Raw genomic sequence first — 288,358 nt, 5'->3', positions numbered from 1 at the left:
ACCAGAAAGCAAGCTACTCACTAGGGGGGGAACCTCTGGGTGAGTCTAGGATGGAAAGGGACCTGGGGGTACTGGTAGACAACAGGCTTGGAAGTGGCATGCAATGCCAAGCCGCCGCAAGCAAAGCCAACAGAATACTGGGTTGTATAAAAAAGGGGATTCACTCCAGAAATAAAGAGATTATTCTTCCACTCTACAAGACTCTGGTCCGGCCACATCTGGAGTATGCTGTCCAGTTCTGGGCACCGGTCCTCAGGAAGGATGTGCTGGAACTGGAGAGTCCAGAGAAGAGCAACAAAAATAATTAGGGGAATGGAGGACATCAGCTATGAGGAAAGACTACAAGCACTGAACCTATTCTCTCTGGAGAAGAGACGATTGAGGGGGGATATGATATCAATGTACAAATACTGTACTGGCGACCCTAGCATAAGGAACAAACTATTCAGAGAAAGGAGATACAATAAGACACGTGGCCACTCACTAAAACTTGAGGAAAGGCGGTTTAACCTTAAAGTGCGTAAGGGGTTCTTCACTGTAAGAGCGGTAAGGATGTGGAATTCTCTTCCGCAAGCAGTCGTATCAGCGGGGAGCATTGATAGTTTCAAAAAACTATTGGATGGACACCTTAAAGACCACAACATACAGGGGTATACAATGTACGGTTAAAAGCAAACACACACACACATCATAGGTTGAACTGGATGGACTTGTGTCTTTTTTCAGCCTCACTAACTATGTAACTATGAAAACGTAGTTGTCATGCCTTTTGCTGACATTACTTGACAAACAGGCCTTCTTTGACAAAGTTTGGAAACCTTTGATCAATTATTTGTCAGAAGCCTTATGGGGTACTATTAGCCAGCCATGTTCTGGTTACGGTGTTACCGAAAATAAGACCGGGTCTTAAGTTCATTTTGGCTACAAAAAATGCATTAGGGCTTTTTTTCGGGGGATGTCCTAATTGTCCCGTCTTCTCTCCCTCCCTGTCAGCTCATGAGTCAGCATCTCTGTAATCCCCAAAATAAACCCTATTCAAAGTCCTTGTAAAATCATTTAATCCGCTCTGTAAATTAATTATTTAACGTACCGTGTGTATCTTTATGTAACATTGTAGAAAATACCTTATTTACAGCTTTGCTGGGCGCTCACATGACCTGCCGGAGCTCTTCTTCCCGGCTCCGAGCACTGCCGAGGGAGATGTAGAGATCCTTGCACTTCAGAGGGAGGGGCCACTGACGTCAGCTGGGAGGAGAGGAGGAGCGCTCCAGCGTGTCACATGAGCGCCCAGCGGCGCTCTAAATAAGGTATTTTCTACAATCCTGTTACATAAAACCACACACTAGACATTTATATAATCCTTTTACAGCGTGGATTACATGATTTTACAAGGACTTTAGGGATTTTTTTCGGGGTAGGGCTTATATTGCAGTCATCTTAGAAAACTGAGATAGGTAGGGCCAGACTGGGAAAAAAATTCAGCTCTGGAAATAATTTCATACCAGCCCCATAGCATTATTATACCAACCCAACAGCATAACGTCATTATTTTCTTATTCATAAAAGGGAAAACCATGAATTTTAAAGCACATTTGAAGAGTGTATTATATATAGATAAGACAGATATGAAAGCATATAGGGCTTTATAAATAAATGTGTATGAGCAAATTCCGGTTAAAAGTGGTAAGAGTGCAGACATGGTGCGGGTGGTGGTCATAGGCCATGTGGACATGGTACAGGAGGACATGTCAAAGGCTGCGGACATGGTACAGGAGATGCAGGGACAGCGGGTATGGTACAGGAGATGCAGGAGCTGCTGGCAGGGTAAACAAAAGACATGTCAGAGGCTGTGGACATGGTACAGAAGATGCAGAGGCTGCGGGCATGGTACAGGAGAGGCAGGGGCTGCGGGCATGGTACAGGAGAGGCAGAGGCTGCGGGCATGGTACAAGGTCTGCAAAGACTACGGACATGGTACAGGAGATGTCAGAGGCTGTGCGGACATGGTACATGAGATGCAGGAGCTGTGGGCATGGTGCAGGAGATTCAGAGGCTGCGGGCATGGTGCAGGAGATTCAGAAGCTGCGGGCATGGTACAAGAGATACAGAGGCTTCGGACATGGTACAGAAGATGCAGAGGCTGCGGCCATGTTACAGGAGATGCAGAGGCTGCGGCCATGTTACAGGAGATGCAGAGGCTGCGGGCATTGTACCGGAGATGCAGAGGCTGCGGGCATGGTACAAGAGATGCAGAGGCTTCGGACATTGTACAGAAGATGCAGAGGCTGCGGCCATGTTACAGGAGATGCAGAGGCTGCTGGCATATTACAAGAAATGCAGGGGCTGCGGGCATTGAACAAGAGATGCAGGGGCTGTGGTATGGTCCAGGAGATGCAGAGGCTGCGTGCATGGTACAAAGAGGAGCAGAGGCTGCGAGCATGGTACATGAGATGCAGAGGCTGCGGGCATGGTACAGGAAATGCAGAGGCTGCGGGCATTGTACAGGAGATGCAGAGGCTGTGGGCATGGTACAGGAGATGCAGAGGCTGCGGGCATGGTACAAGAGATGCAGAGGCTGTGGACATGGTACAGGAGATGTCAGAGGTTGTGCGGATATGGTACAGGAGATGCAGGAACTGCGGGCATGGTATAGGAGATGCAGAGGCTGCTGGCGTGGTACAAGAGAAGCAGAGGCTGCTGGTGTGGTACAAGAGAAGCAGAGGCTGCGGGCATGGTACAAGAGAAGCAGAGGCTGCGGGCATGGTACAAGAGAAGCAGAGGCTGCGGGCATGGTACAAGAGATGCAGAGGCTACAGACATGGTACAGGAGATGCAGAGGCTGCGGTCATTGTACAGGAGATGCAGAGGCTGTGGGCATTTTACAGGAGATGCAGAGGCTGCGGGCATGGTACAGAAGATGCAGGGGCTGCGGAGGGGTCTTACTTACCAATCTTTGAGGCGCCTTTCATTTAAAAATGACATCGCCCGGCGCCATCATGTCACCGCGCATGCGCTTTCTGCCTAAGAATGGCAGTGGTACGGGCTTTCCCGAGCGGTGGCAGCGCATGCGTAGTTGACATGTCAGGCCAGCCATTTTTTTTACGGGTGCCACTGCTCTTCAAGCAGCCTCAGGGCAGGGGGACTTGCCAGCATACTGGGAAATTTCCCGGTATCGCTATAGGCCAGTCAGGCCCCAGAGAAAGGTCTTCTTTTCGGAGTAGGTCTTATTTTCAGGGAAACACAGTAGATAGTGTTCACTCTTTACTTTCTTTTACCCTTCTCTCCCTCCTTTTTTTTTTCCTTCTTAATCTTTTTGGGCTCTTTCTCTCCCCTTTGTTCGTTTGCTCCCCAGGATCTGTCAGTGAGCCATACAATATGAGACATTATGCCACAAGTGAAATGTTGTAGGGGATCAAGCAGAACAGAACACTGGTTATTCTGGCTTTTTGTTATCCCCACCAATTTTATAAAATACTGGGATATAAATGATTGCTTTATGATCATGTTATCCCAGTTTCCCTTTCTCTCTCCATATTGTGCTCAAAAGAGCAACAGGGAAACAGAGAAGATGCAGAGGCTGCGGGCATGGTACAGGAGAGGCAGGGGCTGCGGGCATGGTACAGGAGAGGCAGAGGCTGCGGGCATGGTACAAGGTCTGCAAAGACTACGGACATGGTACAGGAGATGTCAGAGGCTGTGCGGACATGGTACATGAAATGCAGGAGCTGTGGGCATGGTGCAGGAGATTCAGAGGCTGCGGGCATGGTGCAGGAGATTCAGAAGCTGCGGGCATGGTACAAGAGATACAGAGGCTTCGGACATGGTACAGAAGATGCAGAGGCTGCGGCCATGTTACAGGAGATGCAGAGGCTGCGGCCATGTTACAGGAGATGCAGAGGCTGCGGGCATTGTACCGGAGATGCAGAGGCTGCGGGCATGGTACAAGAGATGCAGAGGCTTCGGACATTGTACAGAAGATGCAGAGGCTGCGGCCATGTTACAGGAGATGCAGAGGCTGCTGGCATATTACAAGAAATGCAGGGGCTGCGGGCATTGAACAAGAGATGCAGGGGCTGTGGTATGGTCCAGGAGATGCAGAGGCTGCGTGCATGGTACAAAGAGGAGCAGAGGCTGCGAGCATGGTACATGAGATGCAGAGGCTGCGGGCATGGTACAGGAAATGCAGAGGCTGCGGGCATTGTACAGGAGATGCAGAGGCTGTGGGCATGGTACAGGAGATGCAGAGGCTGCGGGCATGGTACAAGAGATGCAGAGGCTGTGGACATGGTACAGGAGATGTCAGAGGTTGTGCGGATATGGTACAGGAGATGCAGGAACTGCGGGCATGGTATAGGAGATGCAGAGGCTGCTGGCGTGGTACAAGAGAAGCAGAGGCTGCTGGCGTGGTACAAGAGAAGCAGAGGCTGCGGGCATGGTACAAGAGAAGCAGAGGCTGCGGGCATGGTACAAGAGAAGCAGAGGCTGCGGGCATGGTACAAGAGATGCAGAGGCTACAGACATGGTACAGGAGATGCAGAGGCTGCGGTCATTGTACAGGAGATGCAGAGGCTGTGGGCATTTTACAGGAGATGCAGAGGCTGCGGGCATGGTACAGAAGATGCAGGGGCTGCGGAGGGGTCTTACTTACCAATCTTTGAGGCGCCTTTCATTTAAAAATGACATCGCCCGGCGCCATCATGTCACCGCGCATGCGCTTTCTGCCTAAGAATGGCAGTGGTACGGGCTTTCCCGAGCGGTGGCAGCGCATGCGTAGTTGACATGTCAGGCCAGCCATTTTTTTTACGGGTGCCACTGCTCTTCAAGCAGCCTCAGGGCAGGGGGACTTGCCAGCATACTGGGAAATTTCCCGGTATCGCTATAGGCCAGTCAGGCCCCAGAGAAAAGTCTTCTTTTCGGAGTAGGTCTTATTTTCAGGGAAACACAGTAGATAGTGTTCACTCTTTACTTTCTTTTACCCTTCTCTCCCTCCTTTTTTTTTTCCTTCTTAATCTTTTTGGGCTCTTTCTCTCCCCTTTGTTCGTTTGCTCCCCAGGATCTGTCAGTGAGCCATACAATATGAGACATTATGCCACAAGTGAAATGTTGTAGGGGATCAAGCAGAACAGAACACTGGTTATTCTGGCTTTTTGTTATCCCCACCAATTTTATAAAATACTGGGATATAAATGATTGCTTTATGATCATGTTATCCCAGTTTCCCTTTCTCTCTCCATATTGTGCTCAAAAGAGCAACAGGGAAACTTTAATTTTTCCTCAAATCTTAAAAAAATGATTGGAAAAGAAAAATCATTTTAATCATAGTAGAGTGAAATTTCTTTGCTGCATTTTGCACATCAGCCTTTCAATACTACTAATCAAGACCAACAGATGGATCAAACAATGTTTTATGTGACAGCTAGCTTGTGTCTGTAACACACAATCAAACATCATTTCCATTGACAGGCTAATGCTTATAGGTGCTATTTTATCTGAAAAGGGTTTGTATTTATGTCCATTCAGTCCTAAGATGTTCACAGTTCTAAACATAAGTGCAACTACATTGGTGACCTGACTTTTCTCTACTTTATTTAAGCAGTAAGACTGGTCACCTCACTGCCTCCAGACCGTGATAGTTCAGTACAGTGATGGGCCAATCCTCTGTTCCCTGGTCACCTCCCTGCCTCCAGATCGTGAAGTTCAGCACAGTGGTGAGTCATTCCTCTGTTCCCTGGTCACCTCCCTGCCTCCAGACCATGATGGTCCAGCAGAGTGGTGAGTCATCCATGTGATGGTTCAGCTGTATAAAAAAAAAAGGGAAAGTTTCCCAGAGCAGCAAGTATCAAGTGACCCCAGATGTTTATGCTGTAAAAAAGGTTACAAGTTTATTGGACTACAAAAGCCTGAGTATCAGGGATACTTAGCAGGCTAGTCCAGTGAGATCATAGTAGTGAGTTAGTAGCAGGGTAAAATGCTGTGCTAAGATAAGGACAGTCAGTTATGAGGCAGAATGGTGGAGGGTTGCTACATTTATTTCAATATTTTTGTCTTTTGTAGTCCAATAAACTTGTAACGTTTTTTACTGCATAAACGTCTGGGGTCACTTGATACCTGCTTCTCAGGGAAACGCCCTTTTTTTATACAGTATGTATTTTGGTATGTAGAACCACTCTTATATATGAGGAATTGATGGATGCTTAAATTACCATAGACTGGTTCCCCCCATGTGGGATGAGCCTAACCTTTTTAATAGTTCATGATGGTTCAGCGCAGTGGTGAGTCATCCCTCTGTTCCCTGGTCACCTCTCTGCCTCCAGACCGTGATGGTTCTGCACAGTGGTGAGTCATCCCTCTGTTCCCTTGTCACCTCCCTGCCTCCAGACCATAATGGTTCAGCACAGTGGTGAGTCATCCCTCTGTTCCCTGGTCACCTCCCTGCCTCCAGACCATAATGGTTCAGCACAGTGGTGAGTAATCCCTCTGTTCCCTGGTCACCTCCCTGCCTCCAGACCGTGATGGTCCAGCACAGTGGTGAGTCATCCCTCTGTTCCCTTGTCACCTCCCTGCCTCCAGACCGTGAAGGTCCAGCACAGTGGGGAGTCATCCCTCTGTTCACTGGTCTCGTCCCTGCCTCCAGACCATGTTGGTTCAGCACAGTGGTGAGTCATCCCTCTGTTCCCTTGTCACCTCCCTGCCTCAAGACCGTGATGGTTCTGCACAGTGGTCAGTCATCCCTCTGTTCCCTGGTTACCTCCCTGCCACCAGACCATGATGGTCCAGCACAGTTGTGAGTCATCCCTCTGTTCCTCTCCCTTTTGTTTCCGTTAAGCTGTCAATATATGGAGCAAAATTAGTTCTACGGCTTGTCAACACCCTCCTACCTAACGTTCTTTGACTGAAAAATTGAAGGAGACAGGCATAAAAATTTCTTATTAATAATCCCTGTATATAATCAGAAACAGGCACTGTTTGGGTATTTTCACAGCTAGTAGCGCCAGCTGTCAGAATACAATAGCCACAGGTTTGTCTTTCCACACTGTTTAGCATTGATGGCCGAAGCTGTTTGATTTATTTTTTTTATTTAGCCTGCAGGCTGACCAAAAGAAGACTATGTGTAAATGTCCAGCTTTAGAATGTTCTTTGTCAGCTCATGTGTATTGCAAAACTCCCTGTCAAAGTGCCACTACACAGAAGATTAGATGCTAATACCAAATCAAAATCTGGTACCAACAATCGTTGTATTTATAAAAGCATTTAGCATTTTTTATTAAACACACAATTGCATTATTTGGTGCATTTTAACACCTGTCTAAAATTAAAGTGGTTGTAAACCCCATTCATGAAATTTGATCTAGGCACATACCTGTATATCTGTAGTGTTTATTTATCTCTCTCCAAAGCTCTGAGTGCCTTGTCTTTCTTCTGCTCCGTTCCGTTCCTATTTTATCAGCAGAGTCACTTATCACAAGTTCTCTGACACATGAGAAAACTGTTGCTAAAAAATTTGTGTCGGGGGAGGGAGCTTAGAGGTAGATAAGTAGAGAGTTGCTCTATTCATAATACAGCTTTGCATGTTCCTTCATTTCCCTGCCTATGTGTAGTGGTGGTGTGTGCCTTTCCTCCAATCAGCTCTGACACAGTGTAAACCCAGACTCCACACCCAACCCTATGTGTTGCTAAAACAGGAAGTAAGATTTGTAACAGATCTGTACTATCCAAAGAGTGTAGAAAGGTAAAGACAGCAGATATACAAGTAAAACTTACGTAGTGAGGTTTGTTCCATCTCTGTGTATCATCTGAGGCTATTCACTTCACTGGGTATAGGAGAGGGTTTACAACCACTTTAAAGGCTATGTCTACCTTTCACAGCATGTTTCGTGTTACGCAAAATTAGGGGGTAACATGATGTAATTCCCCAGTCCCCCACCCTGCCCCCCACTTCTTCTTCTTCCTGTAGGCTTCTTGTTTAAATTTAAATTCTACAAGTCCCATTTGTCAATGAAGCTCACATGTGGTGACCACTGATACTTCCTCCAGCTCTGTAACTGAAGAGTTGTACTTCAATACAGACTTGCAGCTGGAGGAATCCAGGACCCCGATCCATTGATTAGAGTTTCAGTGCTTTGCAGGCTCAAATGCAAAATATTGCATATTCCCCTTTTTTCCTTTATCATATCATCAGTGAGTTTAATAATTCATTAAGGTGGAATGTGCCTTTAAGCTTAATTTCCTGCCACAGGCCAAAACTCCTACTTTAGTATTGGCGACTTTATACTTTTTCTTTTTTTAAATGGTGCTGAAGGGCATTGCTTAATCCTGTTTATACAGTCACTAAGCACTGAGGGCCTGCATAGGGTCAAGGGAAGATGACACAAAAAGTCCTTCAGCAAGTTAGAACACTGCTGGGGACAGTCAGAGCTGCAGAGAAACAAAATGAAGAAATGTCAGGAATTGTTTGAAGACAGATGGGAAAGGAGCCAGAGGACAAAGCAGAGTGAAAGGTAGGTGAAAATTGGTATAAAGGCAGCCAAGAGGAATTTAATTAGGTGATAAGGGAAAATCAGTAATACCCATATTTTGTCCTTCCATTTCTTGTTCCTTGAACTCTTGCCACGGAGTGCAGTCTAGAATATGAATGTCCTCCTTAACAAAGGCATTCACTGGGTAAATGTGTAACAGAAAATCAGTAAGGCTGAATTCTCTTCTAGCCTTAAATCCCAGTTTGTGGCTGCTGGGCCACATAGTAGTGTCAGTTCCTTACTTGTCATGCCTTTGGCACTCTTGAAGCTCATGCATATTATAATTAATATCGAATCTCCTTAATCATATTAATGCACAAAACATGACTACGTAATTGTCATTTTAATCACATGAATGCTCAAAATATGTCAAGGGAATTATGTAAATGATATTAAGATTTATTGTTAGTTAACACAAATGTCTTGTAAGATTTTCAAGTTAAAACTCAAAAGGAGGTTTATAGTAATATGGACCCTTTGATGGTTGTGCTTTTTGGGCGTGCAAAGAAAAAAAACAGAAAGAAGATGCAGTATTTTGCTAATATAGCTCCATTATGCTTTTGTTTGTAAAATTAGCATATCGAAACCTGGATTTGCATATTTTGCCTTAGGCTGTGTTTACCATGCCACCTTCCGTATCGCCAATCTCAAACCCCTCCCTTCTGCTTAATATTCATGCCATCTCTGGTCGAGTTAAGTTTAAAGGGGTTTTCCATAAATTAGTACTTCAAAGGTGACTCTAGCCTCCCCTGTTTGAATGGACTTCCATCTTCTATCACTCAGTTTACCAGTGGTTGGCGCTGCAGCTGAAATCTGAAAAAGGAGCTTCTGGTTTACTAAAACTGTCAGCTGAGATGTACTGGTTTAATCCAAAGTTTTACCAAACCTACAACAGTAAAAATGAGTCTGTGAATGCAATAAAGCATGCTTCTTATACTCACTGTGGAGCCTAAGGTGTTAATTCTCAGCATTGTGTAAAAAGGCTGTTTGATCCTGTCTTTTCTGATCCTCCAAAAAAACAATAAGGTGAAACCACCCTTCTCCTGCGCTTGGTATCCAAGCCCCTCAACCACACTCCTCACGGGACTGACAAATGGCTTCTTAGATGGCTACTGTCTTGCTGCCCTTAACGGACTGGGGTCGTCCACCGGTACTACAAGCAAAAAGAACAAAGAAAGGGCGCACCGACCTAGCGCATTATCCTCAATAAAAGGCTTTGTTTAAGTAACATTAAAAAATGGCTACTCACAGACGTAGATAAACATAAGGCGTGTCAAGCTGATTTGCTCAATTGTCCGTGTTTAGTCCATATAATCGTCCATGACCGATGAGATGACTGACGCGTTTCGAGGCATAGCCTCTTCCTCAGAGCCACTGGAAGAGGCTATGCCTCGAAACGCGTCAGTCATCTCATCGGTCATGGACGATTATATGGACTAAACACGGACAATTGAGCAAATCAGCTTGACACGCCTTATGTTTATCTACGTCTGTGAGTAGCCATTTTTTAATGTTACTTAAACAAAGCCTTTTATTGAGGATAATGCGCTAGGTCGGTGCGCCCTTTCTTTGTTCTTTTTGCTTTTCTGATCCTCCCCTTCTTCCACACTCCCCAATCCATCTGCTGATAGTACAGAGCCTTGGGGGCACTCTTTACATATTCAGTTTGGTGTGTATTGCTAGAGAGTTTTTTGGGATGGTGCATGTGATCAGCGCAGGGTCATCAGAGTGTCAGGGGTCCTTCAGCCTCATAGGACAGTCAGAGGAGAATGAAAACTCCTCCTACAAGCTTTAACCAGACACTGATAGAAGTCACAGGACTACTACAGTGGATATAAAAAGTCTACATACCCTTGTTAAAATGTCAGATTTCTGATATAATAAAATGAGACAAAGATAAATCATTTCAGAACTTTATCCACCTTTTTAATGTGATTTTTGAACTGTACAACTCAGTTGAACAACAAACTAAAATCTTTTAGGTGGAGGGAAGTAAAAATAAAAAAATAAAATAATATGGTTGCATAAGTGTGCACACCCTTAAACTAATACTTTGCTGAAGCACCTTTTGATTTTATTACAGCACTCAGTCTTTTTGGGTATGAGTCTATCAGCATGGCACATCTTGACTTGGCAATATTTGCCCGCTCTTCTTTGCAAAAACACTCCAAATCTGTCAGATTGTGAGGGCATCTCCTGTGCACAGCCCTCTTCAGGTTACCCCACAGATTTTCAATCAGATTCAAGTCTGGGCTCTGGCTGGGCCATTCCAAATTTTTAATCCTCTTCAGGTGAAGCCATTCCTTTGTTGATTTGGATGTATGCTTTTGGTCGTTGACATGCTGAAAGATGAAGTTCCTCTTCATGTGCAGCTTTCTAGCAAAAGCCTAAAGGTTTTGTGCCAATATTGACTGGTATTATTCCCTCTACCTTGACTAAGGCCCCTGTTCCAGCTGAAGAAAAACAGCCCCAAAGCATGATTCTGCCACCACCATGCTTCACTGTGGGTATGGTGTTCTTTTGGTGATGTGCAGTGTTGTTTTTGCACCAAACATATCTTTTGGAATTATGGCCAGAAAGTTCAACCTTGGTTTCATCAGACCATAGCACATTTTCCCACATGCTTTTGGGAGACTTCAGATGTGTTTTTGCAAAATTTATTCTGGGCTTGGATGTTTTTCTTTGTAAGAAAAGGCTTCCATCTTACCCCTCTACCCCATAGACCAGACATATGAAGGATACGGGAGATTGTTGTCACATGTACCACACAGCCAGTACTTGCCAGATATTCCTGCAGCTCCTTTAATGTTGCTGTAGGCCTCTTGGCAGCCTACCTGACCAGATTTCTTCTTGTCTTTTCATCAATCAAGGGACGTCCAGTTCTTGGTAATGTCACTGTTGTGCCAGATTTTCTTCACTTGATGACTGTCTTCACTGTGTGTCATGGTTTATATAATGCCATTGAAATTCTTTTGTACCCTTCTCCTGACTGATACCTTTTAACAATGAGATGCTTTGGATGCTCTCTGAGGACCATGGCTTTTGCTGTAGGATGCGACTAAAAAATGTCAGGAAAGACCTACTAGAACAGCTGAACTGTATTTGGGGTTAATCTGAGGCACTTTAAATGATGGCAGGTGTGTACTGACTCCTATTTAACATGAGTTTTAATGTGATTGCTTAATTCTGAACGCAGCTACATCCCCAGTCATGAGAGTGTGCACACTTATGCAACCACATTATTTTAGTTTTTTTTTACCCCCCCCCCCCCCCCCCCAAAAAAAAAAAAAAAAAAGATTTTGGTTTGTTTAATTGGGTTGTACAGTTTATAAGTCCCAAAAAAGGTGGAAAAATTCTGAAGTAATTTATCTTTGTCTATTTTTTTTTTAATTCCCAGAAACCTGACATTTTAACAAAGGTGTGTAGACTTTTTATATACATTGTATTTACTGCTGATGATAGCAGTTTATATTTACTAAAATTATTGCATTTCCATGTTCTGTGTACTGTGGGAGACCAGATATAGTAAATGCAGGTTCTGGGTTTAGTAACACTTTTAAATCCAAATCAACTTTTGCAGTCAAATTTGAGGAAACGCCACTCTTTGCTAGTTATGTATTCCCAACATACCTAAAAATAATAAAAGGTATTGGGTGCCGACTTTAAATGCCATTAAGCCAAGAAAAATCCTGCCACATCCCTTAAAACATGTGAAAAGAGAAAGCAAGTGGTAATGGTGTCCCAATACATCAGACCCTGAATGAGCCCCACAGGGAACTGTGTATCATGGGGAAACACCCAACCTGGGACTTTAAAGGCAGGAATTAGTTGGCTTAGAGTAGATAAATAGAGGAACCAATTTAAAATTGCATACATTTTATTAATACATATATATAAATATGTTAAAAAAGACAGAAATACAAAAACATCAAAACATACAAGGTGCAAAAAAATGTGGATACATAAAATTGTTATGAACCATGTCCTAGAGTTGTGGAGTCACCCAGGTCCAACATGTTTTGCCGACTCTATGGGCTTCTTCAGGGACCCAAGGTTAAGGTGACCTCTATGAAGGTTCACTACTTTCAGATTTGTGGCATAATCATAGACCGACAATAGATGGCGTGGTCTGCAAACGCAGCCGGGAAATAAACCAAGCCACGGACAAGAATCCAGGCAAAGGAGTCCTCAGGGGATAGTGAATACCGGACCGGGTTAAACCAGACAACGGCTCCAATGCAACAGAAAGGGGGGGAAAGCGGATATGCACGCTTCCTACCAAAGTAGCAGAGTATCAGAAATGTGCAGACAGCTCGGCGGATTGCACCACTCAGTAGTCGTGTCCTCAGGATCACCTTGTATGTTTTGATGTTTTTGTATTTCTGTCTTTTTTAACATATTTGTATATATGTATTAATAAAATTTATACAATTTTAAATTGGTTCCTCTATTTATCTACTCTATGCCAATTAATTCCTGCCTTTAAAGTCCCAGGTTGGGTGTTTCCCCATGATACACAGTTCCCTGTGGGGCTCATTCAGGGTCTGATGTATTGGGACACCATTACCACTTGCTTTCTCTTTTCACATACCTAAAAATAAATTTTTGAAATATCTATTACTGTACTGTTGTTTCTTTGGAGCAGGTTTATACAAAGAACTGCAAGTTATTGTGAACAATTTTAAAATACAATTAGTGGGACAAAGGGAGGGAAAGTGCACTAACATACAATATATCATTCAAGCCTTGAGATCTTTAACCCTTTGTCAGGACAGACAGCGTTAAAATTTTCAGTTTTCAACTGATAATAAAATTTGCCAGCACAGTACATATAGGGTTAATTATGTTGAACACTGACCCACCACCCCCTCCTTAACATTATATTGAAGGCAATGCTAAATAGGGTTTTTAAAGTGAAACTTCACTCAAAAAGTGATTTATCCCTTACCGTAACCTGTAATTGAGTTACAGTTTTTTGGGGGGAGCGAGTACCAATTTTTATTAGTACTTACTCCCACTTCTGCCACTTTCTCCGCCCCCTCCCATGGATGTCCCTGGAGGCTTCCGAAAAACATTCACACAGCACCACACAAGTTCACCTATGTGCAGCTGGGAGCTGGCTGTGGCTCCTTAGAAAGCCCCAGGTGTCGCCCATATCCAAGATGGCGTGCTGGGGACCCTCAGCTCTGGACTCCAGGCCCTGTTAACTACCTAATTTTTAAAAGTCAGCAGCTACAGTATTTGAAACAATTTTAGGTTCCTCTTTAAGCAAGTAAAATGGAAAGCCACAATTGTAAGTGTTTTTTAGTTATGCTATGTGATTGGAGACCTATAACAAATGTAAAGTGGCTGTTATGCCAATTTGGCTGCAAAAGTGGAAATACACTTTAGAATTGGGGTTTGAGAGTAAATTTACTAAAATTTCCAAACAGTTCAACGATGCAAGCCCTTCCTTTTAAAAAAAAAGATGTATGGCTAAAGTTTTTTTGGCCATACGTCTCTTGTGAGTCACAGTAGTGCACTTCTCCTATGACCGAGAGTCAGCTGATAGTGGGCTATTGCCCTCTATCAGCTGATGTGGCGGCAGAGTAGCTCCAGGCTTAGGAAACATCCTGACAATATTGTCAGGATTCATCGGCTCCACTTCTCAGCATGTCACGGAGCGCTGGCGATAGCTGCTGGCTCTGGCTCTGGCTCTGGCTCTCGGTAGCTGAATTTGACCCAGTATCACCCTCTGGCAGTCCCTGTATAGCAGGACTGGAGTGTGGGAGGAGGAAGCAGGAATAAGGAGCCAATCAGTTCATGTGCTGACAAGAAGCAAGCTGATCTGAAGGGAAAGCAGAGTGACAGACAGATGAGCTCATCTCTGTGCTGCTTTTCCTTTCTTTGCCCAGTCACAGGCTGAAGTGGGTCCAGGGCGACCTGGTCTCAGAGGAAGTAGGCTAGGGTCATGCTGTTGGTGGTCACATTGAGGACATCTAGTGGCAGGAAAAAACAACTGCAGGGGAAATTGCTGGATTACCACTTTAGCTCCGGAACGTTTACCCCCCTAACGACCAGGCCATTTTTTGGGATACGGCACTGCGTTACTTTAACTGACAATTGCGCGGTTGTGCAACACTGTGCCCAAATAATGATGCCCTTTTTTTCCCCACAAACAGAGCTTTCTTTTGTGGTATTTGATCACGTCTGTGTTTTTTTTTAATTTTTTTGGCGCTATACACAAAAAAAGGCCAACAGTCTTGGAAAAAAAAAACAATAATTTTTATTGCCATAAAACATAATCAATACTAAAAAGTAAAAAACCAAATGTATTCGTCAGTTTAGGCTAATTTGTATTCTGCTACTTATTTTGGTAAAAAAAAATCCCAATAAGTGTATATTGATTGGTTTGCGCAAAAGTTATAGCGTCTCCAAACTTTGGGATATGTTTATGGAATTTTTTTTACTAGTAATGGTGGTGATCAGTAAATGTTTATCAGGACTGCGACATTGTGGTGGACAAATCTGACACTAAGTGACACTTTTTGGGGACAAGTGACACCAATACAGTGATCAGTGCTGAAAAAAATGCACTGTCACTGTATAAATGACACTGGCAGGGAAGGGGTTAACATCAAAGGGTTAAGTGTGCTACTAGGGAGTGCTTTCTGACTGTGTAGGGGGTGGCCTAACTGGAGGAAGACAGAGATCCGTGTTTCTGCTTAGCAGAAACACAAGATCTCCATCTTCCTCTGTGACAGAATGGTGGTTTACCTTGTTTTTATGGGCAGACTGCTGTTCTGCCTCTCCTATAAACGATCGGCGGGTTCAGGCAGGTCATTGCGGCCACCGGACCCGCTGGTTGGCTCCCGCTCTGTCCAATCACAGCGGGAGCGGGTTGCCAGCAGCGCATGCACCCCAGACCCAGAGCATGAGCCGATGTACAGGTACGTCAGATCGCACAGGAGGGCCGCCCTGCTGCAGTATATCTGCGTGGGGCGGTCCTCAAGTGGTTAAATGTGAATATTGTAGCAAAAGCAGGTTTTGTTATTTTATATGTAAATGGGGTTTTTTTGTTTTCTTGGTATTTTTGGCTTGAGTTCTGCTTTAAGTTTAATGCAAAATCCTGCAGACAGCTAAATAACCCTCAATTCACCTTATTTATCAAAGTAAGAGACCCATGTTGCCCATAGTAACTAAACTGATAATAAGGACATTATTTAGTACAGTGGGTACGGAAAGTATTCAGACCCCCTTAAATTTTTAACTCCTTGTCATATTGCAGCCATTTGCTAAAATCATTTAAGTTCATTCTTCTTCCTCGTGAATGTACACATAGCACCCCATACTGACAGAAAAACACAGAATTGTTGACATTGTTGCAGATTTATTAAAAAAAAAGAAAAACTGAAATATCACATGGTCCTAAGTATTCAGACCCTTTGCTCAGTATTTAGTAGAAGCCCCCTTTTGATCTAATACAGCCAGGAGTCTTTTTGGGAAAGATTCAACAAGTCTTTCACACCTGGGTTTGGGGATCCTCTGCCATTCCTCCTTGCAGATCCTCTCCAGTTCTGTCAGGTTGGATGGTAAACGTTGGTGGGCAGCCATTTTTAGGTCTCTCCAGAGATGCTCAATTGGGTTTAAGTCAGGGCTCTGGCTGGGCCATTCAAGAACAGTCACGGAGTTGTTGTGAAGCCACTCCTTCGTTATTTTAGCTGTGTGCTTAGGGTCATTGTCTTGTTGGAAGGTAAACCTTCGGCCCAGTCTGAGGTCCAGAGCACTCTGGAGAAGGTTTTTGTCCAGGATATCCCTGTACTTGGCCGCATTCATCTTTCCCTCGATTGCAACCAGTTGTCCTGTCCCTGCAGCTGAAAAACACCCCCACAGCATGATGCTGCCACCACCATGCTTCACTGTTGGGACTGTATTGGACAGGTGATGAGCAGTGCCTGGTTTTCTCCACACATACCGCTTAGAATTAAGGCCAAAAAGTTCTATTATGGTCTCATCAGACCAGAGAATCTTATTTCTCACCATCTTGGAGTCCTTCAGGTGTTTTTTAGCAAACTCCATGCGGGCTTTCATGTGTCTTACACTGAGGAGAGGCTTCCGTCGGGCCACTCTGCCAAAAAGCCCCAACTGGTGGAGGGCTGCAGTGATGGTTGACTTTCTACAACTTTCTCCCATCTCCTGACTGCATCTCTGGAGCTCAGCCACAGTGATCTTTGGGTTCTTCTTTACCTCTCTCACCAAGGCTCTTCTCCCCCGATAGCTCAGTTTGGCCGGACGGCCAGCTCTAGGAAGGGTTCTGGTCGTCCCAAACGTCTTCCATTTGAGGATTATGGAGGCCACTGTGCTCTTAGGAACCTTAAGTGCAGCAGAAATCTTTTTGTAACCTTGGCCAGATCTGTGCCTTGCCACAATTCTGTCTCTGAGCTCTTCAGGCAGTTCCTTTGACCTCATGATTCTCATTTGCTCTGACATGCATTGTGATCTGGAAGGTCTTGTATTGACAGGTGTGTGGCTTTCCTAATCAAGTCCAATCAGTATAATCAAACACAGCTGGACTCAAATGAAGGTGTAAAACCATCTCAAGGATGATCAGAAGAAATGGAAAGCACCTGAGTTAAATATATGAGTGTCACAGCAAAGGGTCTGAATACTTAGGACCATGTGATATTTCAGTTTTTCTTTTTTAATAAATCTGCAACAATGTCAACAATTCTGTGTTTTTCTGTCAGTATGGGGTGCTATGTGTACATTCATGAGGAAGAAGAATGAACTTAAATGATTTTAGCAAATGGCTGCAATATAACAAAGAGTGAAAAATTTAAGGGGGTCTGAATACTTTCCGTACCCACTGTATATCAGTTCAAAATGAAGTAACAAAAGCATCCAATCAGATGCCAGTAAAAACAAAACTTCTGATTTTTTATTATTATTTTCAAGACTTGGTCACTGCACCCCATTTGTCTTTGTGCCGCATTACTAACCAAGCTGTATGTATCATTTTTGGGTTATAAAGCGAATGCCTAAAATATGGGTTATAAGGACTTATTTTTTTATAATTTTCCTAAAAAAAATACAAAACAATTATGTTTTTTATGATTTCTCTTAGGTGGAGTTCTCCTTTAAAAGCTGCAACCAGATTTTGGAAACATACCGTCTTTTATCTTTCAATTTGTATTTGCTGCAGAACAAATTTCACTTGTAGACAACGTCTGGAGACGTTCACAGGATAATTAAAAGCAAACTCCGGATTATTTGGACTGTAAGATTTTTGTTCATCTGATGTGTAGTTATTACCCAAAGGGTTGCCGGAGTTTTGGAAGGTCACATAATAATAATATTGATTTTCTTCAAATGTCACACAGTAATGACTTGACAAAAATGTATGCTCTGCCTATTATATTAAGCATTGGTAATTATTAGGAATGCAAATGAGTGCAAGCCTGGAAACAGGCCCAAGGGTAAACTATCAATATTTTCCTTTTATTTGCTGTATTTTTATGGCATTAATTAGCGAGAACAGAAGTTGGAATCTAAATATGCTGATGTAAAATCACTATCTTAGTGTCATTAATAAGGTTGGCATTGGTGACATTTTGTTCTGTGAATTACTAAGCCTCAAGCATAGACAATGGAGGAGTTGACAGTAGCAGCCAATCAAATACCAGCCTGGAGTCATTGTTTAGCTATAGGGGCACAACTAGCACAATGTATGGAGACTCATCCAGTTCCTGCATTAGGGCACCCCATTGACGGTATAAATTAACATGTACTGTACCCAATTCTGAAATGACTACATGAGATGGGTAAATATGGAGAGAAAATAGTTATAATTATTTACTTTTGGTGTTCCTAAAAAAAAATTGTATTGTAGAAGGGTGGAAATTTAATGCTCTAATGTTGAATACTTTGCAAAAACACAGCAAAGGTTTTCCAAGTGTTTCTCTAGACTGCTTTCTGAACAAAGTAAATGTTTAATTGTTTCCCTAGGTTTGCACACACTGTCATAAAGCTGCAATATGTGAAATGTGAGGTTTTGTGAATGCAAAGGGCAGCTGTAGTCCTAAAATGATTCTAAAGAGAAAAGGAGAGGGGGCGGGGCCAAACCGTGGCTCCTGGTCTGGATGGACACAGGGAGCTGTGGGTCAGCTCAGGTGCCACCATAGTAAGCTACTTGCTGTGGGGGCACTTGAGATGATGGAGGGGCCAAGAGTGACGGCAAGGGACCCAAGAAAAGGAGGATCTGGGCTGCTGTGTGCAAAAAAACCACTGCACAGAGCAGGTAAGTATAACATGTTTGTTATTTTTAAGCAAAAATAAAACAAGACTTTAGTATCACTTTAAGGGTAGAACCAGTGGCTGCTTTCCAGGAAAGTGCCTCAGAAGCAGGACTGGATCTAGCCTGTCTGATGCAGTAAAAAATGTTAGCGAAGCAGAGGATGGCAGGTCATCAGGGTAGTGTACAGGGGGTCAGCATGGCAGAGGACAGGGTCGGCAGTTTATAGGACAGTGTACAGGGGGTTAGCAGGGCAGAGGATAGGGTAAGCAGATTGTAGGGCAGTGTATTGGTTTGTAGGGCAGTGTACAGGGGTCAGAAGGGCAGAGGACTGGGGGTCAACAGGGCAAAGGATGAAAGGTCAGAAGGGGAGTGTACAGAAATTGGTAGGACAGTGTACAAGGTGTCATCAGGGCAGAGGATAGGGGACAGCTGAGCTGAGAATGGGGGGTCATCAGGGCAGAGGACAGGGATCCCCACTGGGAAGGCAGAGGACAGGGATCCCCACTGGGAAGGCAGAGGACAGGGATCCCCACTGGGAAGGCAGAGGACAGGGATCCCCACTGGAAAGGCAGAGGACAGGGATCCCCACTGGAAAGGCAGAGGACAGGGATCCCCACTGGAAAGGCAGAGGACAGGGATCCCCACTGGAAAGGCAGAGGACAGGGATCCCCACTGGAAAGGCAGAGGACAGGGATCACCACTGGAAAGGCAGAGGATCACCACTGGAAAGGCAGAGGATTGGCATCACTACTGGAAAGGCAGAGGACTGGGATCACCGCCGGAAAGGCAGAGGACTGGGACCACCGCCGGAAAGGCAGAGGACTGGGACCACCGCCGGAAAGGCAGAGGACTGGGATCACCGCCGGAAAGGCAGAGGACTGGGATCACCGCCGGAAAGGCAGAGGACTGGGATCACCGCCGGAAAGGCAGAGGACTGGGATCACCGCCGGAAAGGCAGAGGACATGGATCATCACTGGAAAGGCAGAGGACTGGGATCACCACTGGAAAGGCAGAGGACTGGGATCACCACTGGAAAGGCAGAGGACTGGGATCACCACTGGAAAGGCAAAGGACAGGGATCACTACTGGAAAGGCATAGGACTGGGATCACCACCGGAAATGCAGAGGACTGGAATCACCACTGGAAAGGCAGAGAACTGGGATCACCACTGGAAAGGCAGAGGACTGGGATCACCACTGAAAAGGCAGAGGACTGGGATCACCACTGAAAAGGCAGAGGACTGGGATCACCACTGAAACACTGAAAAAACAGAGGGCAGATATCACCACTGGAAAGACAAAGGATAGGGATAGGCACTGGAAAGGTAGAGGATAGGGGTCACCACTGAAAAGGCAGAAGCCAGGAATAAGACACTGGAAAGGCAGAGGAAAGGGATAACCACTTGAAAGGCAGGGGGTTCAACTGAAATCTGGGCAGAGGACAGGGATCCCCACTGGAAAGGCAGAGGACAGGGATCCCCACTGGAAAGGTAGAGGACAGGGATCCCCACTGGAAAGGTAGAGGACAGGGATCCCCACTGGAAAGGTAGAGGACAGGGATCCCCACTGGAAAGGCAAAGCACAGGGATCACCACTGGAAAGGCAGAGGACTGGGATCACCACTGGGGGCAGGATCCCCCTGATGGGCGGTGGGAGAGGTGCCCCCCCCCCCCCCCCCACACACACACACACACCTGCTGCCACTTCCCGGTCGTTTCCCCCGCTTACTGGACCCGCCGGTAGCGGGGAAAATGATCCACTGTCCCCTCAGGCAGAAAGTCGAGTGAGGGCAAGATGGCCCTCACTTGACTCTATGTCCTTGGAGGACTGGAGCGACCTCACACGCCGCTTCCTAGCAACGGATTTAAAGAGCCCATTTTTTTTTAGATCATGAAAAAAAATTACTTTTTTTTTCCTTTTTAAAGTGTAGATGTGAGATCTGAGGTCTCTTTGACCCAAGATCTCACATTAAAGAGGTCCTGTCCTGCTTTTTTTCTATTACAAGGGATGTTTACATTTACATACATTTTTTTTTTTTAAAAAGTGTAAAAATAAAAGATAAAATAAATAGGAAAAAAAATTATAGCGCCCCGTTCCCGTTAGCTCCTGGCACAGATGCAAACGCAAACCCACATATGTAAACGGTGTTCAAACCACACATGAGGTATCGCCGTGATCTTTAGAGTGAGAGCAATAATTCTAGCCCTAGACCCTCTGTAACTCTAAACTGGTAACCTTTAGAAATTTTTAAAGTGTTGCCTATGGGGATTTTTAAATACCACTGTTTGTCTCTATTCCACGAGTGTGCGCAATTCTGAAGCATGACATGTTGGGTATCTATTTACTCAGCGTAACATTATCTTTCACATTTTAGAAATAAATTGGGCTAACTTTACTGTTTTTTTATTTTTTAATTCAAAAAAGGGTATTTTTCCCAAAAATTTGCATTTGTAAGACCACTGCGCAAATACGGTATAATAAAAAATATTGCAATGAACTCCATTTTATTCTCTAGGGTCTCTGCAAAACAAAAATATGTTTGGGGGTTCTAAGTAATTTTGTAGCAAAAAATAAACAGATTTTAACTTGTAAACAACAAGTGTCAGAAATAGGCCGGTCCAGAAGTGGTAAAAAAAAAACCTAAACTTCTCTTTTAAAGAAAACGGAAAGCTGGACTTTGGCTTAATCACACAGCTGAAATGCTGTACATACATTGGATCTGTCTTCTCTGTCAAAGGATTTCCGTACAGCCCCATTTTGTCGTTCACCTTCTGGACAGCACAACCAGGAGAGTGACACCACTTTCTCTGTTACAGGTAATTATTACAATATGGCCACTTCCCCATCCCCAGCCTGTTGGGCAATGGAGGAATAGTGACACTCTGATAAGTCTTCAACTCAGCTCTATCCCTTTGCCAGCACATTCCATGTTAGTTGATGTTTTCACAGCAGGGCCTGAATAGCTTGCAGTAATGACACTCCCTCTGCCAGCATGAATGCTGCTATACGGGATGACAGGAGGCTGCTATGAAAACTGAGTCAGGTGCTTATGCTGGCTGCATGTAAAAAATACATTCTGGACCACTTAAATCTGGGTGTTGCAGTAATGTACAGATGCATTGTGGTGCCATTCATATTGATGCACCATGTGTTTGTTAAAAAAATGAGTTCTATGTCCAGTTTTCAGGGGGTTTTGATGCATTGGTTCCCCGTTGATTTGAATGGGCTGTCATAACGCAAAGCACGTTAACACGTAACAATGCAAGTTAACACACCACAAGAATGTAAATGGGCCTTTTTATTATTTTTAAAAGAGTATAAACCTGCAATAAATGGTGTTTAAAATCTGCCTGGAGCTCAGTTTTCACTACTTTTCTTTGCAGTGCGAGACGAGCAAATAACAAGTACCAGACAGTGTAAAGTCTGGGGAGCTCACCAACGCTTGCTGTAGAAAATTCGTACTGAATTAGATGGTGAATGGCAGAGGTGGCTTTGCATTGTGTTTTGTCATAATAAAACAAAGACTGCAACACCATGGCAGCTAATGCAGTCCCCGTTCACTGAAATAGTTCACATCACCATACCCCCCCCAATAATGTTAGGATAGGTATTGCGTGTGTGTGCGTGTTTAGATACAGACCTATATGTACATATCTTTACATACCATTTTAGACATGGGGCTTGGTAGGGTTCTCCTTTAACACTATATTACTCTATAGAACCCTGTGGAACCCATATAATACATTGACACACACACATTATATCTCTGCTGCACTGGTTATAAAATGTTGATTGTATGTATGCTACATAATCTATTCTAAACCAGCTCAGTGTGAGCAAGGACAAATCGTACCTCACTTGCTCAACAATGCTGCATTAATCAGACTGCTGAATAAAAATGATATTTATAATGATACACAGATGCATCATTTGTATGTAAAAATACAGAGATTATTCTGGAATAAAAAAAAGAAAATCTTAACGTATTCAGTTTAAAAGGAATGAGCAACACAATTTACAATTCAGGTTGGGAAAAAATATATTACAACCCTTGAAAGTTGAATAGTTCTTAAATGGCATACAGCAGATATTGAGATAGAGAGCAGCTTACCCCGACTGTCATTAGTCTGCCATGGAAACGTACACACCTAGCAGCCAATTATGAACAGAAGGGAGAGGTGTTGGAGCTTGATTAATTATACAACGTTCCTCCTAAAATGGGGCAGGGATGTAAAAATAGACATTGACTGGAGACACACAATCTGTTTTCCTTTTACATTTGTGGAACTACAAGTCTTAAAGTGAATCTGTTATTTTGGAATATGCAATGTAATGCAAAGGAGACAGGTAGGAAAGACAAACAGAAGGTTTTAGGGGATGGGTAAAGGGTAACTATCGATGCATAAAGCCCCGTACACACGAGAAGAAATTCGGCCGGGAATTTTCGTCCGACGACCGATCTGCCGATTTGCCGATTTTGGATTGTTAGTATGGTGCTTCCGACAACCGACTCTGACTTTTTGGCCGAAAAAATCCTGGTGTGCAGGCTATATAATTTTTGTCGACCATCAAAACACGTCATTTTCGTCTCATTAGTACAGATTTCGATGGGGAAAAATCTTATGAGCAAGACTGGGCATGCTCAGAGATGAAAGAACACAAAGAAAGCAAACCAACACATGACATCACTTCTAAAATAGAATTCTGTCCTACGGGAAAATTCGTGTGCAGTCTAGAGCACATTCCAACCAACAAACACCACTCTGGACAAAAGACTGACGACCGGTCGGCGAAAATTCGTTGCGTGTGTACGAGGCTTTAGTCTTGGATGAGCTCCTGTTGGCCTCTTTTATCCCTTGAAGGCTCCATTGTTGAAATTCTCCCCCTAGCAATTCGCCTTCACCCCCTCCCAGGAGGCCTCTTCAAAGGTATGCTCCTGCAGCTGGATTCCTCAATAATTGTAATATGGAGGATCCATTGAGGGATCATGACAATATCATTAGGCTGTGCAGTAGCTATGGTAGTTGGACAAAACTAGGCATTTTGATGGGGATATTTCACCCAGAACTGTGAAGCCAGAATGTGATCCAACTTTCCACAACTAAAAAGCCAGAGTTGCCATTATAGTCTTGCTTCCTGGGTTTGTACACATCATGTTTATGGCAGCTGTAAGGGTAGCCTCCCAATGAGTTTGGTGAAGGACAACTGAGCTTTTTAAACTTCAAGTCTATTTAAAGCGGAACTCCAGGAATGATCCTTATTGCATACTCACATTAATGCAGATTGGCGCAATGTAAGTATGCATATTTCATGTGTGGGGAAGCTGAAATTAACTGTAGTAGTCATCGCTAATACAGTGATAGCCACGATCTTCCAGGGCCTGTGCCAAGCAGCTTTCCCTCTGCACAAACACAGGCGGTTTCTTGCTCATTACTTACATCATTCACAGAACACTTTGTATTTTTTTCAGTGAATACAAAGTGTTCTCTGATTGGACAATGTGGAGGGAAGGAGCAGTGACGTCACAATTTCAACAAAGCTACAGTACTGCATTCTAAGACTCTGTTCACACTGGGGCGACCTGTCAGGCGACCTGGTCGCCTGACAGGTCGCCTGCCATAGAGTAGCTGTGGACCCGTTCTAATAGGAGCGACACAAGTCGCTCCGACTTAGAAAAAGGGTCCGGAGCTTCTTGACTTCAATGATATGAAGTCCGTGCCGGCCTCTCCGAGGTCGCGGTGCGAGGTGAGGTCGCCCTGGCAAGTAGCGTCGCCCCAGTGTGAACGGGGTCTAAGAGAGGAGACTGAGGATATATTTTCTCCTGGAACCTGAATTTTTTCCTGGATTTCTCCTTGAGCCTGGAACTCAAGCACAGCTTAATAATGATAAAGATAAAATATACCTATACTGTTGCTGAGTATTCACAAAATGTTTTCCTGCAGATTTTCAGTTATTGCACAGGACTTTAAAGTCTTGACTGTATGGTTGTTGAGACTCGGTTCTGCTAGAAATGAAAGCCTACAGACTATCTTATGATAGCTTTAAAAACCTGCATGTCATAGCTACAATTGACAAGCCTAGGTGTTCCAACCTGACCAAGACCATTCTCTTAATTCAGTTTAGGCTAGATAGGAAATTTTAATCTCTTGTTATTAAGAGGTTTAACTATTTGTTGGCAGTCATCTCTCAGGAGCTTTTAGTAGCTCATTTGTGATACTCAAGTCTTTAGGAATATCATAATATTGCCAGTAGGTGACGAAGCAAGCAAGTTGTCTCTGAAACCAGACCACCCAAAATAGCATCCAATATGAAGATTCTTTGGGTGGATTTTTTCAACTCAGTGAAGGTTTTATAAATTATTTCCAGGACAGGTATGAAATGCCTTATTTTACAACAGCGCCTTTATTGCTTCTTTTTTTAGTGATAGGGTTGCTTTAAGTAACACTTTTACGTTATAGAGCAGACATTCCCAGGCAACCTTAGGGTTCTTTCAGAGATTTCTGGGGGTTCTTTGAGCTGTGTCTGACTGATGCCTTCAAAGTTCCAGTTTTTTTGCTACTTGGCAGAGCCAACTGCGTGACACAATTGATTGTTTTAGCTGTCTGAAGGATAGAATTCTGACCACCACTTTGAGGGGGCCATTTCTCTTAATGACCATCCCTATGAGCCCTGATCATTTTTTTAAAAGACCTGATGATTATTTCAAGGTTTTCTCTGGGGTGAAAAGGTTGGAAAGGGCTTTCACAGAGTAATGCTATCAAACACTGAACAAAATTATAAACGCAACACTTTTGTTTTTGCTCCCTAAGACTTTTTCTATGCACACAAAAGGACTATTTCTCCCAAATATTGTTCACAAATCTGTCTAAATCTGTGTTAGTGAGCACTTCTCCTTTGCCGAGATAATCCATCCTCCTCACAGGTGTGGCATATCAAGGTGTGCCTTAGGCTGGCCAAAATAAAAAAAAGTATATGAGGAAGACAGCGCATGAACCACACCGGGATGCAATGGATAAAGAAGTACGTAAAAAGCTTACATCCCCCTGGGCTGGAGTGGACAAGGGCACCTGGCAGCAAGCAACACGAGTGAAAGGAGGTCAGTCTTCCAGGACTGTTGAGTGGTGCGTGCACAAAGCCGGAAACCAGCCGGTGCGATGATGAAAGGACTCTGCTGTAGTTCCGGAGTGGTGACATCAGCCGGACAGGCGCCACTTGCGGGGAAACACCAGGAACCAGGGTGGAACACAAGCTATATGGTTGCCATGACTACATGTTTCGCGCTATGGACAAGGGCACCTGGCAGCAAGCAACAAGAGTGAAAGGAGGTCAGTCTCCCAGGACCGCTGAGCGGTGTGTGCAGAAATCCGGAAACCAGCCGGTGCGATGATGAAAGGACTGTGCTGTAGTTCCGGAGTGGTGACATCAGCCGGACAGGCCCCACTTGCGGGGAAACACCAGAAACCAGGGTGGAACACAAGCTATATGGTTGCCATGACTACATGTTTCGCGCTATGCGCTTTATCAAGTCATGAAAAAGGAATGGCAACAGGGAAATTTAAAGATAGGGGAAGGGGGGAAACTGTGATTACAAACCAGGAAAAGGATTGATTGCACTTTTAAACTCTCGGTGCCCTTATCTCCCTCCTTGATAACATAAAATTTTAAAATATGCACAAATTCTCTCAATTAAAAAAATATATAACAATATGACAATAATAATAATAACTGGAGGATGCATTATATAAAGTATTGAATCTAAAATATAAACACAGTTAGAACATCAGAAATTAAATAGCACTAGAAATAGATGTCAGCAATATCACTTGATATTATTGTTGTGTGTAATTGTGGTACATGCACACATCAGAATGAATTAAGAGATTATGGTGCTAATCGCTAATGCACCTACGCAAAAAAATAAATAAAATAAAATAAAAAAAAGGCCTACAACATCCAGGTACTAACCAGGCCCAACGATGCTTAGCCTCCGAGATCAGACAAGATCAGGCACGTTCAGTGTGATGTGGCCGTAGGCAAAAAAAAAAAAAGAGGGAAATAAATAGTCGAATACTTGTGTAAAAAACAGCCAAATATACCACATGAATAGAATTACTCGGTATAGGATTCACACTATGTTGTGAACCTCCAAGTCCTCATTAAGACCATTGGGTGACAAAGAGCCAAAACAATATATCCAAAATACCTCCCTTTTGCAAAGAAGTAAAAACCGCTCATTGTCCGTCAATGTACCCTTGGGGATTGATTCTATGGCCATATTTTCTAAAACGGAGGCGTCCTTTTGGTGCGTGTGTAAAAAATGCCAGGGAACGCTATGTTTATCACATCCTTTCTTAATAAGTCTGCGGTGTTCACCGACTCGTGTACGTGTACTGTGTGTTTATTCTTTATATTCAATATTAATTGCATCCTCCAGTTATTATTATTATTGTCATTTTGTTACATATTTTTTATTGAGATAATTTGTGCGTATTTTAAGCTGACCTCCTCGCACTCGTGTTGCTTGCTGCCAGGTGCCCTTGTCCACTCCAGCCCAGGGGGATGTAAGCTTTTTATGTACTTTGTTTTTCGGTTAGCAATACCAATATGCTGTTAACTCTTTCTATACTGGATGTTCACCTGACTTCTTTATCCATTGCATCCCGGTGTGGTTCATGCGCTGCCTTCCTCATATACTTTTGTCCTTCTTAGCACCCTTCCTATGCTCGTTGGCTAGCAGCAGAAAAGACGCTGGGTTGCCTCACAGGCTTAGTTCTATCCCTCCACCCTAAAGGCACCCCAGGAGTGCCTGATTTGTGATTATTGCTTTGACTTCTGGACTGGATTTTTTCCTATGGCTGCCCTGGGTGCGAATCTCTTTACTGAGCAATTAGTTGGCTAACAGCAGAACAACCACTGGGAAGCCTCACAGGCTTACTTATATTCCTCCACCCTACAGGCATCCCAGGAGCATCTGGTTTTGGATTATTGCTTTGGCCACAATAAAAGGCCACTCTAAAATGTGCAGTTTTATTTCACAGCATAATGCCATAGATGTCGCAAGGTTTAAGGGAGCGTGCAATTGGCATGCTGACTTTAGGAATGTCCACCAGAGCTGTTGCCCATGAATTCAATGTTAATATCTCTACCATAAGCCGTCTCCAAAAGCATTTCAGAGAATTTGGCAGTACATCCAACCGGCCTCGTGTAACCACACCAGCCCAGGGCCTCCACATCCAGCATCTTCACCTCCAAGATCATCTGAGACCGGCTACCCGGACAGCTGCTGCAACAATTAGGTTTGTTGCCACATACACATAAAAACTTGAAGCTGTAATTGCTGCCAAAGGTGCTTCAACAAAGTACTGAGTAAAGGATTTGAATACTTAAGGCAGTACAACTGGTCTTGTTGTACTAGGCCCTGGCTAGCTAAACAGGGGGCCCAGAGCAGCTTTATTGTTTATTTCTGCCTAAATGAATAAATGGATTTTACTAGATCACACCCCCATTCCTACTTGCTTACCAGGGCTTAAATTATATTTATCTAGACCACATCAGGTCAACAGAGGGTCCCAGAAGGTGGGAGCAGAGGAGGGACTTTTTTTTTTCATTTTCGGGGGTTAGGTAGATAAAGTCAGTTCCATTGTTCCACTGCACCCCTTGGTAGGCGGGGTTGAGGGAGGGCTCTGCAGGAAGGCTGTACAGGGCCCCATGATTTCTAACAGTTCCCTTGCATGTTATATTTCAGTTTTTTCTTTTAAATAAATTCAAAGACATTTTTCTAAATTTTATTTTCACTTCGTCATTATGGGGAACTGAGTGTAGATTAATGAGAAGAACAAATTTAACTAACTCCCGCCCGCCGTATAGACAAATGATGGGGCGGGATGCTCTGTTGTTCTTGGACACCACACTTGCAATCGTGGGCTTGCTGTGTTACTGGGACTCTGAGCAACCCCAATCTCGGTAAAGAGCCTTTACCTATGTGATCAGCTGTGTCCAATCACAGCTGATCACATGTAAACAAGGAAAGGCCGGTTATCGGCTTTTCCTCTCTCATACTGACTGAGTGTGAGGAGACAGCTGATCAGCGACATTTCCTCACAGGGAAGACCTGTACAGATAATCAGGGCACTAATCATCAGTGCCCTGATTATCAGTGCAGCCCCAGCAGTGCCCATCAGTGATACAAGTCAGTGCCTGCTCATTAGTGCCACTCATCAGTGCCGCCTATCCATGCTATCATTGCCCATAAGTGCTGCATATTAGTTCCTCTTTATCAGTGCCACCTCATCAGTGCCCTTCAGTGCTGTCTCATCAGTGTCCATCTGTGCAGCCTCATCAGCTTACATCAGTAAAGGAGAAAAATTACTTATTTACAAAAAATTTCTGACAAAAACTAAGAAAAAATTCAAAAATGTTGGTCTTTTTTTTAGCAAAAAATAAAAAAACAGCGCTGATTAAATATCACCAAAAGATATCTCTATTTGTGTGAAAATTATAAAAATTTAATTTGGGTACAGTGTTTGGGTACCACGCATTTGTCATTCAAAGTGTGACGGCGCTGAAAGCTGAAAAGTGGGCTTGACCAGGAAAGGGGTAAAAGTGCTCTGTATTGAAGTGGTTAAACAACTGTATCAGGCTGTAATATAACAAAATTGTAAAAAGTGAAGGGGGTTTGAATACTTTATGTAAGCATAGTAATAATGGATTATTGTGATATTTATTAAGTTTTTTGTGTTTGTTTCCAGAGAACATTAGCTAGGAATTCTCACTACAGCCTGTCAGAGCTTCCTCCCACCTTGTTCAGATCAGCTGGTAATGTATTGCTCTGCAATGTGCCGCCTGGTTCTGCTGCTTCACCACAGGAGATCATAATCTGCATTACATAAACCATCTAATGTATTCTGAAGAATCACAACAGGACAGTATGTATAACTCGGAGACGCTGAGAATTCTGTGACCTCTGCAGATCAAAATGGTTACATCTAAGACCATTGGTGCTCAGCTGGTGATCTGTGGACTGCATGTTGCCTTCCAATATTATCTAGGCTGCCAGAATGATTTTGAGAGATAAATAATTATGTTAATGTTTTTGGTTCTCTTTACATAGATTTCAAGAAGGGTGGAGGGAAGAAGAACGGAATCTGCAGTAGCACAGGATTGTACGTATTAGTTGGTATTGTGGCTGGCACATTTGTTCAGCTGGCAATTACTGGTAGTGCTAGTGAAGATCCAGAATACTGAAGGCCTAAATGAATTGTATATAAGAGCATTGTATTTAAGAGTATTCACATGCTTTTAACAGTCAGTAAGTGGGGTTTAATACAAGTTATTGCTGATTGCTGCATGCATTGTGCAACAATTCATCCTCAGAGTTTAAGCAGAAGCAGTGCAGTCATTCAAGTCATTTCTCCATGCAGCTCAGTTTCTCCTGCAGCCCATTTCCACATCCTAGCAGTGACTCAGCTGCTGGGATCACCCTGCTTTCCCCTCCCAGCAGTGACCTCGCAGGCCTCCAGCCTTGTAATCGCTAATGTAACACACTGAATAGGAGCAGAGTACACTGAGCTGCCTACGAACACAATTTGAATGATTTTGGTGGTTCTGCTGTACATTTTAAGGAGGAATTGCTTCACAGGTCCTGCAGCAATAGTGGTCAGGGCTTGCTTTAAAGTTATTTATTGCATGTTATTATACAGGTACTAATATACCACTGTCAATTTACGCAACACTTTTACATATAGATTGTACATTCACAGAGATCCCTGCCCTCATGGAGCTTACACTCTAAGATCCCTAACTCACATTCATACATACATATACTAAGACCAATTTTAGAAAGGAGCCAATTAACCTATCGGCACCCATAATTATCCCTTTTTGCGCCTAGGTACCCTGCGACCTAGGAGCGCATATACAAACTAACCTATCAGCATGTCTTTGGAGTGTGGGAGGAAACCGGAGTAAATAGAGGAAACCCATGCAAGCAAAGGGAGAACATGCAAACTCCAGGCAGGTAGTCGCAGGTAGGCAACGCCAACTTTCTGTCGTTTTTCACTTTCAAGGCAGGTAGTGCCATACTATATAAATACATGTCCAAAGCCTGGCCACAGACTTCGTTTAACACAATCTATTAGTACCTAAACCTACCTGAATTTTCAGCATTTAAAAGACCTATTGGCACACTCTTCTGCAGAAAAACTGGCTACATTGGCAGCTCCTTGTTGCTCCTTTAGCAAGATGCATAAATTTAATAACTAACATGAAAAGACTAAGAAGGCAAGCAAAACTCAATTATTACTGCAAACTTTGCTATTGTGAGCTAGAGATAGTAAAGTAGTAATAAGACCTCAGAGATTTTAGATAAATACATAGCATTGAGCATAATAAAATATACATTCCCCAGGAAACTATTTATTAAAATTCTTACCCCAGCACTTGCAGTTTACAACTTTCAATGTTGCTAACTCGTGGTTTTTCTGTGCTGCTATCCTGAACTTTCAGTCTTCACAGGAAAGAGTTAACAGTGGTCAGTGCAGACTCCAAAACAAATATAGTGCTACCACCACATCATATACATAAATAATTACTCCCAAGCAAGCTGCTCAATATGTGCTCCCCAATGTGTGCTACCTGAAGACGCCCTTCCTAGGGTGAAACACGTTGAGCCGGGCACTAAAGATGTTGATGTCACTTTTGATGATATTATTTGCCGGCAGTGGAGTGCACACTGGTTCCTGGATCCAGAACAGTGGCAGCTCTAGGTATACAGTTCACACCGCTGGATATACTGGGTGCCGGTTGAGGCACAGGAGCATTTGAGTGGAAAAAGAGAGTTTTTAATTGTATGTTGGCAATTTTTATTTTTATCTGTGCAATGATGTGGGAGGCATTGATACTGGCAAGCCTAGTGTAAAGAGTGTTGGTCTCGGTCTCGTATAGAGTTGTAGAATCTCACATTTTACAATGCGCTTAATGGCCCATTATTCTTTCAGGGCCAAAAATCTCTGATGAGTCCCTACCTAAGAGGGGCTTGTGACACTAGGACACAGTTTGCTGTGCTTAGCATGAGCGCACAGAGTATACTCTTTGTTTGGAACAAAGCGCTACATGGATTTGCAGCACTGTATATGATTCATGGACACCACTATTGGAGCACAGTATTACGTTGGGACAGTTCCAAAAAATATAACATTTTGAATATTTCACTTAGTGTAATGTTGGCATGTTTGAGCATTTGTCATATGTGGAATATTTATTAGGCTTCATGCACACTAGCCTACATTTACCGCAGTCGGAGGAACACACAAAACGCAGAAACATTGCATTTTCCTGCAGTCGGCAGTCAAAACATTCCTATCCTGAACCCAATATTCTTCCCCAATCTGGAGAAGGGAGGTTGAAGCTTACCCAAACTTGGCAGCATCTAGACTAAAAGCCTATGTTTACATTGCCACATACACTCCCCTGCCACTTTATTAGGTACACTGGGCTAGTACCGGGTTGGACCCCTTTTGCATTCAGAACTGCCTTAATTCTTTGTGGCAAAGATTCAAAAAGGTGTTGAAAACATTCTGAGTTTTTGGTCTGTATTGACATGATAGTATCACGTAGTTGCTGCAGGTTTGTCGACTGCACATCCATGATGCAAATCCCCCCGTTCCACCACATTCCAAAGGTTCTCTATTGGATTGAGATCTGGTGACTGTGAAGGCCATTGGAGTACAGTGACCTCATTGTCATGTTCAAGAAACCGGTGATGAAATGGTTTGAGCTTTGTGACCTGGTGTATTATCCTGCCGGAAAGGAGCCATCAGAAGATGGGTACACTGTAGTCATAAAGGTGTGCACATGGTCAGCAACAATACTCAGGTAGGCCGTGGTGTTTAAACGATGCTCAATTGGTAAAAGGGGCCCAAAGTGTGCCAAGAAAATATCCCCCACAATATTACACCACCACCAGTGACCAGCCTGAACCGTTGATACAAGGCAGGATGGATTCATGCTTGTATGTTGTTTACGCCAAATTCTGACTCCACCATCTGAATGTCCCAGCTAAGATCAAGACTCATCAGACCAGCCATCCTTTTTCCAATTTTCTATTGTCCAATTTTGGTGAGCTTGTGCAAATTGTAGCCTCCGTTTCCTGTTCTTAGCTCACAGGGGTGGCACCCGGTGTGGTCTTCTGTTGCTGTAGCTCATCTGCTTGAAGGTTTGATGTGTTGTGTGTTCAGTGATGGTATTCTGCATACCTTGGTTGTAACGAGTGGTTATTTGAGTTACTGTTGCCTTTCTATCATCTCAAACCAGTTTGCCAATTCTCCTCTGACATCAACAAGGAATTTTCCTCCACCCAACTGCTGCTCGCTGGATATTTTGGGAAGATAAAACACACAAGCGGCGCCACTAGTGTGTTTTATCTTCCCATTTCTACAGAGTTGCTTCTAACTCTGGCAGCTGGCTGCCCCTCGACCACAGTGCTTCCCACTAGAGCCCATGGACTTTTTATATTTTATCTAATTCATTCTTTTATTTACATTTATGAACTACTCTACTGGTTTGCTTTTATAAAGCCACCACCCTATGGTTTTTACCCTCTAAAGCACTCAACATTCATTACTCCTCGCTGGATATTTTCTCTTTTTCGGACGATTCTCTGTAAACCCTAAAAATGGTTGTGCGTGAAAATCCCAGTAGATAAGCAGTTTGTGAAATACTCAGACCAGCCAGTCTGGCACCAACAACCATGCCACGTTCAAAGTCACTTAAAGAGGAAGTAAACCCTCCTCTGCAAGTTGTACCTAATAGGTAAGCCTATGATAAGGCTTACCTATAGGTACTGTAAATATCTCCTAAACTTGTACCGTTTAGGAGATATTTACCTTCGATGCATCCAGTGACGTCACTGGCGCTTGCGCTATGAAGGAATAGCCGCTCGTGACGTTCCTTCAGAGCCCCGTGCCGTGACTGTCGGCTCCCGCGCGCGCGTGCGATGGAGTGACGTCACCGCGGCTCCGGCCAATCAGATGGCCGGATGCCGCGATCCCGGAAGACGGGGGACTAGACATGTCGCCCGTCATAGAGGTGAGCGGACGGCACGGCGGGGGCTCGTTCTAAGGTAAGTATTTCATAATGAGCTAGTATGCGATGCATACTAGCTCATTATGTATTTCTCTTTCAGGTTGTAAAAAAAAATGTTTACAGAGATTACAACCTCTTTAAGTCACTTAAATCCCCTTTCTTCCCCATTTTGATGCTCGGTTTAAACATCAGCAAGTAGTCTTCAGCACCGTCTAGATGTCTAAATGCATTGAGGTGCTGCCATGTGATTAAAATACAAATAAGGGGTGCAGCGCTAAAATAAATGATAAAATATATACATTGAAGTAATAAAAGTGAAAAAGTTCTAAATGAACAATTCAATCACAGATACTATATAAGCATAAGCATAACGAAAAGTCCTTTAGATGTCAAAGAGCCAAGCCGTAGAATTTAAGGAAGCCCGTGCTGTGAAGGATGAAACTTATGCACCTCTTCTACTGTGATTCCATCACCATAGTGTGTGCTAGCCTCTCACCTCAATTCCCAGACCTCTAGGGTCATTGCGCAGTAAGATATTAAATCAGATGGGCTCCCGATATAAAACAGCTTTTGCCTCCAATCACCAACCTCAGACCGATCTCATAATGGGGGATTCCACCATGCAGAGGGGGGAACAAAAGGACATCTAGTGCTCTCTGTATATTCAACAGTTTAATGCTTAAAACAATATAGTACACTTACAGACATAGCACTTTCCAAGTGCATAACGAACAGCATGTATGTGGAATACACTGCCGGCTGGCCGCTCGGTGTGTGATCCCTTCGGAGCGTCGCGGGTGACGTCACAGCTCCTCCCCGTACGCGTTGCGTCAGTGGGTGTGACTTCTTCAGCGGGGTACGTGGAGGGCGGCACCTGCACGCTATTTATTGATGCTGCTAGGTAACCGGACAATAACTCCCAGGGCGGAGCAGGAAACACTCCGGTTTCCATTTTGGAATAGGGAAAACCAGCCCTACTTCCTGGGGATCCCGGAATCAGCAAAATACTTTTAATTATAAATCAGAATCCGAGAAAAGAACTTTAATAAGTACCCCCCGGCTCTGTCAATGTAACAAAAGCAAACGGGTATAGTGTTATACGTGGTATATGCTAAATCCACAGAAACCTTTGTCATACCATGTGACAACCACTACTATTTACCGATGCTGCTAAGCAACCGGATAATACATCCCAGGACAAAACAGGAAATTCTCAGGTTTCCATCTTGGGAAAGGGAAAACCTACCCTACTTCCTAGGGACTCGGGAGCTAGCAAAATTACTATTGAACAGTGGGGGAAATAACACGGATAAGTTCCTCTCAGACTCAGTAATTATAATAGAGAGCAAGTAAATATGATATTGCACTTGGTATATGCAGGATGCACAAAACCTTTAACAGGAGAAGAGGCAACCATACTCAGTGCATAATAAATTCTAAATTTAAAGGTAAACGTACCTAAAAAATACCTAAAAAGATTTTTTCTCTCTCAGAAAAATCCCCTTCTAAAAAGAAAAGAAAAGAAAAGAAAATATCTCTCTTCAAAGAGGATTTCTTCTAAAGAGATAGGAAAGTGAATACAATTTTAAAATCCTCTTAAAACAGCTAAAAAGCTAAAAAAAGGGACGTGTAACCGCGATGCTCCGTAAGGATCTTACAAACATATTTACATACAAAGAATACATTTACATATAAAAAAAGTCTAAAATTCAACAAATATCATCTATTAGAAATAATTCAAATCAAATTCTACATTTAACCCCCCTGGTGCTAAAACTTTAGTCTGGTAAATCCAGAATGATTCTCTTCGACTTAATTGCCTAGTGAAGTTTCCTCCCCTCCAATGTCTAGTGGTTTTCTCAATTCCCCAAAACTTTAATCCGGTGGGGTCACAGTGATGGTATCTTTTAAAGTGTTTGGGGACATTGTGCTTATCCTTTCCCTGTCTGATTCTGTTCATATGCTCTCCTACTCGGACATGCAATGCTCTAGTGGTTCTACCCACATATTGGTATCCACATTTGCATTCGAGCATGTAAACTACACCTTTGGTTTCACATGTAATGAAATCCTTCAAAACATGCACTTCCTGTGTAGCTGTAGCCAGAAACTCCTTCCTTCTTTTGATGTTACCTTTTGAGGTTTTGCATGCAGCGCACCTTCCACAGGCATAAAACCTTTCATGGATGGAAAAAGCCTGTTATCAGATTTAATGGGAGGATCCAAAACCCCTGGTGCCAGCCGATCTCTCAGGGTTGGTGCCCTTCGGTAGACAAATTTAGGTTTCGCTGGGAGGGTCGGGCCTAATACCCTATCATTTTGCAAAATAGGCCAATACTTGGCTACGATGTTTTCAAACTTCTTATACTGGACATTGTAGTCCAGCACAAAGCAAAACTCATTATTGGGGGCTATTTTTGTAGATGGCATAAGAGTTGTTACTCGTTCAATTTGACTCACTTTGGACAATTCTTTCTCTATATGCTCTGGGTCATAGCCTTTTTCCAAAAACCTAGAGGCCAATATTTTGGACTGAGAACGAAAGTCCTCTTCCTGAGAACAATTTTGTTTCATTCTCAGAAACTGCCCTCTAGGGATATTACACAACCACAGATTATGGTGGCAACTTCCTGTTGGTATATAAGAGTTGCGATCAGTGGGTTTGAAGTAGGTACGAGTTTTTAAACACCCTTCATCTTTAAATATCTCCAGATCTAAAAATATGATACTTTCGGTATTTACGTTCCAAGTAAGTTCAATATTCCTATCATTGGAACTAAGATGGTTCATGAATTGTTGCAGACTGGTCATATCCCCTCTCCAGACTAGGAGGAGGTCGTCGATGAAACGACGATAACAACTCAGTTGGGGAGGACGGTTTGAGAAGATCACCTCTTCCTCCCAGTGTGACATAAATAAATTTGCCACACTGGGAGCAGACCGTCCTCCCATATCAACTCCTTTCACTTGTAGAAAGTATTCACGGTTGTACCAAAAGTAATTCTTTAGTAAACAAAAATCCAAACATTCTGCAAGGAATTTACGATGTTTAGAGGTCAAATCTGACTTCCTTAGGGCCCACTTAACAGAATTCAGAGCGTCTTTGTGATTTATAATGGTGTAAAGCGACCCCACGTCGGCAGTCACCAGTATACTATCTGAAATATCCGTTAGGTCCCCAAGGAGTTGGATAACATGTTTGGTGTCTTTGAGGTAAGAAGATGTGCCGCATACCAACGGTTGCAGATAATGGTCAATGTACTGACCTAACCTTGCCGTTACAGAGTCTATGCCGTTTACAATCGGACGGCCAGGTGGACACGTCTGATGCTTGTGGATTTTGTGGAGAAAATATATGATAGGGGTCCTACAAGATAAGGGGTTAAGATACTGAGCTTCTTTGGGGCTCAAAATTCCAGATTCCTCCCCTTTGCTTATCAAAACTCCCAGTTCTTTTTTGAACCTGATCATGGGGTTGCCTGATAAAAGAGTGTAGGTGTCCCTGTCACTCAGGAGCCTCTGCATCTCTTGGCGGTAGTAAGTCCCACTCATTACTACCAGGGCCCCTCCTTTATCAGCCGGGCGAATTACAAGATCTTTTCTGCCCTCCAGCAGTTTAATGCCTTTTTTGATTTGTTGGGGGTCATTCGCTCTCCTGATCTTTAGAGAATCCAAATCACGACTTACCATATTTTTGAACATTTCAATATTCTTAGTGTCCACATTAGGGGGATTAAACACTGATTTATTCCGTAACTTGGAATGATGTGAGACTCTAACCTCTCCCCTATCTGGTTTTGGGTTTGCTAAAAAATGTTTTTTGATACTTAATGTTCTAGCAAATTTTTGGAGGTTAATATAGGTATCAAACTTATTCATGTTCTTAGTCGGTGCGAACTTCAGTCCCTTGTCTAAAACTCTGATCTCATCATCAGTTAGAGTAACACCGCTAAGATTGAATATTCCGGTTCCTATCGGGATTTTGGTTTTTTGTACCCTTTTACCTCCTCTGCATCCTCTTTTTTTCTTTTCTTTTGATTTTCCGACCCGTTTATCAACGGATACGGGGGCTGCTGAGGAGGATAATAGGGACTGATTCCCAATGGGGTTGATGGGCCCGGTTGAGGGTCCCTCCAAGGGGTCCTCTGTGTTCCTAAAAAATGGGGATCCTCTCCTTGGTTTTGTAATGGTTGGAACCTATTTTCCGTTGGGATGGGGCGATTTCCTAATGGATACGCGCCTCTCTGTCCTCTACGTCCTCTAGGTCCCCCTCGATGGCCCCTATTGTAATAGGGGACAGTTTGCCACTCAGGGTTGGATTGATAATAATTATCACCATTCCAATTCTCCCTGGATGGGGATCGGTGATGAGGTTTTTGGCCTCTCCCTCTCCCTCTGCCTCTCCCTCTTTTATTTCCTCGTCCTCTTCCTCTGGATGGAGGCCCCCCTAACGAGGGGAATCTTGACTGAGGAGTCCCACAATCCTGAGTGGGTGCATCCTCATTCGTTGAGGTGCTAGGAACTACTTCAGGGGCAACTGAGGATAAAAGGGCTACTTGCCACCTATACACCATTTTATTGCCAAAATCTCCTATATCTCTTAGAAATTTCTTTTTCTTTTTTTCCTGAGATTCCTTATCCCATTTGATGAGCTTGGTTTTGAGTTCTTCTGATAATTTTATGAACTCTGGCTTATCCTTCTCTTTTTCTATGGAGGTTTTAATGGCCTCTATTTGAGTCTCAAGAGCCTTCATCCTCCTCTGTTTCCGTGTTAACAGAAAGGCGAGGAGCTCAAGACCCTTTGCAGTGAAGAATTCGTTCCATTCTGTATAAAAGAGGGAGAGGCAGAGGGAGAGGGAGAGGCCAAAAACCTCATCACCGATCCCCATCCAGGGAGAATTGGAATGGTGATAATTATTATCAATCCAACCCTGAGTGGCAAACTGTCCCCTATTACAATAGGGGCCATCGAGGGGGACCTAGAGGACGTAGAGGACAGAGAGGCGCGTATCCATTAGGAAATCGCCCCATCCCAACGGAAAATAGGTTCCAACCATTACAAAACCAAGGAGAGGATCCCCATTTTTTAGGAACACAGAGGACCCCTTGGAGGGACCCTCAACCGGGCCCATCAACCCCATTGGGAATCAGTCCCTATTATCCTCCTCAGCAGCCCCCGTATCCGTTGATAAACGGGTCGGAAAATCAAAAGAAAAGAAAAAAAGAGGATGCAGAGGAGGTAAAAGGGTACAAAAAACCAAAATCCCGATAGGAACCGGAATATTCAATCTTAGCGGTGTTACTCTAACTGATGATGAGATCAGAGTTTTAGACAAGGGACTGAAGTTCGCACCGACTAAGAACATGAATAAGTTTGATACCTATATTAACCTCCAAAAATTTGCTAGAACATTAAGTATCAAAAAACATTTTTTAGCAAACCCAAAACCAGATAGGGGAGAGGTTAGAGTCTCACATCATTCCAAGTTACGGAATAAATCAGTGTTTAATCCCCCTAATGTGGACACTAAGAATATTGAAGTGTTCAAAAATATGGTAAGTCGTGATTTGGATTCTCTAAAGATCAGGAGAGCGAATGACCCCCAACAAATCAAAAAAGGCATTAAACTGCTGGAGGGCAGAAAAGATCTTGTAATTCGCCCGGCTGATAAAGGAGGGGCCCTGGTAGTAATGAGTGGGACTTACTACCGCCAAGAGATGCAGAGGCTCCTGAGTGACAGGGACACCTACACTCTTTTATCAGGCAACCCCATGATCAGGTTCAAAAAAGAACTGGGAGTTTTGATAAGCAAAGGGGAGGAATCTGGAATTTTGAGCCCCAAAGAAGCTCAGTATCTTAACCCCTTATCTTGTAGGACCCCTATCATATATTTTCTCCACAAAATCCACAAGCATCAGACGTGTCCACCTGGCCGTCCGATTGTAAACGGCATAGACTCTGTAACGGCAAGGTTAGGTCAGTACATTGACCATTATCTGCAACCGTTGGTATGCGGCACATCTGCTTACCTCAAAGACACCAAACATGTTATCCAACTCCTTGGGGACCTAACGGATATTTCAGATAGTATACTGGTGACTGCCGACGTGGGGTCGCTTTACACCATTATAAATCACGAAGACGCTCTGAATTCTGTTAAGTGGGCCCTAAGGAAGTCAGATTTGACCTCTAAACATCGTAAATTCCTTGCAGAATGTTTGGATTTTTGTTTACTAAAGAATTACTTTTGGTACAACCGTGAATACTTTCTACAAGTGAAAGGAGTTGCTATGGGAGGACGGTTTGCTCCCAGTGTGGCAAATTTATTTATGTCACACTGGGAGGAAGAGGTGATCTTCTCAAACCGCCCTCCCCAACTGAGTTGTTATCGTCGTTTCATCGACGACCTCCTCCTAGTCTGGAGAGGGGATATGACCAGTCTGCAACAATTCATGAACCATCTTAGTTCCAATGATAGGAATATTGAACTTACTTGGAACGTAAATACCGAAAGTATCATATTTTTAGATCTGGAGATATTTAAAGATGAAGGGTGTTTAAAAACTCGTACCTACTTCAAACCCACTGATCGCAACTCTTATATACCAACAGGAAGTTGCCACCATAATCTGTGGTTGTGTAATATCCCTAGAGGGCAGTTTCTGAGAATGAAACAAAATTGTTCTCAGGAAGAGGACTTTCGTTCTCAGTCCAAAATATTGGCCTCTAGGTTTTTGGAAAAAGGCTATGACCCAGAGCATATAAAGAAAGAATTGTCCAAAGTGAGTCAAATTGAACGAGTAACAACTCTTATGCCATCTACAAAAATAGCCCCCAATAATGAGTTTTGCTTTGTGCTGGACTACAATGTCCAGTATAAGAAGTTTGAAAACATCGTAGCCAAGTATTGGCCTATTTTGCAAAATGATAGGGTATTAGGCCCAACCCTCCCAGCGAAACCTAAATTTGTCTACCGAAGGGCACCAACCCTGAGAGATCGGCTGGCACCAGGGGTTTTGGATCCTCCCATTAAATCTGATAACAGGCTTTTTCCATCCATGAAAGGTTTTTATGCCTGTGGAAGGTGCGCTGCATGCAAAACCTCAAAAGGTAACATCAAAAGAAGGAAGGAGTTTCTGGCTACAGCTACACAGGAAGTGCATGTTTTGAAGGATTTCATTACATGTGAAACCAAAGGTGTAGTTTACATGCTCGAATGCAAATGTGGATACCAATATGTGGGTAGAACCACTAGAGCATTGCATGTCCGAGTAGGAGAGCATATGAACAGAATCAGACAGGGAAAGGATAAGCACAATGTCCCCAAACACTTTAAAAGATACCATCACTGTGACCCCACCGGATTAAAGTTTTGGGGAATTGAGAAAACCACTAGACATTGGAGGGGAGGAAACTTCACTAGGCAATTAAGTCGAAGAGAATCATTCTGGATTTACCAGACTAAAGTTTTAGCACCAGGGGGGTTAAATGTAGAATTTGATTTGAATTGTTTTATTTCTAATAGATGATATTTGTTGAATTTTAGACTTTTTTTATATGTAAATGTATTCTTTGTATGTAAATATGTTTGTAAGATCCTTACGGAGCATCGCGGTTACACGTCCCTTTTTATAGCTTTTTAGCTGTTTTAAGAGGATTTTAGAATTGTATTCACTTTCCTATCTCTTTAGAAGAAATCCTCTTTGAAGAGAGATATTTTCTTTTCTTTTCTTTTCTTTTTAGAAGGGGATTTTTCTGAGAGAGAAAAAATCTTTTTAGGTATTTTTTAGGTACGTTTACCTTTAAATTTAGAATTTATTATGCACTGAGTATGGTTGCCTCTTCTCCTGTTAAAGGTTTTGTGCATCCTGCATATACCAAGTGCAATATCATATTTACTTGCTCTCTATTATAATTACTGAGTCTGAGAGGAACTTATCCGTGTTATTTCCCCCACTGTTCAATAGTAATTTTGCTAGCTCCCGAGTCCCTAGGAAGTAGGGTAGGTTTTCCCTTTCCCAAGATGGAAACCTGAGAATTTCCTGTTTTGTCCTGGGATGTATTATCCGGTTGCTTAGCAGCATCGGTAAATAGTAGTGGTTGTCACATGGTATGACAAAGGTTTCTGTGGATTTAGCATATACCACGTATAACACTATACCCGTTTGCTTTTGTTACATTGACAGAGCCGGGGGGTACTTATTAAAGTTCTTTTCTCGGATTCTGATTTATAATTAAAAGTATTTTGCTGATTCCGGGATCCCCAGGAAGTAGGGCTGGTTTTCCCTATTCCAAAATGGAAACCGGAGTGTTTCCTGCTCCGCCCTGGGAGTTATTGTCCGGTTACCTAGCAGCATCAATAAATAGCGTGCGGGTGCCGCCCTCCACGTACCCCGCTGAAGAAGTCACACCCACTGACGCAACGCGTACGGGGGAGGAGCTGTGACGTCACCCGCGACGCTCCGAAGGGATCACACACCGAGCGGCCAGCCGGCAGTGTATTCCACATACATGCTGTTCGTTATGCACTTGGAAAGTGCTATGTCTGTAAGTGTACTATATTGTTTTAAGCATTAAACTGTTGAATATACAGAGAGCACTAGATGTCCTTTTGTTCCCCCCTCTGCATGGTGGAATCCCCCATTATGAGATCGGTCTGAGGTTGGTGATTGGAGGCAAAAGCTGTTTTATATCGGGAGCCCATCTGATTTAATATCTTACTGCGCAATGACCCTAGAGGTCTGGGAATTGAGGTGAGAGGCTAGCACACACTATGGTGATGGAATCACAGTAGAAGAGGTGCATAAGTTTCATCCTTCACAGCACGGGCTTCCTTAAATTCTACGGCTTGGCTCTTTGACATCTAAAGGACTTTTCGTTATGCTTATGCTTATATAGTATCTGTGATTGAATTGTTCATTTAGAACTTTTTCACTTTTATTACTTCAATGTATATATTTTATCATTTATTTTAGCGCTGCACCCCTTATTTGTATTTTATGCCTATACCGGGTTTTGTTAGATTTGACCTTCACTGGTGTTCAGCAGCTCTTATTCCATTTTTGGTGATTGTAGCGCTGAATGCGTTTCTATTTTATTTCTGCCATGTGATTGGCTAATTAGAAATTTACGTTACCAAGGAATTGAACAGATGTGTCTAAAAAAGTGGCTGGTGAGTTTAGGCTTATATGGAGTTGAGTTTAGGAGTTTTGGCAAAGAAATGCCAAAAGCTCCTAAACTCAAGTTTAGGAGCTGCCAGTGTAGGTTAGTGTACATAGCTTTATTATTTTTTAGCTCAGTCCCCAGCTAGACTGTTAGCTTGAAGAGGAGGGGGGGCTGCGTGTTTCTATTGATGCACACACTGAAGAGAGACACAACTAGTCCCTGCATGCAAGGGTGGCTCCATAGGTCTCTGAAAGAGAAAGGAATCACCTGAAACAGGAAACTTTGGGCACGGTTCCAGTTTTCCAGCTTAAACTGGAAAGTGCAGATTGGATGTTGGTTTCCCCGCATCCAATTCGCATGTCAGGAGATTGTGACCGGCTCTTAATGGAGTCAGTTCAAACATCTCCAGGACAGCTGCGGAGCAGTTTGCAGAAGAGTCCTGTGCGTTTTCTGGTCCGCTTTAGGTCCGAATCCAGCCAAAAATTCAGGTCTGAGAACAGAGACGCACCGGATTCCTGCTGTGAACCGCTCTGCACAGCAGTGTGAACCCAGCCTTGGGAATCTGACTTGCCGAGGCAGCAATGTGGCTTTGCATGTATTTACAAATTTATGTCACAAAAATCTCTATCCCCAGTGTGGGTGTGCCAGGTGCTGGTCTATGGAGCTCATCTCTACTCCTCACAAGCATTGTAGTTTAAAGCAGTTGTAAACCACTGCACCTTTTTTGTTCTTCTTACCTGCAAGATAAAGGCATAATGTGCTAGTGTGCATTACATACTAGCACATTATGTGAAACTTAACTGAAAACGAAGCCTTCCAATGGTGCAATGTCATGGCTGGAGACAGCTTCCATCTTCACCCATCTTTCTTCTGGGTTTGTAGACTCCGGCTCTGTGAATTGCCGAAGCCGCAATGACGTCACTCCCGCGGGAGCCACAGGTCACGGCACAGGGCTCTGAAGAAACAGCACAGACGGCCGTTCCTTCAGAGCGCATGCGCCAGTGATGTCACTGTCTGTATGTGCAGTAAATATCTCCTAAATGGTGCACGTTTAGGAGATATTTACACTACCTATAGGTAAGTTTTATTATAGGTAAAATTTAAAGATGAAAGTTTACTTCCTCTTTATAGAGTGGCCACATGGCGGTGACATCATTTCCTTCAAAGTTTTATTCAATAGGACAGTGTACAGTCTTTTGATAGTGTCTGCCTGAAAGAACCACCTCTAACGCATTTCACCCAGTATGGTTTAATTGTAGCGATGTCCTATGACAGATGTATACTGTCTTCTTGGAATAAAACTTTAACCTCTTGCCAACCGCAAAATCCCGGAGCCACGCTACCACTGTGTTTAGACACAGCGGGAGGCAGGCCGTGGGAGGAGCGGCGGCAATCGCCGCCTTCCTACCATGATCGTCAGATAAACTGACAGAAGACCCGCCTGCTTATGTAAACAAAGCAGACGAGTCTTCTGTGCGACAGGCAGGGAGAGATCAGAAGTTTTAGCTAAGCTGAAACCCCAATCTCTCTGTGCTTGTCACAGAACCTTCCCATACACAGTTAGTAATCACATTTTGGTACACATTAACCCCTTTGATCACCCCCCCAGTGTTGACCCATTCCCTGCCAGTGTCATTTATGCAGTAACAGTGCATATTATTTAGCACTGATTACTGTATTATTGTCACTGGTCCCCAAAAAGTGTCAAAAATGTCAGTTAGGGGCCCGATCTGTCCGCCGCAATGTTGCAGTCCCGCTAAAAAACGCTGATCGCCGCCATCACTAATAAAAAACAAAAACATAAATAAAAAGTCCAGAAATCTATCCAGTAGTTTGTAAACGCTATAACTTTTGGCAAACCAATTAAAATACGCTTTTTGGGATTTTTGTTACCAAAAATATGTAGCAGAATACAAATTGGCCTAAACTGATAAAAAAATTAGATTTTTAAAAAATTTTTATTGGCAATGTTTTATAGCAGAAAGTAAAAAATATGGCGTTTTTTTCAAAATTGTTGCTCTTTTTTTGTTTATAGCGCAAAATCTAAAAACCGCAGAGGTGATCAAATACCACCAAAATAAAGCTCTACTTGTGAGAAAAAAAGGACATCAATTGTATTTGGGTACAGTGTCACACGACCGCGTAATTTTTCGTTAAAGTATCACAGTCCTGAATCGCAAAAAATGGCCTGGTCATTAAGGGGGTAAAACCTGCCGGAGCTGAAGTGGTTAAAGGAAATAATGTCACTGTTGTTCAGCCTCTGTATAAACTAAAACAAAAATTTCTGTTAACGTGAATGTTGAAACAGTTTAAAGCGGAGGTCCGCTCTCTCAGTCAACACTATTTTTAATCTTTTTTCTGCTAGCCTTACTAAATAGATAGTTTGGTATATTATATTTACTTGTTTTAAACTTTTTTTTTCCATTTCTTCAGTTGCTTCCTGGTTTCTGGCCTAGGCCAAATATGTCACCCCCGGAGTTTTCATGGGCATGTATTTTCCTTCATCTGGAGAAGGGGAGGAGGGACTTTCTCAGCTAAGCAAACACTCCTGTTTGCATAACTGACCCTCTAGGCCATTTCATGCAGCTACAACACCCCCCTCCTCTCCGACCCCATCTTGTCTCAGCAGTTGGCAGCAGAAAGGAGGACAGAACTCCTCCACCAGATTCTGCGCTTCTCAGGGCAGCTATGGGGAGGCTACTCTCTGCCCCCTCTTTCCTGCCCCAGTAGTAAGCAGCAGATAGAAGGACAGAATTTCTCCTACAGATCCTGCAATCTCTGTGCAGCTGCAGCCCCCACCTTGTCTCTGCCTCCCCTGGTCTCAGCATTCAGCAGACTCCGGCCCTCCACTGGTCCTCCTCCAGACCCTGCACTTTCTGATTCCCAGCTCTAACCCCACTTTTTTCCTGTAGCAGCAAAAGGAATATATTTATATTTTACAGATATAACTGGCCCCTTGAAGACAGCCATATTGCTGATGCGGCCCACAATAAAATTGAGTTTGACACCGCTGTTCTAGGGTGCCATCACAATAAGGGCAGGTAGATTTCAGGAAGTACATGTACATGAATCATCTGCCCTCACTGAAGATGGCTGCAGCTAGAAATGGTATGGATTTCTCAACAAAATGAAGCATAGAGACATGGATGGATGGGGGCGTTTGCTTTGAATTAAATAGTGTTTTCAGTTTGTAGTACTTAGATACAGCTTAATTTAGATATAATCAGATAATTTTACACTGGCTAGCTGGAATATGTATTTAGAAATTCCTGCATAGATCTTACTGTAGATACATTGCTTAAAAATATGATTTTGCTATATTGACATTGAAAAGGGCTGTATATTGGGGTGGTCCCACACATACCATGGCTCTTAACATGACAGCCCATCTAGCGAGAGTATTTGAATGTTATTCACCAAAATTGGCCTGTGCTAGCATTGTAAATGTTAATTCCATTTTGTCTAGTCATTGGTTGGAGCTGGAAGCTGAGTGGTGGAGTCTCAGGATCAGGCTAGGCAGAACAGACACTGTGCACTGTTATAGATTGAATCATTTTGTGAGCTAGTTTGACCATAATGTGACACAGGAGCAGGAAATGAGTCACTGGCCGCTGCAGCTGCCTTTCCATTTACATAGATAGAGGCCAATAGTACATGCGGCACAATCACCATTTCTACCTTGTTGTGGAAGATTTGGGGCTCCTATAAACTAAAAGGCATGGGTATTGCCACAAGCAACATCATATATAAAATTGTCCTTATACACCTAAAGTAAGAGACAACTATGAGACTGAGAAGGCAGATTATTCTCTCTCTATCTCTTCCCCCCCCCCCCTTTTTCTGTCTCTCTTTCTTTTTATTTTTTTGTTTTTCTCTCTCTCTATGTTCTCTCTATACTCTCTCTGTCCTTTCTCCTCTCTCTCCGTTTCCTCCTCTCTCTCTCTCTGTCTCTCGCTATCTCCCTTGTTTCTCTCTTTTTCTTTCTTTCTTTCTTTCTTTCTTTCTTTCTTTCTTTCTTTCTTTCTTTCTTTCTTTCTTTCTTTCTTTCTTTCTTTCTTTCTTTCTTTCTTTCTTTCTTTCTTTCTTTCTTTCTTTCTTTCTTTCTTTCTTTCTCTCTCCCCCCCCTCTCTTTCTCTCTTTTTTGTTCTCTTTTTCTTTTTAACTTTCACTCTTTTTTTCTCTGTATATTTCTCCCTTTTTTTCTCTGTCCTTCTTTCTCAGTGAATTTCTCTGTTCCTCTAGCCTTTCTCTTTGTATTTCTCTCTCTCTCTCTGTATGTTTCTCCCTTTTTTTCTCTGTCCTTCTTTCTCAGTGAATTTCTCTGTTCCTCTCGCTTTGCTCTTTGTATCTCTCTCTCTCTCTCTCTGTATATTCAATTCAAATAAGCTTTTGTTGGCAGGGCTAAATACATTTTAGCATTGCCAAAGCAATTGGGTTTTTGATGGGTTTGGATGGGGGGCGGGGGGGGCTGATGAATCTAGGGAAGTTTTGGGGGGTAAGGGATAATATAAAGGGGGATAGAGGATGAGTCCATGTAAAAGTCTACAGTTTTTCATATCCCTCTCAGTCTGTAACATGCCGTCACACCTTGTACATCAATTTTCACTATTAGCTCCTCTTCTCCCAGAAGAATTTGAAGTTTCCTCTTTTCTTCTTTAGAAGTGAAGTCCAGGATGAGAGCTGAGTATCTCTGGAAGTGAGTGTCCCTCGGTGATGAGTACTTGGGGCACCTTAGCAGAAAGTGGCCCTCATTCTACAGGACTCCCTGGTCTCATTGAAATCATAGTCTACTTTCCTTAGGCTTGTAGGTCTCCCTGTGTCATCCTAATCTAATTTCCAGGTGGTGGGTGCTCAGTTTGTACAAGGGTCTGCCTGTCTTTGGGGTCTACTAACATCTCAAGCTATGGGTCAGTTTGTAGTCTCTCTGTAGTGATTGGTAAGTAGTTAGTTTCTTGGCCTTTGGTATTTAATTTCTCCATTCTCCAACATATTTTTGTTTGGAATTGTTCATTATGTCTTTTATTTGAGATTTTGTCAGGCTGAATTGTTGGGCGTTTGGAATGGAAAAGGTGCTGCTCAGTCATTGCAGGCTTCACGACTTGGACTGGTCCTTGTTGGTCAGTAAGGCTTTATGGTGGCATGAGTTCGGATTGCTCGTTTGTAGGTGGTCCCAGTATGATAGCGCTCTCTTCTGTACTTGAGTAGTAAGGGAAATCTGCCCAGCTCAGACCGGCAAGTGCTGTTGGAGGTGCTCCAATGGACATGGAGGAGGTGCATGCAGAATTCCAGATGGAATATTTCTGCCAATCTGTTGGCAGATTGGCAGACTCCTTAGACACAATTGTAGAATAGGCAGACAGCAGTACAGAAAAAGAGCCTTTAAGCGATAGACTGACCTGGGAGGCAACTCCTCTCCCCTGGGTCCAGTTTCCTACAGCAATCTGTATTTTGTAGCATCACCTGTCTCCTATAGCAACAACAGGTAACTCACAGAAGGTGCAGGAACTCTAAAGATGATTCTCTCTGGATGCTTTCCCAGGCTCTCCATGGTTCTCCGGTCCATGGCAGAGTCACCTCTGGTACTTCATTTCAGGTTTTCCTCCCTTCTTTCACTCTTCCAAGCAGTGTGCAGGCTCTCCCTTCTAGAGCCCCAAGCACATGGCTAGGCCTCAGACTTCAGGCAGCAGCTGTTCCTCACACACTAAACCCCCCCCCCTGTCTGGGTGGTAAGAGAGACAGATCACCTGATTTCCTCCAAATAAATAGCCTCTCCCAGCATGCTCCGCTACCATTGTGATTGGCTGAGAGAAAAATACATGTTCCTAACCTGACTCACTGTAATTCATCACACTAATGCCAAAGGTAACAGTGCCACCTACTGATGGAAATGAGAATTACAGCCAAACTAGGATTAGGAGGGAAATCCAATGACCACAAGACTATAAATCAGCCAGGCTAGCTACCACCTAGCACAACTAAATTTACTAGCAACCCTGCTACATGTGTATCTCTCCCTTTCTCTGTTTATCTCTCTGTTTCTCTCTCTCTCCCTCCTTCTCTGTGTATTGCTCTGTGCATTTCTTTCTCTCCATTTCTCTCTCTTTTCCAGTGAATCTCTCTCTCTCCCTCTTTTCCTGTGTATTTCTTTCTCTGTGTATTTCTCTCTCTATTTCCCTATGCATTTTACTTTCTCTCTTTCTCTCTGTGATTCACTCACTCTTTCCCTGCATATTTTTTTGTCTCTCTTTTTCTCTGTGTTTCGCTCACTCTTTCCCTGTATATTTCTTTCTCTCTCTCTTTCTCTGCGGTATTTCTTTCTTTCTCTCTCTCTCTCTCTCTCTCTCTCTCTCTCTCTCTCTCTCTCTCTCTCTCTCTGTTTCTCTCTCACCCTCATTCTATTTCTCTCTTTTGTTCCATGTGCGTTTTTCTCTCTCTCTCTCTCTCTCTCTCTCTCTCTCTCTCTCTGTGTCCCACCATATCTGCATCAAACATGTGGCTACTCTGTGTTTTTAAAAACTATTTTTTTTGTATATGTGTCAGTATTTTGTAAAACACCAGAGAAGTGACGACCGCACAGTTCACAGTTTACAATATCTACCTACACATGTCAGTTAATATAAAAGACATTATTATTTTTTATTTGCTTATAAAAACCTACAATTGTTGGTTATAAAGAGACAATACTAAAATCTGGTCTGTTCTTGGCTGCAGACACAAGTTGTTTAAACTATTCCTTGTGTTTTATGTTCAGATCTGAGTCCTGGATGATATACAGTTAGCTGCACAGACCCCCCAGAAGGCAAAGGCCATATAAGACAAGGACTCTTCTTTCTATTGCTGGTCTTTTGGACCATAGACCTAAGTCTGTACAGGACTGACTGGGTGCTTTGAAACGTGTTATGCCGTAGGATGCAATACCAGTAGTGGTAATAAAGATGCCACTGAGGACATTGCTGGAGATAATCAGTAGATGGTAAGATTTGGAAGACAGGACTAAAACTGGAATATCCATTTACCTGCTCAGTACATTTTAGATGCCCTGTGAATGGATAATGGCAGATGGAACCAAGGTGGCACAATGGCCAGAGATTTCAGGGCATGTACAAGTCATGACCAGTTATGAGCATTAAAGGTTGGAACCAAAATGTTTCCCAGAACAGCTAGCGCTAAGCAGACTATGCCAACCATTGCCTGGGTCGCCAGAAAGATTATTTGCCTTGTCCTGGCACTAGTATTACCAGACAGGCCGATAAGTAATTTCAAGGTGTGCTGAGTGCTGGAAGAACTTTTAGGACAATAATGTAGTTCTAGGTGAGCTCATGTCATTTCTTGGTATTGACTGAATAATTTCTTTAGGGACTGGCATCTGTTCATCTCACAGCCAAGTAATTTAATTGTCAGGGAAGTAATCCTTTCAGTAGTGATAAAGTCTCCCAAGGATTGCTTGCTAATGCAATATAGGTAAAGCAGTCTGATTACTATTTTATAGTGGGTCTCATTAAGAATGCATAACAAAACTCATTAAGCCTAGACTGGCAATCGGGCACCTCTGACGTAAGCCAAAGGCGCTCATAAGTCCAAAAGCGGTTGTATCAAATTTTGAGCATCTGTTGGGAGATAACAATGGAAACAATCACTGAAAAAGAATTTAACTTTCAAGTATAAAAGAACAATAAAAATATACCTGAACAGCTGAGTCATATTATTTGGTAATTGGTTAATGACCAGTTATCAGTATGTGTCTGCTATAAGAACACAGGTGAATGAATTGGCGCTAGTTCAAAAAACAGTGAATAAAAGAGTCCTTATAAACTTTCCAAAATATTTTTGGGGGCACCATAAATGAACAAGTCCACAAGTTTAGGCAGCCATCAGCAAGGGGGGGAATTGCAGAAGCGATTTTCCCAGGACATGAAAGAAAAAAAAATACAGAGGCGCCTCTAAATGCAGACTGTAAATGCACTCTTTAATGTTGAGTTACAAGCTACATAAAAAAAAAACACATTTCCGATGAGTATAAAGGCCTTTGTGAAATTGATGAGGAGTCCCTCCATGGCGTCCTGTGCAGTAGGACTTGGGGGCCTTTAGCTGGGGCAGCAACAATCTCCCCCCCTATTTAAATATTTCTGGCATTGTAGGAGGAATAAGTCTGCTATAAGGCTCATATCAAATAAGCTACTGTGCTGCTAATGATCCTTCCGTTGGAAATAGGTCGCAATTGCCAGAGGCAGAATCGCTAAAGAAGCTGTCTGGTTGTTCCCTTGGAATTGCCCCGAGACAGCAGGATCTCATTGTCTCTGTATCTGAGACAGCAGGATCTCATTCCCATCGCTAGCGATCAAAATTTAGTAGCAGTTGGGCCAGCAGCAGAGCAGAATCTATCTACGGGGGAAGTGATAGGAACAGAGAGGCAACCTCTTTGGTGATCCTGTCGCTGGGTATTTGTCAGTGGTGGTAGAATCCTCCATCTGACATCAGCCTAAAAGAGGTGTGTCAAGGATCACTTCAGAATGTGAACTTTTGAAGGAGGATAAGGCAACTAAAATAGTTCCAAAGAGGTATGCTTACATTGGTCATATACTTTTCATTACCTCTGAGTTCTTTTTTTTTTATCTGGATTTAGTTTGATCTTTGCCCACTTCACACGTGTGTATCATCTGCTTAGTGTGGATGTTTGAAGCTTTGGCCCTCAATGATAAAGCTGGACTCTGGATCACTACTGCAACTCTAATTCTGAAACTGCACACTAATACCAAATTGTCTATGCTGTTTCCTGTTCTCCATGCCAATTCCTTGCTGCCTCTATGGATTTTGGGCCCTAAACATTAGTTCCTGCTCTTCTCTGGATATACACTATGCAACATACAAGCCTTATAAAAGCCATAAACTCCAGCTTTGGGCATATCAAACAACAGATCATGTACTGCTCTAAAGCAGGGTCGTCTTAATGAATTGGCACACCTGGACACTGCAAAGGGGCCCCAGGTACATGGGGGACCCATGATCAGGGCCTGGAAAAGTGGGAAGGGGTGCTGTGGTATTTCATTGGTGATTTGGCCACTGGTGGGGTACTTCTTTGACAGGAGTAACTGCAATTTCATCTTGTCAGAAGGAGCAGCGGCTGGCTTCTGCTGGAGAGAGGATTCAGCTTACTCTTCCCTCCTGCAGAGGGCAGAAGAGAGCCAGCACTGAGACTGAGAACTCACCTCAGTCTCATTGTGGTAGAAGAAGGAGAAGCTGCCTTCATTTCAGGTGGTAACAGCATTTTTGATCTGTGAGTACAAGGGGGAGGGGGACAACTCTAATGTAAAGGGCACTGTGATGGGGGAACCTGACGTATTAAGACCTCTGCAATGGATGTATGGGGACACCTGAAGTAAGATGTACTTTTATGGGGATGCCTGATATTTGGGGGCACTGTAATGGGGACGCCTGATTTATATGGGCACTGTAGTGGAGGAACCTGAAGTAAGGGGATATTGTTATGGGGGCACCTGATGTATAGTATATGGGCACTGTGATGGGGAATAGAGTTGAGTGGACACCTGGATGTCCGTGTTCGGCGGGTTCGGCCGAACCTGAAAAAAAAGTCCGGGTCCGTGTCCCGGACTTTTTCCGAACTTTACCCGGACACCGAACCCCATTGAAGTCAATGGGGACCCGAACTTTCAGGCACTAAAATGGCTCTAAAACACCAATGGAAAGGGCTAGAGTGCTGCAAATGGCAGCAAAATGTAGGTAAGAGCATGGCAAGTACTCTTAAAACAAAATTCCCCTTTAAATTAATTTTTTAATAGCAGATTAGAACAGCAATCTGTAGTGAAATATAGCTGAACGCTGCACACAACAGACTGATAAAAATAGATTTTTTTCTCCCTCCTCCTCCTCCTCAGTGGGCTCAAGTGAGGGCAAAAAGATTGTTCACTGCACCACCCCCCACACAGCAAAATCGATGTAGACTGTCCCTGCCTAATCTCCAGCCTGGCCCTAATATGCTCAATAAGATCATTCACTGCACCACCCCCCACACAGCAAAATCGATGTAGACTGACCCTGCCTAATCTCCAGCCTGGCCCTAAAATGCTCTAATAACTTTCCCTGCCTGCACTCCGATCTGTCCCTGCATTCTTTTCGGACACAATTTTTTACAGAATCACTGTCTGTCCCTAATCAGCAGCCAGCACGTATGATGTGTGCTCTGTCCCTAAACTACAGCAGAATGACGCGGCGCGCTGGGGCTCTCAACTTATAAAGACATGGTCACATGCTTCAGATGGCCAATCACAGCTACTAATACATTAGTAGGCATGGCTGTGATGGCGCACACCAGTTAAACGCTTGTTGATTGGCTGTTGAAAGCCCGCCATTAAAAGCGCGCCATTACATACAAAACAGGAAATAAAATGACCGAACACGGATTTTAAACCCGAACATAAAGTAAAGTTTTCGGGTCCGTGTTCGGGTAACAAAAATCCAATTATTCGGTACGAACACGAATAATACAGTCCGTGTTCGCTCAACACTAATGGGGAATCTGATGTATATGGGCACTGTGATGTTAGGGGGTGCTATGATGAGGACACCTGATGCAGGCTGGTAAAGGCCCAAGTAAATTACTTTGCTCAGGGACCCATGATGTTATTAAGATGGCAGTGCTCTAAAGCAGTGGTCCTCAACTCCGGTCCTCAGGGCCCACTAACAGGCCAGATTTTAAGTATTACCTTGGGGAGAGGCAGACTAGAGTACTGCAATCACTGAGCAGCAAATGATATCACCTGGGATATACTTCAGTTATCTTGCAAACCTGGCCTGTTAGTGGGCCCTGTAGGCCAGGGTTGAGGACCACTGCTCTAAAGAACACAAAACCTGGACCCTTAAACAATGCAAAAATGGCCCAGTAAGTAAAATTTCCCACATGAAGATAGGTTTACATTGGTAGAAAGACAAAGAAAGTGCATGTTTGTTAACTATTGTATCAGTATGGAATTGGAAATAAAATTGACAACTGCTTAGTTTGAGCCGTTAGGGCTGATGATGTCGCTTTACAGAAATTTGCATGACAAAGTGCACCCCATGGTCTCATTACACCACTGCTTTTGAAACTCAGGATCTTATGTGGAATGCCTTCCATAACATCCTAAATCACCAGCATAGGAAAGTTGGCCTTCTATTAAAAAAATAAATAAATAAATATATATATATATATATATATATATATATATATATATATATATATATATATATATATATATACAGTATCTCACAAAAGTGAGTACACCCCTACATTTTTGTAAATGTTTTATTATATCTTTTCATGTGACAACACTGAAGAAATGGCACTTTTCTACTATGTAAAGTAGTGAGTGTACAGATTGTGTAACCGTGTTAATTTGCTGTTCCCTCAAAATACCTCAACACACAGCCATTAATGTCTAAACAGCTGGCAACAAAAGTGAGTACACCCATAAGTAAAAATGTCCAAATTGGGCCCAGTTAGCCATTTTCCCTCCCCAGTGTCTTGTGACTCGTTAATGTTATAAGGTCTCAAGTGTAAATGGGGAGCAGGTGTGTTCAATTTGGTGTCTCTCATTCTCGCTCTCATTCTCTCATACTGGTCACTGGAAGTTCAACATGGCACCTCATGGCAAAGAACTCTCTGAGGAATTGTTGTTCTACTTAAAGATGGCCTAGGCTATAAGAAGATTGCCAAGACCCTGAAACTGCACTGCAGCACGGCGGCCAGGACCATAAAGCGGTTTACCAGGATAGGTTCCACTCAGAGCAGACCTCGCCATGGTCGACCAAAGGAGTTGAGTGCATGTGCTCAGCGTCATATCCAGAGGTTGACTTTGGGAAATAAACGTATGAGTGCTGCCAGCATTGCTGCAGAGGTTGAAGGGGTTGGGTGTAGCCTGTCAGTGCTCAGACCATACGCTGCACACTGCATCAAATTGGTCTGCATGGCTGTCATCCCAAAAGGAAGCCTCTTCTAAAGACGATGCACAAGAAAGCCAGCAATTTGCTGAAGACAATTTGACTAAGGATATGGATTACTGGAACCATGTCCTGTGGTCTGATGAGACCAAGATAAACTTATTTAATTCAGACGGTGTCAAGCATGTGTGGCGGCAACCAGGTAAGGAGTACAAAGACAAGTGTGTCTTGCCTAAAGTAAAGCATGGGTGTGGGAGTGTCATGGTCTGGGGCTACATGAGTGCTGCCAGCACGGGGGAGCTACAGTTCATTGAGGGAACCATGAATGCCAACATGTACTGTGACATACTGAAGCAAAACATAACCCTCTCCCTTCAGAGACTGGGCCGCAGGGTAGTATTCCAACATGATAATGACCCCAAACACACCCCAAAGACGACTACTGCCTTGCTAAGAAGCTGAGGGTAAAGGTGATGGACTGGCCAAGCATGTCTCCAGACCTAAACCCTATTGAGGATCTGTGGGGCATCCTCAAAAGGAAAGTGGAGGATTGCAAGGTTTGTAACATCCACCAGCTCTGTGATGTCATCATGGAGGAGTGGAAGAGGACTCCAGTGGCAACCTGTGAAGCTCTGGTGAAATCCATGTCCAAGAGGGTTAAGGCAGTGCAGGAAAATAATGGTGGCCACATAAAACATTGACACTTTGGGTCCAATTTGGACATTTCAACTTAGGGGTGTTCTCACTTTTGTTGCCAGCGGTTTAGACATTAATGGCTGTGTGTTGAGTTATTTTGAGGGGACAACAAATTTTACACTGTTATACTCACTACTTTACATTGTAGCAAAGTGTCATTTCTTCAGTGTTGTCACATGAAAAGATATAATAAAATATTGACAAAAATGTAGGGGGTGTACTCAATATATTGCAATATATATATATATATATATATATATATATATATATATATATATATATATATATATATATATGTATATATATATATATATGTATATATATATATATATATATATATATATATATATATATATAATATATACAATATAATATATTTTTTGTAGGACTATGCATTATTTGTAGTATGACATATCCAAATATAGGGCATGAAATCACCACCAATAAAATACAATATTTTTCAAGATTTTACTGGAAAAATTATTGGATCATTTTCCCTGCCAGGTTCAGACAGAATATCAGCCAGGCAGACTCCATGTGCTTTGGAGCAGATTACTAGAAGGTAATGCAAGGAGGTTTGATGTGTCGGTGCTGGAAGGTGGGGGAGGAGTGCACAGTGTGTGTGTGTGGGAGGGTTACACATAATCAGCCAAGCTATCCCCTTGGGGTCTCCAGCTGCCTTTGTATTTTATTATCACCCCTTCACAAATTTCGATGGAGAAGGGATTGTCCCTTTTTAAGCCCTTTTATTTTTTTCTCATTACACTCATGAACCTGTTTGTTAATAGCGGTGACTCCCCTATTAAAAGGCCAAGGCCATTGTGTCAATATTGGGCTGGCTTTAAGATTTTACCCTACGACTAAGGCTTCTCTCATTGTAACATAGCCTATGGAACACTACCTTATCCCCCATAATATGCAGGAACATGTCAAATATTTTCATTTCCTCCTTCTTCTCTCCTTCCTTTATCTCTCCCCTTTTGCTTCCTCCCCCACTACCCCCTTCTTTCTTCCTGCCTTCCTCTTTTTCCTTATCCATTCACCCCCCCCCCCCCCACATCTTCCTTCTTACCCCTCCCCTCTTTCTCTCTCTCTGTTTCTTTCTCTCTCTCTTTCTTTGTTTCTCTCTCTCTCGCTTTCTCTCTTTTTCTCTCTTTCTCTCTCTCTCTCTCTCTCTCTCTCTCTCTCTCTCTCTCTCTTTCTCTCTTTCTCTCTCTCTCTCCCCCCCCCTCTCTCTCTCTCTCTCTCTCTCTCTCTCTCTCTCTCTCTTTCTCTCCCTCTCTCTCTCTTTCTCTCTCTCTCCCCCCTCTCTCTTTCTCTCTCTCTCTCTCCCCCTCTCTCCCTCTCTCTCTTTCTCTCTCCCCCTCTCTCTCTTTCTCTCCCCCCCTCTCTCTCTCCCCCCCCTCTCTCTCTCTCTCTCTCTCACTCTCTCTCCCTCTCTCTCTCTCTCTCTCTCCCCCCTCTCTCCCTCTTTCTCTCTCTCTCTCTCTCTCTCTCTCGTTCTCTCTCTCTCTCTTATTCTCTCTCTCTCTCTCCCCCATTCTCTCTCTAGCTCTCTCTCTCCCCCCCCCCTCTCTCTCTCTCTATCTTTTCTTTTTTTTTCCCCCACATTTCATAAAAGTAAGTGATGTCATTTAGTAGTGGAGTGACTGCGTTTAGCACATGGTGTTTGCATGTAGGAAAAGCCCTACATAACGTGTATTTAGAAGAAATAGGGAATGAATGATCTATACATATTTATGTAGTCAGGGGTGCCAGCTGCATTAGAAATAAGTCTGGATGCCTCCGTGATATGCTTAACATTTCAGATGGCATGAATAATTGTGCAGTTGCCATTCAATTTAATTACACACGTTTACAAAAATTCTTTGCTTGTATGGCTTGGCTGCACAGGCTGCACACCAAATGCGTAACTTCAGAGTACATGCACATCACATTTAGCAGTGTGGCTATGTATGGCTGTGCACAGTGAATTAATGGTTAATGATTGCCTTAACAATTCAAAAACCCTACTAGCTTGAATAGGTGACCACATAATGTATGCTCCTTTGACCTGCCCCTAAATAACAGAAACTAACTTTCTAAGGCTGAAGCCTAGTACACACACAACGAATTTCCGCCGACCGGTCGTCCATCTTTTGTCCAGAGTGGTGTTTTGTTGGTTGGAATGTGCCTAGACTGCACACGAATTTTCCCGCACGACAAAATTCTACTTCAGAAGTGAAGTCATGTGTTGGTTTGCTTTCTTTGTGTTCTTTCATCTCTGAGCATCTTGCTCATAAGATTTTTCCCTGTCGAAATCTGTACTGACTGCACGAAAATCGAACGTGTTTTGACGGTGGGCAAAAATTTTATAGCCTGCACACCAGATTTGAAAAGTCGGAGTTGGTTGTCGGAAGCATCATACTAACAAGCCGAAAATCGGCAGATCGGTCGTCGGACAAAAATTCCCGGCCGAATTTTGACTCGTGTGTACGGGGCTTAATGCTCTTTAAAGATTCTTCCACTACAGGTTATACTACCTATACCAAGTTGTCCAAACTAAAAATGCCGCAGTTAGGGAATCAGACAACTATGGGCATTTATCAGTATAACACTTCAAAAAGTAGAGCAGTTGAGCTTACATACCCATAAATTAATTCTTCAGACAAAAATCATAATTTCAGGATCTCAAGTACCTGAACCCTATACATGTCCCACACCACACTTACCCCAAAACCAAGTAATGATATGTAAAGAGTAAATCCACTTTTGTTAAAAAAAAAAAAAAAAAATCACCTTTGGGAGATCAATGTTCTTTGCAAAGATTTTAACAAACTTTGCTGCAGATTCCTTCCTATTGGTATTCTGAAGAAATAGCTGGTTGTCCGTGTCTGGGCTCTGATGAGAAAATTGGTAGGGCTGGCCTCTATTTTGACGTGATTTTCCTTTGAGAGTATCTCACCAAAAATTACATCTTTGTTGCAGGAGATGCCCAAAATATGACTTGTATCTTATTGCAGACTTCTGGGAAAATCAATATGCCAATCACACAAGCAGGAAATTACATTTCTATGTACAGAATGCCTCCAGGTTGCCGTATTGGATTACATTTTGCATAAAATTATAGCACTGTAGATTAAAAAGGGAATAGTCATTTTTAATAACGTATAATATAAAAGAACCCTGCAGTATTAATAGTGCAAAAAGAAAGAAGGAAAAACTATTTTTCAGAGCAGATACCACAAAAAGTGCAATCACCATACTAGGTACAATATATAGTTTTTTATACCCGTCAATTACAATATGACTTGTGTTACAACTGTATATGCTATATATATTTTTTTTTTATTTGCAATTTTTTACCCACGAAAATAGAGTTAGGCCTGGATCACACCTATGCACTTTTTAGTGCGTTTTTCATTTTACAGAAACACACTACAGTCCATTTAAAATGGTTCCCTATGGGTCACGTTCACATCTGAGCATTTTACGGAAAGGGCTAGGGACCAGCAGGTTGAGTTTTGGTTCCATAGACTTCAATGGATCAAAAACTCTTATTGAAAAATGCACCCGGAATATGCATCAACTGCAACCTGCATAGGTGTGAACCAGGCCTAACCCTTTAACTCTCCTCTTGTGTTAGGGTCAGAACCGACCCTTTTTCAGGTTTTGAATGTCTATAAGTATCACATAAATTTGTTTATTACATCAAGATTTTTTTACTTTGTCAGGAACCTCTATTTAAACAATGTAATAGAAAAATAATCCTTTTCACTAAATTATAAAATACTGTGGTGAAAATTAAGATGTTCATGGTGTTAGGGTCAATTCTGACCCAGTTATAATATAGGATTATAGGACACTAATAAGTGCCAAAATTGAAATCATAAACACTCTCTCTGCTTAGTAACACTGACAGCCAATCACCTCTCAACTCTGCGAGCTGTAGTTAGGGAGGGGCCTATCTCTTTTCCTGCTTGTCTGCTTCTCTAAATAAAGTGAAGAAACATAGGACAAATACATTTCAGAGTTGCTGACTTTATTTTACCATTTTTTAAATTTGAAAATGAGAGGTATGCTATCAAAAGAAAGGTCTAAGGGGTCACACCAAAAATATTAAAACCAATCTTTTCAAGGATAAAGAAGCCTAACAAGGTAACCAAGAGGTAAGAAACAAATTTGATGATAAATAATTATTCAGAGGGTATTTTATGGCTGATTTAAAACACGGGTCAAAACCGACCCTAAACATCATGGATAGTAACGGAATTCTAACATAAGAGGAGGGTTAAGTGATGCGTGACTATAGGAAATATTAGATACTAAAGTTCTGTTTCTTTAGTCCCCTCCTCAGGCTGTAATTGGACAGTAAAACATCTGATTCACACTCATTAGGTTATCCTTGTGCCCTACCTGCACATTAGCAAGTTTAGGTTGATGACAAGCACTGTGCAAGCATTAGAGCTCTGATTGGCTGAGAGTGCTGCTCCCCTCATATCCCATTCTGAGTGCTGTTGTACTGGTCATTGTAAAGCCTCGTACACACGCAACAAATTTCCGCCGACCGGTCGTCCGTCTTTTGTCCAGAGTGGTGTGTTGTTGGTTGGAATGTGCCTAGACTGCACACGAATTTTCCCGTACGACAGAATTCTACTTCAGAAGTGATGTCGTGTTGGATTGCTTTGTATTCTTTCATCTCTGAGCATGCCCAGTCTTGCTCATAAGATTTTTCCCCATCGAAATCTGTACTAATGAGACGAAAATCGGACGTGTTTTGATGGTCGACAAAAATTATATAGCCTGCACACCAGGATTTTTTCGGCCGAAAAGTCGGAGTCGGTTGTCGGAAGCACCATACTAACAATCCGAAAATCGGCAGATCGGTCGTCGGACGAAAATTCCCGGCCGAATTTCGACGCGTGTGTGCGGGGCTTTAGTGGCTGAAAAAAAGCTAGATTCAGGCACAAATGCTGCTTGTGTGTAGAAATACAATATTTTATGATTTTGTAATGAATACATTAATGGATAGAAAGGGGTTCTTTTATTTTTCTCTTTGCCCAGAGATAAACTGTAAGCTTATCACAGAGATCAGGGGGCAGTGTAATGTGCAGGTAAGACCCGATCATCTGAAGAAGCCTTGAAGTTCAGCTTCAGGCATAAACATAAGTATTTAGGTTACAGGTGATGAAAGCAGTTGGACAGGATTTCCAATCTGTCCAGTTGCTGTGTTCCACAGATCTTGTAGCTGGCAGTGCCTGCAGGGGACCAGGGATATAAGATTCTGCTTTTGGACAGCATCTAAAAATCCCCCCCCCCCCCCCCCCAAATTAAAAAAGAGAAGCCATTGTTTTTACTGATGTGACCAGTGTATGATTTTACATTTATCTATCTATCTATCTATCTATCTATCTATCTATCTATCTATCTATCTATCTATCTATCTATCTATCTATCTATCTATCTATCTATCTATCTATCTATCTATCTATCTATCTATCTATCTATCTATCACATTGGAAGGCAATAATGTGTTTTAAGCATTAACCACTTCAAGACCGGAAGGATTTGCCCCCTTAATGACCAGGCCCTATTTTGTGATTCGGCACTGCTTTAATTTAATGGACAATTGCGCGGTCGTGCGACACTGTACCCAAATAAAATTGATGTCCTTTTTTCCCACAAATTGAGCTTTCTTTTGGTGGTATTTGATCACCTGTGCGATTTTTATTTTTTGCGCTATAAACAAAAAAAGAGCGACAATTTTGAAAAAAAAAAAAAAACTATCTTTCACTTTCTGCTATGACATTCTCAAAAAAAAAAAAATGTAAAATTAAAATTATTTAACATTTTAGGCCAATTTGTTTTCTGCTACATATTTTTCGTAAAAAAAATCGCAGTAAGCGTATTTTGATTGGTTTGCGCAAAAGTTATCTCGTCTACTAACTACGGGAAAGATTTATGTCTTTTTTTATTGTTTTTTTTTTTTACTAATAATGGCAGCGATCTGCGATTTTTTGGAGGACTGCGACATTGCGGCGGACAGATTGGACCCCTAACTGACATTTTTGACACTTTTGGGGGTACGGTAATATTACTACAGTAATCAGTGCTAAAAATATGCACTGTTACTGTAATAATGACACTGGCAGGAAAGGGGTTAACCCTATGGGTGATCAATGGGTTAAATGTGAGCCTAGGGGAGTGATTCTAACTGTGGGGGAGGGGCTTGTGAAATGACCATGGAGACATGTGATCCTATATAGAAGGATCACATGAGCTCTGTGAGCATTTCAGGGAGAAGAACGGTCAGCTGTGTTTACAATAGCCGACCGTCCTTCTCTCTCAGCGGGGAGCGATCGCAGGTGTCGGACGGCAATCGGAGCCGCCTGACCCATGCATCAGCTTCCCCGCTGCTGAGTGGGGGCAGGAGCGTGCAGCCGGCGTGCACTCGCCCCCTAGCTTCCCGCAGGCTACTGACATAGACCTACGTCGGTTTGCGCAGAAGAGCCACCCTGCCTCAGTAAATAGGCGTCTGGTGGTCGGGAAGTGGTTAACAGCCTATTCATTTTTGATAGGCACAAAATTACATTCAAATATCTTAACAATTAAAAATTCTCACACAAACCTGGAGAGAACCCATGTAGCAGCAAACATTTTCCAATAATAAAAGTGTATGCAGCTCACAGAGACCAATTTATTTCTCCTCCTGCTTCCCTTATACTTCTTTAAACCTCTTCTTTAAGAAGGAATGACTTCTCCACCTAATGTGCCAAGCCGTTGCTGTGTAGACATGCTTCACAGTTTGTGGACTTTTGTGCTAAAATTAGGCTCTAGAGCAGGGGTCTACAAATTCCAGTTTACTGGCCTTCAGCCTTAAATGGGGCCAGGTTGTGGCCAGTGGGGATACAAATTGTCCAGGACACAATGAGAATAAACAATGCTTTAGGTTTGGTGGTCAGTGGAAGTAAATAAATCATGTAGTGCCTGTGGTCAGTAGAATAAGAAATAGTTACCCATTATTGATATTATTAAGAGGAATAGTGCCCCATTATTGGTATCAGTTTTAATGAATATTCCCCCATTGTTGGTGTCAGTGGCAGGAATTGTGCCCCATCATGTGTGTCAGTGGCAGGGATTATGCCCCACTGTAGTGAAGAATAGTGCTTAATAGCAGTAGGAGGAATAGTGCCCCATCATTGGTATCAGTTTGATGAATATTGCCCCATTGTTGGTGTCAGTGGTAGAAATTGTGCCCCATTATGGGTGTCAGTGGCAGGAATTATGCACCATTGTTGCGAAGAATAGTGCTTAATAGCAGTAGGAGGAATAGTGCCCCAAGGGCTGGATAGAGGCAGGCAAAGGACAACATCTGGCCTGTGGGATGCATTTTGGAGATCACTGGTCTAGAGCAACGTACTCTGTCATCCTGCATTACTTAAAGATTGTGTAATTGAGATCTTCTGTGCCACTGTTTTAAATCATTTTGAAGCAGTAAAGATCAAACTCTGTCTGTGAGTCATTTCTTTGTAAAAGGGACATTGTTAAAGGTCACTGAGGTTGGTAGGGAGATGGTGCAAAGCTGGCCCAGGGACTTGGAAACCTGCCATTAAAGAAACATCGAAAGGAAGCTATGTTGATGATTGGAGATGGCACAAACATTGCTGTGAACAGCAAGATGTGGCTTGCAAAACAAATGCAAACATGGCCAACTGCATTGGGAAAGAGGAGGGCACATCCACAAACCTGTGGTTGCAATACAGTAACATGCAGTATATCCATCAGCCACCTCATTCAAATGCCTGTGTATATAGGGGCCTCAGCATAATGCAAGCAATCCAGCGTTTATGGTAAATAGCACATTCATGTAACAATTTACCATTCCCCGTATGGTTGATTGCATTTCCTATTCCCCCATCTCTTTGAAACATGATATTTGAACATGCCTTCCTCCCACTTCTCCTGAAATAACCTGCGGTCACCCAACTATGTACTTTATGGCACTGAGCTTTTAAAGTAAGGTAGATTGATATGTGATATTATAGTTTGCCTATAGTATTCTATAGTATGTTATTTGTGGTGGAGCCTGAAACCTTGAAATGTGGCTTATGCAGACTGTTCTTCTTTCTATGTAGATTTAACCCCTGGCTTCATAAACAACCGGCCATTTTTTGAACAGGATTTGTTTGCTTTATATGTTACACTGTTATACAATTTACATCATTTTTTTTATCAGCTGTTTAGATCTTTTAATGTTATATATTTTGCACCTATATATATATATATATATATATATATATACACCATGAGGGACACAGTCTTTTTTGTACTAAAATGTTACCCTGGCCACAAAGGAAATTTCATCTTTTAGCAGTTTAGAGTCTGTAGGTCAATGAAACATGATTTCTGATTGAATGCTCTGAGCTACTGGTTTTTGTTCAATTTCTCTTGTTTAAAAGCTTGAAGTCACTGTAAACATTCATGTATATAACAATCACTCTTGGATTATGTTTGTCAACATAAAAGCCAACTGCCACTGATTACAGTGGTATGTCCAAAGTTTCTAAAGACGCACCACAGTGAAAGGAAATCTTTGGTCATAGCGTACACATTCATTTGATAAGATCAGCATTGTAACAGCAATACAAATAAGGTATTTTAGACAGTCCAATATAAACTAACTTGAAAAACCTCCTTTCATGATTTGAGGGCAGCCTGCTGGCCAACTCTTTCCACAATGTCTTGATTTCTCTGCATGCTTTGCAGCTTATCCTCTGCGGTTTACTTTAAATTTCTAAGGACTACATATCCCATGGTACCTTGCATGCAAGCAGTGATTCCTGTACTGACTCCGCCTCCTGAAACTCCTCCTTTCAGCACCTCTGTAGTTCAGAAGTTAGGCTCTGTGAATTCTGTGACAGAGCATAGGGAATATGTCAATAAAAGAAAAGGTGCTACTACCCCATATTATGTAGAGATCCTCCTGATCTGTCGGGTGAAGGATGTGCAGTCACTCCACAGCTGACAAAGTAAATGGATAGAAGACAATCCACAACACTATACATGCTCTTCAAGAAGTCCAAATTTATTGTAAATCCACAAAAGATAAATATGTACAGCAGAAGTTAACAGGTTTCAACCATAATGGCCTTGTTTACCTGAACAAGGCCATTATGGCTGAAACGCGATAACTTCTGCTGTACATATATATCTTTTTTGGAGTTACAATAAATTTGGACTTCTTGAAGAGCATGTATGGAATCATAATGAATATGTGTCACAGAAGTAAATGTGTGGGGATCTTCACAAAGTAGGCTTATAAACTTCAAGATTGTTCCAATTAATAGGAGTTACGCATCTCTTCTCCAGAGAGAATAAGTTCAATGCTTGCAGTCTTTCCTCATAGCTGATGTCCTCCATTCCCCTAATTATCTTTGATGCCCTTCTCTGGACTTTCTCCAGTTCCAGCACATCCTTTCTTAGGACCGGTGGCCAGAACTGGATGGCATATTCAAGATGTGGCCGGACCAGAGTCTTGTAGAGTGGGAGAATAATCGCTTTATCTCTCGAGTGAATCCCCCTTTTTATACATGCCAGTATTCTGTTGGCTTTGCTTGCAGTGGCTTGGAATTCCATGCCAGTGTCAAACCTGTTGTCCAAATGTTTGTGGGGAACTGTATCAAATGTCTTTGCAAAATCCAGATACACTACATCCACAAGCCTTCCTTTATCTAGATGGTAACTCACTACTTCATAGAAGATTAATAGATTGGTCTGGCAAGAACAATTTTTCAGAAATCCATGCTGATTTCTACTAATAATACAGTTTTCATTACTAAAGTCTTGTTTATAGTCCCTCAACATCCTCTCCAAAATCTTGCAGACTACTGATGTTAGGCTAACCGGCCTATAGTTCCCCGGGATATATCTCGGCCATTTTTTAAATATTGATACCACGATCAAGAACAATAGTTTGGCTATCACCTGGCTGAGTTCTTTAAGGACCTTCAGGTGCAAGCCACCCGGTCCTGGTGATTTATTTATGTTAAGTTTTTCAAGTTTAGTTCTGAGTCTGCCTTCTTTTAACCATGAGGGTGCTTCCTGAGGTGTATTATTTATTTTAACATTACCAGCTGGGTTAGTGTAGCCCCCCAATTCTTTTGTGAAAACTGAAGAGAAGAATTTATTTAGCACTTTCACCTTCTCTCTGTCCTCTGTGGCCAGATTCCCTTCCTCATCTTTTAAGGGGCCAGTGTGTTCTGGTCTCGCTTTCTTACTATTTATATATTTAAAGAATTTCTTGGGGTTTTTTTTTTTTACTCTCTTCCACGTATTCTATTTTAGCCGCCTTGATTTCGCCTTTACATTTCTTATTGCACTCTTTGTAACTTTGGAATGCTGCCAATGACCCCTCAGCCTTGTATTTTTTTGAAGGCCCTTTCTTTAGTTTTAATCTGCCTATTTATGTTGGAGTTTAGCCACCCAGGGTTTATTTTAGCTCTTTTAAAATTTTGCCCTTTGGAATGCACTGGCCAATCCCTTTATTTAGTATGTTCTTGAAGCACTCCCTTTTTTCCTCCGTGTTCTTTATTCCTAGGGTTCTATCCCATTTTATATTGTCCAGCAAAGAGCGCAGTTTAGTGAAGTTGGCTCTTTTGAAATTTAGTGTCCTTATGTTACACTTATGTTTCTTGTTTCTACTGAAACTAATTGACCTATGGTTACTGTTTTCTAAGTTGCCCCATATTTCTATATCCGTAATCAGGTCTGTATTGTTAGTAATCAGTAGGTCTAGTAATGTATTGTTTCTTGTCGGTGCGTTCACCATCTGACCCATGAAATTGTCCTGCAAAACATTTAGGAACTGCGGAGCCTTGGATGAATGCGTGGTTCCTTCTGCCCAGTCTATATCTGGATAATTAAATTCCCCCATTATAATAACATTTCCCATCCTTGCTGCCATTCCAAGCTGTGATAGGAGGTCCGCCTCCCCCTCTTCGCTCTGGTTTGGGGGCCTATAGCATACGCCCAATATTACTTTCCCCATAGTGCCTTCCCTTTGACGTTCCACCCATAGGGATTCTACCTCCTCACTAGCTCCATTATTAATATCACCCCACATATTTACCTGTACATTGTTCTTGATATACAGACATACCCCTCCCCCTTTTTACCGTCTCTATCTCTGTGATATAGGGAATACCCCTTAAATGGTCGCCAGCCAATCATGAGAGCTGTCAAACCAAGTCTCTGAAATTCCCACGGAATCAAATTCCTCCTCATACATTAGCAGCTCCAGTTCTCCCATCTTGTTGGCATACTAAGAGGGTTGGCATACAACCCTCTTAGTTTTGTCCGGTTGCATACTATATCCATGTTTGATGTTTTGAGGCTACACTTGCAATTTGTCCGCCTACCCACCCTGGGTATAGAATCCCTGGACACCCTACCGCTAATGCCCCCATTTATGCCCACTGAACCTTGCTCCCCGCTTGCTAATTCTACATCTGTACTCTCCCCCCATCACCTAGTTTAAAAGCCCCTCTAACTTATTGGCCATCTTCTCTCCCAGTATGGCTGCAGCACCCTCCCCGTTTAGGTGCAGTCCGTCCCTACTAAAGAGCCGGTAGCTGACTGAGAAGTCCCCTCAGTTCTCCAGGAACCCGAAACCCTCTTTACTACACCAGCTCCTCAGCCAGTTAACTTCCCTAATCTCCCGCTGCCTCTCTGGCGTGAGGTACAGGTAGTTTTTCTGAAAATACTACCTTGGAGGTCTTACTCCTCAATTTAGCTCCTAAATCCCTGAAATCGTTTTTTTTTTTTGGGCTCTCCATCTCCCTCTAACTTTGTTATTGGTACCCACATGTAGGTGGGCTAGAAATAATTGAAATTTGGCATGGAAATTAATATATGATTTTACATTTTGACCATAGATACACTTTAATATAGATTCCTAATACAGATTCCTATGGTTTTGATTTGATGTTTTTTGAATTGTGTTTTAAGTATTCATCTTTTCTTCCAAGTCTTAAAGAAGAGGAAGTTTTGTTGTGTCCAAAACGTGTTGGATTTTTTTCATGGTCAAATTGTGAACTATTAAAACCTTCTCGGACTCCATTGAGGCCTGTTTGCTTGGGAGCTGCCTCATCGAGCTGGTGAACCAATCTGGAAATCTCTAACATTTGATCGTTTGGATAAACATAGGAATCCCTCAAACATAGGAGTCTCTCAAACATTTCCTCCTGAAATTAATAGGTCAGTCCACTCAATACCGATAGATACTGGGGAGATTAACCACCTGAATGTGTCCTATTTGTCTCTAGGCCAGCCTTTTTTTAACCAGGATTTCATGGAACCCTTGGTTTCCTCCAGACATTCTTTGAGCAATGAGCAACATCTGCCCCTCGGGTAAGTAACCACTGGCAAGAATAATCTGTAAGGTAGGATTTGTCCCACTGACCACAAATGTAAGGAGCATCCTTACCAGTGAGTATCACACCTAATGTACAATGAGCTGTAAATATTTTTGATAGATGAATATGATTGTAGCACCCTCCTAGGTAGGTGCTAGAGAGTGAGTATAGTGAGTATAGGCTCTGTCTGCCTATCAGAGGAGCAGTGATTCATCTGGTCTGGGGAGTGTCCCCACTGGTCCAATAGGAAGGCATGTTGGACAGTGGAGGAAACCTGGCCTATGGACACACAGGCTTTGATACAGCCCCAGTGATTGGCTCAGACTATTGTCTCAGTGCATTGTGGGGTGTAGTATAGAAGCCAGGAGCACATGTGCTTAGGGGTCTTTGACTGGTGAGCAGAGTCCCGGAAGGAGGGTGGTGGCTGTCTCCTCTTCTGCAGCAGTTGGTGTATGGTCACAGGCAGTCAGCCTGGTGATCCAGAAGGGGGAGCTGACTAGAGGGGTTGAGACACTGGAGAACCTGGAAAAACAGTATCGTGAGTACAGGGGCGTGACTAAGGGCTTGACCAGGAAGGGGGCCAACCCAGAGTGGAGTAGTCAGAAGACGAGTGTCAGCTGGTGAAGTGAAAGGGGGTGCTAGGCGCGTACCCTGAAGATAGTGTGTAACCAAGTCTTTTGCTCAGAGACTCAGAATCTACAATTCATCTAGTTTCAAGGTGAAATTAGCAGCCTGGCTGCATCTTCAGATAGAAGTCCTCAGAATTGTGAATAGTTCAAGTTCCGGAGTATCCCTTCTCCATTCCCTATTTATAATAAAACAACAAAACAACCAAAACCCCTAGACTGTTCATTGACTGAGCCGGAAAGTAAAGTGTCAAGTTTCTGTATGTAGTTGCTAACGGTAACCCAGAGGGACCCAAAAAAGGTAAAGAATTCAGCAGTCTTCAAAGGGAGGGGGCAGTGCTACATGATATATGAACATAATTATTAGCAAGGATTCCCTAAGACTGAAAAGTTATTTTAAGTTGACTCAATATCACTTATTACAGCCTTCTTATCCAAATCCCACCCACTTTCTGGGTGGTCCTGCCCAGACAGCTCCCTCCCCTAATTATGCAGGAACTGCCCAATTACCCTCACAAGTATTTTTTTTTTTCATTATTGCACATGCTCAGTAACTTAAATACGGGTAATGCTGCAGTCTCAGGATGATGCTTGGAACACAGAATTATCAGGACAGAGCAAATCCTGTACAGTTGGCTTTTTATGATATATACACTATATTACCAAAAGTATTGGACTGGTCCAAATCATTTGGTGGAGAGGAAATATGGTGTGGGGTTGTTTTTCAGGGCTTGAGATTGGCCCCTAAGTTCCAGTGAAGGGAATTCTTAAGACTTCAGCATATCAAAATATTTTGCACAATTTCATGCTCCCAACTTTGTGGGACCAGTTTGGGGATGGCCCCTTCCTGCTCCAACATGACTGCTCACCAATGCACAAACAAGGTCCATAAGGACATGGATGAGTGAGTTTAGGGTGTAGGAACTTGACTGGCCTGCACAGAGTCCTGACCTCAACCCGATAGAACACCTTTTGAATGAATTCGAGCAGAGACTGTGAGCCAGGCCCTCTCATCCACATCACTGCTAACCTTACAAATGTGCTTCTGGAAGAATGGTCAAACATTCCTATAGACAGACTGGGTGTGTTCATTTCCACTATGAACAGGGGGGTTATGTGTGTGTTTTATTGTTGGACTGTTGACTGCCTTTTGTGTGGATTAACAGTCTTGTTTTCTGTATGCAAATTTTAAAACTTAAATAAAAAGAATTAAAAAAAAAAAAAAAAACCTTCCCATAGACACACTCCTAAACCTTGTGGACAGCCTTCCCAGAAGAGTTGAAGCGTTTATAGCTGCAAAGGGTGGGCCAACTCAATATCGAACCCTACAGACTAAGACTGGGATGCCATTATAGTTCATGTGCCTGTAAAGGCAGGCGTCCCAATACTTTTGGTAATATAGTGTATGCGTATATCTATTTATATATATAGTTATATATACAGTGTGTGTATATGTATACTGTAGTTGCAGTAAGATATATATATATATATATATATATACCCTTCACATTTTGTAAATATTTTATTATATCTTTTCATTTGACAACACTGAAGAAATGACACTTTGCTACAATGTAAAGTCGTGAGTGTACAGCTTGTAGAACAGTGTAAATTTGCTGTTCCCTCAAAATAACTCAACACGCAGCCATTAATGCCTAAACCGCTGGCAACAAAAGTCAAAATGTCCAAATTGGGTCCAATTAGCCATTTTTCCTCCAAGGTGTCATGTGACTCATTAGTATTACAAGGTCTCAGGTATAAATGGGGAGCACGTGTGTTATATTTGGTGTTATCACTCTCAATCCCTTATACTGGTCACTGGAAGTTCAACATGGCATCTCATGGCAAAGAACTCTCTGAGGATCTGAAAAAATAATTGTTGCTCTACATAAAGATGGCCTAGGCTATAAGAAGATTGCGAAGCCCCAAAACTGAGCTGCAGCACGGTGGCCAAGACCATACAGCAGTTTAACAGGACAGGTTTCACTCAGAACAGACCTCGCTAATGGTCGCTCAAAGTAGTTGAGTACACATGCTCAGCTTCATATCCAGAGGTTGTCTTTGGGAAATAGAGGTATGAGTGCTGTCAGCATTGCTGCAGAGGTTGAAGGGGTGGGGGTGTCAGCCTGTCAGTGCTCAGACCATATGCCGCACACTGCATCAAATTGATCTGCATGGCTGTTGTCCCAGAAGGAAGCCTCTTCTAAAGACAATGCACAAGAAAGCCAGCAGTTTGCTGAAGACAAGCAGACTAAGGATATGGATTACTGGAGCCATGTCCTGTGGTCTGATGAGACCAAGATAAACATATTTAATTCAGACGGTGTCAAGCATGTGTGGCGGCAACCAGGTAAGGAGTACAAAGACAAGTGTGACTTGCCTACAGTCAAGCATGGTGGTGGGAGTGTCATGGTCTGGGGCTGCATGAGTGCTGCCGACACTGGGGAGCTACAGTTCATTGAGGGAACCATGAATGCCAACATGTATTGTGACATACTGAAGCAGAGCATGATTCCCCTCCCTTTGGAAACTGGGCTGCAGGGCAGTATTCCAACATAAGGACCCCAAACACACCTCCAAGACAACCACTGCATTGCTAAAAGAAGCTGAGGGTAAAGGTGATGGACTGGCCAAGCATGTCTCCAGACTTAAACCCTATTGAGCATCTGTGAGGCATACTCAAATGGAACGTGGAGGAGTGCAAGGTCTCAAACATCCACCAGCTCCGTGATGTCAATCTGTGAATCTGTGAAGCTCTGGTGAACTCCATGCCCAAGAGGGTTAAGGCAGTGTTGGAAAATAATGTTGGCCACACACAATATTGACACTTTGGGCCCAGTTTGGACATTTCCACTTAGGGGTGTACTCACTTTTGTTGCCAGCGGTTTAGACATTAATGGCTGTGTGTTGAGTTATTTTGAAGGGACAGCAAATTTACTCTGTTATACAAGCTGTACACTCACTACATTATATTGTAGCAAAGTGTAATTTCTTCAGTGTTGTCACATGAAAATATGTAATAAAATATTTACAAAAATGTGAGGGGTGTACTCACTTTTGTGAGATACTGTATATATATTTACACACACACACACACACACACACACACACACACACACACACACACACACACACACACACACACACACACACACACACACACACACACACACACACACACACACACACACACACACACACACACACACACACACACACACACACACACACACACACACACACACACACACACACACACACACACACACACACACACACACACACGACCTGATTTTGCTCCTGACATGTTTATTGTATAAAAGATGGTGAGTCATGGTCAGCATGCTTTAGTTTATAGAAAATAATCATTTTTCATTTTAAGATAAAGGAAGCACAGTAAGACACAAGTTGTTCATAAATTAGGATGTTCTTATTTTAACCCCTCAGATAGTTCCCAGGTATGATCAGGAGCGGTATAGCTGTATAGCTGATCCAATAGATCAAACAAAAAGGGTTCCAGGGGTGCAATATTTCTGGGCCCAGAAAGTCAGAGGTTCCAACCATACTGATCAGCTTGGTACTCACATTACTTTCAGTTCAACAATAAATCACTTTTTTTGTTTCCTACCTCTCCACTCATTTATATGCTGTTTGAGGCTGTTGCAGGTGCAAAAAGCATGGAAAGTTAACATTTTACCAGGCTTTATTCAAATTTATCAAACCAAGAGTAGAACAGGACATCAAGGATCTGTGTTTTTGCATGCGATATGAGGGCCTCCCGGTTAAATGTAGCTTCCAAGGCCTGTGGTTTGGATTTGCAAAAGGCGATTTGTGCTGTATCCAAACCTAAAAAAGTCAGTCCATCCAAAGTCAGCAAAAGTACACTTTTAAAACTCATTGGTTCCTTTAATATATCAAGGCAAATGAAATATGTATGCAAATATAAACTTTTACCTTTTCCCTGCAATTTTAAATCTCCTTTGAGAGCTGTGATGAATGGCTCAGGCGGTACATCTCTTTTGATTTGCTCTGAGCCACCATCCAAACATAATTACAATTTGGGTTCTGTATTTACAGAGTGATATCAAACAAGGCATATTAGCATACCCTTGGTTATGCATGATTCTGAAAGTTTTCGTATAATTGGCTGGTTGAGTTAACAAGGGATGTTCTCAGCTAATAGGAGCTGGGAATGCTTGCTCCTTACATTTCCTCCCTTTCCCAGTTTTGTTTGTGTACACATTCTTTCCTAAGGGTCCTTTCACACAAGCGATCCGATCAGATCCGCCTGTCAGTTTTTTAGGCGGATCTGATCGGATCCTCCATGCATCCCTATGGGGCAGCGGGTGTCAGCGGAGACATGTCCGCTGCCACCCACTGCCATCCGCATCCGATCCTGTCCCTGAAATTCGGACGGATGTAAACCCTATTTTCCATCCGTCCAGGGGATCAGATGGGATCGGATGAGAGCGGACAGGTGGTCTGCTCACATCCGATACCCCCATAGAGATTCATGGGGCTCTGACACCTCCCTCTCCACACACAGAACAGAGAGGGAGCTGTCACCTGCCTGCTCAGCGGGGATCCGTGTATCGTTCCCCCGCTGAGCAGCACGGATCCCCCTACGGAGGCGGACCATGTGAAAGAAGCCTAACACTGCATAAAGGTGTGTACTGTATAATACTCACCATAGTAACAACAAACAAACACAAGGGTGCACCGGCCTAGTGCATTATCATTTAGATGGTTTATTTAAAAAAATAGGATTAAAAATACTCACAAACGCAGTCCTCAGTAAAGGTATCCGAGGATGAGTAGTCCCTTAGATTCTTGAAGGCTAACGCGTTTCGATGCCTAGCCTCTGATTCAGAGCCTCAGAGGAAGAGGCTCTGAGGAGTGTTCCTTTTGTGACATGCTTTTAACAAGAACTCGTTTGTGAGTATTTTTAATCCTATTTTTTAAATAAACCATCTAAATGATAATGCACTAGGCCGGTGCGCCCTTGTGTTTGTTTGTTGTTACAGTGTTTCCAGACTTCCCTGGTCGTGTAAGGGGCAGCAAGGCCGTAGCATTTTTCCTGGGTTGACGTGTCCACAGCTACAGAAATACTCTTAATACCTTAATAAGGTGGACTAAAGTTCACACCACTCCGAGCGCAGGTCACGGGTGCTTTGCACCAAAAAACTGTATGCACTGTTATAATACTCACCATGTTATGGCTTCTTGGATTAACGACCTCAAATTAAACAGTTATGTGGAGCAATACAACAATCGTTTTTTATTTGATCATAAATGTGTCCTTATTCATTACCACTTCCACACTTGGGTTATTTTATTCACGCCTAGAATTATTTGGCCAAGAAGTCTATTTTGCTATTTTTATCTTCTTTTATTTATTACAACTAAGTTACAAAGTTCTAAAGCACAATGTAGCAAAAGGAAGAGGAAAGCAACATTTTATGCAAAATGGTGCCAAGCTAGCTACTTGGGTCATTTTATCATTGTGAAATAACAGCTAGAAACCAAAGTGATCCTGTTCTTTGTAGACATGATCATACACACACCTCTGCGGTTGCACACAGGAGTGCCCATGGGATTGTGCCCAGGCACTAAAGGGCAGAAAGGAGTAGCTCTAGCTTGTGGTGCATTAATGTGCTGCCTATTAGGATGCAGATCTATTGTCTGTGGATTAAAATACATTCTGGCTAGGTTAATTATGCATATGGCTTTTACGTCTCCAAAGATCTCCTTGCTGATGTTCCTAGTTTTAGTCTCTTCGTATCATGAAATCTCACTCTTGCTGACGCATTTTTCATAACGTCGAGTAAACAGATGTTGCTCTTTTCTGGAATTGGTAACCTGAAATGCGCAATACAAATAGCAAAAATGGGAACAAGACAGATCACACTGCCCCTGTACAGAAGAAATAGAGAAATTGAAGGGAAAATTCAGCGAGGGGTGTCAGATTTTGGATAGTGGAGGCACAGAGATCTCACTGCTGGTGTCTCTAAGATATACACTGCTCAAAAAAATGAAGGGAACGCTTTTTAATCAAAGTATACCATCAAGTCAATTAAACTCCTGGGTTATTGATCTGGTCAGCTAAGTAGCAGAGGGGGTTGTTAATCAGTTTCAGCTGCTTTGGTGTTAATGAAATTAACAACAGGTGCACTAGATGGGCAACAATGAGACAACCTCCAAAACAGGAATGGTTTTAAAGGTGGAGGCCAATGACATTTCATTTCACTACTCATCTTTTCTGACTGTTTTTCACTAGTTTTTAATTTGGCTAGGGTCGATGTCACTACTGGAAGCATGAGGCGATACCTGGATCCTATAGAGGTTGCACGGGCAGTCCAACTTCTCCAGGATGGCACATCAATACATGCCATTGCCAAAAGGTTTGCTGTGTCTCCCAGCACAGTCTCAAGAGCATAGAGGAGATTCCAGGAAACAGGCAGGTATTCTAGGAGATCTGGACAGGGTTGTAGAAGGTCCTTAAAGGGATTGTAAAGTCTCAAGGTTTTTCACCCTAAAGCATTCTATGCATTAAGGTGAAAAACGTTCTGTGCTGCAGCGCCCGCAGAGCCCCCCGCCCCCCTCTTTTTCTTACCTGAGCCCATCTGTTCCAGCCGCTGTCTCTGTCCTCATTGGATAGATTGATAGCAGCGGGAGCCATTGGCTCCCGCTGCTGTCAATCAAATCCAGTGACACGGGAGCGGGGCCAGGGCCGAGTCCCTCTGTCTGTGTCAATAGATGCAGCAGCAGGACTTTTAAGCGAGCCCGCATGGGTGCCTCCATGGAAAGTGGCTTTCCGTGAGAGAACCTGATGAAGGTGAGGAGGCAGGAGCGCCAGCGGGGCACTCCAGAAGAGGAGGATTGGGGCTGATCTGTCCAAAATGGTTGCATAGAGCAGGTAAGTATAACATGTTTGTTATTTTTATTAAATTATATTTGAACCTTTACAATCATTTCAACCCATCAGCGGGACAGGTATCTGCTCCTTTGTGCAAAGAGGAACAGAATGAGCACTTCTAGAGCCCTACAAAATGACCTCCAGCAGGCCACCGCTGTGAATGTCATGTGTTATGCCAGTCACTAGAACAGGTTTACCCGGCCAATATATTTTCTGGTACCAAAGTAAACTTTATTGAAACAGTAAATCACAGACATAGTGTAATGATAATGAGTACAGAGCGGTTAGGAAAATTGACATCCAGATCTGCCCCCCTCTCTCTCTCCCTCACCCCCTCTTTCTCTCCCTCATCCCCTCTTTCTCTCCCTCACCCCCTCTCTCTCCCTAACCCCCTCTTTCTCTCCCTCACCCCCCTCTCTCTTTCTCACCCCCCTATCTCTCCCTCACCCCCTCTTTATCCCCCTCATCCCCTCTCCCTCACCCCCTCTTTCTCTCCCTCATCCCCTCTTTCTCTCCCTCACCCCCTCTCTCTCCCTAACCCCCTCTTTCTCTCCCTCACCCCCCTCTCTCTTTCTCACCCCCCTATCTCTCCCTCACCCCCTCTTTATCCCCCTCATCCCCTCTTACTCTCCCTCACCCCACCTCTCTCTCCCTTAACCCCTCTCTCTCTCCCTGCCCCCTCTCCTTGCTCCCCCCCCTCTCTCTGCCCCCTCTCTTCTCTGTCCTTGTCCTCTCTCCTCTCTTTCTGTCCCTGACCCCCCCCCCCTCTTCTTTCTGCCCTCTCTCCTCCCTCGTAAAAACCCACTGGTTCAGGGTTTTTTTTTTCCAGCCAGAAAATGCCCCTGCCAAAAACACTGATAACAGCCTATGTGTGCATTGACACATAGGATAACATGCCGGGAGGGGGGTTAGTGGCTGTAGAAAAAAACGTCTGAAGCCAAAAGCCAAAAAACAGCAGCTGTAAAAATGTCCAGTGTGCATGAGGCCTAATAGTTTACAAAAAAGGGGGCGGAGAGCTGAAGTCACACTCTGCAGAGCTCAGTGTGAAGAGCTCTGAGAGATGATTGGAGGGAAGAAACACACTCCCCTTCACTCAGCACACAGGAACAGAGCTGGGGCTGTCAATCAGCTGATTATCCCTCCCCTGTTTTTTTATTGAGACCCATGCACACTATAGAGGGATATGCTTTGTTCATATTTCATGCCTGAGGTTTACAATCACTTTAACCACTTCAGTCCCGAAAGATTTTACCCCCTAATGAACAGGCCTTTTTTTGCGATACGGCACTGTGTCACTTTGACAATTGCGCAGTCGTGCGACACTGTACCCAAATAAAATGTATGTCATTTTTTTCCCCACAAACAGAGCTTTCTTTTGGTGGTATTTGATCATCTCTGCAGTTTTATTTTTTGCACTATAAACAAAAAAAAAAACGTTAATTTAAAAAAAACAAACAAATATTTTTTACTTACTGCTATAAAACATACCCAATAAAAAAATGTAAAAAAATCAAACTTCTTCATCAATTTAGGCCAGTATGTATTCTGCTACAATTTTGGTTAAAAAAAAAAATCCCAAAAGGCGTATATTGGTTGGTTTGCACAAAAGTTATTGCGTCTACAAACGCGCCCCATGGAGCCCATGCACGAAACGATGTACAGGTACGTCATTTCTCGCAGGGGAGCCGACCTGCAGTAAAAGTACATTAGGCGTTCGGCAAGTGGTTAAGGTGTATTTGGGAGGGTGACAACAAAGGAGCACAGCTGGAAGACAGTTGTCACCCCATAACAGGAATTTACCCAAACAAACACCTTCATTACAGGATCACCAAGTATTTTCTGAAGAAAGCTGCATCTTTAAAAAGATTGAGAGCTTTTAAAACCACGTTAACATATTAGGGTTGATTTTTGTGATTGGTTTAGATCTTACATAGTTACATAGTTACATAGTTAGTGAGGTTGAAAAAAGACATCAGTCCATCCAGTTCAACCTATGATGTGTGTGTGTGTTTGCTTTTAACCGTACATTGTGTACCCCTGTATTTTGTGGTCTCTAAGGTGCCTATCTAATAGTTTTTTGAAACTATCAATGCTCCCTGCTGATACGACTGCTTGTGGAAGAGAATTCCACATCCTTACCGCTCTTACAGTGAAGAACCCCTTACGCACTTTAAGGTTAAACCGCCTTTCCTCTAGTTTTAGTGAGTGGCCACGTGTCTTATTGTATCTCCTCTCTCTGAATAGTTTGTTCCTTATGCTAGGGTTGCCAGTACAGTATTTGTACATTGATATCATATCCCCCCTCAATCGTCTCTTCTCCAGAGAGAATAAGTTCAGTGCTTGTAGTCTTTCCTCATAGCTGATGTCCTCCATTCCCCTAATTATTTTTTTGCCCTTCTCTGGACTCTTTCCAGTTCCAGCACATCCTTCCTGAAGACCGGTGCCCAGAACTGGACAGCATACTCCAGATGCGGCCGGACCAGAGTCTTGTAGAGCGGGAGAATAATCTCTTTATTTCTGGAGTGAATCCCCTTTTTTATATATCCCAGTATTCTGTTGGCTTTGCTTGCAGCGGCTTGGCATTTCATGCCACTGCCAAGCCTGTTGTCTACCTGCACCCCCAAGTCCTTTTCCATCCTAGACTCACCCAGAGGTCCCCCCCCCCTAGTGAGTAGCTTGCTTTCTGGTTTCTGGCCCCCAAGTGCATTACTTTACATTTTTCAACATTAAACCTCATCTGCCATGTAGTTGCCCACCCCGTTATTTTGTTCAGGTCCGCTTGCAAGGTTTCCACATCCTGCATAGAAGATATTGGCATGCTTAGTTTAGTATCATCTGCAAATACTGAGATTGTACTCGATATCCCCTCCTCTAGATAATTTATGAATAAATTAAACAGGATTGGTCCCAGGACAGAACCCTGGGGGACCCCACTTTCCACACCAATCCGAGTACTCCCCATTAATCATCACCCTCTGGACTCTCCCCTGGAGCCAGTTCTCTATCCAGGTACTCACCTTATGGTCCATACCTACCTTCCTTAGTTTGTACAGTAAGCGTTTGTGGGGAACGGTGTCAAAGGCCTTTGCAAAGTCCAGATACACTACATCCACAGGCTTTCCTTTATCTAGGTGGCAGATCACTTCATCATAGAAGGTTAATAGATTGGTTTGGCAAGAACGATTTTTCATGAATCCATGCTGATTACTACTAATAATACCGTTTTCATTACTAAAGTCTTGTATGTGGTCCCTTAACATCCCCTCCAAAATCTTGCAGACTACAGATGTTAGGCTGACCGGCCTATAGTTACCTGGGATATATCTCGGCCCCTTTTTAAATATTGGTACCACGTTGGCTTTTTTCCAATCAGCTGGCACCATACCCGTCTGTAAACTATCCTTAAAGATCAAGAATAATGGTCTGGCAATCACCTGGCTGAGCTCTTTAAGAACCCTCGGGTGCAAGCCATCTGGTCCCGGGGATTTATTTATGTTAAGTTTCTCTAGTTTAGTTCTAAGTCTATCTTCCGTTAGCCATGGCGGCACTTCCTGAGGTGTGTTGTTTAGTTCGCCCTTACAAGCTAGGTTCGTGTAGCCCCCCGATTCTTTTGTGAAGACTGAAGAGAAGAAATTATTTAACACTTCCGCCTTTTCTCTGTCCTCAGTGGCCATATTTCCTTTGTCATATTTTATGGGGCCAATGTGTTCTGGCCTCGCTTTCTTACTGTTTATATACTTATGAATTTCTTGGGGTTCTTTTTACTCTCCTCCGCTATATATCTCTCGTGTTCTATTTTAGCCGCCCTGATTTCATCTTTACATTTCTTATTACACTCTTTGTAATGCTTAAATGCTGCCAATGACCCTGACATTTTTATGTTGGAGTTTAGCCACCCAGGGTTTAGTTTTGCTCTTTTAAATTTATTTCCCTTTGGAATGCACTGACCAATCCGCTTGTTAAGTATGCTCTTGAAGCACTCCCATTTTTCCTCCGTGTTCTTTGTTCCCAGGGTTCTATCCCATTTGATATTTTCTTGCAGCGAGCGCAGTTTAGGGAAATTGGCTCTTTTGAAATTCAGTGTCCTTATATTACCCTTGTGTTTCCTATTACTGTAATTAATACTGAAACTTATTGACCTATGGTCACTGTTTCCTAAGTTGTCCCGTATTTCTATATCCGTGAGCAGGTCTGTATTGTTGGTAATCAGTAGGTCAAGTACTGCATTGTTTCTTGTCGGTGCATTCACCATCTGACCCATGAAATTGTCCTGCAAAACATTTAGGAACTGCCTAGCCTTGGCTGAGTGCGCGGTTCCTTCTGCCCAGTCTATATCTGGATAATTAAAGTCCCCCATTATAATGGCATTTCCCATCCTTGCTGCCAATCCTATCTGTAACATGAGGTCCGCCTCCCCCTCCTCCCTCTGGTTGGGGGGCCTATAGCATACGCCCAATATTACCTTCCCCACCGTGCCTTCCCTTTGAAGTTCTACCCATAGGGATTCTGCCTCGTCCATAGCTCCATTATTAATATCATCCCTCATATTTACCTGTATACTGTTCTTAATATACAGACATACCCCTCCTCCTTTTTTACCTTCTCTATCCCTGCGATATAGGGAATACTCCTGAATGGTCGCCATCCAGTCATGAGAGCTGTCAAACCAAGTCTCAGTTATCCCCACAAAATCTAAGTCCTCCTCAAACATCAGCAGCTCCAGCTCTCCCATCTTGTTGGACAGGCTTCTGGCATTGGTATACAAACCTCTTAATTTTGATCGGTTACATATATCCTCATTTGATGTTTTTTGGCTGCTCTCTTGATTTTTCCCCATACCCACCCTGGGTTTAGGAGCTCCGAACACCCTACCGCTAATGCCCCCATTTCTGCCCTCTGAATCTTGCTTTCCACTGGCTAATTCTACATCTGTACCCTCCCCCCCGTCACCTAGTTTAAAAGCCCCTCTAACTTTGTGGCCATCCTCTCACCCAGTACGGCTGCACCCTCCCCATTTAGGTGCAATCCGTCCCTACCAAAGAGCCGGTGGCCGACTGAGATCAGACTTTAATGATCAGGTGGATTTCAATAATAAAGAGATGAATGCTATGAAGAGAATGGGCTTTGCAAGGATTACTCTGCAGTAATCTGTTCAGGGATATTGAGGCCAGGAGTACATTAAGGAGACACCAAAGCATAAAAACAACTATATGGTGAAATTATTGAGTAATTGTCAATGTAAAAGAAAAAATGAACAATAGTGCACTGAAATAACTCTGGTAAACAAGTGAAGTGGGAACAGCGAGCAAATAACTGAGCGAACAGAAGTACAGTATCTATAATACAGAACACAAACAATACTTGAGACATAGGAAACTGAGATACTGGACTCATGTAACAGCAACAGGATGATCATCCAAGCAAAAAGCAAGAAGTAGGATACAAAGAGGTACAGCGCTATGAAACTAGAATAAAAGAATAATAAATATCAGGATACATAGGGTCAGATCACAAGTTGCAGGTCACATAGATGCTTTTTTAATTGCAGTATGTAAAGATTTGCTTGCTGCATGGGCTTGTTTGCCCTAGCAGTGCCCCCTGAAAAGTGATCACACTGCAGAAATGTTTTTTAAAGGGCATTTATAAGTGGGTGAGGAGTCGTTATGTTGCCTCCTGGTTGCTTATTTTAACCACTAAAATACCACACAACATAATTGTGGGGTGGTAGTGGTACTGCCCCATTCAGTTGAATTGATCACATCCGATGGGTGGTACTGTTCGCCAAATGTGACTGGAAAGGTCATTTTTGCATGCGTACAGCCTGCCTTCTGGTATAACAAGGAAGCATCTAAACACATCATACTGCAGCTGTATTGCAGAAATGTAAATATAGCCACATGAAAGTGGTAATATATATGCCCAGAAAGCTGCAGGAAGACATCGGCTGATGGGCACTGGCAGCACGCCCCCTAAGTAGTACAGTGCCACTAGAGGGTGAAAAAAGTGACTGCAGCCCAATGATAGGTACAGGTTCATAGACTGTTCACTTTGCAAGAGAATTTTTTTAAGTTAAGTGATTGAGGTGAAGCTCTGTTGACTTCCATCATCCTGTTATGCTCCATAATAAAATACTTTTACATTTTTCTTGCATGGTAGTCATTGCACATTCACTAAGCTGCATATTTGCCTTTAGTAAATAACCCCATGTTCTTCTGCTTAAGGCACCAGTGAAAGGCCTCTTTTCCAAGGGTGGCCAAGGGGCAATAAAAACAGGCGGTTGAGTTGCCGTTTTACCACACCTAACCACTTACTTGAAGCAGACCGATGCTCTGCGTTGTGGCCGCGGTAAAGTTAATGCAGCATGTCGAGTTGACCTGTCAAACTCAGCAATGCAAGTCAATGGGGGCCACACCACAACTGGCTTGCAATTGCAGCGCATTAGTCCCATATAAAATTGCCATTACAATTGTAGCTAGGTGCTGGGCTACAGCAATTTGGAGATGGAGACATTGCCCTTCATTCTACTCTCCCCCTACTTAGATACTGATGTTATGCTGCACTGTCCTCCTCAGCAGCCAGCTAGGGGGAGAGCTAAAGTCAAGCAAGCCTATAGACAACCATGCTGGGTGCTGAGAATCCTGGGAGTAGTAGTTTGAGATGGTAGCCATATAATGGGATGAATGGACTTCTTATAATACAAATCCTAATAGGCACTGTGCAGTAAGAGGAGTGGGGAGATGATTTTTTCAAGTGTCAAGGAAATCTAATCCTCTTGGTCCTGAGGGAGTTAGAGAAAGAGAGAGCACCTCTGTCTGGATATTAACCTGCTAGTGGAAGATAAAACCAGAGGAGATCCGAGCCTGACACTGGGAGTGAGGAAATCTGGGGGCAGCGCAGCACCACCAACATCACAACACCTGCACCGCTGCAATAAGGAGACTGAACTGTCCACTCTCCTTCTGCTTCCTGCAATAAGGAGACTGGACTGTCCACTCTCCCTCTGCTTCTTGCAATAAGGAGACTGGACTGTCTAATCTCCCTCTGCTTCTTGCAATAAGGAGACTGGACAGTCCACTCTCCCTCTGCTTCTTGCAATAAGGAGACTGGACTGTCCACTCTCCCTCTGCTTCCTGCAATAAGGAGACTGGACTGTCCAATCTCCCTCTGCTTCCTGCAATAAGGAGACTGGACTGTCCACTCTCCCTCTGCTTCCCACTGCTGATCACCAGAGACTTTCTGAGAGAAAGCGAGGGTGCCCCCCCCTTCTATAGCGAGAGGTCACTGCAGCATCCCGGGGACTGGTGAGAGGGCCATTTGCACAGTGCTGATACTGCTAGAAGGGACTGAGCCACTAAGAGCAGGACAACAAGTGTACACAATGCATACCGCACCTATACTGCATTCTATACCGCATTTATCCTGCACCTATACCAACCCTATACCAAATTATGCCAAACCTTTACTGCAACTGAACCACATCTACCTTCCACCTGCATTGAGACTATACCTATACTGTACTTATAATTACCTGGGACTGAACATCTCCAAGAACTGCCCCTTCCATAATAATTATTCAGCAAGCTCCTTTTTCTTCCATGCTCATTCCGTGCTCCTTCTGCTACCATCCAACTTTTCTTTTGGACAGTGCATATCCATTCGGTCTAGGACTAGCATTGCCTCCATAAATGCGCTCTGGCAGTATAGTTCCAGCACTCAGTAGACTAAACCTTACTACTGCTTCCTGCACATTTGAGGTGGCCTTGCTACTGTTTATGCTGATTTTGATAACAAATGTCCTCTTATGCTCAGTCTTTACTATTATCCAAGTTGTATGCTAAATTTTGTTATTACCATTGTTAATCCATTTCATGCTTGCCTAGTTATCAACCATATTGGGCGGAAATATATTACATTTGTCTTTACTACCTGGTTAGGTGCCTGTTTTCTTTGACATAGCACTACTATTGGGTACTATGTATTACTTTCAGTGATTTCCTGTGATTTTGTATGTGTACACTCAACCTGGTCAGAGGGGCTGAGGTTCTTGAGACGGTTGAGGCAAAGAACAGAGGAGCAATCCTATCCAGCGGCTCCTATGAGGGTAGCGCTATCTAAAAAAAATAAACATAAAATAACATAAAAAACACCAACATTAAGGCAGCATGTTGCCTCATGAAAGCCTGACAGCAGTTGCTTAGCCACAATCTGAAAAGTAATCCATTAAAGATACTTTTTCAGAGAATAAAGTAGCAATAAATGACAATATTTACAAACTAAGTTGTTCTTCTATTTCTGTGTTTGGACACCTCAGGACACTTGCAGATAAATCCTGTAGCGGGGATATAAAAATAAAGCCAGGTCTAAAGCAGGCCATACATGATTCATTTTCTTTCCTTCCACAATCGGGGATGAAAGAAAATGAATTGATTCCTCCATTCATTCCTCCATCCATACATTTGAGGTGGATGGGGGAATCCATCCCATGGAGCTATTGTATTCCGACAGTGAGGAGACTTTCCCTCCATCGGAATACACTCATCAGCACTGCTGGCTATAGCCAGCGGCACTTCTCAAAATACATTTTTCCAACAGGCTGGTTGTACAGAGGTTGATTAAGATATCAGCTTCTGTACACACAGCCTGCCCATAGATGGATTGAAATTTGGTTGGTTCAGCAGGGATCCATCTATGGCTGGCTTAGGGAGTCAAAATTTCCTCTGTAGCTCTAATACTGAATAACCATCTTCATCCTCTGCAAGAGCTGCTTTATGGTACAGACCAGTGGTAGGGAGGCTACGCTACCTCCCATTGCATTTTGGTTTTCATGATAATAATCATGTTTCATAACTGGAGATAGAAGGAGAGGAGCCTGCAATTTGTACGGGAATTGTTTTTTTTTTTATATTTCAATGTTTTTATTGAAAAAGTTCTGACAGTAGCAAATATACCATTTGAATTGTTTTTTTTTTAAAGAAACATATTTACCTAGGTGGATGCAGCATCGGTTCCCCACTGGCTCTAAGCTTGAGAACTGAGTGATCAAAGACCAGTGATCGCTCGGTTCTCACAGCTCCCTGAGCAGAGAGCCGGTGACTGTCAGTCAGCAGCTCTTTGCTCTGTCCCCCCATGCTCACTGGAGTGCTGGGCTGTGGAGCGGCTGGGAGCGGCCGACTCAGGCTCTCAGCTGCTTGCTGAGAGGCTGACCTGGGTGCCGGTCCAGGCATGTGGGTAGATCCCAACCATATAGTCATGATCTTTTTCGATCCTGGACCAGCTCTGTGACATCAGCCTCCTTCCGCCCGCTGTCTGCTGGAAACAGGTCACAGGAGTGCAGAATGAACTGCACTCCTGTGATCCACAGGAGAAATGCAGTCAATCGAGCTTTGGCTGTACTTCTCCTTTAAGGTCACTGTTTTCCATATATGCTTATACATCCTAATTTTCAGACACTGCCCTGACTTTAAAGTCTCCATCATCTGGAAGGAAATCACTAAACATTCAAACCTGAATCATATTAAATATAAAAAGAAAACACAAGGTAAAATTTTGTCCTCTAGGACTATACAGAAAACCTAATTTGAATCTGTTTTCATACTATGGCCCTATGTCCATGAATTTCTGAATGGTTAGCAAGCATGGACTAGAAAAATGGGGCACAGTGATAGAAATGTATGGTGAGGGTTTGGATCTCTGCTACACAACAAACTGCATGAGACATGAAAGCCAGAGAGCGCGCTGAATACAGAGTAACATTGACAGCATGTTCAGCAATTTCCTCACATTAATTTCTTCATGGAGAATAAATGAGGAAGGCAGACTCTATGTCAGCCAGTGATGATAAGCTGTGAGTGGCAGTTGAAAGTTACAGTGTAGGCCTCTGGGGACGTCTTCCGTTGTGACTGCGCTCAGCAAAGAAAGTGTGGATGTAATACGGCAAACTCGCTTGAAGTTTTCCTTCTACAAGTTGATGTACTGGAAAATATCTGCGAAAATGCAAAGATCTTCAGGATGACAGATGGCAGTAGAAGTACGGAACTGCAAATGACATTAACAAATGATTTCATATATTGTCTGCCAAGTAATATTTACTGTAAACCTATACATAATGACTTACTTACAGTACGGAAAATCAGAAGTTCCATGTCATAGTGCATAGATGAACCAGTAGTGTTCTTGTAGTGGCTTACAGGAATGATATGGGCTAATTTAATTAAGCTCTGCAGTAACAGAGTATATCTGGTCTATTATTTGGGTACTCTGTGGCCTGTCCCTGATTGGTTTACATTTGTAAATTTGTTAAGCACTGTTATTTTATGGTAAAGCCCAATTGTACTTTCAGTTTAAATCAGCTAAATGCATTCCAGGTGCATCAATAGAAACAGTGTGCAAATCTTACAGTTCGTCTTATTTAGCCACTTGCCATCCAGCCGCTGTATTACTATTGTTAATCCATTTTATGCTTGCCTAGGTACCAACCATATTGGGCAAAAATATATTAAATTTGTCTTTATTACCTAGTTTGGTGCCTGTTTTCTTTGACATAGCACTACTATTGGGTACTAAGTATTACTTTCAGTGATTTCCTGTGATATTGTATGTTTGTACACTCAACCTGGTCAGAGCAGCTGAGTATCTTGAGAAGGTTGAGGCAAAGAACAGAGAACCCATCCTATCCAGTGGCTCCTTTGGGGGTAGCACTACCCAAAAAAAAAAAATAAACGTAAAATAACAACAAAAAAACACCAACATTAACCACTTGCCGACCAGCTGCCATCGATATACGGCAGCAGGTCAGCAGGTTCCCACGAATCGTTGTACCTGTACAGCAGTCCAGGTAGCGATCCTGGGGGCGTGCATGTGTCCATTTGCCAGCGGGAAAGCCGATCCATGGGGCTGGCGGCCGCGATTGCTGCCAGGCACCCGCGATCGCTCCCTGTGAAGAGAGAATGGCGGTCTGCTGTTGTAAACACAGCAGACCATTGTTCTCTCTGGTATCAATGCAGAGCTCCTGAGTTCCTCCTATTTAGGAACACAGTTCCCTGTATTGATATTACAAGCCAACCCCCCCCCCCACAGTTAGAAAACACCCCCTAGGCTCACACTTAACCCTTTGGTTGCCCCTGGGTTAACCCCTTCCCTTCCAGTGTCATTATTACAGTAACAGTGCATATTTTGTAACACTGATTACAGTAGTAATGTCACTGGTCCCCGCAAAAGTGTCAAAAATGTCAGTTAGGGGTCTGATCTGTCTGCCGCAATGTTGCAGTCCTGCTAAAAATTGCTGATCGCCGCCATTACTAGTAAAAAAATAAAAATAAATAAAAATGACATAAATCTTTTCCCTAGTTTGTAGACGTGATAAGTTTTGCGCAATCACAATATGTTTATTAGGATTTTTTTTTAACAAGAATATGTAGCAGAATACAAATTGGCCTAAAGTTATGAAAAAAATAGATTTTTAAATTTTTTTTGGGAATGTCATATAGCAGAAAGTGAAAAATTTTATTTTTTTTCTTAGAATTTTCACTCTTTTTTTTGTTTAAAGTGCAAAAAATGAAAATCACACAGGTGATGAAATACCATCAAAAGAAAGCTCTATTTGTGGGAAAAAAAGGACATCAGTTTTATTTAGGTACAGGTTCGAACGACCGCGCAACTGTCTGTTAAATTTTTTGTTTAATATATTTTTATTGAGGCATAAAGAAAATCACAAACAAAGACATACCTCTATACTGTCTGTTAAATTAACGCAGTCCCGAATTGCAAAAAATGGCCTGGTCATTAGGGGGAAAATCTTCCAGTCCAGAAGTGATTAAAAAGCGGCCACAACCTTAGTAGGCCTGTCCCCTGCCAGCTTGCTGCAGAGTGGGACCCTTGCTCTCTCTGTAGAAGCAGTGGCCTCCCTGCAGAGGTCTGACTCACCCCCTTTTGAATCAGAGTTTGAACTCTCCAACCAGCAGGGAGCATGAGCTTTTCTGATATACAGATAGAGGTTTGACTCAGCAGAGGGCATGTTGAACCTCTGGAGAGAGACCACGGCTTCCATACAGAGAGGAAGGGTACTTACTGGAGTTTCAGGATCCTCATTGCAATTGTTGAAGACTTTACATTGCAGTGGAGATATGAGGGGAAGAAAGTATAGACATTGGAAGGGGCTTTGGACAGGGTAGACGGAAAGTATTCAGGAATGTATTTGTTCTGAGAGAATTACTTTCAAGTCTTCCCATTTCTTTTATGTGTTCCAGAAAAGTCCTTAAACTTAATTCACAAAGCTGACTAGGATAAATAAAAAGGCCTAATAGTCAAATATAAATTTAAAGATTACAGTCACATGGCTAAAATAAAGATCCCTTATCTTGCATTTAGGCTCCGTTTCCGCTGGTGCGACTTGTCATGCGACTTTGGACACATAAAGTCGCATGACTAGTCACAGCCTATTGATTTCAATGGCACCCGTTCCAATCTAGTTCCAATCTAGGCAACTTAAGTTGCAGCGACTTTGAAACGGTGCCTGCACTACTTTGATGCGACTTTGAGTCAGAGTCAGAGTGTAAAGTCAGATCAAAATTGCACTCAAAGTTGCATCAAAGTCACACTGCAAAGTCCCACTCTAAATCGCGTGACTCTTGCATTGCACTAGTGAAAACGTAGCCTAAAGCCCTTCGAATTGAGCCTATATTTATCTTCCATACATTATTTTACAAACAATTTATTGATTTTCAAAGAGAATTTTCCCTGGAAAAGGGATACAGGAAGTACAACAAATAGAGCAGTGTGGATTTGTAGAAACATATAGTTGGTACAGAGAGTCTCTGGATAAGCAGTATGTAATGAGTAAAGACAAGCTGGATTTTATAGGGACACAAATTCTAATGCAGTGCCCTCCTCTAGTTGGGCTGCTAGGTTAAATTTAGTTTTGGCTTCACTGTAATCAGTGGAGCAGTGACTGGGAGTTTGATTTCTCCCACCTGCTTCTGGAAGAATTTCCAGAATATGAGGCAGGGGGAGTCAAATATCCAGTATGAATATTTATCATGCTTCAGCCAATCCCTGGAATATAGCAAACCGAAGGTGGCTGGAAGGGGTGATAAATGTTCAGGAGGCCTTTCCAGAGTGTTCTTTACTCTCCAGGGAGGGTCCCAGTTCTCCCGGGGCTGCTGCCCCTGGCAGATAGCTACTGAGAGAAGAAATTGTAGTCTGGGCCTCTGCAGGTGCTTGGATGAGGGCCTGGAGAAGATTGCTAAAGGATTATTTTCTGGAGGGCATCATCCTGGAATCCTGGTTTAGGGGAAGGATATTTTGTCTCCCTCACTGAGTAATTACCTGTGGATGCTGAGTGGCTTTCAGCTCCTGGAACATTGTGAGTAAAGTCTTTATTGTGGACTCTTGTGTGTGTGTATTAGTAAGCGAGACCTGATCATTTACACTAATAATCAATTTTTAATACTGATCATGACAACCAGTTCCGGACTAGCACTGGAAGTTTTCCGGTAGGCCGGCAAGGCTGACTGCCCTGGGGCCGCTTTGAGGGCAGTGGCACTCAGGGCCTGCCCGCTCCCCCCGCCCATTCCGCGACTGTGTGATTGGGGGGGGGGGGTGGCCGCTGTTGTCAGCTCACTGCAAAGTGGAGAGTGTTAGCAGCAGAGAGAGTAGCAGAAAGCGGAAACGAAAGCAGAAAGTCAGCTGACCAGATGACAACCAATACAGTGAAGGGGGAGGAGCTCTGCTCTCTGCTAGGAGACCCAATGTCAGAAGAAGCACCCCTGCAGGCACGTGTGAAGAAGCACAAGCAGAGGCACTGAGGCTGAGGCGGAATCGACTGACAAAGTGAGTAAGAAATTGCCAGTGCAATTGATCCCATCCTGCACCACCACTGCCTCTTGCTGATCCCACCACCCCCACAGATCTCATCCCTGATGGGGGAGTGGGATCAGTAAGAGGCAGCAGTGGTGATGGGGGAGGATGGCACCCTCCTATCACCACTGCCACTGATCCCCCTCACCACTACAGCTGCCACTGATCCCACCCCCCTCACCACCACCTCTGCCACTGATCCCACCCCCCTCACCACCACCTCTGCCACTGATCCCACCCCCCTCACTACCAACACTGCCACTGACCTCACCACCACCGCTGTTACTGATTCCACCCCCCTCACCACCACCGCTGCCCCTGATCCCACCGCTCACTACCACTGCTGTCACTGATCCCACCCCCCTCACCACCACTGCTGCCACTGATTCCACCTCCCTCACCCCCACCGCTGCCACTGATTCCACCCCCTCACCACCACCGCTGCCACTTATTCCATTCCCCTCATCACCACCGCTGCCACTGATCCCACCCCCCTCACCACATCCACTGACACTTATTCACCCCCCTCAGCACTGCCACTGACATCACCCTCCTCACCACCACAGCCAGGGCTGCTGTTAGAAATTATTGGGCCCTGTACAACCTACCTGACCTGCTTTTCATCCTGAAGCTATGCCCCCATACCCTGCAGCAGCCGGCAGCAGGAAAAGGAGAAGAAGCCATCTGCGCTGCTGGAGGGGCACAAAGGGCAGCAGGGGGAAAGAGGTCATCAAAAGTGGTGTGGGGGGCATTTACTAGAACAGATCCCCTGTGGTTCCCCCCTGTGCAGCAACTGAAAACTGGTGGGAGGGAGAGAAGATGAAGGCGGCAGTGCTGCAAGGAAGAGGGGGTGCATACAGGGCAGCCTGGGCAGCAGGGAAAAGGGGTAATCTGATCATGGGCAGGAGGGGGTGATCAGTATGGAAGGGGGCAATTGCAAGAACCAAAGCCAGCAGGAGCGGGAGGAGGAAAAGCCAGCTTTCAGCTGCTGCAGGGAGACCCATACAGGGGATCAGTTCCTGTAATTTTTCGCACCAGTTACCGCCGCACCAGTTACCCCCCTTTTCCATGATCTGATTCCTCCTGCCTAGGCCTCCTGCTGAACTGATGGGGCCTGGGCCTCTTACTGGAGGCCCGTACCCAGCTCACTCCTCTTGGCCCCACTTCCTAGGGGGGGGGGGGGGTTGTTGTCAAAATGAGGTTTCGCCTAGGGTGTCAAGGGTGTCAAAAATCTTTCCACCAGCCCTGGCGGCACCCGTACAGTATATGGCTGCAGCCGAGCCGGTGCCAACATGTCACCTGCGCAGGCTCAGGAAAGCCAGTACACCAGGGACGGGTAAGACTGGACCCCTTCGCAGCCTCTGACATCTCCTGTACCATGTCCGCACAGCCTCTGACATCTCCTGTACCATGTCCGCACAGCCTCTGACATCTCCTGTACATGTCCGCACAGCCTCTGACATCTCCTGTACCATGTCCGCACAGCCTCTGACATCTCCTGTACCATGTCCGCACAGCCTATGACATCTCTTGTACATGTCTGCAACCTCTGACCATCTCTTGTCTTTTTATGTCTGCGGTCTCTGAAGGGGAGTCTTGAGAGGAGTCAGGAGTGGGAGTGCCGCTGGGATGGGGGTCATAGGAGAAGTCAGACGTGTGTGGACTGCGAAGAGGAGGCTATGAGATAAAACCAGAGCCACCATGCTGGAGCCGACTGCCTGAGCCCTGCATGGTGCACCTGAGAGGAGGTCAGTGGCAGCTCTGCCAGGTCAGTGATGTAAGGGGAAAGTGAATACAATAATGTAAGGGGACACTGATATAAAGGTTACCCCCTTATATCTGTAACCCCCCCTTACCTTAGTGTATTCTTTCTGTGGAAGGTGGTCTCTGGTCACATTTCCAGAGTTCCTGGGGTTCCCTTTTACATCAGAGTCTGCAGGATTCCCCAATAAAGTGCAAGGGGGAACTCTGCGGACCCTGATGTAAAGGCAAACTGATTATATTTTATTCTGGTAATATATCACCATCGCAATAAGTGGACTAATCTTGATAATTGCTCCACTTTTAACTGGAATTTGCTTATATATATGTATACAGTATATATAGATATATACATGTCTATATATATCTATATAGAGATATATATATATATATATATATATGTATATATATATATATATATATATATATAAAGCCCTATGTCATTTCATATCTGTCTTATTTGTATATAATACACTCTTCAACTGTGCTTTAAAATGCATGGTTTTCCCTTTTATGAACAAGAAAATAATGACGTTATGATGTTGGGCTGGTATAATAATGCTATGGGGCTGGTATGAAATTATTTCCAGGGCTGGTTTTTATACCCAGTCTGGCCATGATGACAACTGATCTTTTTTTGTGTCATATGTAATGTCATATTGGCATGCTGAAATGGTGACTAGTCTGCTATATTATTATGACTTTTGTGATAAATAATGTAACTCTTTCACCCTCCCCAGAAGTGTCCAAGGTTATACATGCTCCTCATGACTTTTCAAGGACATGACCATGAGAGGTTTATTTTATTTTTTTTCGTTGTTGACACAGACACATATTTCATCATACCAAGCTATGAATACCAAGGACATCATAATTCAGTGCAGTAACTTGAACTAGGAAGAATAACACCAGGGCATTATTCCATGAAACAACATATGGTACCTTCACAAAAATACTACCAATTAGGACACTTTTTTTTTTAAATTATTTTTATTAAACCCATTAGGACACTTAAAGCCATTTCCAGGAGAGCAGCAAAGAATTCATAGGACTTATGGCTGGTGTTGTTATTGAAACGTTAAAATAGTAGTATTATTACTATTATACGGGATTTATATAGCGCCAACAGTTTGCACAGCGCTTAACAAAATGAAAGCAGATGTTACAGTTACAATACAATTTGGTAGAAAAGGAATCGATGGGGTCTGCTCATTAGAGCTTACAATCTAAAAAGGTGGGTCAATTGATACAAAAGGTAATAGCTGTGGGGGATGAGCAAATGGACAAAGTGAAACAGTGTATTAGTTAGAAGCCAGATAGGCTTCTTTAAAGAGAAGGGTTTTCAGTAATTGTCTAAAGATGGATAGATTAGGGGACAGTAGGACAGATTGGGGTAGAGAGTTCCAAAAGATTGGAGAAGCTCTGGAGAAATCATGGAGGCGAGTATGGGAGGAGATGACAAGGGAGTTAGAGAGCAGGAGGTCTTGGGAGGACCTATGAGAGTGGCTTGGCTGATATTTTGAGATCAGGATAGTGATGTAGCTGGGGGCAGAGTTCTGGATGGCATTGTAAACTATTGTTAGAACTTTGAATCCTATTAATTGGGTGAGTGGAAGCCAGTGGAGGAATTGGCAGAGAGGAGGGGTGGAGGACACTAAACGGTTGGTAAGGCGGATGAGTCCTGCAGCAGCATTCATTATGGAATAAAAAAAAGGGATAGTCTATGTAAAGGTAATCCAATGAGGAGGGAGTTGCAGCAGTCGAGACGAGAGATAACCAGGGAGTGAATTAAAAGCTTGTTGGTGTCGTTGGTTAAAAAGGGGCATATTCTAGAGATGTTGCGGAGGTTAAGGCGGAATGATTTGGACAGGGGTTGGATGTGGGCTCGAAAGGACAATTCTGAGTCCAGGGTTACCCCTAGCACCCTGGCATGTGTGGAAGGACTGATAGTTGTGCCATTGATCTTGACAGAGAATTCAGGGGAAGGGGCATGTGGGGGAGGAAATATTATGAGCTCGATTTTAGATAGATTCAGTTTGAGGAAGTGGTGTGACATCCAGGCTGATATGTCTGTTAGTAAATCAGTGTCAGAGAAATGGCCGTGGTGAGACTGGCATTTGCGCCAGTACTCGTGATGGGCGCATCAGTCGTATTCCCTTGCGCATGCGCACTGGCAGAAGATTAGTGAATGGGCGTATGTAGGTTTGCCGCAGCATGTGTTCGCGAACGTGCATGTGCAGTGGTGCACACAAAATCCCATTAGATGCGTCCATTTGCTGGCCTACATAAGACCTCTGCTCAGCCCATCAAGTTGCTGGATTGTCATCAGCCTTCCTGTGTCCTGAGCATCTGCTAACCTACCTTGGTTTTCCTGTTGTGACTTGGGCTTGTTCCTGACCGGTCTGCTCTCCTCTCCTGCCTCCGACCCTTGGCTTGTCTCACCTACCTTGCTCCAGTTTGGCTCTACAGTGTATGACCTTGGCTTGGCCTAAGGACTTTTTACCTATCTGTCCACCCTTGTGGATTTCATTTAATACAATACTCCCACCTAATTTCACCACTGTGCTCACCTCCAGTTTAAACCTATTTCCAGGTCTAAAATCGCTTCCCCCTGCTAGGGTTATTTCCAGGCTCCTCAGCTGTTCAATCTCCTTCCACTCTCCTCTCTCCTCACTGAGCTGGCTTTGTCTGGACTTCCTTTCCTCCACAACCCCTCAGTATAAAAGATACACTCCCATTGGGTAGTATATAAAGATTTCACATTTATTGCATAATATCCACTTAAATTAAAACTTGAGACAGTGCGCCTTAAAAAATCAACAGACGGGGCAGCAGCTCCCATATGCTCTCATATGTTCCACAAACACAGTCCTATGTCACCGACTCCTCCCACGCGTATCGTCACGATCACTTGACTTCCTCAGGGATCCCAGAGGAGTCCCTAAGGCATATCATATTAATACAGAGCAAAAATATGAAAATAAAAGGAGTATCTCAGAAAAATAACAGCCTATTGACAAAAATGATACATAATTGAATATGCAAAATGAACATATAGATGACCAACATACTAATAATGTCATATTGTGAGAAAACAAAAGCTAAAAAAGAACAAAACAAAACCCCCAATGCCCTGAGAGCTAGGAAAAAAACAGATATGGCCTTTGGGGCTAAGGAAACTATGGAGTTTCAATACCAAATAAAACTAAATCTAACGTCAAAATCTTCACAGTCCTCAATAGGGACTTATCCCTGAAGAAGTCTGTCCCTAACCAACTGATGAGGTGCAAGTCCTGGGACATCTAGCCATGGTTGCCACATAGCATAACATTTTCGAGAAACATTTCTATGTTGATATATCAGCTTTTCACTTATAAGCAAATTATTTACTTGTTCCACCCATTGCTGTCTGGTAGGCACCCGGGAAAGAATCCAATATTGAGCAATCAGTTTACGAGCGATAAATAACAAGCGTAAAACCGCAGACGGGTTAATTTCTGCATGATTATATGTCTGCTGTAGGCAACTAGTGCTTCCCTCCCTCCGTCCTGCCCCAAACCCCCCCCCCCTCTTTTATTCTACCTCTCCTCTCTTCCCCCCCCCCCCCCCCTTCATCCCTGCTTCCCTTTCCCACATCTTGGCCTCTCTCTAGGTCTGTAAGGGTTATTGTTCAATATCTAATACCTTGTATTTTTATATTATGCTCTTTCCTTCTGGTTGATTCTACTGGCATTAACCTATGTTTGTGGACCTTTACCTTGTGATATGTGACATCAATGTACTATTATGTTTCTGCATAATATTTAATTGGTTCTCTATGTGAATATGTGCCGCTGTTGTTTGTTGTGTTGTTTCTAAAATTTAACAAATCCTAAATGATAAAAAAAATAAATCTATGCATTCTGGATTTGCATTCTAGTGCCAGTTCTTTTACTCTGATAGTATTAAAGCAGCTAGCTTAAAATAACATGTGCCAACTAACATTTTCAGAAAGTGAAGAATGGTAGTCGCCATGCTGCTCTTATGAATGGTTTACTGTAAGTGAAAACAGCTAGGAGAGAAGAGAAAGTGTTTTCACCTTCAGCCCAGAATGCTTCCACTAGTCCTTGTATTACAACAGGAACATTGCATGTTGTAAAAGTAACCAGCCCTGGTTATAATATGCTTGATGTTGATTATTAACAAATGACTGATCCATTCAATGAGCATGAAAGTACTTCAGTCACTTGATAGCAGCCAGCCTTTGTTCTTCCCCTCCACGTTTCAGGAACTGGTAGAACAGGCTGCTGTGAACCAATATGGAGCTGTACGAGATGAGCAGTTTTCAGCCTAATTTAGCTGGTAATCCTAGGACAACACACTGCTCGCATTTCAGCCATGTATTTATTTATTTATGTTGCTAAATACGTTTTGTCAACTTGTTAAAGTCTAACTCCAGCCCAATTTTTTTTTTATGGAAAGAATAGGGAAGGGAGCATTAAAGCCCTACTCTATGGATTAGAAAACAAAAATCTACCCTTGCAGGGGCCCCTGGCCCACATTGCAAGAGCGAAATGCTTATTACGTCTAGAGGTATCAGAATAGGAAGAAAGGGCTCATTCAGATGGGTTCTGAGACCTTTGCTCTACGCTGAGCCACATTTTGCTATTTGTACGTCCACCTTGGAGCTGCGCTCAGGCAGCTCACATTCACAGTGTCTGTATTCAGATCCGTGTACACGCTCCTGCCCACATGTTAGATTTTGACATGTGACTGAGTCCATGCAGCCATGTGCTTCCACTTTTTTTGACTACCTGTTTCAGCTCCAAAGTGGATGCATATGCAGCAAAAAGCAAAGAGGTCTTGTTGCCCATTTGCATGAGCCCAAATTTTTACTTTATTACATGAACCAGCATGCTCCTTCCAACAGTGTGAATGGTCCCCTGCAGCCTCCTCTGTACACTGCTCATGGCCCCAGTCACACTCCCGCCTCCACAGTGTACAGTACAGAGTTAATAGCATTGTATATGATGATGTCAAGGAACCAACCAGAGATAAAAGCTTCAGCAAGAAGAGGGCAGCACCAGAGTGGTGGATAGTGTAGGTAATAATGCCCATTCCTCTAACCCCTAGACATAAAGAGCTCTTAACCCATGCAAAGTGGGAGGCCCCATGGCAAGGGTAGATTTTTACTAATTCCTTGTGATAGGCTTTACATTTCTGTTTGCTTACTGTGTCTGTGAAAAAATGTCAAAATGCCAAGGAGTTTCCGGTCACAACTTACCAACCAACCTGCGACCAACCGATTTAACCTGTCTAACATTATGCATTAATAACAGGGGTTTAGTTGCACACATTTGCAAATACATGCGTAAGCTGCAGGCCCCAGCAAGGCACCCTAATATCTGCAGACCCTAACTCTACCTTTAAAGAGTCTCCACAGTGAGAGCACATGTATTCTGATGGGTAGATGGAGGACAGGTGACTAGAGGGAGCCCACCCCTCCTTAAAGCGGAGTTCCGGACACAAAATCGACATAGTCGATTTTGGGCCATCCGCTTGCTATAGCTCACCTGAAAGAAAATGGGTAGTTACGATTTTTTTTTTTTTTTACTTTCCTTGTAATTTCAGAAAAATATACTCACCTTTCTTCCACTTCCTCACTCAGCGGGCACGGCCCGCGCCGTCACTTCCGCTTTGCAATGATTCCTGGAAACTGAACGTCATCGCTCCCAGGAATCAATGCGCTTGCACCGGCCCCGACGTCAGTTCCGGTGTAGGCTCGTCATACCTTGCTAAACAGCTTCTGGGCATGCCCAGAAGCTGTGCAAGGATGACGCTGCAGACCCGGAAGTGACGGCGGGGCCGGCGCAGGGCATTGTGGGACCAAAGAGGACGGAAGAGGACACAGAAGGGGATCGCGCTGGCTTCAAGCTGCCCACACCTGAGATGGCAGCGCTGGAGAAGAAATTTTAAAAGTAAGTATTTCTTCTAAAAGGTAAGTGCGAACCGGGACAGATCAGAGGCTATCCATTGTGGAATGTACTAGCCCTGACTGTCCCGGGGGTATGTTCATTGAAATTTTTTTTCTGTGGCCGGAACTCCGCTTTAAAGGTGAAGGGTCAAACTGAACACCCAGCCCATTACACAATGGCAGCAAAGGTGTCAGTAAGTTGCCTGACCAATATAACAATACAAAAAATGGTCACTTCCCCCATCTATAACTGGTCTTAACAGCAAGGAGCCCTGGAAGGACAAACGCATGTCAAAAAAGCCAAGGACCAAATTAACCCGTCTAACATTATGCATTAAAAACAGGGGTTTAGTTGCACATATTTGCAAATGCATGCGTAAGCATTAGGATCTGCAGATATCAGGGTGCCTTTCCGGGGCCTGCAGCTTATGCATGTATTTGCAAATGAGTGCAACTAAACCCCTGTTTTTAATGCATACTGTTAGACGGGTTAATTCAGTTGGTCGCAGACTGGTTCGTAAGTTGTGACTGGAAACTCCTTGGCTTTTTTGACGTGCGTTAACCCTTCCAGTGCTACTTGCTGTTAAGACCAGTTATAGGTGGGGGAAGTGACCATTTTTTGTATTAATGTGTCTGTGACCTGGGGAAACTTCCTCTCAGTTTCTGTTTTAGGAAATCTCTACAGGAAATCTGTGTGATTGTCACAAGGACAAGGGAAATCACCTCACTAAAGGCAGACAAATAGATGTACACCATAACTGGGCTGATATTTAGTTTAGTTCAATGTTGTACAATAGTACAATATAAACAATTGGAATGGTTTCTGTTTTCATACAATGCTGTTTTAACCTTTTTTATCCTTATTTTGCATCCCATCTTTATTTTGCTGATCTCCACCAGCCTCATTCTACTACTTCCTGTTTGCCTGTAAGCATTCAAGTATCGGCTGCGTGTCATTGCACAAGACTGCCATCTTGCTATTGACAACAGTTGACAATGCCTTTAACAATGTAACAATGTGTGTTGGCGTGGCTGATAGAGGCCCTCTCTAGGGGTGCATATAACAGGGTGAAAACACAGGAGCACAATTAGGAGTGGGTACTCCATAGAAAGAAATGACTGAACAAAGACCTATAACACTGACCCTACACATTACAATTTGATAGTACAAAGACTGTACTGTCTTCTTTAGATTTAGCAATGAATCTGTAATAAGAAGGCCTACCTTATCAGCTCGATGATTACACTACAAAACTAATAGAGAATCTAAGGCAAACTTTACAATCAGATTGAAACATGTGCGGTCTGCTTAAGAGACGATCGGTTGCTTTTTACAATGTTTCTCAACCAGTTCGATTTCTGGGTTTCCCAGAGTGCATTGAGCATAGGACCCAGTTTGCCCTGGATCAGGGTCATGAGTTGCCATGAGGCAGGTAGACTAGCCACCAGCACCATAACAACCAATGGCACTCTAAGGCCAGGATGCATCGCATCATTGGTTGCTATGGTGATATTGCCCAACTTGCCCACACTATGGGAACACATGGCTCTGACCCAGGGCAGATAGCATTCAGGGTGACCCCCAACATACAGGAGCAGAGGAAGTCCACCTCCTCTAGACCACTTCAATCTCCTACTATCTGCCACGCTGCTGGAGCCAAAAGGTAGGGCTCTGATGTGAAGGGCTGGGGGGGGGGGGGGAGCTGTGTGATCAGGGTGCTCTGGTGTGGTGAAACTGTGTGACTGGTTTCACCACACCAGAGCATTGAGCATAGGACCCAGTTTGCCCTGGATCAGGGTCATGAGTTGCCATGAGGCAGGTAGACTAGCCACCAGCACCATAACAACCAATGGCACTCTAAGGCCAGGATGCATCGCATCATTGGTTGCTATGGTGATATTGCCCAACTTGCCCACACTATGGGAACACATGGCTCTGACCCAGGGCAGATAGCATTCAGGGTGACCCCCAACATACAGGAGCAGAGGAAGTCCACCTCCTCTAGACCACTTCAATCTCCTACTATCTGCCACGCTGCTGGAGCCAAAAGGTAGGGCTCTGATGTGAAGGGCTGGGGGGAGCTGTGTGATCAGGGTGCTCTGGTGTGGTGAAACTGTGTGACTGGTTTCACCACACCAGAGCACTGAGCATAGGACCCAGTTTGCCCTGGATCAGGGTCATGAGTTGCCATGAGGCAGGTAGACTAGCCACCAGCACCATAACAACCAATGGCACTCTAAGGCCAGGATGCACCGCATCATTGGTCGCTATGGTGATATTGCCCAACTTGCCCACACTATGGGAACACATGGCTCTGACCCAGGGCAGATAGCATTCAGGGTGACCCCCAACATGCAGGAGCAGAGGAAGTCCACCTCCTCTAGACCACTTCAATCTCCTACTATCTGCCATGCTGCTGGAGCCAAAAGGTAGGGCTCTGATGTGAGGGGGGGGGGGGGGCTGTGTGATCAGGGTGCTCTGGTATGGTGAAACTGTGTGACTGGGGGGACTCTAATGTGATGGGAGGACTCATGTATAGGGGTATTTCTGATGTACGGGGTGGCGGGCGGGGGAGTCTGATGTGACATGGGGCCTCTGAAATGATGGGGGACCTCTCATGTGATGAGGGGCCTCTGATGTAAAGGGGGGACTTTGATGTAAAGGGGGCTCTAATATGATGGGGTAACCTCTGATGTGAAGGGGGGCTTCTGATGTAAAATGAAATGAATCAAGGCCGCTGTGTGTTTTGTGCTCCTGTTTTCCATTGACATGCTACAGTATCTCACAAAAGTGAATACACCCCTCACATTTTTGTAAATATTTTATTATATCTTTTCCTATGACAACACTGAAGAAATGACACTTTGCTACAATGTAAAGTAGTAAGTGTACAGCTTGTATACCAGTGTAAATTTGCTGTCCCCTCAAAATAACTCAACACACAGCCATTAATGTCTAAACTGCTGGCAACAAAAGTGAGTATACAAAAAGTGAAAAATATCCATATTGGGCCCAAAGTGTCAATATTTTTTATGGCCACCAATATTTTCCAGCACTGTCTTAACCCTCTTGGGCATGGAGTTCACCAGAGCTTCACAGGGTGCCACTGGAGTCCTCTTCCACTCCTCCATGATGACATCACGGAGCTGGTGGATGTTAAAGACGCTGCCTTCCTCCACCTTCTGTTTGAGGATGCCCCACAGATGCTCAATAGGGTTTAGGTCTCTAGACATGCTTGGGTAATCCATCACCTTTACTATCAGCTTCTTTAGCAAGGCAGTGGTCGTCTTGGAGGTGTGTTTGGGGTCGTTATCATGTTGGAATACTGCCCTGCGGCCCAGGCTCTGAAGGGAGGGGATCATGCTTTGTTTCAGTATGTCACAGTACATGTTGGCATTCATGGTTCCCTCAATGAACTGTAGCTCCCCAGTGCTGGCAGCACTCATGCAGCCCCAGACTATGACAACCCCAACACCATAATTGACCGTAGGCAAGACACACTTGCCTTTGTACTCCTCCCCTGGTTGCCGTCACACACGCTTGACAGCATCTGAACCAAATAAGTTTATCTTGGTCTTATCAGACCACAGGACATGGTTCCAGTAATCCATGACCTTCGTCTGTTTGTCTTCAGCAAACTGTTTGCAGGCTTTCTTGTGCATCATCTTTAGAAGAAGCTTCCTTCTGGGATGACAGCCATGCAGACCAATTTGATGCAGTGTGCGGCGTATGATCTGAGCATTGACAGGCTGATCCCCCATCCCTTCAACCTCTGCAGCAATGCTGGCAGCACTCATACATCTATTTCCCAAAGACAATCTCTGGATATGAGGCTGAGCATGTGCACTTAAGTGGTTGACCATGTCGAGGCCTTATCTGAGTGGAACCTGTCCTGTTAAACCGCTGTATGGTCTTGGCCACCATGCTGAAGCTCAGTTTCAGGGTATTGGCAATCTTCTTATAGCCTAGGCCATCTTTATGTAGAGCAACAATTCTTTTTTTCAGATCCTTAGAGAGTTCTTTGCCATGAGGTGCCATGTTGAACTTCCAGTGACCAGTAAAGAGTGAGAGCGATAACACCAAATTTTGCACACCTGCTCCCCATTCACACCTGAGACCTTGTAATACTAATGAGTCACAGGACAACGGGAAGGGAAAATGGCAAATTGGGCCCAATTTGGACATGTTAACTTAGGAATGTACCTACTTTTGTTGCCAGCGGTTTAGACAATAATGACTGTGTGTTGAGTTATTTTGAGGGGACAGCAAATTTACACTGTTATATAAGCTGTACACTCACTAATTTACATTGTAGCAAAGTGTCATTTCTTCAGTGTTGTCACATAAAAAGATATAATAAAATATTTACAAAAATGTGAAGGGTGTACTCACTTATGTGAGATACTGTACATTTACTTTTTTCCATTTTAGACTGGAGGTACCTTGAGATTTTATATATTTTTAAAGGGTACTTCAGATTGAAACAATTTTGAGAAATGCTGCCTTTTTGCATGCTGCACGTCATCTGTGTTGTTTTATTAAATAGGCTTGCAGATGTTTATTTGAGTATTGATCCATTAGTGGGCTGGAATTTTGGTGCATGTCCTTGCCTTCCTCCAGAAGTTCTGCTTCCTCTTTTTGTCCTTCTCCCATTTCTTGATACTATCCTCAAATGAACTCCTTTTTTTAGCCAGCTGGGTGGGGACAGAAGTATGTTTCCTTGCTGACACTCCTCCAGAATTCAGCTGGCATGGCTTTCAAGTAACTTTGACCCATACTGCGATAGATAGTCTGCTGTGGATTAAATTAGTTTATCATACTTTTGTTTTATTTCCCTGTCTTTAAATTCTACAACATAACCATTATTTGTGGTAGTAATAATTTAAATCTAAACTAGAATACGTTTTTTTAATTGATCATATTCATTGTATGAAACAAATATAGCATTTGGGCGATATCATATTTAGCATAAGATTAAGTTAATACCTTTCCATTTTCAATGGACATCTATGTGTGTTTTGCACATGCATTGACATATGTTTTTAATGTGTTTTCATGCATCCTAGGTTTACCACGTTGGCCAATAAAAAACTTTTTAAGTATTACCAGTGGCTGAAAATGCATGCAAAAGTACATTTAGACAATAAGATGTGTTTTCGTGCATTGCCATTGCTTTGTATAGGCCTCAAAATGCATAAAAGCAACAAAGAAAGGGACCTGAGCTGTTTTTCAAAAATTTGCAGTGCAGTGCCCAGATGTAAACTAGCACTATCTAAAAAATTGTCTCTGTCCCCAGCATTGTAGTGTGTTCCAACACGCGTGTTAAAATGCGAATGTGTGAGCCGGTGCCTGAGGAATAAGTGAAGTGATTTTGTCAAAATTGATTTCACCATGCATAGGAAACTTTAAATATTGTTCATTAGGCTGCTAAGGTGAATTTTGCTTGAATGAAAAAGCTATAAACCCTGCGTTTCTGCTACAGTTCCATAATAATTATTAAAGGGGAGCTCTAGTCATATTTGTAAAAATTAAAAGTCAACAGCTACAAAAACTGTAGCTGCTGACCTTTAATAAACAGACACTCATCTTTCCTCTCCTTGCGGCTTCACAGCCAACTGCCCACTGCGCATTATGAATATTCCTCCAGTCTTCGGAACCTGTGATGGGTTTCAGAAGACTGCGGGGAAATTCCACTCGGATCACCTAGGCTAGCTGATTGAAAGTGGGAGCAAATACCAGTCAAAACCAGGTACCCATTCCCCCCCCCCCCCAAAAAAAAAAGTGTGGTTTCTTAAAGAGGAGAAGGAGGCTTTAAAGCAGAACTTTTTGGGGGTGAAAATGCACTTTAAGTATTTTTCAGTAAGTAGTGTATGGTTGTTAAATTCTCCCCCCAAAAAAGGAAACTTTTATGCATTTTAATATACTAGATTGTTTTCCTAAACACATCATACATGGACTTAAAGGAGTCCCTGCTGATGGCTAATTCTATGTCATATAGTGGAAAGGACATCCTTACTAAAAGTTGCTGTTCTAACATCAATTACAGTAAAAGCCACCTTTCAAGGATATATGTGGCATGATCTAGAAATATTTTGCTCAGGGGGACCTCTCCCTCTATTCCCTTAACCAATACTGTGTGATATTTATAGATTTCAATTGATGAATATATCAGTTAAATTTTTGTTTACCTAAATAGGAAGCCTGGGACATGCAGTTCATGAGCAAATAGACAGTACAGTCAGGGCCATCTTACCGAATGGGCACTCTGGGCAGTTGCCCGGGGGCCCCACTTGCCCAGCAACCCAGCCCCGGCCCCAGCCAAGCATTAGTTCCGATTCCCGTCTGCATCCCCCCGCCGAACTTAGCAGGTGGCAAGTGCGTGTTGGCCCTGCGCTGCTGTCAGGCCATTTGGGCCATGGAGGGGGAGCCCACAACTGCAGGAATGCCTGTCCGCCTCCAAGGGAACAGGAACACGCAGAATAGTCGAGTCTGACTCCCATTTGTGTGTGTTCACCGGACCCAGTCGTCGAACTTGGAAGCTGTCATTAGCCTGGCACTGCTGTACCAATAAATATTTCCTTATCGATAATTTGCATTTTTATTTTCGTGGGTGATTGTGTAGAGGGGGCCCCAGTGCACTGCATTGCCTGGGGCCCTTTAATGCTCTTAAGATGGCACTGAGTACAGTATGTATCCTGTGTTTGTATGTATTTCATAATTATAACTAGTAACACGGTTTTGAAAGCGTTTTTAGCCGATCACTTTAAGAAAGGATTTATTATTTTCTACTAGCAGCTATATAAAGTAGTAAGGTGATACCCTAGCACAAGGTAGTACCAATGGTGCCAACAGTTATGTGCCTACTGGATCTGCAGTTTGGTTAAAAATCAACAGTAGGTTCATTTTTTTTTTTTTTTTTATCTTTGCTAGCTACGTCTATCCTTTTTTCATTTACATGTATGAATATTTATAACAGAGCAAGACAAATTCCATGCATTGCCCACCTATAGCCGGGCAGACCCCTTATTAAATATACATTTTAGCTGAGAAGGATTTGTTACACTGCATACTGGCGATAGATATTATTATTCTATATTAGAAGGAACTGATAGCCTAGAGTTTTTGTATAGATATAAATGTGAAAATGATCAGCTAAATGCAAAAAAACCTAATAAAGTGCATTAATGTTTAAACAAGAAAAAACATATTTTTATGTAGCTTTTTTAATTATTTAAGTGCAAAGGGGCAGCCATACCGCATACTTACATATGCTTACCACTGATCCTGTTATATCACTGATAAGGTTTGTCTGATGGAAAACCAGTGCCCAGGCTGTGATGTGCAGGGTTTCCTATTAAAGAGGACCTTGCACTAAAATAGCAAGGTCAGCTTATAAACTAAGGAGCCCTTCCACCACCTCAAGGCCTCGTGCACAAAGGGCCTTTGGCCAGCTTTCCTAAACACCTTTACTCCTGGCAGTATAGTTTTTGCAGAAAAAAACGCTTGATATGTATAAACGTGTTTTGGTGCGTTTAGGTGCATAATGCCCATTAAATAAATTAACGCTAAAGCACTTGACATGCCTAGCGTTAAAGCAGGTTTACTTTTCTTTTCTACTTTTTCTCTGCTTCTAAAGCCTATGTGTGCATGGACACATAGGCTAACATGGAGAGGCAGAAAACAAACACCAGATGTATGTTTTTAACACTCTGTGTGCAAGAGGCCCAAAAGTTTACAAAAAATTGATAGGGGGTTTACTTAATACACTTACCCTAACATAGCTTCAGCCATCTGGGCCTAGGTGGCGTCACCTTTCTTCCATCGAGATTCCTAGGAAATGCTGAGTAACCTAAATCTTGTGAGAGGATGCCTTAGCTCTTGGCTCTGACATTCTTTTTTTTTTATATTTTTGTGCAGCGGACTAAGATAAGGGTTGGAGACACTTGGGGTCCTTTCACACAGGCTTTCTGATCAGGTCCGCCTGTCAGTTTTCCAGGCAGAAAAGATTGGACCCTCTAGTCTCCCCTATGGAGCTGGGTATGTCACTGAACACATGTCCGCTGACACCTGCTGCCATCTGATCTGATCCTACCTGTAAAATCCAAACGAATGGTGGTTCTATTTTCCACCCGTTTGGTGGAAAGGATCATATGAAAACAGACAGGCGGTACGTTTCCACCCAATTTACCCATAGAGGAGAGCGGGACTGTGTCCGTGTCCGCTCTGCACAGCGGAGCAGACAGGACCTGTCATTCGTCTGCTCAGCGGGGATCGGCAGAGCGATCCCCCGCTGAGCAAGCAGAATCTGCAAGAGGGAGGTGCCGTGTGAAAGGGGCCCTAAGTGAATAAGTGGACCTTGCTTGGAACATTTTAATGGCAAGAACAAGCTATTTTTTATAAAAATACAATGTTATTGAATAATGCTGTAATGTGTTCTATTCATTCATGGAAAGTTTGATTTTTAAATAACGTTACACTTTAAATATTGGCCTATATTCTTAGAACCAGTCTGGCTACAAATATCATTAGTCAGTTTGAAACATCTGATATAGATAGATAGTAGGAGCATTTACCTGCGGTGTAGCACACCTTTGATGCTGTATGTATATAGATGCGGATGGGCCTTTGTTCAGTGAAATCTCCATATATTATGTAAAATAAGGAAAAGGTAATTTACCGACAAATATTTGAACATACAGTAAGCCATACTTCTGTGTTACAGTGGCTAAATTAATTTGTACTATTAGATCATGGTTTCAGTTCCTGCTAAAAGCTGGCCATACACTGTTTTTTTCATTCTGCCCGCGGGCTGTGGTGCTAGAACCTAAGGTAGGTACACTTGGGTTCTAATTGATGTATTTGATACAAATGTACTGGTTTCTTATCAGCTGCTGAAACAGTAGTGAGTGCTCGCAACATAGGGTTTTTCCCACCAACCTGCGGATACTGTTGATTTAAGCCCTGATGAAGGGGACATTGTGCGGCCCCCGAAACATGTTAACTGTAGCATCTGCTTTATGTTTGGAATGTGTGTGTTACTCTGATTTTCACAATCAAGGAAAGCAGCTGCTGCTGTCACTATACACTGATTAGCAGGTAAAGATAATTTCACTTGTACCTATTAAAAATTGCAGTGACATCATCAATGTGCTGCACCTAGCCTATACAGGAAACAGAGCTGTGGGAGGGGCTCAACAGGCACACCCACTACAGGCTGCTTGCAGAAAACTACAGGAGGGGGTGGAGACAAGACCGGTCACCCTGCACAAGGAGAGCGAGCAACAGTGACTGGTCTTTATTACAGGAAGATTCTTTAAGAAGCAAAGTTTCACACACTAGATTACTGCTCAGATCTGGAAGAAATATACAAAGCACACCAAGGTTCAAGTAAGAATACATATGCCTTTTATACAGTATTAAGGCAATAGTCGCTTATTCCGAAATTGAAAATTTTAGGGTCACTGTCTGCTGTCTTTCTCCTGTATTTGTGTGGTTTTCCTATGTTTCATTTACCTCCCACAACCCAGGCACATACCAGTAGCATACATACTAGTAGCATACAAAGTACCTAGTAGTCCATACAGCTTTGACCAAGGTTTCAATCAGAGACAGCATGTCTAAAAGAAAACTATTTAGTATCAAATGTGTATTTGTAAAATGAAGATTGTTTATGTTTTCGTAAAAATGAAAACAAATGTAAAACACTGAGGCGATCCGACTTCGAGGGGCGACCAGCGTGCACCGTAACTTCGGCGCGACTTGCAGGGACTTCACATAATGGAAGTCTATGCAAGTCGCTCCCAGGTCGCCCCAAAGTAGTACAGGACCCCTTTTCTAAGTCGGAGCGACTTGTGTTGCTCCTATTAGAAGGGGTCCAGTACTACTCAATGGCGAGCAACCGTCCGCGACTTGTCAGGCTGACAAGTCGCCTGACAAGTCGCGCTAGTCTGAATGGGGTCTTAATGTACAAACTTAAAAAAAAATTACCACCAAACCCTTTAATTATCTTCTACCCCAAGCTAGGTTTAGTGTGGTCTTCTGTATGAAAGAGGTAGTGGCACTAGACTGTAAGCTTCTTCAAGGACAGGACCTGGTAAGAAGGATCAATGTCCTTTATAAAGTACTGCCGATTTTATTACTATCTAAAATATTATGACAATGTACCTGGGTTGGTATTGAGTAGCCTTTCTCAAATAGAGTTCCTCCAGAGATTGCTAGGGGTTCCTTCAGCTATATATAAGGGTAACATTTTTTAACCTTGATTACTAATATAAGAAGCAGTCTTTCCACTGACCACCAATGTTAGAAAACCCTTCTCCCACTGACCACCAATCAAATGGACACATCACCCACCACCACTTCACCTAAGTAAGGGGCACTTTTCCATTGATCAACAACAAAAGAAATCCCTTCCCCCACTAATCACTAATACAAGAGAGCCCTCCACTGACCACCAATCCAATAAACATGTCACTCACCGCCAGCATAAATGATGATGACCCGTTGCAGAAATTTAGTTTAGAGCAGTTCTAGCTTTTTGGTACCAAAGGCTGGTGAGCGCCTTGAGAGTCTAAGATAAGAATCTAGGCTAACATTGCTGACCTCTTTTTGAAAATGCTAGTTTTCTGGGTTTTATGTTGCCCCTCTGGCTTCACAAAAATTCACAGTCCATGAGGAAGCATACAGATCAGGAAAGCTGGAAAAAAAGCCAGAAGTCCTTATTTGCATACTTGACCTAATTTATTGGCTCAGAGTATCGCAGCCTGAGGGTTAGCAAATAGCATTTGCAGAAAGAGAAGTCATTGGTAAGTGTCACTGCTATGGCAACCTTCATGTTTTTCTTTAGGAAAAAGTTCCTTGGTTAGGTGTTGTCTGCCAGAGAAAAATGATCCAGCACCAACTTCCTTTGCAGCTCTGGGATGCCATGTGCCGAGAGCCACAAAGGAAGTTAATGCTGGAAGATGTGAAAGAAAGTAGAGTTGGATCATTAATAAGGCATGCTAGAGCCCAGAGGATGTCTAGGGTGCCCAGCTACAACATTCATACTCCTGCAGTAAAGCAGGGGATAGCACAATTGGTGGAAGCTGTGCACCTGCCCATCTCTTTACAAGAGAGGATGTATTTGTCGGCAGTTGATGTCTGATGAGGCAGACTATGACAATGAAAATGGAGGGCTTCTCTGTGCCTACTGCAATCCTTATCAATCTCAACTGAAGGAATTTGGAGGCGGACTAAAGCTTCTAGCTTGCCCAGGGACCCATCTGCTTTAATCCTTCTCCGGAAGGAAGCATACCTCACCTTTATAACTAGAGAAAAAGGGAAAAACTGGGTAAATGACATAGGATGACTGCGCTACTGAATAACTTATTTGAACTAAAAGTGCACTGGTCTTTACAGCCTTTTTCCATTGAGGAAGGGAGAATTCTCAGGTACACTTATGTTGAGTGTGTTGATTGCTGGAACCAACCCTTCAGCATCTTGCACCAGGACCCACGGGACTCCACAATTTTGTTTTCAAACCCAGGGATCTGGGACCATTGTCAGGTATGAAGGTAGTGTCCCAATAGACCATTTCCTTCAGGAAAAAGCTTCACCATATCCACCAATCACTGTGGAGCAATGATATACTTTTATTTAGCCCACAAAAATATTTTCCTATCATGAAAGGATTACTTGGCTGTAGTTCAGGTCAAATGTTCCTAGTTCTCCCATGACCCTGCTTCCCACAACAATTTACATTACTTTACTGAATTTCACAGTATCTTAAAGCAGAACTCAAGTCCACATTGTGGTAAGTGGGCATTTACCATAATGTGCCAGTGTGCACATGCGTACCTGCACAGTATGGTACACTCACCTGCCATAGAATCCACTCCAGTGATACAATGGGGTAGATTTACTAAAGGCACAACCACAACTGCACTTCAAGTGCACTGCATGTGCAGTTGCTCTAGATCTGAGGGGGGGGGGGGGGGGGGGGGCATGCAAGGAAAATAAAAATACAGCATTTTTGCTTGCACATGTTTGGATGACAGAAATCAGCAGAGCTTCCCCTCAGATCTAGAGCAAGTGCACTTGTAGTGCACAGTATATTTGCCTTTAGTAAATCAACCTCAATGTCATCAATCTCCATCATTGCTCCATTACCTCTGCTGACATCCTTGCCCAGTCTTCTTCTGGGTTCGGCAACTTTGGACATCTTTTTTGTCTGGCCAACAGGGGAGTTAATTCATCCCAATACCCAAGGCAGGCTGAGATTTTGTTCTGAGCTGTACCTGTGTGCAGGGCCGCTGATAGGGGGGGACCACTAGCCCTCTTGTAGGGGGCCCGAGCACACAGGGGGCCAACACAGAGAGGGGGATTAGTGATGGACAACAATTACAGAAATCTTCCTCCAGCACCTGAATCTGATCTCTCCCCAGTGGCGGCTGGTGCTCAAAATTTTTGGGGGGGCGCAAAAAGAAAAATGTAATAGGTATTGCTTCGCTGTAAAAAACGCTGTAAAAAAATTGTGTGACTTTGAGACCATCACAGACCATCTCATCACAGATCCCCTCCCTCATCACAGATCCCCCCCCCCCCCATCACGGACCATCCAATCCTGGACCATCCCCCCCATCACAGACTGTCCTTATCACAGACTGTCCTCATCACAGACCATCCCATCACATATCCACCCCCAGATCCCCCTCATCACAGACTCTTCTCCATCACTGACCTCCCCATCACAAATCCCCCCCACTATCCCCCCATCACAGATCCCTCTCCATCACAGATACACCCCCTAACACAGATCCCCCCCCCTACCCCAGACATCCCTTATCACAGATTCCCCCCACTCATCACAGAGAGACCCCCCCCCACTATTACAGACTCCCATCATCACAGACCCCCCCCCCCACTATTACAGACTCCCCTCATCACAGATCCCTTCCCCATCACAGACCCCCCCCCCCACAGTCAGACTCCCCTCATTACAGATCCCCCCCCCACAGTCAGACTCCCCCTCATTACAGATCCCCCCCACTGTCAGACTCCTCATCACAAATCCCCCCCACTACCACAGACTCCTCTCATCACAGATCCCTCCCCATCACAGACTCCCCTTATCACAGATTCCCCCCACAGTCAGACTTCCGTCATCACAGATCCCCTCCCCTCCAGGGTTGGGGGAGCTGGGAACTTCCAAAGTAACATAAGCTTAGAGTGGGGGACACGCCAGTGAGTTGATTTCTACAGAGCAAGGGGTTCCAGCAGAGCTAAGAGACAACTGTCCAGATCTTGAGAGCATCAGATGGCAATTAAGCATGTGATATATTTTTACTTGGTTCCAGTAGCCACAAATGTCTTCACTAGCAAACTGTATTGTTTTAACTGCAGTAGAGAAAAGTGAGGTCAGATTCTAACAGCACTGTCTGACAATAATGTGCAGATTAAAAACTGGCCAAACAGTACTACAGTTTTTTTTTTTTTGATAGGTAAGACACTTTACAATTCATCAGTGGTTTTCAATCACACTTTTAAATCCCTTCATTCATCAATGTGGCTAGAACATAGACACCAGAAAAGTACAAATAACAACAAAGTTGTGCAAAATAAAATCCCTTGCTATTTTGTAAAAAAAAAAAAAAAAAAAAGGAACGACTTATTAAAAACACCTACCCCATCCTTCATGACTGACAACATCTCACCGGAAACCCACGTTTAACATAACTGGTAAACCCAGCAGCCATTTCTGAATGTATATTATTACCAGCAATGTGTTGGTGAAAGACTGAGACTGACAGGACAGGAGGACCGACTGAGAGGACTCCCTTACCGGTGGTGACCGAGTCCCGACTGCCTGGTGGTTCTTCTCTTCCAGTTCCAGATGACCTCCGCTCCTCAAGACACTGCCGCTGTGGCCTGGTGAGGTGACTGGTCCGGTCGTCTGGATCCGATGCTGGTGGTCTCCTCTCCGGTGCCGCCGTCCGTCCACCCGACTCCATCGTCCGTCCGGTCCACTCCAGTGAGAATGACGCACGCGAGTGACGTCAGCGGGGTCAGCGTCGGATGTCCTGGATGATGATTGGTCCAGGCTGGAGGCTGGACCAATCACAGCCAGCAATCCACGAAGTGGGGGTGTCCAAGCGCTGTGCCTTGCGCCCAGGTTATGCCCCCAGAAGGCAGCCAATCGGCGCCTCTTCTGGGTCCCCCCCCCAGCCTCCACATAGGCCGGCGGCGGCGAACGCAATTTTTTTTTTTTGAAAACTTTATTGCTCATTTTGTAATTTTTTTTTCTTTTTTTAGGGGGGGCGGCGCCCTGGCGCCCCCTATGCACCGGCCACTGTCTGTCCCTCTCCCTGCTATCAGCTTTTATCTGCTGAGAAAGAGACAGTTGTCCCTCACTAATCCCCCTCCCTTGTGTGGGCCCCCCTCCCAGCACTTATCTCTGCTCAGGAGTTTATTTGTAAATTGTAACTTTGTTTCTCTCTCTCTCTATGATCACTGAGCTCCAACTGCCCAGCCTGTATATTTTTCTCATCTCGTCTTCTTTTCTATTTAACATAGATTTTTTTTTAGATTTAGCAGGAATTATGCGAGTTATGTTATATTTGTGTCTGATAATAGTGATTTTGTTGTAATTTTAGCTAAATATATCTTTAATATTTTCTTGGGGGGCCCTGCCAGGTAGTCTGTACGGGGGCCCCGCGATTTCTAACAGCAGCCCTGCCTGTGTGGCTCAGTGTTCAAAAAGAAATAGCTAGCAGGCAAGAGAAAGGAGACATACAAAGTCTGCATTTTGCACATCTTATGCCCCGTACACACGTGCAGATTATCTGAAGACTTTTGTCTGTAGACTTACCAAAAACATATAATATGAGGTCAAACCTAAACACTTTCAATTTGTATGCAATCCGGCAGGCCCTTGCACTACATAGAAAAGGTAAATCTGAAGGAAAAAGTCTTCAGATATTCTGATAGTGTGTATGGCCCTTAACACTAGCTGCCCATCTGGCTGCTATGGGGCATGGGGGTGAAAGTGAACCCCGGTAGGCGGGATCTTGAGGAACATTAAACATGGCATACCTTGAAGATACCACAAATCCAGCCTGCAATGGATAATATAAACAGCGGACAGAGCTGTTCACATTTAAAAAATATGTAGCCTTTGTGTCACTTTGCATCACTGTGTGGAAAAAATGAAGCAATGTCTGGGAGATATTAGAGATTGTCTACTTGTTCCATTCAAAGCTACGGTAACATGGCGTAAACCCATTTGTAGCATTTACAGTGTGATAACAGTGTGTTTGACAAGCATTAATTAAATATAAGTAAGATGGAAGGTAGAATATCAGTGAAATAGAAAAAAATCACTTGGAGGGCATTTGGGGTGTTTTTGAATGCGCTGTAAAAGTGCGTGAGCACTATAGGCGCATCGGTTCACATTACTGTCAGAGATAGTATTTTTATAGTCTAGTGTGAACTTGGCCTACAAAAGAAACAGTGTGTCTCTTCACCTAAAAACAGACAGCTTGTAGGCCTGCAAAAAAAAAAAAAAAAAAAAACTCCAAAGTTTGTGTTAGGGCTCATGCACACTGCAGCTCAAAGAATCGGCTCCTACGGGCTTTGGAGTTCTTTTAAGCTCTTATTTTTTTCTGCCTGGAAACTTCCCTCCGTGTTAGCCAATGTGTCCAAGCACACTATGGCTTTTTTAGGCATTTCAGGCATATGCACCTACAGGCACCTACAGGCAGGCAGAACCCCCCCCCCCACCACCACCACCACCACCACCAAACTCATGTTTTTGAGCAGAGCTAGTGCCCCAAAGAGATCAAAAAAGCTCAAAAGAAGCTTGAAAATGCACGAAAAAGTTTGTTCCAACTTTTTGTTTTGTTTATACAGTGGTTAAGAAAATACTATCTAGGAGGGTTTGTGAAAAAAACGCTTATGCTCAAAAAAAGCTCACAGAAGATCAAAGGAGCTCAAAGAAGCTTGAAAAAGTTTGAAGAAGCTCAATAAAAATGTGCACAAGAGCACAAAAAGACACAAGCTTCTTCAAGCTGCAATAAAAGCTCAAATGCCTGTAAATGTTTTGTTTTTGAGCTGCAGTTTGCATGAGCCCTTATTGTTATAAAGTTCTTCTGTGCAGAATTACAATTTCGTTATATTATAAAATATTGCAATTGCCGTTATTATTACTGCTACAATTCTCATTTTGCTTTTTTTTTTTTTATTTATTTTTTATTTACTACTTGACCATCTCATTTAGGACTTGCTTGGTGTGGTGGATAAAGGGATGGAAGGGCTTAAAGGTCAATATGTAAAATCACAAATTCATTTGCACATTGTATTTCAACTAATTTTAGCCTACTCCTATTAATCTGAACAATCCTGAAGTTTGTAAACTTACTTTGTAAAGATCCCTAGAAATGTACTTCCTTTGACACATATACACTATGCCCTGTCAATAGGCATTGCTGTGTCACACGTGTCACAGAGTCTGCCTTCTGAACTACAGAGGTCGTGAGAGGAGGAGTTTTAGGAGGCAGAGACAGTACAGGAATCACTGATTGTAGGCGGGAAAGTACCATGGGATATGTAGTCCTTAAAAATCAAAAGTAAACAGCAGAGGAGAAGCTGCAAAGCATGCAGGGAATCCAGGATGTTGAAGAAAGAGATAACCAGCAGACAGGCAGCACTCACAACATGAAAGAAGATTCTTCAAGTAAGCTTACTGTATACAGGCAGTCCCAAAGTTACAAACATCCGACTTACAAATGAAGGGAGACAACAGGAAGTTGGAGGAAATCTACCCCTAGGAAGGGAAATTCACTCCTGTAAGAGTTCTCATGGGAAAAAGGTGTCTCCACTGAAGCTTTATCACCAATTATTGTTTCCACAGCATCCTACAATTTTTAAAATCTAATTGTCACAGGAACAGAAAGTAAGGAGAAATCTCCTGAACAGGGGCACAGACAGCAAAACAAACATTACAGGGGTGTTAACCCTTCCCTATGCTTTCCAAAAACGTAGAAATAATTTTTTGGCTGGAGTTACACCTAAAAAATGTACCTGTACTGACTTGCATACAAATTTAACTTAAGAACAAACCTACAGAACCTATCTTGTTTGTAACCCTGAGGACTGCCTGTAGTTGGATTGTCTAATATAACTGTAGCACCCTCCTAGGTAGGTACTAGAGACAAAGAGTATAGTTCTGGAACTTTTCTGCTTACCAGAGAGATTGCCAGGTGAATCTATATTGTTCTCAGCCTATCAGAGAGCAGGATCTGCTAGTGAAGTCTGCTCATGGTGCTCAGGTGCAGCTCAGTTTGATCTGATTCTGCATACAGTGAGTACAGATCTGTGTCATGGGGCCTGACCTGAGAGGGCCATCCTTTCAGCTAGAAGAGTCAGTCAAGGGGATGCTAGAGAGTGTCCTGAAGATAACGTAGTTGCATCAGGTCTGCTGCTAAAGAGAGAAAGAAAACTTAATTCCTCTATACAAGTGGCAGTATGGTTAAAGCAGTGTGTCTGCTTCCACAAATAACCTGGCGAAACCAAGTGAGAGTTGTCCTTATTAACTGTAAATAGTTCCAGTTGGAGTATCCCACCATTCTTTTCTCCCATCCAAGTTCCACAATACATATACAACCACAACCCCTGGACTGTTTATTGAGTAACAATCCATTGGGAGCAGAGGCGTAACTAGAGCCTTCAGGGCCCCGATGCAAGAAAACATGAAGGGCCCCCCCAGATCCCTGGCCGGGGCCCTTCCCTTCAAGCCCAGGGCTCTTCCCACTAATCCTGGGGCTCTTTACTCTCGTTGCATGGCCTTTTATTACGGTCCCGCAGCAGGATCCTTTCACAAGTTCTGCAGTGGGCTCCCTTCCTGCAATCTTGGGGCCTCCCCACAGTGTTGCAATGCCAGGGCCCGGTCGCAAGTGTGACTTTTGCAATCCTGGAAGTTCACCCACTGGTTTGCTACTGGGCCCCCTGGAGCATGGGGCCCGGTAGCAATCGCAACCCCTGCAACCCCTGTAGTTACGCCCCTGATTGGGAGTAAGGATGGATGTGTGAACTGTCCCTAAGTGACTGTCTGCAGGTAATCAGAGGAGGCCCAAGAAGTCATCATACAGCAAGCCCTACGTGGACAGTGCTACATAACTATTATACTATATACTTTGTACTGCTATTACAATGCTGATGGTATAATGGTATAAAGTGAATGTGTATGCTGGGTCCATAGAACTTCTTTAAAATGTTACTAGACCCCTAACAATAAAATCAGTCTGTATATGCAGTAAAGCATGCTTGATATACTCACCGTGGAATCTAGGGGGTTAACCCTCTGCATTGTATAAAAAGGTTGTTTGATCCTGTCTTCTCTGATCACCCCCTTCTTCCACTGTCCCCAATCCATCTCCTGATAGTATAGAGCCTTGGGGGCACTCTGCACATGCTGTTGCTCTTTGGGGTGTACTTTGAGAGTTTTTTTTTTTTTCACAGAGTGCATGTGATCAGCACAGGACCTAGCAGCACTGTTCAGACATAGGGTCAGGATCATGCAGCCTCATAGCACAGTAAGAGGAGAATGAAAACTCCTCCTGCAAGCTTTAACCAGACACTGATAGAGGTCACAAGACTGCTATATCTTGCTGATGATAACATTTTTTTAGCAGTTTATATTTACTAATATAATTGCATTTCCATGTTTCATGCACTCCCATACAGCAAGGACTTGCTACAAATTTGTGGCAGCATTGAATTGTAAATCTGTTACCTTGCTGCACATTTTCACTGGCATGTTGTTCACTTGCAGAGCCCTTGAATAACAAGTTCTAGTTGACACTTTTTCATTTTGTAGCAAATTTGCATGGCAAGTCTCTAGCAAGAGCAAAGTTGCAGTTGTGAGTCTACAGCAAGAGCTCTGCAAGGCTACAGCATGAAAATTCAGCCACAGTGACCCCTGTGGTGGGATGACTATAGCACAACATAAGTGAACCAGAACTTGCAGAATGTTTGCAAAGAAAGTTGATCTAGAGCAGGGATCCTCAAACTACGGCCCTCCAGCTGTTGCAGAACTACACATTCCATGAGGCATTGTAAAACTCTGACATTCACAGACATGACTAGGCATGATGGGAATTGTAGTTCTTGAACAACTGGAGGGCCATAGTTTAAGGACCCCTGATCTAGAGTCATGCAATGCAGACTTTCTGCAATTGTGCAACAACCTGGTAAACCTGGCAAGTCTAGCAATAGCTTAGCAAGCCATTTTCAAGCTTGCAGCTAAATTGCTTGCTATCTGTGTACTATGGGAGACCAGATATAGTGAATGTGGGGTCCTGGGTTTAGTAACACTTTAAATCATAATAAACCCTTATTTTTTGGAAAAGTAGGTCCACATTTACATTACATGATGTTTCTTCTTCTTTAAATTTTCCGTGGACTTTCTCTTGCAGCAAGTCACCCAGCTGCTGCCCCCCCCCAACATGTTTGCAGGTATCTTCTAAGCTAGTCAGCTGCTAAGGAGACACCTGAGTGTATGCTCCCTGGCAGATACACACCATGTCTGGCAAGTGTGTACAACGTTGTCGGTAGAAAGGTAGAAATAGGTAACCAAGGCAGCAAACTTGAGAAATAAAGAGACATTTTACATTATTCGACATGGACAAATAAATGCTTTTAGGCTTCATGCCCGCTGTGAGTCAAATCCTGGTATTTTTGTGTTGCCCGCGAGGCACAGGTGCAGCATCCAGCCCCACTACCTGCAACCTGTAGTTTACGGCAGGATGAAATACGCTGTGGCTGGATGCTGTTCTGAGTGGTACTCATGTTTTGAACGTAGAATATCTACAGTCTAGGCATACTTCCCTAAACCTGAGTACCACTCAATAAAGTGCCCAATCAGCCTGCCATAGACAGTAGGCAGCAGGGCTGGGTCCTGCACCTGTGCCTTGCGGGCACACAAAAATTCCAGGATTTGATGCACATAGGCTAAAAGCTGAGTGGGCATGAGGCTGTAGTGTACAGTGATTAGAAAAACCTTGCAGGTCACAGTATTTCATTTCTGCCTGAAGAACCACTTTAAAATCAATGCCAGTAAAAAGAATCCTGACCACACTGGCCAAGCCTGGACCCACCCCAGCCACAACCAGGATGGCCAATGAGTAGGTACGGCACACTGTTATGGTGAAGCCAAACAGTAACAGCTGGGTCTCTCTTAGCAACATCCTTAGAAACATGTACTCTATTTTGAACTGAGATGCCAGCAGCAATCCTTAGCAACATACTGCGAGTTATAAGGTCAGGCTTCATGAGGTGCGTAAATGGCCTACACCTGTATCAAGGGCATTACTCAGTTTTGGTCAAAGCTGTACAGCTTGTTTTTATTTACAGACATCCTCTGCATAGACAGTTTTTTGGTAAAAGTGAACTATGCCTTTAATCAGTTTACCCCAGGAAGGTTTTTCGCCTTTCATGACCTGAGCATTTTTTGCTTTTCAGCATTGTGCTAATTTAACTGGCAATCGTGTGGTAATGCAACACTGTACATAGTAAGGTTGAAAAAAGACACAAGTCCATCTGGCTCAACCATAAAAAAAAAAACAGTAAAAAAAACACAACCATACAATCCTATTTACACAATCCTATACCCGCAGTTTATCCAGAGGAAGGCGAAAAAAACCCAGCAAAGAATGATCCAGTTTGCTTCAGCAGGGGAAAAATTCCTTCCTCATCCCCCGAGAGGCAGTCAGATATCCCTGGATAAACTTTACCTATAAATTTTAGTACCCATTTATATTATTTACACCTAGGAAAGAGTTCAGGCTTTTTTTTTTAAAGCAATCTAGTGAGCTAGCCAGAACCACCTCTGGAGGGAGTCTATTCCACATTTTCACAGCTCTTACTGTGAAGAAGAAACCTTTCTGTTTTTGGAGACGAAATCTGGTTTTCCTCTAGACGTAAAGAGTGCGTCCTTGTCCTCTGTGATCACCCTAAATTGAATAACTCAACACCAAGCTCACTATATAGACCCCTATGTATTTATACATGTTGATCATATCCCCCCTTAATCTCCTCCTCTCAAGAGAGAATGAATTCAGTTTTAATATTTTCTCATAGCTGAGCTCTTCCATGCCTCTTATCAGTTTGGTTGCCCTTCTCTGCGCTTTCTCCAGTTCCCTGATTTCCTTTTTGAGAACTGGTGCCCAAAACTGAACTGCATATTCCAGATGAGGTTCTACTAATAACCTGTACAGGGGCAAAATGATATCTCTCTCTCTCTGGAGTCCATGCCTCTGTTAATACAAGAAAGGACTTTGCTCGCTTTGGAAACTGCAGCTTGGCCTTGCATGCTATTATTAAGCTTATGATCTACCAGAACACCCAGATCCTTCTCCGCTATGGATTCCCCCAGTTCTACTCCCCCTAGTATGTATGATGCATGCATATTCTTAGCCCCCAAGTGCATAACTTTACATTTATCAACATTAAACCTTATTTGCCACATAGCTGCCCAATGAAACAGTGCATTGAGATCAGCTTCTAAGTTGGAGACATCCTGTAAAGAAGTTATTCCACTGCATAGCTTGGTGTCATCTGCAAAGACTGAAATGGTACTTTTAAATCCAGACCCTATATCATTTATAAAGATATTAAAAAATAGGAGTCCCAACACTGAACCTTGGGGTACACCACTGATAACCTTAGACCATTCAGTGTAAGAATCATTAACCACTACTCTCTGAATTCTATCTTTTAGCCACTTTTCTATCCATTTACAAACTGATCTTTCCAAGCCTGTAGACTTTACCTTACACATTAGCCGTGTGTGGGGAACTGTGTCAAACGCTTTTGCAAAATCCAAGTATACTACGTCCACAGCCACCCCTCTGTCTAAGGTTTTACTTACCTCCTCATAAAAAGAAATCAGATTTGTTTGACACTTCTATCTTTCATGAATTCATGCTGTCTGGTCTTAAAATATTATTTTCCAGCAAGAACTCTTCTATGTGGTCTTTTATTAAAGCGGAGTTCCGGGCACAAAAACAATATTTTTTTTTTTGTGCCCCTCCGCTAGTTCAAGATCACCTGGAAAGGAATTGGATAGTTATTTATTTTTTTTTGTTTACTCACCTTTTAATTGAAGATCGTAAATACTCACCTCAGAGTACTTCCTCCCTCGGAGCCGCGGCTCACCCCGTCACTTCCTGTCTCGCTATGATTCCTGGGAGCTGAACGTCATCGCTCCCAGGAATCAATGCAACGGCACCAGCCCCGCTCGTCACTTCCGGGCGATGCCGCATTCCCCTGCTAAACAGCTTCTGGGCATGCCCAGAAGCTGTTTAGGAATGCGGCGCCGCACCGGAAGTGACGAGAGGGGCCGGTGCAGGCGCATTCTGGGACAAGAAGACGCGGAAGAAGACACAGAAGAGGACCGCGCCGGCTTCAGCTGCCCACAAGATAGATGGAAACGCTGTGGAAGAAATTTTATAAGTAAGTATTTCTTCTAAAAGGTAAGTGCGAACCGGGACAGATCAGAGGCTAGCCATTGTGGAATGTGCTAGCCCTGACTGTCCCGGGGGTATGTTTATTAAAAAATGACATCTGTGCCCGGAACTCTGCTTTAAACTCTCCAGTATCTTCCCCACTATAGAAGGTAAACTAAAAGGTCTATAGTTGCTTGGTTAAATACTTTGATCCCTTTTTAAATATAGGCCCCTTATTGGCCCTACACCAATCCAGTGGTACTATTCCGGTCCTTACCGAGTCCCTAAAAATGAGAAACAAAGGCTTTGAAATGACAGAGCTCAATTCTTTTAGGATCCGTGGGTAGATGCCATCTGGTCCAGGTGCTTTATCCACCTTTAATCTGTCTAAATATTTCTGGACCGTATCACTTTTGAGAAGGAAATTTATATAGTATTTTACACAAACAGAGCTTTCTTTTGGAGGTATTTGATCACCACTGTTTTTTTTCATTTTTTATTTCATAAGCGAAAAAAGACTGTAAATTTAGAAAAAAATTATATTTTATACTTTCTGCTATGAAACATAACCAATAAAAAATGTAAATAAATCGAATTTCTTTATAAATTTCTTCATAAATGTAGGCCAAAGTTTATTCTGCTACATGTCTTTGGTATGAAAAAAAAAGAAAAGTCTCAGCACGTGTAAATTAATTGGCTTGTATGAAAATGATAGTGTCTATACAATGGTATATTGGAATTTACGCAGCTATAGATGCTATACTGTAATGGCGGTGATCAGCGAATTCTATTGTTACTGTGATAGGGTGGAAGGCAATCTGGCACTAACAGACACTGGCTGGAAGGGTCATTAACTGTGTGCCTAACAGGTTTAATGTGTGCTGCTTTTATTTACTAATCTCGCTGTTTTTTTTCCTTGCTTTTCAGGAAGAAGAAAGTCAAATCGCTGTTCTCTGTACACAGAGTGTGTTGATCAGCAGGTTTCACCCGAAATTATTGGCTAAAAACTCATGCTGTGTCCAATCACAGCTTGGGTCGGCAGGCGGTGCGCTCACGCGTGCCCCAAACCTGGTGTTCTGTCAAAATAGCCAACTCGTCCAATTCTCCAACCACGTCACTTCCAGTGCGGCCAAGTCACAATCTGCTGTCATGACGTCAACACTGCGCATGCGCAGATCATCAGTACACCTAAAACATTTCTAATTCCCCGTCCTATTGGTAAACTTGAGTAAACAGCGGCCACTCACTGGAATTTTATTAAAACATAGCAGGCCGGTTTGCAAAGACCCTTTCATAGAACTATAGAGGAAAATCAGCTGGTTCCGAGTTCCCCAATAGGACGGGGAATCAGAAATGTTTTAGATGTACCACCATGTTAGTACACCCAAAACATTTCTATTTTTCCCTCCTATTCGTAAGCTCGGGAGCAGCTGATCTTCCTTTATAGATCTATGAAAGGATCTTTGCCTACAGGCCGCCATGTTATAATAAAATCATAGTGAGCGGCTGCTGTGTACCCGAGTTTACCAATTGGACGGGGAATCAGAAATATTTTAGGTGTAGCAACATGGCCATGTTCTATCATTTTCCTCAACCTCCGACGATCTGCGCATGTGCAGTGTTGACGTCACACAAGCTGATTGTGACTCAGCCGCACCGGAAGTGACGTAGTTGGAGATTTTGACAAGCTGGCTATTTAGACAGAACACCAGAAGCAAGCGAGCAAGGTATAAGTACGTTACCGAGCCAGCACTTGCCACCCGCTCGCAGTATATTTTCTGTGAGCGGTCAGCAGGAGGTTAAAGTGCTCTTGTGGGTGGAGACAGCGATGAAGCGCCATTAATGGTATACTGCCATATTTTTGTCACAAAATTTAGCTTTGGGGTCCCATAAACTGTAGTTATCTCCTCAGATTTGCCTAAGGTCTCATGGATGTGGACACAAAAAAAAAACCTTCTTTCAGGGGTGTTTGGGTTTTTTGTTTCATTTCATTTCCATGTTAGCTAATGTGCCCATGCACGTGTGGACGTTTTAGCGCATTTTCTAAGTGCAGTGTTCAGGGGCAGGAAAAACAATGGCCTAGAGATGTGGCCTTGCGTTTTTTTTTTCACATAAACACACTCTTATGCACTCTTATGCACGTAAATGTATTCTAATGGCTATAATACATGAATATTCATATTCTAGTCATGTATTCTAGTCATATATTCAGTCATGTCATACTTGCCAACTGTCCCTTTTTTCCAGGGACAGTCCCGGCAAAAAGGAGCCTGTCCCGGGTAATTTACATTGTCCCTGGAAGCGACCATTAATCGGGCTGCCAATAAATGTTACGCAGAAGCAGTGCAGCTGAATGGGAGACTTATTCCAACTCTGCTACTTTGGCCTTAAGTTTGAAATTCCCTTTTTAATTTCCTGTAATTCTCTCTATATTGAGCAGACTCTATAATCTGATAAATAGGCGGAGTGGGCGGAGCTTCATGGAAGTGGATGTGGTAAGTAATTTATAGCTGTGCTGCAAAGTGTCCCTGGAAATTTTTTCAAATGTTGGCAACTATGTCATGTATTCTAGTCCTATATTCTAGTCCTATATTCAGTCATGTATCCTAGTCATATATTCAGTCATGTATCCTAGTCATATATTCAGTCATGTATTCTAGTCCTATATTCTAGTCCTATATTCAGTCATATATTCAGTCATGTATCCTAGTCCTATATTCAGTCATATATTCAGTCATGTATCCTAGTCCTATATTCAGTCATGTATTCTAGTCCTATATTCAGTCATATATTCTAGTCCTATATTCAGTCATATATCCTAGTCATATATTCAGTCATGTATCCTAGTCCTATATTCAGTCATATATTCTAGTCCTATATTCAGTCATATATTCAGTCATGTATCCTAGTCCTATATTCAGTCATATATTCTAGTCCTATATTCAGTCATGTATCCTAGTCATATATTCAGTCATATATTCAGTCATGTATCCTAGTCCTATATTCAGTCATATATTCAGTCATGTATCCTAGTCCTATATTCAGTCATATATTCAGTCATGTATCCTAGTCCTATATTCAGTCATATATTCAGTCATGTATCCTAGTCCTATATTCAGTCATGTATTCTAGTCCTATATTCAGTCATGTATTCTAGTCCTATATTCCGTCCTATATTCAGTCATGCATTCTAGTCATATATTCAGTCATGTATCCTAGTCCTATATTCAGTCATATATTCTAGTCCTATATTCAGTCATGCATTCTAGTCATATATTCAGTCATGTATCCTTGTCCTATATTCAGCCATGTATTCAGTCATGTATCCTAGTCCTATATTCAGTCATGTATCATAGTCCTATATTCAGTCATGTATCCTTGTCCTATATTCAGTCATATATTCTAGTCCTATATTCAGTCATATATTCAGTCATGTATCCTAGTCCTATATTCAGTCATGTATTCTAGTCCTATATTCCGTCCTATATTCAGTCATGCATTCTAGTCATATATTCAGTCATGTATCCTAGTCCTATATTCAGTCATATATTCTAGTCCTATATTCAGTCATGCATTCTAGTCATATATTCAGTCATGTATCCTTGTCCTATATTCAGCCATGTATTCTAGTCCTATATTCAGTCCTATATTCAGTCATGTATTTAGTCCTATATTCAATCATGTATCATAGTCCTATATTCAGTCATGTATCCTAGTCCTATATTCAGTCCTATATTCAGTCATGTATTCTAGTCATATATTCAGTCATGTATCCTTGTCCTATATTCAGCCATGTATTCTAGTCCTATATTCAGTCCTATATTCAGTCATGTATCCTAGTCCTATATTCAATCATGTATCATAGTCCTATATTCAGTCATGTATCCTAGTCCTATATTCAGTCCTATATTCAGTCCTATATTCAGTCATGTATTCTAGTCATATATTCAGTCATATATTCTAGTCCTATGCATTAGAGGCATACATTTATATGCTGTGTGCTTGAGGCCTAAATCATTCCGTTTATGGAACTGCACCAACATGATGTGATTGTCGTGTAATATATATTTATTTCGTCCCTTTCTAGTTAATTCTTTGTGTATAAAGTAAAGCCATGTTCTGTTTACTTCACTGTTTACTTCACTGTTTACTTGAGGAAATGAATGTGAGACTGACGCAGCTCTGTGAGCCTCTAGGGAAGCTTGGCAGCTGCACAGAGCTGAGGCAGAACTGAAAGTAAAGACAGGGGTCGCTGCTGAGCTACGGTTCCTTTCCATTGCACGGAGAGGAGGAAGAAAGGCCCGGGCCGTGACGCAGCCAGAGCAAAGGGGGAGAAGGGGGCGGAGCTTACTTGGGACCGAGTCTGCTGCCTGAGAGCTCCGCTTCTCTCTACACACAGGCTGAGGCGGTGACACAGGTTCGAACCCCATCCCGATCTCATTTTACCCCTGGCCTTTGGGGGTAGGGGGGGCAGATCGAGGACTTTCCCTGGCATCTCAGAGGGACCCCCCGCCATTGTCAGAAGGAAAGCTGCGATCTCGGAGAGGCATTGTGTGTGCAGGATCGGATGAGTGGGGTCTCGGGACATTTAAATCTGCGAGAATAAAAGGCTACAGACAGGAAACAGATGTGGATCACCGTTGAAGACCTAACAAGGGAAGAAGAAGCACAATTACCGGGACTAATGACTGTTTTGTCATCATCTTTATGGAGGAATAATACTGATTAATGGTGATCAGCCTTCCTAGACTTACACTGACCAGAAAAGACTTATTATTTTTTATTTACAGATCTCCTTTTTTTTTGTATTAAAAAAAAAATCTAATTCCTGGGAATCAAAACAAAATACCTGCTGACAACCAATCTCCAGAAATCCCAACCTTCCAGCATTGATCCCTATCGATCAATCGAGGAGAAGGAGGAGGAGGGGGAGGGTGGTGTGCATTTCTACGTCTGCATGCTCAACTTCCATAAATATTTTTTATGAAATATAATATATTTTTATTTATGACTCAGCGGATGGTGGCGGCGGTGGTTGGGGGGGTTTTGTAGTCCCTTGGCATGCTGTGATCAGTTGTTGCTCAGTTGATACAGTGACTTGAAAATATTTTTTTTTTTTTCTTAATTAAAAAACAAAGAGGAGGTGGTAAAAAAAAAAGATACTTTTTATACGATCAGGGGGAAAAAAATCTATATTTTATTAAAAACAGGATTAGGAATCAAGATGGCTGATCATAGCTATGTTTCTATTTTAATTTAGCTATAATAATAGCAGTAGACTCTGCAGGACCATTGGTGAAGTTGCCTTGATTGAGCTGAATTAATCTAAAAAAAAAAAAAAAAAAAGTGGGCATCAGAATATCTTTTAAATATATATATTTTTTTGTTACGTGGTTGGTTCTAGTGGTTTATCACAGGAGAACCTTCTTATTTTCTCCTAAGGTTGATATTCTTTTTAAATGTGTTGATTTCCTATGTCTCCCTGCCTGGCCCCACTGTCAGTGCCCTTGCAGATTCAGTGCAAAATCTGAAATACCTTTCATGTCAGGAGGAGGGGGGGGAGTGAGAGAGAGAAGGGGGAGGGCTGCGATTAGCTGTTAAGAAATTCCTTTTCAGTTTGATCAAGGCATGCACAGCCTAATCTACTGATTTCCACCCCAGCTTGCTTTTTATTTTTTTTTTCCTCTGTTTATTTTTGCAGATTTAATTTTTTTTTTTTCTGTCCGTTTCGGTAAGGAAATAAAAAGCCTTCGTAGACTTTTATGATCAGATTACATCTTTTGCGCAGAGCCCTAAAAGCAATTTTTGTATGCTTTTTTTTTTTTCCTCTTATTTGCGAAACAAGGAAGAGGTGGGAGGGTATTTTTTTTTTCTCGCTTAGGGCTGGAATTTGATCTGCGAGGCTGAACTGTCTCTTTCAAAGCTCCATCCAGGATCATTCTCTATGGAAACAACCTCAAGAATTTGGTTGCTTGGCTAATTTCAAGGAAGTCCTATTAGGTTTTCAAATTAAAATCTGTGGTCAAAGAACTCCTTATTTTAAATTTAGGTGGCTTTCCTTTTTTGGCTTTTTTTTTACCCTATCGAGAAAATAAATAAAAAAGCATTTCGCATTTAAAAAGAAATCCTTTCAATTGAATATGCACTGTGAAGTTAAAAACCTATAAACAGATTGTATTGTCAATGACTTTATCGATTTTTCACTGGCTGAATTATTTTTTTTTTCTTGGTTAAAGGATTAATATATAATTTTGATTAGATATAATAACCATTTAGCTCTTGAAATATATTTTAAGACTGAAATTTATTGCTTTTACCATTTGGGTTCTGTAAACCAAGAACGTGATCTACATTACCTACGTGGCCTAGTGGGAGATGGCGGAAAATTGGAAAAATTGCTTTGAAGAGGAGCTGATATGTCCCATTTGCCTGCATGTATTTATCGAGCCCGTACAGCTTCCTTGTAAGCACAATTTCTGCAGAGGGTGCATTAGTGAGGCCTGGGCCAAAGAGACTGGTCTTGTCAGATGCCCGGAGTGCAACCAGGCCTACAATCAGAAGCCTAACTTGGAAAAGAACCTTAAGCTCACAAACATTGTGGAAAAATTTAATTGCCTCAATGTAGATAAGCCGCCCTCCATCCTGCACTGTGTGTTCTGCCGAAGGGGACCTCCACTTCCTGCCCAGAAGATCTGTTTGAGATGTGAAGCACCCTGCTGCCAGTCCCACGTGCAGACCCACCTACAGCAGCCCTCCACCGCTCGAGGGCACCTCCTAGTGGAAGCTGAAGACGTCAGGGCCTGGAGCTGTCCACAACACAATGCTTATCGACTGTACCACTGTGAAGCTGAGCAGGTGGCAGTGTGCCAGTTTTGCTGTTATTACAGTGGTGCCCATCAAGGACATTCTGTGTGTGATGTAGAGATCAGAAGGAATGAAATCAGGGTAAGTGAGTCTTTTATTATCATAAGGCATATGTCCTGCTGGGCATTGGCCTCTATGGAGTTGAATAGGGAATAAAAATAATGGTTTGGATTTTACCCAAAGAGCAATCATGGGCAGTACATAAAACCAGCCAATCAGGTTTTGGCCCCCTAATAGGGGAAACCGCCTGAGATTGTTGATTGAATCTGAGGTCATGTGTCTGAAAGAAGAGATGTTTGTGTTGTCTACACCAACCAATCACATTCTTTAGCATTTGTATTGGAAAAAATAATATATTAGATCCATATGGTTGCTTTGGACAGCACACAAACTAATTTCACACCATTTTCACGTTGGAGGTACATAGATCTTGGTGGTACTTAATGAAATAGGATGTTTATTTTTTGGTCAATTGTTCTACTGGTTAAATAAAACAAAAAACAGTTTCAGTGCTGAGAAGCTGGCATTGCTTATTCTTTGTACAGGAACCATGGGTGTATGCACACACACTGATCCTTGTGTAGGTTCTCCTCATGTTTTCTGTGAGGGAAAGGTAAGTATGGAGTAAAAGTAGTTTATTTTATGATTAGGGTTGGGTTTTAGGGGGTGTTAGGTTACGTTTTAGGGTTAAGGATTGAGACTAAGCTGCAATTAAGGGTTAGGTATTAGGATAAGGTAAAATAGGCTGTGTTGCTGTATTTAAAAAAAAATGAAAGCTTATTTGCAAAGACGCAGTTTATACTCACCTGTCTCACTGGGCCACCAAAGTACGCTAGGTTGGATCTTAAGCATCGGGCCTACTTCTTGGAATGTTGGACACCTGTCATCTTCCGACCCCCCTATATGAATCCCGTGTCTTGTAGTGACATATAAATTGGGGGATAAAACCTTAGAGCCCAATGTCGGACTATTTATTTACTACAGGTACTTACATAGTGTGGCCAATTTACACAGAACTTTACTTATATTTTGCACGTTCACATCAGTCCCTGCCCTTAAAGAGCTTACAATCTAAGGTCCCTAAGGGCTCTTTCACACGGGCGGTCCGATCAGATCAGATCCGTCTGTCAGTTTTTTAGGCGGATCTGATCGGATGCCCCATTCAGCCCTATGGAGCAGCGGATGTCAGCGGTGACATGTCCGCTGACACCCGCTGCCATCCGCATCCGATCCTGTCTGTGAAATCCGGACGGATGGAAACCCTATTTTCCATTCGTCCTGGGGATCAGATGAGAGCGGACAGGCGGTCCGCTCTCATCCGATTCCTCATAGAGAGCAGCGTGGGGCTGTGACACCTCCCTCTCCACACTGCAAGCGGAGACGGAGCTGTCATCCGCCGGCTCAGCGGGGATCGCGGATCGATCCCCGCTGAGCAGCACGGATCCGCCTACAGAGGCGGACCGTGTGAAAGAGCCCTAACTGACATTTATACATAAACATACTAGGGCCACATTAGACAGGAGCCAATTAACCTACCAGCATGTCTTTGGAGTATGGGAGGAAACCGGAGCACCCAGAGAAAAAAACACGCAGGCACAGAGAGAACATGCAAACTACATTTAAAAAAAATGAAGGCCCATTTGCAAAGAAGCAGTTTATACTTAACTGTCTCACTGCTTGGGCAACCAAACTACGTTAGGTTGGGCCTTCATCATCAGGCCCACTTCCATGAATGTTGGACAGCTAGTCATCTGCTGACACCTTGTGCTATGGTTGGGATTTGAACCAAGGACCCCAGTGTTGCTAGGCAGAAGTGCTAACCACGTAGCCACTGTGCTATGCGTCCAACATACCTACAAGCGGGTCTGATGCTGAAGATCTTCCAGCAATCTTCCAACCAAGCAGTCTTTAGTAGTGCAGGCTGTGGGACAGGTCAGTATTAACTATTTGCAGGGATCCTTCATATTCATCTTTTAAAAACCACAACAGAGTCACTTTAGATGTAAAGCTTAGGTTTCAGGGGTTGGGCTAATGGATAACATTAGGGTGAGGTTACGTACAAGGGTCAGGTTAAGCATTGAATGTTTGGTTCCAAGGTTGGGTTAAGTTTTAGGGGTTTATTTAAAGCCCATCTCCGGGCTGCTTTTAAATATACCCATGCAGTGGAGTCCCCCCCCCCCCCCCCCATTCTGCATGGATTAAATGCTTGTCCGCTAGGATGAAAATGAATAAGTAGAAATATGCTTATTCCTTGCTCCCGTAGGCTTCCTTCTTTTCGCATGACTAGGCCTTTGAAGCCACCTTCACTGTCTGGCTGATGCCAGGTCTCTGATAACAACACATATGATGCACGACCAGTAGTCTTGCATTGTACAGGAGAACAGCGAGGGCCCGCCCACAATCGAAATGGTCAGAAGCAGGCGATAGTGCCTGTTGCTGGAGAATAATGGGGAGAATAAGGCATTTGTAGTCATTCCTCACTCCCTATCAAACAAGCATTTATCCTATGCGATTTGGGATGGGGAGAAGGGGACAGCCAGGAGTTGGGCTTTAAAGGTTATTTTAAAGAGAACCTGTATTTGGAGAATTGGCATTGCTAACATCTTATTTGAAAATGCTACCTGTTTACCTGTCATGCTGACTTTAATATTTTCATATTTCCCCTCTGTATAGTAGTTCTAGGCCAGTGATTCAAAAAGTATCAAACATTTGATTCAGCATTATGGCCAGACTACTAACATTTTTTTGAAGGAGTTGTCAGCATTGGCAGCATTCATATTCTATACAGGTTTCTTTTTCAGGACTTAAGTGAAGGGGCAGTTAACTTTTATTGCCAGCCTAAGCGTTGGGTTAAAGTGTTACTAAACCCAGGACCCGGCATTCACCATATCTGGTCTCCCATACTACACAGAACATGAAAATGCAATTATTTTAGTAAATATAAACGGATAAACACCTTTTCTCATCAGCAGTTAAGATCAGTCTTGTGACTTCTTTAAGTGTCCAGCCAAGCACTGGTAAAGCTTGTAGGAAGAGGTTTTTGACTGTCCTATGAGATTTCAAGACAACCTGACCCTCTGTCTGGACAGTGCTGATTGGCCCTGTGCTGATCACATGCATTCTCCCAAGAAAAAAAAAAAACCTCTCTAGCAATATACACCAAACTGAGTATGTGCAGCCTGACTCCATAGACTCTATGTTATCAGGAAATTATCAGGGGACAGTGGAAGGAGGGGAGGATCAGAGAAGACAAGATCAAACAGCCTTTTTACACAATGCAGAGGATTGACCCCTTAGGTTTCACAGTGAGTATAACGAGCATCCTTTCCTGCATATACAGACTGATGTTACTGTTGTGGGTTTAGTAACACTTTAAGGTTAGAGATCAGGGGGTGTGGATTTACACTTTTTTATACTTGTTTTCAGGCCTGAGTACAACTAGCTGCCAGGAAACAACTACTATATCCAAAACAATATGGATGCCACTTACATTAATTCAGGCCTCTGATCAAAGTGTCAGGAGCTGAAAATGTTTTTTATTGGCTTTTTTTTTTGTACAACGTCTTATTTTTACTTTGCTTTTTTGTGTTTCACCAGTTCATCCACTGTGTATAAAACTAAAGATGGGAATGTTTAGTACATCATGTGCATTTTATAAATGTTTATTAACAAAAGCCTGCAGCAGCACAAACTGTACGTAACAAGCTTGTATGGCTTCCAGCTAGCCTTGAACTAAATCTAGAAGCAGCCTGGGTATGCCTTTAGGGATGAGTTTAATTTGCTTCTGGTAATTGCTTGTATTGCAGTAGAGGAATTGATATTTTTCTTTCCCTTTTGCTGTAAAACATGTCAGAAATGGCACAGGAGAAGCCAGCAATCATTTGTCTTGTTGATGTTCTTTAGATCGCCAAGCATACTGCTGCTATGGTCACTTGTATTTCTTTGGCTTTTCAATATAATTGTGACCATAGTCAGCTCAAATTTTATATGTGACACAGCTAATGAATGCTGGGAAATCTCTGGGATTATTAATGGATGGTATACATTTTTGCCATAGTAGTGGGAGTATACTGTACAGTTTTCCATGCATGAGTCCATATGTAATATTGCCTGACTTGGGTGAGCCCATTTCACTGGGGTGGGTTGATGATGCCACAATCAAGGAGTTCTTCAGGGAGCTAAATTATCTCCAATCTCTACTGATGAGATATCTGGTTGTCTATAGCTGTAGAAGTTAGTTGATAAGCTATAGGGGTGCTATGCCGGGGTCCCAAAAGGTACCAAGGAGCCGCACATAATACAAGCACCAGTGAGCTATAGCAGTCGGATGCTACCAGCCACCTGACCTGTTCAAAGTCAATTGACTACCATCTTCCTGTATGTTGCTCTTCATTTGGTACTTAGTAATGGCATTTATACTCTGGTAAAAAAAAAATAGTTTTTATGATGTTTTTTGAGTTTATTAGGCTGCAATGGTATTTCATATACAAGTGAAACTTTAGTCAGAAAATTAGGCCCTGATAAATCATTTCATACATGCATTGCAGGTATATATATGTAAAACATTAAAAATAAGCACATATACTACTAAAAGTCCAGTAAGGCCTCCTCTCACCCTGTTCTGCACATGCTCAGTTGCTCTCTATTCTGGGCACTGTGCCTAAAATCAGAGCCACTAGAGGCCAATCAGCTGACAGCTTTAAGATTTATTAATGCTGAAGGGGAAAGGAAGCAACAGGAATGACAGACTCTGCTGAGGGAACACATTAGGGGGGGGGGGGGGGAGAGAAAAGCATGAGAGGTAACAGGACAAACTCTGCTACCAGGGAGACAGGAAAGGGATAGTGTCTTATCTTATCTCCCTGATATTATCTCATTTATTTCTGTGAACTTCAGCATTGTAGAGCTTCTGTCAGCCTTCCACCTAGTACACACTAGTACTAAAACCTGACAGCTCAGGAGGAGCCACTGTACTAACTATCCGACGTTAGTACAGCAATCTCCCCTGCTGTGCTATTTTGTTCTGACAGGGGGACACCCCTCCTCTGCCAGACCACTCCGGTCAGAGCCCTCAGTCATTGGCTGAGAGCGCTGATTGGGAGCCTATTGTCAGACCTTTTTGGTCATGCCCCTTTGTCAGAAGCTGGTCCTTCGGCTGGCTTCTGTCGGACCGACTTCAGCACACACGGCCTGTGTGTACTAGGCTTAACTCTTTAAGCCAAGACATATAATCAAGGCTGGAAATGAACATATTTTGATTGGACATTTGGAAAGAATTGAATGGACTTTATAGGCACAAATAGAAATGAAGTAAAAAACTTTTTTATTGATTGACATATAAAACCAGGAGAACAAACCCCTACCACAGGGGAATGGTTATTCAAAATACATAAGATACATAGAAGACAGTGAAATGTACCTTAACAATAAGGCATATAAATACAAATAATGTACAAATATTTTGATTGGAGAAAGTGACAAATAGTTTTTGAGATCAAGGAGAGGGGGAGAGATTCCAGTAAGGAAGTGTCTGCTCTGGACTTCAACAAAATGGTGGCCTCAGGCAAGAAGAAACCGGAGCAGTGCTGGAGACAATTTACAGCACCCATTCATTTGGTAGCCCAATTGATGATGTGGAATGTGTGTTCTTTTGTTAAAGAACATGAATTGTTTTAAAACTGTTATGGGTAAAGTTCCGCTTTAACTGATCTCCCAAACCAGATAACCAGAATGATGTTTTGTCATTGCTCACCACCTATAGTTATGATATGTCAAGTGGTAGAAGTGGCTACTCTACTCTTTTGGAATGTATCCACGAACAATGAATGTTAGAGACAAAAGGGGCCCATAAACACTGTTTTTTTACCCACATAAAGGGTTGTTTTTGAGAAACTGCAGTTACAATATATCAGGACTCAGCTTAGATTCCAATAATGCTTAGTTGGGTTCTTCAACATATCACTGTAGCTGGTCAATAAAACCAAATATCTAATAAAAGACCGCTTTCTAAGCTAGCCTCAGTTTTCACATGTCCTGTGTTACACTGGCCAGTTAAAATCCATTTTTTTGATGACCAGACGTGGCAGCTTGGACATTTGTTACCATGAGACATTCAGGCACACGGCCAGGATTCATTTGTGAAGACCGCTGATGACAGAGCATATGTAAAGATCCTAATTGGGTTTCATTTCATTTTCAGCCAACTAGAACCAGATTTCAGTAGATCCTGGTTATTGTCAGAATGTGACGGCCAAATATGAAGCCATTTCTCTGGACAAGCTTAGTCATATAGATCAGTAATGTTGTTTTGATTTTGGCAAGGTGAAATATATCTGTTTAAAGTGATTTACTTTCCCTCTCTCTCTGTACATTATATATTGTATATATAAATATATGTGTTTTTTCCTTTCTGATGCCTGAAATGTGCCAGAATCATTTGAGATATTGCAGAAAATAATAAAAAGGACTGCAACTGCTCCCATGGTAATGTTTTGGCTGGTCTGCCCTGTTCTATATTTTCTCAGTCCTTTTGAAAAGGATTTTGTTATAAAGCAAAGTATCTTTGTGAAAAGGCTGTGATGGAAGCAGAAATTTCCCAGCGCATGTGCAGCATACTGGTTGTAGGATGCTTGGGATTCCTGAAAACAAGTATGCTTCGTGTGAATTAGGGATTCACTAAGTCAGGGGCGGAGCAAGGGGTGGGCAGAAGGGAAGGCTGCCTTGGGCATGGTGGAGACTTTAGTGGGTTGTGCTAGAATGGGTGATTAGGAGGGGGGATTTGTACTAGGAGAGTAGATTTCTGTTAGGAAGGGGGATTTTTTTTTGGGGGGGGGGGATTTGTGCTAGTAGGAATTAGTGCTGGGGGGGGGGGATATGGTATGAAGGATTAGTTCTAGGAGAGGGGATTTGGGGGTGATTTGGACTGGGAAAGGGGAATTTGGAGGAGGGGAGGGGGTGATTTATACTCAGGGAAAAATTGAGGGGTAAAGGAATTGTGCTAGGAGGGGGGAGTTGAGAAGGAGGGGATTTGTCCTGGAAGAAGGGAATTATTTGGGGAAAGAATTTTGGCTTGCAATGGGAATTTATGATTGGGGGGTAAGTGTGAAGATTAGAGCGGGGTGGAGAGCATTTTTACTGACACATATTTCTCTTACGTTTTTGGGGGGTGGTGCCACTTGGCATCTTTGCCCTGGGAGCTAGATAACCTTGTCCCAGCATTGCTATCAGAGCCTTCTCGTATGGGTGGTCAACGCTACCTAGAGCAGATATATCAGTTGTGTAAAACACTGGTAGCCTGAATCACATGTAGGCTTCTTAAATCTCTAGAAAACCCCAATGGTGAGCTATCTTCATAAGAAATCTCAGTTCTCTCCAACCACTGATGTCAATTTTAAACCAAAATGTGGTGTCACACATACAGGGTTCTTTGTCAGTCCAAATAAATGGATAATAGAGGAGCCCAGCTTCAGGTGGCACTTTCATAGAAGTCTTGTGGGGCCCAAAAGAACATCAGACTATCTCAAGGCAATCTTACCAATGCAGTATTTAGGAGATAAAGGAAGCCGTTGGATAAATAAAGCTAAAATGTCAGTGCAGTTGGCCTTCAAAGAAGTCTAATTTACTATTGCACTCATTGGATGATTAATACACAGTACATGCTTTTTATTCCCTGGATTACTTTGGTCTGTATCAGTTGGATAAAGATATAACCAAGACCATTTTCTAGACAGCTGTGATTGGTAGCCAGACAACCATATAATCACAAATAATTAATCTAGGAGTAGTTGTCTCTTGTAATGTTCTTATAACCAATCGGCAAGCAAGTGTTTTTTCTAGTAGAATGGCTATCTTGCCTTCCATGCTGATGAGCCTGGAATGTGGCCTTGGTTGGGTATTTACCCAAACTATGTGGTCTTTTAGAAGTTACAGTATATTATATACACAGAAGATGATAGCTGTTGGTGATCCTTGGACAGTTTTTGTGTTGATTATTAATGGGAGATGTTTGCTCTAGTTTGGGGCTGTGCATTTGAATCTCCAAAGTGTTTCACAAGCCCTGATTTTCACTCCGTATTGTGTGTCCTGTGAAGTGAAACCTCTAAAGCCTCGTATACACGCGTCGAAAATGGGCAATGAATTTTCGTCCGACAACCGATCCGCCGATTTTCGGCTTGTTAGTATGATGCTTCCGACAACCGACTCCGACTTTTCGGCCGAAAAAAATCTGGTGTGCAGGCTATAAAATTTTTGTCCACCGTCAAAACACGTCCGATTTTCATGCAGTCAGTACAGATTTCGACAAGGAAAAATCTTATGAGCAAGACTGGGCATGCATTGGGAACAGATTTTGAAGATAATACAGAAAATTACGAAAAGCTACATTCCCAAAGAACCGGCTCTATTTCTGCTCCACGTCCCTAGCATACAGATACAAAATTATAATAAATCCATTATACCACATTTAATAAATGCAGCTAGGACATGTATTCCTCTCAGGTGGAAAGAGACTGAGCCACCTAACATAATTATGTGGTTTAGGAAGGTGGAGGAAATAAACAACTTGGAAAGCTTGGTCTTTTCCGCCCGCCAACAAACTGACAAATATGAGAAGAAATGGAAACAATGGATAGACTACGTAAACTCAGGAGGACAACTTTAAAATACAGAGCAAGAATTAGATATAACGGATAAATAAGTATAAGGAAAAAGTGCAGGAGATGAGGAGAGAGAGGAGAGGAAATTTAATTCTTTGGTTCTTAATTTTTTTTTTTTCTTTCTTTGGGGAGGTGGGGAGGAGGAGAGAGAGGGAAAAGGATTGAAATGGGAGATTTGGGTTCGGTTATAGAATGCTTAAGGAAGACTAGGGTCATTTTTGAGTTGAACTGAATATTTTGAAATTTGTAACTGTGAGAGTTGAAATGTTCGGTTATAGAATGTTTAAGGAAGGCTATAGCCCTTTTGAGTTGAACTGAATATTGTATAATTTGTAACTGTGAAGGTTGGAATGTATTGAATACAGTGTATATGTAACTGAACTTAAAGAAATAAAGAAATAATTTGTAAAAAAAAAAGACTGGGCATGCTCAGATAAGAAAGAACACAAAGAAAGCAAACCACATGACATCACTTCTGAAGTAGAATTTTGTCGGGCGAGAAAATTTGTGTTCAGTCTAGGCACATTCCAACCAACAAAACACAACTCTGGACAAAAGATGGCCGATAATCGTTGCGTGTGTACGAGGCTTTAGTGTAATATATAGTTACCCCTTACTTCCTAAACATCTGCAGTTTTCAAGGGACTGTCGTTCTTGGGAAGATTTTGTTGAACCATCATTTATTCTGCACATTGTCACTTATTTACTCCATGGCAAAAAAAAAAAAAATTATATATATATATATATATATATATATATATATATATATATATATATATATATATATATATATATATATATATATATATATATATATATACAGTGGGTACGGAAAGTATTCAGACCCCCTTACATTTTTCACTCTTTGTTATATTGCAGCCATTTGCTAAAATCATTTAGGTTCATTCTTCTTCCTCATGAATGTACACATAGCACCCCATACTGACAGAAAATCACAGAATTGTTGACTTTGTTGCAGATTTATTAAAAAAGAAAAACTGAAATATCACATGGTCCTAAGTATTCAGACCCTTTGCTCAGTATTTAGTAGAAGCCCCCTTTTGATCTACTACAGCCAGGAGTCTTTTTGGGAAAGATGCAACAAGTCTTTCACACCTGGATTTGGGGATCCTCTGCCATTCCTCCTTGCAGATCCTCTCCAGTTCTGTCAGGTTGGATGGTAAACGTTGGTGGACAGCCATTTTTAGGTCTCTCCAGAGATGCTCAATTGGGTTTAAGTCAGGGCTCTGGCTGGGCCATTCAAGAACAGTCACGGAGTTGTTGTGAAGCCACTCATTCATTATTTTAGCTGTGTGCTTAGGGTCATTGTCTTGTTGGAAGGTAAACCTTCGGCCCAGTCTGAGGTCCAGAGCACTCTGGAGAAGGTTTTTGTCCAGGATATCCCTGTACTTGGCCGCATTCATCTTTCCCTCGATTGCAACCAGTCGTCCTGTCCCTGCAGCTGAAAAACACCCCCACAGCATGATGCTGCCACCACCATGCTTCACTGTCGGGACTGTATTGGCCAGGTGATGAGCAGTGCCTGGTTTTCTCCACACATACCGCTTAGAATTAAGGCCAAAAAGTTCTATTTTGGTCTCATCAGACCAGAGAATCTTATTTCTCACCATCATGGAGTCCTTCAGGTGTTTTTTAGCAAACTCCATGCAGGCTTTCATGTGTCTTACACTGAGGAGAGGCTTCCGTCGGGCCACTCTGCCATAAAGCCCCGACTGGTGGAGGGCTGCAGTGATGGTTGACTTTCTACAACTTTCTCCCATCTCCTGACTGCATCTCTGGAGCTCAGCCACAGTGATCTTTGGATTCTTCTTTACCTCTCTCACCAAGGCTCTTCTCCCCCGATAGCTCAGTTTGGCCGGACGGCCAGCTCTAGGAAGGGTTCTGGTCGTCCCAAATGTCTTCCATTTGAGGATTATGGAGGCCACTGTGCTCTTAGGAACCTTAAGTGCAGCAGAAATCTTTTTGTAACCTTGGCCAGATCTGTGCCTTGCCACAATTCTGTCTCTGAGCTCTTCAGGCAGTTCCTTTGACCTCATGATTCTCATTTGCTCTGACATGCATTGTGATCTGGAAGGTCTTATATAGACAGGTGTGTGGCTTTCCTAATCAAGTCCAATCAGTATAATCAAACACAGCTGGACTCAAATGAAGGTGTAGAACCATCTCAAGGATGATCAGAAGAAACGGAAAGCACCTGAGTTAAATATATGAGTGTCACAGCAAAGGGTCTGAATACTTAGGACCATGTGATATTTCAGTTTTTCTTTTTTAATAAATCTGCAACAATGCCAATAATTCTGTGTTTTTCTGTCAGTATGGGGTGCTATGTGTACATTCATGAGGAAGAAGAATGAACTTAAATGATTTTAGCAAATGGCTGCAATATAACAAAGAGTGAAAAATTTAAGGGGGTCTGAATACTTTCCGTACCCACTGTATATATATATATATATATTTTTTTTTTTTTTTTTTTCATAGTGCCATCTTCCTCTTGAGTGAGGATATTAGTGGCTATAAGGTTATAGTAACATGCATAAAGAATAAACCACGGGTGAGACTTTTGCCCCAAAGCATTAATTGTCTACCAGGTAGAGTACATTTGAAAAAAAAAACTTACCATGGGACAGCTGTTTTTTTCTCAGGTTATTATTTTTGTATGTCCCAAGGAGGTTCTTTGATGAATTCCTGGTATGGGTATTTTATAAAAAGTTACATTAGTCCAGCTTGGAACAATGTAACTATGTATGCACCATACCTGGCCAATCACCCTGGATGGTGGAATGCACCTAAGTACTGAAGAAGACACCACTACTCCAGTGATCTCCACTTGCATCCAGGTCCCGTGCTGAGTGGCTGGCCTGATGCATTGTGAATGAATGCAAGGGATTCTCTAATTGGATGAGCATGACGTCACAGCCCTGCCTCTGTGCCTCATCCAATTAGATAATACCTTGCAGAGATTAAAAAAATGCAAAGCTTTTTCTGAATAGCGCCAGTGCTGAGGAGCTGACCTTCCTGGTTCAGTAGTCAGGAGTGCAGCCACTTGCTGCAGGCCCCAGGAATAAGTGGAGATTAGTAGAATAGCGGTGTCTACTTCAGTGATTTCCAGCTTCCAGGGGCATTGGCCATATATGGTATATACATAGTTGGATGGTCCAAGCTGGATTAATGTAACCATGTATAATACAGCCATTCCTGGAGTTATCCTTTAAAAGGACCCCCACCTTTGCATGCACACTTTTATGATACATGTGTATACATATATCAGGGGTGTCAAACTCAATTTCATCGCGGGGCGATTCGGCATTATGGTTGCCCTCAAAGGGCCTGTTGTATCTGTAAGACTAAATGTCCAGAGCACCCTCCCCCCCTTACATTAGATGCCAAGAGCCCCCCCACCATCAGAAGTCAAGCCCCCCCACCCTCCTTTACATCACAGTGCACCCCGCTTACCTTGTGCTGCTGCTGGGGATGGGGCTGGGAAACAGAAAGTACAAGGTCTGGAGGAGGACCAGAGAAGGGCTGGAGTCAGCTGCTGGAGTCTGCTGAATGCTGAGACCAGGGGAGGAGGATACGAGGGGTTGCTGTGGCTGCACAGAGAGGCACAGGTTCTGCAGGATCTCTGATGCGACTGCTGAGATGAAAGGGGGGGGGGGTTGTGGGGTAAAGACAAACCACTGCATGGAGATGCACAGGATCTGGCGGAGGAGTTCTTTGCTCCACTCTGCTGCCAATTGCTGAAGTGGAATGGAAATGAGGGGGGGGGGGGGGTGCTGCAGCTGCAGGAGAGGTGCGAGGGCCATATTAAATGGCTTAGCTGGGCAGATTCGGCTCCCGTGCCTTGTGTTTGACATACTTACAAAGAAAGCATATGTTGTAACTATATAAACATTCATAAACATAACATTCATGACATTTCATAAACATTTGTGCTTCAATTTCCAGGTGATTTTGCAATTACTAGTGGCAGCTTCCATTATTTATTAATGTTTCCAAGCATGTACATTTGGGGAAAGTTTAGAATTTGCTGGGAGTGTTTGGAAACTTCATAAAATCATGATTGTCATAAATAAACATGCTTCATCAGAATTTAGTTGTAGTATCTCACCTTATACTGAAGTTTGTTTGGGCCATTTTACATGCCATCCCTTGTTATGTCTTTGATTAGCCTTTTCTTTGGTCCAGTTATTTTAGCTTGTTTAAATCACTTGTAAGGCTGAACTACAGGCCAACAATAAATGCAGTTTATGTTTTTCTTACGTCTTTAAAGGCATTTGTCATACAAGCCCGTCAAGGGACAGGTGTCATACATGCACATCAAGAGACAGGCGTCATCCATGCACATCAAGGGACATGTGTCATACATGCACATCAAGGGACATGTGTCATACATGCACATCAAGGGACATGTGTCATACATGCACGTTAAGGGACGGGTGTCATACATGCACGTTTAAGGGACGGGTGTCATACATGCACATCAAGGGACGGGTGTCATACATGCACGTTAAGGGACGGGTGTCATACATGCACGTTAAGGGATGGGTGTCATACATGCACATCAAGGGATGGGTGTCATACATGCTGCTGTCCGGGGAGCCGACAGAAGGAGATTGCATTGACCTTATCAGTATGTTGCTGTACCTTCCCAAGGTCACCCAGCTTTAAGCCCTGTTTACACCTGAGCTTTCTTCAGCTCAAAAAGAGCTCATCTCTGAAGTCTACAAACCCCAAACAAACAAAATCCTGTTAATTTCAATGACCCCTGTTCACATTTCAGCATTTTGTCGCATGAAGCTCCAAAAAGTACATGAGCTTCTTTTTTTGGTAGATTACAGGCGTTTTTGTTAGATGCCAATGTCTGCCTCCAAACACCTGCATAAAACGCTTGAAAAAGGCCCGAAAACTATACGCTCAGGTGTGAATGGAGCCTTACTACTTCAAGTATATGTAAATCTAATCACTAACATCCCTATGTAAGGTTTAGTGTCCGTTCACACTGCCGCGGCACGACTTCGTGGGCGACCTGTGAAGTCGCGTGCACCGTGACTTCGGCGCAACTTGCACGGACTTCACATAATTGAAGTCAATGCAAGTTGCTCCGATGTTGCTCCGAAGTAGTACAGGAACTATTTTCTAAGTCGGAGCGACTTGAGTCGCTCCTATTAGAACGGTTCCCGTAGCACAGAATGGACCGCGACATGTCAGGCTGACCAGTCGCCTGACAGGTTGCGGTAGTGTGAACCGGGACTAAACCTACTGTATACAGTCAGTCATTTCAAAAAATAAAAACAAAGCATGCTGATCTTGACATGAAGGTGCACACACCTTTGGGTTGGTTGCAGTGTGCATAGGACACATATAACACATTTGTTGTCTGTTTGTCCTTGCAGGAACCTGTGTTCATCTAGTGAGGTAAAATGCAGATCACCGTACTATGTTTGTACAGGCTCCTGAAGTGTAAATGTTAAGGGGGCAACCCTCCTCCTTTCAGTTTTTAGTAGAGGGTGAACAGGTGAATAAATTACTGGACTGTTTTATCTCTGGGTATCTTGGGGATCTGTGAGATGTCTCCACTTTAAAGGTGAAGGCAGATATATAAAAGACAAAAATGAATGCAGCTAGGCATTTGTTAACAAATCAATAAATTTATTTTTTTCAAATGTAACTACTTCTACATAAGTAAGCATCGGCCTCTTGTAACCCTCTATACAGCAGTACTTCACATTAGAAGAGGGGGCAAGACTTGGAGCTAATCAGGGGAGCTACATGCAGATCTGTTTAGGAATTTGCCAATAGGAGGAGAGATTAGAGTGAACAGAGGGTTAACCTTATCAGTCTGCTGTTCTTTCACTGTCCAGTCAGCAAGCTGAGGGTGGAGAAAGTATATCACATATTTAGGGTGTGACATGAAACATGAGTCCCAAGCAATAGGCTCAGCTGTTCATGACTCTGCCTGCACAGCTGTGTCATTCATCCGCAGGAATCTGTGAATGAAAAAACTACAAGTCCTATCTTCCACTATGCCAGAGGGAACATACTTCTCGGTGGAGCCCCATCGTGGTGACGCTTGCAGTCCATTGATACTTCCTCCAGCTCTGTAAATGAAAGTCTGTACCTTGGTAGGGACCTGAGTTGAAGGAAGAGTCTTCAGGAACCAGAGCCTTGTCCCTGTAAATTCCATTATTATGGTTGCAATACTTCACAGGCTCAAATGCAAAAAATACTGGCAAAATAAATAAAAAAAAACTGGTACAGTGCCTTGAAAAAGTGTTCATAACCCTTGAACTTTTACACATTTCGTCATATTATGACCAAAAACATAAATGTATTTTATTGGGATTTTATGTGACAGACCAACACAAAGTGGCACATAATTGTGAAGTGGAAGGAAGACGATAATTGGTTCTTCAAAATTTTCAATCTTCTAAGATTGCCATGCCTCTGCTGAAGAAAAGCATTCCCACAACATGATGCTGCCACCACCATGTTTCACGGGGGGTAGTGTGTTCAGGGTAATGTGTTAGATTTCCACCACACATTGCTTGTAGACCAAAAAGTTAAATTTTGGTCTCATCTGATCAAAGCACCTTCTTCCACATGTTTGCCGTGGCCCCCACATGGCTTCTCGCAAACTGAAAACGAGACTTCCTATGGTTTTCTTTTAACAATGGCTTTCTTCTTGCTACTCTTCCATAAAGGCCAGATTTGTGGAGTGCTCCTTCACACCATATTTACATGAAAACTGAAGGGAACTGAAGGGAAAAAGGACATCAGTTTCCCATCAGTTTTTATGCGCATCAGTTTTGTGCCCTATTCACACCAATGTTGATGTCATGTCAGTTTTTTTTCCCTTGCAGAAAAAATCTGCACTTGATGCCTTGTTGTGGTGTGAACACGGCACATAGAGAACAAATGTTTTTTTTGTGCCCTTAAAGAACGTGTGCAGAAAAACTGACTTTGCACCATGGTGTGAACGAGGCCTAAAAGTTGTCCTGTGGACAGATTCTCCCACCTGAGCTGTAGATCTCTGCAGTTCCTCCAGAGCTACCATGGGCCTCTTGGCTGCTTCTCTGATTAATGCTCTCCTTGCCCGGCCTGTCATTTTAGGTGGACAGCCATGTCTTGATAGGTTTTCAGTTGTGCCATAGACTTTCCATTTTTGGATGATGGATTGAACAGTGGTCCGTGAGATGTTCAAAGCTTGGGATATTTTTTTATAACCTAACCCTGCTTTAGGCTGGGTTCACACCCCTGTGCGGAGCGGCTCACAGCAGGGGTCTGGTGCGTCCCTGTTCACTGTTTTAGGTCCAACTTCGGTGAGAATTATTGGCTGAAACGGACCAGAAGATGCACAGGATTTCTGTGCAAGTCATTCCGCAGCTGTCATTGGAGCTGTGTGAATGGCTCTATTGAGAGTTACAGGCGCTTTTGTTAGAGTTACAGGCTCCTGATATGCGATTTGGATGCGGGTAAAACCGCATCCAATTTTCATAAGTGTGAACCCGACCTTTTACTTCTCCACAACTGTCTGGTGTGTTCCTTAGCCTTCACTTATGCCCCGTACACATGTGCAGATTGTCGGCCGAAAAGATTCGGCCGACGACCGATCGGCCGATTGTAGGCTTGTTAGTATGATGCTTCCGACAGCCGACAGCGCACTTTCGGCCGAACAGAATCTGTCGTGCAAGCATTAAAAATTTTGTATGCCGACACCAGAACGGCCGATTGTTCGCCAGTCAGTACAGAATTCGGCCGACAGACAGCAGATTTGCAAGACTGAGCATGCTCAGAAAATAAAAAAGACAAGGAAAGTTAACCATCACATGACATCACTTCTGCAGTCGGCTGTTGTTGGCCGACAATATTCGTGTGCAGTCTTTTGCAGTTTTCAACAGACACGACAGACCTTGGACAAAAGACGGCGGATCGTTCGTTTGACAATCTGCACGTGTGTAACAAACCTCTGAGGGCTTCATAGAACAGCTGTGTTTATACTGAGATTAAATTACACACAGTTGGACTCCATTTACCAAAGGGGTGACTTCTGAAGGCAATTGGTTCCACTAGGTTTTAGTTAGGGGTATCAGAGTAAAGGGGAATGAATACAAATGCACGCCACACTTTTCAGATATTTATTTGTAAAACAAATTGAAAACCATTTATCATTTTCCCTCCACTTCACAATTATGTGCCACTTTGTGTTGGTCTATCACATAAAACCCCAATAAAATACATTTATGTTTTTGGTTTTGTGACAAATAATGGAAAATTTCAAGGGATATGAATACTTTTTCAAGGCACTGTAAAATAAATGAAAATGCACATTTTTTTTTCTCAAAATGTGGAAAGGTAGAATTTTTTTGGTGTTTCTGTAAATCTCATCAGTGGATGGACAGGAGTACAAATCCTTTGGCAGGTAAAACAGCTCCCCCACCCCCATGTATTTCATTGTATATTTAGCTGTTTTTCTGGGGTTCATCTTTATGTTTCCAGTTCCCACTGATCTGCAAGTGCCAATGTTAAATTTCTGGTAGTGTGTTTTTAGATTTTTTTAGTTTTACATTGAAAGCGGAAACAGCAGACTGGGGGAAGCAGAGCTAGAATCTCATCTCCAGAGTCCTTCAAGGATAAAAGGAACAGTTGGTGTTTCAGCTCAGTGGTGTCTATTAAAAACAGAAATGTAAATTTTTTGATGGACTGACCATTTATAACACAATTCGATGAGTCAGCCATATAAATTCGAGTCCATGTGATTTGGCTAAATAAGTCACAGGGCAGGTAACTGTATTTTTAGCATGTATATATGTTTTTGAAATCTGCATTTGAAACAATGAGTGAATCATTCCAGAATCCATGTGATTTCATGGATACAGGTCTTTTCAGAGAACATAGAAGGAGCTGGTAAAGTCCTATTTTACTGTCATTCACAATCCTGTTAAAGGGAGAATCAAGATTCCCCATAACTAGACTTGGAAGTCCCTGGCTTTACAGAGTTCTAGGGCAATATTCTTCTTTTCCCAGAAAGGAGACTCCGATTCCAGGAATATGACCTCGTTCACTTCTTAGAACAATTATAGGCTGACTTTTTTTTTTCTTTGGTCAGAGTAATAATTCCAGTTGAACTATTGGCATCGTTCTATGTAATTCATTGGATAAATAGCCTGTGAATCTCTGTGCTGGAAGCTGTTTCACTTTTGGATTCTTCTGTTCCCACACAGCTGTTTACCTTAGTGTGAAATTAACAGCCAAGTTGACTTTTGGTACAAATAGTATATTTTTCTCTTATTTCCGATTCTTGCTTTATTTCAATACACTATTTTTGATAAAACATAATTCTGCTCTGTCTCTCATATGCAACTGTAGAGCTGTATGCTTAAGGCTAAGTTCACATGTAGGCATTTTGGGGCGTTTTGGGGGCGTTTTTCTGCTCTAGGAGACCACTAGTATAGATACTAAAAATTAGCCTAAGCCCTTCACACTAGCTGGGTAATCTGGGGCATTTTTTTCATGTGACTTGTAGTACAGAAGCGGACTCAAGTGATATTAGCCACATAGACTTTTAAAAGGGAGCACGTTTTTCAGGCACTCCTGTAGACATCTGTGAGCCCAGAAACCCATGATTTTGCTCTAAGGTTGGTCACGTATATCTTTGAGCTTCACATGACAGTTGACAAGTGACCCAAATGCTCAGGCATGAACAGGCCTATTGAGAATAATGGGATTCTTCATCTTGCCACACTTTGGGAATCCAGTGACAAGTGCTCAGGGGTAGGTCCAGCCAAATCCTAGGTATCGGCAGTGTATTCAGTAGATCCCCTAGTTACTGATGGTAGATAATGGCAGATGGGGTAGATCCTGATTACCTTGCTCAGTCTGAGGCTATTAAAAAAAAAAAAAAAGCAGTAAGTTCATGACAGGAGCCAGCCCCAGATGTTGGGTGTTATAACCCAGCCAAAAAAACAAAATCTTTCATATTTAACATATAATTAAACTTCAGGAAATCCTAATTCATACATTAGTCAAACACGTGGTCCTCCTGCATTTAGTTATTTCCTCCTTTGACATAAAAATTAACTGTCATTGATTCATCCAACTCACACAGTCATTTTTTATGTTGGAAAAGAACTCATGGGGGTTATACAGAGGGGACTCTGGATTGGCCAGATGCTTGGTCAATCCTATCCGGTCCATATGTACACCCCAACAGGCTCAGTGCCTGCTACGGCCTATATCATGTCTTAGTCCAAGTCGCCACAGCTGCTGCTAGGCTGTCTTCTGAGCGATAAAAAATGAACTGGAAGGTTACAGCCTACTGTGGCCATAACTAATATTTCAGAAATTCCAAAAATCCAAATGCTCTTTTTGGTATTGTATATTAACAGTACAAAAATCTGGATTCTTGCTAAATTAGGAGACTTTGACCATCTGGGCCACATCATGTTTCCTGGAGCCTTAGTAAGTAGAACAGCTGATGTTATGGAGTTGAATTCATAAAAAGATCTTGGTTAGCCAAATCAACCACACAGTCTTTGGTTATGTGTTTTCATTAGTTATTAACATGGCAGTGACAGTAGATTAGTGGTGTTGAATTGGCAACTTGACCCCAAGGAATCACATATTCCTTTCCTGCAACTTCTGCTGCTTTGTCCATTTGCCTCTTCCACTTCCTAATATTCCTGCTATGTACCCTCCCAGCATTCCTTATGATATCAGTCTTTTGATATTCTATGTTACATGCCTGCCTGAAAATCTAAACACTGGCTTTGGGTAACCCAACAATCAGAAAGACATGTCTCCAGTGTTATGCTACAAAGCTCTGGCAACCATTTTGTGAGCTGAGCCATTTTAAGAAGAGTATCACCTATCTAGCTATTTTAGATCTCTTTTTTTTTATTTCAGAATTTTGAACAGACAGATCCAACTAGTATTCTACGATACCCGAATAAAGAACAAGATAAAGATGGGGGGGTTCCTGTAAAATTTCATCTTCTCCAAGCTAAATGGAAGTCACTGTGGAGCCAAGGGCTGTGGCATCCGGTTCCCTACTGCACATGCCTGCTGCGCGTTCTCATTGGCTCCGCGGTGGGGGAAGGACAAGAGGGACATAACTTCCGAGGGACTGTGCCGCGATGCTGTCTCCAGGAGGTGGGGAAGGGTACCTGTCAAAAACAGGTAGCCCCCCCCCCCCCCCCTGAAAGGTGTCAAATGTGGCACCTGAGGGGGGGAGGAAGCAGATGAGGGGAAGTTCCACTTTTGGGTGGAACTCCGTTTTAAAGCCTAGGCAGCCTGGATCACATGGTCTCTGACTACCATGAAACATATGTGTCATTTGAGGCTACAAAGTCCATTATTTTTAGTCAAAAAGAGCCTGTCTGTTCGACTTGCAGTGAGAAAAAAAGATCAGCAAAGTGTAACCATATTTAAGAGCCACTGTACATAATTGACAATCATGGTCACACGTCAATATATCATTATAACCCAAGAGAAGATGGCAAAACATCTTTTCTAGTTTTGCATTGAATAGGGAATAAGAACCTCTGTTGTGTTGTTTTTTTATGTCCCATTGGGGAGAAGTGGGAGGCAAATCCTTCAAAGAAAGGGAAATTCCCTCTTAGACAATGATCACTCCAACATGAGTTTGTATTATAAGTTTTTTTCTCTATTCCTGTTTCAGTGACCACTGTAAATTTTTGGATTTCCCAACACTCCATCATAGTAATAATCACTCTGAAAAATGTAAATATAGCAATATAAACCTGACAGAAGGCCTAACCTTTCCCCACTCTATCCAAAATGATAAAAACGCCAATCCTTTGTTATATTTAATGCTTGTTCATACTTGTGCATTTTCCTGCAGTAAGGCACATGCATTTCACTGCTTGAAAAGGCATTTCAAATAGAAAACCCATTCTTTCATATGTAGTCAGTTCACAGGGAAATTATAAAAACTCCATATGAATAAGCCCTAAAAAGAAAAAAAGTTTCCTTTTTTAAAATGATGGTAAACATGTCAAACAGCATTTGACTGTATTAAAAGGTGCAAGAACCCTGCATATCACTGTAATTAAAAACTACAAAGAAAAAAGCAACCCCCCCCCCCTTATTTGTTGTCTTTAGTTTTTCAGTGTGCAGTGAAAAAGACCCTTCTTGCCTTACCAAAGCCCAAGTTTACCAATGTAAGGCAGGCCATAGATGGTGTGATTTTCCTTCCTGCAACCACGGAAATCCCTCTTGCGAAGCTATTTTGTTCTCAATGTCGGGGGGGGGGGGGGATTCATCCCTGCCGGGAGAACACAGTGATTATTGCTAGCGGTGCGTGAGACCTTAAAGATGGAGGACGCAGCTGTGACATAGGCGCAGGTTCCCTTTGGCACTCATAAGCCATCCAGAGCGGCACAGGTACCCGTCTATTTTGACCGAATTGTCGCTAAAGAGTGGGGGTGACTATAGCGTCCCCTGGGCTCCCTAAGCGTTTTGCTAGACGATACTCCTATGAGGGGTCCCTTATTAAGAAGTGGACTGTTCCACCGGTGGTGGACCCACCGGTTTCCAGATTAAACAAGGCAACCATAATTCTGGTTGAAGAGTCCCCAGCCTTTATAGATCTGGCTGACAGAAAGGCAGAGGCTGTGGCCTGCAATATGTACACTCTGGCTAGTTTGGCACTGAGGCCCGTATTCACCATTGTCCTGGTGTCTCAAACTCTGACTGAGTGGGCTAAGCTTTTACGCCGTGACCTGGAGGGGGAGTAGCTACCCCCTGCCTTTGCTGAGCTGGCAGACCAGCTTGTCCGGGGCTGCAGTTTATTTGTAATGCCTCTTTGGATGCGGCTCTCCTAGTGGCTCGGCTCTGTTTTGGCAGTGGTCCTTCAGCGTGTCTTTTGGCTCAAATGCTGGTCTGCGGACCAGACTTCTAAAAAGGCCTTGACTGATCTCCCCTTTCAAGGAGATCGCCCATTTGGAGCTACCCTGGATGACATTATTAAAGGTCTCAGGTTTCTTCCACAGGCTTCTAAGGGCAAGGACCCGCGTCGTAGACGTGGGCCCTCCTTCCCGGCTCATAAGACGTTTTTTCGTCCCTCAGGGTTGACTGACAAGGGCTCAAAGCCTTTCAGGGGATCCAAACGAACCTGGTCTGGCAAGCCGAGAGCGGGCATTTCCAGACCTGTGGACAAGGCTCCTTCAGCATGAAGGTGCACCCTCACCCGTATCGGGGTTGGGGGGACATTATTGCTGGTTTCCAGACCTGTGGACTTCCCTGGTACAAGACAAGTGAGTCCACAAAGTAATTCGATCTGGCTACAAGATCAAATTTTGCTCTTGTCCCCCGGCAAGGTTCTTTCCTTCCAACTTGTGCCTGTCCCCGTACTGCTCACAGGGTCTGTTTGGGGTGGTACATGACCTGGTACTTCAATAGGCGATTGTCCCGGTTCCGACTTCGGAACGTTTTCAGGGTTTTTACTCAAACCTGTTTACAGTTCCCAGGAAGGAAGGCAAGTTGCGTCAAATCCTGGATCTCAAGGCGCTAAACTGCTTTGTGCGGGTGCAGAAGTTCAGAATGGAGTCCATGCGCAAAGTGGTGGCATCCCTGCATCAGGGGATTTTCTTGCCTCTATCGACATCAAGGATGCTTACCTTCACATTTCAATATGTGCTGGTCACCAGCGCTTCCTCCTCTTTGCCGTGGTAGAGGAGCATTAGCAGTTTTTGGCGTTTACTCTTTGGTCTCGCCTCTGCTCCTGGGGTCTTCACAAAAGTGTTAGCCCTGGTGCTAGCATTGTTATGCCAATGGGGGATCGTGGTACTGGGCTACTTGAACAATCTCCTTCTGCGAGCGGAGTCTCCTACTGCTCTGGTAGAAAACCCAGGAAACCACCATACGAACTCTGAGGAAGTTTGGCTGGATTTAGAATTTTAAGAAGTCTGCTCTGGTTCCATCCACAAAGCTGGACTATCTGGGTCTGCCTCTGGACTCGGCATTTAGCCAGAGTGCTCCTTCTTCTCAACAAACTCCAGGAATTGCAGGCTGCCATTCGTCTCCTGCTATCCAGCAGATGGTCATTCCTCCGGACTTGCATGCTGGTGCTGGGCCTGATGGTGTCTACCTTCGAGGCGTTTCTGTTTGCACAGTTCCATACGAGGTCCCTACAAAGGGAGATTCTGGTTAAATGGGACAAGAATCCGCAGTCTCTGGACAATCCAGTCCAACTGAGCAGGGGAACAAAGGATTCCCTGATATAGTGGCTTCGTTCTCCGGCGCTTCGGCTGGGAAAATCCTTCCTCCCCTTGTATTGGACAGTGGTCACCACAGATGCCAGCCTGTCTGGCTGGGGAGGCGTCCTTGGAAAAAATTCTGCTCAGGGGCTCTGGACACTGGAAGAGTCCAGACTACTGATCAATGTCTTGGAACTCCGAGTGTTGAGACTGTGCCTGGACCATTGGACAGATTGTCTTCAGGGATGTCCAGTGCGCATTGTCGTTCACCTTACTTGGTGCTTCACAGAGATATGGTGGTTCTTTGTCCCTGTCCATCGTTTCTTCCAAAGGTTGTCTCTGATTTTCATTTGCATGAAGACATTGTGTTGCCTTCCCTGTGTCCCAGACCAAAACATCCAAAGGCAATTGCCTTGCATGCCTTGGATGTGGTTCGGACATTTAGGGTGTACCTGGATGGGCCTTGGAAAGGGTTGTCTGCTTCCTCTGCGACCTGTACCAAATGGATTAGATAGATGGTGATCCAGACCTATTCCATCAGGGGTCAGGTTCCTCCTTTCCTTGTCAAGGCACACTCTACTCGGGCGCTCAGTGCCTCCTGGGCCTTCTGTGATCAGGTGTCAGTGATACAGGTCATTGGTGCACACTTTCACAAAGTTTTATAAAGTGGATGTGTTGGCATCTGCGGATGCTTCCTTTGGCTGCAAGGCTTTACAGGCTGCGGTTTAGAGGATTTGGTCCTCTTTGAGGGTGTATTGTTTTTTTTTCAGGTGAGCTCCAGTTGTTTTGTTTGAGCTCCTGTTTACCTGGTTGGTTATAGTTAGCCTTGGGAATTTCTTTTTCACTGTTCCCATGCCTCATGTTTTGGTATGTCCCAATGGTTAAGAAGAACAGGAGCTGTGTACGGCAATGAACGAAAGAAAAATTTGGATTTTTTACTTCCATTTCTCTGATGTTCAATGACTGACACAGCACCCAACCCTCTGTGGAGTTGTAATTCTTATGACACTGCTTGTAACAAAACTGAGTACCTATAGCAGAGAGAGGGAGTATATCCTCTGGGACTGCCCATAGGCGTAGCCAGACTTTTTTTTTTCTGCCTAGTGTCCTACTCCTGTAGGGGGCAGTATAATCCAATGGTTAAGAAGATCAGGAGCTGTGTCCATCAATGAACATCAGAGAAATGGATTTTACGGTAATTCAAAAATCCAATTTTTAGGGGTTTTTAGGTAAACTTTTTTTTAGGAATGTAGAACTGTCAATACAGAGGACCTTCTGTTTTAATGAAAGAACCACTTTAAGATCATGTGTAGTAATGCAGGCTAATAGTGGTTTAATATTTAAAGTTTTTACATAGTAAAGGCATGAATATTGATGGAAAAGCAATGGGTGTTTTCTTTTGGTGCTTTCAGAGGCATTTGTTATTGCCTGTATCCTAATGCTCATGGACATGAAGCCAGTGTGCGAAGAAAGTCTGTTTTTAGCATGCCGTCTGTTTCTTTATGCCTTAAAATCCAGGGGAGCTTTGTACCCTGTGGAGATATTTGATTGGAGATTGACATTAGCATTCTCAATACAGCTGACATTGTGTGAAAAGTATCACGCTCGTGTAACACAAAAACAAACTGTGGTGCTCTGTGTCTTGTGTGTTTAGTGTGATTTTTCCCCTCCTTCTCAGAAGCCCCATTGAGAAGTAAACTTGGTTATAAATATTCTTCAGAAATTGTCTTTTGATCTAAAGGCCTATTCACACTCGAATGCTTTGACTGGTGTTTCTGTATGTTGAAAAGCAATCTGAAAAGACTACATATTATAGCCAATAATGGCGTTCACTCCAATGCCTGTTTGTTTTTGTCATCTGAAAATGTATAACAAGAAGTATTTAGGCTCTATGGCTCCTTTTACATGGGCATCCAGAGGGCAGTAAAAATAGGCAGTTGATCAACATTTTTAGAACCCCCCAACTGCCCACCTACAAGGTGAGTACACATGGCAGCAGACCACAATGCTTTGCATCGCTGTGCTGCAATTTTAATTCAACATGCCGAGTTTGACAGGTGGCACCGCCTGTCAGACTCTCCCATGTAAGAGAATTTGACAAATGCTTGGCTTGCAGTTGTGGTGCAATTCCACAATGCAAGGCTGCTGTTTAGCAGTAAAAAAAAAAATACAGGTTTCAGGAAACGGCAGTATTGCTTTCTGAACACCTACAAATCTCCTTTTACTGTCCTCTGAAATGTGATCCATGGGGGAACACTTTTCAGTGGGGTGGTAAGCGCTAGTGTAAAAGGACTTAGTGGTTTAGGATCAGGGGTAGCAGAGGTTGTGGTTGTAACCAGACCTCTGCTCATGGGGAGATAGATTTTGGGCCTAAGAAGCCATATCCATATGTCCTCACTGTTATCGTACACTAGTGAGTGTGTTAAAGTGGTAGTAAACTCTGTGACACCACTTGTACCTACAGGTAGGCGTATAATAAGGCTTACCCGTAGGTACTGTGAATATCTCCTAAACTTGCACAGTTTAGGAGATATTCAGAGTGCATGCAGCCGATGACATTACCGGCACATGCGCTCTGAAGGTCCGGCTTACAGAGCCCGTGTTGTAAATGGCACCGGAAGTATCATCATCGCGCCCCGGCCACTCATGTAGCCAGAGGCCATGAACCCGGAAGGAAAACTGCGGTAAGATGTCAGCCCTCTCATGACAAGTGGCACTGGAGGGCTTCATTCTAAGATAAGTTTCTCATAATGTGCTAGTATGTGATGCATGCTAGCACAATATGACATTGCCTTGCAGGAATTTTTTTTTCTGTGTTTTGCTACTGCTTTAATTGCTTTGCCTTGAGAAAAGGGGATAGCCATGGTGGCTGCAGGGAAGCTCCAGCCAAAATGTTTTTTTGTTTTGGACAGAGTGAAAAAAGGTAAGAGCCATTGTTGGGTCTATGTAAGTGTTCTGTGTCAAGTTCAGAGAGATCAACCCCACTTCTTGTTGGGACAGGAAGTAATGAAAAATATCTCCAATGGGGAAAACATATTTTTAGTCTAATAGGAAAGGTTTAGAACCTGCATGGAGTTCTGATTATTGTTGGTGTCTTTTTGTTCAAGTGACAACTGATTATCTCTTTTGTTGTTAAGCTGTCACAGGACAGGAAATGAGGTGAAATCTCCTATTATTTGAAGCGGGTTCTATTGATATAAGCAGGAAGGTCTGATTCCTGTCTTCAAAAAATTGCACATTGGCTTTTAGATTGGAATGGCTAGCTACTGGAATTCAGTTGGAGTTTATTCACGCTTGCTTTAGTATTTGGCCAGTGTGCAGTCCGTCCAGTGTGACCCATTCCACTCCATACTCCAATCCTGTACTCCCCCCTTATCTTTCTCTTTTTAATCATTTGACAGCTAAATAGACTCTTATCTTATGAATTGGGTCATGTTGGAGGGTACTGCAGTCAGGATGACATTTGGGGCAAACTACAAAGCAATACCAACCTGTGTGAGGTTCACATTATACCAATGCGATAAGTCCTTTTGTACCTTGTGTTGCCATGATGCATGATTGGCATTGCCATTTCGTTCATTCTGAATGTGGTTCACCTTGGGGAACATACGGTATGATGTGTGCTGCATAGAAAAGTAAGATACCTGTCTGGTTTGGTGCATTGGCAGCCTCATCAATATGAACTGACTGCCTTAGGCCTTATTCATGCAGAGTGTTTGCTTTTCACCTCTGAATGCCAGAACTCTTGGCAGGAGAACAACGACTTAAAAAAACTCAACTAAAGCCCTGTATTGCACACGCGTATAGGTGCGCCAAGCGTTTGAGCATTAATGGATTCCATTAGCCAGAGTGTTTGTTCCAGCCTTAGGAATCCATTTACGCTAAAGGCACCTAAACACTTAGCATTTAGCTGCTTTTAGGCGCTTTCAGCGTTTTTTCTGCTCTTCTGAATGCACTTTTGATGTTTTTTTTTTTTTTTTTTCAGTCAGTTAACGCTCCTCTTCTAATTGGCGACGTCACTCGCTGAGCAGGAACCAGGGTGGAACGCAATCTTTCTCTGTTGCCATGACTACGCGTTTTGTGCGCATGTGCTTTATCAACGGAAATCAAGAACGGCAACAGAGGAATTTGAAGCCAGGAGGAGGGGTGGAACGCATAGTCACGGCAACAGAGAAAGATTGCAATTTTGTATTGGACTTCCACCTTGTCTTTCCTTGGATTCCGATGTCCCTATGCGCTGCCATCACATGTTTCTTTACCTGCTTCAGTATTCATCCCATGCTATATTGGCTGGCAGCATAGCTACTTCTCTGGTGGCTTACTGGCCATTTTTCATCCTTTACCTAACAGGCACCCCAGGAGCGCCTGGTTATTTGTTGTTTTTTCATCTCAACCAGAGTACCGTGGAACCCTACGGTTCCTCCAAAGGCTGCTAGGAGTTCCTTGAGCCATGGCTTAATAAAAATGATGGGGTCACCATAGTTCTGGCCCATTCCCACTTGGCAGAGTCAGCAGCATGACACCAATGATCATTTTAGCTGTTTGTAAGTGTAGCAATCTGACCATTACTGTAAGGGGGATATTCTTCTCATTGACCACCACTATAAAGGGAGGTGGTCTTCCCACTGACCCCCGATGAATTTAGACCTGAAAATTATTTTAAGGATCCCATAGATATAAAAAAATTATTGTGAAAGGCTGCATTAGACTGTTAGTTCCTATGATGGCAAGGACTGACGTGATGCAGTTTGCCTTGCCCTATAGAAATACATGTTTATACTACAGTACATATAGAATAATAAAGTAAACCTTTTCTGATAGAGAGTTTGGGGGGCTAAAGGGGGAGTTGATCTTTCTTTTTTAAAGGCATGGTTGTTTCTTATTCACAAATTGAGCATGAAACCCATTCATATCTGTAGTCCACTGCCATCATTGTACCTCTATATGGTCAGAATATCAGGTCAAACGGCTTAGCTTGTGCAACAATTATTATCTGTCTCTGCCACCGAAGAACCTTACAGTAGAACATCTTTACCTAATCAAAGACATGCTATAGGGCCGTAGGACTACAACTAATTAAAAAAAATATATGCTGCAGCCCTTAAAGTGGTACTAAACCCACAACAGTAAAATCAGTCTGTATATGCAGTAAAGCATGCTTGTTATATTCATTGTGCAACCTAAGGGTTGAATTATCTGTAAAAAGGCTGTTTGATCCTGTTTTCTCTGATTCTCCCCTCCTTCCACTGTCCCCTAATAATTTCCTAAAAATACAGAGTCTATGGAGTCAGGCTGCACATGCCCGGTTTGGTGTATATTGCTAGAGAGGTTTTTTTTTTTTTTTGGAGGATGCATGTGATTAGCACAGGGCCAATCAGCACTGTCCAGACAGAGGGTCAGGGGTCTAGCACAGCACTGTCCAGACAGAGGGTCAGGGGTCTAGCAGTCTCATTTGACAGTCAAAAAACTCCTCCTACAAGCTTTAACCAGTGCCTGGCTGGACACTTACAGAAGTCACAAGACTGCTATATACTGCTAATGAGAAAAGGTATTTAGCAGTTTATATTTACTAAAATAATTGCATTTTCATGTTCTATGTACTGTGGGAGGCCAGGTATAATGAATGCAGGGTCCCGGGTTTAGTAACACTTTAATTATAAGGACATCTGCACTGACAGTTCTCTTAGCCCCCCTGCAAAGTCCCACAAACCCCTGCTGATCCTGCCAGTGAAGTCCACTTACCCGCACCACACATGAATGTGATATACTTGTGAGACGCTTGCGGGTGCCAATTAATTGGTAATGACATCCCAAATGCATTTTGCAAATGCAGCGCATCTGCGGCCACCAAACTACACAGTACTGCAATACTATGTGGTTTGGTGCGCCACAATCTGAAAAAGTGTTACTTTTTCCGCATTACGGTACATTTGGCAGCCCATTGAAATGAATGGGCTGTCCTAACCATAATGCAGGGCATCAGCATGAGTGTTCCAGATTTTATATTTGCTGCTAGATGGTTAACATCATTCAACCCACTTCCTCTAAGCCTGGGTCATCCAGGACCAGCCACCAGCCTGTGACTGGACAGTGAAAGGAGAAGCAGCACAGTGATGAGCTCATCTCTCTGTCACTTTGCTGTTTCCTTATATCAGCATTCTTCTTGTTAATACATGAACTTGGCTTCTTGTACTGCTTCTTCATCTCACAGTCAAGCTTTGTTATGCAAGAACTGCAATAAGCTGATACCAGGCAAAATTTAAGAATGTAATTTTTTTTTCAATAAAAAATACATTTAATGATATAATAATGATTACAGAGCTGCATTTGTTGGCGTCTTTTATATCAGACTGGAGTTCAGCATTAAATATCTTATTCAAATAACTCAGTTTGATTGCTTTTTCTATTGCAAAACTTTTGGATCCCAGTTTTGCACTGTTCCCATCTTTTACATTATATAAATCTGATCATATTCTACATCTATACAAATTCCAGCAGCGTTTTAATCTCTGCTGACTCTACGAAGCAAACACAGCACAAACGCCAGCCTTACATTATAAAAAAAAAAATTACAATTAAAGACATAAATTCTTCCTACCAGTTTAATATTTAGTCTAGCAGCATCTGTAATAATACTAATTGAAAACATACCTCAACACTACACAGCAGCGACAGGCTTTGGGAAAGTGGCCATCAGGGGCAGAGCAACATCTAAGCACACCAGACTATGCCGCTGTCATTTATCTCCCAGGAAATTTAGCCAAAGGTCAGTTAGGTTGGTGCATTTGTCCTGACATACTTCAGTTACTGACCGCAATTTCAAAGACTTTCAAGCTATTACACCCAAAAAAGATAAAGACATTAGGGCCTCAATTATTTAAATACAACAAAAATATATATTAGGGGAGGCTGACGAAAACTTGGTCACTATCATTTCAGCGCAAATGTTTTAAGGCACTGCTAGATCCCCCCTCTGCTTTCAGAACGTTGCACTTTTTCTCAACAATCTGGGCTGCTTCATGTTTGCTGGTGATTTACAATAGCAATTGTACTTTTTCCTGCAGAGATTTCAATCCTGCCTGGGGGCGCATTTGGATTAGGCTCAAGTCCTTTAGTATAGATGATTTACCGCAGTTGCATATAATTTATTGCAGCGACCGCACTGTTTCTGTAAATTATGCACATAAATTTTAAAACAGCGCATGTTTTGCAACAATGTACTCTGCATGGCTCTTTGTAAATCTCCACAATACAGTTTTATAAAGCAAACCTATCAGTAACTCTACAAGTCTGCAGGAATATATTCCTTCCTGGCATGGCACAATATACTATAGTTTATTTTAACAAAATGTTCTCATTAAAATGTCATCATCTCTAGTCAGGTGACTGTGCCTAGGCAAAGAGGAGAATTCTAGGAGAATGTCACTGAGTGGTGGCGGGAAGGAGGAAAGCATTTCTCAGTCCCTCTTCCTTTGACTGCTATAATAGTTTTTGATGTGTCATCCTTGGGATAGCACCTTTGTCTAGGAAATAGATTGTTGATCCTGGACAAAGGTGCTGGATCCAGGGCAGGGACAGTGCCTAACGGGCCCTCCCTTTCTACCCCGCTTGTCTAGTCACATAACTCCTTGTATTATTTATGAATGGAGGAAGGGAATGCTATCATTCATCCACCTCTCCTCCATTTACAGAACACAGAACATTCTGGGAAAAATAATGCAAGCAGCTTTGTGAATTGAGGAGTTGGGAGTAATCCGAATTGTGCCCTGCTGCCAGCCCTCAATGTGGCACTGATCATAGGGAATTGTAAGGACAGCTCTCGATGTGGCACTGATCATGGGGAATTGTAAGGACAGCCCCTAATGTGGCACTGATCATGGGGAATTGTATGGACAGCTCTCGATGTGGCACTGATCATGTAGAATTGTAAGGACAGCTCTCAATGTGGCACTGATCATGGGGAATTGTAAGTACAGCTCTCAATGTGGCACTGATCATGGGGAATTGTAAGGACAGCCCCCAATGTGGCACTGATCATGGGGAATTGTAAGGACAGCTTTCAATGTGGCACTGATCATGGAGAATTGTAAGGACAGCTCTCGATGTGGCACTGATCATGGGGAATTGTAAGGACAGCCCCCAATGTGGCACTGATCATGGGGAATTGTAAGGACAGCTTTCAATGTGGCACTGATCATGGAGAATTGTAAGGACAGCTCTCAATGTGGCACTGATCATGGGGAATTGTAAGGACAGCTCTCGATGTGGCACTGATCATGGGGAATTGTAAGGACAGCCCCCAATGTGGCACTGATCATGGGGAATTGTAAGGACAGCTTTCAATGTGGCACTGATCATGGAGAATTGTAAGGACAGCTCTCGATGTGGCACTGATCATGGGGAATTGTAAGGACAGCTCTCAGTGTGGCACTGATCATGGGGAATTGTAAGGACAGCCCCCAATGTGGCACCAATCATGGGGAATTGTATGGACAGCCCCCAATGTGGCACTGATCATGGGGAATTGTATGGACAGCTCTCGAAGTGGAACTGATCATGGGGAATTGTAAGGACAGCCCTCAATGTGGCACTGATCATGGGGAATTGTAAGGACAGCCCTCAATGTGGCACTGATCATGGAGAATTGTAAGGACAGCTCTCGATGTGGCACTGATCATGGGGAATTGTATGGACAGCTCTCGATGTGGAACTGATCATGGGGAATTGTAAGGACAGCCCTCAATGTGGCACTGATCATGGGGAATCGTAAGGACAGCCCTCAATGTGGCACTGATCATGGGGAATCGTAAGGTCAGCCCCCAATGTGGCACTGATCATGGGGAATTGTAAGGACAGCTCTCGATGTGGCACTGATCATAAGGAATTGTAAGGGTGCCTTCCAAAGTGACACTGATCATAGGGAATTGTGAGGATAGCTCCCAATGTGGCCCTGTTTATAGGGAAGTATAAGGATAGCTCCTATTGTGGCACTAATCATAGGGAATTTGAAGGACAGCTGGCAATGTGGTACTGATCATTAAAAATTCAAAGGACAGCTGGCAATGTGGCACTGATCATAGGGAATTTGAAGGACAGCTGGCAATGTGGCACTGATCATAGGGAACCATGAAGGTAGCTCTCAATGTAGCAATGATCACATTGTAAGGGTAGCTCCTATAATGGCACTGATTATAGGAAATTGCCAGCAATCTAAACCGATGAAAACAATTACAAATGGATTCTAATGGAGCACAACTAAGCATAAAACAATCAACAGTGTACTTTAAAAATCTAGTTAAAACCTGCTACTGAAAGCATAAAATGGCAAGCGACATCTTGCTCTAGAAAACATTAGCACACAGACAAAGGCGGCATTGTTTTTGTGTGCTCTGCACCGATAAGACACTGACACAACTCGGCCATATCCTTTGTTTAGACAGGGTTAACTGAAACGCAGCTGTACAGTGTAGGTTGTTTTGCTTAGAGAGAAGAATTTCCACTGCTTGATCTGCAAGGCCTCTACTAAGCAACTCTTTCAGCTTCCTTCCATCTCACAAATGAAATTTCCTGTGTTAAAATTCCTGCCATTAAGCCAACCTACATGGAGTAGAATCTACAAAGATCACTGTTCCCTGTACATAAGTGAAATGCAGACACTTAAAATATTTTACCTGCTGCTAATCCACAGCCAATATCTTGCTCATGCACAATCGCAATAAACACGTAAATAATGCAAGAGGCAGAAATCTTTATTATATTTTTGATTTTCTAATATATGATACACAAAAACATATTGCCTCTTCTTTCTTTTCTCTGGTCGACTGATAGATCAATAAATTGCTAAACGGAATCACACAGAAATACTTCTTTAAGGCTCCATTCACACCTGAGCATAGCAATCTTATGGCATTTTTCAGGCAGGTTTCTTTTTAGCATTTTTGCAGCTTTTTACAAGCATTTTTAAAGAGTTTTAGAAGCGTATTACAAGCGTTTTACAGCTTCAGGCATTTTTGTTTAGCCAAGTCAGTCATTCCTATTGAAGTCAATAGGACCAAAAACACTTCTAATCTGCCAAAAAGAAGCTCATGTACTTTTTTGAGCGACATGCGCTTTGCTTCAGGAGACGGAACGCTCAAATGTGAACAGGGGTCATTGAAATTAATGGGATTTGGCTTGTTGAGCGTTTTAGAACGGGGCCTTAGGGCAATTCACATCTGTATGGTGGTGCCTTGCAACCTTGCAATGCATTACTGCATGCATTATTTTGTACATTAACATGCATTGCATTGAGGCCTCACACACACACTGGGTTTAAGAAACGCCACCTTTACAGGAGATTGTGGGGTTTTTTTCAGCCTGAAAAAGAGCCTCTATATTAACATATGTGTCTATGTTAGAGTGGGGGGGGGGGAGGTAAATATTGGCGCCTAGGTCAAAGTGTCCACAGAGTATCAGTATGTGGACACTTTGACATAGGCAGCGCCATTTACCTTGCCCCCACACTCGAATATACTTTATATACCCCTTCTTGGGGTTATATTTAGAAGTTAGGCAGCAGCCAACTAACTATCCTCAGTGTGGATTTTCTTCCTTTAATATGTGTCTATGTACACACAGGCTTCTACTGGTACCCCCAAAAGTGTCAAAAATGTCAGTCAAGGGTCCGATCTGTCCGCCGCAATGTCGCAGTCCCGCAAAAAAAATCGCAGATCGCCGCCATTACGCGTTAAAAAAAAACACCAAAAATGACATAAATCTTTCCCTTAGTTAGTAAACGCAATAACTTTTGCACAAACCAATCAAAATACGCTTATTGAGATTTTTTTTACCACACATAGGTAGCAGAAAACAAATTGGCCAAAAATTAAAAAAAAAATTGATTTTTACATCTTTTTTGGGGGGAATTTCATATAAAAAAATGTTAAAAATATTGTTATTTTTCCAAAATAAACGCTCTTTTTTTGTTTATAGCGCAAAAAGTAAAAATCGCACAGGTGATCAAATACCACCAAAAGAAAGCTCTGTTTGTGGGAAAAAAAGGGCGTAAATTTTGTTTGGGTACGGTGTCACACGACCGCGCAATTGTCAGTTAAAGTCGCACAGTGCCGAATCGCAAAAAGTGGCCCAGACGTAATACAGCAAAATGCTCCAGTGGTAAAGTGGTTAATCAGGAGTCCAGCTTCTAACAGAACTTAAATTGTGAATGGAAACCTATACATGGGGGAGATACAAAATGGCTGTATTATTTACCTCTAGGCCGCCCTGGAAAAAGAATATCCCAGTGTTAAGTTTCCTCTAGAATTCACTCTGAGAATTGATTGCCCTTCCTGGCGTTTGGTTTATTTCAACACAAAATGACATTGTTTCTGCCTAATTTCTGTCATTACGTTGCAAATGGTTCATTGAGACCAAGACCTATGCACTATTTATAGCTTTCAGAGTTACATGATTCTTGTACAAAAGCCTGAGTAGGTGTGGGGAAGAAAAAAGAAATTAAATAGTGAAAAGATATATTTAGGTGTCCCGTAATTGAAGCACAAGCTCTGCATTTGCTGTTGCCACAGGAAACTCAGCTCTTTGCAGCAATCTAATGTTAGCATACATACAGAATTCCTCGCACACATAGACCTGAATCCATGTAGAAGACATTTTCTAAAACGCCATTAAAAAGAAGTGTGTGTTCTTTTGAATTAATTTTTATGCCAGGTTCACTTGTATTATTCCACACAGAAGGTGGCAGGATTATTTGCTTATTTTTTCTTTGGACTGATTTAATATCACTGAGGCCCCTTTCACACTTGTGCGACTTGTCCTGCAATTTGGACTGCAAAGTGGCATGACATGTCGTACTCTATGATTTCCAATGAGTGCCGTTCTTATCTGTGCGACTTCAAGTCCCACCGACTTCAAAGTAGTTCCTGCACTATTTTGGGCCGATTTTAATGCGTTTTGAGGTCCATAGACATAGCATTGCTTCAAGTCCAGGTAAAATCGCTGCACAATCGCTGTAAAATCATGCAACTTTTAGGTCACACAAGTGTGAAAGGGGCCTGAAGGTTCTTATCTTTGAATATGTTGTAATAGATACATTGTGAATTTATTTCATTTGGAGTTTTTTTGTATGGAATTTAGTCACTTTGTATCCATCCTGATTCACGATACTAAAAGATTTTTTCATCTGTAGAAATCATATTGGTTATAGATGAGATGAGATTGCCCTGTATTTTTATTATAGGTATATTTATTGGAGTGAAGTGAAAACACTTATCAATACGGGCAGCAATCTATAATACTTTTTGCACTAGTGTACTATTATTGGGGTATAGGTTATTATTTTTGTTTCATTTTAGATACGGTATTGCACTGATTAAGAACTATTATATTTTGAGGTTCACTTGTCTGATTTTGCTTATTTTTCAATGTGCGTTGTACATACATTTTCATGCATGTTCCCTATTTTGTTGGGAATCACTGGACATAAAAATGCACAAAACGGTCTGACATTACCTATTTGTACCAGGGCAGTGCCCAGATGTGAATGGCCTCTGGATTCTATGTATTTTTTGACACGTGTTTTTGTGTGTTTTAAAATGCACATAAAAATAGTTACAAGGTACATGTGAAAGAGATTTGCTTGATGTAAAAGATCTTGCCAGTGTGTGTTACTATCCAGAATTGCATTATAAAAAAAAAAAGAAAGAGAGAATGAAGTGTTCCTGCAATAGAAAATGTTTATACTTGCCCATCTGCCTTGGATCTTTACTCTCCTAAAGAGCTGCGGCCACCCAAAGAGTTTTCAGGTTTGACTCATTTCTGTGTGTGTGTGTCGGATGCCTGGCCCCCCACTGCAGGTTTTGGTTCCATCTACAGGGACCTGTGTCAATACAGATCATTGTCTGCCAGTTCTGCATAGTTGTCCCCCTGCCAAGTGCTCTTCTATTGGAGACTCCAAGCGGACATGCTGATGCACATTGCTCTGGCTTGTCCCACTGTTGACAACACCTTTCCTGAGAAATGACAACCAGCAGTTGTTGGGGTGCATGCATGTAGACAGGAAGTGGTTGCAAAGCGGCCGGACAACATCAGCAATGCTGACATGCAACAAACAATAGAAAAAGGTGAAAACAGTATTTTAATTAAAAAAAAAACAATTATTTGTTTACTATACACACTGTGTCATTAACTGATTTTGGATTCAAAGAAATTTTGTGGTACTTTTTCATGTAGCTTTTATATTTTTTTTATGATCTTTGTAACATACACTATATTACCAAAAATATTGGGATGCCTGCCTTTACACGCACATGAACTTTTATGGCATGCCAGTCTTAAGCCTCGTACACACGCAACGAATTTCCGCCGACCATTTTGTCCAGAGTGGTGTGTTGTTGGTTGGAATGTGCCTAGACTGCACACAAATTTTCCCGCACGACAGAATTCTACTTCAGAAGTGATGTCATGTTTCGGTTTGCTTTCTTTGTGTTCTTTCATCTCTGAGCATGCCCAGTCTTGCTCATAAGATTTTTCCCCATCGAAATCTGTACTAATGAGACGAAAATCGGACGTGTTTTGACGGGCGACAAAAATTATATAGCCTGCACACCAGGATTTTTTCGGCCGAAAAGTCGGTTGTCGGAAGCATCATACTAACAAGCCGAAAATCGGCAGATCGGTCGTCGGACGAAATTTCCCGGCCGAATTTCTACTCGTGCTTTAGTCTATAGGGTTCAATATTGATTTGACTTACCCTTCGCAGCTATAACAGCTTCAACTCTTCTGGTATTATAGTCAATGTAATATAATATATTACATATACAGATGTATGTATATTTTCTATAGTTTCTATCTGTAGTTCATTTCTGCATTTTATTGAAGTCCACTAATGCTGAGATAAAATCTCATCCACAGAGAGAATACATTGTTGTGATGGATGCAGTAGATTTGTGCTGCAATAAGGCACTGTAAGGCCGCTATACACGGAGCAAATTTATTTTCTGCAACCAATGGTTGCAGAAAATAAATTCACATGATTCCCACATCAACACAGACAGTGTTGATGTGGGAATCCCACCTGCCAGGCCATTGTCTTTTCCTGGGGGAGGGCGGGGGAAGCCACCCCTACCAGAAGAAGACAGTGATTATCACTAGCGGCTATAGCAGCTGCTTGCAATAAACGTAAGCAAATCCAGCAGGCTGGTTGTACCCAAGTTGATCAATCGATCAACTTGGTACATTCAGCCTGCCCACTAATGGTTTGAATCTGGGCCAGTTCCTGCTGAACCGAACAAGATTTGAACCCGCCTAAGGCACAGTCATTTGTATACCCCTACAATATGATAGTACTTTACAGGACCATGGGTTGGTTTATCCTAATAATTTCTTATTATATCCAATCTCCTTAATTATTTAATACCGCACCATTATCTTTTCAATTTTTATATATCACGTAAATTGATAGTTTTTATTAAAAATTGTATTAGCAGTCTACAAAGTCAAAGTACATCGGCTGTTTGCGTCATGATCACTCTTTGCTGTTCCCAATGGGGCAATATCATTTGGGACTTTCTCTACTTCATTTGTAACAGTATTAGAAGCTTTTACAGTCTATGTATAGATTGCAGTGAAATTTAGGGCTCATTGAGGCTTGGTACACACAGGTGGCTTGGGATGATAAAAACAGCCAGTTGATCTGCATTTTTACAGCCCTCCAACCACCAACTTATATTGTGAAATGGGGCTACTTGAGTCTGTTCACATCACCACAATACTTCACAGTGTGGTCATTTTTATTTAGCAGGTCAAATTTGGCGAGTGACGCCGCATGCCAAACGTGCCCATCGACGTCAACAGTACCATTGTACAACCGCATGCAAAACTCTTGCCACTTAGTTGCGATGTGGTATTTCAGTATACAATTTCCCCGCCCAGAAAAAATGAAGCTGTAAATTGTCTCTCAACCATCTGAAAAAACAATCTGCTGTGGATTGCTTTTCATAGGGGCGGTAGAGCCTGTCGTCTGCGTGAAAGAGGCCTTAGACAGGCATTGCTGTGAAAGGCTTCCTTTTGCATTTGAATGCAGTGCCGCTTAAATGCATATGTTTCAACACAAAATTAAGTAACAGGCTGTGTTTGATCTGCTTTGCCTGCAGTGGTGGAAATACTTCTGAATAGGGCCTGCTGCGTCTAATGTAGCATAACCTAAAAGAAAACAGATCAAATGTAGCTATGGGACTGTCATCCACACTACACCATTGAGAAAATGGGAATGTGCTTCAAACGTAGGAAAACATCTCCAGTCTACTTAATGAGATGGAAGGTCCTGCAGAAGCTGAGATAGATGCATAGATGAATTTGAACCATAATGAAATGCAAGTTGTTTGTGTGGCACCACATCCAATAGAAAAGAACAGAACAATATAGCAAAACAACAGACTTTAAGGGTGACCACATTGTAACCCCAGATAAGATAAGTGAGTACACAAAATATTAGTATAAAATTACAGCAGATTATTCATGGTACAATTTCCATAAAATTAAAAAAAAAAAGTTATTCGGATATACGTATATGACCTCTGATCCCCAATTGGACTTAAGCCTTGTTAAAATCCAGCCTATATACATCACAGATATATATTAAAGTGAAAAAATTGTAACTGCAGTTAACATGAATAGGGCCGGCTGGTATGCAGGAAATGTGTGTCTTGGTCTCTTTATCTCTACGTGTTTCGCCAATCATTGGCTTCTTCAGGAGATTATACAAAACACCAGATCCAGGTCCACCCAGCAACTAGGAGCAACACATTTGGGGTACTACAGCTGTTGGAGAAGCCAAGAAAGGGCAGTCCATTGCTGTATAAATAGAATTGAAGTAAATGTAGCTGATCCAACAAGGATTAAACAGAAGAGATAGTTTAAATCCATATGGTGACAAATGTATGGGAAGACAGAGGAGCCTTAATGGATCATAAAATGTGTGTCTGACCGATCCTAGGGAGAAATTTGCATATAGACCCATAGATAGGGATGTATGATGACAATGCCATGTATAGTCTTCAACCATTTTGTCACTAGGTTATGTGATTATTACTGGGACAGGTAAAAAGTAACTGCCTCCTTCCCAGCCCCTGTGTAATTTTTTTTTAAATCCCTTCTTACCTGATTTTTTAGATTGTCCTCTAAAAACATCCTCATACATGCAGCAAGTCCTGCACCACTATCATCTTTAACTACGTAATCAGGGGGGCCGCTGTCTCTTCCAGGAAGTGACAGTTTACCCTCTGATGATGTGCATCCGCGCATGCGCAGTCCCCAGAGCCTGCATGCGAGTGGCACATCATTCAACTAGGTGAGAATCCCTGAAGTGCCAGGAGATGTCCCTCGTAAAAAGGTGATAGGGAAAAAATAAATAAATGTCTAATTGTGAAATGGGTGGATAGGGAACAGGGATGATGATCTGCTTTAAAAAAAAAAGGGTGTGCTAAAAAGGAAGCAACGTACTGTCTGCCCTTTAAGCAGTGCTATTATAGGACTGTACAGTCTACCGGTTAGAAGTCTGTAGAGGATATGACTGCATGTTACTTGAGCTACAGAGAGTCATCTGAGTCAATGCATCCCTCCCCCTACAGCTCTACTGATTTATTTTACTCATTTATATAGTGCTGACACTTTTCTGCAGAGCTTCACAGAGAGCATTGAATCATTTAGATCCCTAATGTCCCTACCACAATCAAACAAGCATGCACAAACAGTAGGACCACTAGAGTCTTGGATAGAAGCCAATTAACCTACCAGCATGTTTTTATATGGTGGAAGGAAACTTGTGCAAACTCATGGAGAAGATACTAACTCCCAACCATAGAACTACAAAACAAAAGTTCCTGCCACTTCTCCACCATTCTACCTAGAAATGTCTGAAGGAGAGCAGATGTTTTTGTAATTAAATAGGTTACTGTGTATTGCTAGTTAAAACTTTGTATTATTAGTTTCGGGAATGGTCATGTTTTTGCTTTCTTTGTAGAGTTGGGAAGATTTTCCTTCATCTTCTGTCCTGGAGACACCAGCAGGAAGTGAAAGGAAATTTCTCCAAAGTGAGGGAAAATTCCCTCTTAGTTGTCACTGGCCCCATTGTCACCCCCATTGGCAGATTTGCCCCTTTGTGGCAGCTGTATTATTTGAATTTCTAGTCACTTTCTGTCCCGTGACGATGGTCAGATAGATATGGACAACAGCAATATGACAGAGGTTCTAACTCTTCCGTAAACTGTCTAAAACTATATTTAAAGTGACATTCAGGCTGGGTTCACATACATATGGCCGCAGTTCATAGCATGGGGTCCGGTGTGTCCCTGTTCACCAATTCTGGTACGAATCAGGTTTGAATTCTTGCCTGAATTTGCACGTGAATCGGAACCAAAGACGCACAGGACCTTTTTAAATGCGGACCGCGACCACCCTGGAGCTGTATTAACTAGCTCTATTGAGAGCCATCACACTCTCCTGTCGAGGGAATCAGATGGGGGTAAACCTGCATCCAATTCGCATATGTGTGAACCCGGCCTAAAGCCTTGTTTAAAAAAATGTAAACAACAAACATGTTCTACTTACCTGCTCTGTGCAACAATTTTTCACAGAGCAGCCCTGATCCTCTTCTACTGGGGTCCCCCCCTGGCGCTCCAGGCTCCTCCTTTGGATGGGCTTTCTATGGGGTCTCCCGCTGCTCTCAATCAATTGCTGTGCTGAGTGAGTGGGGGACGAGGCCGAGCCGCCTGCTCTTTGTCAATAAAGGGAGATGGTGACTCGGCCCTGTCCCCCATTTGCTCGGCACAGCATTTGATTGACAGCAGCGGGGGGCTATCAATCTGCCAGGGAGGAGGGAGGCAGCGGCGACAGCCTCTGCTCTCGTGCACATTGCTTGATTGGTTCAGGTTTAGGTAAATATGGTGGGGGAGGGGGGACTGGGGGGATTTTGCAGCACAGAAGGTTTTTCACCTTAATGCATAGAATGCAACAAGGTAAAAAATTAACCATGTTTTTGGGCTAAAAATACATGTTAATGAGAATTGCAGATGAGGTATTTTAGTGTTAGCCAAGCTTACTTGGCTGCCAAAATCACAAAATCACAGGCCCTTGTGTGCCTCATAATACTGCAAGTAAATGCTAAATATAATACATAGTTCCTTTTTAGACATACTAGTCTTTCAAATATCTGCCAAATTGCCTGGTTGGGTGTGGTAAAGGTATAGAACACATGTTCATGCCTGGATAGGTGAATTAGTTTATGTGAGGTGGGAAAATGAAGGTCCAATCCCCAGTTTGGTATATTTGTGGTAATCATTGACATCATGCACATTCACTGCTAAGGTGAAATTGTAGTTAACTTGGGATTTGCGTAAAGCAACACCTAATGTTTGTGCCATGTAGTATTGGTATTCATTCACTCTTTGCCTGGAAGCTTCATCAGTGATATTTGAGTGTTGGTAGATGTATATTGTGGATAGAAATGACATCAAGCAACTCTTCCATGGCTGCGGCACTCTTCTTTGCAGTAAGACGGCTGTCATTTTCCGCAGTACAGCACATCTCTCAACTCAAGAGCACTTTGTTGCTAATACGTGACAAGACGGGTATCCACTAATGATGGGTAAAGAACCTAGCTGTACCGTTTTTAGCTTATTCGTTATCATGCACATCATTGCAGCCTTTTGCAAAACTCATAAACAAATTAAATTGAGTGTTTCCTACAAGACTAGTTCCTACTATTGCACTGCAATGTAGCAGTATTGCATTGCAAACAATCCTACATGCTGCATTTTCATTTGTTATCGTTTGTGGTCATATCCAAGTTTGTGGCATTGGACCTTCCAGTACCACAGGCCAGTGCAGTGCAAGATAAACTCTAGGACAGGGATCCTCAAACTATGGCCCTCCAGAACTACACATCCTATGAGGCATTGTAAAACTCTGACATTCACAGACATGACTAGGCAAATTGTAGTTCCGAACAACTGAAGGGCCAAAGTTTGAAGACCCCTGCTCTAGGATAAGCAGATGTTGTCTAAATGCATGAGGCATGTGTATTACAATCTTGATGTGCTTTGTGTATTTCCTGCAGATTAAGTAGTAATGCAGAATGAAACTTTGCCTCTGTGAAGGAGCTTCCTGTATTACAGACCAGCCAGCACTGTTCTCACTTTTTGTATAGGGTGACTGGTCTTGTATCCGCCCTCCTCCTCTTGTTTCCTGTAGGCAGCCTGTAGTGGGTGGACCTGCTGGGTCCCTTCCACCTCAGGTTATCTACTTTTACAAGGTAATAATTGGGTTTGACTGCCATTGGGGATCTGGGATGCCAACATCTAATTACAGACAGTGGCATTATACAACCATTTCAGTTTAGGTCTGTGGAGCAAAACAGTGAAGAGCACTGCTGATACCTTAGGTGCCTCATTTTCAGAGAAAAATCAATGCTGACTAGACAGGAGACTTAATTCACTAACTTATGAGGCATGTTATTTGCCATAAACCTTGTTCATTTTAGCCTTGCGATGGATATTTCAGCTCCCATTGGCTGTCCTTGCTGTATGTGCCAGTGGTTATGTCAAATAACGATTATTATATCCTGTCCACTTACAAGTACCTTGAGTTCTGGCAGTGTCTGCAGGCAGCTCATTGACATAAAATCCTTGCCCAATTTGGCCAGGTTGGATCTTGCTGTGAAAAAATACGCTAAATTCCATTTAGACAATGCACGCTTGTTATTTTTTTATTTCTGTAGTGCTTTTCCCCCTGGGGACTCAAAGCAATTTCTCTGCAGTTGAGGCAGCCATCTTGGGCACACTGAGTAGGATATCACACTACGGTCAATTTAGACATGAGGCAACTACCCTACCAATATGATTTTTGAGTGTGGGATTTCGAAAACCCATGTAAGAACAGGGAGGACAAGCAAATTCCATGCAGATGGTGGCTTGACTAAGACTCAAACTGAAGACCCTGCTTTGTGGCTGTTGTGTTAATTCATCACATCATCAAGTCATCATCATTCATATTTGGAAAACTCAAAGCGTATCCTACATCATGCTAAGGCCTTGGCTTCAATGCTTGTTAAGTCACCCAGATAGCAAGGATAACTTGCCACAAAATTGTGGCAGTGTTGAATTGTAAGAGCCCATTCACACTAGCGCGACTTGTCAGCCTGACAAGTTGCGCTCCCTCGCAGTCCATTGACCGCTACAGGACCCGTTCTAATAGGAGCGACACAAGTCGCTCCGACTTAGAAAAAGGGTCCTGTACTATTTCGGGGCGACCTTGGAGCGACTTGCATAGACTTCCATTATGTGAAGTCCCTGCAAGTCGCTCCGAAGTCGTGGTGCAATATAATGCACAAGTCGCCCCCGAAGTAGTAAGGAGTCGTGTCGCGCAAATGTGAACCGGCTCTAATTCTGTTAATTTGCTGCACATTTATACTGGCAAGTTGTACACTTGCAGAGCACTTCAAGCACAAGTTCTAGTTGACACTTTTCCAATTTATAGAAAATTTGCATGGCAAGCCTCTAGCAAGAGCAAAGTTGCAGTGGTAAATCTACAGCAGGAGCCACAGTGACCCCTGTGGTGGGATGACTATAGGACAACATAAGTGAAACAGAACTTACAGAAGACTTGCAGATTGTTTGCAAAGAAAGTTGATGTGGAGTCATGCAATGTGGACTTGCTGCAATTGTGCAACAAACTTATGAAGCCTGGCAACTCTGGCAATAGCTTAGCAAGCCATTTTCAAACTTGCAGCACAATTGCTTGCTATCTGGGAACCTCCCTCCCGTGGAGCTATTCTGTTCTCCCAGTGGGGGGAGGTGTGGGGATCTGTCCCTGCCGGGAGATTACAATGATTACTGCTAGCTGCTGACAATAATCAAATGCTAAATATCCAAAATTCTGCTTGTACCCAAGTCAATGGACTCAATTGGGTAAAATCAGCATGCCCATAGGTGGATCGAATCTCAGCCGACCCCTGCTAAACCGGCTGAGATGCGATCCAACTATGACCGGCTTTAGACTTGTCAACTTGAGGATTTCTGACTTCATCCTGACATCAATGTGCTGTTTGCTTCTTTGGGGTCTGTGTCCCAGATGTGTTGAAACCAGAAACAGCCAGGCAACTAACATTTTTGAAACAAAACAATGGTAGCCCCACATATTTCTCTCCTGACATGTGAACTCTAAAAAGAACCCGATCTGTCAGATTATGCCCCAGTGCTTGGGCTGCTTTATGATCTGAAAATACTCTGTACAGGGTTATTGTGTGTATTTGCTTTCAAGGCTATCAATTAGCCAAAGAGTCCATTTCCTACAGGTAAATGGTATATACCCATTTATACCACTTCTAATAGCTGTTTCCAGTGCATACAATTTGCAGTGTTTTTCCCTGTCTTCATGAAGGTTAAAAGCCCATAATATGTTTGTAAGTAGGTTGAAAAGCAGCTAATCCTTTTATTTCCTTGCCCTGTCCATTAGTTTGCAGATGGCAGAATTTGAAAGTACCCATAATTTAGTCTCTAGAGCGATGCGTGTTCCTGAGAAGGCATCGGTGACCTTTGTATGGCGGAGAGGCTCAGAGGCTCACTTTGACCCGGCTCTTGCATAAAATATTAAACATATTCAGCGCTGGTCTCTAAATGACCTCGGTGCTTTATTATTTGCCTATAGGAGCTCTTTTCCTAAGATTTTGCTCGGCTCTGATGAATGCATGGAAAGATAGGTGTACAGCGTTTAAAAAAAAAATATTCTTTCTGTGAAAGCTGCTCGAACAGCCAAAAGCTCAGAAATCCAGACAAAGAGATTCTTTCTCTGCTCGTATCCCTTTGTTCTCCAATAGCAGTGCAGTGTTTTGATGGAGGAAAGTTAATTTAGCTCCTCTTTGAAAATGTCTTTCCTTAAAAATACACTTTGCTGTTTTATGAGGAATTTATTTTCTGCCTTTCAGGGATTGAAAGACAAAATACAGCCCGTTTGATGGGTTTAGAAGAGGGAAAACCTTAATAATCAAAGGATTGCAAATAATTTGTGGCCGTCTAAAAAAGACTGTTTTTTTTTTTTTGTACCCCCCTCATTTTGTATATAGGTTAGGGGGAATCTGTGATCTTGTGTAGAATATGTTTATGTTCTTTGTATAAGTAAAGTTGTTTGAAGGTCAAAATTATTTCATGTACTCAAACTAAGATATCATTTTAGATCCAGAATTTTAAAGTGGAACTGAAAGGACAAAGACTTTTTCCTTTCACTGTGGCCTCTTGGCTCTTCCTAACATGTAAAAAATAACGATTTAATATCCTCAATGTGGCCTTTTTCGCTTCACTAGGACGCAGCCCATTGGAAGAGCAGGTGCATTGCATGCGTACATTTTGGCTCCATTGGCTGTAATAGGAAAGTCGGTACATTGCTAATGTATGAATTTATGGGCTACAGCCTAAAGAGTCACATTGCATATGTGCATCCTACTGGCTCCAGTCTTTTAAAGTGGAAGATCACCCTAGAATTACTCTATAAACATTGAGCATCTATATAATACGTGTACCTTGATAAATGCATAGCACCATATTTGACTTCTGTCCATGCTCCAGTTGTCCAGCAGTCAGCACTGAAAACTGTCAATCATTTATGAGCGATGCCATGTTATTCATGGCGTTGTATAGCCCCCCCTCCCCTCCTGTTGTCTGTCTTTGACAGCATCAAGGCACAAAGGAAACATTTCCACATCAGGCTTTGCAATTAGAAGACGTAGAAAGCATTGGGGTAAGGAAGGTTGGGGGCTGGGGGGTAGCTCGACACCGTGAGTTGTATGGTTTTGCTCATAAAAGGCCAGCAATTTTCAATGCTGATTGCTGGACAACCCGAGCACAGGCAGAAGTCAAACATTGTGCTGTGCATTTATTAAGGTACATGTGTAATATGGCTGTTTAAAATGGCTGTGAAGGCTGAAAGTTTTTTACTTTCTTGCATTCTATACCTTCTGTGTGCTCCCTTTCAGTGGCTGAGACAGCAGCAGGAGCCATTGGCTCCCACTGCTGTCAGTCATAGCCAGTGAGCCAATAAGGAGAGAGTGGGGATGGGGCCAAGCCGCGGATCTTTGTTTCTTAGTGTTCTATGGACGCATAAAGCAGGGCTCGGGAGCGAGCACGCACCAGTGCCCCCATAGCAGGCGGCTTGCTATTGGGGCACTGGCCAAGGGGGAGGAGCCAAGAAGAAGAGGATCAGGCTGCTCTGTGCAAAACCACTGCACAGAGCAGGTAAGTATAATATGTTTGTTATTTACTCATTTGGAATAAAACTTTACTTGATTTTAATACATTAACTTTATCTTGTGCCCTGTCTGACACTTTTCATCCTTTAAAGTCATACCAAAAAAATTGGAGGCTTTATATGTCCTAACTTTTCTTTTTTGTTTTCTATTTAAAAAAAAAAAAAGTCGAACCTTTAATACCACTTTAATGATAATAGCAAAATTTATTGGGTGAACTTCCACTTTGAAGGATGATGCAAAGGTCCGGCTGGGAGAAGGGGGCAATGACACTTTGTGATTTAAAGTCCTTTTTTTTTTACATGTTCACAGGATTGAGTGAGTAAATAATGTTTGGCATTTTAATTTAAGTTTCCACTTAAATAAGAAAAAATGAGATTTGCAACCAATCAGCCTCCAAAAAAAATCTGGCTGCCGTAGGTTTTTGGGCTTTTACACATAACTAGCTTTTGTTGCACTGGCTTATAATTGAGGTTTGCTAGTGTATAGGTGAAAATACTATAAAGTCAGATTTTTAAGCTGTGCTGGAAGGAGAATGTAAAATGGTAGATTGTTGGGCCAACCATTTTGGGCTCAGAAAGACTTGCCTGCACCCTCCTACATTGAGGTTCATTACAAAAAGTTAGCATTGCTTTAAAAAGAAGCTTCTCATAAGGATCAAAATAATACTTTCCTTATCTTAAAGCCAACCTAATACCCAATTAAAAGCTATATATGTAAATTGTTTAAACTGCCAAAGGATTTGTAATTCTTTTTAGCCAGTCTTGTGATTCAGGCAGCACAGCCAGATGCATGACCTCTATTCAGACTATACTGCAGTTAAAGTATTACTAAACCCACAACAGTAAAATCAGTCTGTATATGCAGTAAAGCATGCTTGTTTTACTCACTGTAGAACCTAAGGAGTTAATCCTCCACATTGTGTAAAAAGGTTGTTTGGTCTTGTCTTCTCTGATCCTCCCCTCCTTCCACTGTCCCCTAATAATTTCCTGATAACAAAGAGTCTATGGAGTCAGAGTGCATGTGCTGATTATGGTGTGTATTGCTAGAGAGGTTTTTATTTTCTTGGGAGAATGCATGTGATCACCACAGGGCCAATCAGCACTGTCCAGACAGTGGGTCAGGGGTCTTGCAGTCTCATAGGACAGTCAGAAAACTCCTTCTACAAGTTTTAACCAGTGCTTGACTGGACACTGATAGAAGTCACAAGACTGTTGTATACTGCTGATGAAAAAGAGGTATTTATCAGTTTATATTTACTAAAATAATTGCATTTCTATGTTCTGTGTACTGTGGGAGACCAGATATAGTGAATGCAGGCTCCTGGGTTTATTAACACTTTAAGCATTACAGCTTAGCCATGGACCTGGCCTAGCCTGTGCATTAGGCAGTGAAGGAGCAAAAGCATACTGCATCCTCGTGTTCCGCCACCCTCCACAAGCATGTTCACAGTGTTATGGCCCTTACACACGATCAGAAAAATCATACCAAAAACACTGCTTTGGAGGCGATCGTCTGATAATCTGCTCGTTAGTGCACAGCTTTCCAGAGCCGATCACGACAATTCTTGTGAAATTATCAGATGGGACAAGCACAAAAAATGTTCTCGTATGATACCAAATTGTATGATAGTTTACCACTTAAGGACTGCCCCACATACATTTAATGTGGCAGGGCGGCTCTTAAACGCAAAATCACGTAACTGAACGTGATTTCTTTCATCGGGCTCTAGGGTGTGCGCGCGCTGCCGGAGCCGTGCCTCCGCTGTCATTGGACACAGTGGGAGTCCATCAGCGGGTTCGGCAGCCGCAATGGCCGCCAGCCCCCCCCGACCATATTTTTTGTAAACTCTTCATTTTCAATATGAGACTAGCATGCAAAAGAAAATGGACAACCATTTATCCGATAATCTCATCATATGTACCAGGTATTACAGTGCTGTGCTAAACAATAGATCTCTAATTGCTACGTGCTACCCCTCCCTCTTCTAATTATGCTGTGCTATGAATTCCAGCAGGCTGGTATCAAGACAGATTTAGGGAACTATGCTGTGTTGTACAGACACACATTGGATTTTTTTCTTGTTTTTTTTAACAAATACATAACCAAATTAAGCAGTATTTTTTTAATTGCTTCAAGTTGACAAGGCACTTTAATCATGTGAAAATATAATTCATTGCATTGTTATGTAAATCGAGTTTTAATTTAGGTTTACTGACCCTTTAAATATTTCAGGGCAGTATAGAGCGGCAGTTCTTTCTCAATTAGACATATATCATGAGCCGCTTTCAAGGTCATTGGTTCAGTAGAGTCCCAGGTCAGCAGTTTTGCATGGAAGACCAAGATTGCAGCAAGCCCTGTTGGTCACCTGGGCCCCTCTCCTGGTTTGTGCTGCACTGATTGTAATTTGGTATGTAGAAAAAGAGAGTTTTAGGGCTCTTTCACACGGGCGTTCCTTTTTTTTTGCCCGATCAGGTCCTTTTTTTTTTTTTTTTGTAACGGACACGGATGACACTTGTGTCATCCGGTCCGTATGTCCGTTTTTCATCCCATCCGTTTGCGGATGAAAAACTGACATAGGGCTCTTTCACACGGGCGGTCCGATCAGATCCGCCTGTCAGTTATTTAGGCGGATCTGATCAGATCCTCCATGTAGCTCTATGGGGCAGCGGTGTCAGCGGAGGTCACCTCCGCTGACACCCGCTGCCATCCGCATCCGATCCTGTGCTGAAATCTGGATGGATGGAAACCCTATTTTTCCATCCGTTCAGTAATCGGAGCGGAGCGGATCTGATGAGAGCGGACAAGCGGTCCGCTCTCCTCCGATCCCCCATAGAGGGCAGCGGGTGCTGAGACACCTCCCTCTCCGCTCTGCAAGCGGAGACGGAGCTGTCATCCGCCCGGCTCAGCGGGGATCGCGGATCGATCCCCGCTGAGCAACACGGATCCGCCTGCGGAGGCGGACCGTGTGAAAGAAGCCTTAATGCATGTCTATGTAAATACGGATGTCTGCGGATGACACCACTGACATCCGTTTTTGCTTTAGTTCCGTTTTTTGAAAGAAAGAAAAAATAGGGTTCTCCTCCTTTCAAAAAAACTGAACTGAACTGAACTGACAAAAAAACGGATGTCAGAGGATGATCATCCGATGACATCCGTATTTACATAGAGATACATTATGTCAGTTTTTCATCCGCAAACGGATAGGATGAAAAACGGACATAATGTATCTCTATGTAAATACGGATGTCAGAGGATGATCATCCTCTGACATCCGTTTTTTTGTCAGTTCAGTTTTTTTGAACGGAGGAGAACCCTATTTTTTCTTCCTTTCAAAAAACGGAACGGAAGCAAAAACGGATGTCAGTGGTGTCATCCGCAGACATCCGTATTTACATAGACATGCATTATGTCAGTTTTTTATCCGCAAACGGATGGGATGAAAAACGGACATACGGACTGGATGACACAAGTGTCATCCGTGTCCGTTACAAAAAAAAAAAAAGGACCTGATCGGGCCAAAAAAAAAGGAACGCCCGTGTGAAAGAGCCCTAAAGATGTGCCTTAGGGCTCTTTCACACGGGCGTTCCGTATGTCCGTTTTTCATCCCATCCGTTTGCGGATGAAAAACTGACATAATGTATCTCTATGTAAATACGGATGTCAGAGGATGATCATCCTCTGACATCCGTTTTTTGTCAGTTCAGTTCAGTTCAGTTCAGTTTTTTTGAACGGAGGAGAACCCTATTTTTTCTTCCTTTCAAAAAACGGAACTGAAGCAAAAACGGATGTCAGTGGTGTCATCCGCAGACATCCATATTTACATAGACATGCATTATGTCAGTTTTTCATCCGCAAACGGATGGGATGAAAAATGGACATACAGACCGGATGACACAAGTGTCATCCGTGTCCGTTAGGCTTCTTTCACACGGTCCGCCTCCGCAGGCGGATCCGTGTTGCTCAGCGGGGATCGATCCGCAAACCCCGCTGAGCCGGGCGGATGACAGCTCCGTCTCCGCTTGCAGAGCGGAGAGGGAGGTGTCTCAGCACCCGCTGCCCTCTATGGGGGATCGGAGGAGAGCGGACCGCTTGTCCGCTCTCATCAGATCCGCTCCGCTCCGATTACTGAACTGATGGAAAAATAGGGTTTCCATCCGTCCAGATTTCAGCACAGGATCGGATGCGGATGGCAGCGGGTGTCAGCGGAGGTGACCTCCGCTGACACCCGCTGTCCCATAGAGCTGCATGGAGGATCCGATCAGATCCGCCTAAAAAACTTGACAGGCGGATCTGATCGGACCGCCCGTGTGAAAGAGCCCTTACAAAAAAAAAAAAAGGACCTGATCGGGCAAAAAAAAAAGGAACGCCCATGTGAAAGAGCCCTTAAAAATAATAGCGTATATCATCCAGGGTAATCTAGATCAGTGGTTCTCAATTCCGGTCCTCGGGACCCACTAACAGGCCAGATTTTAAGTATTACCTTGGGGGATGCAGACTAGAATACTGCAATCACTGAGCAGCAAATTAGATCACCTGTGATGTAATTTAGTTATCTTGCAAACCTGGCCTGTTGGTGGGTCCCGAGGACCGGAGTTGGGAACCACTGATCTAGATCATACAGCCAAAATGGCCTTGCCTTAAGGTACATATAAAGATGCCTGTTGGCTGATACCTATCATTTTACCTAATGTTAGACAATGTTACCTAGACGGGTTGCAGGAAAGAAATTTGCTAGTTTTCCCCATCAACACAGATAGAGTTGATACGGGAATCCCTCCTGCCGGGCCATTGTCTTCTGGCGGCCGCTAGCGAAAGTTGCAAGAGAATCCAGCAGGCTGGTTGTACCCAAGTTGATCATTAACAGTTCGATTCCTCGGCCGGTTCAGCAGAATTCGAACTGTTTATGGCGGGCCTAAGGTATCATTGTCAGATAAAATCTAAACTGGCCATAATAAAAATGATCAATCCTCCATTGTTCTTGAGAGTCGGTTCACACTGGGGCGACACGACTCCTTACTACTTCGGGGGTGACTTGTGCATTACATTGCACCATGACTTCGGAGCGACTTGCAGGGACTTCACATAATGGAAGTCTATGCAAGTTGCTCCGAGGTCGCCCCGAAGTAGTACAGGACCTTGTGTCGCTCCTATTAGAACGGGTCCTGTAGCGGTCAATGGACCGCAAAGGAACACGACTTGTCAGGCTGACAAGTCGCGCTAATGTGAACCGGCTCTTAAGGCTGGATTTATACTATCCAGATGTTTGTTGAGTTCATTGGTATGCTGCAGTGCATGCATTTTAACTACCATGCATTTTGCTCTGGTAGAGGTTCAGGTGCAGTTTCAGCCAGGCTAGGCAGGCAAATGTGAAAAGATCCAAAAGGTGGAGCCAGACTAGGTTTTTAACCACAGATTACAGCATGTGTTGTGATGTGGGTTAGAGCAAAGGTCCTCAACTCCGGTCCTCGGGGCCCACTAACAGGCCAGATTTTAAGTATTACCTTGGGGAGATGCAGACTAGAGTACTGCCATCACTGAGCAGCAAATGAGATCACCTGTGATGTAATTTAGTTATCTTGCAAACCTGGCCTGTTAGTGGGCCCGAGGACCAGAGTTGAGGACCACTGGGTTAGAGTATTGGTTGAGAGGAAAGATTGTTTGACAAATGAGTTTTACCTAATCATAGATCACTGTGTAATATTATATAAAATAGACCAGACTGTGTCATCTTGACCAGTCAGAACAAAGTAACAGGGCCTTTGTAAAGTCTGCTGACCACTTTATATTCACCTCTCCAGCTCTCCTCCTCCCAAAGTGATTGGTGTCAGATCTCAGAAGGAGTGGGGATATAAACCAGTAGTCATATAACTGTGTTAAGTGGCCAATTACTAGGCCCAAACACTGTGCCATGGGAGTAAAGCTGGTCACTCATGGATCGAAATTCGGCCAGTCCAGCATGGGTCAGCCAAATGTTGATCGGTGTGTAGCTGTCTACGTTCAAAAGCCAATCAGCTGCAGCTGCGGATCACTGAATTATGGCAGCAGAGAGTTCTGCTATCTGAATACAAAGTTCCATCCGTGGTGGGGTGGGAGTTTCCTCAATCTACCTAGTTTGTGTGGATGGAAGAATCAATTTTTTTTTCCATTTAGCCTGCTGGCTGACCAGAAACAAATGAACCATCTATGGCAAGTTTAAGTCACATGCTTCCCTTATACCCAATATAAAAGTGTTTATTGCAGCAGGGGCCACAGATGAAGGATGAGGTTGGGGAGAGCTAGTCAGATAAATGTTAAAGTTACCAAGGGTGTTGGGCTTTACAAAGACTAACTGGCCAAGGTGACAGGATCTCTTTTAAGGCAATTTTGTTGGGAGGGTAGATGAAGTATGCAAGCTGAGGCGAACCAAGGTGCTCCTTCCACAAAGGTATTTTTCAATACAGGTTTGTCCATGTGGTTTGGTGCAAAGGTGCTGATATATATTTTTTTTTTCTAAAATACGGTCAACCTCAGTGTGGGTAAAGGGTTACTAGGGCCTCTTGTCAGGTTTTATTGCGGTTTGTGTATCGGGTAGGTAGATTTCCCCTCATTTGCTGTCCTGGTTACTGGGCCGAAAACTCAACACACAATGCAAAATGATCCCCTATGGGCACTACCACAAATTCCTCAGCACTTAATCAAGTTTTCTAGAACAGGAAGCCTAAATATATAATCTGTTTATTGCTTTAGATTTAAAGCAAGGGTTTTTGTTGCATACATTTTGCATATACTGTATATGTGCAGTATATACAGTATATGAAAAGTAAAGGAACTATGTAAGGAATCCAAACTAGAATGTATATAGGCATATAGGTATAATGTAGGCTAAGACAGCAACCAAAACTTTTAGTAGTGAGGTCCCTTTCTGTACCTTCCTGTCATGATAACACCCATTGCTCTCAATTCATGGACAGAGGAAAATCTCCCTTAACCTTCCTAGCGGTATTCCCTAGTGTGACTCGGGGTAAGATTTTAGTGCCAAAAGCGGTAACCCCGAGTCACACTCGGGGTAGCGCTAGGAAGATCGCTGGATGCTGGAGGAGGTTTTACTTACCTTTTCTCCGGGATCCAGCGAAGACTGCGAGCGGTATGCGGCGGCGGAGCTTCCTCCCGATCGTCTGCGAGCCCCGGCTTCCGTCTCCGGCGACGTGACGTCCGCCGGGGGTTGGAACCGGCGGCAAATTCAAATGTAAAATGCACCAAACACACTGATACCGTTCAAAATAAAATAAAATCACATTACATTGCCCCCCATTGCCCTTTCCTGCAGTTTTACTGTACTTTTTATGTAAATATATATACATATATATATATATATATACGTATATATATATATATATATATATATATATATATATATATATATATATATATATATATATATGTATATATATATATATATATATATATATATATACACACACACACATATATATATATATATATATATATATATATATATATACACATACACACACACACACACATATATATATATATATATATATATATATATACACGTAATTCTTGTGAATGAACAGCCCAAACCAACTGTATACATTATATATATATATATATATATATAATATATGTATACATAATATATGTATACATACATATATATATATATATATATATATATATATATATATATATATATATATAATATATATAATATATATAATAAATGTATACAGTTGGTTTGGACTGCTCATTCACAAGAATTACATGCAAAATAATGGTACCGCTTTCAGCACCTAAAATCCAAAAGAATCATACCGCCAGGGAGGTTAATAGAGGAAGCATCAGCACAAGGGACACATCCTACTGAATGTAGGTTATGTTCCTTGTGTTGATTTTTTTTTTTTTTTTTTTTTTTTTTTTTAGCAGCAGCTGTTAAGCCAGCTATAGATGGTTAGATTCATGTATGGGCAGGCTAAATGTACAACCAGCCTGTCATATTTTACATGTGATTATTACTAGCAGCTGTTATAGCTGCTAGCAATATTCACTGTGTTCTCCCGGTCGGCTTCCCCAGCCAGGAGAACACAATGGATCCGCAGAAGGGATTCTTGTGGTTGCTGGAAAGAAAATTGCTGTCTATGGCCGGCTTTAGACAGGCTGTAGCAGATCAGCAACACTAAGGTGCAACAAAGGACGAAAAATAGTCATTTATTTTTGAAATATTTGCTTTGTGAAACCTAGGCCACTTAGGTTTTACAGTTTACAACATTGCTTTTTTCTGCATGGGCAAAGCACAGGTTATGTAAGATACATTGCACCAGTTTCTTATAAAAGATCATATGAAAGTGTAACATAAAACAGTATTCTGTAATATAGGCATGAATGCTACATTGTTAAAGTGGGGGTATCATTGAAAATTGACGAAGATACTCTTCATTCGACAGCTTGAATAGAAGTGAAGATTCGGTATATAGTTACTGTCATATAAAGAGAAATGTCATCTGTGAACCTCTGCCCTACATTTTCTGAGCGTGAAATGCCATGATCTGAACTATGACACTCTGTTGTCTGTCTCCACTCAGAGCCAGTCAGCAGTCTGTGGATAGTTCAGAAACAGAAAGAGTATTCTCTGTGTCGGTAAATGGATGTTCATTCTCCCATGGGGCACGCCCAAATATTTGTACCTTTCTAGATCAGTGGCAGGAGAAGCTCAGTTGTTATCACTGTAACATTACAGGGCCAGGGTCCATGGTTCTAATACCATTAGGGTGTCTAAAAAAATGTTTATTGAAGTTGAGAAGTGTTAACCCCTCTGCCAGGTTTTTACTACTGTCTGTAACACATTAAAAAAAATATTAATTAAAACAAAGATTCTAATCCTTCTCAAACTATCCAGTATTACAAAATGTATTGGCTAGACATCTACCTAATATTATTTAAAATTTCATTTTACCCAGATTTGAATGGTTGTGAATTTGCATTCTTTTAGATTTCAATAGATTTTTATTAGGTTAAGTGCAAAGGAAGAATACACAAGAATACATAGATTGAACATCTGCTATGAAAAACAATAAAAAACAATGTAAAACAGTCGACATAGCCCCCGAAGGAGCGCATGGCCATGGCATACATGGCTAAAGAGCAGCTAACCAGTTATTCCCTGGGCAGGGGCGGCACCGACCAGGTCCAGGCTCGCTCCCCCCCTCCGGCGCCCCTAGGGGAACACACTGCGCCCCAAGGAGGAGAGCGGTCACCCAAACCCCATCTCACCGCAACAACATCAGCCCCAATTAGCATTCTTTTAAAGCTGTGACTCACAATAAAATGAACCTGTGCTGTTTTATCCTGGATATGTTTAAAAGAAAAAAGAGCGGACACCACAAGAGGTTTGCCATTCCCTTTATAAGCATGGGAAGCCTCTTGTGTGCTCCTGTATAATTTAGCTTCATTTTGCTGTTGGAGCTTGATGTTCTTTGACTTTGTGACCAAGTCCAGCCATATACGAAGCACATGTCTTTGCAGGAAAGAAATTAGCTTGATTCCCCCATAAACACAGATAGTGTTGATGCAGGAACCCTTCCTGCTAGGCCATTTGTCTTCTCTTGTGGGGAGAGACAGTAAATATTGCTAGCAGCTATAGCAGCTGCTAGGGATAACCGCAGGCAAAACCTGGCATGCTGGTTGTACCCAAGCTGATCAATCGATCAACTTGGTACGTTCATCCTGCCCATACACGGCTCAAATCCCGGCCAGTTCCTGCTGAACCATCCAAAATTCGAACCCTGTATGGCCTACTTAAGGTAGGCCATAGGTGATGCAATTTTCTTTGTTGCAGGAAAAAAAATCACTAAATTCCCCCATCTACACAGTCAGTGTAAAAGCAATATTTCACCAGTTCATGTGCTGACCAGATGCACACTCCAAGGCTGGCTGGTGGTCTTTTTTGAATGCACACTTTTCCAATGTGAGGTTGCATTTGAAGGGGCCATCCGGGGGAGAGAGGAAGAAAGGGAACCAATCGTTGTATGTGCCTGTTATCTTCTTGAAACATGTGAGTGTATCTGTTTAGAACTGTTTGTCCAATGTCCAATTAAAACTTTATAATGCGAGTGCAGCTGTGCGCTTGTGTCTCCTTTTGTAATTCTTAAACAGTCAGTGTTGCTGGGGTAATCCCTTCTAAAGAGCTTGTCTTTTCACCTGGTGGGGGAGGGGAGGGGAGCTGTTCCTTCCAGGAGAACACAGTTATTATTGCTAGCAGCTGTAGCCACTGGCAATAATGGCATGAAATCCAACAGGCTGGTTGTACCCAAGTCAGGATGGACCGATTTGTGTACAATCAGCCTGCCCATAGATAGTTTGAATCTCGGACAGTTCCTGCAGAACCAGCCGACATTCGAAGCATCTATGGCTGGCCTAATTCCTCCCAACGGCCATTCTACTGATTCCCTTAGTGGGCCAGTAAGGGCAAGTAGCAGTTGGAATACCTTGGCCATTGAGGTGCTCAAAGGGCCAAACTGCATGGCACTGCTGTCTGTGTGTTCCTCCATTGTCAATTGTTGAATTGTGTTAGAGACACACAAGGAAGGAATAGGATTAATCATGTCATCCATCATAAACTGCCATAAATTCAATATGGCAATGCATGTAGCAGTAACGATGTACAGCAACCCTTTGTAGCCTCAGTTCCCTTATTATACATTTAGAGCAGTTGGATGCGTTAAAGTTGATTGCTGATTGGATGGAATGTGTAATTAGTCTTGATAGAGCTTAAACATATTTGAAAAACTCCTGTCATTAAAAATAATGATGATGATGAAGTCTTGCCATGTGTGATGAAGATAATGGACAAAAACACAATCTTCGTTTTCTTTTTTTCGATCATGCATGAAGAAAAACCTGTGTGTGGTCTTTAGTACTCTGAGAGAAAAGAAAGGGGGGTGGTGGAAACAAAGCAACCATACCTCTCCATTCTGGTTGGATATCAGAAGAATCCTAATTACAGCAGCAAGTGCTTTATGTTTAAAAGACTGCAAAACGTCATCCACAACAATCCTATATCTAACCCATATTATGTTTTATTCAACTGAAGCTGGCCATACCCTGTAATATTATTCTGAATCAGCTCCACAAGTTAACTGAGAGAAATCTGTTAATTGCCCCATCCATGCTAAACAACGTGAATGGAAGAATTTGACAGCTGGTGCCTGCAGATGTCGGAGTACCCAAACAGTGGCTACATCTGATTAGATACAACTGCTCTTTGGCCGTTGATATACCGCCTGGCTCCCTTGATCTTCAGATTAAAGGATGTTGGGTGGGAGGGTGCAGACAGGGCTACCCACAGCTCAAATTTTGGGTGGTTTATCAGAAACAGGCCAACATTTAATTTAACCTAAAGTAGAAATCCAATCAAAGCTTAAACCTGCTCCCAACCGATTCTAAGCCCTATACTGACTACCCTGTAAAGAAAAGATGCTTACACTTACCTAATTACTTTACCTAATCTGAGGGTGCGCTGGTTCAGTCATATGATTGGCTCCCAGCACTGGCTTCGGAGGAGTGGAGACAGCCGACAAAGGATGCCCCATAGTGGGTATGTAGGTGACATCACCACCCAGTGTCTTCAGCCGTTGTCCATGCTTTCTCCTCTCTTTTGAAGCTGGTCACTGGGGAGGTCATGTGATTAGGTAAGTAAATCTTTCCTTTACAGGGTAATTAGTATAGGGTAGTGACGGCAAACCTTGGCACCCCAGGTGTTTTGGAGCTACATTTCCCATGATGCTCATGCACTCTGCAGGGTAGTTGAGCATCATGGGAAATGTAGTTCCAAAACATCTGGGGTGCCAAGGTTCGCCATCACTGGTATAGGGCTTAGAATGGGGGTAGGAGCAGGTTTAGGCGTGTTTAGGTTTTGGCCTGACTTTAAGTTTCTATTGTTCTATCCTATTTCTACTAAAGAAGCTATTGTCCATTTTAAAGTCCAGTATGTTAAAATACATATATAGCCTTGCTGTCTACATCAGTGCTTGTTAAAAGGAGTAGTGGAGATGCCACATTTCAAAATTTGCCAGTTTCATCCCCTACGACACTTCCACGGCAGCGTGGCAATATCCCTGTATATAGTGAGCTGTTTGGGTCAGTGCCTTTCCAAAGGCACCTTTCATGTAAGTGGAGACACATTTTTTTTTTAAGGATTCTCTTTCAAAAAAATTATTACACTATATACTTTCCATTTTTTGGGGGCTTTTTTTATTTTTCATACCCATCATATGAGAATGGCTGAGTATTACGAGAAGATTGGATGATGGCTCTCTGAAATCCTGGATCTAAGTTAAAATGCTTGAAGGCTGCATGTGGAGGAGCACTTTCAACTTTTATGGACACAATGATTGGCAACACACATTTATATGAAAAATAAAAAATATTCAACGCTATGGACCAGTGTGTGTATAAATCGAAAGTGCTACGTGTGATAATATAATGTATTGTGTGCAGCTGATATGTTAGAATTAAAATTGGACCTTCACAATGCTCTTAGAAGTGAACTGGGAGTGAGATGTTGCCCCCAAGGCTGCTACAACTGTAGTGCCTGCTAAAGATCCCTGTACAACTGTAGTGCCTGCTAAAGATCCCTGTACAACTGTAGTGCCTGCTAAAGATCCCTGTACAACTGTAGTGCCTGCTAAAGATCCCTATTATAAGACTAGGTTTGGCGCTGCTCCTCCCAAATAAATAAAATGTGAGATTGTGCAAAGTGATGCGTGCTGCTCAGATAAACATATCCACTGAATAAACAAATTCGTAAATGGTATGCATCATATATAACACACTTATTTATAGACTCAGTGATTTGAAAATGAGAATTTTATTTTATTGTTGAGATGTTTTAGCACATTGAATAATATCTCTTTACCTTGCATAAGGATAGCATTTATATTTTTTATGTTATTTATGTTTTTATATTAGTGATTGATATTATACACCTATCTGTTGGGTTGTGGTTTATATACTTGAGATTTTGAATATTTAACAGTCTACTTATTAATTTGTTATGCGCACAAGGCATTTAGGCTACATTCACACCTGAGCGTAGCGTTTTCGCGTGTTTTTTACCGCGATTTTTACCGCGATTTACAGGCGTTTTTTGTGCAGGCGTTTTTTGATTGAATAGATACCAATGGAAAACGCCTGTAATCTGCCCAAAAAGAAGCTCATGTACTTTTTTGAGCGTTGGGTGTTTTGTAAACAGCGTCAAAACGCTCAGATGTGAACAGGGGCCATTGAAATTAATAGGATTTGTCTTGTTGGGCGTTTTAAGAGCTGATCCTAGAGCAGAAAAACTCCCCAAAAACGCCTAGATGTGAACGGAGCCTTAGTTACATACTCTATAAGTGTCATGTTTGCACTCAAAGGGGCGGCTGCTATATATATATATATATATATTTATAATTGGTTGGCGCCTTCTCATTTTTCTTTTCTCATTTGTGAAAATGTAAAATGTGCTGTGCTTTGTAGAAGAATTGAATACAGACAGTCAATGATTGATTCAAATAAACGGAATCCTTATTTATTGCTATGGAATACTGGACTTTGACTATCATCAATACTCTGCACCAGCTTGTTGTATAATCCCAATCGTTTTTTCTTTAGTTGTCTGTAAATAGGGTTCTTCCAACTTCTCACTCAAAGCAATCTACTGATCCCTGTTCTGATGGCTGTGGAAAACTGGTCACGGCTGAAGAGTGAGCACATTAAGGGTTTGGTCGGTTTGTCTGTGCCAGATTTCTCCCTCCCAAAATTGTTGGCGAACATCTCACGAATATCAAGGAATACTCCATCCTTTTCTTCTATCCTACTTTTCGTTTTCTAGAATTAAACACGTACCGTATATTGTGTGTATGTGACACATTGATTGTGTATATGCTACTCTGGCTACCGCTAAACTATTATAATGCACAGGCTGTGTAATTACATCTGTGTCCTTCATCGTGATTCCAATTTATTTTATCCAATAAAGTGTTACTAAACCCAGGACCCTGCATTCACTGTATCTGGTCTCCCACAGTACACAGAACATAGAAATGCAATTATTTTTAGAAACTATAAACTGCAAAATACCTTTTCTTATCAGCAGTATATAGCAGTCTTGTGATTTCTGTCATTGTCTGGTTAAAGCATGCAAGAGGAGTTTTCATTCTCCTCTGACTGTCCTATGAGGCTGCATGACCTCTCAACCGCTGTCTGGACAGTGCTGATTGGCCCTGTGCTGATCACATGCGCCCTCCCAAGAAAAAAAGCAAACTCTGTAGCAATGCACAAAAAACTGAGCATGTGCAGCCTATCCCCAAAGGCTCTGTACTATCAGCAGATGGATTGGGGACGATGGAAGAAGGGGAGGATCTGAAAAGACAGGATCAAACAGCCTTTTTTTAGACAAGGCACAGGATTAACCCTTTAGCTTCCACAGTGAGTATAACAAGCATGCTTTACTGCTTATACAGACTGATTTTACTGTTGGGGGTTTAGTGACACTTTAAGGCTTTGTTCACACAGGCATTGAAAAGAGGTCACGTTTTACCACTTCCTGACAGCCTATAAACGCAAGTCACAATTGGCGTGTACACAACGCAGCAGGAGGAGGCAAAAGTAACACTGCCTGCAGAGTTTGACAGCTGTTGACACTTTGCAACTGGCTCCATTCATTTATATTGAAACACACCATAAACGCGTCTATGACATTTATACCGTGGTTAAGGTGTAGAAGGTGTAAAATAGCTCTTGCTATATTAGCATTGGGGAAAAAAATCTCACAGGGCGTTTGAGGAACATTGCTTGATGCGATTTGAATGCCTGTGCATTGCATGCAAAACACTCATAGCTTTCCAAAACTATCTGCTAAAATGGTAGCTTTAGGTACCGCTGGGTACATTTGTTAACGACAAATATGCGCTACATGGAAAAAAAACTCTGTTTCGGATGTAATAAAACTAAGCAATATTTCCCTGCCATATGTGTGTTTCAGGAACACGGAAAGCAGCAATGAAAATGATCCATCAGTAATATCTGTTGTAGTTTGGGATGCAGGGGGAGATACATACAGCCTGTTGGCTCACAGTGCTGCTCCCTCTTTGTGTCTGATGTTTGCCGTACCCAGCTTGAATTTTGGCTGATTCCTGTGAATCGGACAAATTTCAAGCTGTGGGTGGTCCTGCCGACACCATCCGACTCAAGTTTAAACATTTTCTGGAATTCAGCTTTAAATGTTAATAAGCTGCAATATATACCATTTCTGTTTTATTGGTTTAATACTGCTTTAACCTACCTAATATACACTATGCATGCTCCTGTGGAGACAATATTGGCACTAACGTTTCCCCACAGTGTGAGGCTGTGTGAAGAAATCCACACAGCACAGCCGATGCAGGACACCATACATGGGATGGATTACAGAATGGATATCAACACCTTCCTGGAAGTGTCAACTTTAGCAAAGTGAAATTCATGAATGGTAATTGATTTAAAGAGGAAGTAAACTTCTATAACTAAATTGTACCTATAGGTAAGCCATTAATAAGGCTTACCTATAGGTAGTGTAAATATACAGTTTAGGAGATATTTATTGTACATGCAGCCAGTGACATCAGAGCCAGCATCACAGACAGCTCCTTCAGAGCCCTGTGCCATAAACAACAGCTCCCATGCGCATGCACAAAAGTGACATCATCATGGCCGGCCAGTCACGGAGCCCGCAAACCCAGGAACAAGACGGGCGAAGATGGGAGTGCCTGCAGCTCACACACATCATAGGTTGAACTGGATGGAATGATGTCTTTTTTCAACCTCACTAACTATGTAACTATGTAGCTCTGACATCTTAGTGCTGGAAGAGCTTTGTTTTAAGGTAAGTTTAACATAATGTGCTAGTATGTGATACATGCTAGCACATTATGGCCCCTTTCACACATACGGTCCGTTCAGTTCAGTCACGTCAAAATGTATCAGTTTTTCATCCGTTTTTCGTCAGTTGTCATCCGTTTTTCGTCTGTTTTTATTCCTTTTTTCGTCAGTTGTCATCCGTTTTTCGTCAGTTGTCGTCCGTTTTTCGTCAGTTGTCATCCGTTTTTCGTCCGTTTTTCATCCGTTGTCATCCGTTTTTCATCTGAAAAATAGGGCATTCATCCGTACAAAAAAACGGACATTGACGGAAGTGGATGAAAACGGATGTTAACTGATGATCATCCGTTGTCATCCGTTTTTACATAGAGATACATTGATGTCCGTTTTTCTTCCGTCAACGGATGGATGAAAAACGGACAAACGGACAGCATGTGTGAAAGGGGCCTAAGACATTACCTTACAGAGTAAGAAAAGAAAGAAAAAAACCGTCAATCGGTTTACAACCACTTTGAAAGAATGTGGTGGTACTTAGAAAGTAAGCAGTGGTGACTGGGTCTCTCTAAAAATGTTTCCTCCTTTGATTATACAAAAATATGTTTCCTTCTATATCAGTAGTAATTGTCAATACTGGCTAATACTAATCAGAATCTATAAGACTTAATAATCAATGTGACAAGGAGCAGTGTGCATAGTGCAGAAACACATGGTAGCCAATCAGAAGTCATCTTGTAGTGATCAGACTATTGTAGGCTAGAATCTGGTTGCTATGGGTTACAGCACTTTATGCATCATTTCATAATTTTATCTTGCATTGCTTTTGAATAGGTTTGTAAAAGTAGCTTTGCAGCCCAGACATGAAAATGGAAGGAAGGATCTGTTTTTTCCTTCAGACTCTTTGATAAATGATTTCCACTGCTAATATTTATGGGCCTCCATAAGGTAACTTAATCTAGGAAATTCGCTAGGATGTTGTATGAGAACAGAACCCTATTATTATAATACAGGATTTATATAGTGTCAGGAGTTTGTGCAGTGCTTTACAATATAAACGGAGACAGGAGAGTTACAAAATAATACAAGACAATGGGTTTAGAGCCGGTTCACACTGAGGAGACACGACTCCTTACTACAGGGATTCTCAAAGTACGGCCCTCCAGCTGTTGCAGAACTACACATCCCATGATGCATTGTAAAACTCTAACATTTACAGACATGACTAGGCATGATGGGAATTGTAGTTCCTGAACAACTGGAGGGCCATAGTTTGAAGACCCCTGCCTTACTACTTCAGGGGCGACTTGTGCATTCCCATGCACCACGACTTCGGAGCGACTTGCAGGGACTTCACATAATGGAAGTCTATGCAAGTCGCTCCGAGGTCGCCCCGAAGTAGTACAGGACCCTTTTTCTAAGTCGGAGCGACTTGTGTCGCTCCTATTAGAATGGGTCCCGTAGCGGTCAATGGACCGCGAGGGAGCGCGACTTGTCAGACTGACAAGTCGCGCTAGTGTGAACCGACTCTTAGGAAGGCCCAGCTCCTGAGAGCTTATAATCTAGAGCAGTGGTCTTCAAACTGTGGCCTGGGGGCCGGATGTGGCCCTTTGTCTGGCCCTTGGGGCATTATTCCACCAACTGACACCAACAATGGGGCACTAGTCTTCTCATTGTTTTCAACAATGGGGCACTATTTCTCCCATTGAAATCAGCGATGGGGCACTGATATCAGGGCATTTTTTTACACTCGTTAGGCACAGTCCGACCCCTCTAAAGGCTGAATGACGGTAAATTGGCCCTTTGCTTAGAAAGTTTTGAGACCCCTGATCTAGAGTATATGAGGCCTTGTATGAAGCAAGGTTTATGTTTTCTCAAAAAAAGTGACTGAATAGTTTTAATTAGAAGGATCCCTTCCAATCAATGGCATGTTGATTTATGTCATCTATCATTAAAATAATTTGCTCCCAAAACAAAGGATGGACAAAACCTTCACAAAGCAGAATATCAATATTAGAGGAGAATGAAATGCAAAACAGGTCCATTCATTTAATTGTTTTTTTTTTTTTTTTAAACATTAGTTACTCAGAATGACCCTTTTTGACTTCTAATCCTTTCATCCATTCCCAATTTAAAAATAGATACAAGTCCTGTTTTCCGCGTACCATTGTGACGCCGGGATGTTTCTCTGCTTACCATTATGTAGGCCACACTGCTGTTGCTATGGTTACCCCAGTCTGACTTGTAGCAGCCGAATATCAGGAAGTGTCTGAGCCGCGGAGTAATTCCTTGTGACATCATAAAAGATCTGCTATTTCCTGAAAGCTCAGTCACAGGGGAAAAGATGTCATTGTGCATTTCTCTGGGATGAAATTATAGCCTCCTACTCACTATGGACAGTCACAGTAGTGTGAACATGTAACAACACAGTAATGTTGCCAGGGGGAAAAAAGATGGCAAATACTGAAAGGTGTTACTTTCATCTCAGTGTGACCGTGTTGTTTTTCTGCTTGGGCAGTCTCTTGTAATTTCTCAATCCTATAGCACTCTGTAGATACATGTGATCTGCTTTGAATAACTATCTGGTGTGCTGTATAGGAGGATCTTGTATGTATTTAATGCAGATAAAGCATGTAAATCTATATACAGTAAGGCCTTGTTTACACAGGCGAACTACAATGTACACCAGGAAAAGGGCCGTGCTTGACTGCACTGGGATGCGCCAGTGTTCTTTGCATCCCCATGCAGGCAGTCCTATTCATGTCAATTGGGACTCAGGGGCTGCACAGGCACAGCGGCTGCGTCCAATTTTACCTGCATGTGGGTGTGTGACACTAAATGCATACAGTCTGTATTTGGGCCCTTGCACCCACCCATCGGTCAGATGGGGAGCAGCAGCTAGGTCCGTACAGGACCATTTTGGTGTCCAAAAAAAGAGATGCTAGAAGAGATATAAAAAGTCTCTTCTACCATCAAAACTCTTAAATTTTCTGTCTACTTATTTCTGGTGTAAAGTGAAATTCCCTTTTAATTGGATCAAAGTTCCAGAGCTGCCATTATCCTTCCTTCTCTTCTTGGTGACCAAGAACAAGCATGAGCATTACAGGATTCAGAACATTCCCATCTCTGTTAAAGTGTTTGTTACCCCAACATTTCATACTACTGATATGTGCCTGCTGTACCATGTACTTGTATGATAAAGTATCATGTTCTCTTTGTAATGCTTCCTGTATGTGAAATCCCTGGTGTTCCTGCCAGTCCCTATGCTTTCCTGTTAAAAACTGACCACACTAAGCAGGAGAACACATCGTGGTCAGTTCTCTAGCCTGCTCTCCAATGCTCAGATTTGTCCTGACATGCCCCCCCCCTCACAGCCTTTCACTGGGAAGATCAGTGTGCTGCTGCTTCTCCTCCCCCCAGCTCTTATGCAGCTGAGAACAGAGGGAATGTGATCACTTATAAAAAAAAAAAGGTATTTATGTTTTTGTTTGTTTTTTTCTATACACAAATGTTTTGCCTTTAATTCCTATATAGTTCACACTGAGGCGACACGACTTAGGGGGGGGCGACCTGTGAAGTCGCGTGCACCGCTGTGCACCGCGACTTCGGCGCGACTTGCAGGGACTTCACATAATGAAAATCTATGCAAGTTGCTCCGAGGTCGCCCCAAAGTAGTAGAGGACCCTTTTTCTAAGTCGGAGCGACTTGTGTCGCTCCTATTAGAACGGGTTCTGTACTACTCAATGGACCGCGACTTGTCAGGCTGACAAGTCGCCTGACAAGTCGCGGCAGTGTGAATGGGCTCTAACTGGGTTGTTTTATAAGGTGATCATTTTTAATCCCTTTAAAAATGCATTTTTGTAGAATCGGGTTTAAAACCATATAAAACCAGAAAAAAAAATTATTGTATTGAAGGCGATTTTTAAATGTGATGGTTGCTTCATTTTCCTTTTGCCTTAAGAGTCAGTTCACACTAAGGCGACACGACTCCTTACTACTTCGGGGGCGACTTGTGCATTACCATGCACCACGACTTTGGAGCGACTTGCAGGGACTTCACATAATGGAAGTCTATGCAAGTCGCTCCGAGGTCGCCCCGAAGTAGTACAGGACCCTTTTTCTAAGTCGGAGCGACTTGTGTCGCTCCTATTAGAACAGGTCCTGTAGCGGTCGAGGAAGCGCGACTTGTCAGGCTGACCAGTCGCCTGACAAGTCGCGCTAGTGTGGACCGGCTTTTATTTGTACTCGGTGATCCAGTCAATAAGTTTATTTTTTTAACTTCCTTTAACAGACCAAGCTGTCCAGCAAAAGTGTCAGAGGGTTGAGATCTAACCATTTAACACTGGTTTTAATCATTTATGTAAAACCTTTATCTCAAAAGATTAAAAAAACAAAAACAACTGTTGCTCTTTTTGAATAGAGTTAGGCCTCATGCGTACTGGGCTTTTAGCCCGGGTTCTTGAGATCCTGACATTTTGGTGCAAGCAGAAGGCACAGGCATACTAGCCAGCCCGCTACCGGCAACCTGTAAAACTTTATGAAAGGCTGAAAGCTGCTGCGGTTGGACGGTGCACTGCAATAACATATTTTTTTATGGCCTTCTTGGAAGGGGGGAGAGGCACAAACTATGATAGCAAAATCTTACCATTGGCATCTCTGATACCCAAAAAAGGAAGTGATTTAGCACACTGTTGCACACCTGAAACTGAGATATTCATTAAAAAAAAGTATTGAGAGGGCGGTATTACATAGCATAGCATATGCAAACTAGTGGATTATTATTTTTTTTTTTAATAAGAATGATTAATCTTAAATTTGTACCTGAGATGGTGGCTGTGACCCGCACAGGAAATTGCTGAATTGCTCTGGGTGCTGACTCTGTAAGAACTGCCCTTGTTTTTTTACTCAACATTCTCAAGGTTAATAATAAAAGCCTAAATCAAGGACGTAACAGCGTTCATGTTTTTCTATGCTTTTGCATGACTGACTGGTTTCTGTTCCCTTTTTCCTTTTTTAATCGCTTTTAGCTGACTAGGCTTTGATTTATTGGGTCACAAAGGTAAATTAAAGGACAACTTAAAGCCTGGTTTTGGCATGGTGGAGAAAGTGACATTAGCTAATTGTTGAATGGTGTTGAGAAATTTGTGCGCACTGATGTGTCATTATATGTAATGGTGGAGTTTCCATTAACAACTAAAGGCGTTGTCAAAGGCGTTCAGTCTGACCATTACTCCATTTTGTAGCTTATATCTCATTAATGGTCATTTACACATAGGCCTCATGCACACTGGGCATCAAAAATGTCACTTTTATAGGGCATTTGTTTTTCTGCCTCTGAACGCCCCTCCATATTATGTGAGGCAGAAAAAAAAAACCCATAACTTGTGCTTTCAGAAAAGGAGTGTTTCAGGCAAAAAAAACATGCCTAGCGCGTTTGAGCGTTCATTCATTTCAGCGGCCACAAACCATTAATATTCTGGTCAGAGGAATGAATGAATGCCCAAACGCTTGATGCGTCAAAATGCAGTTGCAAAATCCAGCTTTAGGTGTATTTTTGTTACGCAGCTTTGTGTGCACAAGGCCATACTTGAACTTTTCCACACTGGATCAAAGCGGGTTAATACTTGGGCACAAAGAAAAATATTGTTTTCTATGTGCCCCATTTACACCACAATGCTAGTCTGATGTGTGGTGTGGAAAATTGCAGACATGCAGGGACCTTAATGAAGTGTATTCTTTGTACACTTCCAATAAAGTTTAACAAAAAAAATAGATAAATGGTGCTTAGCATTGTAAAACACAAAGCACAGCTTGTTACTGCTGTTACATACTGAAATAAATTGATTTAAAGAGGAAGTAAACCCTCCTCGGGAAGTTGTACCTATAGGTAAGCCTATGATAAGGCTTACCTATAGGTACTGTAAATATCTCCTAAACATGTACCGTTTAGGAGATATTTACCTTTAATGCAGCCAGTGACGTCACTGGCGCATGCGCTCTGAAGGAACGGCTGATCGTGCCGTTCCTTCAGAGCCCCGTGCCGTGACCGTCGGCTCCCGCGCGCGTGCGCGGGAGTGACGTCACCGCGGCTCCGGCCAATCAGATGGCCGGATGCCGCGATCCCGGAAGACGGGCGACAGAACATGTCGCTCGTCATACAGGTGAGTGAGCGGCACGGCGGGGGCTCGTTCTAAGGTAAGTATTGCATAATGAGCTAATATGCGATGCATACTAGCTCATTATGTGTTTCTCTTGCAGGATGTAAAAAAAAAAAAAAAATTTTTAAACGGGTTTACAACCTCTTTAACGCGCAACTTGTGTGAACATACCCTTACTCTCCATTTATCCACTTCCAGCCCAGGCCTATTATGGCACTACTCTCCTACATGTAAAAATCGGAAAATCTCCTACATGTAAAAAACAACGAACCCCCCAAACATTATATATATTTTTTATAGCAGAGAACCTAGGGAATAAAATGGCGGTCATTGCAATATTCTTATGTCACATAGTATTTGCGCAGCATTTTTATAAACACAATTTTTTGGGGAAAAAAAAAACACTTTCATGATTAAAAAAAAAAAACACTGAAGTTAGCCCAATTTTTTTTGTATACCGTGAAAGATAATGTTCCGCCGAGCAAATAGATATCCAACATGTAATGCTTTAAAATTGCGCTCACTCATGGAATGGCGCCAAACTTTGGTACTTAAAAATCCCCATAGGCTATGCTTTAAAAATGCTTATAGGTTACATCAGGTTACCTGTTTAGAGTCTTGTGCCAGAATTATTGCTCTCGCTTTAACGTTCGCAGCGATACCTCACATTTGTGATTTGAACCTCATCTTCATATGTTATTGTTGGTTTATTTATTTTTTTTACACTTTCCCTTTACATTTTTTTTTTGATCACTTTTAGTGATCAAAAGTCCCCCGATCTCTCCTCTATGCTGGGAAGCCTGAGATTAGCGATGGGCCTGGGCGTGTTCGTATCAAGGCTGCCAGGAAACTGGCACTGCACACCGCCAATCATAGGCAGCGTGTGTATGTGCAGCTGCCAGTCGGGAAATGCCTCACTGCCTTTGATTGCTGGTGTGCAGTGACCGCTTCCTGGCGGGCTTGGTTCGCACACGCCCAAGCCCATCGCTACCTGAAATTTAAAAAAAAAAAAACCATCTTAGGCTTTCCAGCTAAAAAAAAAAAAAAAAAATCAATCAAGTTATCTATTGCACATCCACAGGAATTTTTTATGGACTTTTTTATTTATCACTATCAATAAATTAATATATATATGTGTTATGCATTTTAATTATATGCTTTAAGATTGTTTTATTGTATTACACATTAGAATCAGCACCGGTCTATATCATTATTATTATTATTTCTATTGGTATGTGGTGACACTATATAGATTGGCATCTTTTTTCTTTTTTATTACACATACACTTTATTTTTTAGGTTTACCACTATTTTAATTGGTAGCGCATTGGTTCTCTACACTTTATTTTCTATGGTAAAGGGCTGCCAACCGCCGATTTATTCTCCGGCTCGGGGAACAGCCAGGGCCGCCAACCGCCGATTTATTCTCCGGCTCGGGGGAACAGCCAGGGCCGCCAACCGCCGATTTATTCTCCGGCTCGGGGAAACAGCCAACCGCCGATTTATTCTCCAGCTCGGGGAAACAGCCATTATGATTGATTTTACTTTGCAGGAATTCAGCAGCAGAAAAAAAAATGATATCTGAATTATGCCTGCAGCCTTAAACCTAAGGACGTCATATGACGTCCACCTAAGGTTAAGTGGTTAGTTGCTTCATTAAAAATTTCACTGACCTATCAAAATATTATAGACTAGGTGCAGTAGAGTTTTGGAGCCAGTCAGGCTAAACTGCCAGCAGCTTCAAGAATGTGGGGGCTTTAAATGTTAGTCGTAGAAAATATATTTGAAAAAAAAGTAAGGCGCCAGATGTATTTTGTTTAAGTAGCATTGGTTGCCTGGTCCCTCAGCAGTGTCCAGGCCTAGATTAGAGGCCACCTGTTTCTCTTGCAGGCTCCATACACAGCAGACATTTTGCTGTTACTCACTCACAGCTGTGTTGCCATGGCTGGGCTCAGTACAACCTCTATTGTTTGTATGTATGTGACTGGAAAACCCAGAATGCGGGAGATTTCTGTATGTGCATGGACACACAGGTAAACACAACATTACCTAAAGAGCCCTCATTGCGAAATATATCCTATTCTGATAAATGTATGTGATTTATACATGTAATGAAAGCATTTATTAATATTTTTCCCAATACGTACATATAGACCAAACTGTCCTGCAGCAGTGACAGGGTTTGAGACACAGTATACCACTGCCACAAGGGGCCCTTTTTATTGAATGACCCTGCCAGCACATTGCTGTAATAAAGTTAGCCCAGTTTTTTTTGTATAATGTGAAAGATGATGTTACGCTGAGTAAATAGATACCTATTATGTCACGCTTTAAAATTGCGCACACTTGTGGAATGGTGCCAAACTTTGGTACTTCAAAATCCCTATAGGCTACAATTTAAAAATGTTTACAGGTTACCTGTTTAGAGTTACAGAGGAGGTCGCTTCTCGGCCTTTTGGCTAAGATCAAGTGTAGTATCTGTTCTTATCAGTGTTGGTATGGAACCGGAAGGTTAGTATCGGTGGTGGCCGAAGTTAACCGGGGCGCTCTGGGCGTAACTGGAGGACTGGAGTAGGCCAAACCAGAGAAAGCCGGATGGTTCCCTTGCCTTCCTGATTTGAAGGGTCCGCCCCTGTCAGTTTGAAGGGAGCGGGAAAGCCGGTTTCGCCAGTTTTCCGGTTAGTACTGCTCCTGGATGTGATTGGTAAGGAATGGCGGATGGTGGTGGGGGAACCTTTCCTCCTGGGTTGAATCTGGCCTTGCAAAAGGCTTGTCCCCAGTTGAAGGCAGGTTCTCCCTAAGCTGTCTAAAATTCTGATGCCTCCTGATGGGATAGGGCTACACTCGGTCTGGCCTTTGGGCCGGGATAGAAAAAGCCCGTAGTGTAAGTGCCCCTGGGGTGGCAGCCCAGGGGTGCCTTGATTTCTCACTGGTGAGGGGCAGCTCGCCTGAGTTATTTTGGCACCTTGGTCACTGCACTATGCACACTTTTTCCGCACCTGCCTCTTGGGACAGGCCTTTTGGCTTGCACCAGAGGAATTTTTTATTCCGGCTGGAAGGCCTGCCTTCGTTCCTCACATGGCACCATAGCACTTTCCCTACTTCCCCTCCCCCACTCTTTGTTTTGTTTGTCTCTTTTTCTTTGTAGTTTGTCACCTGCACTATCACCTTTGTTTTCTTTATTTTGCACGACTTGTAGGGTGTGGGTCCTCGGGCCCTGCCTTGAGTCTTGGGAGGGGGTGGATATGGCCTTTTGGCTAAGTTCACCCTTTCTCATGGGGTCTCCCTTCGGGGGAGCCCCACTTAGTACTCGGGGTGGGCTGTTTCGGCAGTCCCCCTGAAGAACGGGGTCAGTCTGGTTTCGGCCTTACAGACCATGAGTACCTTATATCCCTGTGAGGAGTCTTGCGCCCCGGGGGATCGAGGTTCGGGTCCTACCTCTTCGGAGGGAAGACCACTAGTTTCGCACACCCTGTGCACTTTTTGTGTTCTCACTTTGTGTGTGTGCACTTTTTTATGCACCGGGTGGAGTCTTTTGAGTGTGTTGCACACGCTACGGGCTTAAAAAAAAAAAAAAAAAAAAAAACTTGTTAGTTACAAGTTAAAAATCTTTTTTTTTTTTTGCTAGAAAACTATATAGAACCATAAACATATATATATATATATATATTTTTTTTTTTTTTAGCAGAGACCCTAGAGAATAAAATGGAGATTGTTGTAATACTTTATTGGCGCTTTTCCACTGCATGGAACCGCATGGTACGGTGTAGGAACGGTTCGGTACGGTACGGCGGCGCTTTTCCACTACATGGAACCGAACGGTACGGCTTGCTAAAACAGTACCACCTCGATTGTGGTTCCAAGAGGTACCATACCGGTACCATATCCCACAATCCTTTGCATGCAGCTGACTGTTTGTCACTACTAGCCACTGATTGGTCAGAGAATCCCACCCACTTAACTTTAGTACTACTTTAGTGGAAAAGCAAACCATACCGTACCGTACCGAACCGTTCCAATGCCGTACCATGCAGTGGAAAACCAAACCAGGCCAAGCAGGGCCGAGTAGAGCCGAACCGGTACTTGCAGTGGAAAAGTGCCATAAGTCACACCGTATTTGCGCAGTGGTCTTACAAACACAATTTTTTGGCAAAAAGTGCACTTTTTTTAACCACTTAAGCCCCGGAAGATTTTACCCCCTTCCTGACCAGGGGTTTTTTTGCGATTTTTTTTTTTACTGCGTGACTTTGACGGACAATTGCGCGGTCGTGCGACGCTGTACCTTTTGGTGGTATTTGATCACCTGTGCGATTTTTTGATCATGCGCTATAAACAAAAAAAGAGCGTAATTTTTGCAAAAATAATATTTTTCACTTTTTTTTTATATGAAATTCCCCCCAAAAAAAATGTAAAAATCAAAATTTTTTAACATTTTCGGCCAAATTGTTTTACGCTACATATGTTTGGTAAAAAAAATCGCAAAAAGCGTATTTTGATTGGTTTGCGCAAAAGTTATCGCAAAGGGAAAGATTTTTGTCATTTTTGGTGTTTTTTTTTTTTTAACGAGTAATGGCGGCGATCTGCGTTTTTTTTCTGCGGGACTGTGACATTGCGGCGGACAGATCGGACCCTTGACTGACATTTTTGACACTTTTGGGGGTACCAGTGACATTACTGCAGTAATCAGTGCTATATATATGCACTGTTACTGCAAAAATTACACTGGCAGGGAAGGGGTTAACTGTATTGGACAGGGAGGGGTTAAGTGTGTCCTAGGGGCGTGATTCTAACTGTAGGGGGACAGGTCTCCTAGTGTAAAAATAAAGATCAACGGTTCTACATAGTAGAACCGTCTGATCTTCATTTTTACACGGGAGAATGACAGGCGGCTTGTTTACATAAGCCGCTCCGCCTTTCTCCCGCTGTACCGGCGATCGTAGTGTGACCGGCGGACATCGGGTCAGCCGGTCACACGCCCGCACTCCTCTGTGAATGAGCCGAGGCAGGCGTGCGCCCGCTATTGGCTCTAAAAGGAGTGACAGGCGAGCGACGTAGACCTACGTCACTCTGCCTGGCCCGGGCTGACTGCCGCAGTAAATATACTGTGAGCAGTCGGCAACTGGTTAAATTAAAAATAAGAAAACAGTAAAGTTAGCTCAATTTTTTTCTGTAATGTGAAAGATAACGTTGCGCCGAGTAAATGTAGATACCCAACATGTCATGCTTCAAAATTGCACTCGCTCGTGGAATGGCGACAAACATTGGTACTTAAAAATCTCAATAAGCGACACTTAAAAAATTTCTACAGGTTACCAGTTTAGAGTTAAAGAGAAGGTCTAGGGCTAGAATTATTGCTCTCACTGTAACGATCATGACAATACCTCACGTGTGGTTTGAGCACCGTTTACATATGTGAGCGCGACTTGCGTATGCGTTTGCTTCTGCGCGCAAGCTCGGAGGGACGGAGCGCTTTACATTTTTTTTTTCTAATTTATTTTACCTTTTATTTTTACACTGTCCATTTAAAAAAAATGTTTTTAATTACATTTATTCCTATTACAAGGAATGTAAACATCCATTGTAAAAGAAATAAGCAGAACAGGTCCCCTTTAATGTGAGATCTGGGGTCAAAAAGACGTAAAAGCAAAAAAAAAAGTAATTTTCTTTCAGCTTGAAAAAAATGGGCCCTTTAAGGCTGTTGGGAGGAAGCGACGTATGACGTTGCTCTGGTACTCTAAGGCCATAGAGTCGAGTGGGGGCCATCTTGCCCTCACTCGACTTTCTGCCAAGGACCCGAAATGACCGGATTGTTTTCCCCGCTCTCGACAGCTCCGGGAAGCGGCGGGAGGGGGTTGGGCACCTCTCCCGCTGCCCATAAAACTGATCCCATGGATCTGCCTCTGGGACCATTTTTACGTGAAAGAGGACCGCCGGCCGTGTAGAGAAATACCAGGGTTATGGCACCTATCTGCTGCCATATCACCAGTATTTAATGTCACAGTAGCTACGTAAATACGCGGCGGGCAGTCCTGAAGTGGTTAATATTACATCTCTGTGATGGGAAGGGAAAGGGAATTTCCCCAGTTGTGTACAGACAGCAAAAAAAAAAAAAAAAAAAAAAACTGGCAGAGTTTTTAGCTTTTCCTTACTCTATTCAAAGCTAAAAAATGTTTTGGCTAGAAATACACCTTAAGGGCTCATGCACACTGCAGCTCAAAAAAAAAATGCTTTTACAGGCTATTGAGCTTTTATTTCTCTGCCTAAAAGCTTGTGCTATTTTGTGCCCTTTGGTGTGTTTTTAATGGGGCTTTTTCAAACTTTGGTAAGCCTAAGCCTTTTTTGTTTTTTTCACAAGCCCTCCCCTCGACTAATTTCGCATTTCTGTGTGCTTTGGCATATTTTCGGCTTGAAAGCTTCTCTCAAAAACACAAGTTTGGTGGGGTTTTTTTATGCCTGTAAACTCCTGAAAAAGCCATAGTGTGCATGGACTCATTGGCTAACATAGAGGGGAGTTTCCAGGCAGAAAAAAATGAGCGCTCAAAAGCCTGTAGGAGCCGCTTCTTTGAGATGCAGTGTGCATGAGCCCTAAAGCAGAACTTCTTACTAGTGATGTGACGTCCTCGCCAGATTCTTCCTGGTTGAGGATCTTCAGCCATCTTGATTGACCAGGCAGGGAGGATGTAAATGTGGTGCATGCACACAGGAGGTTATTCATTCCTGCACCCAGCAGATGCCGGGATTGTACCCTGAGCTGCGCATCTGCATGTACATTGTTAAGGCTCCATTCACACCTGAGCGAATCATTTTCAGATGTTTTTTTGGGTGTTTTTTGCATTTTTTTCAGTCATTTTTTGCAGGTGTTTGGAGGCAGGCATTGACATCTAACAAAAACACTTGTAATCTGCCAAAAAAGAAGCTCATGTAATTTTTTGAGCTTTATTCATTTTGCTTCAGCAGATAAATCGCTCATATGTGAACAGGGGTCATTGAAACGAATGGGATTTTGCTTGTTGGGCGTTTTGAGACTTCAGAGATGAGCGCTTTACGAGTTAAAAAATGCTCAGGTGTGAACAGGGCCTAAGTGTGTGCGAGGGGGAAATTGGAATTATTTATTGCAGAAGAAGCATATTATTCCCTTTCTTTAAAGAAATATTCCAGCTCACAAATTTCATATTTTTGCCTTTAAAAAGTATGCTTGGTCAATTCAGGCAAAGCAGACGGTTTGATTTAACCCCCCCCCCCCTGTATTTAGGAAACGTAACCTTCCTTTACTCTATTCAGCGCCATGAGCCAAAGGAAGTGCCCAGAACATAACTGGACTAGGTGACGTTGAACTCATGTCCATGGTCACCATTGACCTAAAATGGTTTTTACATACATAATGCAATCTGTATACTGGTTAATGAGCAATGTAAAATATATCAGCTTATGCAGATACGGCAAATTTCACATGTTTTTTTTTTAAGTTATCTATTGGCCTTTTTATGTACAGACATGATGCATGTTAAATGTCTCTTTATTTTCTGCAGCAGAGACCCAGGGTCACATTGTGCAGTATAATTAGTCATTGATGCTCTTTAATTTACACATATTTCCTAATTTCCTAGCTACGTGCTCGGTGCAATCTCACACACAACTCCCCTATGCGTCACCTCCTCCTCTTTTTCATCTGAAGCACGTTTTTGCCTTCTTTAGACAGATACAGTTGGCAGTATTGCTGAACAGCTGCTACATTGAAAAACTCTCTTCTGGGCCCTTTAACAATGGGATTCATGAAGATTAGCATCTCTTTCTTTGGAATTCTCAACAGCCAATCAAAATAAAATGATATGAGAAAAATAAAAACTCTTGATCCAAGCAGTTTTAGGTGCCAGCTGAAATCACTTACAGGAAGCAAATGGGTTTCTTTTTTTTTTCTTTTTTATATGGGCTTGTTTTATATATGATCGTCACAATTGTTTTATATCTGGGTATTTTTTTTTCTCATCCTCATTTTGCATTGTGGTTTTTATATGATTTTTAGCTAGGCAGTAGGCTATGTGCAAGCAATTAGCATGATAATTGCCTAAAATACAATTTCAGAGATTATAGTAAAACCCACATGCAGACCTGGGCAGTTCAATTTTTTTTTTCCTTGTTACCACTGTTGTGTTAAATAGAGAATGAGCGCCTTAAAACAATACACTCTAGGTATTATAAATTTTAATGGCTTAGTAAAGCTAAATGTACAAATTAAATAATTGTTTGTAACCTCTGTTGTTTTATCAAATAAGATTTGCAATTTTGTTTAACCAGTCTTGTGACTTCTCTGCCAGGCAGCCCAGCCAGGTCATAGACATCGCTGCAACCTACGCTGTGTAGTGTATGTCAGGGCATTACCCAGGTTTCCTCTAATACTAAAGTGCAATTTCAGGCATCCAGTCAATGGTAAGCAGGAAACACTGAAACTGATAAAGACATTAAAATAGATGTGTAATCAACTATAGTCAGATTTCACAAAGCTCCTCACAGGTGCAAGATGGAGTTAGGGGAGTGCGCAAAATGCAGTAGAGAAACGTCAGGTCGCCAATCTATGTAAATCTCCGGACTGGTTCTAAATTATACAGGGGTAAGATACCCTGCCAGTATGTTTACTGTGTAAATAAAAAAATAGAAGGGTCTGTGATTATCCCATACACACTAGAGCAAAACACAAACTTTTAGCCCTGGCTCACACTGATGCGATGCGGGAAACGCATAAGATTCGTTGAGTTTCACTGCATCACATTGCATAACAATGGTACAGCGTCAATGAAATCTGCTGCGGGTGTCAATGTTAGATCAACGACACCCCGAAACAGATCGCAAAACAGTGCAACTGCCAGAATTGCATCACAGGGGTGTGAACACCTATGCAATGTGATTCAGGTGCAGGGGAAAAAAATGGGTCCTGCGTCATTTTGGTGCTAATGTATGGCTCAAATCGCACAGACATTGCATGTGATGTACACATGCACTAGTATGAACCTAGGCTCACTGAGAAAGTAGCTGTAAAAAAAAATTCTAAAGGTTTACAGTGTCACGTGAACCTAAATTGTGTAGATATTTCAATCAAAGATGTAGAACAGATTTCTACAGAAAGTCAAGACTGACCTCAATAAAGTCTGTGTTAGCTGGGGTGTTCATAAACATTGCCTTCATTTCATGATGCATCCTTGGAATTTGGTTTGCTTAAAATTGTATGTCAAGGCAAACTAAATAAAAACATATATGCAGTGCATTTATACGATTCAAGCAATTTCTCCATGTTCTACCCTGGAAGTAATAAAAATTTCCTGCTAATCTGCCAGAAAAGCACTCGGCTCCTAAGTTCTGTTATGGGCTGACAACACACACATTTTTGTGGAGTGAGTGGTGTCAGCCCTGCCCAGCTTTCTCTTTCCAAACTACTCAGACTCTCCCATCTCCGCAACATAAAAGCTAATCACTGTGTAGTCCCAGGACTGGGCTTGGAAGGGCCAATTGCTTTCCTTGAGACAACATAGGATGTAAGCCCTGGACACAGATCTGAATTTCTGATAAGGTCAGCGGGTAATTTTTTCCACTTATCAAACAGATACATACTATATATCAAATATAAGGTATATTTAAAGGCACAGTCCACCTTTTGCTAAAATGTGATAAATGCACCCACATTAAATAATAAAATATAATAAAAAGTGCATTTAATAACTTTTTGCATTGAAGCCTGCAGAGCATTGCAACTGGCGTCAGTACACAGGCTCCTGCATTGTTTACATCCCAGCACCAGGTCTGTATGGAGGTACACACCTTCTGTTATGGGGCTAGAGGAAGTAAACAGTGGACCACAGGTGTGGTGACATCACCACACTTGTGCCGCCATGATCCGTAAGTTCCTCTGCCGCGTTGGAAAATGGGACTTGTAGTCTTCTCTTTGCCAAATCCTTTAAAATAGATTTGTGAATGGATGACACAGCTGTATGGGTGGAGCCGAAAAAAAAAACTGGACTGTTCAGGGAGAAACATCTCGTGATTTAGGTAAGTATGGGGGGGGGGCATTAGGAGTGGGGGTTTGGGGAATTGGACCATCTTTCCTACTATGGGTGTAACATAAAGCATGGGCCCAACAGTAGACCATGCCTTTAACAGACCAAATGGGAGAAAATAAGAGAAGTTTTTTTTTTTTATAAATAATATTTTATTGATTTCTTGTACAAAACCAACAACTATACAATCCAATCTTTACAGTCACACTCAGTGATCAATATAACTACAAACTTTAAAAAAATACAATTTTCTAAATAACATCTTACATCATTTTTATACAGGAGAAATCCAGTATATCTCTTATAAATCTCACAAATATTTCATACAGCCATAGACAATATACTAACTGGCCGATCAGCATGAATACCAGGGGGCTTGTGCCGTCCAATATAGGACACAACAGCCAGTCTCTCCCTTTTTAAGATGATAATCTGTTAATAATATATGGAGTCAGAGCTTAGCTCGGGGTAACATGCCACCTATCCCAAATTTGTTTGGGCAATTTCTGTATTGGTAAATTAACTTTTATTTGGACATTGTATGATTAACTTGTATTTTCAGTTCCTCCAAGGTAGGTGAACTGGGCAATTAATTTATGGGTTTAAAGTAACACCTGGGTAATAGGAACGTATGTATTTTTTGGTAAAGTGGTCTCCTCCACCATATCCAGTAAACATATCCTTAGATCTTTGGTTAAGTTAATTTTTATGGTTTACCTACACATTAAACTTGAGTCTATATGTATTACCCACCTCATAATGCCCACCTTTCAATACACAGAATTTACATTTCCTCCACTTTTCCTAACTTTATGCATCTTTTCATGTTTCGCACTTAAATAGGATTTACTTTTTTTTTAAATCAGTTTGTATTTAATCAGTTTGTGTTAAGATTATTAAAGCTGCCATGTATTCCAGTTGTCTTCTTCAGATGCTGTGCGCCCCGTTGCCTCTCGTGACACTTGTACATAAGCTCATGTTTTTTTGCAAAAAGGCCGAAATGAAAACCATACCATTCTGTTGCCTGCCTCCTCTACCCACAGCTCTGGTGGACAGAGAATTTGACTGAGCTTGACACTTGCGAAATGCGTCTTCAGCTGGATTGGGAGAGACACAGAGCTGAGATCTGCCAAGCCAACAGATGCATCAAGATTAATAACCAACTTGGCAGCCTCCTGTGGTGGGGAAACCTGCATTAACAGATAAACCGTCTCAGCTACCAGTGTGCCCGCAGGCGCCAATAGAATGAAAGGGCAAATGGAATGCAGAAAGTGGCTGAAGAGTACGGGGCTACTCTTTTATGTAGGACTGTACGCGCAATGTACGGAGTGTTTTATCTGAGACATAACGAAAAGCCTTAGGTCCATAGCATAGAATCAAAGCAGCCCCCCATATCTCTACAGAAACCTCTAAGAATCCCATGTATCACCTAAAGGTGACACCATAAACAAAGCCAGGAAAGGCATGCAGAGAATGCCTGCTCATGGATTGTTTTTCTTCCAACATTGCTGTAGTGCACTAGTCCTTTTCACTTACCTTTGTTGATAATCTGATGACCCAAGAAGCTCTTATGCTGATCTGTTAGCAGTGCAGCAAAACTTTTCCCAAACACCCTTTGAAGGACTTTTGCTGTCAGCCCTGTCTGTCAGACGTCCTAAAGTATTTGATCTAAAGCTGTAATCTAATAGCTGTAATATAGCGCAAGGGCCTGCCTGATCGCATAAAAATTGAAAGTGTTTAGGTTTGACCTCATTTTATATGGTTTTCGTAAATCTAAAGGAAAATTGTATAATGTATAGCCAACCTAAACCCGGCCATAGACTGTTCAGCAGGAACTGGCTGAGATTCGAACCATGTATGGGCAGGCTAAATGTACACAAGTTAATCAATCGATCAACTTGTTTTTGTTTACATCCATCCTGTTGGATTTTACATGTGATTATTGCTAGCGGCTAACAACTGTGTTCTCCCGGTGGAGACAGCTGGCTGGTAGAACACAATGGCTCCGCAGGAGGGATTCCCCCCATCAACACTGACTATGTTGATGGGGGAATCAAGTGATTTTCTTTCCTGCAACCTATGGCCGGGTTTAGTCAGGGTACACATGGGGCTGGTTAAAAAAGAAGCCCGACATTCGGCCTGTGTGGGTATGTTGACCGGTTTGACAGAAGCCGGCCGTTTGGCCAGCTTCTGTCGTACATGCATGCTGGAAAACCAGCAGCCAACTGACTCCCAATCAGTGCTCTCAGCCAATAGGCATCCCCCTGTCAGAACACAATAGCTCAGCCAGGGGGAGATCGCTGTACTTACTTCATATTGTTAGTATAACAGCTCCGACTGGAGCTGACAGGTTTTTGTTGTTCAACCCGCTGGGTTGAATGGAAAAAAAACGAATAGTGTGTACCAGGCTTATGTCTGGAAGAGTTTTTTTTTTCTCTTCAGCCGTCCGATTTAAACCTGCTATAGAAGGCTTAATCTGATAGGCTATTCAGTAAAGAGAACAAAAGGAAGTTACGGAGCACAGATGAAGGAAGTAGAAACATGTGAGACGCTCCCTGGAATGTGCCAGCTTTAAAACTTAGCTTATGTGGTCTTTCTGATTTTAGCACAGTTGCATTACTTGTATGGTAAATGTAGCAGTTTAAAGGTTAATTTCTGCTGTGGCCTAAAATTTGCCTTTTAGTAATGTGATTTAGTTTCTTTATCTCAGTAAGATTAGCAGATACAAGAATTAAAATAGAGGACATGAAGAAAAGACCCACACAAGAAAAAAAAACGTAGGGTTCAGTAAATATACCGTACCTGGTGCCAACTGAAAATGAGCTTACATGTAATCACCTAGTGTTTTCACCTAGTGTGTACACAACTTTCAGCAGCCGATGCTGACATTTTCAACTAAAAAAAACGGAGGGACAAACACCAAAATTTTTTTCGTCCATCCCCAGACGACCGATTTTCGTTTAATGTGTATGTAGTACGTCCGTGAAAAATCGGATACGAAAGACCACGCATGATCTGAAGTTGCTGACAACCCGGAAGTCTAGGAACAAATGTGCCAAAAAAAAAGAAAAATCGGACGAGAAATTTCGTGAACATTTATGCACTGTCAACTAAAAACGGTAATGAACGCTGAGAAGACAGAGAAAAATCGGAGGATATTTCGTCCGATTTTCGTCAAGTGTGTACGGCCCTTTAGGTTGGCTTTCAGGAGGAAGAAATGGCTTGGGGGTGTTACTTGTAGTGGAAAACACAGGCAATAGTCGCAAGTCCTCAGAATTGCAAGCTCTGTTGTCATGCTCCTTATGGTATGCAGTCAGATAGCACAAGATAGCACACCATGGTGGAGTTTGAGAACAAGGGTACATGCATTCCTTTATGAAACATTTTGGAAAATAATCTGTCCCGGTACATGTGTCACAATTGTTTATTTCGGCTGCGGATACACTTTAGTAGTCTTAGATGGAAATTTTCCTTAGGACTGTGACTCATTGTTACCTAATGCAATAAACAGTATTTATCACCCACAGACAACATGTTTGGACATTAAAAATTATAATGGACCTTTACTTGCTTCCAAAATCTTACTGCAGCAGGTGACTCTAGCTACAGGCAGCCTGAAGCCTTGACCTTGGCTTCCATTGGCATAACAATTGTTCCGGAAATATAAAGACTCTTGACTTGAACAGCAGCTGTCTTGTGGATATTGAGAAGTATTTTGCAACAACAGCTGCTATTTCTTTAGGAAAAAAGAGCATTGGCATTGATAGTAAGTTCATATATTATCTGTGTAAAGGTATATTTTTTAACTGTTTATATTGTAAAAGTGACCTCCTCAATCATTGATAGAAGAAATATCTGTGTCAGGGAAGGCAGGGCACTATTGGAGAATATAGAGGGCTTCTGGTTACTGGCATTGGATTGTAGCCGTATTAGTGTACTTGCAGCAACACACAGCACTATCATTGATATATTTTTATCTTATTTCCATGACAAATTACACCTTTAAACTTGCCGACCGCCGCAAGTACATATACTGCGGCGGTCAGCCCCTCATAGGCAAAGTGACGTATGGGTACGTCACTAGCCTGTGAGGCTCTGGGGAGTGAGCGCATACCGCCGGAGGCGCGCTCCCGCTCGGTCACGGACCCCCCGCGCATGTGCCCGGGCACTCGCGATCGTCCGTTAGAGCGGGAGAAAGGCAGGCGACTGATGTAAACAAGCCGCCTCTCATTCTCCCCTGTGTAAGAACAGTGATCATACGGTTCTACTATGTAGGACCGTTGATCACTGTTCCTACACCTCAAGCCACAGCCAATCACAGTTAGAATCAGCCCTTAGGGACACACACAACCCCTCCCTCTCAAAAAAAGTTAACCCCTTCACTGCCATTGTCATTTTACAGTAACAGTGCATATGTATAGCACTGATTACTGTAGTAATGTCACTGGTAACCCCAAAAGTGTCAAAAATGTCAGTTAAGGGTCCGATCTGTCCGCCGCAATGTCGCAGTTTCGCAAAAAAAATCGCAGATAGCCGCCATTACGCGTTAAGTAAAAAACAAAAATTACAAAAATCTTTCCCTTAGTTAGTAAACGCAATAACTTTTGCGCAAACCAATCAAAATACACTTTTTTCGATTTTTTTTTTTTTTACCAAAAATATGTAGCATAATACAAATTGGCCTAAAATGTTAAAAATTTTTTGATTTTTACATTTTTTTTGGGGGGGGGGGGGGGATTTCATATAAAAAAATGTGAAAAATATTGTTATTTTTGCAAAATTTACGCTCTTTTTTTTGTTTATAGCGCATGATCAAAAAATCGCACAGGTGATCAAATACCACCAAAAGAAAGCTCTGTTTGTGGAAAAAAAAAAGGACGTCAAATTCGTTTAGGTATCGCGTCGCACGACCGCGCAATTGTCCGTTAAAGTTACGCAGTGCTGAATCGCAAAATAGGCCCTGGTCAGGAAGGGGGTAAAATCTTCCGGGGCTTAAGTGGTTAAGGTCCAGCTTTCGTGGCCTTCTTGCTTCTTCTGAAGTCAAGAACTATGGTTACAGGCACAAAGTGGCAATCCAAAGCAGGGCAGGAACACAGAGATTTGAGATACAGAGAGGCAGCATTAGGACTGATGTTGAGATCAGGGGACTGGAGTGCAGGTCCAGGATGTGTGCGGTGGGAATAAAGTGCAAGTTCAGGACTATTGCGGGCAAGCAAGAGAACTCTTTGTCTCCCCATCAAGAGGTGGAAGGATGTCACTGAGGTTCAGATTCTAGAAATGCCTAGTGATCACCAGTCTGATAGAGGGGGATGGATTTGGCAACAAGACAATTTTCAGGATTGCTTTGTTGACTACAGCTGACAGCACATGCAGGATCAGGAGTACCAATTTTAAAGCATGAAAGGCAATAGACAATTATAATTGGAGCCTTAGGTATAACTGGAAGCAGCAGGAGCGAGAGAACAAGTCTGGATAACCAAGATGAAAAGTTGAAGGCAAAAAAAAAAAAATCACAATAATCATATTATTCACATTTTACTCATGGGCCTTGTGGCCATTGCATCCCTGGTTGGTCGGCTATTTGTTGTAGTCTGTACAAAGTACATAGATGCACCTGCCAAGCTGCAGAACTTTACTGATTGAAATGTTTCTGATGTCGGTGAATAGATCTTTGTAGTGGGTGAAAAATATAATGGCATTCACCTGCTTTCTGAGGGTAGCTTTGATCTGACCAAGGAAGACAATGTGCTTTGAATATGAGAATTCTGGGTATGGGAGAAGCTTGGCTCGCTGAATGTGGTTGCCTCACCCTCCCCACGGTGGAATGTTTCTCTTGCGGAATAGCAGCAGAGACAGGCTTCAGATGAGGGGCCAGCTGAGGTGTCTGCAAGACAATTCTGTGGCTGATTAGAAAGTCAGATGTGCTCTTTTGGCATCTTGAAAGGGAACACGTCAAAACAGTGACATTAGCTGTGGCTCTTATCCAATACTCACAGCCCTTGCCTCTTTCTATGGGGAGGTGGCTGGGGATGAGCTGTAGGAAGCCCAGTGACAAGTATGCATTAATGGCTAATGCAAGCTTCTCTTGTGGCAATCTCTACACGCTGATGTAAAGTAGATTTGTGTAGTTTGCATGTTAGGTGGATGGAGTTTTCAAACGAAAGATCAACACACAAAATACATCATGCAAATTCCTGCAGTTATATGCAAGGGATCTATATGTGTAAGATAGAACACAAAAAATAATGGTTATCTTAATAACTGTATGGGGTGATCCATTACTTGTGACCCTTAACTCCCATCAAGAGCTTTTGATATTATATTGTTGCTTAGCAGGAAAGTAAATGGTGAAGTGTGAATCTATAATCTCAGAATGAATTATATGCGAGGAGGAAGTAGAGAAGATATACCGGTATATATATATTTTTTTTTTAATCTAGCAGGGCCCTCTAATCCCTCTTGTATTTAATTGTATTGTAACTGTACTATCTCCCTCATTTTTTAAAGAGCTGCACAAACTGTTGGCTTTATATTCAATTCCGTATAATAATAATGATAGTATTTTTTAAAGACATGAATGCCACCCTTTGCATATGGTAGCTGGAAAGAATTTGATATGGACGTTTCTGATGTCACTTACAGTGATGTTGTAAGGTACTAAATTACGCACAGTTGAGTCTGTCACACCTAACTCTTTCACTAGCTAATCTGCTAGTGCTGTCATGGTAACAGGCAAAGAGCATGGAGGCGCAAAGGAAGGCACAAAGAACTGAAGTGTGCACTAGACACACCACTCCTAAAGTACATTACAAAACGTTAACTGCTGACTGAACCAACTATAACTTCTACATCCTTGTCATTCTTTTTCCCAGTACTGCTATAGTATTACATTAAGGCCACAATTGATTTGGGATCTTATCTCAGTGTGCTTGGGCTTTTCATTATCACAGTCCAACCATATGCATAGCTGCAGCAATGACTGGTAAAATTACAATGGAACCTGGTTGCAGGTTTGGGTCGTGAGGAATGAGGCACAGAAGCCAAAGCATCTACTTATCAAACAACATTAAATAAGGGATTAATTTAAACAGATGCCAAATTTAAGTCAATAGCTTAAAACAACCATCGTATTTATTGAGGGAGCCTCACTTAGATACTTAGATTACATACCCACACTTAAGTAGGGTACACACTATAAGAAAATCAGAAGAAAAATTCAGTACGAGGCACAATTGTTTGATTTTCGCATAGTGTGTACACAACTTTTGACATCCAATTCAGACTTTCCAAAAGAAAATTTCTGTCGGGAAAAACTCCAAAAAATTTTTTGTACATGAACAGAACAAAAAATTTTTTTTACTGTTTTTGTATGGTTTTTGGTACAAAAAAAATCAGATATGAAAGATATATATACGAAAACAATAAACAACTAAAAAAAGCCTTTTATACGTTCCATTCTTGGTTTCAACTTTGAGGAAAATCAGACGATCATTTGCCCAATTTTCTTATAATGTATACCACCTTTAGACACTTAAATTTATATTTCAAACATAAAATTATCACATTAAATGCCCAAATAGCCTATCCATAAAATCTTCGGCTAAAGATTGAAAGTTTAACCAACTTAGGATCTTGTCCCTCCAAGAGTTCAATGCATGACCAGTTCTTCTAACAAACCTTGTGATTGAAACTTTTGTTCAATCTTTTTATTGTTGGAGAACTAATCACAGAGTATACTCAGATACAAAAAACATAAATTATACATTCAAATATGGATATCCAAAAGTTGTCAGTTCCAGGCCTTGACAAGTAGACAACATATATAACGAGAAAGAAGGTGTTAAGCCTTCAAATCAATTTTGAAACTTTAATTAGTCATCATCAGTTACAGGCCAATATCACATTTTGTTTTGAAGACCAAAAATACCTTTTAATACCTTTTACACAGAACTCAGATTAGGCAGCTAGCTGATTTACAATCTATTTGATGTTATTGGTATGAGAGGACATCTAGGTATAAACAGACCACAGAGCCAAGGGGAAATATATGGGACGTAGACATTCTAATTGTTAAGAAGGGGGCATCCATTATATAATTAAATGAGGACATTTTTCAGGCGAGCCCCAGGAATACCATTAGTGCATGTCTCTTGGCAATTTTAATGCTTGGTAGACTTTCCACCTCTTTATTTTATTTAGTAGGGGCAGCAACTTATCAGTAAGGAATCCAAAGCTGGTGCAGTTCATCGATTAATACAGTTTGAACTGAGAATCATTAGCCAAAAACTGAAATATCAGTTTTGCACCCAAATTCATGTCTGACTTCTCAAGGCTGAAGCAATGAAAGAATAAGGTATGCCACTAGATATAAATTATGGGACACCTCTATGGCCCCATATATTGTTAGGACCACATCCACAGAATTAATCTGTGCTGTAAGGTTTTTCTATTCTTTTCTCTCCAAATAATGGCTTTGTGACCCTTGTGAGGCAAATGTAGAAAAGTCATAGGAGAGATCAGCAGAGTGGAAAGGTCACATGACTCGATATTGCTTTGCTTGGCGGTGCCTGAAGCCTCTTAGCTGACCTCTTCCGAATAGGCACTAGTCTTAACCATTGTTGTGCTGGCAAAGCCGGCTGTTCATTACTTTGTGGAGATGATTTATAGCTTACTTTTTTCTTTGGCATCTTATTCAGTGTGAGGGGAGTAGAGAATCTCATAACAACAGGGTGGAGAAATGTTTGGCCCGCTTCCTGAACTGTTCTCTTGCTCTTCTTGGTAAGAATGCTATTGTGGCAGAATATCAGCCTTATGTTCATACTGCTATCCAAAACAGCATAGTGGGGCTTACGGGAAAACTCCCATGCAAACACAAAATTCAGCAATAAATTAGTTTTTTGAATGTTGTATAGGTGTTAATTTTGTACTACGTTTACCCCTCTGTAAGGTCTTCTGGCCTTCTCTCTTTTGTCAGTTCATATAATTTAAAAGGTGTTGGCCACTGTTTTCCTTTATCTTTTCACACTCCAAGTTTTAAATCTTTCTCTTTATCTTGTATACACCATTTTTGGGGTCTTCCTTCTTTTCATTACCCCCATGGCGTTTGTAAAATGTATTTTTGCAGTTTATTCGTTTAGAAAAGCAGGACTTTTCAGTCGGGCAGGGGTGCCTGGATTCCAAGATTGTCTGACCAGAATTAAAAATTATCTAAGTAGGTAAACTACGATATATGTTTTTCAGTAGTATGGTTAACTTGCCTGGAGTTTAGTCTTAAAGTGGAACTAAACCTATCTAAAAAAAAGTTACATTCTCAGCAAATGCCGGGAATGTAACTGTTACTTTGGTTGTGTTTAAACCATCAAATGGCTGGTGTCATAACTGATCCCATGTGCAGCATCATGGCAGTTGAAGATTAAACGGAGGCCAAGATGGCAATTTCCTTGTCTGAAAACTATAGGAGGGTTTAGTTCTGCTTTAAATATAACTAGGGTGACAGGTGAATTGTTCTAGCTGATGTGCCATTCCATATACGTGGAAAACATACTTATAGGGGTTGTTAAATGGGTGAAACCCAACTAACATCTAAATAACTGTTCTTACATTTTTTTCAAACATATTCAGTCTTTCATTTAATAATATGCTGCATGCAAAACTGTTCATGACAAATTTAGCAGCAATCCTTTGTGACAGCTTGCTAAATTTAGAAAGTTACCCTGAGTAGTGCATAAGGACCTCAGTAGGGAAACAGACTTTCTACATAGTTCAGAAGTGAGGGTATGACGTTCGTTTTTACTGAATACGGCTATCTATTTATGGGCACCATTGGCTGCAAAGTTGGAGCAACTGAAGACTTCGTACAAGACCAGGAACACACCAGGATTACCATTTCAGTGAGATAATAGGCCCACAAATGTAAGAAATAATGTCCCCCTCTATCAGGTGAATTTGCTGCTTAAAGTGGATTTATAGCCAAAACTTTAAAGTAGGTGTAAACCCTTAAAGAATGTAATTTACTTTTGCTAAAAATATGTTCTAAAAGATTAGCATTTGAAAAACTAAAATACTTGGTCTTTATCCTTTGTTAAATCTTAGTGGTGCTGATTTCCTTTACCCTCCTTGATCCACCTCTTGTCTACATGTATGCACTCCAGCAATGGCACTTCTCAGGGCAGATTTTATGATAATAACAGTGGGCAATGTCTGTAGTGTATGTTGAAACAGCCGCTTGTCTCCATTGTGCAGGGTGACAGTACAGGAACACCTTTGGTTAGCGCTGTTGCCTAGGAGGTGCCTAAACAAGAACTTTAATGGCAGCATCAAAAGTGATTATTTTGATAAAGGCAGCAAATTCAAAGCTTGATCACACCAGCGGCCACGCTATACCTGTGAAGGGAGTGGGGCCCATGTGTCATAAATTACACAGCTTTATTGACATTTCACAAAGTGACATTTAATTTATTATTGTTCACCCCAGCGGGTTGTGATGCAGTGTATTATGTCACAACACGCTGTGCTGAAAAAAAAGTAGTGCACGTTCAACTTTTTTTTAGCGTAACATCATTACAATGCAGTGATGTGAACTGACATCATAGGACTTTTTTCATTTTGGATAGAGCAAAGGAGGGTTATAACCCCCATCAGATTTGTTTTCACCATCTGTGTCTCATTTTAGAGATTTCCCTTCACTTTCTGTCCCATAGCCAAATAGGAAGTAAATGCAAATGAAAACTTAGAGAATCCCTTGGGGACCCCAAGGTCACCAGAACTAGTCTCTCCATTGGAAGATTTGCCCTCTATTCCGTTTTTGGGGACAACCCAAAATGTGGGATTTTCTTTACTTTCACTTTCAATAATAATGTTAAACAGGACAAATAGAGAGGGCGAATCTCCCTAACGGGGGGCATAGACAGCAATAAAAACAGACATGGGCTTGAATCCTTCTCCACTCTATACAAAACTTAAAACACCCCCTCTGTTATATGATGCTATGTGTCCCTGTGCTCTATAAAAAAAATTGCCAATTATACCTATATATCAGAGAGTCTCCCAGCGCTCACGTGACTCCTTGACTCTCTCCTCTGCCAGCTAACAGCTATAGTGGGTGGGGCCAAGCACTGTCACTGACATCAGCCGTAAAGGAGAGAGATCAGAGGTGTCACGTGAGCACCAGGAGATAATCTGATATAAGGTATAATCAGCATCTTTTTTATACAGCACAGGGACACATAGCGTTATATAACAGAGGGATGGCATGCTTACAGTATACAATAGATATGAGAGCAGCAGTAGGGGAGGATCTTGGAGTAGACTGAGCTGACAGGAATGGAGGGGAGGGGGAGGAGGAAAGAGGTAAGAGAGGAGAGCTGCGGGTGACGGAGGCAGGTAAACTGACCACAGTGTCAGGGCCAGCAGCCATGATAAACCGTGGCATAGCCTGGCAGGATCAGCCAGGTATTTCAGGTGATATGGGGGGACCAAATTACCCAGCACAAGCACTGTGCTGCATAACATGCTTTAAGGGAACAGGATCCATTTTTTTTTTTTTTTTTTTTAGGGTAACAAACACCTTAAGGCAAACCTTGTCTTTGCATTAGACATGTCTACCCTGCGCAGCCCAACGAATATGGTGTTATGGGCATATAAAATAATAAAAATGACTTTTGAGGTTTTGCACCGAGGTCCGTTCATCCAATTCTTGCATATCTGTAAAATTCGGATGTGCGGGTGAGTCCATAAAGCCAATGCATGCTCATTTACTAATATGGGCTGCCTGCACGCAGCTCAGCACTAGGATTGAAGGCTTTTCTCCCATGTAAATGAGCCCTTAGAACATACATTGCTCACTTTGTATATTGTAATGATAGTGTGACCATACACTGAGACGACCCACCTAAATAAAGTAGGCCATACGTTGAAATTATTAAGTTCAATAGCTTTTCTGGCTTTTAAACACGCCATAGACTTTTATCATGCTGCTGTTATCTTTACACGCGAACATTTTGTTGCTTGTCTCTTAAATACATATTTTCATTTTTCATTAGTCATAAAAAATGTAATAAAGCATTACTTTTTATTCTGGGAATATTGCCTTTTCTGTGTATATGATTGATTCTATCAAATATTCTATAGTGTTTTAAATATGCCATTGAATATTAATGCAAAGCTATTCCCCTGAATTATTTATTGAAATAGTGAGCCGTTAAAAAGTATTTGAATAATTGGAGAGCAGACAGTGCCTGGGCCTGTGGCAGGGGACCCTGTATCTTTGTGTAGGTGGAGGAAAGCAGCTCTAATGTATGAAAATCTGAGCTTCTTAAGAAACAGGTATTTGTTGTCAAATATTTGCCAGGCTTATGTGGCAGGAAGTAAGTGCATTTATTCAAACATCGCTCAGTATTTGTGAAATTATAATCAGGTTTTTCATGCAGAGGCAAGCCGGGCAATGAGTTGGTTCATTATTGTGTATTAAGTACAGAGTTAGGTCAGAACCCTTTCTGAAGGATTTTTTCTTTTTCTTTTTTAGTAATTTAGATCCTCGGTTATTGCAATGTGCAAGGTGTCGTTCAGAAAAACGTGTCATTTCCTGTGCAGCTGAGTGTAAACTACTGTCATCTGTTACAGGCCGAGGAAAACTGCTTACAGTATTAATCACTTGACTGTCTCAACTGTTTGTAATGAAAGAATTGCATATGCGTAGGATTTAGTATCAAACTCCATCAAAATGATCAGTGGATTCAGATATAAGCAACTAAAGTTATATGCAAATTTAGCTTTTTCCTGTAAAAGTTGAGCTTGAACTAGTGAGCGACCGATATCATTTTTTTATTGCCGATACCGATATTGTGGTCATCGCATATCGGTATCTGCCGATATTTTTGGACATTTAAAAAAAATTTTATTCATTTTTTTTAATTTTTTTTTTTACACAAGTACTCTTGAGGGGGGATCTGGGGGTCTAAAAGACCCCAAACCTCTCCTCTGCACTTAAAAGCATTCAAAACGCCAAGTTTGGCTGTTTTGAATGCTGTCATTTTTTTTAATCTGGCGCTGAGTACCCGGGAGTGATGTCATGACATCACTTCCGGGTTTTTACATGGAGATCCGATCAGAGCGAATGCGGCTTTGATTGGGTCCTTAGCGGCCGTGCAGGTAGGATGCCTGGGTCTCTCGGTGGGACGGGAGACCCAGGCGAGCTGCGGAAGGCGGCGGGAGGGGGGGGACGTCCCCTCCCACTCCTTGTAATGACAGCCGAGTGGCTTCTAAGCCGCATCGGTTGTCATTACAACACAGCCCCCCGTTGGCTATGGACGCTGGTACTGGGGTGATGCCTCTAGCTGCAGGCATCACCCCGGTACAGCACTTTCCCGAAATATCGGCATTATCTGTAACCTCAGGGGCTGATTCTGATATATCGGGGAAATTGCAGATCGACCCTAGATATATCGGCTTTGCCGATAATCGGTCGATCCCTAGCTTGAACCCAAATTTGCCTACCTCCCAAGCCCCCTAAAATGCCAGTAGGGTGACTGGTGACAAAAAAGGGTAGTGCCATGTGTGAATTTTGCAGAAAAAAACAGATTCAGCTGCCTATGGACCTGCTGATTATTTTTTTTCACACCGTTTTGTAAGCTTGATTATGATTTATATTTACCCCATGTTTTATTTATACATAAAAAAATAATAGTGGGGTGTCAGAGCTGAGAAACCTGTGGGGTCTTTACGTTCTCTGATCTCTTGCTATAACATATGCTGTCTTTTAGCTCCCAAGTGTTAACCATAAGGCCCCGTTCACACCTGAGCGATTTCCAGCTTGCAAAACGCTCAGCTCTGAAGCTCCAAAACGCCCAACAAGCAACATTCCATTCATTTCAACAGCCCCTGTTCACATCCGAGCGTTCTGTCACCTGAATAAAAATGCCTGAAGCCTTTTTGGCAGATTACAAGCTCTTTTGGCGCCATAGACTTAAAAAGAAATGCCTGACTTGAGCAGAAAAGTGCTCGTAAAATACTCAAATAGCAGCTCTCCACCCCTAATTTCATCTCCCTCTCCTCCCCCTGCTGCTTTCTATTGGCTAAACAAAAATGCGTGAAGCTGTTAAACGCGTGTAATACAATAAAATGCTTTAAAAAAAGCTTGTAAAAAGCTTACAAAATGCCCTAAAAACACTAGTAAATGGATATGCTCAGGTGTGAATGGAGCCTAATGGTGCTTTATTTCTGTTTTTACTGTTAAATGCACTGAGGAGCTGGAAAATAGTGTTAGCCAGAGGTCAAGCAGTTGGCAGGTTCTCTTATGCAGCGTGACTGCTCAACAAGCAAAGAACATGTGGCTTCAATTGGGCTTCAAAGCAAACCTGTGTTTTGCTCATTCAGGACGAAGTAATCCTTGATTTCCTGCCTCCTACATTGCTGATACTTGTTTTCCTTGTGCTCCTGGTTGGGTCTGGGTCAGAACTTACACAAGGCTGACAAACCTTCCTCTGCTCCTATGTGACAGCACCCAGGCCTAGAGATTAGGAAGGGGGAAGATTCATATACAGGCTCACTAATTATCGTTTTTGTTTTTTTTTTAACAATTTTGTAAATTGTCCTCATCTGTCTTGTGGTAAATAAGCACAGTCACTATAGCCTACGGTCATCCATCACATAGTTTTGTTCTGACAGTTGGAATATAACCAGTTTGATGCTGATTGGTGGCTTGTCAGAGGTGACTGAATCTAGAAAAAAAAAATTCTCTGCCAACAGCTTGCATGAGATTGTCTTGCACCCCTGTTTGCTTGGTTCCAGTTTACTAGGGAAAGTTGCCATCTGCCCTTGTTTGGAAGGGACAGTACCCGCTGGTTCAGTCTGATGGTCCAACACGCATTACGCAGGTACCGCAGCCACCACAATTTGATGCTGCATATATGGCAATCATTAGACAATAGGATGGCTTTCGCTTAACAGCTTTTGGAATTAAAAAGTATTGGTGTGCATGTGCAATAAGGAGCTATTCCATATACCCGAGAGAGTCTGGTAAAAAAAAATGCATCTTATTAAAGCACAGATCTGGTTACTTACAATCTTACAGTGTAACCCTACTCACAAAACCAGAAGAGACATTTTTGCTGCAGAGACAAGCTCCTGGATTTGTCTGTAGCAGCCAATCAGTTTACAGCTTTTCTATTTTTTAGGTTCCCATGGAAAAGTGAAGATCAGCATACAGTTATTAAGCTACTCACTCGTAACCCCAGCACTTTGTGCATTACTTATTTTTTATCTCTGCACTTCATTCTCCTAACCCCTAAACTCTGTGTGTTACACACTCCTGACCCCTGCACTCTGTGTATTACACGCTCCTGACCCCTGCACTCTGTGTGTTACATACTCCTGACCCCTGCACTCTGTGTGTTATACCTGTTACATGCTCCTGACCGCTGCCCTTTGTGTGCTACTTGCTCCTGACTGCTGCACTATGCATTACATACTCCTGACACCTGCACTCTGTGTTACAAACTGCTGACCCATGCACTCTACATGTTACACACTCCTGAACCCTGCATTTTGTGTTATACACTCCTGACCCCTGCACTCTGTGCATTACACGGTCCTGACCCCTGCACCCTGTTACACACTCCTGACCCCTGCACTCTGTGTTACACACTCCTGACCCCTGCTTTCTTTGTTAAGCACTCTTGACCCAGAACAGAGTATACTGTATCCATGGTGCCCAGAGCACATTTCATTATATCTTGAATGTCTGCTCCCTGTTCCAAAAGCCTGTGATTTTGACCAATCGTTTTATAGAATGTTAAAAATGTGGGTTGGAAGGGGGGGGGGATTGTCGTCTTGGCTACAAACAGGGGTGTTATTTTGGGAGTATGGTTCAAAGCAGTTGTGGCCCGTAGGATGTCCCTAATTTCATTTTGGAAATCTAGTTACCTTAGGCTTTATGCACATAGTGTTTTATGGGCTTAATAGGCTTGTGACGGTATCAGATTTTCATGCTGCGATTAATTGATTAAGGTTTTGCCACGGTATACGGTATTATCACGGTATTCTATTATTAAATTTAAATTATTAAATTTCCACCTCACTTCAATTTCATTGCTGAATTTAGGGGCTTTGGTTCACTTATGCACATTATTATATAGTCAGTCAGTACAGACTCTGTGAACCAGGCCTAAAATAGGTCATCAAGCAGTGTCTGGCCTAACTGGTGATAACTGGTCCTGGCGCTCGGCTCCGATCCGATGGCCTGGTCATTAAGAGGGCAAATTCTTGTGGTCAAGAAGTGGTTAAACCTGAAGGAGGTGTTGTTTATAAATGACTTTACTATTGCTTTAGGCCTGGTTCACATGTATGCGGGTTGGTGGTTCACATGTATGCGGGTTGGCGGTTCACATGTATGTGGGTTGGCGGCCCACATTTGCACAGGCATAGCAGCCCATTGATGTGAATGGGCTTGAGCTGCTATGCCTGCGTTTTCAGCTGAAAAAAGGTGCATGCAGAATTTAAAAAAATGCAGTGGCCATGAAATCCATCCTTCTTTTGCACCATGCGACTTACCTGCCTTTGCTGCACACGCAAACTGTTTTTAAATGCCGTGCCCATGTATACAAAAAATGCAGAAAGCTTGCCAGAGCAGGAACTGCAGGTTAGTCGCATGGTGCAAAAGCAGGATGGATTTCAAGGCCACTGAATTTTAAAAAAATGCTGCATGCACCTTTTTTCTGCGGAAAATGAGGGCATAGCAGCCCGTTCAAATCAATGGGCTGCTATGCCTGTGCAAATGTGGGCCGCCAACCCGCATACATGTGAACCACCAACCCGCATACATGTGAACCACCAACCCGCATACATGTGAACCAGGCCTAAAGCAATAGTAAAGTCATTAATAGATAAAAACACCGGTCCTCCTGCAGGTTTAACCACTTCTGGATCGCAAGGATTTGCCCCTTTAAAGACCAGGCCATCGGATCAGAGCGCCAGGACCAGTCATCACCAGGTAGGCCAGACACTGCTTGATGGCTATATAATAATGTAATGTGGGCTGATATGCGTGTGTGTGTGTGTGTATGTGTATATATATATATATATATTAGAGCTGCACGATTCTGGCCAAAATGAGAATCACGATTTTTTAGCTTGGAATAAAGATCACGATTCTCTCACGATTCTCTGTGTAACAAAAAAAAAAAATTGGGATAACTTTACTGTTACGTTTTTTTTTTTTTTATTCATTAAAGTCTATTAATTGCGTTTGAAAGACTGCTGCACAAATACAGTGTGACATAAAATATTACAACAATCGCCATTTTTTTTCTGTAGGGTCTCTGCTAAAAAATATATATAAAATGTTTGGGGTTCTAAGTACTTTTCTAGCAAAAAAAAAACTGATTTTAACTTGCAAGCAACAAGTGACAGAGAAAGATCCAGTCTTTAAGAGGTTAAACTTCCTTTCTCCCTGGCAGAGGGAAGGAAAAGATACAATGTAAACATTTTTGTTTATAGTTACTGGGAGAGCTGTGTGAGTGAATGAGTCATCCAGCTCACTGAAATGTATCAATTCACAAGTCAGACTGAGGAGCAGATAAACTCGGTATTTTAAAAATGCCACAATAACAATACCGTGGCTATGCAATACCGCGATATATCGAATTACCGAAAACCGGCATATGTCTAGGGCTTAATAGTGCTCAAGCGTAATCTTCCTCACTGTTTCTCATGCCGGGGGAGCTGCCAGTGGCATGTACAGCTGGCCTTACAAGTGAATGACTGTACTCGTGTAAACGCTAATGCTCCTGTACATGGGCCCTTTAAACACATATGCTGGTAACATTTGAGCACTTTCTAAGCTCATAAGCCTCAATGTGCATGAGACTTTAAAGGAGTTGTAAAGGCAGAAGGCTTTTTATCTTAATGCATTCTATGCATTAGGATAAAAAGCCTTCTGTGTGTAGCAGCCCCCTCAGCACCCCCTAATACTTACCTGAGACCCATCTATATCCAGTGATGTCCACAAGTCTTTCCCTCCTGATTGGCTGAGACACAGCAGCGGCGCCATTGGTTCCCGCTGCTGTCAATCAAAGCCAATCAGGAGCGAGAGAGGCGGGGCGGAAAAGCACCTCCATGTCTTAATCATGGACACACAGAGCAGCAGCTCGGCTCAGGTGCCCCCATAGCAAGCTGCTTGCTATGGGGGCACTCAATAGGAGGAGCTATGAGGGACTAGAGAAGAGGAGGATCCAGGCTGCTCTGTGCAAAAACCAACTGCACACAGGAGGTAAGTATAACATTTTTTGTATTAAAAAAAAAAAAACACTTTACAATCACTTTAATCTACTGATCACCTTTATGTTCCAAAAACTAAAAAGTGTGTTTTTTGTTAACAAAAAATTTCATTGCTAGGACATATGTGCTTATGTAAAAATATCTGCAATATGCAGTTTATGGTAATAGGAGGGCAACTTTGTGAAACACTGGCCTTGTGCATTAGGTCCCATAAGTCTAAGGGGGCTGTCTGCTATACCTATACCAGGCTGTATGACTTGCATAAGCAGTATTTGTCAGTTTGTCCATTCAGGTGTTCTTACTTTCCCACCCCCAGCCTACCTTTGTTCACCTATGTGCAGTGCTGTATCTTGGCCTAGGCCGACAAGGCCCAGGCCTAGGGCAGCACTTTGCAGGGGGGGCAGCAAAAAAGCTGCACACCACATGAAAAAACCAGCCTCCTCCTGGCTCCCGCACGAAAAGGGTCCCTGCCGGCTTGCGCTACACTTTTAGTTTAGTGCCACTATTATGGGGTGAATTGGGCCAGAGGGCAGGGTCCAGGAGGCAAATCAGTCTGGCACCCCCATAAAGCAGTCACGCTGCTACCTGTCGGTATGATAGGCTGCACTAATGGGCACTGATGGCCACTGATGGGGCTGTACTGATGGCCAATGATGAGGCTATACTGATATGCTGCACTGATGAGGCTGAACTGATGGGCAGTAATAGGTGGCACTGATGGGCACTGATGAGGCTGAACTTATGGGAACTGATAAGGCTATGCTGATGGGCATAGATAGACTGTGGTTGTGGTCTGTGGTGTACAGGAAGGGGTGTGGCCTTTACAGGAAGGGGTGGGTCATATTTAAATTAAGGGGTGCACAAACTTAGTCAGGCTTAGGGCAGCACAAAACCTAAATACACCACTGCCTATGTGTGCTCCTACCACACACCACTAAAAACAAACACATGGCACTTCTCTGTTACGGGAAGCACGTGACCACCTCCCAGAATGCCATTCTTAGAGCCTTATTGTAACCTCAATGGGGGTCCTTTTCTCTCAAATGATTGTATTTTAAAAATGGTGAAAAATTGTATTTTGTATTGTAATTGTACTGCTGAAGAGATGCTTGACATCCTGCTTATGGTTCACTTGTAGCGCTAATCCCCAGCCAGCATTTCCCCGCTGGGACAGAGGCCAGGGGTGGGGAACGTGTGCCCCAGGTAAAGATGTCAGGCACATATAAACACTTTGTATCAAGAAAAGCAACATTTTCCTTTTATTTCTCTAAATAAATTGGCCGGACTGAATGGCAAGCTCTGTAGGGTATGAATAACAGGTACACTTTAACTGCATAGGATCTTCTTTCCTTCTGTAGCACGAGACACACATGACTTGTTCTAGTTATGATATGACAGGGGCATGTCTCATATGTCAATGAGATGTGCAATTGGTATTTCCCCTCCTACACGCAGCCCATAATGAACTATACTAAGTATAGTTCCAAGCAGTGGGTGTCCATACAAAGATTGTTATAGAGTTGAGCCAGGTGAGAATTTTGACATTTGCTCTTCAGAAATGACCTCCAGCATTGGTCATTTCAGTATCTACATGATCATTTATGGAAAAAAAATGTACAGAGATTTCCAAATACTAGGATCTATCTTGAATAAACAATATAGATCAGGTAATTGGTATTTGTTTTACCTCTTTTGACTAAAGAAGGTCATATAAGGGAATATCTTTGTGAAAACAATCAAAGTTGTAATATTGAGCTCTTTGCCCACTAGGGAACCCCAGCATAACCCCAGCATAGCCAGATATCTGTCCAATAATTGCCAGAGATGTTTGAACTGGGGGCATCATGTGCATCCAATCACATTTCACATTTTATCCAGGTAAAAGAGAAAAAAAAAAACACAATTTTTAATTGGATGCTGTGGAATAATATAATCTTCTTTAGATAAATTATGCGCTATATAAGGATTTTAAAAAACTTTTTTGCTAGCTGCTAATAGTCTTAAAAGAGGATGTAAGCCTTAACATGAACTTTCCTAGACTAGCTTCTAAATAGGGGTGGGGGGTCTGCATTCATTATCAACGTCCAAATAGTCTCAGCATTATTGAAAAAAAAGACCCAGTATTCATTTTCCTATGCATTTGTCTTAGTATTAAAAAAAAAAAAATTGCATTGCAAGAGATGCCTTCAATTTGACTTTGAGCTCTGTACAGACTTCTAGAGTGAAGCAGTGAATCAACCACACCAGTAGAATATATGATTTCTGTTGTGTACACAATGCTTCTGGGTTGCCATATTTTGCAAGACAGCATTTGAAAAAAAAAGTTCAGTTTAAGACATTGATTGAAGCTACAAATTTGGAAGGAATGGTCACTGTTAATAACATTAAATTATTTTTTTTAAATCTCTGATTTGGCAATCTCACAATTCCTATCTAAAAGGGAGTTTTCCTTTAATTCCTTTAGACTTGGTGCCAGCCATTTTAAGCTGTAAAAAACTAATTTGCTTCTATTGGTTATTTCACATCACAAGCGTATGCCTTGTGGGGTTAAAAATTAAAACAGGTCTAAATTAAGTTTTATGAAGACATTTGCCTGAGTGCCAGAATCTCAGCTGCTCTTTCCATCAGCAAAGCTTTTCCCGGAGCTGGAATAATTTACTGTTGCTAATAATCTGCTAAAAATTTGTATTTGTTGACATGCATTTTTTTTTAAATCTTCCCCTCCCCAGTTTATTTCAGTCAGCAGTCGCTGTGCCTCCAAGCCAGTGACATCCGGTGATGCCAGGAGCACCGATAGAGATTATCACCATGCAGATCTCCTTAGAATCTGCTGTGGGCACAGGGCCGTGACAGGCCTTGGCTGGAGCCAGAGCTGATCCTGAACCATGACTGAGGCCTGCGTTTTATTTTTATACCAGCCACACTCTAAGCCAAATAAAATGGAAGCTAATGAAAATAAAGATGTCGAGCAATGTCACAAGCTTATACTAAATCCATGCCCTGCGCCAAAGCGAAAGATTGTAATGGGTGTCTGAATTCACAGTGTGCAGGACAATGCAGTCTCGTGTGGCTTAGTGAAAGGCCTGTTCCTTGGTAGTAGTACAAAAGGGAATATTTTACATGTTAGCGAATGGGATTTGATTGCACTGCGGGGGGTTGAGGTTGTGATGTTTGAGGATCCTTCCAAGGATTCAGGGTGGTTGTGATCCATACAAAGCAATCTTAAAGTGGAAATAAACCTAAAAAAAATACAAACGCTAATCAGTAGGATTTTTATTACAGGGGTGACCCTGTCCATGTGACAGGGTGACAAACACAGAAGCACAGTTGGGAAACAAAGCTTTGTCACCTATAACTCAAAGTGCTTGAACTAGGATCTTTATGGCAGGATCACTCGGTATTCCTATAAAGAAAGCTGAAGACTTAAAAATGTTAATATGTTGACGCTTATATAAGATTTTGTGCCGGTTCACATATATGCAATTTTAGACATTTCATGTGATTCGGAGGGCACTGCCCTGCAAATCACATGTGATGTCTGTGAGTTACGAATTCAGCCATACAGATTGTATGGCTGAATTTGCATCGCATTTAGACCAAAGTGGCACATGACCCTTTTTTGGTCCGCACCAGAATCAGATCGCATGGGTGTTCACATCTATGGTCTCTATGGTCTTGTGTCATATAGCAAGCTCTGCTGTGCACTCCAATAATTAACCTCATCATTAGAATATTCTTGTTACTCTAAATAACAATAAATAATAAATAAAATCCCATTAAATGAACCAACAATATGCTGCTTACCTCTGTTGGTTTTATCCAGAAAAAAGTCCATCGAATCCTGCGTTTAACCTTTTCACCCCGCTACTCTTCTGCTTCATCCTGTGCTGCCATCTTTGTTTACTTCATTATCAGGAGCCGACTGTCTCTTGATGATGATGAGGCTTTAACATGCCATTATAGAAGTTCAGGTCTTGTACCAAGTAATGCCAGATGATCCTGCCATGAAAGTCCTTTTTTAGGCACTTCCTGTTATGGGGTGACATCAGTGTCCAAATTGAGCTCCTAGTCAATAACATTCTACAGCTGACCACGGGGCTTTTGTGCACCTTTCCTGAAGAAGTGGTGAGATTGTGCTACAAAACGTGTTGTTGGTATTAGAATATATTGTTCTCACAAAAAATTTATTTATATTCCAATACATACCAGGTTCTTTTATGACAAACAGATCCGAATGTTTGACACTAAATTGATTTAAAACAACTCATGCAAAATCAAACTCCTTCCCCCAATTTCTTTGGAATATATATGTTTTTTGGAGGGGGTGGGAGTGGTGCCTTTCCCACAACTGCCAGTTTTTTAGGGCATTTTTTTTTTATCATAATATCCGTGTGACTGAATACGTGAGTTGTAGACTCAATAAATGATTTAATTACAAGAAATTCTATTCTGGGAAGCTTGGTTGAATATTTTAAACCTATTAGAGAGCAGAATGTCAGCTATTCATTCTGCGGGGAATGTCTTTGTGTGCACCTAGACTACGCCCACTTATATGTCGTGATTCACTTGGAAAAAGTTCTTTGTGGCAGTGCTTAACTGGAATTAGGCTTAGTAATTGTATTGAGTGCTGTTACATGTGCTTTGGGTTCAGTATTTTCAGACTATATTTGCTTGCACATGTCACGTTCAGTTAACGTGCTGCTCCAGTCACATAAGCATTCTACAGTGTCCATAAAATGAGCGTGACCGGAAGTGTGTGTTTCCCTATGGTTGTCATTATTATACATGATCATTTCTCATAGTACAAACATTATTGGCCCCATGCTCTCCAACATTCTTCTATGCATTACCACTAGTGAAACCTGTTCTTAAAGAAGATCTACCATTGTAATATTTTGTTACAGTTCTGTCCCCTGTGGGACAATGTGCATGTACTTTTTTGCATGTTTCCCTGTGCTTTCAAACTCTAGTTATGAGGTCCAACCTGCCCCCCTATCCCTTCTGCTACAGTTGTCTGACAACAGCTGTGAAAGAGACTTCTGATTCAAAATATGCAGCTTGTCCCGGCTGAAAGCACTTTCCACAAACAGCGGCACGAGGAATGTGGAGGCTGATACATCCCTCCTCCATCTGCATTCCTCTTGCTGTCTGATACATCCCTCCTCCATCTGCATTCCTCTTGCCGTCTGATACATCCCTCCTCCATCTGCATTCCTCTTGCCGTCTGATACATCCCTGCTCCATCTGCATTCCTCTTGCCGTTGCTTGTCTTGGTAAAGAACTCACAGCCCAAGCTGGACTTTATGAATCAGCCATCACCTTGAATCATTCATGGTAGGAGGGGAGGGGGGCACGTCAGACTCCATAACTAGGGTCAGAATGTACTTAGCAACATGGGACAAAATACTACATGTACATCTATAATGATAGGTCTTCTTTAAAGTAGATGTAAACACAATCAATAAATATTCATATCATCCTGAATATGAATCTTTCATAAAACAATGATACTGGCTAATCCTACCATGGAGGTCCTTGCTCAGGCACCTCCTGTTCTAGGGTGATAATAGCACTCTGTCGCTGCCTCTCAATTGCTGTCTAGCATTGTCACCCCGTTACACGTACTTCTAATGGGTACTATAAACAGCCATACATACCCAGATTACACAGGGTTGTTCCACTGGTTGTCACTATCAGGATGCCTGGCTGGAAGGAAGTAGCTGCAAAGAGGCTAGAGGCTTGAAGAAACAACCATGACTTATGTTTTTGATACACAATGTTTTAACACACTAAGGCCTTTCACACAAGGGAGTCCGTCAACGTTTTTTTTCAGCGGGGGATTGATCCGTCGATCCCCCGCTGAGCAGGCGGATGGCAGCTCTGTCTCTGCGCTGTGTGCGGAGACAGAGCTGTCAGGTCCCCGCTGTTCTCTATGGGGGAATCGGATGAGAACGGACCGTCTGTCCGTTCTCATCCGATCCCATCCAATCCGATCCGCTGGACGGATGGAGAATAGGGTTTCCATCAGTCCAGATTTGGCGGATCGGATCCGATTGGACATCCGATGCCCCATAGAGATGCATGGGGCATCTGTTCAGATCCACCTAAAAAATGGACAGGTGAATCTGAATGGTTCGCATGTGTGAAAGGGGCCTAAATGTCATCTAATTGGAGATTACATCTACTATAAACAATAACTAACCACAGCATAGCAAGTGCTTTTAAAGAAGTCTAATAAACATTAGTGGTCCCCTTTACTACTGGGCCCCAGAGCAGTTACATGATCTGTGGCTAAAAGATACGCCCTTGACTGGAACATATGCTATTTGAAAAGGAAGATGTTCGATTGTCAGATCAAACACCTAATCAACAGTGCAGACGCCGTATCCTCTCCATTACAGTGAATCCTGATTGGGAATGGGCTAGAAATTTCCATATCAGCAGATCTGCTTTCCAGCCTTAGCTCTTCTCTGGAAAGCGGAACTGGCAAAAAATGAACATACAAACAGTGTAAATACTAGTTGTATTCTTTGTGTGCTTTATCTGTTTGCATGGCTCAATACTATTTATTGTATGAATATGGCTCACAAGGTAATGAAGGTTGGGTCCCCTCCTGTTTAGTAATGCACACTCTATACATGTTTGAAATAGTCACATTTGTTAACACCCTAGTAAGTAGTACCTGCATTAGAAGTGACCACGCAACATAACCCCTGTGTCATTTCACATGTCAAACATCAGCTCTTTCTGTGAACAATAAAACTGCGAGACTTCAAGGAGAACATCTCAAAAATGGACCATTTGCCCATGCAGTTTAAAGTACTGTAATGGCTTCTCTCTAATATAGCCCTTCCCTGGCAGTACATATTTGTCTTTCTTCCACTGCATTCAGCTGCTGGCAGTAAACGCCTATTATTTGCCAAAGTCGTGACTTAAACTGGCCATACACTGCTCAAATTTTGACAGATTCCTGCTAAATTGGCCAAAGTTCGCTCCCACAGGGCTGAACAAGAGTTAGTTGATGTGTGTATGGCCAGCTGTACACAGAGCTGTGGACTTCCTATTTTACAAGAATCATTTACTCAGCTGTGTCACATGCTCTTCCATACCTGGAAGTACTGAGTATATCCTTCAGCTGCTGATGTTAAACGGAGCTACAGGGATTTGAGTGAATGGTGAGCATAGAGTATGTTTGGGAAGAGGGCCAAAGCAAACCTGTTGATTTGCCATGAATGAGCAGAACACAAATTTGTTTTAAAATCAGTATTTCCTTAGATAGACTACTTATCTGAAAACTTGTTCAGGTAAAGCTGGATATACACTCATAGATTCCTTTTGTTCAGCCTGTGATCTAAATGAAGGAAATCTATCAGATTCCTCCATCCACACTAAACAACATGGATGGAGGAATCCCGCCTGCTGCTGGTTCCGGCTTTCAGAACATCTGATTAGCTGCCGTCACTGCTTGGCCAACAAAATCCATCCTCCGATTAAAGTTTGGTGAGTCGGGTGGTGCCAGCTGTGCCTTCTACAGATCATTTTTAGCCACTTAAGCAAGAAACAGATTACATTTTATCCATGAAAGAGGAAAAAATATCAGCCACACTCCAAACTTAGCTCCTTTTGTTGTGTTTATTAATTGTCAGCAAAGTGACTGTCTTCACCCAAAAACCAACCTTCCTTGACGCGTTTCACCACTCCTGGCTTGCTCACACGGATAGAGGAAGTCTGTTGGTAACTGTATGGCCAGCTTTAGTGGCTCAGACTATTAAAGCATATGGGACAGCCTGACAGCTAGGCAGTTATCGTAATTTATCAGCAATGGCAGGCCCCACAATTATTTCTGGAAAGGTTTCTTTTAATTAAAAAGAAATATAATTGGGCTTCCCATTTTACACTTGGATTGAAGGATTTTAGCTACAACTATATTGCTATTGTAGTAGTAGATCTTTCCAGCCAGATTTCCATCCCTGGAGGGTCTGCTTGATGCAGCTCCCCTCTGATACTATCATCTTTTATACTTGAATATTCTCTTGTTTTCTTTTTCCTAACCCAGATGCATTTTGTGAGAATCTATAAAGAAGCTTATATGAAAAAAATGTATTTCTGCAGATGATGGTAAAAAAATGTCTAGCCTACTGTGCCTGATGGTAAAACCAGCCTTGATATTATATGGTGGGCTTTTGTTATAGGAACAGCTACTGGTGTGAAATATTTTCCGTCCTCCTGCAGTTAGTTTAATACTTTACAGTAATGTTGGGTGAAAAGCTGTCCTTTTCATGTGATGACTAGTATCAGTTTTAGTAACCATATCATAATCATTTTATTTCACACCTTCTCCCCACGTATATACAGTTCTGTTATTCGGGGGACAAGGAGTCAAGAGTCGGTTGGTGGTGTATTGGGTTTTATTGCTGGCTTATAGATTCTGATTAATGTGGTTGGGTTGGTGACATGTAAGCCACAAAAAATATATTATGAGTAAATTACACGTTCAGACAGCTAATAGTATTTATGTAATAAAAGCAGATCTGGTTGAGTGTATTCATAGTCACAACAAGAATAGTTAGTATTTGGTGAATTGTTTGCCTCGTTCTTTACTAAATCTATGTTCTTTTTGTCTTTTAGAAAATGCTTATGAAACAACAGGACCGCCTAGAGGAGCGGGAACAAGACATCGAAGACCAACTGTACAAACTGGAATCTGACAAGAGACTAGTGGAGGTCAGTACAAGTGTATTTGTAAGAAGAGGCAGCCATTTTACCTCTGCAGTCTTATCAGTTCTCAGGATTCCCAGTGAAATGACTTGCTGTGTTTAACGCACCCAAATTCAGTAGCCCATTGCATAGCCATAGATCATAATTATTTATTTTTTCTTTAAGTGAATATTGCATAGTATATTTAATAAAGGGACACTGGTATATTTTTAGTAGGTACAAACAGTACAACAAGCTTTACGTTTTGTTGTTCTCATGCTTTTGGTCCCATTGAGACTTAACCGATCTGTTGTCAGTGCTAATACACAGTATGTTGCATGTGAAAGAGGTTGTAACCCTGAACAAAAAAAAAGAAGAACCTGTTACTTTAAGGCTCCTTTCACACGGTCCGCTCTGTCGGCGGACTCCGTGCTGCTCAGCGGGGGATCGATACACTAATCCCCGCTGAGCAGGCAGGTGACAGCTCCCTCTCCGCTCTGTGTGCGGAGAGGGAGGTGTCAGAGCCCCGCTGCTCCCTATGGGGAATTGGATGAGAGCGGACCGCCTGTCCGCTCTCATCCGATCCCATCCGATCTGATCCCCTGGACGGATGGAAAATAGGGTTTCAATCCATCTGGATTTCACGGACAGGATCGGATGCGTATGTCAGCGGGTGTCAGCGGACATGTCTTCGCTGACATCCGCTGCCCCATAGGGATGCATGGAGGATCCGATCAGATCCGCCTAAAAAACTGACCGGTAGATCTGATCGGATCATTCGTGCGAAAGGACCCTTAAGCATGTAAAACGACATAGTGCTTTTGCAGTGTAATTTGTCCCTTTGTATGCTGTAAAATTCTGGTTGATCCTGCCTGTTCCTGTGTCCCCCTTAGTGTGTTGACCACAGTAATCATGGCTGCTAATCCATGATATTGTGGTCAGTTTACTTGCCTCCATTATTCAGCTGCTCTCCCCCTCCCTCTCTTCCTGTCACTTCCTAGTGTGTGAGCTGATAATAAATATCCCGACCCTCCCCTCCTGCCGCTATTCCGTGCGGCAGTAAAGTTACTAATCCCAATTACTGCCAGCTGCTCTGTAATAATAAAATATACTACACAGTGTTGGTGTTTTTTTTTTTTTTAAATTGGGCAGCTAAATACCTTTTTCACATCCCCGATGTGCAGTCACGTGACTGCCGGGATGATGCCAGAGGGAAAATCTCAGCCCCTCCCACGGTAGTACTTAGATTGGGGGAGAAGAGTGGAGGGTGGTCACATGACTGCACATCGACGATTTCAAAAAAGGTATTTAGCTGCCAAATTTCGAAGGAAAACAGACACTGTGTAGTATATTTTATTATTATAGAGGGTCTGGCAGGAATTGGGATCTGTGGCTTTACAACCACTTTAACATTAAAGTGTTTTATACAAAAAATTAAAAAGGTAAACTAACAGCCTACACACTCCCCACCCCCTGGTCCTTGTTGCACTTACCCTCCTGGTTGATGAGCTGTCATTGCCCACGCAGCGGGTGTAGCATTTCTAGGATTTAAAATTCCCGCTCTTCTCCTTCTTTCTATGAGTCATTCAGGATGGATCAGAATGATTCTGATTGGACATCTCTGGTATGTGATCGCTTTGACCAATCAGAATCCCTTTGACCCATCTCGCAAGCCCTAAGGAAAGAAGGGGAAGAACAGCAGGGATTTTAAAGACCTGAGCCGCTACACTGGCTGTGTGGGTAGTGACCGTTCAACATCCAGGAAGGTAAGTGCAGCGAGGAAGATACAGTCTGTACTGTATCTACAGGTCAGCCCTATTTTAGGCTTAGGAGTAGGTACAAGTAAAGAATTGGGCTTTACTACCACTTTAAGTAACCCTTGAGGCAAGTAGCTAAATACAACGTTGAACTAAATTTATAGCAACTGGTTTACCTGCCAAAGAATTTATAAGTACATGCAACCAGTCTTGCGATTTACTGTCAGCCAGCATAGACAGATCCTCGATTTCCACTGCAGTAGTGGCAGAACTTGGTCAAGAACACACCCCAGCCTGTGATTGGACTATGGAGGAGCAGAACTACACCGACGAGCACTCAGCACGATTGACTTTTAGTCTTGCTCGGCCCTCTCTCAGGTATGCAAGAGATTTTTGAAGTCTTAATAGCAAGACATGTACTTGCACTAGTGTTGTTTAAAAATACATTTAAAGCTGAAGTATGGGAAAACATTTTTGTGTGCCCCACTGGTGGCTGCTGAAGTTCCGCTGGTAAAAATGACAGTTGGGGATGGAACACAGCGATCACAATGGGTCACTTTACTATGCAGCTTCACCATTCCAAAACATCCAACACAAGGCAGTCTGTGACTGGACAAAGGGAGACCATGATGGCTCTACACCCTTTGTCCAATCACACAATGCCTGTGTTTATACAACTATATCATGCAGTTTCAAATGACCTCTGAACATCTAAGCAGAAGTAAATTAAACATCCGTTAAAAATATCCAGTTTGACTTATTGCATGTGACCATTTTTTTTGCGTCAAACAGGGAAGGTTTTCCAAGATCTGTGTGGTCTCCTCTGCATATGTTGCACAAACAATGTTCTAAGTGAAATTTTTTTTATTATTATTCCTGTTGTAGATTTTATCCTCTGCATCATTTTGCTCTTCTGCCACCATCATCCATAATTGACAGCGGTTTGAGCATCAGCCTATTATTTCCAGGAACAGAAATTGGGCTTCAGCAAATTTACTATGTAAATTATCGTGCATTGGGGAAAATGCAATTATTTGAGCTGTCACTTTGGAGCTTGCCTTCTTTTTAAATGTATGGAGAACTCCACCTTTGACCATACTTTCCATTACAGCTCTCCAGAATCATTTAGTGTAAGATTCTGGCCATTCTGTGTAAAGCTTGAAGAAAGTTTTGGCATGGGTGAGAAGTTGCATATACTTTAGAAGCAACTGTACTTCAAATGTATTCCCAGCAGCCCATCACATCTAGCTATGCATGCATCAAAAGAAGTACCGGTATATGGCCTCCTTTTATGTAGGCTTGGTATGCTAATGTTGAATAGGGTAATTAAAAGCTATTTACCCACAAGTGTATTTAAACCTACAAATCATCATGCGCTTTTGTGTTAGGGTCCATTCACATTTGAGTTTTACCACACAATAGTGCTTGTGCTGAAGTTTTCTATTGTTTTTATTTGCTCTAGTTTACATCTGTGCAATGCAACAATCCACCACATCGATGCATGACAATTCACCTGCTCAAAGCAGTAAAAAAAACACAGGAAAATGCATAGGAGTGAATCTGGCATACTATGTACCTGGTGATCCTGCCAGTAATAGAATCCTCAGAAGCTTTTTGCCATCAGGTAACAACATTCCCTAAGGCAGTGATGGCGAACCTTGGCACCCCAGATGTTTTGGAACTACATTTCCTGTGACGCTCATGCACTGTGCAATGTAGTTGAGCATCATGGGAAATATAGTTCCAAAACGTCTGCGGTGCCAAGATTCGCCATCACTGCCCTAAATGGATCCTTAAGCAGGCGCAGCATTGTTAGCCTAGAATGCACGTTCCTGCTGTGGACTACAAGCTGATACACAGCGCACCAGCACATACTAGCTCCTAAGTTCCAAGATAACCTGGCGGCAATAAGAAGAGATATGTATCAGCATTGTGGTCATAAGATAAGCTAAACACATGATGTGCACAGAATCTCGGAAAGCAAGTTGGAAAATCTATTTAAAATATTATAAGCAATACAATTTATAGTGATACAAAGTTTCAGTAAAAACATTTTAAGGAGAGTTTAGCTGTACTATAAATTGTTGATGTAAAATCAGAAACAACATATTTAGTATGTCTCTGCAATACATGCACATTTCCTGTTTTATCCCTTGCAACTTGCAAGTAGAGAATAAAATTTGCTGATCTGACAGAAATGCACTTCTAATTTCCTGTTGTGGGCTGATGACACACAGCATATTGGGGACTGAAGCTGCAAGAATTGGGGTCAGCCCTGCCCAGTTGTCTTTTGCTAAACTACCGGATGACTCCCACTCTCCTCATCTCCACAATATATAAAGCAGGGGCATCAAACTAAATTTCATCATGGGCCACATAGAGATTGTGGTTGCTCTGAAAGGGCCGGTTGTTTCTTTTAAGACTATACAAACCATCGGTAGTCAAGAATGCCCCTCCCTCATTAACATCACAGTGCACCCCCACCTTGTGCTGCTGCCATGAAGAAGCTAGGGTGGAGCTGGGAAGCAGAAAGTTCAGGGTCTGGAGGAGGGCTGGAGTCAGCTGCTGAAATCTGCTGAATGCTGAGACCAGAGAAGGCTGAGATGAGGTGGCTGCACAGATAAGCAGTGGTGTATTTTGGTTTTGTGCTGCCCTAGGCAAGACTAAAATTGGGCGCCCCCTTTCCCCCTCCTATGTAAAATTTTGTGCTGCCCTAGGCAAGACTAAAATTGGGCGCCCCCTTTCCCTCTCCTATGTAAATTTTCCCACCCCTTCCTGTTTAACGAATGTGATTCCCTCCCAGCAAGAACCCCTGAGATTTCAAGTAAGGGTAAGGGACGGTGAGGGGAAAAGAGAGAGAGACAGAGAGAGAGAAAAGGGGGGTAGGAGAAAGAGAGGGAGAGAGGTGGTCGGCTAGAGAGAGAGGAGGTGGTGGGCGAGAGAGGGGAGGTGGTGGGCAAGAGGGGGGGGGGTGAGAGAAGAGGGGGGAGGAGAGAGAGGGGGTAGAGAGAGAGAGAGTGGGGGGATGAGAGAGAGAGAGAGAGAGAGGGGGGTGAGTGTGAGAGAGAGGGGGGATGAGAGAGAGGCAGGAGGAGAGAGAGGGGGGGGTTGAGTGAGAGAGAGGGGGGGATGAGAGAGAATGGGGGGATGAGAGAGAGGGGGTGAGAGAGCGAGGTGGGGGTGAGAGAGAGAAAGGGGGGCAGGGCCAAGGGGGAGAGAGAAAGGGGGGCATGTCACTGGTTGTTAGATGCCAGGTAGCTCTAGCAACCAGTGGCCAATAGTGTCTCAGGTGGAGGCGAGGGTTGGCTATTTTGCTGCCCCCCCCCCCCCCTGCAAAGTGCTGCCCTAGGCCTGGGCCTTGTCGGCCTAGGCCAAAATACAGCACTGCAGATAAGTGCAGGATCTGAGTTCTATCCTCCTCTGCTCCTGACTACTGAGATGGGGACGTATGCCAGAGTTCTGCCATCCGCTCTGCTGAGATAAGGTGGGGCAGGGGAGGGGGGGGTGTCGTACCTGCAGGAGAGGTGCGAAGGCCACATGAAATGGTCTGGGGGGCCGAATTTGATCCGCGGGGCCCTGTGTTTAACACATGTAATATAGAGTAATTATCCTGTAGTCCAGTATAAGAACTAGGAGGGCTAAATATACTCCTTGAGATAACACAGGAAGTTCACAGGACACAGGGCCACTCTGTATTTTAGATAGGATCGACAGGTAATTTTTCGTGCTTCCGAACAGAGATTACAAAATACTTTTAAATGGTATATTTAACAGGCTTAAAAGGAGCAAATAAGATAGTGTTACTTTTTTTATCACAGACAGAGCAGGACTGAGTAGGAAAACACCTAGAAGAGATGTTATAATCTCTGCAGCCCTCAGCTTTGTGATAGGCAAATGCTGGTTGGTAATATCCCCTGCTCTTCTATTTTAGTCTCAGATTCGTTTATAGTCCTAAACCTCTCATTATACTTCCTAACCACAAAGCAAAGATGCCATTTTTCTAAAATAACCACTGCATGGTTCATGGACTTATTTTTATTAATTTGATTTTTGAAAGTCAGCAGTGCCTTATTATGAAGTTACCAACATTTCTGTAAAACCACATAAAAATCCTAAAGAAAAGGGTTAGCTCAAATACAGAAATATATTTTTGCAATTACTTTTAGATTTAGGTACTATTATTATTTTTTCGAGAACCGCCTCCAAAGCAATTAAAGTTTCAGTCCCCCATGACTGATACTTCTTTTCTTGATAGATGAAGGATATCTAAGCTACTAGTTTATGGGTAAAATCTTCTATGTTTGAATTTAAAGGCCTGCACACCTGTAGTGACCTATATGAGAGCTCCCACTCTCCCTGTTGGAATTTTGTAAAATTTAATACGGAATGCAACAGGAGATGCTAGAATTCTTAAAGGCGGGCTCAAACACCCAAATCTCTCAGGTAGATGGGAACATAGTTGGGGGAAATATGGCAGGGAGATCCCAGTTTTAGTTGGAATCCAGGGGTTGACTTGGCCCACCAAGCTCTACCTACAGTATACCTTAAGGATTACTTTTAGGTGGACTGTGGACTGGGACTTTCATTTTGTGGCAGATGAATGGTTGTTGGGTAGACCATACATTTCTATCTCAGTGTTGGTGTCCAAGAATTATAAGAATTCGGGGGTTGACTTGGCTCACCAAGCTCTACATATAACTTAAGTATCACTTTTGGGTGAACTGTGGACTGGTCCTTTCATTTTGTTGCGGATAAATGGTTGTTGGGTAGATCATACATTTCAGCCTCAGTGTTGGTGTCCAAGAAGTATAAGAATCCAGGGGTTGACTTGGCCCACCAAGTTCTACGTATAACTTAAGTATTACTTTTGGGTGGACTGTGAACAGGTTCTTTCATTTTGTTGTAATAGGATGGTTGTTGGGTAGAGCATAGATTTCAGCCTTCTCTTTAAAGTGTATATTAACTGCATTTCAGAACCACAAACCAAAAACACGAATTACTTTTTAATATTGAATGCAAACTCCTCCATCCATCCATGTCTCCATGCTTTATTTTGCTTAGAAAAATAACCCCATAGCATTTTATTTTCATTTTGAGTAAGGGCAAATGATTCATGTAGCATCTACTTCCTGGAATCCATCTGCCTTTAGCTCATCATGCATAGCGGAGAGTGTGTTTGGCTGAAAAAACCCTCCTTCTCTCCTCCCCTCCTATAGACTCCTGAGTTACTAAAAAAGTAGCCCAATTGTTGACCCTCCTAAAAACTCCTGGGATGTATGACATCATATGCCTAGACAAGAAACCATAAAGTACCTGAAGAAATGTAAAAAAAAAAGTTTAAAACTAGTAAATATGATATATTTTCCTAATTTTTACTAATGTTAGCAGCATGAGGATTAAAAATAATCAATGTTGATTGGGACAGTGAAGTTCCACTTTAAAGATATGCTGCACTGCCAATTCTTGATTGAGCACAACCACAGGATGGAAAGTTCATTACTGTTCCATGATAGATGGGGCTCTTCACAGGAAATGTAAATGAAAGTGACCTGCTCTACAGGTTGATGTCAGTTGTAAAATTTAGCACAATGCTGCAGCCGTTTCTGTGTCCCACAGGTTCCCATGACCTTTGTGGCAGCTGATTAAGTTTCATGGTTCAGTAATTTAGCTTATGTCTTCTCATTGGATAGTGAATCAGCATCATCTCCTCTGTTCATTGAACAGGGCGCTAACTTGGGAAGCAGTGATGTTAATCGTAGAAGCAGCAGCGTGACCAGCATGGGTATCACAAGAATGACTAAACTTACAAATCCTTTGGCAGCTAAAGCAGTAAATATACACTCACCGGCCACTTTATTAGGTACATCTGTTCAATTGCTTGGTAACACAAATTGCTAATCAGCCAATCACATGGCAGCAAATCAAAGCATTTAGGCATCTATACATGGTAAAGGCGGCTTGCTGAAGTTCAAACCAAGCATCAGAATGGGAAGGAAAGGGGATTTAAGTGACTTTGGATGATGCATGATTGTTGGTGCCAAACGGGCTGGTCTGAGTATTTAAAAAATTGCTAATCTCCTGGGATTTTCACGCTCAACCCTCTCTAGGCTTTACACAGAATGGTTAGAGAAAGAGAAAATATCCAGTGAGCAGCAGTTGTGTGAACGAAAATGCCTTATTGATGTCAGAGGTCAGAGGAGAATGGGGAGACGAGATGATAAAAAGGCAACAGTAACGCAAATAGCCAGTCGTTACAACCAGGGTATGCAGAATACCATCTCTGAACACACAACACAACGAAGACCACTTCGGGTGCCACTGCTGTCAGCTAAGAACAGGAAACTGAGGCTACAATTCGCAAAGGCTCACCAAAATTGGACAATAGAAGATTGGAAAAACGTTGGACGGATCGTCTTCAGGCATCTCCAGTGCGCATTTAATCAGATGATGCCATGGCTGTGGCTTATGTCTATCACCAAGGGGGCACAAAAAGTGTCCTGGCGGCTCTGGAGGTAGCCGGCTTTCTAAGGTGGGCAGAACAGTTAGTTCCAGTCCTCTCCACCATATTTCTCCACATTTCTGGGGTGGAAAACTGGCAGGCGAATTACCTCAGTCAGCAGGCGTTGGACCAAGGGGAGTGGTCCTTTCATCCAGAGGTGTTTCATAAATTGTGTCTCCAGTGGGGCATCCCAGAGGTGGATCTGTTGGTGTCTCGGCTCAACAGAAAGGTGCAGAGGTTTGTGGCTTGGTCACTGGATCCTCTGGCAGACCCCGTGGGGTCAGTATCGTCTGATTTAAGCCTTCCCTTCTCTCAAGCTTCTGCCAAGACTTTAACGCAGCAACAGAAGGGATTCTGGTCATCTTAGTGGTTCCGCACTGGCCTTATCGGGCTTGGTACGCCAATCTGGTGTGGCTGGTCGCCGACTTTCCTGGGAAGCTTCCTCTCAGGGAGGATCTGCTGTCCCAGGGACCAGTCTTCCATCATGCTTTACAGTCGCTGGCTTTGACGGCTTGGCTGTTGAATGCCAGGTGCTGAAGGATAGAGGTTTATCTGAGTTGTTGATTCCAAGGCTGTTTAAAGCTAGGAAATCTACCTCTAGGAAGATGTACCATCATATGTGGAAGACGTGCATTGCGTGGTGTTAGTCTCTTGAGGTTCATCCTCTCTCCTTCTAGGTGGCTCAGATCTTGACCTTCCTTCAATGTGGGGTTGAACAGAAATTTGACTTGAGTACCATCAAGGGCCAGGTGTCGGCTTTGGTGGTGTTCTTTCAACAACCCTTGGCCACTTACTCCCTGGTGCATACCTTTTTTTCAGGGGTCCGACATTTGGTTCCGCCAGTACGGTCTCCCTTGCCACCTTGGGTCCTCAGTTTGGTGCTTTCGGTCCTCCAGAAGCCTCTCTTTGAGAATCTTCAGGAGAATCCCTTGTTTACGCAGTCTCAGAAGGGGGCTTTTTTTGGTGGCTATCACCTCTGCGAGCAGGGTGTTGGAACTGGTGGCGTTATCCTGTCAATCACCTTACTTGCTGATTCACAGTAATAAGGTGGTTCTTTGCCCCTGTCCGTCGTTCCTCCCAAAGGTTGCCTCTGATTTTCATTTGAATGAAGACATTGTGTTGCCTTCCCCGTGTCCTATGCCAAAACATTGGAAGGAAATTGCCTTGTATGCCTTGGATGTGATCCGGGCAATTAGGGTGTACCTGGCAGCTACGGAGTCTTTTAGAAAGGCACGCTCACTATTTGTGCTCACGGATGTGCTTCATAAAGGGTTGTCCTATTCCTCGGTGACCATTTCCAGATGGATCAGACAGACGGTTATTCAGGCCTATTTCATCATCCTTTCCCTGTCAAGGCGCATTCTACTTAGTGCATCCTGGGCCTTCCGTCATCAGTCGTCAATGACGCAGGTTTGCAAGGCAGCCACCTGGTCGTCGGTGCACACTTTCACAAAGTTCTATAAAGTGGATGTGTTGGCATCTGCAGATGCTTCTTTTGGCCGCAAGGTTTTGCAGGCTGCTGTTGAAAGGACCTGATCCTCTTTGAGGGTGTATTGTTTTTTTTGGTTGAGCTCCTGTTGCCTGGTTGGCTACTGTTTAGCCTTTTTTTATTTATTTTTTTGCTGTACCCCCCCCCCCCCCAACAGTGCTTTGGGATGTCCCATTGGTCATGAAGATCAGGAGCTGTGTCCGTCAATGAACGAAAGAGAAAATGGGATTTTTGACTTACCGTAAAATCCATTTCTCTGATGTTCATTAAAGGACACAGCACCCACCCCTCTGTGGAGTTGTAAATCTTCTGACACTGCTTGTAACAAAGTAACTATAGCAAAGAGAGGGAGTATACCCCCTGGGACTGCCCATAGGCGTAGCCAGATTCTTTTTTCTGCATAGTGTCCTACTCCTGTAGGGGGCGGTATAACCCAATGGTCATGAAGATCAGGAGCTGTGTCCAACAATGAACATCAGAGAAATGAATTTTACGGTAAGCCAAAAATCCCTTTTTTTTATCATTATTGGTGTGTGTTTTTATAGCATCCCAAGATTGTGAACAATAAAATAATGGTGAAGCTAAAATAACATTAGGCAACCAGTCCCCGTAGATAAAGGGTCCTCTCCAATGATACCTTTTCCTTTAACCACTTTACCACCGGAGGATTTTGCTGTCTTCCGTCCAGGCCACTTTTTGCGATTCGGCACTGTGCGACTTTAACTGACAATTGCGCGATCGTGCGACGCCGTACCCAAACGAAATTTACGTCCTTTTTTTCCCACAAACAGAGCTTTCTTTTGGTGGTATTTGATCACCTGTGCGATTTTTACTTTTTGCGCTATAAACAAAAAAAGAGCGTTTATTTTGAAAAAATAACAATATTTTTCACATTTTTTTATATGAAATTCCCCCCAAAAAAAATGTAAAAATCTAATTTTTTTTAAATTTTTGCCCAATTTGTTTTCTGCTACCTATGTTTAGTAAAAAAAAATCGCAATAAGCGTATTTTGATTGGTTTGCGCAAAAGTTATTGCGTTTACTAACTAAGGGAAAGATTTCTGTCATTTTTGGTGTTTTTTTTTTTAACGCGTAATGGCGGTGATCTGCGATTTTTTTTGCGGGAATGCGACATTGCGGCGGACAGATCGGACCCTTGACTGACATTTTTGACACTTTTGGGGGTACCAGTGACATTTCTACAGTAATCAGTGCTATATATATGCACTGTTACTGTAAAAATGACACTGGCAGGGAAGGGGTTAATTTTATTGGAGAGGGAGGGGTTAATGTATGCCTGGTGCTTACTGACGTGTGGGGGGGGAGGTGACTGTGTGACAGAAGGACAGATCGGATGTCCAGCTATGCTGAACACTCCGATCTGTCAGTCCCTGTCACTATGGAGATCCGCCTGCTGTGTTTACATACAGCGGGCGGATCTCCAGACTCGATCCCCGACGATCGGGGCAGAGCAGCGGCGATCGCCGCTGCTCCTCCGCTGGCCCGACTCCCGCTGTGAATGAACACAGCGGGAGCGAGCCTCCGGCGGCGCGCGAGCGCCGCCCACAAGGGGCGGAGTCCTGCGACGTAGGTCTACGTCGCTGGACGGGATCGCGGCACTTTGCCGCAGTAGCCTCCATGTAAGCGGAGGTAAAGTGGTTAAGTCACATTTTCATAGACTTTAGGCGGCATCCTCCATGACCTTTGCTTAGATGATGACGCACTTTGCACTGGCTGCCATTGCAACAACAGACTACATACCACATGTGTACTGATCTATACATCCATAACAATTCAGTATTTAACCCCTCTCAACAAACTGGGACATTTTGCAAGTGCTCCTTTTATTGCAGGCCTATATAAGATCTCTTCTGTGGGTAATTAGATACTCACAGTGTCTTTCCTGGTTGAGAACCTTAGCAGCTCATGAGTCTTTAATTAAAAGGATGAGTTGGTAACCCTTCACAGCTATATGGGTATCTCTGTGGTTTGCAGCATATTGCAGACGGTGGATGGAGTTGGCGATTAAGGTAGAAAAGAGAGCCCAACTAAGCCCATGTCTAAGGCTCAATGAACTTGTGGTTTCTCCCTAAAGGCTTTAACTGTTTCACACTATAAGTACAGGTCTGTGTGGCTGACTACCCAGGTCCATGCACCTTTTCTAAAGCAAATATCTTATGTCTGCGAAATTAAATATTCAATTAAGCATTGCAGACATACATAAAAAGGTCATAATATAGTGAAACAAGGGAATGTAGCCAACCTAGCTTTCAGCCAATGCAGTCATTCCATAAATACGGATGCAAGTAGATGAAAGTGTGTAACTAGAAGTAAAACAAACCTTTTTATTCTAACAATCTCTGATCTATGGACAGCCCGTTCACTACAGAGGCTAGGATCACTATATTGTACACAGGGAATTTGTACACAACAGGTGTCATGCTGGCATGTGTGTGGATAAACTAGGCCTCATCCGCAAACACAGATGGCATGACAGACTGCAGTTTGTTACTCATCCCGTCTGTGTCTAAAGGACAGAGCGCTAATCTGGGTGACTGCCTCTTATGAACACCAGCTCACTGGACAGAAATAATAATTCAGGCAAGCTATATCACTTACATTTTAACCACTTCTGCCCCAGAAGGTTTTCCCCCTTAATGACCAGGCCATTTTTTGCAATACGGCACTGCGTTACTTTAGCTGACAATTGCGCAGTCATGCGACACTGTACCCAAAAAGAAATGATGTTCTTTTTTCTCCACAACTTTCTTTTTGTAGTATTTGATCACCTGTGTGATTTATTTTTATTTTTTGCGCTATAAGCAAAAAAAGTGACAATTCTGAAAAAAAAAAAACAATATTTTTTGCTTTCTGCTATAAAACATTCCCAATAAAAAATTAAAAATTAAATGTTTTCATCATTTTAGGCCAATATGTATTCTGCTAAATATTTTTTTTGCCATGGGTGATCAAAGGGTGCAAATTCTAACTGTGTGGGGGATGGGCTTGCTGGATGAACACAGAGACCTGTGTTCCTAAATACAGTTGTGTTCAAAATTATTCAACCCCCAATGCTGTAAAGGGTTTTAGGGAATTTAGTGTACATTTGTAATTGTATTCAGAATGAAATCCTACAAGGACTTCTTAAAGAACCATATGCAACTAAAATGACATCAATTGGTTTTGTAATATAGTAGTAAATGTTTCTTTTGTGAATTCTTCATTGACACAGTTATTCAACCCCTTAAAGACTACCACTCTGAAGAACAGAGGTTCATTGAAGTGTTTTTAATCAGGTATTGAAAACACCTGTGGATGTCAGGGAGCAGCAATAAAGCCTAATAAGCACCAATTAGGCAGCTTTAAAATGACTGTGATACTCAGCTCCTTCTAGACATTTACTGGTGTGGTTACAAACATGTTGAAGTCAAGAGAATGGTCCAGGAAGACAAGAGAAGAGGTGATTACTCTTCACAGGAAGGGCAATGGCTATAAGAAGATTGCAAAGATGTTAAACATACCAAGAGACACCATAGGAAGCATCATTCGCAAATTCAAGGCAAAGGGCACTGTTGAAACGCTTCCTGGTCGTGGCAGAAAGAAGATGCTGACTTCGACTGCTGTGCGCTACCTGAAGCGTAGAGTGGAGAAAAGTCCCCGTGTGACTGCTGAGGAACTGAGAAAAGATTTGTCAGATGTGGGTACTGAAGTTTCTGCTCAGACAATACGGTGCACACTGCGTAATGAAGGCCTCCATGCCAGAACTCCCAGGCGCACCCCCTTGCTGTCTCCAAAGAATAAGAAGAGTCGACTGCAGTATGCCAAAAGTCATGTGGACAAACCACAGAAGTTTTGGGATAGTGTTCTGTGGACTGATGAAACAAAATTAGAACTGTTTGGGCCCATGGATCAACGCTATGTTTGGAGGAGGCCTATGAAGAAAAGAACACCTTGCCTACTGTGAAGCATGGCGGGGGGGGGGGGGTCAATCATGTTTTGGGGCTGTTTTGCTTCTGCAGGTACAGGGAAGCTTCAGCGTGTGCAAGGTACCATGAATTCTCTTCAGTACCAGGAGATATTGGATGACAATGTGATGCAGTCCGTCACAAACCTGAGGCTTGGGAGACGTTGGACCTTCAACAGGACAATGATCCCAAGCATACCTCTAAGTCCACTAGAGCATGGTTGCAGATTAAAGGCTGGAACATTTTGGAGTGGCCATCACAGTCACCAGACTTAAATCCGATTGAGAACCTCTGGTGGGACTTAAAGAAAGCAGTTGCAGTGCACAAGCCTAAGAATGTGACTGAACTGGAGGCTTTTGCCCATGACGAATGGGCGAAGATACCCGTAGATCGCTGCAAGACACTTGTGTCAAGCTATGCTTCACGTTTAAAAGCTGTTATAACTGTAAAAGGATGTTGTACTAAGTACTAAGATTGAATGTCACTTGGGGGTTGAATAAAACTGATAATGATGTGAGCACAGAAAAGACATTTGTGGTTATTTCATTATAAATGTTATGTTATATTTGTCTGACCTACACGTGCCTCTTTGATTTAATTGTAAGCAGGATGACTGAATGATCAAAATCAATGTCAAACTGGCCAAAACAATCAATTTCAGTGGGGGTTGAATAATTTTGAACACAACTGTAGGAGGAACACAGGATCCCTGTGTTCATTACTGACAAAACAGCAGTCTGCTGTGTTTACATCGGCAAACCAGCATTCTGTCTCCACGGGGAGCGATCGCGGGTGCCCAGCGGACATCGCGGCTGCCAGACCCGCTGATTGGCTCCCCCTGTGGCCAATCGGTGCGTGCGTGCCCCCACTAGCTGTCCCGCAAAATGACATAAATGTACATCGTTTCGCAGGACAGAGCCGACCTGCCGCAGTATAAGTACGGTGGCTGGTTGGCAAGTGGTTAATTTAAAAGAAAAGCTTCCAGACTGTTATCCTAAGCTGGGTAATGTATCTGAAATCAGAAAGCAATCATGCCTTATGGACTACCAGTTTAGGAAGCAATACAAAGTACTCAGATTTGCAAATAATATTCATTTTGACATATAGTATATCAGGCTATTAACTTGTCTGATATGACTACCATGTACAGTATGTAAATGTAAAAAAAAAAAAATATATATATATATATATATATATATATATATATATATATATATATATATATAACCCCCAACAACTAACCTCTTTTCTGTGTTCCCTTTTGGTCTGTTAAATTTATATTTAAAAGTGTTTTTCGATATCTATATTGTGATTCTAAAAGAAATATTGTGCTCTTTGCCTCTATGACCGTTAACAGTTGGCATTCTCAGTTAGGGTAATAACACCTTTAGTTTGTGGGGGTCTAGAGCAGCCTTTTTTAACCAGGGTGCCTTCTGGGTTCTTCAGGAGTGCCTTGACAAAATGTCTAAAAATTGCCGCAAATTACCCAAAAATTGTGTACAAGCCAGCGGGAAGATTAAGCCTGCCTTTTTGTTACACAAAGCCAAGGTTTTTATTGTGCAACATTACAACCTTGGGCACTCTATGGGCCAGACGCCAGCGCCCTAACAACTGCTGATGCCTTCAGTTGATAAGGAGCATGTCTGTTACCTTGTTTCACCCCTCTCTGTCAGCACTGGGGTCACATTAGCAACATGGTTGGAAAAAAAATGAGTAAGCAGAAATGCTGAAATATTAGTCAGTACCAGTGTGCAAAAGTATTTGTTTTTGCAAGTAATAAACACCTCTAATGGTGGGTGTCCTATGTGTGTGGATGCTGCTACAATATGTAAAACTATTAGGGGTGCCTCAAAATTGTACATCATTTTAAAGGGTGCCTTTAATGGAAAAAGGTTGAGAAACGTTAGTAGGGATAAAGTAGAGATACAGGTAGAGTAAATTAGGAGAGATAAAAAATATGTCAGTGTAGCCCTCATACAATCCCATCTCGCTTCCCATTTATTTGGTATCTGGTATCTGTTAAGTCAGCGGCCTACACTCAGGCTGATTAGTAATAGAAGCTTTGTTTTCTTCCCCAGGAAAAGGTAAACCAACTGAAGGATGAAGTCCGACAGCAGTACGAGAGATTGCATCAGATTCTGGATGAAGACATGAGGAAAACCATGGATGTTCTGGATAAGGCTCAAGCCAAATTCTGCAATGAGAATGCAGCCCAGGTTCTTCAGCTAAATGAACGTATGCAAGAAGCCAAAAAGCTACTGAGCTCTGTACAGGTCATGTTTGACAAAACAGAGGACATCAACTTCATGAAGGTATGTGAGTGGCCATCTCATGTTCTGTTTTCCAAATTTTGCTCGGAAGCTTCAAGATTCATGATTTAATTAGTACAATAAAGACAGTCCTCATTTGTTAGTTCTGGAGCTATAATTCTCATCTGCGAAGGTTGGACAGCCTACACCATTTTAGAATGTATTTCTGTTTCCTGACTATGCTGTATAATAAATAAATAGCAATGAAAAAATGAATGTTACAATACATTTGCTACAGAAACTATTGCTCTTGGTGTCTACAGAGATAGTCATGTGACAAAATGTAGGATCACTGGTCATTATATCTCTGCTGAGAGGACCAGACTGCAGGAATGCACAATCAGCTGACTTTGCCTGACCTTCAGTCCGCTAAGCACCTTTGGTTGAGGTCACATGTTATAGCAAAAGCAGGTAATTTGGGTCCTATTTTTTTCTCTGGATTTCTTTTGAGCAGAATAGTCAGGGTAGTGGTGCTTTGGTTTTAAAAAAATGAGTATAGGTAAAATATTATGCCAAAAGATTCAACTGCATTGCACCATTATAACCTTTCTCACTGACCGTCTTTCTATTTTTGCAGAATACAAAGTCTGTGAAAATCCTGATGGACAGGTAAGATTAGCAATTGCAATGAGCGTTCCAATCAGTGTGTACAGCATGCACTGTTTACTTGTGTTTCCTAGATAGTTTACATTGTTTATTCTCAGTGATTGAGGACAGTGAGAAAGGGTAGTAGAGGTTTACAGAAAGCATTTTCTAGCCAATATCCAGGTTCTATACTGCTATATAATAGGTAGAGACTTGTAATTACTATATGCTATGCAGGGATATTGTGGCCAGTAATTCACCATCCATATACAAGGAAGAAAAAAAACAATAGACTATCTAATAATAAATGTAATATAATTTATATGTGGGCTTTTGTGATTTAAAACCATGCAAAGAGCAATAATGATAAGTAACCCAAGGTAAGCTTCCTACGGCTGTTATTTACGTAGTTACATAGTTAATTTGGTTGAGAAAATCCTATACCCACATTGGATCCAAAGGAAGGCAAAAAAAAAACCCCAATAAAGCATGATCCAATTTGCTTCAGGAGGTGCAAAATTCCTTCTTGATCCCTCAAGTGGCAATCGGATATTACCTGGATCAACTTCACCTATAAATATTAGTATCCAGTTATATAATGTGCATTTAGGGAAACAATCCAGGCCTTTTTTAAAGCAATCTACTGAGCTGGCCAGAACCAGCTCTTGCGGGAATCTATTACACATTTTCACAGCTTTTACTGTGAAGAAGCCTTTCTGTATTTGGAGACTAAATCTCTTTTCCTCCAGACGTAAAGAGGGCCCCCTTGTCCTCTATGATGACCTTAAGGCTCGGGTCACACTATTGCGATGCGGGAAGGCTGCGAATTCGCAGCCTTTTCCCGCATCGCACACGCACCCCCGGCAGTTCACACTGCCATATGCGATACGCTGGGGGTGTCAATGTAATCTTAACGACACCCCCAGTTTGATCGCATATCGCAGTGCGATCGTGCAGTTCGCACAGGATGGGATCGCACAAGTGTGAACCGCTGTGCGATCCGATCCTGATGCGGCTGCAAAAATGCCTCCTGTGCGTGTTTGCACCGGGTGCGATGCGAATTTAGCCATACAAACTGTATGGCTAAACTCGCACCGCACAGCTGATCGCATGTAATGTCGGAGCAGTGCGCTCCGACATTACATGCGAACCCGGCACTCGCATGAGTGTGAACCGGGTCTTAGAAGAATAACTCTACACTGAGTTCATTATATTGACCACTTATGTATTTATACATATTGATCATATTCCCCCCCCCCTCCCGCCTCCTTTCGCGGCTCGCCAGGGTCTCCCGTCCCAGCGGGAAATCCAGGAATCCTACCTGCACCGCCGCCGTGTGACCGGTCTCCATTTTTTTTAATTTGGCGCCGCTGAGTACCCGGAAGTGATGTCATGACATGACATCACTTCTGGGTACTGGCAGCGCCAAATTAAAAAAACGTACAGCATTCAAAACAGCCAAACTTGGCGTTTTGAATGCTTTTTAGTGCAGAGGAGGGGTTTGTGGTCTTTTAGACCCTCAGATCCCTCCACAAGGAGTACCTGTAGATATTTATATATATTTATTTTTAATGTCCGAAAATATCGGCCGATACCGATATCCGATGACCAAAATATCATTAAAAAAACTATATCCGTCGATCACTAATAAGGACACCTGCCTTTACATGCACATGAACGTTAATGGCATCTTGTCTTAGTCCATAGGGTTCAATATTGAGTTGGCCCACCCTTTGCAGCTATAACAGCTTCAGCTCTTTCGGGAAGGCTGTCCACAAGGTTTAGGAGTGTGTCTATGGGAATGTTTGACCATTCTTCCAGAAACGCATTTGTGAGGTCAGGCCCTGATGTTGGAAGAGAAGGCTTGGCTAGCAGTCTCCGCTCTAATTCATCCCAAAGGTGTTCTATCAGGTTGAGGTCATGACTCAGCCAGTCAAGTTTCCCCACCCCAAACTCGCTCATCCCTGTCTTTATGGATTTTTCTTTGTGCACTGGTCCAAATCATTTGGTGGAGGGGAGGTTTTGGTGTGGGGTTGGTTTTTCAGGGGTTGGGCTTGACCCCTTAAGGCATCAGCATACCAAGACATTTTGGACAATTTCATGCTCCCAACTTTGTGGGAAAAGTTTGGGATGGCCCTTCTCTGTTCCAACATGACTGCATACAAGCACACAAACAAGGTCCATAAAGACATCGATGAGCAAGTTTGGGGTGGAGGAATTGGACTAGCCTGCACAGAGTCCTGACCTCAACCCGATAGAACACCTTTGCGATGAATTTGAGTGGAGACTGTGCTTCTGGAAGAATGGTCAAACATTCCCATAGACACTCCTAAACTTTGTGGATAGCCTTCCCAGAAGAGTTGAAGCTGTTATAGCTGCAAAGGGTGGGCCAACTCAATATTGAACCCTATGGCCTAAGACTGGGATGCCGTTAAAATTCATGTGTGCCCCAATACTTTTGACAATATAGTGTATATTGATATCTTAGAAAGATGGACTGAGCTCTGTCACAATGTTGGCAATAAAATGTTGTTGCTTTGACTTACCTTCACTGCAAGACCCCTGAGTGTTTCTATACCTTTTTTAGATTTGTATATATGTAATTTAAAATAATATGCTAAAGATGCAGGTCAAAGAAATAACTTACAGTAGCTTTGAAGAAATCGCATGTGAATATGTATTGATACCAATGTTTTGGTCCCTTGTAGAGCTAGGTTGTCCTAAAATTTGTACTGTGCCAAGATGTTGCACCACCTCCTTGGCCAGTATGTATGTAGAATCATCTAGCATGTAGGGCATATCGCAGGTGTAACTCCTGTGTGAAGTAAGCAATAATACTTTCCTAATGGACATATTTCTGGGATTTACTGAGGAGTACACAATCACCTATATTGAGAGGAGCACACTTATGATTCTAGTCTTATTGGAAGCCTGTGATTGGCTTAGTGGCGCTCACATGACATCAGTGGCTTAGAATTTCTGCCAACAGCAGTTATTTTAGGAAAGGGACTTACAGCATATGTGACAATGAAGGAAACACACATTGTTACACACAATTTTTCTTAGAGCTGTGTACCAATAAAGTACATTGTGATCAGGCTACCCTTATATAGATAAGCTGGCTAAACACGTATCGAAATTTGGTCGATTCAGCAGGAACCAGCTGAACTGTGATCTGTGTGTAGACATGTCTGTTCAACAGAAGGCAATCATTAAACCGGCTTCTGTCGAACAGTCCTGCTGGAAAACCAGCTGTCCATCAGCCGCTGCAGGTAATGGCTGCAGCGCAGATCAGTGTGTTCTGGCGGGGAGGGGAGATCTTTTCATTTGAAGTTGATATTTTTTTTTTAAATTACCCTACTAACTTGTTTTATTGTTGCTTTCTGTAGTGGCACTTTACATATATATATATATATATATTGTGAGGGATTAGCTCGGTAGCGAGAGAGGGTGACCCCTTGGTGGGGTTCATTACACAGAGAGATAGCCGAGGAGTAGTTGAAAACAGTCTATGGTTTATTCTTGCAATTTTCTTCACACCAGTGCAAGCATCAAAAACAGCATAATTCAAAACAAACATAAAATAAAATAAACCCTGGCCACTGTGGATGTCTACCTTCACACACAGGAACCTACCTAGGGAGTCTGTCCCAACCTACTGCTGGGCAGACACTGCTGGTCATACAGCAGACAATCAATAGTCCATTTGTTTTCCTTTCACACAGAAAAAGTCCATGACCTCACCTTGAGAAGTCTTCAGCTGACTGCTCTCCTCAGCGCACATCGCTTCAGGAGGCAGCAATCAGTAATCATCCTCTGGATAACTTATAGAGGCCTTAATTGCCTCATTCTGAACAGCTGAAGTCTTTTCAACGTCCTTACACCTTTCTGGCTACCTCTGCCGACACCCTATAGTAATTGGTGAATTTTCTAAACCAGGTGGAAATGTATCTCCTGTCTGTGACAACACCCACAGATTTACCTGACTTCCTGTCACAATATATATATATATATATATATATACTGTATATATATATATATATATAGTATATCAGGGGTCTCCAAACTTTCTAAACAAAGAGCCGGTTTATTGTCCTTGTTTGGAGACTACTGCCACATATCATCTTCTATACAGGTGCTTTTATACATAAAATTAATGTTATGAGTAGCTTTTTTATTTATTGCTTAAGCAGTTATTACTTATGTTATGTTATGGTATAGAATTTTACCAATCCCAAGTAAAAAAAAAAACAAGAACAGTAAGGGGCTTATTTATAAAGCAGCAATATGGCCATACAACTGTTTTACAAAATCTTCCACCATATTTAGAAAGCACAGCAGTGTGCTTTGCAGATGTATACTTTGCTTTTCTTGCTTCGTGATTGAAGCAAGCAAAAGCCTCATTCATTCTATAAGAGCGAGAGCCGTTCATATGACAGAGTAATATGCATTATGCAGAGAACTTATCCACAGAATCTATGTCACACTTTGTATTTTATGAACTTGGAAAATGTGACCATGGCATAGAGAAAACACAGCGGAGTCCTGCTAATAGTAGAATCCATTGCTGGTTTTAAATAGGTCTGGGTTTTGCTAAAAGCTGATGTTGTATGTGAGGTATTCCTGCAGGGCAGCACACAGACTTTATAGTGTAATCTAGGCAGTTTTATGTACTTAGCCAATGCAGAAGAGAATCATTTTTTTTTTTTTTATGCACATTTGTGGAATTTGTACGGAGTGATGGTGGAAATAGAGTGATTGTAGAAATAGTTTCAATGCACTGTATGATTTGAGTAAGCTAGGTAACAGTGTGATTTTGTTCCTCTCATATAAAAGGACTCAGAACTGTACCGGGGGAAGCCTTCCTCCACCGAAAATTGGGCATCTGAACTCCAAACTCTTCCTGACTGAAATTGCCAAGAAAGAGAAACAACTGAGGAAGATGCTGGAAGGTACTGTGTAGTTTTCTTACTTGTACAATGCCTTCTGATATGATCCAGAGACGCTGGGCTGTGTTGTCAGAGTTTATCCCTTCATCAGTACAGGAGACTAAAAAAAAATCTATTGGGATGCTTTAAGCAGCAGAACTTTGTCCCTTTGGATACTTGATATAGAAGTCCAGTGTTTCTTTTGCTAGGCATAATTACAACAGTGTGAACCTATTGAAACTGTGTACTTAGGCAAGTCAGGGCAAAGTGACAGGTTCTCTTTAAAGAGCAACCCCCCAACCTGCTGATAATCATCGTCACTGTACTCCCCTGCTGCTCCATTCATCCGTCAGGAGTCTTAACCTTGAGTAAGCTCCGTATCAGATGATATCAAAGATCACACAAGGTTAATACTTCTTCCCTTTCCTCAAGTGACAGTATTTAGGCCCTACAATTACCCGCTCAGGCCTAAGAACTTTATACTGGAAGGAGGTCACATGCTTCCACATACCTCGAAGCACTGGTACAGCAGAAGAATGGATCTGCAGGTGCGAGGCAAAGGTGATTATCGGCAGGTGGGAGGTCTGCAGCACTTTGGACATTCATCCTTTCAATGGTTCTTTTAGATACCCCTTCCACATCCAGGTGTTACTAAAGCTCCCTACTTTTAACATGCGCCGAGTTTGCAGTATCATCCCGCATGCATGTGTCTTTACCTGATGCAGTGACTGTAAGGGCTTGTTCACATTTGACGAAATTTCTAACGCTTAACAAATGCTCTTATAGCATTAATATGGGCGTTAAACTGGTGTTTTACAAGCGTTAATGATGAGTTAAAAATGCTCCCCAAATGCCCCATGGGCAGTTTTATGCGTTTGATGAGCATTAAGGCACGTTAAAACCGCTCAACAAATGCCTATTCCATTACAGGAAAAACAAATCTTAATACACTGCAACTGCCTGCCAGAGCGTTCGGGAAGCGTTACCATAGACATGAATGGGAGGCATTGAAAGGCTTTAAACGCCTCCTGACTTGACATGAGGCTTCAATTTTGAAGCAACGCCAATGCTTCATGTTTTGCTAATGTGAACAGCACTGTGTGTCTGTCCATTATATCATTTGCATAGGCGTTTGAGGGACATTTTTAACACCTCGCAAGCGCTTGCTTTTTGTGAACTTAGCCTAAAGGTTTCAGACAGTACCTTTTCCATAGCATTTAATTCACCTTTGAGCATAGACTTTGGTCGAGCAAGTAGTTGTCAGGTACATCTATTGTGCTGTGTTGTTATACACAAAGCGCAATATATAAATATATATGTTTTTCTGCAAATATTGCTACTTTGATGTACATGTATAATTTAAACAGCAAATGTAAGCTCTTGATTGTGTACTCATGTGGATGTAGTGTTTGTGGCTATACAACTTTTTTTTTTTTTTCCTTTTCTGCTTAGGTCCATTCAGCACACCTGTGCCATTCCTGCAGAGCATTCCTATGTACGCCTGCAATGTAAGCAGCTCAGGGGCAGAAAAGCGCAAGCATTCAACTGCATTCCCTGAAGGCAGCTTCCTTGACCCGGCACCAGGAACGGTTAGCGGCCAGTACATAAGCCAGGGTTCTTCCACTGGTGAAGGCCAGTCAACGCAACCCATGGTGCCTTGCAGCTCCACTCAGCATATCGTAGGACTTCCCAGCGGCCCACAGCCGGTTCACTCCAACTCTGTCTTCAACCCCTCCCACTACCCGAATAGCTCCTCATCTCAGCAGTCTGTCCTTTCCCAGTATGGAGGGCGCAAGATCCTGGTCTGCTCTGTGGACAACTGTTATTGCTCTTCAGTGTCCAATCACAGTGGACACCAGCCGTATCCCAGGTCTGGCCACTTCCCATGGACAGTCTCTTCCCAGGAGTACTCTCATCCTCTTCCACCTACCCCATCTGTAACACAGTCTCTTCCAGGACTCGCTGTGAGAGATTGGATTGATGCTTCCCAGCAGCATGGCCGCCAAGATTTCTACAGGGTCTATGGGCAGCCAGCCACTAAGCACTATGTCACCAGTTAAGTCTTAGAGCAAGCTAGCCTTGATAAATATGCATTTCAGAAAAAAAAAAAGACACCCTCAACCTGGAACAGAATAACCCCAGCCTTGTTTATCGGTGGATGACCTTTCCACTCCTGAATACAGCTACCATTGGATTGTTTCATAACTTTTGCTTTTATTCCGATACATTTTTGAACTATGGTGTATGCCTTTTTCCCACCTGAAGAGACAGTGATTTCATTTTTTTCCAGCGCTTTGAAGACTTTTGCTGATCTTTTATCATTTGTGCTAAATGACCCTTAAAGTTTTTTTAATTTTTCCTTTGTGTGTGTTTTATTTTTCAAATTAGATCACTGTATTACTTTAGAAATAAACCGTCTCATGTGATAGGAGTTTTAAGTTAAAAGGCCACTTATCATATAGACACTGTTTTTCTTTTTTTCTTTTTTTTTTTTTTCTTTTTGAAGATATGTGTAAATATACAAAGATTAGAAGAAAATGTGCACGTGCACTGAAAAAGGGAACGGGGGTAATTTTTTCCCCCAGAAAATCCGCATGCTCCTGTGAAGCTTTTCAATCATGCAGTAATGGACTTTCTACTCAACTGGAGCACTGAACTGCATGTTCTAACCTTGAACAGTAGAGGAATATAAATATTTCTCTGTTCTGCTCCTTTACTTGAAGCCTACCCTATCAAATAAGACTATATTTTTTAATACATTGGAAATTAAAATTGCAGGGACAGGGGCAGATGCGTTAAAGATACATGTTGTAAATAAAGGAAGAAGAAATACAGGGTAATTTTTTTAACTTTTAATCCTATATGTAACTCTTTAAAATCAGTAAAATGGTTAAAAAATAATAAAAAAAAAATAATCTTCAGTATACAGTCTCATGGACCAAGGTTAATAAATATATATACATACATGAATTTGTAGGCCCCCACATGGTAAATGGTCTTTTAGCTTAAAAAAAATCTTAAACTTTTTGTTTATTTTTTTTTAACATTCCAAATACATGTTAAAAAAGTGCAATTCAAATTTTCTTCACTTAAGTGGAAGGTTTTGCTTTATAGATGACAAATATCATTTCTGGAGTGCCACAAATGTAATTAAAAAAAAAAAAAAAAGAACAAAAAAAAAAAAATACAAAGTGTATGTATGTACAGATTAAGGTCCAAGCACTTTTTTCTCTTTTTTTTCTGCAGCATTAACTAATGAACCATTTAATGCCATATTGTAATATTACAGCAATAAGACTTTGTACTGTATGTTGCTAAGGGACTCTAATGGCTAAAAAAAAAATACATCTGGGAAGGCACTTGTGACGAGATGGGCGCCAGTTGGACAACTGAGCATTGGAAGTAGCAAATACTGCATGACAAACAGCAGATAATGCGCTCCTGTGATTTCCTGCATTTTTCTATATCCGTGTTGGATCTGGAGGTAAAATGATCATACCACGCTCCTCTTAAAGCAGCAGTCCCGCTTTCTTGGTCAAAACAACAAAAATGAAATAAAAAAATCTTTTTATAAACTATGCAATGAGTTTGTATCCTGTTCTTAGCATTTTGTAAAGTGCTGTTATGATTGAATGGAAAATGAACTTGGTAAAGTGCTAGAATTGTACATTTTATCAGCTGAGACTTGACACTCTCAAGGGACGAGGCAACTACACATGAACTTGTTTTTATCCTGTGTGACTGATCTAAGGATCAGTGGTAATAATTATTTTTAACCAGAAAAAGGTCTTTATTTAGGAAGGTATTCAAGTACAATACATGCCAGTACATACCAAAAAAAGCATGAACATGGTGACATATCCAAAGAAACAGACTTTTTGACGAATGTATTCCCTACACTAGAGGCAAATAAAATAAGCGATGCTTCACAATTATGTCTACAATACATATAGATGGTATAGAGTGCAATTACTAAACAGAGCCCATGACTACCAAGGGAGAATGCAGCTGGTACACCCCCAATCCGTCCTGTGGCAATATTTATTAAGTCATGTAGGTGTTGGAAAATGATCAATAAAAAGAAGGTGCAAACTTTTGGATCATCCCCTATCCCTAAACTCCAAGAACTACATGTGTGCAAAAATGAAATGTCAGCTGAATTGTGGAAAAGACTGCAGTGGGTTTGACAGTGCAGCAGTCATGGTGCAAATGGAGATTTTTCTGTCTGTCCATGGAAGATCTGCCTACTAATGGCCAATGATTTACTCAGACAGAATTCATACAGTACAACCAAAGATGGATACAGGAAAACACCAGACTCTGGCCTAAGTTGTCTAAATGCTGCGTGAGTAAAGTCGTCCATAGATGCTTCGAATCTTGTCTTGTTCAGCAGTGAACGGCCCAGATTCGATCTATGGGCAGGCAGGCTTACTTAAGTAAAACCTGCATTTTGGATTTCTTTAAATAAAACTGTTACTAACTGCGCTAATCTCAAAATGTGCAAACAACAAACCCAAAAACACTTTTGTAGTGGACAATGTATCCCCAATACTATTAAAACCAATATATCAAATCTTATATACAATAAATAAAGCACTCAACTGCCATGGCCTGTATGCAAGACTCCAACATCATGAACCGCAAGTACATCATCCACGCTCCACTAGCCTCACAATAATGTTAAGACCTAAATATACCAACTACTGGAGTGTGCATTTTGGCAGGTGGTGGATTCGCACACAATTGGGTGAAGTACTGCATAAATAAGATATACTTTCTGGCACGGAATGGAATAATGGACACTTGGATACTTCATACAAATGTTTTTCTTTGTAATTCACAAATTTGTATATAAGATTTGATAAATTGATTTATTAGTATTGGGGACACATTGTCCACTACAAAAGTGTTTTTGGGATTGTTTGCACATTTTGAGGTTAACGCAGCTACTCGCAGTTTTTTTATTTAATTCGCACTCCTGTGCTTGGAGTCACTTTAGCTGCAGCAAACCAAATAATTTAATTTTAATTTCTAGCTCCGGTGACACATACACTACATATCTCTAATTAGTCTCATATGATTATTGCCATGCACTATCATCAATCGTATTCTGGCAGGGACGGCTCCCCCACCCCAACCGGGAAAACACAATAGCTCCACGGGAGGGATTCCCCCACCATCAATACTGACTGTGTTGATGGGGGAATTGAGCAATTTTCTTTCATTGCAGGTAAGAAAATTGAATTATCTATGGTCTGTCTAACTATTTTAGTCTGCCCGCTTGACATCATCTCACAGTCCAATTGAGTGTTCCGACCAATATAGCATTAAAAGGTTTCTCATTGTGAATAGGAACGGGAAGTAGTCCCCTTTTCGTCCCCAAGAGATTCCCCTTTCTTAACTGTTCGAGGAGGTTGGTGGTGATTTGGCCATTCATCCTTTCCTAAAAATAAATGCTGCTTGACAATAATTTAATGAGGCAACCTGCCCTCTGAATGACATGTGACTCTTACAAGCACAGTTATCTAATTAGATTGGTTGACTAGCTGCAATATTAGAGTACCCGCAATTGAGCTATCATAGAGGTACAGAATGTTCTTATGTATCCACAACAATTATTTTAAAACTTTTGTGTCCAAAAAAATCCTGCAATTTTCACAGATATGGGGCTCTTGGTCTCAGGAACATTAGCACATAGGCGTTGATTTACTAAAACTGGAGAGTGCAAAATCTGGTGCAGCTCTGCATAGAAACCATAAAGCTTTCAGGTTTTCTTTCTCAAAGCTTAATTGAACAAGCTGAAATTGAAGTTGATTGGCTTCTATGCAGAGCTGCACCAGATTTTGCACTCTCCAGTTTTAGTAAGTCAACCACATAAAGTACAGTAAAACCTTGGATTGTGAGCATAATTCGTTCCGGAAGCATGCTTGTAATCCAAAGCACTCTTATATCAAAGCGAATTTCCCCATAAGAAATAATGGAAACTCAGATGATTCGTTCCACAACCATTTATTCATAAATCCTTCAATTTATAGTCCATATAAAAAGATTATAGCATTGCGATAGGTTATATAACCATAAAATGTCCATCCACAAATAGCCGCTTCCACAAGGGGATTGGAAGCAAAATCCAGCAGGAGCTACAGGGTATCAAAGAGAAGAGAGGCGCCTCTAAGTGTAGCAATATGGTTCCATTTAATGAAGGTACAACATTTAGCAACTCACATGGTTGATGAATAAAACAGGCACACCTAAGTATGCAGTCATCCGGGGTAAAGCTGTCCACATAGACCATCCTCTGCACCGCCGGCTGCTAGTTTGTAATCCTGACCGGGAAGACCACCCTGCAGTAAAGCGATCTGAAAGCGAGGGGCAGCATGGAAAGGATGACGTAGATGTCGGTGCGGAGGATGGTCTATGTGGACAGCTTTACCCCTGATGCCTGCATCCTTAGATGTGCCTGTTCCAATCATCAACCATGTGAGTTGCCAAATGTTGTACCTTCATTCATTGTATCCATATTGCTACACTTAGAGGTGCCTCTCTTCTCTTTTATACTCAGCTGTGACTTGAGGCTACTTGTATATCAAGACATCGCTTGTATATCAAGTCAAATTTTATTTGAAAATATTGCTTGTCTTGCAAAGCGCTCTTAAACCAAGTTACTCTCAAACCAAGGTTTTACTGTATATTTATCAATAGCTGCACAGGTTCAACTAACTAATTGTTCTGCTTTCCAAGATGTGCAAGTTCTAGTTGAACAACACCTCCATGTAATCTGAGCTTCAGCAACAATGATATGTGGTAACAGTCACAGTGCTGAGGCCCTCTCCAGTTGTGTCTTGTATTGGGGCATTTGCTGGAAAATAAAAAACAGTGCTCAAATGAGAACAGTGATTATATAGCCAAACTGTAAACTGTTTAGAGGGGTTTCAAAATATGAAATACTAGCCTCTGGTAATGTAAGCATGATTACATAAAAATAGCATGCCAGTGTTTGCAATAAAAATTCCAGTAATTAGAAATGTCTAGACAGATTACTTAGCTCTTTGTTGCAATGAGACTTGCTCACTTCCTGAAATCATAAACTCCTTATCCTAAAGGTGTAATCACGGCTGCATGGAAATGATATTCAAATTGTATGTTTAATTTCATTAGCATCCAGAGAAAGGTGTGGGAAATCTTGTGTCCCTTATGAAGTTTCTTACCTGCATAGGCATAGAATTCCATTAACCTTTTCTTTCCTAAAATTAGCATAGCCAGGCTGATGTTTAGGAAATACAGGGGCTGGCTTCTGGTTGGCAGTGTGGGCTGGCCTCTGTATTTATTCTGCTTATGGGAAGGCTTATGTTGCCCAACATCGATGTAAAATCTGAGCTAGGTAAAAACAAAAGCATTTTGAAATGATGTTGTCATTAGAGAACAAGTTTTCCTAAAACAGTAGCTTTTAGACTTTGATTGTCAGTAGTGTGTAAAGTATATGCAAATATGGCTGTAATGCCTTCAAAGTCCTTGTTTTTTTGTTTTTTTTACTTGTAATGCAGTTAGGCTATGTATCAAGTAAAGAATATGTTTTTACAACTCTAAGAAGCAGCCCTGTGCCAGCAGTTTACTGGAGAGATGGACTTCTGCTCTTACACAAGTGCAGCAGTCGGGGTCTCCAGCGGTCTGACACACAATGCTCCGATCAACAACATTGCACAATAAATCTGACAGTCGTAAAATGGTGTACTGTGTAGGGGCATGTCCGATCTCATAAACACATAAAGAAAAAAAAATACTCTTTTACTCCTTATGTGTTATGCAGCCTGACTTCATAACAAATATAAAGATCAAGACTTAATTTAGGCTTTAAAGGGACCCTGCCAATGCCAGTACGTGCCTCAGGGTTGTCAGCCTTAGCCTGGGTGTACTACTTAGTACGTCACTGACTTCGATCACTTGATGGGCACCTGCTTGCTCCAGATCAGTCACTTACAAAGTAGTGAAGAAAAATTAGGATGGCAGGCCCTTAGCAGGCACTTAAAACAAGTCGGCTTGCCCACATTTCTTTCCTAACAGGGTGCTCCTAAAGTAGAACTCAATTTAAAACTGTTTTGGATAGAGTGGGGAATCTCAGTAAGTTTCCTAAACACTTAATTTCCTGTTTTGGAAACCTGTCAGGAAATGTAAGGAAATCAAGGTCACACCAAATCAAAATTCTAACTTTGGCAATTTTCACAGGTACAGGCATCCCCTGTAGAAAATAACACTTCCAGTGACAACTGTAAGGACGCATGACTAGGGTGAATTTCCCCACTGGAGCACAAAAGTTTAAATTTGACAGAGGTTCTAAACTCTATCCACAGCTAAGGGAAAACATTGTATCTAAAGATCTACTTAAAGTGAAGATGTGATCAGGCTATGGGCATTATACAGGACATCAGGGACTGAAGATACAGTATGTATCACTGTTGTCTGGTTATATTCTCTTTAAAGTGGATGCGAAAGAGCAGTTTTTGAGTATTTGGGATATAACCCATCTGTGAGAGAGGTCTGAAAAGGGCAGGAAACAGCCACCAGGTCAATGGGGTGTTTTGTGGAGCAGGACACAGTAGAAGAGGACTGAGGGCTGTGGGCTGTAATGCATAAGAAACCCATGCAAGGAGGTCCTGTACTAAGGATGCATTGTTAGTACAACAATCTCCCCACTGAGCTATTGTGTTCTGACAGGGAGACCGCCCAGTACACACAGGTCAGCGCTCACAGCCATTGGCTGAGAGCATTGATCGGATGCTGTTCGGCTGCTGGTTTTCCAGTATGCTCATTCGACAGAAGCTGGTCGTGAGATTGGCTTCTGTCAAACAAGGACCTGTACACATGGGCCGAATATTGGCCGGTATCTACTGTACCAGCTGATTTTGGCCAATATTCAACCTATGTGTATGGGGCTTAAGCAATTGTGTGTCCTCTCCTGGCGACTCCAAAATCACAATTGGGTGTCAAAGTCCAGAGGGCCTATCCGGTTCGATATTGCTACCCTCTTATAAGAAAAATGGAGCTGCACACGATGGGTCAACCCGGTAATGGAGATGTGAAGACCGGCTCCAGCTAGTATCCTCCCATGCCAGGTCCCCTCTGTGAATTTTTCATTACATTTTCATTACTGGGCTGATCCACTGTGTGTGGCTCCATTTTTGTCTTAGAGGGCTGCGGATGTTTGTTTGCTGAGATGCGGGTGGACTTCTGTGAACCTTTCTGGACTTCTGAAGTAGGTGGGAACTTCAAAACCCTGTTGTGGGATAAGTTTACACTGGTGGTGAGCAGAAGCTTTGTGTTGTACTAGAGTGTATAGACTTTTGTTTTGATGAAGATAACCTGTATTGTTTGCCCTTCTCGAAGAAATTAGGACTGCTTGTTTTTACAGAAGACCCTAAAATACCACAACATTTTTACATATTAGCAGATAGTAAATGGGCTTTAAAACAAGTCCTCTGTGGCTGATGGCAAGCATTATTAACGTTCAAAGCAGAAGCACTAAAGTCTTTCAAGTCAGCTTTTTACATTTCAGCTTCCCTAGGTCTCACTTACCAGAGCACCAACCCTGTGCTTACCATGTAGAATAGAAGCCTATTGAGTCACTGGTGGAAGGGGGAGCATTTAGATGAATTTAGATGCTGAGAAAATGAAGAAGTTTCAGTGTTTCCACTTTCCAACTTTGGGGATAAATTATTCCACAGTGTCTGTTGCTACAGAAGTGAGTGCTTTATTTTAAAGGCAATGAAGTATCACAGCACACCATATTGTGGTGGCACATACATGTCCTGTTTCCAGTTTTCTAAAAGTGTGCTATTGATACCTCATTGCATGGACTGTGTGGCAGTGCCAATCTTATTTCACCATAGCACCCAAGACTTTATGGGCTGAGCTTGATTACATAACTAGACAGACACTTTTCTAAAGGGACACATTCATGAGAAATAATGAAGTCTGCCATTACTGAACTCCTCTTTGAGAATGCTAGTTCCCTGGTTGTCATTCTGATTCTTTTAGTTCAATGATTTTTATGACAGGACAAGTATAGAGATAAGTAGTTCTGACGCTTATTTACAGCATGCTTGTTCCGGGTCTGTGACTGAAACATACTGAAAACAAACATAACTATGCACCTAGCAATTTTAGAGGCTTGAAGTATCACTCCCCCCCCCCCATATTTATGTCATGGCAGTCACATTAAAGCTCATTTACTACCTTTTAGAATAAAACCTTGAATGTCCATTGCTCAGTCATAGGTTTTATTTAAGGGCATCACTAGTGTAAATAGCAGAACTCACACTTTAAACAATATGTGACAACATTCCATATTCCTGATATATGCCTGCTGTACCAGGTACATGTATGAAAATGTATCCTGTTGTCTCTGTATTGCTTCCTTTGTGTGAAATCCCTGGTGTTCCATTCCAGTTCCTCTGCTTTCCTATTAAAAACTGACCACAATAGCCATGAGAGCACAGCGTGGTCAGGTTTCTGGGTATGCTGCAAACTTTTCCAATGATCAGACTTGTCCTAACACCCCCCCCCCCCCTGAAAGCCATTCACAGGGAAGTTCACTGTAATTGCTGTTTCTCCTCCCCTAGCTCTTATGCAACTGAGAACAGAGGGAATGCGATCTCACAAAAACATGGGGGAAAAAAAGGTATTTATAATGTTTTTTATATCTATACAAAAATGTTTTGTCTTTAATTTCTATTTTACACTGAATGGGTTCTTCTACAAGGTGAGGGTTCAAACTTTAGGTACAGTTGTCAAAGGCTAACTAATACACTGTAGGCATGTAGCTGTGGATCACAAGCCCTAATAGGGTGCAGTTGTAAACCCAAGCTTCAAGGCTTACAATTAAACTTATTGGTTAGGGCCCTATCGTTTAACATTTTTCAGTGTCGGCACAATCCTTGCCTCCAAACAGCCAAGCAGACCTATTTTATCACTTTCATTCATTCACACCTTCTCATCCAGTTCCCATCAAATCATCTGTAACTCTCTACCTCCAATGTCTCCACCAACTATCTCACTTCCCAGGAGATCACCAATCATTCCAAAAGTATTGATTCAATTTGTGATGAAACCACCATCTACAGATATCCCACCCACTTAACACCCCATGTCCATAGGTACAATCGACACTTCCCTTATTCAAACCTGCTACTACAGACGAGGTTGCTAAACCTATTTCTAACACCCACCTAACCACCTGCCCCCTGGGCCCTGTTCCATCTCAAATACTGCGGTCAGGACTTTATGCTACACTTTCTAACCCACATCTTCAATCTCGCCCTCTCTTCTGGCATCTTCCCCAAGTCTCTAAAACATGCACAAGTCACCCCCATACTTAAAAAGCCCTCTTTGGACTCCACCAATCTTAACTTACGCCCCATGTCCTTGCTCCCCTTTTTCTCCAAACTCCTTGAATGCCTGGTCTACAACCAAATGAATGACCATATCATTAAGGAATAGCCTTCTTGATCCCCTTAAGTTTGGATTTCGCCCTCAACACTCCACAGAAACTGCTCTCCTAAAACTCATAAATAAATTACTAACCGCAAAAACCAATGGACACTACTCTGTACTCTTACTTCTAAACCTTTCGGCTACCTTTGATACAGTTTACTACCCCCTCTTGCTCAAAAAACTTTACTCCTTTGGTCTCCGTTACTGTGCTCTTCATTGGCTCACATCCTACCTATCCCACCGCACTTCCAGTGGCACTTACAATTCTACTTCCTCCTCTCTTCTTCCTTTCCCTGTTTGGGTCCCCTAAGGTTGGGTTCTTGGACCTTTCACATTCTCGATCTACACCTCCCTGGGTCAGCTGATAGCCTCCCTTGGTTTTCAATATCATTTCTACGCTGACGACACCCAAATCTTTCCTTTTACCCATCAGCTCACTCCATCAGTTTCCTTACGCTTTACTAATTATCTAACAGACATAGCAGTCTGGATGTCACACCACTTCCTCAAACTCAACCTTTCCAAAACTGAGCTCATAATAACCCCCCCCAACATGCCCCTCCCCTTGACTTATCTGTCAAGATCAATGGCACAACCATCAGCCCATCCTCGGGTGCTCTGAACTCTTCTTTTGACCCAACATCCAATCACTTTTCAAAGCTTGCCACCTCAACCTCCGCAACATCTCCAAAATATTCCCCTTCCTAACCAATGACACCAAAAAGCTCCTACTTCACTCCCTTGTTATCTCTTGCCTCAACTACTGCAACTCCCTCCTCATTGGCTTACCTTTAAATAGACTATCACCTATTCATTCCATCATGAATGCTGCTGCCAGACTCATCCACCTTACAAACGGCTCAGCATCTGCTACCTCACTCTACCAATCCCTTCATTGGCTGCCACTCACCCAACTAATTTATTTTATAATACTAACAATAACTTACAAAGCCATCCACATCTTGGCCCCCCAGCTACACCACTAACCTAGTCTCAAAATACCAACCAAACCTTTTCCTCCCAAGATCAACCAAATCATTCCTTTCCAAGACATCTAGGACTTTTCCCAAGCCACTCCCATCCTTTTGAATTCCCTACCCCAATCTGTCCAACTTTTTCCAACACTATCCACTTTTAGGCCATCCCTGAAAATGTTTCTTTTCAGAGAAGCCTACCCTGCCTCCACCTAACATCTAGACTTTTATCTTCTCCATCAGCCCATCCCCCCACAGATATTACTTTTTGTATCACTTGACCGTCCCTTTAAGATTTTAATTTCTAACGAGCAGGGTCCTCTGATTCCACCTGTTTTGAATTGTATTGTAACCGTTCTGTCTGTCCTCACACTAAAAAGTGTTGCACAAACCGTTGGGGCTATATAAATCCTGTATCATAATAATAATGGCAAATGTGGTTTCAAAAAGCAGTGGACTGACATTTGGAGCTGCAGTGAAAGTTGAATGCCTACAATAATCATTATCACTGACAAAACCAGAGGGGATGTGCAAGTGAACTCATTTTGCCCACTGCTAAGGGGGATCTAGTGGACTCTGAAAACTATTGCTGTGATTGCTTTGGACTGACAATATGGTCCTCAGATGCCTGCTATGTACAGAACCATATTTTATTGCACATTATATGACGGTAGGCTCAATTTTACTTTATAATTGTCTTAAAAAATTGGAATCTTTATTTCATGGGTGTCCAACATTTTGGCTTCTCTGGGCCACATTGAATGTAGAGAAATTTTCTCGGGCCGCATATAAAATATATACTATAGTTAAGGTATATAAGAAATAAAATTCTGCCGCGCTCTTCCCGCGCCGCCGCACCCCCTGCACTAAATTTAACACAACTAGAGGATGATCAAAGGAAATGGAATCAGTATACAGAGATTTACTTCTTCTGAGAGATATTAAAGGAACACTCTAACCACCATGACCACTTCAGTGATTTGAAGAAGTGGTCATGGTGGTAGGAGTCCGAAACACTGCACATGCTCGCCTCCCCTGCCCCCTCCCCTCCGAGGCAGCCTCTGCCTACCGTTAGTTGGAAGCCGCTGTGGCCATGCCCCAGACCCGACTTCCTTCCCCCCCAGCAAAAAAAAATTGTCAGAGGGCAGTGGGCCGCATTGCCTGGGGTTCCAGGCCGCAGGTTGGACATGCCTGCTTTATTTGTACTGCCTCTTTTTGACTGACATGGCAGATAACACAGAGCAAAAGCTTGGGAAAAAATTACATATAGATCTCATGTTTCTGTTTCTTTGCTGGTGTGGTTACTTTTACATGCATATTTATGATTGCTTTGGTTTGATTCACACTGCTGTGATGGCAAAGTCGACTTCCTTTCCGACCTGATCCGACTTGGATGCTATTTAGGAGCCTGTACAAGGGCTGAAATCGCAGCCAAGTCAGACCAAAGTAGTGCAGGAACCTTTTTCTGAAGTCAGAGCGACTTGTGTAGCATCAGTTAGGACGGCTCTTATAGGGAAACATTGACTTTGACATGTCATGTGACTTGTCGGATCCTATGTCGCAGCAGTGTGAAGCGAGCCTAAATGTAAAATAATTTTATTTTATTAGAATCTCACTTAGAAGAGTTCCATTTCCTTGGAAACAATAGAGGGAAACAATTAATACTTTTTTTTTTTTTGCAAACACCTGCAGGCTTATTCAACACAACGCTGCGAAGATCACCGGTAATGAAGTGCAGAAACCATAGCAACACATCAGGAATGATAGGATTTCAGTTAACTACAATATGGTTGTTATAGGTTACTGTAAGTTAACGTCATCATTGCCTTTATACACTGCATTAATGAAAAAGCCTGACATGGAAGAATGTGGCCCAGGGCCAGTATGGAAGGGAAGCATTTTTAATTATAAGTACTTGCAAGTTGATTTAAAGATTAAAAGATGTCAGACCTAATATCTCTATAGCCAGGAGATCTGTGTGTTTGTGGCCACCCTATGGATACTTTTTAAGTTAAGATTTCTGCACCATTGGATGTGAGTTACATGCCAGTATTACTTTCTCTGAGTGAACTTGCCAAAGGCCCTCGACCTCTTGTCATGTAAAAAAGATTTGTTGCGCAATGCTGCCTGACATATACAAAGCAGAAGGTAAAGCAAACACAATATTTCCTGTGTGAGTGTATCATTTCTTTGACAACTAATATAACAGTGTATCCCTGTTTCTTGTAACATTTGCTATAGGTACACTTTAAAGCAGTGGTCCTCAACTCCGGTCCTCAGGGCCCACTAACAGGCCAGATTTTAAGTATTACCTTTGGGAGATGCAGACTAGAGCACTGCAATCACTGAACAGCAAATGATATCACCTGGGATGTATTTCAGTTATCTTGCAAATCTGGCCTGTTAGTGGGCCACTGTGAGGACCACTGCTTTAAAAGCCTCATTCCGGGCTGCTGTTAAATCTCCCCATGTAGTGAGGTTACCCCCCCCCCCCCCTAACACACATACACACACAATTTTAAATGCTCATTTGGCTGGGGGAGGAGGGGGGATAGCAATAAGGTGAAATACTTACCTTATTCATCTCTACATGTAACAGAGGCCTGGGTCTTTAACCACTGCTAAGATTTTCCCCCTTAAAGCGGAGTTCCAGCCACAAAATCGACATAATCGATTTTGTGGCCATCTGCTTGCTTTTCATCACCTGAAAAGGAAATGGATAGTTACGATTTTTATTTTTTTTTACTTACCTTGTTATTGTAGAAAAATATACTCACCTTTCTTCCACTTCCTTGCTCGGCGGCCGCGGCCCGCGCCGTCACTTCTGGTTTGAAATGATTCCTGGGAGCTGAACGTCATCGCTCCCAGGAATCAATGCGCCTGCACCGGCCCCGCTCTTCACTTCCGCCGCACCAGAAGCGACGGGCGGGCCCGGTGCAGGCGCATTCTGGGAGAAGAGGACACAGAAGAGGACGCAGAAGAGGACGCGCTGGCTTCAGCTGCCCACATCCGAGATGGCAACGCTGGAGAAGAAATTTTCAAGGTAAGTATTTCTTCTTGCAGGTAAGTGCGACCCGGGACAGTAAAGAGGCTATCCATTGTGAAATGTACTAGCCCTGACTGTCCCGGAGGTATTTTTATTGAAAAATTTTTTTCATGGCCGGAACTCCGATTTAATGACCAGGCCATTTTTTGCGATTCGGCACTGCGTTATTTTAACTGACAATTGCGCGGTTGTGCGACGCTGTACCAAAATAAAATTGATGTCCTTTTTTTTCCATAAATAGAGCTTTCTTTTGGTGGTATTCGATCACGTGTGATTTTTATTTTTTGCGCTATAAACAAAAAAGAGCAACAATTCTGAGAAAAAAAAAAACAATATTTTTCACTTTCTGTTATATAACATTCCCAATAAAAAAAAATAAAAATCTAATTTTTGCATCATTTTATGCCAATTTGTATTCTGCTAAATATTTTTGATAAAAAAAAAAAATCCCAATAAGTGTATTTTGATTGGTTTGCGCAAAGTACAAACTAAGGGAAAAATGTATGTCATTTTTATTTATTTATTTATTTTTTTACTAGTAATTGCAGCGATCAGAGATTTTTAGCGGGACTGCGACGTTGCGGCGGACAGATAGGACACCTAACTGACATTTTTCACACTTTTGGGGGGACCAGAGACATTACTACAGTAATCAGTGCTAAAAATATGCACTGTTACTGTACTAATGACACTGGCAGGGAAGGGGTTAACACCAGGGACGATCAAAGGGTTAAATGTATGCCTAGGGGGTGTTTTCCAACTGTGGGGGGGGGGCTTATGGAATCAACACAGGGACCTGTGTTCCTACAAAGGAGGAACACAGGGGCTCTGTGTTGATTGCTGATAGAACAACGGTCTGCTGTGTTTACAACAGCAGATCGCCGTTCTGTCTCCACAGGGAGCATTCGCGGGTGCCTGGCAGCAATTGCAGCCGCCGGCCCTGCAGATCAGCTTTCCCGCTGGCGAATGGGCGCATGCGCGCCCCCACGATCGCATCGTATACCGGCGGCGGCTGGTTGGCAAGTGGTTAAAGTGATAATAAACACACACTATTTAATTTAAATTGTCCCTTATATTTCTTTTTGTGGATGATGGCACTGGTAATTATTTTAATAAAAAAATAAATGATTCTAAGTACCTTTTTTCCTAATCGATATACTGCTGTCACATGAACCTGCTCTTCCACGGCCTGTCTGCAGAAAAGATAACTAGGAGGAGGTTCTAGTCCTCTGCTGCTGGTCACGTGTTCAATATAAAAAAACAGCCTTTGAGGTACAGAGTAAAAATAAATAACTAACATCAACAAACTTTTTTAAATTGTGATACAAATATATGATACAAATATATATTTGAAATCAAATCTTTATTATTTTTGGCAAGAACGTGGTGTGGGTGGTTTTCTTCCACTCACAGGCTATGTCACGCCCCTTCAGCTTGTGTCTTAGAATAAGAGGGAGGTGAAGCCTCCACTAATCTACATATAATATCCCACCCCCATTGTGTTTAGCTGGTTAGTGGGCATGGAGGACGAGGGAATGAGTAGGCTGTCATTTACCTCTGTGTATACGCCCACATGTGTAATCATATGGGCTGCTCAGATGTGATAGGGAGGAAATGCTTAGCATAGAAACTCACTGAAAACTAAGCATGTGCAGAGTTGCCCCCACAGCTCCAAAATTCCTAGCTGAATTGGGGACATGGATAAAAGGGGGAGATAGAGAGTAGCAGGATCAACCAAGTTTTTTGCAGAATACAGAAAACAAATCTCATAGTGACTGAGTATGAACAGCATGTAATACACCATTTATTGTTTTTTTATGATGTGGGTTTAGTGACACTTTAAAGCGTCATTAGAGCCTTGTTTTTTTTTTTAAATAACAAACATACTTACCTGCTCTGTGCAAGCAGCTCCCAACCCGCAGCTCCATATGTCCATTTAAAGAGGGAGCGGCGGCTTAGACCCGCCCCCTCTGTCTCCTGATTGGCTCACTGGCTGTGATTGAAAGCAACAGGAGCCAATGGCTCCCGCTGCTGCAAAATGCCAAACAGGAGTGCGAGTCCCCAGAGAGGCAAGGCATTCGTGGGCATCGCTGGATTGAGACGGGGCTCAGGTAAGCATTGGGGGGGGGGCTGCTGCACACAGAACAGGTTTTTTACCTTCACGCATAGAATGAATGAAGGTAAAAAACCTTGTGCCTTTACAAACATTTTAAAGAATATGTGAGCCCTTAGGCCTTTTTCACACGGGCACACCGCCCGGCGGAGTCTGTTCTGCTCAGCAGGGGATCGATCCGCGATCCCAGCTGAAAAGGCGGGTGACAGCTCCGTCTCCTCTCTGCGTACGGAGCTGTCAGATCCTCGGTGTCGTCTATGGGGAGATTGGATGAGAACGGACCGCCTGTCCATTCTCATCCGATCCCATCCGATTCTCCAGATGGATGGAAAATAGGTTTTCCATCCGTCCGGATTTCACGGACAGGATCGGAACGGAGAGCAGCGGGTGTCAGCGGACATGTCACCGCTGACATCCGCTGCCCCATAGAGGTGCATGGATCCAATCAGGTCCGCCTGAAAAACTGACAGGCGGATCGGATCGCCTGTGTGAAAGGGGCCTTACATTTTAAAACAACTTATTCAGTTTATACTGTATGAACATGAATATATATTACAGGCAATGTATGAAATCCACCATTTTATATATTTTATATTTCACACATTGCCTGTAACATACAGTATATATTAACCACTTAACGACCAGCCACGTAGATCTACGTCGGCTGACTTTGAGTGGTTATACCGGGATGATGCCTCTAGCTAGAGGCATCATCCCGGTACCGTTGTTTGAAGCCGGCGGTCGGCTTTCCGTCGGTAACGATCGATGCGGCTCGGGAGCCGCTCGATCGTTACCCGGGGGGGCGGGAGGGGACGTCCCCCCCCCTCCCGCCGCCTTCCGCGGCTTTGCTCGGGGCTCCCGTCCCACCGGGAGCCCCGAGCACCCAGCCGGCACGTCCGCCGGCTGGATGGAGTCCCGATGAATGCCGGAAACGGCATCGATCGGGTCTCCGATGACGTAACCCGGAGGCGGCGTCCATGACGTCACATCCGGGTTACCGTGCCGCAAAAGGCGGCAGATTTAAAAAACGGCTGTATGCAAAAATGCAGTTTTTGGCGTTTTGCATACAGGGAAGTGTAGTGGAGGGGTCTAGGGTCTTTTAGACCCTCGATCCCTCCATAAAGTGTACCTGTCACACATATTGCTGTCACAAGGGATGTTTACATTGCTTGTGACAGCAATAAAAGTGATCAGATTTTTTTTTTTTTAAAAACCTGTAATAAAGTTAAAAAAAATAAAAAATAAATAGGAAAAAAAAAAAAAAAAAAATTTAGCCGCCCCCGTCACCGTTAGCTCGCGCACAAAAAAAAACGTATACGCAAGTCGAGCCGCAAATGAAATCGCTGTTCAAACCACACATGTGAGGTATCGCCGCGATCGCCAGAGCGTGGGCAATAATTTAAAAAAAAGAGCTACACTCTAACTCAAAACTGGTAACCGTTAAATAAATTTAAAGCGTCGCAGATTGAGATCTCTATTGACCGTAGTTTGTCGCCATCCCACGGGGGGGCGCAATTTTAAACCGTAACATGTTTGGTATCTATTTACTCGGCATGACATGTTCTTTCACAATATACAAAAAAAATGGGCTAACTTTACTGTTTAGTATTTTTTTAAATTAGTGAAATGTGATTTTTCAAATTTTTTCCAAAAAAATGGCGTTTTAAAGACCGCTGCGCAAATACCGCGTGACAAAAAATTTTGCAATGACCGACATTTTATTCTCCAGAGTCTTTGCTAAAAAAATATATATAATGTTTGGGGGTTCTAAGTAGTTTTCTAGGAAAAAATACTGGTTTTAACTTGTGAACAAAAAGTGTCCGAAATAGGGCTGGGGGTAAAGTGGTTAAAGAAAACAAAATACCTTTTTTCTTTGTTTATAAGTGATCATATGACCTCTGTTCTCAGCTGTATAAGGGACTTGGAGAGGTGAGGGGGAAGACTGTTCAGCAGGAGGCAGAGAATCGGCTGTACACTGATCTTCCCAGTAATTAGCTGTGCAGGGGTGTGTGTCGTTAGAGGACAGGCAGGCTGAGCTCCCAGCACAGCCAGCAAACTGATTGCGCTGGAATTAATGTGTTTTCAGGCCTAGCATAGTCAGTTTGAAATAGGGAAGAAGGGGAATAGCAAGATCACAAGGTATTTCACACAAAGGAAGCAATGCAGAGAACACACGCATGGTATCACAGACACATATCAGAAATATGAAATGTTGAGGTAACAATTTAAGATTTATTCACCATATCCACATTACGTGGCTGCCAACATTTTATATGTTTCAAGCACACTCTGGCAATACTTTCAAGACCTTAACTACTAATACTAGATACACAGTGCTTTGTGGAACATTTACTTGTAAAGCCCACAGAAATGTAAGTCTGGCTTTACATTTATTCCTTGCAATAACACATGGTGAATGCGCTTTTTACTGCATGTTACCACAAATAGTATACGTTAATAAGGCTATGTGTTATGGTGCCATTCATTTTCATTTGCACTCTACATGTGTTGCAAAGCCTGTACATTGTGGTGTGGCACATTTAGAACAAAAATTGTCCTGTTTCAATTGCATTGTGGTTCATTGGCAAACAAGTGCAAAATTGCCTTGGAGATAAATGCTCAATCATACAGCCATTTACAATTTGGTATGCAAGGTTGGCCTTTGTTGGCATCTGATGGTTGATATTCTACAACCCCAATCCTAAAAATGGTGGGACGCTGTGAAAAAATCTACATGAAAAACAGAATGCAATGATTTGCAAATCTCATAATAAACCCATATTTTATTCACAATAGAAAACTTATCAAATGTTTAAACTGACAAAAATTTACCAATTTAAGGAACAATAAATTTAAGGAACAAATAAGGTAATTTTGAAATTGATGGCAGCTACATGTCTCAAGAAAGATGGGACAGGGAAACAAGAAGCTTGCAAAGTAAGTAGTAGTATAAAGACCACTAGGAAGAGCTGAAAGAACATTTTTCAACTAATTAGGTTAACTGGCAACAGGTCAGTAACATGACTGTGTATAAAAAAAGCATTTTAGAGACCCAGAGTGTCTCAGAGGTAATGATGGCCAGAGGTTCATTAATCTTTGAAAAGCTGCGTCCAAAAATTGTCAAACAATTTCCAAATAATGTTCCTTAATGTAAAATTGCAGAGAATTTAATTATATCATCATCTATAGTACATAATATCAGCAAAAGATTCGGAGAATCTGGAGAAATCTCTGGGTGTAAAGGGCCAAGGCTGAAATATTGGACGACTGTGATCTTCTGTCCCTCAGATAGCACTGCATTAATAACTGACATGATTCTGTGTTGAAAATCACTGTATGGGCTCAGGAATACTTTAAAAAATCACTGTCTGTGAACACAGTTTACCATGCCATCCAAAAAATGCAAGGATAAGCTCTATTATGCAAAGAAGAAGCCATAGCTGAACATGATCCAGAAATGCTTCCGTCTTCTTTGGTGCAAAGCTGCTTTAAATTGGTCTGTTGCAAAGTGGAAAACTGTTCTGTGTTCAGACAAAATTAGGAGAGGGACTAAGGAACTAAAGGCCCGTACACACGTACCGATCGTCGGCCGAAAAGCGTCGGCCGACGACCGATCTGCCGATTGTAGGCTTGTTAGTATGATGCCTCCGACAGCCGTCAGCGCACATTCTGCCGACAAGAATCTGTCATGCAAGCATTAAAATTTTTGTATGCCGACACCAGAGCGGCCGATTGTTCGCCAGTCAGTACAGAATTCGGCCGACAGACCGCATATTTGCAAGACTGGGCATGCTCAGAAAAGAAAAAACACAGGGAAAGTTAACCATTACATGACATCACTTCTGCAGTCGGCTGTAGTCAGCGGACAAAATTCTTGTGCTGTCTTTGCACTTTTCAACAGACACCGACAGCCCGGGGACAAAAGACGGCCGATCGTTCGCCGACGATCGGTACGTGTGTACGGGGCTTTAGGAGAGGAACCTTCCAGCTTCTTGTCAATGCTTAAGGCCCGTACACACGTGCAGATTGTCGGCCGACGACCGATCGGCCGATTTTCGGCTTGTTAGTATGAAGCTTCCGACAGCCGACAGCGCACTTTCGGCCGAACAAAATCTGTCGTGCAAGCATTAAAATTTTTGTATGCCGACACCAGAACGGCCTCTTGTTCGCCAGTCAGTACAGATTTCGGCCGACAGACAGCAGATTTGCAAGACTGGGCATGCTCAGAAAAGAAAAAACACAGGGAAAGTTAACCATCACATGACATCACTTCTGCAGTCGGCGGACAAAATTAGTGTGCAGTCTTTTGCACTTTTCAGCGGACAGGACAGCCCGGGGACAAAAGACGGCCGATCGGTCGGCTGACGATCGGTACGTGTGTACGGGGCTTAAGTTCAAAAGTTAGCATCCCTGGTGGTATGCGGGTGCATTAGTGTGTCTGGAATAGGGGAGGGCTTCCACATCTGGAAAGACACCATCAATGCTGAAAGATATATCCAGATTTTAGAGCAGCAAATGCTCCCATCCAGTCAATGTCTTTTTCAGGGAAGGCCTTGCATATTTCAGCAGGACAATGATAAACTGCTTACTGCATCTATGACAACAGCATGGCTTCATAGTAGAAGAGACCAGGTGCTTAACTGGCATACCTGCTGTCCATACCTTTCACCAGTTAGAAATATTTAGTGCATTTGAAACAAAAAATACAACAAGACCCAGGACTGTTCAGCAGTTATCTGCTGCCTATATATATTTACAATTTCGATTGTTTTGAGGTTGTTGGAAAATAACGGGTTAAAGTGGATTCGATAAGAAATTGTGATTAAAGCGTGGAACTTCCGCTTTAGGTAGTTCTAACCCCCTGACATGCCACATTTGGCATGTCATTTTTTTGGGGGGGGGGGAGCGGGTACCTAGTTTTGACATGTACCCGCTCCTAGTGCCGCGGCGCCCTGAGCGGAAGTTCTCCTCTCCCCCACCCTCCATGCAATCTTCTGGGACATGTCAAAGGTCCCAGAAGATTGCCAGCCAATCACGACGTGTAGCGCAACTCGCGCATGCGCAGTGCGAACTCGGCTGTGAATCTGCAAACTGTCACAGCCGGGTGCCCACACCAATGATGCCAGCGCCGCTTCGGGCGGCTGCATCGCTGGACCGTTGGACAGGTGAGTGTGTTTAGGCTGGAACTCCGCTTTAAGGAGACACACCTGTGTAGTGTGAGGCTGGACTCACTGAGGGAATAGAGATAAAAGATTGTACTGACGATTAATGCTACACATGCAGCTTGATGAAGGACATAAGCATGTTCGAAACTGTGCAGTCGCTTGTAAATGTATGTTTACTTATTTGCATGAAGATCGGAAGTAAAGGATATTTGGAATAACAATTGGATTGCATCTTCTATTTTTTGATATATATATATATATACATATATATTAGGGCTGCGCATCTTCACTTACCTCACGATTCTATGCAATTACGATTATTAGGGTCGCAATTCGATACGATTCGATTCCGCGATGCATCACGATTACTGCCCAATGCCCATGCCCAGCCCACTGCCCAATGGTTTTCAAAACTTTATAAAAAAGAAAACAAACAATCAAGCAGTCACAAATAAAATAATCCTTTTTATTTTCATTTCATTTTCATTCAAGCCCTGCATACTTTAGTGCACTTGCACTGCAAACATATAGGAAGGTCTGAAAATGCAAATAGCATAGCAGAGACAGACAACAACACTAGTATTTTACTAGAAGTAACAGTAAAATTAGTAAAAAACTGTAGTAGTGCAGTTTACTGCTTCATAAAAGAAAATATTAATATAAGCCAGGTCTACCACCATTTAAAGTACAACTAAAGGCAAAACTTTTTTGATTTTGGATAAAGTTTTGCCTATAGTTGTACTTTAAAGCCAAGATAGAAGAAGCCAGCCAGCCAAGCTAATATTCTTGTGAAAATGGTCATCATAAATTCCCACAAAACATTATATATAAATCCTTTTATGTGAATATGCATTGCAATAAATTCCAGGTGTGCCATAACCTGTCCTCTACAAAACAGAGCACTTCCTGACTAGTAGCGAACATCAAGGGTGAACCTGGCAATAGTGCACTGCTGCATAACTTCCATGTTCACCGTGATGTTTGTTTCCCTCTGCAACTGCCAGTCAACTCAAGTGAGTTGATGGCTGCTAGAGGGGAGTTACGAATATAAGCTTTAAGCTTATCAATTCACTTATGTCACTTTTATGTCACTTACTTTACAGAAAACGTTACCTGTCCTGCAGACAGTCTCTGTCTCTACCACGATTAAACCCAACTGAAGCCAAGCCAAAGCCACCATTAGAGGAAGGAAAACCCTTGACAGAGTAAATCATCAACTGAAGCTTAAACCTTGAGTAAATCTTCATGGGATCACAAAAAACACACAACACGATTGTCTGCATCAGAATCATGAGAACTGAAGAAAGGTTTGGCATTGCCACACTGGTACAACTCAAGGCATATAGGTTACGTCAGGTTTGTGTGTATTTGTGATCCAGTAAAGATTTAATCAAGGTTTTACGCTTCAATGTATGATTGATTTAATCTTTCAAGGATGTCCTTTCCTGTACCGTGGCTGGCTTGCCTTCAGTTGTCTAGATACACTTTTACCTTTAGTATTTGTTTGGTTGAGGGAACCCCCTACACTTGCTATTGCCACAGAGTACAACAGACACCAGCAGACAGACACGCGTTGCAATAAATTCCAGGTGTGTGCCATAACCTGTCCTCTACAAAACAGAGCACTTCCTGACTAGTAGCAAATATCAAAGGTGAACCTGGCAATAGTGCACTGCTGCATAACTTCCATGTTCACCGTGATGTTTGTTTCCCCCTGCAACTGCCAGTCAACTCAAGTGAAGTGAGTTGATGGCTGCTAGAGGGGAGTTATACAAATATAAGCTTAAGCTTAAATATCAATTCACTTATGTGAATGGACCATTTTTGAAAACAAGCCATTCTCCATCTCTCCAGTGCCAGAAAAGCTGTAAAAAATATAAAATGTTCCATGTTCACTGCGATTGTGTTTGCCCCTGCCATTGCCAGTCAACTAAACACAGTGTGTATGTCTCGTGACTCGTGACAACTCAAAAGCTTAATATACGCAGCCTCAGCATCAACTCAACACACACACACACAGTGTGTGTGTGTGTGTTGAGTTAATGCTAGAGCTGCGTTATAAGCTCTTGAGTTGTCACGACAGTCAGTCAGTCACGTTACAGAAAGAAAACTTTACCTGCACTGCACTGAGCAGCACTCTACCATCCATGTCGATTACATCTGTAACTGAAGCCAAGCTAGCCAACAAGCCACCGTTAGAGGAAGGAAAATCCTTGAGAGAATAAATTGTAAACTGAAGCTTAACCTTGAGGAAATCCTATGGGGGTCACATTCACAAACTCACAAATATAGTATATTACACAAGAATCCACAATTGGTGTATTTATTTGTGATCCAATAAGATAAGATTTACTCGAGGTTAAGCTTCAAATGTACAAGTTATTTCTCTCAATGATTTTCCTTCCTATAATGCTGCACCGTGGCTGGCTTGGTGTCAGTCAGTTGTCTAGAAGAAAATACACTTTAATGTTATTTATTTGGTTGAGGGTTAAATGAACCCCTGCCTACTTGCCTAGACACTTTCAGTGTGAAGCAACGGAACGGATTATGGATTGGAAATAGACACATTGGACAGGACAATCTTCAAAAACAAACCATCAGTGCTATAAAGCTATAAAACAAGACTGGTGGTGTGACTGAATGGTGACTGGCGGCAGACTGAATTAGTAATTACTAATTCATTAAAAACAGGAATTAGTAATTATTTCAGTGCTTAGCATTTGGGAACATGTAGGTTTTTCTGTAAGAACACTAGCTGATCCACATGCTCAGGTTTCAGACTGCTTCTTTTCGCTGTTATAACATCTCCTGCAGTAGAGAAAACCCGCTCTGCAGATACACTTGTACCTGGGATACACAAGTATTGCTTTGACAGCTGAGAGAGGAGCGGAAATATGACCTCATGCTCACGCCACCATTTCAAAGGGTCCTCAGTGAGAGGCAGAGGTGGGGCTTTACAATATTTTTCCATTTCATCTTCTGCCTTGGCATAGGGGGTCTTAGGTTCTATTGCACCATCAGTGAAAGACTGCCCCAGCAAAGTCATGAGCAGCGATGTTGTGGCCTTTTTTTTGGGAGGAGAATGGCTGTCCTCAATGGGTGTTTCTTCTTCCACAGTTGCTTTTTCCCTAGGCACTTCATCCACATTTTTCCTTCTATTAGATGTAATCTGTGTGTTTGAACAAAAGATAATAGTATAAGAAGAGCTGAACTGACTAAGAGTGTGATTCATTGATGAGGTGTGGGAAACTGCACGGTAATCCATACCATAGAGTTCCACTTCCCACACCGCATCAGTGAATCAGGGCATGTTATTACACAACACAATGTAGCTGAGCTTCTAGCTGTCTGGGAGGAAACATGATGAAATTCTAATTACCTCCAAAGATGCAGCCTCCTCAGTCACTCCTCTGTATATCTCCGATCTCTCCTCCTCTGTGAGAATAAAAGGCAGTCCTTTAAAGCGAGGATCCAGTGCAGAGGCTGTATGAAGGATCTTCTTCTCTGCCTCACTGCTGTACCTCTTCAGGAGATCTGTTTTGATGGCATTCTTGATCTCATGGGTCATGGGTGTGTCTCCCATGGTGTCTGTCATGCTCTGGAGCAGTTGTGCATTTAGAGGGGCAATGAGAGACACTGTAAGGTTGCGCTCTTCTGACATCAGCAAGGTTGCATCCTTCATTGGCTTTAATGCACTCACAGCGTCCTCTGCATTTGACACATCTGTTTCATTGAGAGTGCAGAGATCAGACTCTCCTTTTCTGACTTCTGGAGACAGCAAGGTGGCACAAACTGCAGGTTGTTGTTCTAAGAACCTCTCGACCATGTCATATGCGCTGTTCCATCTTGTTGGCACATCAGTTATTAGCTTATGATTCTTCAGGCCCAGACATTTCTGTTTCTCTTTTAGACAGTGGCTTGCTCTAGTGCTGCGATGGAAGAATGTGGATATTCGTCGCGTGGCCCCTTTCAGTGCTCGCCGCGTTGTCGGTCACAAGCACTACAGATTTATCAGACAGCTGCCATTCTTCCACGACATGAGACAGTAGCTCTGCCAGATGAGCTCCTGTGTGAGACTCATAAATGGCTCTTGTTTGCAACACATGTGACAAGACCTGCCAGTCCTTAGTAACGTAATGTGCTGTTATTGTAACATAGGACTCCGTTGTGACTGAAGTCCATGAATCACACGTTATTACGACTCAACTGGCTTGGTTCACTGACGCAAGTATCTGAGCTTTGGTGTCGTGGTAGAGTGCAGGTATAACGTTTTCTGTAAAGTGACTGCGTGATGGGACCTTATAACGTGGCTCTAGTGTCTTCAAAAGGTAGCGAAACCCGGCGTTGTCCACAACTGAGTAAGGCCGTAGGTCCTTGGCGATGAAAGCTGCCACAGCTTTGGTTAGTTTCTTCCCTTTTTCTGAGTTGGGCGGATAAGTTGACAGTATGGCATCAATTCTTGGCTGATCTGGATCTAGCAGTCTTTCCTTGGCAGTGGTGGCACTGCTGGTGGCGACAGGTGTTACTAACTCAGAATGAAAACGGCTAACATGGTTTCTCAAGTTCGTAGTATTCCCTAGGTATTTCATTTTTGTGTGACAGGCTTTAGACACGGCGTGTGTCTTGTCCAACTCACGCTTCCCTGTGTGTTCGTAAAATCTGAAATGTGCCCAGATGTTTGCTCTTAAAACGCTAGGTGCATTTTTTATCTCTCGATCTTTTTCTCCTTCTGCCATTACCATACTACCACGTATGTGACGGAGACGGATGATGTAAGTTGCCAAACTCTGTCAGTGTTTAAAAAAAAATAAATACCACTTGTAAACTAAGCCGCAACAAGTCAAGCAAGCAACATCTTTCATAAAATATGACTGTCTGTCTGTCAGACTCCCTCTTATGCATGCACTGAGCCAGAGCCACTGAGACCCCCCCTTACCCCACAGCTGCCTGCCTGTGACAGTGACAGTGACACTGACAGAGACCCCCCTCCCCCCACAGCTGAGCTGACAGCCTGACACACTGACAGAGACCTGGATGTCCCACTGTCCCACACCTTCCCCAATCCCCCACAGCACTGACAAACACTGAGTGAGTCCCCCCTTGCCCAGACCCCCACAGCTGACACTGACAGAGACCCCCAGGCCCCTACTGACACTCAGAGAGAGCCCCCCTGGCTGCCAGCCTGCCACAGCTGAACAGTACCCCCGGGCCCCCGACCGACCGTCCCCTGTCCCAGGCCCCCCCCATCACAGACATCCCCCAGAGATACAGACTCGAGACCCCCATGAATGATTATACAATTATTTGTTCGGACTACATACCTGCTGTGTGACTGTGTGGGTTGTTGTCGTGCACTGCATTGCAGAGGAGGACAGGTGCTGTGCTGCTCTCTGGGCTCAGTGGCGGGCGGCTGGCGTCACTGGCAGTGGCGTGGCGGCTGGGCCTGGGACCGCTATGGTGAGGCAGGCGGCGCTGGCTGGCTGCGATGGGGACGCACTTGGGGCTCCTGTGTGTGGAGTGTGGACTGGCTTCTGGCTTGGCTGGCTGGCTGGCTTCTTGGCTGCAAGGCCGCAGGTGGGACGCCGATACACGCGGGGGATGTTCTTGCTGTGCCTCGGCCCCGGTCAAAGAGATGGAAGAGGAGGGGCGGACCCTTTTTATTAAGCTCCCGCACTAATCCACCAATCAGCTGCGATCTTGTGACTTTTTCTCCCTTGCGCGATAGGGCGTGGCCGCGGCTGATGACGTCATTTCCTAATCGATTATGCCGGCAACCCGCATCGATGCAGAATCGCGAAGGGTCGAATCACGATGCATCGATCTTTTGATTATATTCCGCAGGCCTACAGTATAGTATGACTACCTAATGTAATGGTCACAAAGAAAAGCATCCTGCAAAAGAATACCTTATCTACCCTGTCACCCTTGCCTAGATCACTGGTGAAGAAAGTTGGCCTGTTGATCTAGGATGCAATGGTCTGATGGGTACAAAATTACTAGCCTTAAAGCTGAACTCCAGGCATAAAAACTTTTGTTTAAATATGTTTCTCAGTAGCCACAAATTATATAAATCCTCATTGTGTGCACCAAATATCTTTGCAAACCAGGATGTAATCGTGTAAAACCAGTGGTGGCATCATCTCTCTGCTGTACACAGTCTATGCAGGGAGCAGAGCTGAGGGAGTGACCCAACAAGCCCACCCACTAAAAGTTGACTGTAGAAAACTACAGAAGAGGGCGGATATAGGACCCTGCACATGGAGAGGGAACAGCAATTACAAGAAGCTCCTACACAGAGGCAAAGGGGTTGATTTACTAAAGGAAAAAACACTGTGCAGTTTGCAAAGTGCAGTTGCACTCTGAAAGAGCAGCTTCTCCAGAGCTTAGTTGCTGACTTCTATAATCTAATCATGCGCAAGCAAAAATGCAGTTCTTTTTATTTTCCTTGCACATGATTGGGTATTCTTTGCAAAATGAAGCTTTACCTCATTTACTAAGCTCTGAAGCAACTGCACTTTGCAAAGTCTCTTTGGCTTTAGTAAATCAACCCTAAAGTCTTACACTGGATTGATGCTCAGATCTGGAAGACATAGTGTACACAAAGCACATCAAGATTCCAGTAAGAATACATGTTGGGGAAATCAAATATTGTCTGGTAGCAGCACAAAAATTAAAAAGGCACCCTTGAAAGTTTACCCAAGATCATCTATTTACTAGTAATTGGAATTGCGAAAAGGTTGCATAAAGTGGAGCAAATCCTTCAAATGTTTTACCTGTTATTTGCTTCTGTTAAACTAGCTAAAAAGGATATGTTAAAGAATGTAACTAATGCAAAGCTGACTTTCCTGACACTAATCTGTTGACAGACACAGGTTTCATCTGTCAGAAAGACATACATTTTCTTCACAATCCAGGTTGCATCACAATATACTGTAAGTCGATGTGCAATTTCCTGGTTTGACAAGAAACACAGCATATACGTCTTTACTTTGAATATTTCTGACCAGACTCAGATTACCTCCAGAGACTTGGGAACTAAACGTCCCAGAATTCCTTGCTAGCAAATAGCTGCAGGCCTGTCTGCATACAAAAGTCTAATGTCAACATCAATATCTAGAGATAGCTTAAACATTAATTTGGCGACTGGCTTCATTTACAAATATTATGTTTACAGGTTTTAGCTAATTTTAAGGATGTCAAATAAATGTGTAGGGTGGTGAGACTCCAGTAGTCACTGTTCAAATACACTATTTTACCAAAAGTATTAGGACACCTGCCTTTACATGCATATGAACTTTAATGGCATTCCAGTCTTAGTCTGTAGGGTTTAATATTGAGTTGGCCCACCCTTTGCAGCTAGAACAGCTTCAACTCTTCTAGGAAGGCTGTCCACAGGGTTTAGGAGTGTGTCTATGGGAATTGTGACAATGTTCACCGTCACTGGGAGTGAGGGACAGATACTTGGGGGGCCGCTGAGAGAATGGTTTGGATGGCTTCAGATGGGAGAGTGATATTTGTCAACGGTGTCTCTCAAGAAATGTAGAGATTTGATCCCACTTTGCACTGTGAAACCTGTGGCCTGTTGCCATGGAGTCTGTGACACCTAGATGTGTGTTCCATGTGTTTCAATGTAGTAGACGGACAGACTGTCATTGGCAGTCTTGTCCTATTGTCTATCTATTGTTCTGGGACATGGATTGTGTTAAGTCTGCCTGTCCCATTGTTAAATGTTAATGACCTCACATTGTTCTGTCCAGATGGGCAGATAATTAGTTCAGGTTAATTCTGTTTCTGTATACAATTTCATCTGCATATGATAATGTAATCAGGCAACCCCCTGACCTGTGTGTAGTAATTTGATCAGGAGGGGGATATGCTCATGTGTGTATAAATTGAGTGTAAAACTGTTCAGTAAAGGAGAAGGTTCCAAAACTTGTACAAGCTAAGTTGTTGGCTAGCTTTGTATGAGGGTGGCTGGGAAAATCTGGGATATATGTTCATGACTGCAAGGAAGCCGTATACTGATGGAAGACCACAGGTACAGTGTGGGTCGGCGGTACCATTACAGAAGTGTTTGACCATTCTTCTAGAAGCGCATTTGTAAGGTCAGGCACTGATGTAGACAAGAAGGCCCGCAGTCTCCGCTCTAATTCATCCCAAAGGTGTCCTTTCAGGTTGAGGTCAGAACTCTGTGCAGGCTAGACAAGTTCCTCCACCCCAAACTCGCTCATCCATATCTTTATGGACCTTGCTTTATGCATTGTTCCAAATCATTTGGTGAAGGGAGGATTATGGCATGGGTTTGTTTTTCTGGGGCTGAGCTTGGCCCCTTGAAGGGAACTCCTAAGGCGTCACCATACCAAGATATTTTGACAATTTAATTCCCCTAGGTGTCTGCCATTTATACCTGTCAGCAGCCCTGACAAAGTAATATAGTTGTTCCACTACCTTTTGTTGGTCTTCATGTAAATTTGGAAAATATTATAATTAAGGGCATGTGCAATTAAAAAATACACTTAAACACTGAACACTATCATTAGCAGTATTACCAGCATTCTTGTATCAGAATTCAATATTTTTCATAGTGCCTCTTTAATAAGTAGCTCTCATTTTGTGACTAATGCTGGAAATGGTACAAAGGGGTTCTCAAGCACACTTTAGGCCTCGTGTATTGGACGTTTCCCCAGGTTTTCTAAACCCCTTTTCCCCTAGCAGAAGAAAATCAGCATTAAAAACGTGCTTAAACCAGTGTTTTGCAAACACATTTAGGTACGTTTATGTGCATTCAGGTGCATCATGCATTTGAATGTTCATTCATTTCATTGACCAGAATATTAATTTAATCTGGAAATTGAAATAAATGATTGCTCATGTAATAAATGCGCCTAATGCTAAGGCAGGTTTACATGCGTTTATGCACGTTTGGAGTTTTTCCTGCTGGAGCACTCCTCTCCTCTCCTGAACATGCATGATGGATTTTCTTCCCTTCCTATAAATGCCTGTAAACACCTATGTGTGTATGGACACATAAGCTAACATGAAGGGGTGAGCCTCAAACATCCTAAAAGTGGTGTTTTTGACACCCAGTGTGCAAGAGGCCTTAAAGTTAGCCAGTAAAAAGAAAAACGAAATTATCTGTTTCAAATGCTCAGGTTAAAAATCTGAGGTTGTCATTTCAGATATTTGCAAATGCATGTGGAAGCCACACTGCTGCGGCAAGGCACATCTGATGTGTTGTCCTTAAAGCTAAACTACACTACATTCGATTTTCTAATGACTGTTCGTACGATCATTCATACAAAAATCCTGGGTATACTTGACAAATATCATTCAAAAATACCTTAAGATTTAATTTGCTCTTAACCTCTTCATGACTGAGCTATAGCTGAATGATGGCTACAGAGCAGGCGCACATTTCCAGGAGGTTGTCTATTTATGTTCTCCTGTGATTGTGCTTCCCGCATGCCACCCTGCGGTGCACATCAGCAGAGATCTGTGATCTCTTTGTCCTTTGGACACAGGTGATCACAGATCAGGGTAAAGAGCCAATCACAGTGGCTCTTTATCACAGAGTGAGCTGTGTCCAATCACAGCTAATCACAGTGTAAACAGTATTTGCCAGTTATCGGCAGTCCTCTCCCCACACTGACAGCACGTGGGGAGAGGAGAGCGGGTAAGCGGCAATCTGCACAGGGGATGTCTACACTGATAAAAAGGGCACTGATCATCAGTGCAGCGCCAGCAGTGCTGCCTATCAGTGCCAGGAGGTTGTCTATTTATGTTCTCCTGTGATCGTGCTTTCCGCATGCCCCCCCTGCGGCAGGCATTGGCAGAGATCTGTGATCTCTGTGTCCTTTGGACACAGGTGATCACGGATCAGGGTAAAGAGCCAATCACAGTAGTTCTTTACCACATGGCCAGCTGTGTCCAATCACAGCTAATCACAGTGTAAAAAGTATTTGCCAGTTATCGGCAGTCCTCTACTCACACTGACAGCACGTGGGGAGAGGAGAGCGGGTAAGCGGCAATCCACACAGGGGACATCTACACTGATAACAAGGGCACTGATCATCAGTGCAGCCCTAACAGTGCCCAGCAGTGCTGCTTATCAGTGCCCATCAGTGCCACCTATGAGTGCAGTCGTATCAGTTCCCATCAGTGCGGCCTCATCCGTGCACTTCACTGAAGGAGAAAAATTACTTATTTGCAAAATGTTATAGCAAAAACCTTTTTCTCTTTTTCAAAATGTTCAATCTTTTTTGTTTGTTTAGCATAAGAAACCCAGTGGTGAGTAAAAACCACCAAAAGAAAGCTCTACCCGTCTCAAAAAAATGATAAAAATGTAGTTTGGGTACGGTTGCATGACTACGCAATTGTCATTCAAAATGCGACAACACTGAAAGCTTAAAATTGGCCTGGGCAGAAAGAGGGTGGAAGGGCCCAGTAGGCAAGGGGTTAACATTCAATTTTGGAATAAATGTAATTTACCAAGCGAAAACCACATTCATCGTTGGAAATTTGTTCATTTGCAAAATATTTCCCATCCTGCTCCATTGAATATACTCATGAGCAGAAATATCTACTGGTATTTATTTTATATAGAAGTCCCTTCCTTTTGGTATTTCCCTTCCCCATCCCCCTCCCCCTCCCCCCCGTCTGCATTTACCCTTCATATGCCGGTGTTTTTCTAGCGCTCTACAGTTGTGTTTTATTAAATATACTCATGACTGTGGTTGAAAAAGATTATGGATTTGACCCCACGAACCAACAGAAAATTGAACAAATGTTCTTAAAATGGAAATTTCCTAACAAAATTTGACTTGTATATGACCAACTTAACTCTAAGCTATCTGAGTTTCCAATTATAGGACAGTGATGCTGGGAACAGTGACTGTAAGTAAATAAAATACTGATACTTCTCCATAAATGAGCAGAATTTATTTAAAATATAGTGGTGTTGATCTCAAGGTAAAACCTGGAGTTGTAGGTATTTATTGGTAGATTTTGCTTATCCCATTCTAACAGTGAATTTATGTTTCTGTAAAATGTGAATTGCTGTTGCAAAAGTCAAGTCCGGACCAGTTTCATGTATTCACATCATCTCTGAATGGAACGTTTTACAAAGGCGTGGCTCTTTTTTTTTTTTTTAACGGGCTGCATTTTTAGAGAGCTTTGTATTCCCCCAGTCATCACAGACAGAAGATTTGAAGAAATACGGATGGTGGAACTGAGCTCGGCCAATGTGGCGGTTAAAAGAATGAATGGTCATTGTAAACAAAGAGAACGGCGCGATGGAGCCGGATGTCATTACATCTGAACAATGATTGATGGCAGGGCACATATGAGTGATGTCCTATAACAATGCTTAAGTAAACAATCCCATGATGGTCCTCAAACGTTCACGTTTTAGCTAAAAGGGAAAGCTCTCTTTTAAAGAGAAGCAAAAGGAGGATTTGTTTATTACATACCCCCCACATCCCTGCTTAGATATTCGCCATCCATACACAAAAGCATAGCTCTCAACTGTGACTTTTTTGGCATCAAAATTATTTTATCCAGAGTAAACTTCAGGGTTTGCTAAGATGAAAAAAATGATCTATTTATATGTTCTTACTAGGAAAAGGACTTATTCTCATCAGATCAGCCTGAATGTGGCTTGTGGGGAAATAATTAGGCCCTTAGTAAAAACGCTTTAATATATACAACCTATACTGTTTTGAACCTTTTTTTTTTTTATAAGCATTTTTCATACATTCAAAAGGGAACTTGCTATATAGATATTTAAAATGTAATTTACTTTTGGAATGTTTCTAATAGTATACTTTCATTTGACTACAACACTGTAATTGAGAAGAACCATTACTGTAAAAGTTTAAAGTGGAACTAAATATAACTATTAAAAAAATGCAGCTCTTTATTGCAGAAAATACATGCAAGGTCTCTTTTGCAATAATAAACACTTACCTGCTTACTCTCAGACTGTCTTCTATTAAATGCACACTGTGCTGTGCATTCGCGGCTCAGCTTGCATTCCCATCACACTACAGCTGTGCTGGAATGACTGGCCCCCGTGCGCAAGTTAAGCCTAGTACACACGCAACGATTATCGGCCGACCGATCGTCCGTCTTTTGTCCAGAGTTGTGTTTTGTTGGTTGGAATGTGCCTAGACTGCACACGAATTTTCTCGCCTGACAAAATTCTACTTCAGAAGTGATGTCATGTGTTGGTTAGCTTTCTTTGTGTTCTTTCTTCTCTGAGCATGCCCAGTCTTGCTCATTAGAT

The 288,358-nt window shown here is 42.6% G+C and overlaps 2 protein-coding genes across 2 annotated transcripts; one reads left to right on the top strand and one right to left on the bottom strand.

Annotated features, from left to right (window-relative positions):
- Positions 1–125,949: 125,949 nt before the first annotated feature.
- Positions 125,950–256,868, top strand: TRIM8 (tripartite motif containing 8). Its single transcript, XM_082267350.1, has 6 exons — positions 125,950–126,593; positions 231,690–231,785; positions 247,547–247,780; positions 248,355–248,386; positions 253,199–253,314; positions 254,743–256,868. The coding sequence occupies exons 1-6, from the start codon at positions 126,024–126,026 to the stop codon at positions 255,348–255,350; spliced, it is 1,656 nt and encodes a 551-aa protein (XP_082123476.1). The 5' UTR covers positions 125,950–126,023; the 3' UTR covers positions 255,351–256,868.
- A 21,920-nt stretch (positions 256,869–278,788) lies between these two features.
- Positions 278,789–279,901, bottom strand: LOC309563313 (E3 SUMO-protein ligase ZBED1-like; the record flags this gene model as incomplete). Its single annotated transcript, XM_082267713.1, has 2 exons — positions 278,789–279,244; positions 279,455–279,901. The coding sequence occupies 2 exons, from the start codon at positions 279,899–279,901 to the stop codon at positions 278,789–278,791; spliced, it is 903 nt and encodes a 300-aa protein (XP_082123839.1).
- Between the last annotated feature and the right edge of the window lie 8,457 nt (positions 279,902–288,358).

Source organism: Pelophylax lessonae (assembly GCF_965119305.1).
Source record: "Pelophylax lessonae genome assembly, chromosome: 9".
NCBI classification, from domain to species: Eukaryota; Metazoa; Chordata; class Amphibia; order Anura; family Ranidae; genus Pelophylax; species Pelophylax lessonae.
This window is presented reverse-complemented; position numbering and strand designations above follow the sequence as displayed.

Bases quoted from the DNA above. Each gene is read 5' to 3' on its own strand.
- TRIM8 (XM_082267350.1), top strand. From the start codon at position 126,024: ATGGCGGAAAATTGGAAAAATTGCTTTGAAGAGGAGCTGATATGTCCC. The intron at 231,786-247,546 runs GTCAGTACAAGT...TTTCTTCCCCAG, and splicing joins CTGACAAGAGACTAGTGGAG to GAAAAGGTAAACCAACTGAA. The intron at 247,781-248,354 runs GTATGTGAGTGG...CTATTTTTGCAG, and splicing joins AGGACATCAACTTCATGAAG to AATACAAAGTCTGTGAAAAT.